The 271,584-nt window shown below is 50.6% G+C and overlaps 21 protein-coding genes and 1 pseudogene across 52 annotated transcripts in view; 12 read left to right on the forward strand and 10 right to left on the reverse strand.

Annotated features, from left to right (window-relative positions):
* Positions 1-2,802, forward strand: part of ASPHD1 (aspartate beta-hydroxylase domain containing 1) — a 3,251-nt gene extending 449 nt beyond the window's left edge. Inside the window, exons 1-3 of the mRNA XM_034988913.1 lie at positions 1-570; positions 1,729-1,842; positions 2,372-2,802. The exon at positions 1-570 is cut by the window's left edge and continues 449 nt beyond it. Of these exons, the coding sequence (XP_034844804.1) occupies positions 1-570; positions 1,729-1,842; positions 2,372-2,481 (794 nt within the window). The 3' untranslated portion in view covers positions 2,482-2,802. The remainder of the gene's footprint in view (positions 571-1,728; positions 1,843-2,371) is intronic.
* A 48-nt stretch (positions 2,803-2,850) lies between these two features.
* KCTD13 (potassium channel tetramerization domain containing 13) lies at positions 2,851-29,265 on the reverse strand. 3 transcript variants are annotated; one of them, XM_034988916.1, is made up of 6 exons: positions 27,924-29,265; positions 14,209-14,378; positions 6,587-6,676; positions 6,443-6,495; positions 5,575-5,770; positions 2,851-3,579 (listed from the first exon to the last, which is right to left on the reverse strand). In XM_034988916.1, the coding sequence occupies exons 1-6, from the start codon at positions 28,039-28,041 to the stop codon at positions 3,343-3,345; spliced, it is 864 nt and encodes a 287-aa protein (XP_034844807.1). In that variant the 5' UTR covers positions 28,042-29,265; the 3' UTR covers positions 2,851-3,342. The 3 variants fall into 3 exon arrangements, with proteins under 3 accessions (XP_034844807.1, XP_034844806.1, XP_034844805.1); XM_034988915.1 differs by lacking the exon at positions 27,924-29,265 and adding an exon at positions 15,683-16,131; XM_034988914.1 differs by lacking the exon at positions 27,924-29,265 and adding an exon at positions 15,096-15,870.
* Positions 29,266-55,553: 26,288 nt separating this feature from the next.
* On the forward strand, positions 55,554-70,935 carry TMEM219 (transmembrane protein 219). 5 transcript variants are annotated; one of them, XM_034988930.1, is made up of 6 exons: positions 55,554-55,688; positions 56,727-56,928; positions 57,013-57,202; positions 62,897-63,126; positions 64,489-64,658; positions 66,102-66,205. In XM_034988930.1, exons 2-5 carry the CDS (start codon positions 56,764-56,766, stop codon positions 64,624-64,626), a joined length of 723 nt encoding a protein of 240 aa, XP_034844821.1. In that variant the 5' UTR covers positions 55,554-55,688; positions 56,727-56,763; the 3' UTR covers positions 64,627-64,658; positions 66,102-66,205. The 5 variants fall into 5 exon arrangements, with proteins under 5 accessions (XP_034844821.1, XP_034844822.1, XP_034844823.1 ...); XM_034988931.1 differs by having other exon boundaries at positions 56,730-56,928; XM_034988932.1 differs by lacking the exon at positions 55,554-55,688 and adding an exon at positions 55,752-56,290 and having other exon boundaries at positions 56,730-56,928.
* TAOK2 (TAO kinase 2) lies at positions 63,051-85,864 on the forward strand. 6 transcript variants are annotated; one of them, XM_034988921.1, is made up of 18 exons: positions 70,855-71,018; positions 71,202-71,273; positions 71,372-71,473; positions 71,970-72,015; positions 72,147-72,243; positions 72,395-72,508; positions 72,615-72,706; positions 75,151-75,244; positions 75,331-75,412; positions 76,214-76,381; positions 76,558-76,818; positions 76,985-77,146; positions 78,815-79,180; positions 79,264-79,467; positions 79,778-80,017; positions 83,163-83,375; positions 84,329-84,511; positions 84,604-85,864. In XM_034988921.1, the coding sequence occupies exons 1-18, from the start codon at positions 70,887-70,889 to the stop codon at positions 85,123-85,125; spliced, it is 3,150 nt and encodes a 1,049-aa protein (XP_034844812.1). In that variant the 5' UTR covers positions 70,855-70,886; the 3' UTR covers positions 85,126-85,864. The 6 variants fall into 6 exon arrangements, with proteins under 6 accessions (XP_034844811.1, XP_034844810.1, XP_034844812.1 ...); XM_034988924.1 differs by lacking the exon at positions 84,604-85,864 and adding an exon at positions 84,084-84,191; XM_034988923.1 differs by lacking the exons at positions 84,329-84,511; positions 84,604-85,864 and adding an exon at positions 84,084-84,217.
* Positions 85,865-86,415: 551 nt separating this feature from the next.
* On the reverse strand, positions 86,416-89,616 carry HIRIP3 (HIRA interacting protein 3). 2 transcript variants are annotated; one of them, XM_034988926.1, is made up of 7 exons: positions 89,338-89,616; positions 89,146-89,260; positions 88,925-89,039; positions 87,680-88,686; positions 87,407-87,575; positions 87,225-87,323; positions 86,416-87,142 (listed from the first exon to the last, which is right to left on the reverse strand). In XM_034988926.1, the coding sequence occupies exons 1-7, from the start codon at positions 89,400-89,402 to the stop codon at positions 86,979-86,981; spliced, it is 1,734 nt and encodes a 577-aa protein (XP_034844817.1). In that variant the 5' UTR covers positions 89,403-89,616; the 3' UTR covers positions 86,416-86,978. The 2 variants fall into 2 exon arrangements, with proteins under 2 accessions (XP_034844817.1, XP_034844816.1); XM_034988925.1 differs by having other exon boundaries at positions 89,140-89,260.
* A 275-nt stretch (positions 89,617-89,891) lies between these two features.
* On the forward strand, positions 89,892-99,284 carry INO80E (INO80 complex subunit E). Of its 5 annotated transcripts, XM_034988938.1 has the most exons (8): positions 89,943-90,200; positions 90,356-90,426; positions 90,642-90,694; positions 94,193-94,271; positions 94,370-94,481; positions 94,858-94,974; positions 98,041-98,130; positions 98,680-98,764. In XM_034988938.1, the coding sequence occupies exons 1-7, from the start codon at positions 90,120-90,122 to the stop codon at positions 98,107-98,109; spliced, it is 582 nt and encodes a 193-aa protein (XP_034844829.1). In that variant the 5' UTR covers positions 89,943-90,119; the 3' UTR covers positions 98,110-98,130; positions 98,680-98,764. The 5 variants fall into 5 exon arrangements, with proteins under 5 accessions (XP_034844824.1, XP_034844829.1, XP_034844825.1 ...); XM_034988933.1 differs by lacking the exon at positions 98,041-98,130 and having other exon boundaries at positions 89,892-90,200; positions 98,680-99,284; XM_034988934.1 differs by lacking the exon at positions 98,041-98,130 and having other exon boundaries at positions 94,909-94,974; positions 98,680-99,284.
* A 147-nt stretch (positions 99,285-99,431) lies between these two features.
* Positions 99,432-103,613, reverse strand: DOC2A (double C2 domain alpha). The gene is made up of 10 exons (XM_034988927.1): positions 103,349-103,613; positions 102,921-103,000; positions 102,646-102,720; positions 102,414-102,523; positions 100,656-100,782; positions 100,505-100,564; positions 100,261-100,424; positions 100,097-100,178; positions 99,911-100,007; positions 99,432-99,808 (listed from the first exon to the last, which is right to left on the reverse strand). The coding sequence occupies exons 1-10, from the start codon at positions 103,611-103,613 to the stop codon at positions 99,663-99,665; spliced, it is 1,206 nt and encodes a 401-aa protein (XP_034844818.1). The 3' UTR covers positions 99,432-99,662.
* A 6,287-nt stretch (positions 103,614-109,900) lies between these two features.
* Positions 109,901-110,784, forward strand: CUNH16orf92 (chromosome unknown C16orf92 homolog). The gene is made up of 4 exons (XM_034988163.1): positions 109,901-109,964; positions 110,283-110,441; positions 110,558-110,645; positions 110,763-110,784. The coding sequence occupies exons 1-4, from the start codon at positions 109,901-109,903 to the stop codon at positions 110,782-110,784; spliced, it is 333 nt and encodes a 110-aa protein (XP_034844054.1).
* A 1,032-nt stretch (positions 110,785-111,816) lies between these two features.
* Positions 111,817-116,922, reverse strand: TLCD3B (TLC domain containing 3B). Its single transcript, XM_034988162.1, has 5 exons — positions 116,680-116,922; positions 115,726-115,809; positions 112,846-113,080; positions 112,302-112,397; positions 111,817-112,104 (listed from the first exon to the last, which is right to left on the reverse strand). Exons 1-5 carry the CDS (start codon positions 116,802-116,804, stop codon positions 111,817-111,819), a joined length of 828 nt encoding a protein of 275 aa, XP_034844053.1. The 5' UTR covers positions 116,805-116,922.
* A 12,430-nt stretch (positions 116,923-129,352) lies between these two features.
* LOC117999633 (keratin-associated protein 10-2) lies at positions 129,353-135,806 on the forward strand. Of its 3 annotated transcripts, none has more exons than XM_034988942.1 (6): positions 129,353-129,387; positions 129,643-129,678; positions 130,457-130,600; positions 130,777-130,932; positions 135,036-135,564; positions 135,719-135,806. In XM_034988942.1, exons 2-5 carry the CDS (start codon positions 129,673-129,675, stop codon positions 135,147-135,149), a joined length of 420 nt encoding a protein of 139 aa, XP_034844833.1. In that variant the 5' UTR covers positions 129,353-129,387; positions 129,643-129,672; the 3' UTR covers positions 135,150-135,564; positions 135,719-135,806. The 3 variants fall into 3 exon arrangements, with proteins under 3 accessions (XP_034844833.1, XP_034844834.1, XP_034844832.1); XM_034988943.1 differs by having other exon boundaries at positions 129,374-129,406; XM_034988941.1 differs by lacking the exon at positions 129,353-129,387 and having other exon boundaries at positions 129,413-129,678.
* A 122-nt stretch (positions 135,807-135,928) lies between these two features.
* Positions 135,929-141,313, forward strand: ALDOA (aldolase, fructose-bisphosphate A). 2 transcript variants are annotated; one of them, XM_034988939.1, is made up of 9 exons: positions 135,929-136,087; positions 138,506-138,632; positions 138,718-138,929; positions 139,503-139,557; positions 139,655-139,815; positions 140,176-140,259; positions 140,386-140,560; positions 140,723-140,922; positions 141,011-141,313. In XM_034988939.1, the coding sequence occupies exons 2-9, from the start codon at positions 138,521-138,523 to the stop codon at positions 141,104-141,106; spliced, it is 1,095 nt and encodes a 364-aa protein (XP_034844830.1). In that variant the 5' UTR covers positions 135,929-136,087; positions 138,506-138,520; the 3' UTR covers positions 141,107-141,313. The 2 variants fall into 2 exon arrangements, with proteins under 2 accessions (XP_034844830.1, XP_034844831.1); XM_034988940.1 differs by lacking the exon at positions 135,929-136,087 and adding an exon at positions 136,607-137,200.
* Positions 141,314-143,208: 1,895 nt separating this feature from the next.
* Positions 143,209-150,575, forward strand: PPP4C (protein phosphatase 4 catalytic subunit). The gene is made up of 9 exons (XM_034988944.1): positions 143,209-143,304; positions 143,538-143,700; positions 147,156-147,207; positions 147,798-147,848; positions 148,065-148,166; positions 148,687-148,860; positions 148,950-149,076; positions 149,854-150,043; positions 150,127-150,575. Exons 2-9 carry the CDS (start codon positions 143,603-143,605, stop codon positions 150,254-150,256), a joined length of 924 nt encoding a protein of 307 aa, XP_034844835.1. The 5' UTR covers positions 143,209-143,304; positions 143,538-143,602; the 3' UTR covers positions 150,257-150,575.
* Positions 150,576-151,381: 806 nt separating this feature from the next.
* TBX6 (T-box transcription factor 6) lies at positions 151,382-155,143 on the reverse strand. The gene is made up of 8 exons (XM_034988164.1): positions 155,026-155,143; positions 154,708-154,942; positions 153,485-153,752; positions 153,253-153,399; positions 153,100-153,170; positions 151,946-152,019; positions 151,679-151,862; positions 151,382-151,595 (listed from the first exon to the last, which is right to left on the reverse strand). The coding sequence occupies exons 1-8, from the start codon at positions 155,141-155,143 to the stop codon at positions 151,382-151,384; spliced, it is 1,311 nt and encodes a 436-aa protein (XP_034844055.1).
* Positions 155,144-156,285: 1,142 nt separating this feature from the next.
* On the reverse strand, positions 156,286-159,359 carry YPEL3 (yippee like 3). The gene is made up of 4 exons (XM_034988945.1): positions 158,642-159,359; positions 158,495-158,538; positions 158,172-158,280; positions 156,286-156,771 (listed from the first exon to the last, which is right to left on the reverse strand). Exons 1-4 carry the CDS (start codon positions 158,870-158,872, stop codon positions 156,682-156,684), a joined length of 474 nt encoding a protein of 157 aa, XP_034844836.1. The 5' UTR covers positions 158,873-159,359; the 3' UTR covers positions 156,286-156,681.
* Positions 159,360-160,832: 1,473 nt separating this feature from the next.
* On the reverse strand, positions 160,833-166,926 carry GDPD3 (glycerophosphodiester phosphodiesterase domain containing 3). Its single transcript, XM_034988949.1, has 10 exons — positions 166,213-166,926; positions 165,932-165,974; positions 165,535-165,670; positions 165,400-165,445; positions 165,135-165,253; positions 164,956-165,045; positions 164,389-164,522; positions 162,800-162,859; positions 162,646-162,697; positions 160,833-161,036 (listed from the first exon to the last, which is right to left on the reverse strand). The coding sequence occupies exons 1-10, from the start codon at positions 166,349-166,351 to the stop codon at positions 160,899-160,901; spliced, it is 957 nt and encodes a 318-aa protein (XP_034844840.1). The 5' UTR covers positions 166,352-166,926; the 3' UTR covers positions 160,833-160,898.
* Positions 166,927-167,027: 101 nt separating this feature from the next.
* MAPK3 (mitogen-activated protein kinase 3) lies at positions 167,028-173,796 on the reverse strand. Of its 3 annotated transcripts, none has more exons than XM_034988946.1 (9): positions 173,619-173,796; positions 172,393-172,575; positions 170,187-170,376; positions 169,892-170,008; positions 169,492-169,606; positions 168,994-169,125; positions 168,717-168,826; positions 168,460-168,614; positions 167,028-167,620 (listed from the first exon to the last, which is right to left on the reverse strand). In XM_034988946.1, the coding sequence occupies exons 1-8, from the start codon at positions 173,786-173,788 to the stop codon at positions 168,492-168,494; spliced, it is 1,140 nt and encodes a 379-aa protein (XP_034844837.1). In that variant the 5' UTR covers positions 173,789-173,796; the 3' UTR covers positions 167,028-167,620; positions 168,460-168,491. The 3 variants fall into 3 exon arrangements, with proteins under 3 accessions (XP_034844837.1, XP_034844839.1, XP_034844838.1); XM_034988947.1 differs by lacking the exon at positions 167,028-167,620 and adding an exon at positions 167,648-167,986; XM_034988948.1 differs by lacking the exon at positions 169,892-170,008.
* Positions 173,797-218,553: 44,757 nt separating this feature from the next.
* CORO1A (coronin 1A) lies at positions 218,554-224,214 on the forward strand. The gene is made up of 11 exons (XM_034988950.1): positions 218,554-218,690; positions 220,278-220,476; positions 221,654-221,776; positions 221,872-222,001; positions 222,104-222,288; positions 222,445-222,564; positions 222,778-222,882; positions 223,000-223,145; positions 223,262-223,319; positions 223,432-223,647; positions 223,988-224,214. The coding sequence occupies exons 2-11, from the start codon at positions 220,279-220,281 to the stop codon at positions 224,090-224,092; spliced, it is 1,386 nt and encodes a 461-aa protein (XP_034844841.1). The 5' UTR covers positions 218,554-218,690; position 220,278; the 3' UTR covers positions 224,093-224,214.
* Positions 224,215-226,262: 2,048 nt separating this feature from the next.
* BOLA2B (bolA family member 2B) lies at positions 226,263-227,223 on the reverse strand. 2 transcript variants are annotated; one of them, XM_034988963.1, is made up of 3 exons: positions 226,876-227,223; positions 226,689-226,786; positions 226,263-226,405 (listed from the first exon to the last, which is right to left on the reverse strand). In XM_034988963.1, the coding sequence occupies exons 1-3, from the start codon at positions 226,936-226,938 to the stop codon at positions 226,306-226,308; spliced, it is 261 nt and encodes an 86-aa protein (XP_034844854.1). In that variant the 5' UTR covers positions 226,939-227,223; the 3' UTR covers positions 226,263-226,305. The 2 variants fall into 2 exon arrangements, with proteins under 2 accessions (XP_034844854.1, XP_034844855.1); XM_034988964.1 differs by having other exon boundaries at positions 226,689-226,748; positions 226,876-227,123.
* A 117-nt stretch (positions 227,224-227,340) lies between these two features.
* On the forward strand, positions 227,341-230,089 carry SLX1A (SLX1 homolog A, structure-specific endonuclease subunit). 3 transcript variants are annotated; one of them, XM_034988961.1, is made up of 7 exons: positions 227,341-227,580; positions 228,217-228,268; positions 228,366-228,704; positions 228,903-229,030; positions 229,198-229,285; positions 229,367-229,427; positions 230,003-230,089. In XM_034988961.1, the coding sequence occupies exons 1-6, from the start codon at positions 227,393-227,395 to the stop codon at positions 229,394-229,396; spliced, it is 825 nt and encodes a 274-aa protein (XP_034844852.1). In that variant the 5' UTR covers positions 227,341-227,392; the 3' UTR covers positions 229,397-229,427; positions 230,003-230,089. The 3 variants fall into 3 exon arrangements, with proteins under 3 accessions (XP_034844852.1, XP_034844851.1, XP_034844853.1); XM_034988960.1 differs by lacking the exon at positions 230,003-230,089 and having other exon boundaries at positions 229,367-229,480; XM_034988962.1 differs by lacking the exons at positions 229,367-229,427; positions 230,003-230,089 and having other exon boundaries at positions 229,135-229,226.
* A 25-nt stretch (positions 230,090-230,114) lies between these two features.
* LOC117999643 (sulfotransferase 1A1) lies at positions 230,115-233,931 on the forward strand. Of its 3 annotated transcripts, none has more exons than XM_034988959.1 (8): positions 230,115-230,192; positions 231,568-231,750; positions 231,858-231,983; positions 232,080-232,177; positions 232,613-232,739; positions 232,842-232,936; positions 233,431-233,611; positions 233,737-233,931. In XM_034988959.1, exons 2-8 carry the CDS (start codon positions 231,603-231,605, stop codon positions 233,847-233,849), a joined length of 888 nt encoding a protein of 295 aa, XP_034844850.1. In that variant the 5' UTR covers positions 230,115-230,192; positions 231,568-231,602; the 3' UTR covers positions 233,850-233,931. The 3 variants fall into 3 exon arrangements, with proteins under 3 accessions (XP_034844850.1, XP_034844848.1, XP_034844849.1); XM_034988957.1 differs by lacking the exon at positions 230,115-230,192 and adding an exon at positions 230,770-230,857; XM_034988958.1 differs by lacking the exon at positions 230,115-230,192 and having other exon boundaries at positions 231,544-231,750.
* Positions 233,932-234,095: 164 nt separating this feature from the next.
* On the reverse strand, positions 234,096-266,162 carry SGF29 (SAGA complex associated factor 29). 6 transcript variants are annotated; one of them, XM_034988955.1, is made up of 11 exons: positions 244,304-244,394; positions 244,078-244,157; positions 242,678-242,795; positions 242,487-242,562; positions 241,736-241,808; positions 236,724-236,788; positions 235,774-235,903; positions 235,553-235,699; positions 235,281-235,316; positions 235,031-235,193; positions 234,096-234,300 (listed from the first exon to the last, which is right to left on the reverse strand). In XM_034988955.1, exons 4-11 carry the CDS (start codon positions 242,503-242,505, stop codon positions 234,184-234,186), a joined length of 750 nt encoding a protein of 249 aa, XP_034844846.1. In that variant the 5' UTR covers positions 242,506-242,562; positions 242,678-242,795; positions 244,078-244,157; positions 244,304-244,394; the 3' UTR covers positions 234,096-234,183. The 6 variants fall into 6 exon arrangements, with proteins under 6 accessions (XP_034844846.1, XP_034844844.1, XP_034844842.1 ...); XM_034988953.1 differs by lacking the exons at positions 242,678-242,795; positions 244,078-244,157 and adding an exon at positions 265,996-266,162 and having other exon boundaries at positions 244,304-244,392; XM_034988951.1 differs by lacking the exons at positions 242,678-242,795; positions 244,078-244,157 and adding an exon at positions 256,838-259,670 and having other exon boundaries at positions 244,304-244,392.
* Positions 261,271-262,907, forward strand: LOC117999640 (annotated as a pseudogene).
* Positions 266,163-271,584: the final 5,422 nt, after the last annotated feature.

Raw genomic sequence — 271,584 nt, forward strand, 5'->3', positions numbered from 1 at the left:
GGCCAAGCCCAGGGAGCTCTGGGGAGCCTAGGGAAGGACCCAGGGCAGAAGGCCTAGTGAGCCGTCGCCTGCGGGCCTACGCCAGGCGCTACTCCTGGGCGGGCATGGGTAGGGTGAGGCGGGCAGCTCAAGGTGGCCCAGGCCCTGGGGGAGGGCCGGGGGTCCTGGGCATTCAGCGCCCAGGCCTGCTTTTTTTGCCAGACCTGCCCTCAGCCCCCTTCGTGCCACGGGATGCCCAGCGGCATGACGTGGAGCTCCTGGAGAGCAGCTTCCCTGCCATTTTGCGGGACTTCGGGGCTGTGAGCTGGGACTTCTCAGGGACTACTCCTCTGCCTCGGGGCTGGTCCCCACCCCTGGCCCCTGGGTGCTACCAGCTCCTGCTGTACCAAGCAGGCCGGTGCCAACCCAGCAACTGCCGCCGGTGTCCGGGGGCCTATCGGGCACTGAGGGGGCTGCGGAGCTTTATGAGTGCCAACACCTTCGGCAATGCTGGCTTTTCTGTCCTCCTGCCTGGGGCCCGGCTTGAGGGTCGCTGTGGGCCCACCAATGCCCGGGTCAGATGCCATCTGGGTAAGTAGATGCTGCCTACAGACAACCTCCTTGCCTCCATGATTCCTCCTCCAGACTGTCTTCTCTGCCACCAGAGCTTTCTACACTGTGCTTCTGATCATGCCTGTCTTCTCGGAAGTCTTCCGTGACTCCCTGCTGCCCACAGCAGCATTTTCTAAGCTTCGATTACCTGCCAACCATCTTCATAAGCTTTGCCATGGTCATTTACCACCTGGACTATGTTTCTTGATACTATTCCCCTTACATTTTGTTTCGCTTATTTATTTAAAAGGAATCTTTATAGAACAATGATAATCAGTATTACTTGCGCTAAAATAGAAAGTACCCATAAAAACAAATTTAAACTTAAAAAAAAAGCTTTAAAAATTCTAGTTAAATACTCTAGTCTGAGACTGAAGCCTACCCTACCCTAAATAACTTTGTTATTTAATGCAGGGTTATTTAAAACCTTGTGTTGCCTAAAATCATTTCCTGTGCCATCAGTTTGATGTGTCCTTCACTTCAAAGCACACTGGCTTCAGGATCAAGTCCAGATTCTTTCTCACCTTATCTCCCAGCTGTTCCCTTCCTCCCCTTCCCTCCCACCACACATCAGATCAGGAGAGCCTTCTGGTTGATCCTGGCAGATGCCACACTCGATCCTCAGCCTAGAATGTCTTTCCTCCTTATCACCTATCACCTCCTGGAAAAATACTCAATCTTCAGGACTCCCACTTTCAAGTGCCACACCTCCTCTGGGGGGGGGGGTCCTCCTTTTCCCCATCATTTGAGTTGGCTGCTCAGGTTTCTCAAAGCACTTTACTGTGTTGTGGTCCTTGGGCCAAAATGGATCTATTAGTTTTATACTAATGAGGGCCGAGCACACAGTAAGTAGGTTCTTGAACTAAATTGGCAGAAGCCCAAGAAGAGATGCCGCTTCCTCCGGGAAGCCTTCCCTTTTCTCTGGAACAGTAGACTGTGCTTTGCACTGCCTTTCCCTTATCTCCCAGCACTTCTCTCATCTGCTACTATATTGTAATTACATCTGGGACACCTTCCAGAGAGCAAGGAGGGACAGTACATGGGGCGTTTGAAGACCTTCAAGCTGCTTTTTGACTGAATAGGGTGGGCCCCTTTGATGGAGGCGGGGGTGTTGGATGCCTGGATCTCTTTCCACAGGCCTGAAGATTCCTCCCGGCTGTGAGCTCGTGGTCGGGGGCGAGCCCCAGTGCTGGGCTGAGGGACACTGTCTACTGGTGGACGACTCCTTCCTGAACACAGTGGCTCATAATGGTAATGGGCTCCAGTTCTGTTAGGAGGCAAGAGAGACTGAGTGGAGGGGAATAGAGGCTGCGGATTCAGGCGCAACTGGCTCCCTGCCCTAGCACTACCACCTTCCAGCTCATGACCTTGAACAAGTCACATAACTTCCCCCAACACCTGTGAAGTAGGGCGACCACCTTCTTTAGCAGGTGACTGCAGGGATTAAATGAGGTCATGGAGGTGCACAGCAAAGTGGTTAACAAGGCCCTGGGCCTGGACCACCCGGGTTCCTGTCCTACCTCTGGCACTTACTAGCTGTGTGACCTTGGGCAAGTTATTTAACCTCTTTGTGCCTCAGTTACTTCGTATAAAAATGGGAATAATCATGGTACTGACTTGCAGTTTGTTTTGATGAGTAAGAGTTAACACATATAAGGGGTTAGAACAGAGCCTGGCACTTAATTGCCAAGTGCTGGCTGTTATGAGTATGTGGTGAGTACTCTGGCAGATAAGTAGTTAATGTCAGCCACTCTCTTGTCTCCATCCCCATTTGCCCTAGGCTCTCCCGAAGACGGGCCTCGGGTGGTCTTCATCGTGGACCTTTGGCACCCCAACGTGGCCGGGGCCGAGCGCCAGGCCCTTGACTTTGTCTTCGCACCAGACCCTTGAAGGAAGGGGCTCCCTTCAGACACCTGAGCTGGAGAGGTGCTGCACTACCCAGGGATGGCTTGAGTGGTAGCCTGGACCTCCTCTACGCTGCAGGGGGTGGGGTGGGGCTGAGGGTGGGAACTGGCCAGCCTACACTGAAATACAGATTTTAAGTCCTCTCCTAACTCCTTCATCCAGCTACCAGCCCAGTAAAAGGCTTGGGGCGGGGGCTCCTGTCCTCTCCCATCCAACTAGCCAAGTACCTCCTTAACACAAGCCATCTCCTTGACCCTCTCCCCCGGAGCCAGCACCAGACCCTCAGCTCAACTTTATTCCAATAATTTAATAGAAAATTAAAATAAATAATATGTAATAGATTGAGAAGATGGCTGAGCTGGTGCAAGCCCAGGCCAGCCTAGTACAAAGTCAAAGGGGTGGGGGGGACTGGTGGGGGAAGGAGGAGGGAGGGAAACTACCCTGCACAATGGGTGGGGAGGCGGCTCAGAACATGGTGGGTGTCCGTAAGGGCTGGCTTGACACTTTGGCATGTACGATGTGCTAAAAAAAGAGAGTGAGAAAGAGAAAAGGGGAATTCTAAATCATTCTAAACCAGCTGGTGAGGAAGATAGCAAGACAAGGATGGGATGAGGGAACAGGCCTTCTGAAGGGTTCTGACTGATGGAAGGGGCTGGAACATACCGTGTTGTTAGCAGTGAGGTGGGAATGAATGGAAAAGGGCCACAGGGAACTGTACCATGCAATGAAGGGACATAAGGAGGACCCACGACTTGGCCAGCAAAGCCGGGGCAAAGGTCTGGGAAGGGGAGGGAAAGAGAGAGGAACTGCGTTCCAGTGGCAGGAGGAACACAGAAAGGTCAGAGGTCAGTCCTTGAAGACAATCTGTTGGCCATGAGGACGCTCGTCGTGGGTGATGTGGCGCCGGACATGGATCCTGCGGACACGGTGCTCTCGGTTCTCCTCATCCTCCCCTCGGCCTGCCCCACCACCTCCGGCTGCACCCCCTGTGGCCTCCAGGAGGGCTGGGTCTGGGCCCCGGGGAGTCTCGTAGATCAGGATGTTCAAGGTCTCCTCAAAGATCCGGGCCTCTGGGAATTCCACCTGCAAAAGGCCAGCGAGCCCCAGCTCCTACCCTCTGATGCAGTTACACAGACAGCCCCCCGGCCCAGCTGCTCCTGCACAGGAGCACCCCCTAGCCTTTGCAGTCACGGGTTCTTTGGCCTGGACTATCCAACCCCTTGGCAAATTCTTTACTCAGCAAAGTCATACTTATCCCTCAAGGTCCAGCTCTGAAGTCAGGCAGAGTTACTTTTTTTCTCTCCTTTGCTGCCAAGTCTCTTGGTATGTTCTTGCATTTGACAAATACTGAGTGACGGCCCCGTCCCAGGTGTCGTTCTAGGCACTGGGAATATAGCAGTGAACTAAACGAAGTTCCTGTCTGCAGGAAGTTTACGTTCAAGGGGGAGGACCCAGACATACGTGTACTCAAATATAAACTCTCAGATGGTGATAAATGTTACAAGAAAAAATACAGCAGAAAAAAGGGGTGGGGAGGGTCATGGCCACAAACGTTACAACTTTAGAGAGGGCATTCAGAGAAGGCCTCATTGAAAGGGTGACATTCAACCAGCAGTCAGAGGAGGGAGGGAAGGAGCCAGGTGGGTAAGTAGAGAAAGGGCAGTCTGGGGAACAGGCAACAGCAAGGCTAAGAGCCTCGGGGCAGGGGTGCACTTAGTACAGTATTTGAAGATCAGCAGGAAGGAGGCACAGTGGAGAGAGAGTAGAAAGGGGTGAAACGAGGAGGTGTTGGAGAGGGACAGAGGAGGTGTCGTGTTGTGTGGCCTGGAGGGACAGAGCTAATATAACTCTTAACAAGCTGCATTCTCATTACTGGTTTATCTTCCTGTCTTCCCAATTACAGTGGGAACTTCTTGGAAGCTGGGTCATTCATTCCTGCATACATTCGATAAATGCTTCCTAGCTTCCACTGCATGGTAAGCGCCTGTCTAGTGCTAGAGAGATAGGAAGAAAAGCTAGAGCCCTACCCTCAAGGAGCTAACCCCTTGCTGCTGCTGTGACACCCTCCTGACCGCTGCAGACTAGGAAGGAAGTATGACCAACTTTGGGGTTGTGAGAGGTTGAAAGCTCATGAGCGAAGGTGTCCCAAAGAAAGCTGTGCTTGGCTTGGGTCTTAAAGATTAGGCACAAGTTCATTAGGCAGGTGGGGATGAGGAAAAAGTCCAAGAAGAGGGACTAGCATGTGCAAAGGTGGGGAGGTATGAAATAGCACTGGGTCTGAGGCACTTCCTCCATATCAAGGTCAGAAGGGAGCAGATGACACGACAGAGGGCTGGTACTTTACTAGACCTTTCATTCACCTGGATTCCAAGCCTGGTGCCGTGCTTGGTGCAGAGGAGGTGCTCAAGCAGTATCTGCTGATGACTGCCAGGTTAATGACTCAGGACTTACAAACTCAGCGTGTTCTTAGAGACCTGTGTGTTCTAAGGCCCTGAGGTTATAAGAACCTATCTTGGGTCATGGACCCTTCTGAGATTCTAACAACTATGGTCCTTCTTTTTTTTTTTTTCCCCCAAGATTTTATTTCTTTATTTGAGAGAGAGACACAGCGAGAGAGGGAACACAAGCAAGGGGAGTGGGAGAGGGAGAAGCAGGCTTCCCGCTGAGCAGGGAGCCCGACGTGGGGCTTGATCCCAGGACCCTGGGATCATGACCTGAGCCGAAGGCAGATGCTTAACAACCGAGCCACCCAGGCGCCCCGACAACTATGGTCCTTCTATACGGAAAAATGCGTACACACTCCCAAACCTGCACACCACTTCAGGACAGCCTTGAGACCCAAATGGGCTAGGTAAAGAATCCCACTCTAATCCAACACTCGTTTCATACCAGAGGAACAGAGACCCGCATGGGGAAGGTGACTTGCCCAAGGTTACACGAGACCCCAGAACTTGGAAGCGCAGCTCTTGACTCCCAGGACTTCCCACTGCCCGGTCTGCTGCGCTGCCTCTGGCGGGGGGTCCTGGTTGCTGCCCACCACCACAGCCCTCCCTGACCAGGCCCTGAGCCCCTTCTGACCTTGGTCTGCTTCTTCTCCGTGGCATAGACAATGGAGGTGCAGCACACCTCGGCGATTTTGCGGCCCTGCCCGTAGAAGGACCAGCAGCAGATCTCGTCCCCCAGGACATCCTTGAGGAAAAGCAGCCGCCCGTGGAAGCGCAGGGCCAGTTTGTCAAACAGCTCAATGTTCTTAAGGAGGTTGTCATCTGAAGTGCTGAGGACCAGGGGGCCAGGAGGCCTTAGCACACTGGCTTCCTTCCCTCTGTTCCCGCAGCACAGGGGCCCCCTACCTTGCACTCAGGCCCCAGTGCCCAGCAGGGAGCTTCCTCCGCACCCCCCTCCCCGCCCCCACCCCCGAGTCTGGAGTCCGGTTCAGCTGGCCTTGGAGAAGCAGCATTTGCCAAGCAAACACCCGCACAGCAGAGGGGCCCAGTGGCTTCACCTAACATCCTCGCTGCACCACTTCTTGCAACCAAGTGACACCAGGCAAGTTCCTTCACCTCTTGGTGACTCGGTTCCCTCTGTGTCACATGGAGATAGTACTACCCCACACAACCATGAGGATTATGGGCGTTAGTATGTGTAAAGCACGGGAAGCAGCGTCTGCTGCGGAAAAGCCCTTAGCAAATAAATGCTAGCCATGCTCATCTAATCCTCGCCGCCGGAGCCCAGTTTGCCGGTGAGCACGCTGAACCTCCGGGGTGACGATGACCTGCCCACAGTACCCAGAGTACCCAGAGCTGGAATCTGCTTCCTGGTAGGCATTCTGTCCCTCTGGGTGGCCACAGCCCCCCCACCCTGGGGGCCCCCATTAGGGCTGTGCCTGAGCCCAGCCCCCCACCCCCACCCCAGGGCGGCCCCCCCCCCCCCCGGCCCTGGCGGTCACCTGGTGTAGGAGTACTTGTTGTTACTGCGGTTGTGCAGGAGCTTCACCACGGGCTGTGGGGGGAGGGGGGAGAGCACGGAGACGGGTGCGGGTCAGGCAGGGAGAGGCCCCCAGCCTCCACCCTACAGGGCTCAGGGGCCTCACCTTGGAGGTGCTGGCCAGGAGCTGCTGCTCCTCCCGGGGAGATGTCACCGTGGGGATGAGGCACAGCGGGGACAGGTTCTCCCTTTTTTGCTGGAGAAGAAGCGGAAGGTGGTTAACAGCACAAAGGTCACTCACTCCCCCACTTAAAAGCCATCCAAACCTGCTTGTTGCCTTTGGGGGGAACAATCCGGACTCCTTAGTGGTCCACTGAGCTCTCTGCAGGTTCCAACCTCTCTGAGCTCATCTCTACCACTCTCCCTGGCTTGCTGGGCTTCAGCCCTACCCACGGCCTGTTCCTTGTGCCCACCCAACCCTTTGCTGCTCCCCCTGCCTGGAATGGTCTTCGATGCTGTGTGCCTGGCCCCTTCATGCCATTCAGGTAACTCAAAACAGTACCCCTCAGAGGGTGCTGGTCCATCTCCTAAAGCTCCCTGACTAAAACAGCGTCCTCTACCTTCTTCTTTACACGTTAGTAGCTCATTCTTCAAAGCACTGAGGTCCTCACGTTTTCTCATTTTGTTGTATGTTTGCTTACGATCTGTCTCTTCTCACCTAGGGAGTGCCTAGTATACAGTGGATGCTCAGTGTCTGTTGAAAAAATGAACCTGGTTGGGTGGGATGAGGTCTGAGGCAGAACCAGATACATGGGCTTCTTTCCTCTTTTCTGTCTTCCAGAATTTTTATGCCAAACCCCTTTCACCTCTCTCAACCAGATCTTTTTCTCAACCGTAATTCCAGAAGTTTTTTTTTTTGAGAAACTTGTAAGACCTTTTCTAATATTAGGGACGCCTGGGTGGCTCAGTCGGTTAAGCGTCTGCCTTCAGCTCAGGTCATGATCCCAGGGTCCTGGGATCAAGTCCTGCATCAGCTCCCTACGTAGCAGGGAGCCTGCTTCTCCTGCCTGCCGATGCCCCTGCTTGTGTGTGCTGTCTCTGACAAATAAAATCTTAAAAAAAAGACCTTTTTCTAACATTAATATGGAAGAATAAAAGTCTATTATTACTTAGGTCCATTTTAAAAAAGAGCCAAGAGGAAGGACTGATGCTATCATATATTAAGATATCCTATAAAGCCATACTAATGAAAACAGTGTGGTTTTGGGGAACAAACACAAAACCAATGGAACACAAAAGAGAGTTTGGAAATGGGCTGATGTATATATGAGAACTGATATTTATAAAGGAGACATCACATAACAGTGGGGCAAGTATGGAGTGTGTATTGGTTATTGCTGTGTAATAAACTATCCCCAAGCTTAGCAGCTTAAGGCAACAATAAATATTTATTATCTCAGTTCCTGTGGGTTAGGAATTCAGGAGTGGCTTAGCTGGGTCGCTTTGTCATAGGGGTCTGTCTTGAGGTTGTAGCCAAGTCAGCCAGTGCTGCAGGAATCTGAAGGCATGCCTGGGTCTGGAGGATCTGTGTCTGAGAATACTTATTCACATGGCTGGCAAGTTCGTGCCGGCTCCCCGCAGGAAACATCTGATCCTTGTCATCTGGACCTCTCCATAGGGTTGCTTGAGTGTCCTTGCAACATGGCAGCTGGCTTCTCCAGAGCAAATAATCCGAGAGAGCAAGGTGTGGGCTTCAATGTCTTTTATGACCTGGTTTTGTCAGCCCTGTTCCGTGTGAAAGGGAACTACACGAAAGAATGAATACTAGGGAATAAGAATCATGGGGGACTGCCTTGGAGGCTGGCTCCACAGGCCACCTTCTGGCCCCTTTGATTCAAATCCTTCCCATTGAAAAGTACACTCACCCCCTCCCAAGATCCCCAAAGTCTCATCCCATTACAGCATCAGCCTGAAGTACAGAATCCGGTCACCTAAGTCAGTCCAGGTGGGGATGAGGCTCCTTGGGTGTAGTTCCTTAACTACAGCTCCTTAAGTACATTTCTTCTTGATCTGAAGACCTGTGAACTAAAGAGACAAATTCTCTCTCCCACATACTTAATATGCAGTGGTGGAACAGGCATTAGGACAATCAGTGGGGGACTCTTGTTCAAAAGGTTTGGGGGGAGGTAGGTGGCATACAAAAGTCAGTGCTTTGTAGAAATTCTGCAATCCAGTTGGACAAATGTTGGGAGCTCTCTGATGCCTACTCTTGCCAGAAATGATTCTTTACGGCTCTTGGCTCTGCCCTGAATCGTCCTTCCTTTTCCATGAAAGACAGTCCATGCTTGCGGCTCCGTGGTTTCCTGCTTGTAGAGCTCTGGGGGCCCAAAGGCCTCTTCTCTTGTACCGTCTTGATCACTTTTTGTCCAAGCTGGCAGTGTTTCTGCCAACGTAATTCTTTTAAAAACTTAATGGGTGGATACTCATTGAGTCTTGGGGTTCAGTTCATTGGATAGATGTCATACCCACAAATCTTTGTGAGATACGCTCTCTACTTTGGGCGTGTGCTGAGACGGCGGAGGGGCAGCACGGTTGTTTGATCAACAGTGCTCTGAGGCATCTTCTGGGATGTTTCTGAAGTCTTAACAAAGGCTTTTACAATCACATCCTCGGCTTCATCTTTAGACCATGTTTTACTGAGAATGCCCTGTATTTGATCTTTGCTAGAAAGTCATTTGTGAATTGTAACATCATGTATTATCTGGAAAGGTTTGGACTTTTCAAACCCAGTAATTCCTGCCTCCTTGTTTAATTGTGTTCCCTCTTGCTTACCCTCTCCTCTTCTATTTTACTGTTGGCAACAAGAAACCCGGTGGCTCCTTCAACATTCTTTCTGGAAACTTCTTTAGCTACATCACCCAGTTTATTAGGTACATTTTCTACTTTCTACATTACTGCAAGAGACAGTGTTGCCAAAATCCTGCCTCTACATGATGAGGGTTCCCTCTGCACTGGTTTCCAGTAACATTTTCCCCATTGCAGCCTCCTCTGAGGTCATCAGCCTTCCATGAACAGACCCTTTAAAGCTCTTCAGGCTTTTATTAACATTCTCCTCAAAGTCCTGCCAACTGGTGCCCACTTCCCAGTTCTAAAGCCACTAGTACGTTTCAGGCTTTTGTTACCACAGAACCCACCCAGATACCAAATCTGTTATCCACTGCTGGGTAACAAATTACTACAAATTTAGCAGCTTAAAACAATAAACATTTATTATCGCACAGTTTCCGTGAGTTGGGAACTTGAGATTGGCTAGTTGGGGGTGGTCTGGGTCAGGGTCTCTCAGGAAGTTGGGAGTCCAGATGTTGGCCTGGGCTGTAGTTATTTGAAGACTTGATTGGACCTAGAGAATCTGCTTGTTAGAGTTCACCCATATGCCCGGCTGTGTGTGCTGGCTATTGACAGGGGGCTTCCGTTCCTCACTAGTAAACTCTCCCTTGGGCTGACTGGGTGTCTTCATGTGGCAGCTGGTTTCCCCCAGAGTGAGTGATCCAAGACAGAGGCAAAAATTGCAATGTCTTTTATGACCTAGCTTTAGAAGTCACACACTATCACTTCTGCAATATCCTATTGGCTACATAGGTCAGCTCTGTTCAGTGTGGGAGGGGACTACACAAGAGCCTGGATAAGGAGGAAGCAAGAATTGCTGGTGGCTATCTTGGACACAGGCTACCACAGAATGTTTAGTAGATGGCACTGGAAAAACTAGCTCACTCTCTGGAGGACAAAAAATTGTTAAATCCCTTCATAATTCACATTTGTAACAGTGAATTCCATTTAGATTAACAGACCCACATATGAAAGATAAAACTATAAAGCTAACAAAAGATGTAGATAGAATGAAAAAAAAAACCTTCTTAAACAAGACCCTACAAGGATATACCATTAAGCAAAAAAAAAAAAAAAAAAAAAAAAAAGGAACTTGACATAAAAAAAAAAAAAAAACCTTCTTAAAAAAGACCCTACAAGGATATACCATTAAAAAAAAAAAAAAAAAAAAAAAAAAAGAGGAACTTGACATCAAAATCAAGATTTTCTCCAGTTGACAACGGAAACTGACTTTACAAATAATTTCACGTAATAACTGAAGGAATGACAGAATTATAATTACTCTACAACCCTAATGAAATTATTGATTCAGGTAAGGATTCTCAATTGGTTTGTGGTTGGTAAGTAATTGCCACTCACACAGTGCCTAAACAACATCACACAGATTAGTTTATGGTTGGCAACAAGGAGGTGTAACTATAATAGAGGGATCCAACCATCACCACCTGAATCTAGGTAACTCTGAGTATTACTAATGATGGGTCCTATTAGCAATATTATGGATCTCTCAACACAATATAAAATATAGAAAATTACCTAAAATATATTCTAATCAAAATGTTATAGTATCAAGCCTTTAAATCTACTGTTGGGGCACCTGACTGGCTCAGTTGGAAGAGCACATGACTCTTGATCTCAGGGTCGTGAGTTCGAGCCCCATGCTGGGTGCAGCGATTAGTATACTAAAAAAAATAATTAAAAAAAAATAAATCTACTGTCTAGTTTACAGAAAACTCAGAACAGGGTATAGTACCAAACCAAATGATATCATAAGGAAACAACCAGGCAAATTTGGAAAGTGGGTCAATGTGCAGGACAACTGGTGGTCTTTTTTAACAAGTCAGCATGAGCAAAAAAGGGATGGTTTGGGGTTGAAAGAGACTTAGAGAACATAATAACCAGATGTAATGCAAGGATCTAGACTGGGTCCTGGTTTAGATGAACAAGGCATAAAAGATGTTTCTGGAACAAATGGAGAAATTTGTGTATACTCTGGATGTTAGATAAGAAGAAATTTTATTGACACGGAAAGATAGCAATTATTAACAAACAAAGCAAATTACAAAACAGCACATATAGCATGATCATATATATTTTGGCAAATACACACACACACACACACACACACACACCCCTGGAAGGGTATCTGGAGCTTTTATTTTTTTGATCATCTGTGTTTTCTAAATTTCTACAATACATACATATACTGCTTTAAAAATAACAAATGGTTATTTATAATAAAAAAATCAAGGATTTCTATTCAACAAAAGATGCCACAGACAGGTGACATTTTAAGAGAAAATACTGGCGACAACTAAAACTGACTAGAAATTATCTGAAACAGACTTTCCCAACTAGGATTCCTCACCTGAATCTCAAAATCAGCAAATAAATAGAGTACCTATTTTCTCAACTCTTCCAATGATGATAGGAAAATAGTACCATTCTAGAGGCATATGAGGAAAGTAGATTTATTATGTACAATACATGTCTTCGGGCTTAATTCTCCCTAGGAACTAAACTAAAATATGCAAGGATCTTCTGCAAAGCAACAAGAAAAAGATAGGAAACTCAGTAGAAAATTTGGTAAAGAATATGAATAGGCAATTCACAGAAGAGGAAACCACAAAAGCAAGTAAGCATATGAAAAGATGCTCAATCTCATTAGTAATTAGAGGCATGCAAATTAAAATGAGATCACTCTATACCAATCAGATTAGCAAAATCAGAACACTGGCTGATGCCAGGTGTTGCTGAGAATATGCAGAAACGGGATCCGTTATGTACTGCTGATCAGGAGTATAAAGTGCTATAGTCATTTGGGAGAGTAATCTGATGATACTTGCTGAAATCCATTTGTATGTGTTCTATGACCCTGCAGTTCCACTTCCACCTACAAACACGAGAAACCCTGGCCCAGGATCCACAAGGGCACATATATAAGGATGCTCATGGTGGGAGGTGGCACCGTTTGCAGGGGAAGGAAGGTGGAGGCAATCTAGGTCTCCAACCTCAGGGGAATATATAAATAAAATACAGTGAATACACGCCATAGATTCTTGTGCAGCAGTTAGAAGCAAAGAACTAAATGTACAAACAGCAGCATGAATAGATCTTGAAAGAAGTGTTGAATTAAGAAACAGAACACACAATCCATAGCTCAAAGCCATTTATGGAAATTTAAAACGAATACATATACAAAACGAGGCTTTTAGCTTTTCAGAGGTACAAACATAATCTAAGTATATGTATCAAAACATTAGAACTGGAGGGGTACCTACGGGTAAAAGGGAAGTGGGCAAGGGGCTGGGAATAAAGGGGAAAAATAAAAAGAGAAAAGACTTATAGAGACCCATGATGATTAAGTACCCCACACTGAGGAGTAGGATGAACTCAATTCTCTATACCTGAATCTTAAAAACAAAAACCAAAACCTCCACACGAACAAGCAAACTCTGAGTGGGCTGAGGATGGGAACGGTGTCAGGGAAACCTGGTAAAGGAGGCAACTGGAGCAGAGGAAAAAGCACTGCACTGGGGAGTCAGATAACCTGGGGCTGAATCTGAGCTCTCTGGCTTACTGGCTGGCTCTTTGACCTTGGATGCATCCCCAACGTCCCGCCTATGTATCGAACAGGGGTACAAGACGTACACACAAGCAGATAGCAGAATCACTCCCAACACACAGCGGGTATGAGGTAACACGGGATAAATGTACAACTACAGAGCAGGAACCCATTTTCAAGATCATCTAGTTCAATGGTTTTCCAACTCCAAGTGGTGACCCATTCATGGGTCCTGAAATAAGTTTAATGAGTCCCAAAGAGCATTCAAAAGAAAGAAAACAATATATCAGCATGTATTTATAAAACTCTGACTGAAGTTATATATATGTAAGTATAAAATACATTTTTTTCCTATGGGATGCAGTTTGAAAAACATGCATACTGCCCAAAGGAACTCTATACTTTTGAATTTCAAGAACCAGTAAGTATTCACCAAGCCAACAGAAAGTTGTTCATAGTTGCCACTTTTTAATATATAAAGGGCATCAAAAAAGAAACTCTCATAATCTCCTATTAATATTGTATCACTAAAGAAAGGACATTTTTAACATTGTAAAAATAGAACAGAATAAAAGGCTTTATGTAAAACTCATTACACTGTACCTATTTTTCTTGTTTCCCTATCTTTTGGAACGGAGGACAGAACGCCAGAGGTAGGAAATGACTCAATCAAGGTCACTCAGTCAGCTGTGGTAGAGGTGACACTTAACCCACAGGTCCTGGCTATGCTTTCTAAGCTCTTCTCCTCAGAACCCTAAGAGATCCACAGAAGAGAAGCCCAGCAGCTGGGGCTGTGGAACCCCCAACCAGTTTTATTAGGAGCAGCTCTGCTTCTAAGATTTCATTGCTAAAAAAAAGTTAAAAACAAAAAAAACAAAACCTGGCTGGGGGTGGAATGCTGCCTCCCAGGATAGGACCAAAACACAGAGGTCATTATAATTTAAATTTAGGTATTTTTTTTCCTAGTGGCACAGGGAGTTATTTAAAATTTCTGAGCAAGGGGGAGAATAAATTGTGATTGTGTTTAAGGATCATCACTTGGGTGGCAGTGTGATTGCCAGATTAGGCAGGGAGGAACCGCAAGGAGAGAGCAATCATTTAACTACTGCAACAGTCCTGGCATGAGGTGGTAAGGGAGGTCCTTCTTGAGGCAGCAGGGATACACAGGAAAGCACCCCCAAATTTTCTGCGGTCATGGCTAGTCACAGCCAGGCCACAGGCAGCCTCTCCAGACAGTACCCCATATGCCTCCCCTTTATTTTTTAACGTCCCAGTATCTAACTGCTTGGGCAGCTCTCCAGAGACATGGGCATCGGGTGGGACCCAGGGCCCCTCACCTGCAATGCTAGCTGGCAGTCCTCAATCAGGCCCTGTACCAGGTAGTAGCGTGCTTCACCTAGGAGCTCCCCCAGTTCTCTGGTACTCTCAGGCAGTGGCACGGACCCATCCCGCAGGTAGTTGAGGATTGTACCAAAGTGGCGGCCGCTCCGGTCAATCAGCACCCAACCTGGTGGAATGGAGAGAGGCAGAAGGAAGGATGGCTTTGCAGGGGTCCCTGGAGCTACTAAATTTTTATGAAAAACAGATTCCAAAGCTACAAGTCTGAATACTGATCTGTCTCAAACCTCTGCCATATCCAAGAAAATCCCTTTAAAACATCTCCAGTGAGTTCCCCATAGACCCCTTTTTAACATTCGTAGACACAGAGAATTAATTCCCTTCCAAGTCTGTTCTACACTGAAAAAGTTCCCACCGTGAGAAAATGATTACAGATTACCTTATCAACAAACTCTAACCTTTAGTGTTAATCCTGACCATCCTATTTAATTAAAATACCCACCCCACCCTCCAGTTCACTACCATTTTAACCTTTATGTTATTCATAGAACTTACTACTATCTGCAATTACAGGTGTTTTCTGTACGTGTATTTGCTTATTATTCTCCTCCTGCCCCCACAAAAAAGTCCATAAAACTAACCTTGTCTGACTCATTTTCCACTAACTGGCACTTTACAAATACTTGATTAATAAATAAATAAATTCTTCAACTTCAGATATTTGAAGACTGAACTCCACCTCCCAAACTTTAATTTTCCTGCTCTTAAAATCCTTGTTGTACCCCCTCTGAATACCTTCCCCCACCTTCACAAAAACTTTATACAGTTCCACCTGGGCATGTGGGTCCCAACCCTGAAGGCAACACTCCACGAAGGTAAGGTTCACCTGCCAAAGAACTGTCCACCCTCCTCTCTGGTGTCCATGGCAAACCCCAAAACAGCCTTTTCCTACAGTCTGCATTTAGAGATGGATCCCTAGAATGTACAGGGACCTGTGTCAGAGGAACACAGAGACAGACAACTCCTCCAGGCTGGTTGTTAGCAGTGCTGAGGTAGAGAGGCAAACATGAGGCTGGGCAGTTGGAAGGAACATGTAGGTTGCCCGGAGGGTGCTGCTGATAGCAGGGCTGGTTCCCAAGTCGTCCGAGCTGAGGAATAAAGGGTGGGAGAACTGGAGGGGACTGATAATAAAAATTCTGAAGTGACATGTTGAATTACTTACCACAGCACCTGCTGGAGGGGGGCGTGTGATGTCCCATAAATGTTGGTTATTGCTGGGAGTAAAGGACTGAGAGAGCAGGGGGATCATGAATGGGAAAGGGGCGATGAGACGGGACGTGGGGCTGGAGGGAGGTGAAATGAGTGACTGGACGGTAGAGAGACGAGAGAGAGGGTATGGGGAGACTGGGCGACGGAAGGCTGACGGGGATCTGGAGGATGCGGGACCACACAGGTAAGGGCGGCGCGGCGTACCTCCCGCGTCGGTGAGCACCTCCGCGCGGCCGCTGAACATGGCCTTGAGCATGGTGTCCTGTCCCGTGAGGGTGCGAAGCGTGGTGTAGTGCAGCGAGCCGCCCACGTTCAGCTTCACGTACTTGCTGTTCGGGGTCAGTGTCTTGAGACCGTAAGCGGCGGAGCCAGGCTCCAGACCCGAGGGCTTAGGGGCTTCTAGGGACGGGGGGGCCTCGGCCGCCCCCGGGCCCGAGGCCTCGGCCGACATGCCAGAGAGTGGCGGCGGACGGCGATCCTAGGCTCTCTCCGCGCCCTCCGGCGGCTCCCCAAAACCCCGAGACCCGAGTCCTCGAGCCGGCCCGCCCGGCCCGCACGCCCACACGCCGCCGCTACTCAGCCGCACTGGCCCTCAGCCGCATCGCGCCGACGCCGCCCGGAAGCCGGGGCCGAGCAGTTGCGCAGGCGCGCCAAGGTCCCGCCCCCGACCTCGCGCGCCGGCGGTGCGGAGCATGCGTGGTGGCCTTGGGCCAGTTGAGAGGTAGCGCGCCACCTGCGGCGGGGTGGGGGCGGGCGCGAGGTGCGCTGCGCCCGCGAGTCGTGGGCCTTGGTTGGAAGGCGCGCTCCGCCGCAGGGCTGCTGTGGAAAGCGAGGTCTCCGCCGGGGGGTTGGTCTCTGCCCTCAGAGCGCTTCGCGGGCGTGAAGGGCAAGGTTTCCCGCCTCCCATCCCCGCGCTTTTGACAGACTGAGGAGAGCTTCGAACAAAGCAGCAAGGGAGACTTGTACAAGAGGCTAAAGTGAGGTGGCCTCCTAGAGGAGGTGACAGTAGTGCTAGGGCATGCAGGGTGTGAGTAGGTAAGGTCGTCAGGGAGTCCGTGGAGGAGGAGGTGATGCAGAGCTGAAGCTGAGAAGACCGGGCCACATGGAGGTGTGAAGGAGGAGAGCTCCGGGCAGGGGGAAGGGCACATACACAGACCCCAGGCAGGAACACGCCTGGTGGTTTTGAGGAGCAGAATGAATGTCAGGGGTGGCTGCAGCCTGCCAAGAAAAGGTCTGAGAATCCCAGCTAAGATCGTGAGACACCCAGTCCCGAAAAGAAGAAGGAATAAGATAGGGACACGTTATTGACAAGAAAGTGTGCTGAGAAGTGTTTTATCTGACTGGATCTACATTCCGTTGAGAGGCTGATACTTGAGAGATTTAACTAAGGATCTTAATGTCTAGCATGGGGGTGTGCTGGAAGGAAAATTTAAACAGAGTTGTAATTTCCACCCTGTCAACAGTTCACTGGGTGATCCTCGGCAAGTCACCTTTCTCTGGGCTTGGTTCCTATTTTGCTTAGCGAGGGGTGCAGATTTCAATGCCAGGGGACAGTTAGGAGTGTAAATGAGTGGGGTGGGGCATTATAAAGTATTGGGGAGCAATGGGGTCTGTGGTGACCCAGAGAGCTCATGTTTTACCAAAAGGGGTTGCCAATTCTGATTTTTCAAGTGTAACTGGTAAAAAAAAAAAAACCCAAAAAACAAAAAAGCACCCCATGGCTGCTGGGAGCTAGTTTACACTCTCCCTCTGGAAGCCTTGGTAATGCTAGGAGGCAGCCCGGCACTATCAGCTAGGCTATGGTGTTATCCTGTTGAGCATCAACAAGTTCACAGAACACCAACATCAGACAAAGACACTCTCTGATGGATTGAGAGAAAGACCATCTCATAATCATGTCTGAACACAAAAACAAGAACATTGTCCAAACCACAAAAATGACCAAACATAACCCCTACCCCCACAGTTTGAGTGACTGCTGCTTCTTTAACAAGAACAGCTTTAATCCCTGATCCATTCCTCCTGCCTTCTAGATAAAAATTAAGATAACCAAAAAGAATTATCCCCACTTCCTGACAACATCCAACCTAGAGCAAATCTCCCTTCTCTCAAGCCCTCCTCGAAAATCATCTAATACAAGCCCAAATCCTATGATAAGTCCTTCCTAACACATTCTTGCTGAGATGACCGTGATGCGTTCCCCATGGTGTGCCATTTCCCTTGTTCAACTACAGGTGTGCTCCTACTGGTCTTTAGCTGCAGGACATTGTCAAAAATGGAGAATCCACAGATATTCAGCTGAAGCCCTCACTACTTTGGACTGGGACCCTCAACTCTAGTAATACTGTGCACATCTGAGACCCTTTGTGTCTCTAACTGTTTGAGGTACCATCCTGCCCATGGCTGGGAGGTAAGTTCTCACTAGATGTGAGCTCTGATGTTTTGTTAAGACCCTTCAGTGTTGGGATTATTTTGTTTTCCTTACAATAATGTCCCCTTTGGTTTTATGGTTATCCAATTAGATTTTTATTTTTCCTTGGTAAAATTGTTTTCTGGCTTTTTATACCTTTTCCTATGATCTGTTCTCTTGTCTAGTGTTTTGAATGCCATTTGTCTATAAGAGGAAACATTTCTAAGGAAAGGACAGGTATGCAGGGCATCACAAATCTGTTATTGCTCAAACTCTAGTGATTGTCCCTCTAAGAAGCTGGAGATGTCAACCACTCAGGGGTCATATAAATAGTTAGCATGCTTGAGTGTCATTTGTTACCAGGATAAACCAGAAAAATCACTCCATCAATAAATGTCCAATAAGTCTGTACTACAACCAGCCTTAGAGGCTATGAATTCATCCTCAGACCAGTGTCTTTTGGATAAACTTTTCCTCAGATTGCCATTTTATTTATTTATTTATGAATTCATTTACTTATTTGAGAGAGAGATAGCAAGAGAGAGCACATGCAGGGTTGGGGGAGAGGGAGAAGTTAGAGGCAGACTCCCTGCTGAGGCTTGATTCCAGGACGCTGGGATCATGACCTGAGCCAAAGGCAGATGCTTAACCAGCTGAGCCACCCAGGCCCCCCTCAGATTGCCATTTTAAATTGCTATAAGGACTCCTTCCTCAATTTTGTTTGTGTCCCTGGGAACTGCTTTGTTTCATTTCTTCTGCCCAGAATCAGGACATTTTCTCTGGCCCCTGTCAATGATAATTGGCCTTTGGCCAAGTTCTGCAGATACAAGTTGCACAGCCAAATTTCTGCTTCCTTCTCACAATAACACTAACTTGTACCCTTACCTCTCTGACACAATCTCACTAGGGACAAGTTAGAATTGCAGTGGCCCCTAACAAGAACCTCGAACAACAACAACAAAAAAAAAAAAAGGAAGGAAGAAACCCTTATGAGGAGATTGTCTTGTTTGTTAAAAGGCACCCCGTGTGGAGCCTACTTTAGGAAAAACAAAAGGTGGGGGGAATGCCAGGGTGGCTCAATCAGTTAAGTATCTGCCTTCAGCTCTGGTCATGATCCCAGGGTCCTGGGATCAAGTCTCACATCAGGCTCTTTGCTCATCGGGGAGCCTGTTCCTCCCTCTGCCCCTCCCCCTCTTCGTGCACTCTCTCTCTCTCTCTTTCTGTCTCTGACAAATAAATAAATAAATCAAATCTTTAAAAAAAAGAAAGGGGGAGAGATTATTTTGTTTAACATAGGTGATTATTTCATTTCTGTACTTTGGAGATTAATAAATGCTGACTTTTTAATTGTATGGCTCTATTAAATTGCCAAGTTCCTAACTTATTTTTTAAATAGGCTGGAACATCACTCTTCTTTGTGTGTGTATGTATATATCAAATGTGTTTTTTGGGGCACCTGGGTGGCTCAGTCGGTTAAGCGTCTGACTCTAGATTTCAGCCCAGGTCATGATCTCAGTGTGGTGAGATCAAGCCCCACATCAGGTTCCGCCCTGGGTGTAGAGCCTGCTTAAGATTCTCTCTCTGTTTCGGGACCCCTGGGTGGCTCAGTCAGTTAAATGTCTGCCTTTGGCTCAGGTCATGATCCCAGGGTCCTGGAATCGAGCCCAATGTTGGGAATCCCTGCTCAGCAGGGAGTCTGCTTCTCTCTTTCCCTCTGCCTACCTGTGATCTCTCTCTCTCTATCAGATAAATAAATAAAATCTTTAAAAAAAATAAAATAAATAAAAATAAATAAAAATTAAAAAAGTCTCTCTCTGCCCCTCCCTCTGCCCCTCCCCCACTCATGTTCTCTTCTCTCTCCCTCAAAAAAAAAAAAAAAAAGCAAACACAATGTGTTTTTCTATGTTTAAACTGTTTTCCCTCTCCTTGCAGGAGAAACATGGATTAGCCTTTTATTTTTTTTTAAGATTTTATTTATTTATTTGACAGAGAGAGACACAGCGAGAGAGGGAACATAAGCAGGGGGACTAGAAGAGGGAGAAGAAGGTTTCCTGCAGAGCAGGGAGCCCGATGAGGGGCTCTATCCCAGGACCCTGGGATCATGACCTGGGCAGACGCTTAACGACTGAGCCACCCAGGCTTGGATTAGCCTTTTAGAGTGATAATTTTATAATTATCTGAAGTAGCTCCCTCTCACTTTTTGCTGTTCATTTTCTTCTCTTGGAAGACTTGAAAGATTAACTAATCAAAAATTATTCTTTTGAATGTGTGCACTCTAGGAACATCTAGTATAGTTAAACAGTCAAACATGTCTAAATGAATTGTTAAACTATGTATGTTTCCTTTGTGGGCACTGGAAAGTATATTTGTGTAATGGGCTTTGTTATTATAGTACAAGATAAGAAAAGGTCTTAGTTCTAGGATAAACGAAGAGTTTTTGGCATAATCCAATGTCTTTAAATTTTAATTTGCCATGTAAAAATAATACCAACACAATATTTTGGTTGGTATTAGATCAGCATTAGTTTTCTCATGATTTAAGCCTTCTTATTTTTTATGTTGATTTTTTTTTTTTTTAAGTAGGCTCCATACTCAGCGTGGAGCCCAAGGCAGGACTTGAACTCATGACCCTGAGATCAAGTCCTGAGCTGAGATCAAGAGTCAGACACTTAGGGGTACCTGGGTGGTACAGTCGGTTGGGCTTTCTTGGTTTCAGCTGGGTTGTGATCTGAGGGCTGTGGGATTGAGCCCCAGGTGGGACTCTGCTCTTTGCTTGGGATTTTCTCTCCCTCTCCCTCTTCCCTTCCTGCTTATGCTCCCTCTCTCTGTCAAGAATAAATAAATCTTAAAAAAAATAAAAAGAGTTGGAGCTTAACGTGCCACCCAGGTGCCCGTTTTGTATTGATTTTAAAAGTTAAGTAAATTATCAAGGTTTTCATATATTATTTACCTTAAATTTTTTCTTTTTAAAATAGTCACCATGTTGTACATTATATGCCCAGAACTTATTTATCTTATAATTGGAGGTTTGTACCTCCTGACCCCCTTCACCCATTTCCCCCACCCCAAGGCCCTGCCTCTTTCAACCACCAATCTGTTCTGTTTCTATGAGTCTTTTTTTTTTTTTTAAGATTCCACATATAAGTGAAATCATATGGTATGTCTTTTGCTCTAACTTATTTCACTTAGCATAACCCCCTCAAGGTCCACCCATGTTGTCACAAATGGCAGGATTTCTTTCCTTTTTATGGCTAATGTTCCATTGTATATACCTGCCAAATCTTCTTCATTCATTTATCCAATGGACAATTGGGTTGTTTCCATATCTTGGCTACTGTAAATAATGCTTCAATAAACATAGGGGTGCATATATCTTTTTGAATTAGTAGTTTCATTTTCTTTGAGTAAATACTCAGTAGTGGAATTACTGGATCATATGATATTTCTTTTTTTTTTTTTTTAAGATTTTATTTATTTATTTGAGAGAGAATGAGATAGAGAGAGCACAAGAGGGGGGAGGGTTGGAGGGAGAAGCAGACTCCCTGCTGAGCAGGGAGCCCGATGTGGGACTCGATCCCGGGACTCCAGGATCATGACCTGAGCCAAAGGCAGTCGCTTAACCAACTGAGCCACCCAGGCGCCCTGATCATATGATATTTCTATTTTTGATTTTTTGAGGGCCCTCCATACTGTTTTCCACAGCGGCTGCTCCAGTTTGCGTTTGCAGTGACTGGGCACCGGGTTCCCTTTTCTCCACATCCTTGCCAACACTTGTTTTTTTCTTGTCTTTTTGATACTAGCCATTCTGACTGGTGTGGTGTGATTATCTCCTTGTGGTTTTGATTTGCATTTCCCTGATAATTAGTGATGTTGAGCATCTTTTCATGTATGTGTTGGCCAGCTGTATGTCTTCTTTGGAAAAATGTCTATTCAGATCCTTTGCCCATTTAAAAATCAGATTGTTTGTGTTTTTTTGGTGTTGTATAAGTTCTTTATATATTTCAGATAATGACCCCCTTATTGGATATATCATTTACAAATATCTTCTCGCATTTAGTAAGTTGCCTTTTTGTTTTGTTGACTCTACTGTGCTAAAGCTTTTTACTTTAGTGTAGTCCCAATAGGTTATTGTAGCTTCTGTTTTCCTTGCTTGAAGAGACATGTCTAGAAAAATGTTGCTAAGGCTGATGTCCAAGAGATTACTCCCAATGTGTTTTTTAAAGAAATTTTGTGGTTTCAGGTCTCACATTTAGGTGTTTAATCCATTTTGAGTTTATTTTTGTGTATGATGTAAGAAAGTGGTCCAGTTTTGCATGTAGTTGTCCAGTTCCCCCAGCACCATTAATTGAAGAGACTGTCTTTTCCCTATTGTATATTCTTGCCTCCTTTGTTGTAGATTAATTGACCATATAAGTGTGAGTTTATTTCTAGGGTCTTTTTTGTTCCACTGATTTATGTGTCTATTTCTGTGCCAGTATCATACTCTTTTGATTACTATAGCTTTGTAGTATAGCTTGAAATCTGGAATTGTGATACCTTCCACTTCGTTCCTCTTCCTCAAGATTGCTTTGGCTACTCGGGGTCTTTTGTGATGCCATAAAAATTTTAGGATTCTTAACTCTTTGGTACTTTTTAAATATACTGTTTGTCATTTTTGAAAAGAGTCCTTATTTTTTTAAAAAACTTAAGTTCCTAATAACCATTGTTGCTCATTGCTGTGTCTGTTTACATTGCCTACAAATATTTTTCTTTAGATATTTGTTTCTTTTTTTTTTTAAGATTTTATTTATTTGACAGAGAGAGACACAGCAAGAGAGGAACACAAACAGGTGGAGTGGGAGAGGGAGAAGCAGGCTTCCCACAGAGCAGGGAGCCTGATGCAGGGCTCGATCCCAGGACCCCAGGATTATGACCTGAGCCGAAGGCAGACACTTAACGACTGAGCCACCTAGGTGCCCCTAGATATTTGTTTCTTATGTATTGTTTCCTCTACAATTATTCTTGATTTTGCCCTTCCTAAATTCAGGCCTCAAATTTAGACTAATAACATTTTTAGGCTATTTTTTATGCCTAAACTATCTTTGGATTTTCTAAAATGGCCATTAGGTAGCACAGAGATCTTCTTTACTTTATAAAATGAGGAACAATGGGAATAATTAGGTTTATCTGGAATTCTCCAAACTTTAATGAATTCAAAACTATTATGAGAGCTCTTTTGTCTTCTACACTCATAATTTTTAAAAATGTAATTACTAAATCGAAGAGAGGCTTTCTTCCTAAGTTATTTATACATGAGTAAAGTATAAGTTAATAAATATCTGTCAATGATTATGTACTTTTCAGTTTAAAAAAAAGCATAATCAATTTTAAGCACAAAGACTGGTATGAACTATCTATGAAAAGATCTGTTTCTAGGATTTTAGATTCACAAGCATCTTTCCTTTTTATTCATGAAAAGTCTGAACAAGCATTAGGGGCACTGGTCAATTACATGGGGATCATCAGATGCCTACTGCTTATGTCAGTTTTTCATTAGATCCAATAACCAAGGCATAGCTACCTTGTCTAAGAGCTATAGAAACAATAGCAGAATGTGTAAAACTTTCCCTTGATTTAGTTCTAAGGTTTCTGCTAACTATATGGTTCCCCATATTAAAGACTCTTCTTCTGACAGAAAACACTCAACAATTCTCAGCTGGTGGCCTATTTGCCTATGAAATACTATTATTTTCCTTTTACATATTACTGTCCATTACTACAACTCTGTAAGCCCAGCCACCCTCCTTTTCTTACATGAAGAAGAAGACGCCCATGGTTGTTTTTCTCTGTTAGGGAACTAGCAAATCCTGGAAGGACCTTCTAGAGATTCCCATGTGCATCCCTGCTTTAATGGTGTTTGTTGATTAATCTTATTTAAAAAAGAAAAATACCAATACCTAACATCATGGTACTTAATGATGAAAGACTGAAAGTTTTTCCTCTAACATCAGGAAAATGATGAGAATGCCTGCTATTGCCACTTCTATTTAACATAGTACTGGAAGTCCTAGCCAGAGCAGTTAGGCAAGAGAAAAATTAAGAGTCGTCCAAACTGGGGGAGAAAAAAAAGCCATCCAAATGGGAAAGGAAAAAGTAAAATTATCTTTTTTTTTTTAAAGATTTATTTATTTATTTTAAAGAGAGAGTATGAGAAGGGAGAAGGGCAGAGGGAGAGGGAGAGAATCTCAAGCAGACTGCTCACTGAGTGTGGATCCAGACATGTGGCTCAATTTCACCACCTTGAGATCATGACCTGAACCAAAATCAAGAGTCAGACACTTAACCAACTGCACCACCCAGGAGCTCCATCTTTGTTCAAAGATGACATGATCTTATATGTAGAAAGCCCTAAAGATTCCACACAAAAAAACCATTAGAGCTAATAAAGGAATTTAACAAAGGTATAGGAATCAAAATCGATACATAAAAATCAGTTGTTTCCATATGCTAACAACGAGCAATATGAAAATGAAATTAAGAAAACAATTCCAGGGCGCCTGGGTGGCTCAGTTGGTTAAGCAACTGCCTTCGGCTCAGGTCATGATCCCAGGGTCCTGGCATCAAGACCCATATCAGGCTCCCCCTGCTCTGCGGGGTGCCTGCTTCTCCCTCTGCCTCTGCCTGCCACTCCCCCTGCTTGTGCTCTCTCTCTCTGTTAAATAAATAAATAAAATCTTTAAAAAAAAATTCCAGGGGCACCTGGGTGGCTCAGTCGTTAAGCATCTGCCTTCGGCTCAGGTCATGATCCCAGAGTCCTGGGATCGAGCCCCGCATCAGGCTCTCCGCTCAGCGGGAAGCCCGCTTCTCCCTCTCCCACTCCCCCCTGCTTATGTTCCCTCTCTCGCTGTGTCTCTCTCTGTCAAATAAATAAATAAAATCTTTAAAAAAATAAAAATAAAAAAATAAAAAAATCCCATTCACAATAGCATCAAAAATAATAAAATACTTAGGAGTAAGCTTAACCAGGGAGACAAAGGGCTTGTACACTGAAAACTATAAAACGTTGCTGAAAGGAAGGTCTTAAGGAAGACCCAAATAAATAGAAAGACATCCATGTTTATGAGTTGGAAGACTTAATATTGTTCAGATGTTGATCCCACCCAAATCCATCTAAAGCCCAACAATAATTTTTTTTTTTTAAAGATTGTATTTATTTATTTGACAGAGAGAGACACAGAGAGAGAGGGAACACAAGCAAGGGGAGTGGGAGAGGGAGAAGCAGGTTTCCTGCTGAGCAGGGAGCCTGATGTGGGGCTCGATCCCAGGACCCTGGGATCATGACCTGAGCCGAAGGCAGATGCCTAATGACTGAGCCACCCAGGATCCCTCAACAGTGATTTTTGCAGAAATAGGACAATCCATCCTAAAATTCATATGGAATTTCAATGGACCCTGAATAGCCAAAATTATTTTGAAAAAGAACAAAATTGGACATCTCACACTTTCTGGTTTCAAAATGTATTACAAAGCTACAGTGACTAAAACAGTGTGGCAACTGGCATAGGATAGACCTATAGACCAATGGAATAGAATAGAGAAATAAACCCTCAAACATATGGTCAAATGATTTTCAACAAGGATACCAACATCATTCAATGGGGGAAAGCTAGTCTTTTCAAAAAATGGTGTTGGGAAAACTAGATATCCACATGCAAAAGAATGAAGTTAAACCTCTACCTTATACCATGTACAAAAGTTCATTCAAAATGCATGGAAGAACTAAACATAAGACCTGAAATTATACCCTTAAAAGAAAACATAGGGGAAAAGCTTCATGACACCAGAACCACAGACCAAAAAAAAAAAAAAAAAATTAGATAAACTGGACTACATAAAATTTAAAATTTCTTTTTTTTTTTTAAAGATTTTATTTATTTATTTGAGAGAGAGAATGAGATAGAGAGAGCATGAGAGGGGGGAGGGTCAGAGGGAGAAGCAGACTCCCTGCCGAGCAGGGAGCCTGATGCGGGACTCGATCCCGGGACTCCAGGATCATGACCTGAGCCAAAGGCAGTCGCCCAACCAACTGAGCCACCCAGGCGCCCCAAAAAATTTCTTTTTTTTTTTTTTTTAAAGATTTTATTTATTTATTTGACAGAGAGAGAGATAGCGAGAGCAGGAACACAAGCAGGGGGAGTGGGAGAGGGAGAAGCAGGCTTCCCGTGGAGCAGGGAGCCAGATGCGGGGCTCGATCCCAGGACCCTGGGATCATGACCTGAGCTGAAGGCAGACACTTAACGACTGAGCCACCCAGGCGCCCCAAAATTTAAAATTTCTCTGCATCAAAGGACACAATCAACAGAGTGAAGAGACAACTCATGGAATGGGAGGAAATATTTGCCAAGGTATCTGCTAAAGAGTTAATATCTGAAATACATAAAGAACTCCTACACTCAACAACAGCAACAACCAAAAATTAATCTGATTAAAAAGTGGGCAAAGCACTTAAATAGGGGTGCCTGCGTTGGTTAAGCAGCTGCCTTCAGCTCAGGTCATGATCTCAGGGTCCTGGGATTGAGCTCCGTGTTGGGCTGCCTGCTCAGTGGGGAGTCTGCTTTTCCCTCTCCCTCTGCCCCTCCCCCTGCTTGTGCACACACACTCTCTCTCTCTCAAATAAATAAATAAAATCTTTTTTTTAAAAAGCACTTAAATAGATATTTCTCCAAAGAAGATATACAAATGACCAACGACACATGAAAAGATGCTCAACGTTACTAATCATTAGGGGAATGCAAATCAAAACCACAATTAGTTACCACTTCGTATCTATTAGGATGGCTACTATAAAAGGGGGGTGGATAGTAAGTATTGGCAAAGAAATGGCAAAATTAGAACACTTGTACACTGCTGGTAGGAATATAAATTTGTGCAGCCATATGAAAAATAGTATGGTGGCTCTTCAAAAAGTTAAAAATAGACCTACCATATGAACCAGCAATTCCACTTCTGGATATATACCCAAAAGAATTGAGAGCAGAGTCTCAAAGAGATGTTTGCACACCCATATTTATAGCAGCATAGTCACAAGAGTCAAAAAGTAGAAGCAACCCACGTGCTCATCAACAGATGAATGGATAGACAAAATATGGTATCTACATACAATGAAATATTATTCAGCTTTAAAAAGGAAGGAAATTCTGACAGATGCTCTAACATGATGGACCTTGAGGACATGATGCTAAGTGAAATAAGCCAGTCACAAAAAGAGAAATACTGTAAGATTTCACTTTTAAGAGGTACTAAAGTAGTCAAATTCATAGAGACAGAAAGTAGAATGGTGGCTGCCAGGGGCTGGGCGGAAAGGGGAGTCAGATGATGACAGAGTTTTAGTTTTGCAAGATGAAAAAAGTTCTGGAGATGGATGGTTGTGATGGTTGCACAAAGTGAATGCACTTAACACTACTGAACAATACCTTAAAAGTGTACTATACACTTAAAAATGGCTAAGATGCTAAGCCATAAGATAAGATTTATCATATGTGTATTTTGCCACAATTAATAATTTAAAAAAGAAAGAAAAAACAAAAAAATTCCAAGCAGCCTATGTTATCACAATCTTGGATTTATCCTTATAGGCTTGTCCCCAGATATTAAATCAGTTCAGATGGTAAATTAATTACCTTCACCCATCCTGCAAGCTGATGAAAGATTAAAAAAAAAAAATTTATACTGCTATTGGTTTACACTTTGAGGTTAATTCATGACTTCAAGGTGCATCAGAAATAGAAATTCTTTTTTTTTTTTTAAGATTTTATTTATTTATTTGACAGAGAGAGACACAGCGAGAGAGGGAACACAAGCAGGGGGAGCGGGAGAGGGAGAAGCAGGCTTCCCACCGAGCAGGGAGCCCGATGCGGGGCTGGATCCCAGGACCCTGGGATCATGACCTGAGCCGAAGGCAGACGCTTAACGACGGAGCCACCCAGGCGCCCCCAGAAATAGAAATTCTAAGTTAGAAAATCCATGTGGCATTATTACATAAAATTGAACACTCACATGTGCTCTTGTGCGGGTTCTGGGCCTGTTTGCCCTCAGATCCACTCCTCGCAGTCCCCTGATGTGCTCGGTTATTTGGCTGGGTGATTGCTACAGGCTGCACATCGCAGGCAGCCATGTCAGCTGGCTTCCAGTTGAAGCAAAGGAAAGCAATGGAGGGAGACTGTAAAGCAGAAGAAGGAAGGAAGAAGCCAGGGTATTTCTCTCCCAGCACCCTCCTCCACCCTCACTCCCATCCCCATGTCAGGTAGCTTCTCCTGTGATGGCTGTAGCTTTCACATGGGTCCAGCTCCCACGGAAGAGGCTGGCCATGATTCTATAGCTTCTACAGGTGACCCTGGCCCTGGGATCTGGTAACACTAACACTTGTTCCTCCATCCTAGGAGTGGTAACAGCTTTCTGCTATTGTTAATTTTTGGCTTGCCTTCCCATCTCTTGTTAGGCTTCTCAGCCAGTGGTTATCATACCCCTCAGCAATAAAAAGGAACAAACTATTGAAACATGCCACAGCTTAGACCTGGGGGGAGTTATACTGAATGAAAAAAGCCAATCACAATATGTTCCATACTGTCTGATTCCATTTATATAACATTGTAGAAATGACAAAATCATTGAGATGAAGAACAGATTCGTGGTTGCCAAAGGTTAAGATAGGGGCTGGGTAGGGAAAGGGGATGGGTGTGACTACAAAGGGATAATATGAGGGATCTTTGTAGTGAAGCAACAGTTCTGTGTCTTGATGGTGGTGGTGGCTACCTAAATCTACGTGTGATCAAATTCAATATGTGCACAGACAAACACAAATGAATGCACATAAAACCGGTGCAATCTGATTGTCTGTGGATTGTACCATAGCACTTTCCTGATTGTGACCCCGTACTGTGGTGATGTAAGATGTTACCATCGGGATTGTTATCATTTCTTTGGATAAATGCCCACCAGTGGAATTACTGGAATTACTTGTGAATCTATTATTATTTCCAAATAAAAAGTGATTAAATTTTTAAAAAGAAACAGAGATTTCCTGACATCTCCCTCTAAAATGGACAGCAAATTAAGAACTTTCAGATGTTTTGTTGTTATCTAAGAGGTAAGCATAGTCAAAGTGGAGTTTAGCAAGAATGCTACTTGATATTGCCAACATAGTGGAGATAAATTAACAACATTGAACCAACATGGGTGGGGGTGACTTTCAGGGTAAGGCAGAGGATGTTTCCAACGCATACCCTAACTGCCAATGACATCTTCCTTGCAGTACTATAAAGGTAGGACATGAACAGGAACCAAAGCCTCCAGGCCCTGTGAACAACTCCAAACGAACTCTGAGTATGTTCTGGTTATTTTTGTTTATTCTGAGGATGGATTGAGGCTTTCTCTTGCTAGAGAGCTATGCGCATCCTGGTAGAGAAAAAATGACTTGATTTTAAAATTCCCAAGGAGGGGGTTTCAGTTTATCTCTCTGGTAATAGAAACACATATTTCCCTGGTACCATTATTTTCTTAATCTACTTAGAAAATAAACTTTTTATACCATCCACCATCTTTAGCAAAAATAAGAGAACTAGGGGGCGCCTGGGTGGCTCAGTCGTTAAGGGCCTGCCTTCGGCTCAGGTCATGATCCCTGCTCAGCGGGAAGCCTGCTTCTCCCCCCCCCCCCCACTCCCCTGCTTGTTTTCACTGTCTCTCTCTGTCAAATAAATAAATTAAAATCTTAAAAAAAAAAAGAGAGAGAACTAAAGAAATTCAAAAACTCATAATTATCAAAACTCTCAGAAACCCCAAGCTTTGCAACTGCCCATGGTACAACAAGATGAGTTCCCTCCAGGATCCTCAGAAGTTATTTCCTTCTGAGTTAACTGCCCCATGCATCTGGGAATTACTTCAATCCTAGATTGATCCCACTGTAAACTTACATGACTAATTTCTGCAGAGACTCATATAATACCTCCAGACTTATCACCAATAAGAACAAGCTGTATTGCCAAAACACCCACCTAAGCAGCTCTGCATGATCTGATACCTGGAGATTTGGTCTTCTGGAAAAGGATCAGGAAAAAACTGCCCATGAGCCTCTACAAAAAGGACTTTTAACAAATAACTGACATAACAATAAACTCCAAGTTGTTGATCCCTGTGTTCATATTTCCCAAATAAGAAGACATATATCATTTTCTGCTGAGTACTGGGCATCTAGTCCATTAGGGGACCTCACACTGAGGATTCTTAGCAATTCTCTTAGAAGTTGTTGACTGTGGGCAGTGTCTCTCCCAGATGATGGAACGAGATGCTAATTGAACAGCTTCTGCAGAAGACAATAGAACAAGATTGATTTTTTAGTTCTTCAGTATCCTTTTCCATATCCTTTGTTCTCTTGGAAATCTTACCTATTATTGTCTTTAACACCCCCTCTTTAACTGACTAAAGTTTTTTCAATATGATCTTCTGTATCAGGGCACCTGGGTGGCTCAGTTGGTTAAGCATCTGCCTTCAGCTCAGGTCATGATCCCAGGGTCCTGGGATTGAGCCCTGCATGGGGCTCCCTGCTCAGCGGGGAGTTTCCTCCCTCTCCCTCTGCTGCTCCCCCTGCTTGTGCTCTCTCACATACGACATTTTTCTGTCAAATAAATAAATAAAATCTTTAAAAAATATGATCTTCTGTATATTCCATCATTCTATTACTTTTGCCCCCCGGTGGTTTCTCTTTCTTACCTAAGGAAAAAAAAAATATGCTGCTGCATATTTCTCAGACCTTAGCTACTGCTCTGAGTTCTTTTTTCACAGATAGGTGGGCAATGCTTAATTATTTTACACAATGTGCATATTATAAAAATATTAAAATCACCTATTAAATGTTATCTATCACTAATCTAAGTAAAGTACAATATACCATTTTTTTTAAAGATTTATTTATTTATTTGAGAGAGCGAGAATGAGAGAGAGTACATGAGAGGGGGGACGGTCAGAGGGAGAAGCAGGTTCCTCGCTGAGCAGGGAGCCCGATGCGGGACTCGATCCCGGGACTCCAGGATCATGACCTGAGCCGAAGGCAATTGCTTTAACCAACTGAGCCACCCAGGCGCCCACAATATACCATTTTATTTTATTTTTATTTTTTTTAAGATTTATTTATTCGAGATAGAGAGATTTAGGGAAGGGGCAGAAGGAGAGGGATAGAGAATCTTCAAGCAGGTTCTCTGCTGAGCATGGAGCCCAATGTGGGGCTCGATCCCAGGACCCTGAGATCACGACCTGAGCCAAAATCAAGAGCTGTCGCTTAACAGACTGAGCCACCCAGTTGCCCTACAATATGCCCTTTTAAATTTATTTTTATTGGGGCGCCTGGGTGGCTCAGTCGGTCAAGCGTCTGCCTTTGAGATTTTATTTATTTATTTGACAGAGAGAGACACAACGAGAGAGGGAACACAAGCAGGGGGAGTGGGAGAGGGAGAAGCAGGCTTCCGGCAAGCAGGGAGCCCAATGCAGGGCTCAATCCCAGGACCCTGGGATCATGACCTGAACCGAAGGCAGACGCTTAACGGCTGAGCCACCCAGGTGCCCCTTATTTTTCTATTTTTAAAGTATATTTGACATATAATGTTATTATGTTAGTTGCAGGTGTACAATGTAGTGATTGAACAATTCTATACTCAATGCTCACCACAATAATATGGTGTAGTAACCATCCAACAATATTATAGTATTATTGACTGTATTATTATTGACTACATTCTCTATGTTATACTTTTCATCTGCATAACTTATTTATTTAATAACTGGAAGTTTGTACCTCTTAATTTCCTTCATCTATTTTGCCCATCCCCCCCGCCCTTCTCCCATCTGGCAAGCACCTGTTTGTTCTCTGTATTTATGTTTCTGGTTTTGTTTGTTTGTTTGTTCATTTACTTTTTTTAGATTCTACATATGAGTGAAATCATATGGTATTTGTCTTTCTCTGCCTATTTCACTTAGCATAACCCCTCTAGGTCCATCTATGTTGTTGCAAATGACAAGATCTTATCCTTTTATATGGCTGAGTAATATTCCATTGTTTATGTATATCACATCTTCTTTATCCATTCATCTATTGGTGGACACTTAGATTACTTCCATATCTTGGCTATTGTAATGCTGCCATAAACATAGGGGTGCATATATCTTTTTGAATTAGTGTTTTCATTTTCTTTGGTTAAGTGCCCAGCAGGGGAATTACTGGATTGTAGGGCAGTTCTGTTTTTAATTTTTTGAGGTACCTCCAGACTGTTTTCCACAGTGCTTGTACCAATTCACATTCCCACCAAGAGTGCAGTGAGGGTCCCATTTTTTCCACATCCTTACCAACACTTGTTATTTCTGTTGTTCTGAATTTAACTCATTGCTGGATCTGTTGCCTCCCCACCTAATCCTGCTGACAAAAAAAAATGTTATAGCTTCAAATATGTCAGAAGGTAGATTTCCTTCCACAAGTCCTTTCTGGTCTTAAGTTTTCCTCACATAATTAATTCCAAAGTTTGGTCCTATAAAATTGGACCTGAACAAAACGCTTTTGCTGAGGTCATTATATCTGTACCAGTTAAACCTAGGTTATCAGGAATGGGAATTTATGTTGGGGCTATTCTTGCTATAGACACTCTAACCTACTTACAGTAATTGTGTAATTCCACTCAAAGAATCTGTCTACCTCAAGAGTCCAAAAATTGTACACACTTATTGTGATAAATGCTATTTATCCCTCAATTCAACCTATGCCTCACTGGGGTCCTACTTCTTATTTAGACATCAAGCTTTTACCTGCTGCCACACACTAACTTATCCTGCATATTCAGGGTAACTGTTAGAGCCTCTCAGATATTTTCAACTACCACCTCTCCAGTGGATCATGTTTTTCTGACAATGGTACCTAGAAATCTCTGAAATGAGACAAGAACAAGCTACTCAGGAAAACTCCCAGGAGGGATAACCTACTCCCTTATCATGCATACAATATGAGCTTTACCTCCCAAAGAGGGATAATACTACTGGAAAAGATGATCCAAAACTTGTCTCTAACCTCAGCAGACATCATAAATGATACAACATCTATTCAGCAGCCAACAACCAATTTAAATTTATTAACCAAGGGGAAAGTTATGCTTTCGCAAACACCTCTTGCTGCACCTGCATAAATACAGGTCAAGTAGAAAAGTCTGTGACTCTGCTAAAAGAAGTCACTTGAATTTCTAAAAAAGACAACCTGGACTTTGGGACATGTTTTCATTGCCTGGATTTGATAACCTGGGCCCCCGTCTTCAGGGCCTATTACAAGAAATAATAACCAGTTTGTTTCTGGTAATTTCCTGGAATGTAGTTGGCTGATGTACCAAATTGAGACTTCAGAGTCTCAAATGCTACTATGCAACCATCATCATGCCAGAGGACTCAACAACTCATGCTGTAACAAAAGGAAAAGGTGAGACTGACTATGTCTAGACTAAGTCTAACTGTGGATGTTCTCTCCACAATCTCCTAATGAGCAACATCTTGGCAATGGTGAAGAGCTGGGTAGTAGACTAAAGTCCTGAGGCTGACTCCGTCTGCCCTTGGCTAGGAAGGAGACCGGGAAAGAGAAAGCATCCTCTGACAGCCTAGAGCTGGCCTGGCACTAGCATCTAGGCTTTGGTGTTGATAGGAGCCCGTATGACACAACTAGACTGGTTTTCTCTTGATGAACATAAACAAAACACCAACACAACAAGACAAGGCCCCCACTGTGATGGATCAAGACAAAAACAAGACCATTCTATCATGACTGAACACAGACAAAAACAAGAATATTATCCAAACAGAAATGACCAAATATCCCCATCCTGGCTAATATGATAATTATGCTCCTTTATCAATTATAGCTTTAGTTTTGCTCCTTTCTTCCCACCTTTTAGATAAAAATTTTTAAGGGGCGCCTGGGTGGCTCAGTTGGTTAAGCGTCTGCCTTCGGCTCAGGTCATGATCTCAGGGTCCTGGGATCGAGCCCCGCATCGGGCTCCCTGCTCCGCGGGAAGCCTGCTTCTCCCTCTCCCACTCCCCCTGCTTGTGTTCCCTCTCTTGCTATGTCTCTCTCTGTCAAATAAATAAATAAAATCTTAAAAAAAATTTTTTTTAAGATATCCATGGGCGCCTGGGTGGCTCAGTTGGTTAAGCATCTGCCTTCGGCTCAGGTCATGATCCCAGGGTCCTAGGATCGAGCCCCACATAGGGCTCCCTACTCAGTGGGGAGCCTGTTTCTCCCTCTCCCTCTGCCTGCTTGCTCCCCCTGTTTGTGTTCTCTCTCTCTCTCAGATAAATTAAATACATACATACATAATACATACATACATAAATAAAATAAAAAATTAAGATCCCCAATCACAGAACTATCCCCACTTCCTCATAGCATTCAAACCACAGCAAATCCCCTTTCCTTGAGTCTTCCCCAGAAACCTAACACAAGCTCAAGTCCTATAATAAGTCATTTCTAATATCTTCTTACTGAGATGCCCTACAATTTCCCATATTGTATGGTCTCCCTCATTGCAATGAGTCAATAAACCCAACTTTGTTCAATTATAGGTGTATTCTTGGTTGCCTTTGACAGGAGGGCATTGTCACTGGAAATTAGCAATTGGTGTTTTTTGTTGTTGTTTTTTTTCCCCCACGGGATACTGATTTTTAAAAAGTTAACTCAAGGGGCACCTGGGTGGCTCCATTGGTTAAGCGGCTGCCTTCGGCTCAGGTCATGATCCTGGAGTCCCAGGATCAAGTCCCGCATCGGGCTCCCTGTTGGGCGGGAAGCCTGCTTCTCCCTCTGACCCCCCACCCATGCTCTCTCTCTGTCCTTCTCTCTCTCAAATAAATAAAATCTTTAAAAAAAAAAAAAGTTAACTGGAGGGGCGCCTGGGTGCCTCAGTCGTCAAGCACCTGCCTTTGGCTCAGGTCATGATCCCAGGGTCCTGGGATAGAGCCCTGCATCGGGCTCCCTGCTCAGCGGGAAGCCTGCTTCTCCCTCTCCCACTCCCCCTGCTTGTGTTCCCTCTCTCTCTGTGTCTCTGTCAAAAAAATAAATAAAATCTTTTAAAAAATAAAAAAATAAGTTAATTAGTTAAAAAAATAAGTTAATCAAAACAAGTTTTAAGCAGTCTGAAATCATACAGTAGAGGTCTATGGGTTTGATTTGGCCTGAGGACTGTCAGTTTGCAACGTTTCAGTTGGATGATGTAAAGATTAGTGTTATGAATACTTAACAGCCATTAAGTACCTAAGCTGAACCAGGGATTGAACACATACTTTCACATGTACTGTTTTATTTAATGTTCTTTTCTACTTAAGTCATCAGAACTCTCTGAATTCTATTCATGCTGTGCCATTTGCAAGGTTGCCTGCTGCATGTTTGACTATAAATGAGGTCAAGTCCCTATTTTACAGGAAGATGCTGATGTATACCGGTTCCTTCCCACTGTGAGCCTGTAGCCATAGGAACTGTGATCAAGTACACAATAACACCTCCATGATCAAATCCCCGGGGAACAAAGTTCATTTTAATGAAGCTGGTCTGACTACCAGCAATCTGGGGGGCTTTCTGGGCTTTGCAGCAGTGTGCTGCCTCCTGACTTTCAGCCGGCCCTGGAGGAGGAGAAAGCAGAGCTGTCTCAGGTATGGGCTGATTGGGAGCGGGGACTGGGGCCAGGCAGGAAAAGGCTGTGGGGAAAATTCTTCCAGGCATGCTGTTCCCGAGGAGAAAGCAGGAGAAGGGCCTTGTATACCAGGTCCCACGGTCTCTGAAGGCTTTACCAGTTCTGCGAGTATATGAATCACGCCTAGAATTTAGGATTCTGCCATCACCCAGAGCATTGGTTAGAATCTTTCAGGACCCTTCCAGCACTAGAATCATAGGAGCAAGGGACCCAATTCTATGACAACTTTGGCTTGTGAAAGTGGGAGGAACAGAAAAAGCTTTAGGCTAAGTGCTGGAGTTTATACCCCACTAACTCACTTCCCTTTCTGTATCCTTGCCATTTCCACATAATATGTCCTTCCCTCTATTCTCTAAAAAGTCCAGGTACCTATGGCTTCCTGACTGCCTAAGGAGAGTCCTGGGAATCTTAAGCCCACCCAGCCCCTGCCGTTCCCCTTTCCTCTGCTCTGTGGACCAAGGTTTCTGCCTCAGTTTCCCTGAATGTCAAAACAGTTTCCTAGGACTGGACCTAGCCCTCCCTCCTTGGCATCCCAGACTCCCCTGGCCAGTGCTGGCCCTTGGAGTCAAGACTGTCTCCCTGTGCTCATAATGTCAGGCTGAGCCTTGTTGTAAGAAACTAATTACTCGAACCCCATGCTGAATATAGCCACTACATAGAGTCTCTGACTGCCCCTAATGTACTACGTGGATCTTAACAGCCTGAATCAAGTTGCTTTGGGCACAGTCCAGTGCGCCATAGCCACATTGCTCAAGGAGTGGCTCTATGCCAGATCAGGTTCCCAGCCCAGATCTTGTCTTCTTTACCACCAGACCGTTCTGCTGACAAGACATCTCTGTGGCCAAGCTGCTCATTTTGAAAGAGATGACCAAAGAAGTAATGAGATAAAGACAGAGACAGAGAGAGGGAGAGAAAGAGAGAGATATTGGGACAGAGGCTCCTAAAAAAGATCTGTCATTTTTCAATCAATCAATCAATCACCTGAAGCATAATGGAGAGCTGCATCTCTTCTCCATCCTTGCCCAATATGCACCTTTGAGGCTTTTTTTATTATTTAGAAAAATTTTAATTATTATTGATAAGCTGATACACATGATAAAAAATTCAAACAATAACAGAGTATGCCGTAAAAATATGTTTCCCCCCCACCCTGACCTCTAATTCTCCTGTCTAGAGGCAGCCCCTATTCAGAGTTTCTCCTTTATCTTTCCAAAACATACTATGCATATATAAGCATGTGTGTATCTAATCTCCTCCTTTTTGTGAAATGCACATATTAACATACTATATGTTTTCCTACATTATACTGTTTCCACTTGAATAAGCTCCACTTGGAGCTTATTTCAGGTTTGTACATGTAGGTATGTCTCATCCTATTTAGTAGATGAATCATATTCTATTGTGACCCTACTGATGGGACAATTCTATTGGTTTTCTTTGTTTGTTTTGATATTATAAACAATGCTACAATGAATATCTTTGTAATGCATCTTGAAATACATGAATAAGTTTGTCAGATAAATTCCTAAAGGTAGAATTTCTGGGTCAAAGGTTATGTCCACCTTGATAGATATTTTCACTCTGTACTGCAGGGAGCTTAAATCAATTTAGACTCCCGTCAACACTGAGGGTGGGCCCGTTTTCCCAGACCCTCACCAATGGGGTATTTGTAGACATTCAGTCTTGGTGTGGCTTTATTAGTTTATTCATCAAAATAATCCATGTATATTATTGTCAGGTCCTGAGCTGAGCCACAAGAATGCAGAAATTAATAGGACAGGTCCTAAACCTTGCCCTAATAATCTAGACATGCAAACTACAATATTATCTGGAAAATGCAACAACAGTACAAGGTACAAAGGTATCACAAGGAAGGGAGGGGTTCATTTCATCTGTTTGAGGGAGAGTGGGGTGTGTTCACAGCTAGGGAAAACTTGGTGAAGAACCCAATATCTGAGATAAGTTTTGAAGAATTCATTTATTTAACAAACATGTGTTAAGTGTCTGTTATGTGCCAGATGCTGCTCTGGGTTCTTAGGATATATTCGTGACAAAAAGATTCTTGTCCTCATGAAGCTTATGTCCTAGTGAGTCAATAACGAGTAGACATAATGAATAAATAAATTATATAGTATGTTGCAAGGTGATAGGCACTATGGAAAAACAAAAAGCAAAATAGCGTAAGGGGGATAAGGAGTGTCTATGGTAGAGGGGGATATGAATACTACTTTTAAGTAAGGTGGTCAGGTAGACCTTATCAAGGAGGTGATTTTTGAACAAAGACTTGACAAAAGCGAGTTAGGAAATATCTAAGGAAAAGCTTTCCAGGCAGTGACAACAGCCAGCACAAAGGCTCTCAGGTAAGTGTGGGCCTGACATATTTGAAGAGCAGCAAGGAGGCCAGTGGACTGAGGCAGGGGAAGGATAGTAGGAGAGGGGGTCAGAGAGATGATACGGGCCTTTAGGCCACTGAGACAACTTTGGTTTTTCCCCTAGGTAAAATGAGAAGTCATTGCATGGTTTTAAGCAGAGGAGTAACATGATCTTCCTTTAAAAAAATTTTTTTTGAAGATTATTCTGGATCGGGGCACCTGGATGGCTCAGTTGGTTAAGCATCCAACTCTTAATCTCAGCTCAGGTCTTGATCTCAGGGTCGTGAGTTCAAGCCCTGCATTGGGCTCCATGCTGGGTGTGGAGCCTACTTAAAAAAAAAAAAAAAAAAAGATTATTCTGGATGTTGTATTTAGACTGTGGGGTGGGGACAAGGGTAGAAGCAGAGGGTACAGTAAGTCAGAAATAAGGTGATGGGACCTTGGACCAACATGGTAGTAGTGGAGATGGTAAGAAGTGGTTGGATTCTGGATATGTGTTTAAGGTGGAGTCATTGAGCAGGAAGTGGCATGAGAGAGGAGGAAAGGAGTTAAAAATGACCTCAATGGTTTTGGCCTGAGCTACTGGAAAAAAAAAAAAATTGAGTTACCCTCAACTGAGATAAGAAGGCTGAAGGTAAAGCAAGTTTCAGGGGGAAAGACCGAGTATTCAGTTTGGGATATGTTAAGTCTCTGAGACCTATTAGACATGCAAGTGGAGATGTCAAACAGGCAGTGAAATATATGAATGTGGAGTTTGAGAGAGAGAGGTCTAGACCAGAAATATAAATTCAACATGTAAATGATGAGTACGGATGTTTCAGGCAGATGAGGGTGGGGAGTGATCCACATGGAAGAAACAGCTTAGGCATAAATATTTGAATTAGTAACTTATGTTTGGGGAACAATAAATGCTCAGTTCTTACTGGGGTTTAAAGTACAAGGGGGTTAGAGCAGTAGAGGATGGCGCTGCAGAGGTCAGCAGGAATATGACTGCCAAGGGCCTTATGGGACAAACCAGGAAGCTTCAATTTTACCACGAAAGCAGTGGGAGATGAATGATCAGACTGGTATTTCAGCTGGGGAACAAGTCTGGAAATGGTTTCAATAGTCCAGGCAAAAGAGGTGTTGAGGGCCTGCACAAAGGCAGGGGCAGAGGGAAGAGTGGATCTGAGAAATATCTGTAGGGCAGTAAGGTTTCAGACTGATTAGATATGAGGGTTCAGGAGTCAGGAAGACTTTGCTTTCAGGAATTTGCAATCCAAAGGAGATAGACTTTCTACAAGAAAGCTAGAAGGCAGAGTGCTGGGTACTGTAATGGTGGAGTGTTGCAGAGGCATGATGAGGGTGGGTCTCCATTCTGAGAGTGGGAAAAACATTACAGAGGTTGTGCCTCTAAGGTTGGTCCTGAAGAAAGAAAGTATGTACAAGGTAGAAGTAAGTAAGTGTGTTCCCCGAAGAGAACGGTACCAGCAAAAGCATGGTGGTGTGGAATACCTGGAGTGAAAAATGGAAGGTGATGCAGGAAGGCAGGGTTGAGGCTAAGTAGTGAAGGATCTTATATGCACCAGGATTTAGAACTTACTCCCGGAGTCACAGAAGTCTTTAGCGGAGCAATGGAATCTTGAGATTGCTCTTTTAGGAAGCTAACCCGATAGGCAACGTGGGTGATGGATTGAAGGGAGGAGAAACCGGAGGCAGTGAGAAGGGTGAGGAGACAGCTGCTGTGGTCCCAATGAGAGATAAGGAGATCCTGAAGTAATCAAAGGCAGTAGGCTTGGAGAGGAAGGAAGGGATTCCAGCTTTGATGATGGATGGAATTGGGGTGGGGAGGGGGAGGGTGGAGTCAAGGCTGACTCAGAGCTTTCTTGCTTGGGAGACTGGGTGGATGATGGTGCTGTTACCTGAGATGAAGATACAGCAAGAGGCACGCCTGGGTGGCTCATTCGCTAAGTGTCTGCCTTCGGCTCAGGTCATGATCCTAGGGCTCCCTGCTCCGTGGGAAGCCTGCTTCTCCCACTCACCCTGCTTGTATTCCCTCTCTCGCTGTCTCTCTCTCTGTCAAATAAATAAATAAAATCTTAAAAAAAAAAAATACAGCAAGAGAGTGTATACTAAGCAAAAGTAATAAGCTCAATGTTTTTTGGTTTTTGGTTTTTTTGAGATTTTATTTATTTATTTGACAGAGAGAGAGACAGCGAGAGAGGGAATACAAGCAGGGTGAGTGGGAAAGAGAGAAACAGGCTTCCCGTGGAGCAGGGAGCCCGATGAGGGGCTCAATCCCGGGACCCCGAGATCATGACCTGAGCCGAAGGCAGCCGCTTAACCAACTGAGCCACCCAGGCGCCCCAAGCTCAGTGTTTTAAAAAAAATTGTGGCAAGGGGCACCTGGGTGACTCAGTTAGTTAAGTGGCTGCCTTCGGCTCAGGTCATGATCCCAGAGTCCTGAGATCAAGTCCTGTGTAGCATCCAGCTCCTTACTCAGCGGGGAACCTGCTTCTTCCTCTGCCTGCCACCCCCCCCCCCCAGCTTGTGCACTCTCTCCCTCTCTCTCTTTCTCTCTCTCTGGCAAATAAATAAAATCTTTAAAAAATATAAAAATTAAAAAATAAAAATAAAATAAAAAACTGTGGCAAAATACATGTAGCATACAATTTACCATTTTAACCATTTTAAAGAGTACAGTTTAGTGGCATTAAGTACATTTACAATGTTGTACAATCATTACCTCTATCTAGTTCCAACGTATTTTCATCACCCCAAAGGAAACCCCAGATCCATTAAGCTGTTACTCCCTAGAGCCCTTCTGCCCAGCCCCCGGCAGCCACTTTCAGTCTCTATGGATTTGCCTATTCTGGATATTTCATAAAATTGGAATCCTACAATATGCGACCTTTTGTGTCTGGCCTCCTTTCACTGAGCATAATGTTTTCTGGGTTCATCCATGTTGTTTAGCAGGTGTCAGTACTTCATTCTTTTTTCTCCATCTTTTTTATCGTGGTAAAATATACATAAGGTTTACCATTTTAACCATCTTTAAGTGTACGGTTCAGCTATATGTTAATTAATGAATTTTTAAAAAGTATACAGTTTAGTGGCAAATGTACATTCACATTGTACAACCATCACCACTGTTCACCTCCAGAACTTTTTTCATTTTCCCAAATTGAAACTCTGTACCCATTAAATAATAGTTCTCCAATCTCCTTTCCCCCCCAGCGCCTGGCAATCACCATTCTACTTTCTGTCTCTGTGAATTTGACTACGCTAGGAATCTCATGTAAGTGGAATCATACAGTATGTGTCTTTTTGTGTCTGGCTCATTTCACTTAGCATAATGTCTTCAGGGTGCATCCACGTTGTAGCATGTGTCAGAATTTCCTTCCTTTTAAAGGCTGAATAATATTCCATTGTGTGTGTGTATATATATGTACACCACATTTTGTTTATCCATTCATTGGTTGATAAACATTTGGGTAATTTTACCTTTTGGCTATTATGAATAGAGACACTGTGAACATTAGTGTGTAGGGTTTTTTTTTTTTTTTTTTAAAGATTTTATTTATTTATTTGAGACAGAGAGAATGAGAGAGACAGAGAGCACATGAGAGGGGGGAGGGTCAGAGGGAGAAGCAGGCTCCCTGCCGAGCAGGGAGCCCGATGCGGGACTCAATCCCGGGACTCCAGGATCATGACCTGAGCCGAAGGCAGTCGCTTAACCGACTGAGCCACCCAGGCGCCCCTAGTGTGTAGGGTTTTGTTTGAACACCTGTTTTCAACTTTGGGGGTATATGCTTTGGAGTGGAATTGCTGGGTCGTATGGTAGTTCTATGTTTAATTTATTGATTACCTGCCTCTGTGGCTTTACCATTTTACATCCCCCCTACCCATGTACAAGGGTGTACAAGGGCTCCAATTTCTCCACATCCTCACCAACATGTGTTATTTTCCTTTCTTTATTGCTATTATTATGGCCTTCCTAGTGGATGTGAAGTTATTATGTCACTGTGATTTTGATTTGCATTTCCCTAATGACTAATGATGCCCAGCACCTTTTCATGTGCTTATTGGCCATTTGTATATCTCCTTTGGCGAAATGTCTATTCAAGTCCTTTGCCCATTTTAAAAGTTGAGTTGTTTTTTGCTGTTGTTGACTGGTTAGGAGTTCTTTATATACTCTATATTAACCCCTTATCAGATACATGATCTGCAAATATTTTCTCCTGTGGGTTTTCTTTTCACTCTCTTGGTAGTATTCTTGAATACACAAAACTTACATTTTGATGAAGTCCAATTTATCTTTTTTTAAATTTTTGTTGCTTGTGCTGTTGGGTGTCACATCCAAGAAATCATTGACAAATACAGTATCTCAAAGAGTTGTCCCTGTTTTTTCCTGAGATTTTTATAGTTTTAGCACTTAAGTTTAGATCTTTGATCCATTTGAGTTAATTTTTTAAAAGATTTTATTTATTTATTTATTTATTTATTTATTTATTTATTTATTTATTTATTTATAGCACAAGCAGGGGGAGGGACAGAGGGAGAGAGAGAATATCAAGCAGACAATTTCCTCCTATTCCCTCTGCCTCCTGACTGATCCTGGTACTTCTCCATGTTGCCCTGTGTGGTGTGCTGTGCTTCTTGCTTCTAGGTTTCTCTGAGTATATAAACTTCTTCCTTCATGACATTAATTTCCATGTCTTATCATACCTGATTAAAATAAATCCTGTGTACATTTTAAAACATAATTGTACTTTAAAAAAATTATTGTATTTTTCAGTTACTAAATTTCTATTTGGTTCTTTTTTATAATTTCTATCTCTTTATTAATACTCTCTATTTGTTGAGATATTGTTCTGGTTTCCTTTAGTTCTTTGTCCACAGTTTTCTTTAGCTTATTGAGCACATTATAGACAGTTAATTTAAAGTCGTTTTCTCAGAAATCCAAAGTCTGTGCTTCCTCAGGGACAGTTTCTATTACTTTCTTTTTCCTGTGAGTGGGCCATATTTTACTGTTTGCTGTTGTTGTTTGCATGCTTTATAATTTTTTCTGAAAACTAAACATTTTGAAATTATGATGTGGAGAAGAGAGAGAGAAGGAAGAGTAAGGGGAGGGGAGGGGAAGAGGAGAGGAAAGGAAAATAAAAGAAAAAAATACTTTCTGGGTCTTTTCAGATTTGTCTCTGTGTTGGGGCACTCCTTCAGCACTTAGCCTGGCCACTCACAACTCTGCCTTCATTTAGTGCTTGTGCTGAACCTAAAGACCAGCCAGAAATGAAACCTATGGTCTTTTCATGTATTTTCTGAGCATGTATCCTGCCCTGGGAGTTTTTCAAAGCCCTATTTTCCAAAGAGTCTCATTTCCCTTTTTTTTTTCCTCACTGGCCTTTGGTATACCTATTGTTTGCCTCATCTATTATCTTTTGCCCCAGGTGGCACTGGCTTGTTCATTTAGCCTTTTTTTTTTTTTTTTTAAGAATTTATTTATTTATTTGACAGAGAGAAACACAGTGAGAGAGGGAACACAAGCAGGGGGAGTGGGAGAGGGAGAAGCACGCTTCCGGCCAAGCAGGGAGCCCGATGCGGGGCTCGATCCCAGGACTCTGGGATCATGACCTGAGCCGAAGGCAGACTCTTAATGACTGAGCCACCCAGGCGCCCCTCATTTAGCTTTTAATGTTTTCTGGGAAGGTCTTCCATGTAGCTGCTTCTCTGCCCTGAGGGTGTTCTGAATTAGACAAAATAATTGCATCAGTCTTTCAGGGAACCCATAGCAGGTCAAAACACACAAATATAATTCCTTGGGAACAAGGTCCATTCTGTTCCCTTTGGGACCAGGTACCCACACCAGAAACAGTCATCAAGATTGTCACTGTGCCAGGAAGGGGTGGAGTAAGGTTAACATTAAAACACCACAAAGCTCTCTTACCCAGTTCCTGTTGGTTAAGAATTCACATAGTTGCTGTAAACCTCTGTCCTCCAGAGTTCTGATATGTTCATTCTGATGGGTTTTTTTCTGGGTTTTTTTGGTAGTTCTGGGGAGGATGGCCTGCTAGAGGTCTTATCCTGCCCTTTTCACTGATGTCATTCCATGAGCTCAGTTTGAACATACTAAGTGAGGTGCCTGTAAGACACCAGGAATAGACAAAGCTATGAACCCTTGAAGCCAGAGATATGTCCACACCATTATCTCCAGAACTTAGAACAGTTCATGGTGCACAGAGGACACTCAACAAATGTTTGTTGAATGAATGGAGTTTTTTTTTTTTTAAGTTTTAAAAAAGATTTATTTTAGAGAAAGAGAGAGAGAGTGTGTGTGCATAAGTGAAGGGAGAGGCAAAAAGGGAGGGAGAGAGAGAATCTCAAGCAGACTCCTGCTGAGCATGAAACCCATCATGGGTCTTGATCCCAAACCCATGAGATCATGATCTGAGTGGAAATCACCAGTTGGATGCTTAACCAACTGCACCACCCAGGTGCCCCATATGAATGGAGCTTTTAAAAAGACATTTGAGAGGTGCCAGGGTGGTGCAATTCATTGGGCGTTGGACTCTTGGTTTTGGCTCAGGTCATGATCTGGGGCTTGTGGGATTGAGCCCCATGTCAGGCTTCACGCTTGGCTAGGAGTCTGCTTGGGACTCTCTCTCCCTCTCCCTCTGCCCCTCCCCTCCACACACACACACACTGTCTCTCTAAAATAAAATAAATAGATCTTAAAAAAATAAAAATAAATAAAAACACATTTGAAAATATGGACCTTAAACTTGACTTCAGTGTATGGCCTAGAGATAGGGATTTTTGAATAATCAGCGTATAGATGATAATTGAAGCCATTGATGAAAAATAAGTTTTTTTCAAATAACATTAGGAATAACTAAATTCCTAGGGGTTCCCTGGTTAAGTTGTTGTTGTTAAGCGGCTGCCTTTGGCTCAGGTCATGATCCCAGGGTCCTGGATCCCAGAGTCCAGCTCAGCGGGGAGCCTGCTTCTCCCTCTCCCTCTCCTGCTGCTTCCCCTAATTGTGCTCCCTCCCTCTCTGTCAAATAAATAAATAAAATATTTTTTTTTAAAAAAGGAATAACTAGGGGTGCCTGGGTGGCTCAGTCATTAAGCGTCTGCTTAAGGATCCTGGGATCGAGCCCCGCATCAGGCACCCTGCTGTGCGGGAAGCCTGCTTCTCCCTCTCCCACTCCCCCTGCTTGTGTTCCCTCTTTCACTGTGTCTCTGTCAAATAAATAAATAAAATCTTAAAAAAAAAAAAGGAATAACTAAATTCCTTTTTAGGACAAAGCAAAATTACTACTGTCACGTGACCCCCTAAAGTTAATGACTGGTCCTGTGTGCCCTTCCAGACCCTTTATTATCTATTTTTACTAAATGTGAATATAATAAAACAATATATATAATTACATAAAATATATGTATATATAATTTTACATAAAATTATATCTTCTATATACACAAATATTTGGCAGATAGTTTTTTAAATATATATCTTGGAAAGATATCAGTAAAGTTTATATAATATATTCAAGACATTATGCTAGACGCAATATACTTCACAAGTTAAAGACACAGATCTAGATATAAACTGCCTCAGTTTATTTTATTTTTTATTTTATTTTATTTATTTATTTGACAGAGAGAGAGGGAACACAAGCAGAGGAGTGGGAGAGGGAGAAGCAGGCGTACCGCTGAGCAGAGAGCCCCGCAGAGCCCGATGTGGGGCTCAATCCCAGGACTCTGGGATCACGACCTGAGCCGAAGGCAGACGCTTAATGACTGAGCCATCCAGGCGCCCCTAAACTGCCTCAGTTTAAATATTTGCTCCACCATTTATAGATGTATAACTTTTGTAAAGCACTCTCACTTTCTTCATCTATAAAGTGGAATGGTAATAATAAACAGTATGTTTCTTGTGTAGTTTTTGAGATTTAAATGAAATAATCCCTATAAAGGCCATAGCACCATGTTTGGTACATGGCAAACTTTCAATAAAAGTTCACTATTTGGAATGAACAATCAGAAAAGCAAGTCAAGAAAACAATGTCAGGGGCGCCTGGGTGGCTCAGTCAGTTAAGCGGCTGCCTTCGGCTCAGGTCATGATCCCAGGGTCCTGGGATTGAGCCCTGCATCGGGCTCCCTGCTCAGCAAGAAGCCTGCTTCTCCCTGTCCCACTCCCCCTGCTTGTGTTCCCTCTCTCGCTGTGTCTCTCTCTGTCAAAAAAATAATAATAATAATAATAAAATACTTAGGAATAAGGTTAATCAATGAGGTGTAAGATCTGTACACTTAAAACTACAAAACATTGGTGAAAGAAATTAAAGAAGACCTAAATAAATAGAAAGGCATCCTGTGTCTTGGATTGGAAGACCTAAAATAGTTAAGGTGATAATACTAATCAAAGAGATCTCTAGAGGGGCACCTGGGTGGCTCAGATGGTTGGGCATCTGCCTTCGGCTCGGGTCGTGATCTCGGGGTCCCGGGATCGAGCCCCACATCGGGCTCCCTGCTTGGTGGGGAGCCTGCTTCTCCCTCTCCCTCTACTGTTCTCCCTGCTTGTGCTCTCTCGCTCTGTCAAATAAATAAATAAAATCTTTAAAAAAAAAAAAACAAAAAAAACACAAAGAGATCTCTAGATTCAGTGCAATCTCTATCAAATCCCAATGGTGGATTTTTTTTTTCAGAAGTGGAAAGGCCAACCCTCAAATTTATATGGAATTGCAAGAAACCCCAAATAGCCAAAACAATCTTGAAAAAGAAGAACAAAGTTGGAAGACTCACACTCCCTGATTTTGCAACTTCCTACAAAACTACAGTAATGGAGACAGTGTGATATTGGTAAAGGATGGACATATAGACCAATAGAATACAATTGAGAACTCAGAAATAAACCCTCATATCTGAGGTCAATTGATTTTTTTCACACTTTTCAATTATCTATTTTTTGCATGTTTTATATAATAAGTAATGCATTAATAAATATTGTAAAAAAACTTTACAAGTAAACAGTTGTATCTGTCAAAGGTATAGGCTCAAAAGTTCTTCCTGATAGAAGTGCGCAATCAAAAAGATTTAGACAGGGCGCCTGGGTGGCTCAGTTGGTTAAGCGACTGCCTTTGGCTCAGGTCGTGATCCTGGTGTCCCGGGATCGAGTCCCGGGATCGAGTCCCGGGATCGAGTCCCGGGATCGAGTCCCGCATTGGGCTCCCTGCTGGGCAGGGAGTCTGCTTCTCCCTCTGACCCTCCTCCCTCTCATGCTCTCTGTCTCTCATTCTCTCTCTCTCAAATAAATAAAATCTTAAAAAAAAAAAAGATTTAGACAATAATGTAATTTGAAAACAACTTCTTTTTCATCAATGGCTTCAAATATCATCTATACACTGATCATCCAAAAACAGGTATGAAAAAAACTTGTGAAAAATGATTAGATCCCAGAGAGGGAGACAAACCATAAGAGACTCTTAATCATAGGAAACAAACTGAGGGTTGCTGGGGGTGGGGGAGTGGGAGATGGGGTAACTGGGTGATAGACATTAAGGAGGGCATGGGATGTAATGAGCACTGGGTGTTATATAAGACTGATGAATCACTGAACTGTACCTCTGAAACTAATAATACACTATATGTTAATTAATTGAATTAAAATAAAAAAAATTATTAGATCCATATTTTGCAAGTCTTGAAACACATGGTTAACTGATTTTTGACAAGTGTGCCAAGATTACTCAATGGGGGAAAGAACAGTCTTTTCGAGAAATGGTGCCAGAAAAACTGGATATCCACATGCAAAAGAATGAAGTTAGACCCTTATACCATATATACAAAATTAATTGAAAATGAATATAGACTTAAATGTAAAAAACTAAAACTATAAAACTCTTAGAAGAAAATATAGGGACGAATCTTCATGACCTTGGCAATGATTTCTTAAATATTACATCAAAGCACAGGCAACAAAAGAAAAAAAATAGAAAAATTAGACTTCATCAGAATGAAAAACTTGTATATCAAAGGGCACCATCAAAAGAGTGAAAAGACGGGGCGCCTGGGTGGCTCAGTCGTTAAGCGTCTGCCTTCGCCTCGGGTCATGATCCCAGGGTCCTGGGATCCAGCCGCGCATCGGGCTCCCTGCTCCGCGGGAGGCCTGCTTCTCCCTCTCCCGCTCCACCTGCTTGTGTTCCCTCTCTCGCTGTGTTTCTCTCTGTCAAATAAATAAATAATCTTTAAAAAAAAAAAGAGAGAGTGCAAAGACAACACACAGAATGGGAGAAAATATTTGCAAATCACATATCTGATAAGAGATTAATTTCCAGAATAAAGAACCCCTACAATTCAAATGACAAAAGCACAAACAACCTAATTCAAAAATGGACAAAGCACTTGATTTTTTTCAAAGAACACATACAAATGACAAATATGCACATGAAAAATGTTCAATGCCATTAGTCATTAGGAAATGCAAGTAAAACCCATAATGAGACACCACTTCCAATGCACTAGGATGGCTGTTATAAAAAAGATAAAAATATGTGTTGGTGAGAATGTGGAGATATTGGAGCCCTTGCATGTTGCTAGTGGGGATGGAATGTGGTGTGGCCGCTGTGGAAAACAGTCTGGCAGTTTCTCAAAGAGGTAAACATAGGATCACCATAGGACCAAGCAATTCCATTTCTAGGCATATAAGATTTGAAAACAAGGACTCAAACAGTTACTTGTACACCAATGTTCATAGCAGCATTATTCACAATAGCCAAAATGTGGAAACAATCTAAGTGTCCATCTACAAATGATTGAACAAAATGTGGTGTGTATACACAATGGAATATTATTCAGCCTTAAAAAGAAAAGAAATTCTGACATATACTATAACATGGATGAACCCTGAAGACCTTATGCTAAGAGAAATAAGCCAGACACAAAAGGACAAACATTATATGATTCTATTTATATGAAATATCTAGAATAGACAAATTCATAGAAATAGAAAGTAGAAAAGAGGTCACTGGGGTCTGGGTCAAGGGGGTAATGGGTAATTGCTTAATGGTTACAGAATTTCTGTTTGGGGTGATGAAAAGTTTTGGGAAAAAATAGTGGTGATGGTTGTACAACATTATGAATGTAGTATCACTAAACTGTATACTTTAAAATGATTAAAATGGCAAACTTTATATGTATTTTATCACACTAAAAAAAATAGGCAAAAAAAAAAAAACCAGGTAGGTCTTCCTTTAAAGAAACTTATAGGGCGCCTGGGTGGCTCAGTTGGTTAAGCGACTGCCTTCGGCTCAGGTCATGATCCCGGAGTCCTGGGATCGAGTCCTGGGATCGAGTCCCACATCGGGCTCCCGGCTCGGCGGGGAGCTTGCTTCTCCCTCTGACCCTATCCCCTCTCATGCTGTTTCTCTCTCTCTCTCTCTCTCTCTCAAATAAATAAATAAATAAAAAAGAAAGAAACTTACAACCTAGTTAAGAGAACTTGAACATTTAAAGAAATAACATTAAGTATTTGATGGTAGCATGAGAATAGTTGTTTTCCTTTGGACAGAGGAGATGGGGAGTTACTGGAAAGGGGAATGAAGGAAGTTCCTGGAGTGATGGAAATGTTTTATGTTTTGATTGGGGCGTTTACATGGGCATTACATTTGTCAAAACTTATGAAATTTCATACTTAAGATCTGTGCATTTTACTTTATGTAAATTTCACCTGGTAAGGGGGCATTATTAGCTACTACTAATCCCTTGACCATTAATATATATTACAGTTATTTTCTCCTACTTCTCACTTGTATGAAATCCTTCATCAAATAGAGACTTTAAAAATTTTTTTGTACCTTTTAATCCCCTTTATCTATTTTGCTCATCTCCCTACCCACTTCCCCTCTGGCAGCTCGCAGTTTGTTCTCTGTATTTAAGACTCTGGGTTTTTTTTGCTTTGTTTTTTTTAATTACACATTTAAGTGAAATCATATATCTCTTTCTCTGACTTATTTCACTTGGCATAATGCCCTCTAGTTCCATCCATGTTGTTGCAGATGGCAATATCTCATTCTATTTTAGGGCTGAGTAATATTCCATTGTATATATATACCATATCTTTATCCATTCATCTATTGATGGACACTTGCTTCCTTATCTTGGCTGTGTAAATAATGCTTTGATAAACATAGAGTTGTATGTATCTTTTTGAATTAGCATTTTCATTTCCTTTGGGTAAATACCCAATAGTAGAATTACTGGATTGTACAGTATTTCTATTTTTAATTTTTTGAGGAAACTTCATACTGTTTTCCACAGTGGCTGCACCAATTTACACTCCCACCAACAGTGCACGAGAGTTCTCTTCTCCACATCCTTGCCGACACTTGTTATTTATTGTCTTTTTGATACTAGCCATTCTGACAGGTGTGAGGTGATATCGCCTTGTGGTCTTGACTTGCATTTCCCTGATAATGAGTCATGTTGAGGATCTTTTCATGTGTCTGTTGTACATCTGTATGTCTTCTTTGGAAAGATGTCTATCCAGGTCCTCTGTTCATTTTTAAATTGGATTGGCTTTTTGGGGGGGGGTTGAGTTGTATAAATTCTTTATATATTTTGGATATCAACCCCTTATCAGATATATCGTTTGCAAATATTTTCTCCCATTCACTAGGTTCCTTTTTGTTTTGTTAATGGTTTCCTTCACTGTGCAAAAGCTTTTTATTTTGGTATAGTCCCAATAGTTTATTTTTGCTTTTGTTTCTTTTGCCTGAGGAGACATATCCATAAATATGTTGCTAAGGCCAATGTCCAAGAGATTACTGTAGAGGCTTTTAATTTTAAATGTTAAGTTGATCCATTTTTTCATTTACGGCTTCTGGTATTTATGTCTTGCATTAGAAGGTATCTTATTCCAGGTTTGCAAACATATTTTTTTTTTTTGCAAACATATTCTTTTTTTTTCTCAATTATTTTTATCATGTGTATGTGTGTGTGCATGTGTGTGCTTGATATGTGTGTATTACATCTAGCTGTTGACTAGTTGAAAATCATGGGCAAGTTTCCTAACATTGCTAAGCCTTGGTTTTCTCACTTGTAAAGTAGGGATAATGCTGATTTGGTTTTGTTATTGATAAGACGACATTTGAGGGCCATTAAATGTTTGACCCATTTAGACGTTATTCAGAAGAGAGTAGTTGTTGTTTTTTTATATTATGGTATCATCTATCTATTATGGTATTTGACATTTTATCATAATTTTTTGTGCATCTGTCTCTTTCACTAAGGCTTTTCATTGGTAGGAAATGTGCTTCCCTCAGTGCCTAACCAAGTGCCTGGCATTAAACAAGTGTTCAAGTGTTTGTTGAATGAATGAATGAGTTGATTGAATAGATGAATAACACAGGATAAAACCAAGAAGTAAAAGGAAAAAGACTAACTTTGTCAAGAAGTCCTGATATGAAACTAAACACAAAATTGAAGTCCAATTGAGGGAACCTTATGCAATATGTAGGGGCTCTTGTCCAAGGATAGGCTCCAAGATGACTAAGGTTCTGCTGATTGAAACTGTATATAAACATTCAGGCAAAAGTGCCTTTTTCCATGGAGAAGGTCCGTAGGCAGATTTTACTTTCCAGAAGGCTAGGGATCCTGAATACTTTGTCCACCATTGTATTCCCAGCTCGCAGAATACTGCCTGGTAGCTCAGAGATGTTTATTGAATGAATATCTGACTGAATGAAAAGCTTTCATCAGATTTTCACAGAGGTCTGTGACTCCAAAGAGTTTTAGAGCTTGATAATATAGAAGGAAAAAAATCAAACAGATCCCTGAGAGCTTTTATCTGGGCCAGGGCACCTAGAAGAATCTATCATTGTGGAGTGATGGAGGAACCCCTCTCCCAATTCCTTCCAAAAGACTGGGTGATTCGCTTCTCAATTGGCTTTCTGATTCTCACATTTGCATTCTCACATTTGTTTGTAGTCAGGCTTGAATCATAAGCCAGCTTCTGCCTCCTACTACTGTGTGACCTTGTTTGAATTATTTAAGCTGCCTAGGACCAGTTTTCTCCAGTAACATCCACCTTCAGGACCTGATGAGTGGATTACCAAGTCAGAACATTGGTATAATGCTGGCGGATTACAATGCACCAACAATTTTGTATCCTCTTGTGCTCCTCCCCACCCCAACTTTTTTTTTTCTATATAAGACATTTGTTTACATCCATTTACCCTCATTTCCAGGCCTTCAGGCAGTTCCTTGCTCTAACCAGTTTGTCTCTAGTGGTCCGTAGAATTTGTTCATTGGGCTACATAAGTAAATATCAATTGTGGTCATTTACAAGAACTGCTCTCCAAATATGCCTAATTACTCTGTAGCACAAGAATAATGAAGGGAAACTCACATTTGTTGACTTCCTATTGTGTACCAGCACTACACTGGGCATTTTCATGTCTTATCTTGCCCTACAAATTAGACTTGTCATTAAGTGGAAACATTGACAAAGCTTTTGCTATATGGATATTAATTTTGTGCCTGGACCATAGTAGTCCTAAAATTTAGTGCTATTTTTAGTAGCACTAAAAAATAACTGTCGACCAAATAAACTTTCTTTTAGCTTTTAACCTAAATTTCACAAACATTCAGCATGGGCAGTGTGCTCCCAATTTTAAAATGAAACTGAAAATTGCTAAGTTCCCCTGGCAAACTGGCCTGTAAGAAGTCGTTTTCAATACATTAAACAACAAATATTTATTGAGTAAATACTGTGCTCAAACTATGAAAAGACCTTTTTTTTTTTTTTTTAAGATTTTATTTATTTGACAGAGACACAGCGAGAGCAGGAACATAAGCAGGGGGAGTGGGAGAGGGAGAAGCAGGCTCCCCGCTGAGCAGGGAGCCCGATTTGAGACTCGATCCCAGGACCCTGGGATCATGACCTGAGCCGAAGGCACCGCTTAACGACTGAGCCACCCAGGCGCCCCTATGTGTACATTTTTAAGTGTAGAAATTCAGTAGTGTTAATTACATTCACCTTGTGCAACCATTACCATCATTCATCTCCAGAATTCTTTTCATCTTGCAAAACTGAAACTCTGTACCCATGAAACAGTAACTCCCCATTCCTGTCCCCACCCCCCCCACCCCCTGGCAGCCACCATTCTACTTTCTGTCTCTATGAATTTGACTATTCTATACCTCTTATCAGTGAAATCTTATAGTATTTCTCTTTTTTTTTTAAAGATTTTTTATTTATTTATTCATGAGAGATAGAGAGAGAGAGAGGCAGAGGCAGAGGGAGAAGCAGGCTCCCCGTGGAGCAGAACCCTGGGATCATGACCTGAGCTGAAGGCAGACGCTTAACCGACTGAGACACCCAGGCGTCCCTAGTATTTCTTTTTGTGATTGGCTTATTTCACTTAGTAAAATGTCCTCAAGTTTCATCCATGTTATAGTATGTATCAGAATTTCCTTCCTTTTAGGGGTGCCTGGGTGGCTCAGGTCATGATCCTGGGGTCCTGGGATCCAGCCCCGCATTGGGCTCCCTGCTCCACCCAAGAGCCTGCTTTTTCCTCTCCCTCTGCCCCCCCCCCCAGCCCCCCGCTTGTGATCTCTCTCTCTCTGTCAAATAAATAAATATATATATAAAAAAGAATTTCCTTCCTTTTAAAGGCTGAATAATATTTCATTGTATGTATATACCATATTTTCTCTATCCATTCATCTGTTCATGGACCCTTGGGTTGCTTCCACCTTTTAGCTCTTGTGAATAATGCTGCTATGAACATGGGTATACAAGTATTTTTTAGAGATTTTACTTTCAATTCTTTGGGGTATGTACCCCAAAGTGGAATTGCTGGATAGTATGGTAATTCTATTTTTTTTAAGATTTTTTTTTTAAGTAATCTCTACACCCAATGTGGGACTCAAACTCACAACCCCGAGATCAGGAATCACACACTCCACCAACTGAGCCAGCCAGGTGCCTCTCATAATTCTAGTTTTAATTTTCTGAAGAGCCACCATTCTGTTTTCCCTAGTGGTTGTACCATTTTAAGTTCCCACCCACAATGCAAAAGGGTTCTAATTTCTCCACAGCCTTGTTAACACTTTCCTTTTTTTTTTTTTTTAATAGTAGCCATCCAATAGCTGTGAGATGTATCTAATTGTGGTTTTCATTTGCATTTCCCTAATGATTAGTAATGTTGAATTTCTCTTCATGTGCCTCTTGGCCATTTGTATATCTTTGGAGAAATACCTTCAAGTGCTTTGCCTATTTTTTAACCAGGATTTTTGTTCCTGTGTTACATTGTAAGAGTTCTTTACATATTCTATATTATTATTTACTCTTTAGCAGATACATGCTTTGCAGATATTTCCTCCCATTCCATGGGTTGCCTTTTCACTCTGTTGTGTACTTTGACGCACAGAAATTTTAAATTTTGATGTAGTCCAACTTACCTATCTTTTTTCTTTTGCTGTCTGTGCTTTGGCTGTCATGCCCAAGAAATCATTGCCAAATCCAATGTCATGAAGCTTTCCTGTTTTCTTCTAAGAGTTATACTTTCAGCTCTTACATGTAGTTCTTTGGTGCATTATGAATTAACTTCTGTATATGGTGTATAAGGTAAAGGTTTAACTTCATTCTTTCACATGTGAATATCCAGGTTTCCCAATACTGTTTGTTGAAAAGAGTAGATTTACCTCATGGAATGGTCCTGGCACCCTTGTTGAATATCATTTTACCACATGGGAAAGGATTTGGGGCCATAAACTTTTGCGGAGCGGGTGGTACAGGAATGACCTTGTCTCTGTCTTAACGGAGCCTCAGTAGAGTTGAGTACTAAGATTTTGTTTCAAAGAGCATTTTTGTCCAGCGCGGTTTTGTGCTCAGTGCACACTGGGCCCATGTTTTCCCGCACTTTGTTTCTTAAGCTTCCCATCCAACCAGTGAGGTAGGTGGGTTGAACCCCTTTAACAAACTCAGCTCCCCCCAAAAGAGCACGGTTATGGCTTGTGCAGAGGCAGGCACAAAGTTAGGATTTGAACCCCGGGTTCTTGGCTCCATCCGTCCTGCTATTTCAGGTAAGGGGGACGTCGGTGTCCTCATCTCTAAAATACGGCAGAAATGAAATGAGATGGTCTCTATTGAACAGTCTGGCAGCTGTAGGATCCTATGCATTAAGGACTCACTAAAACCAGGGGCCAAGCATAAGGTGCAGACGTTGGGGCTGCCGAGAAGAGCCGAGCTCAGAGTCCGGAAGGCCAGAACCGCAGGGCTGGAGTTCCGCCCCCAGGCGGACCCCAAACTCAGATCCGGAACCTGGGCGCGGCCGGGCTGTGCGATTGGCGCGGGAGGGGGACGAGCAACAGAAAAATGCCTGCGACGCGATTCTCGTTGAAACGCCCCACAGTGTCTCCGGAGTGAGGCTTTACAGTTCTAACAACGTCCCCACAATCGGCTCCTTTGCCTTCTCTCCCTCTTACTCACCTACCGCGGAGTAGTTTCCTCTCCGTTGCCCCTTCACTGGGTTCCTTCTTGGTACCCCCCAAGCCGGCCTGGGAGGGGCCGGGCTGCTGCCCGCGTAGACACCGCGCATGCGAATCCCCACCGCGTGGGTGGGGGTTGGTGGGGGGAGCACGGACCCCGCCCCTTCGCTGCTCCACGCGTGACGTCGCGGGGGGCGCCGGCCTCCGCACGGCTCCGAGTGGTGAGGGGGAGCGGCAGGCGGACCCGACGCCGCAGGACCGGGAAGGGATGTTGCGGGTGTTGAGTTCCTGCAGGAGGGGCCTTGCGGGGGGAGGGGAGGCTCAGGGGCACCGCCAGCCGCAGAACTCCGGCTCTGCCCTCTCCCTTCGTGCTTTCTCCCCCTTTCCAGATGTGCCGGGACGGGAGGCAGGGCAGGGACTGGGCATCTGTGACACCTGCATTTCCCTGGAGCCCTCCTTCTCCCCCCACCCCATATGTTTATCCCGTCTTCCAGAGGTTCCTTTTCATCGGGCTATCGCTTCTCGCTTGGGAGAAGTAACACTACCTGGGAGCAGAAGACGGGTTTCAGACCTTGGCCCTGCCACGCCTTTGTGAAAGTCCCCGAACCTCAGTTTCCACCACAGTATTTATTGCCTTGCTTCACCTGGTTTTAAAGATCAGTATGAAACAGTGAAATGCAAAGGAAATGGACATTGTTGAGTTCCTGCAAGGCCGAGTACTATACAAAACTGCTTTCTCTGTCACATTTTGGTCCTCATTATTTGGCATTCTTTCACGGATCCGTAAGCTCCCAGAGGTTAACTGATTTTCCTCACATAGCCAGTGAGTAGCAGAGGAGGATACAGATTGAACCGTTTTTGCTCCAGAGTGGAGTTCTTTTCATCAGACACTTCCTTTGTCTAGGCTATTGGATGGAACCATTCTTCAGCCAAACCCTAGCCCCAGAACAGCTGCCTCCTGAATTGCTCCCCTTAAGAATTCTCCTTTTGGGTTCCTCTTTCCAGCACAGTGTGCTCTGTTTCGCTTCTGCCTTGATTACTTCAGAAATGAAGTACAGCAAACATTTATTGAGTGGTGCATGGGGATGAACACTTGGAGTTAAGAGCCCTGGATTCTTGTTCTGGCGCTGCCACTAACTGGCTGTGTGGCCTTGGGCAAGTCCCTTGTCTTTTCAGTGCTTTAACTTCCCTTTGAATAAAATGGGTAAGTGCCTTCTGACTGGCAGGCTCTTGTCCAGTTCTTCCTTCCTGTCCTCCAGCAGGCTCTCCGTGGAGGCCCGGACCCCTCTCCTCTCCATGGGCAGCTGCCAGGCAGGGCACAACCTGCATCTCTGTCTGGCCCACCACCCACCTCTGGTCTGTGCCACTTTGATCCTGCTGCTTCTTGGCCTTTCAGGCCTGGGCCTTGGCAGCTTCCTCCTCACCCACAGGACTGGCTTGCGCAGCCCTGACATCCCTCAGGTGAGTATCTTCTTCGTCCTTTTCGCACAGGCCTGCTCATGCTGCTAATCTCTCACCTCTCTTCCACCTTTCTTTTGCACACAGGACTGGGTCTCTTTCTTGAGATCTTTTGGCCAGCTGACCCTGTGCCCGGTGAATGGGACAGTCACAGGGAAGTGGCGTGGGCCTCAAGTCGTGGGCTTACTGACCACCTTGAACTTCGGAGATGGTCCAGACAGGAACAAGACACAGACATTCCAAGCCACGGTCCTGGCTAGTCAGATGGGATTGAAAGGTGAGATCAAGGAGGACTGTGGGTTGGGTGTCAGAACACTTAGGGATGGGTTCTGTCTCTGACCTCCCCAGCCTGGTTACCTTGGGCATATCCCAAGACCTTAGTCACTTCTGCTGTAGTAAGGACTAGATACTTTCAGTGAACACAGTGACACTATGTGGGTTCCCTCTAAGTGTTTTCTCTCTTCCCTTCCAGCTCTGAGGTTCATCCTTGGAGGTGCGATGAGATGGGGTAGATTTGACCTAATGTTCTTTCTTTTCACTCTTCATCCCTATTGCTTTCTTCTCTTAGAGACACCTTCTTTTTCCTCAGGGATATTCAAGCATGTCCTCTTCAGTTAAGCAAGTGTCCTGAGTGCCTGCTCTGTTCTTACCACAGCGCCATGTGCTATGGAGGATACAGAAAAAAATTAGACATCATCCATTCCCACAGGGCTGAGACTCTTCTGGGGAAATGATGGGGGGAGGGGGGGAATCAGTGGGTGCCATTGATTCCTGTGTGAGATTTGGGCTCAGGTTCCTTGTCTGAAATTGGGGAAATGAAAAGGGAGGAGAGAAAGGTGGAACTTTCTGCCTTCTGAGGTCCTTTCCAATTCTAAGATTCCCTTGTGAATTTCGTGTGTGTGTGCGTGTGTGTGTGTGTGTGTGTGTGTGTGTGTGGCGGGGGGAGGTCTCTGATGTCCAGGTGTACATGTGTGTGGTCAAAGAATGAGAGTAAAGGAAGGTGTCTGATAATATACAGACTTGAGATCATTTTTCCTGTTTTTTATTTTGTAAATATATGTATATCAGCTTTATTGAGATATGATCATATAACAAAATTCACACATTTTTAAAATTTTTTTTTAAGATTTTATTTATTTGAGAGAAAGAGTGAGTGAGAGAGAGAGCACATGAGCGGGAGGGAGGGAGAAGCAGGCTCCCCACTGAGCAGGGAGCCCGATGTGGGGCTCGATCTCAGGACCCTGAGATCATGACCTGAGCCGAAGGCAGACACTCAACCGACTGAGCCACCCAGGCGCCCCAAAATTCACACATTTAAAATGTGCAATTCAGTGGCTTTACGTATTGTCACAAAAGTGTGCAACTATCACCACAATCAATTTTAGAGCGTTTCATTATCTCAAAAGAAATCCTGTACCCATTAGCGGTCACTCCCCTTTTCCTCCTAACCTCCCAGACCCAGGCAACTATATACCTTTCTTTTTCTGTAGATTTGCTCATTCTGAACATTTCATACAATGTGTGCTCTTTTGTGACTGGCTTCTTTCAATCAGTATGTTTTCAAGGTTCATCCATGTCATAGCACGTATCAGTACTTTGTGTTTCTATTGCTGAATAACACATTGTATGGATATTCCACATCTTATTTATCTACTCATCAGTTGTTTGACATTTGGGTTGTTTCTACTTTTTGACTGTTACGAACAATGCTGCTGTCAACATTCGCATGCAAGATTTTGTATGATCATACATTTTCATTTCTCCTGGGGGAAGTGAAATACCTAGAAGTGGAATTGCTGGGTCATATTGTAACTCTGCGTTTAATCTTTTGAGGAACTGTGAGACCATTTTCCAAAGTGGCTGCACCATTTTGCTTCCCCCCAGTAGTGTGTGAGTTCCAGTTTCTCCACGTCCTTGCCAACACTTGTTATTATCTGTCTTTTTTTTATTCTAGCCATCTTAGTCTTTGGGAAGTAGTATCTCACTGTGGTTCTGATTGGCATGGTTAATGATACTGAGCATTTTTTTTATGCCCTCCTTGGTCATTTGTCTGTCTTCTTTCAAGAAATGTATATTCGGAGTTTTGCCTTTTAAAAAAAATTGGATAATTTGCCTTTTAATTATTGAGTTATATGAGTTCTTTATATTTTCTAAATACAAGTCTCTCTTTTTTTTTTCTAAAGATTTTTATTTATTTATTTGACAGAGAGAGAGAGCGAGAGAGGGAATACAAGCAGGGAGAGTGAGAGAGGGAGAAGCAGGCTTCCCGTGGAGCAGGGAGCCTGATGTGGGGCTCGATCCCAGGATTCTGGGATCATGACCTGAGCCGAAGGCAGATGCTTAACGACTGATCCACCCAGGTGCCCCTAAATACAAGTCTCTTATCTGATGTATGATTTGCAAATATTTTCTCCCATTCTCTGGGTTGTCTTTTCACTTTATTGATGGTGTTTTGTTTTGTTTTTTAAGATTTTATTTATTTACTTGAGAGAGAGAGAGCATGAGCAGGGGAGGGGCAGAGGGAGAAGCAGACTTCCCACTGAGCAGGGAGCCCACTGCAGGGCTTGAGCCCAGGACCCCAGGATCATGACCTGAGCCGAAGGCAGACACTTAACCAACTGAGCCACCCAGGCGCCACAAGTTTATTTTTTCTTTAGTTGCTTGTGCTTTTAGTAAGCAGGCTTTGCCTAACTCAACCTCATGAAGATTTACCCCTATATTTTCTACTAAAATTTTATAGTTTTAACTCTTACATTTAGCTCTATGATTCATTTTGAGTTGATTTTTGTGAACGGTGTGAGGATGGGGTCCAACTTCATTCTTTTGCAAGTGGCCATCCAGTTGTGCCAGCATGTTTTATTGAAAAGACTGTTCTTTCCCTTTGAATAGTCTTGGCACCCTTATTGAAAATCAATTGACCATAGATGTATATATAGGTTTATTTCTGGACTCTCAGTTTTATTCCATTGATTTATGTGTCTGTCCTTATGGTAGCACCACACTCTTAATTACTGCAGCTTTGTATTAAGTTTGAAATCAGAAAATATGAGTCCTCCAACTTTGTTCTTATTTGTAAAAATTATTTTGCTTATTCCAGATCCCTTTAATTACCATACGGATTTTAGGATCAGCTTCTCAAGTTCTGCTTCTGCATCTTATCTGATGCAAACATCAGATAAGAGACTTGTATTTAGGGGCACCTGGGTGGATCAGTCGTTAAGCCCTGTTCTTTTTATGATGGTCAGAAACAGAATAATATCATCAAAGATTATTCTGAACAAAATAAAAAATAATCCACCTGTGATTGCACCATCTAAGCAATAATTACTGAGCACCTACTATGTACCAAGCATGGGGAATATAGAGATGTGTAAGACATGGGTCCTCACCTCAAGCTGCTTACAGTCTAGCAAGGATACAGATGTGAACAGAAGTAAATACCTTTCAGTATGTAAAGTAGCACACAAGGTACAGTGGGAATACTCAGGAGTCTGTCAAACAGGGTTAGTGAAGAGGCTTTTCCAAGGATTCAGTGCCTGAGCTGAGGCTTGATGGAGGTTTAGGAGTGTGCTCTTCCAGCCAGAGGGACAAGCATATGCAAAGGCATGCAGATGGGGACCATAATGGCATGTTTGAGAGCTTCAGGGGGTTCAGTTTGACTGGTGCAGGGGAAGGAGTGTTGAATGAGTGGCAAGAGATGTGTTTGAGGAAGCAGAGAGAATCCTCTGGAGGGTCTTGTGTGCCAAGCTCAGGTAGTTGAACTTTATCTAGTACATTGGGCAAACTCAAAATTTTTGTCAGGAAAATAGTAAGGTTTTGTTGTTGTTTTAAAAAGATCACACTCTGTTGGCTGACTGCCTGGTAAAAGTGTGTCCAATGGCAGGAAGAGCAGGTAGGAGGTGGTTGCAATAGAACGATGATGAGGACACCCTAGCTAAGACAATGCCGTTGAAGAAGGGGACTGATCTGAGAGAGATATTGGCAGTGGATTGACAGGACATGGTGACTGATTCAATCTGGGGAACATAGAGAAACGGGGGGTGGTTCTCTTAGACAGTTTTGCATGTGCATTTCTTAGTTGTCATTATGATATTGATATATATATATATATATCAATATGTATGTATGATACATCCTGGTTTGTATTTCTCTTTTTTCGCTTATGACATCATTTTTTTTTTTTCTGCCTGGCCTGAATGTTATTATTTTAATGGATGTAAGGTGATCCATTAAGTGCTTGGGCCATCATTTGTAATGCTTTTCCTAGTGTTAAACATCTCTATTGCTTCCTTTTTTTTTTTGGTGAAGTCACAATAAACATCTTGGTATACTTGGCATCTTTTTTTTTTTTTTAAGATTTTATTTATTTATTTGACAGAGAGAGAGATAGTGAGAGCAGGAACACAAGCAGGGGGAGTGGGAGAGGGAGAAGCAGGCTTCCTGCTGAGCAGGGAGCCTGATGTGGGACTTGATCCCAGGACCCTGGGATCATGACCTGAGCCGAAGGCAGATGCTTAACGACTGAGCCACCCAGGCGCCCCGGCATCTTTCTTTTGAATCCTTTCCTTATGATGAGTTTCTGTAAGTGGTATTACTGAGTCAAAGGGTATGGACCTTTTTTTAATAGACAAATGTGTTTTGTTGTGGATTCGTATCACAAAGAAGTATACAAAGCACATGTAACAATCTGTCCCACCTCCCCTGCAGTGTCCACAGTTTGATGGGCATCTTTCAGTCATAATCTGTACCCATTTAAAATTGTAACAGGTACAGCTACATTGTCTTCTAAAAGGTGTCACTCATTGAGAGTGCCCATTTCCCCACATCTTCAGCAACTCTTGTTATTATCAGTCTTTTTAATTTTTACCAATTTAATGACCAAAGAAATTGCCTGATTGTTTTCATTTACTTTCTTCTGATGGTTAGTGAGGTTGAACATCTTCTTGTTAGGTTTATTTGGCCGTTTTCATGCCTCCATGAATTTCCTGTTCATATACTTTGCTCATTTGTCTTTTAAGTTGCTTGTTTTATCTTTTTGATTTTTAGAAGATCCTTATATATTCTGGATTGTTAACCTTTTTCCCAATTAAATATAGGCATTTTGGGGCACCTGGGTGGCTCAGTCTGTTAAGCATCCAAGTCTTGGTTTTGGCTCAGGTCAGGATCTCATGGGTTATGAGATCAAGTCCCATGGGTTCCTCGCTCAGAGGGGAGTCGGCTTAAAGAGTCTCTCCTGCTGCCTTTCCCCCCAGTAAATAAATCTTTACAAAAAATGGATAGATATTTTCATCCATTCTGTTACTTTTTTTTTTTTTTTTAATCTTTCATCATAGAGAAGCCTTCAACTGTTACAAGGTTAAGTTTATTGCTCTCACCCTTTACTCAGGCTTATAGGTCTTATGTCTTTTTTAGGGAAGGCCTTCCCCCACTTTAAACTTAGAAAATATTCTTCTGTATTTTCTTTGGGTTTTGTTTGGTTTAATGTGTTTGTATAGATCTCTAACACATCTGGACTTTATTTTGTAGTGTGAGATGAGTCTAACTTTTTTTTTCCCCAAGTGGAAATTGTCCCAAGGCCATTGACTAAATTTCCCTGCTAATTTGGAATGGGGTGTGAACCTATTCATGGATTTTGGTACCTAGTAGGGACTGCTTTCTTAAAAAGGACAGGCTCGTTTATACAGACTGACATTGGCAATGTGTATCTGCCCCAGTTTCACTACAACTTTGTGAGTATTGGCATGATTGTTTTATTGATTGCAAGCAAACTTAATTTTTTGTTTAAATTGGTACATAGTTACTGTCATTTCTCAAGGGCACAGGGATAGTATATAGAGAACTTTATTGAATAGACTCAATGCCCAAACAGCTGTTACTGAAGGAAGCCTTAGAAATGAATGGAAGTCTGAAGATGAATGGCTTCCACCCCACCCTCCATCTTTTTCCACTGCCTGTCCTTTGCCTCTCATAGGATCTTCTGCAAGAGAGCCCGTCCTCATTACTGCCAGGGTGACCACAGAAAGGACCCCAGGAACCTGCCTGTATTTTAGTGCTGTTCCAGGAATCCTGCCCTCCAGCCAGCCACCCCTCTCCTGCTCAGAGGAGGGAGCAGGAAATGCCACCTTGAGTCCTGAGATGGCTGAGGAGTGTATCAGGGTCTGGAGCCACGAAGGCCTTGTGCTCACCAAGTTGCTCACCTCGGTAAGAGCCTCAGGTTGTTGGGGTTTCATAGTCTATAATTCTGCCTCAGAGGCTGTGTGACCTTGAGCAAGCATCTGAGCTTCTCTGAGCCTCAGCTTCCTCATCTGTAAAATGGAAAACATGATACTATCTCCTGATGCCAACAAATAAAGATGAATGAGAATGAATGTCAGGTGCCCAGTACAACGCCTGCTACATAATAGAGATTGGGTGAGTGACAGCTATTACTATTAATGATTGTCTTTACACAGAATAAAATATGATCTCCACCTTAAAGGAATGCAGAAGCTGTAAGAAGAGGCAGAATGGGCTAATCGCTATCATAGAGATGTGAGCAAAGTGTTATTCAAACATGGAGTAGGGAGCAATTAACCCTAACTTGAACACTTATGGAGAGTGCTTCACAGAGAAGGTGGCGTTTAAGAAAGAGAACTGTGTACAGTAGTTTATAATGTACAAAGTGCTTTCAGGTTCATTATCTCATCTGACCTTAAAATAGCCTTTTGAGGTAGCTGTTATTATCCCATTTTACAGATGAGGAAACAGGCTTAGAGAGAGGGAGTGAATTGCCCAAGGCCACACAACTGGATAAGTGGCAGACCCAGGATTTCAACCTATGCCTTCTGACTGCAGTCCCAGGCTTTGTCTGCCCTTTCAGGGTGACCCTTGAAGAGGAGGAAGATGTGGGCTGAGAATGCGATAGAGGGGGTTCAGGAGAGGGGAAACACATTCCAGGCAAAAGGACCAGCACGAGCACAGGCCTGGAGATTGAAGTGTTCAGCCTTCGAGGGTGCTCCATGAGGAGGGGCTTAGGAATGACCGAGGGGGAGAGGCAGGGGCCTGATTGTGAGGCACCGCGACTTGGGGCTAAAACACTGCGACTTGATCCTGCAGGCCATGGGGGCCATTGGTGCTGGGTGAGAGAGACGGAGTAGAGGAGACAGACCAGTTAGAGGTTAGAGTTAGGAGGCTGCTATGTGCTTTTCTCTCACATTTGCAAAGACCTGGCAAGGAGCATCACCTGGGAGCTTAGAATCAGAGAAAATACGGTTTCCAGATCGGGCCCTGCTTGAGCACATTTAAAATGTGGGCAGTAGTGAATTTCCTATCTAATGGAGACATTATGGGGGTTCACTTCAATGGTTGGGCAAGAAAGCAGTTCATAGACCGTTGAGACAATTAGCTTGTATAGAAATTACATTTTCCCTTTGGTTGCTCACTGGATGTAGAGAGCCCTCTCCCCCCTTGGGGGCTTCTCTCTATAGCTCTTGGCCCCGGGGATAAGATGTCTTCCCAGAGGAAGATTCTCCACCCTCCTTCCCTCTCATTCATTCCTCCTTCCCTCCCTTTGGCCATCCTTAGGAGGAGCTGGCTCTGTGTGGCTCCAGACTGCTTGTTTTGGGCTCCTTCCTGCTTCTCTTCTGTGGCCTTCTCTGCTGTCTCACTGCTGTGTGCTTCCACCCACGCCGGGAGTCCCACTGGTCTAGAACCCGGCTCTGAGGGCACTGGCCTAGTTCCCATCTTGTTCTCAGGTAAGGTTCTTCGCCCCAGTCCTGTGGGAGTAGGGGGTGGGGTGGAGGTGGCAATTATAACTGAGATAGAGTCATTCCTAAACAATATGGTTTGGTTTTACTTATTTTTACACTTTATGTAGATGGAATCGTACATATTCTTGTGTGACTGACTTCTTGCGGTTAACATTCTGATTTTAAGATTCATCCATAGCTGTAGTTCACATCCAAGCTTTTTGGCAACAGTGGTGAGTTAACAGGGTTCACATTTGATGATGCATCCTGGATATGAATTAGGTTTGCCTTGCTTTTGTCCTGAAATTCTGATACCCAGTTTTATGATGCAAATTTTGTAAAACTCACCTTGAACAGCACAAAAGGATTGATGATGCGCATTTACTAGGCACATAGCATATGCCCAAGCATTTTACATACACTTTCTCTTTTCCATCAGCCTTCATTGCATTTAGAAAAAGTTGATTTTGCTAACAGGATCTTTGGAGGAACACACCTCACAAAGGTGGCAGTGGGCGGGGAACATATTGGCTAACTAGTCCATGTGTCCGCTCATTAAGGAAAAAGATATTTCTGTAAAAAAGTCTCACTCTGTGAGGTGGAGGTCATATAATTTGAGAGTTATCTGTTATGCACCCAGCTCTTAAACTGTTCTCAGCTTCAGTGACTAGCTGCTGTACCCTAGGAGATAGCCATGGCAGAAGTGGAAACAGACCAAGCCCAGGGAAGGGCTCTGGCCAGAGGAACTGGATGCTTAAGATCAACTTTGCTTATTTTGCTCAGGGCTAGGCTCCACCTACTTGGGATAGGAGATGGTGGAACCCTCCTAGCTTTTCTTAGATCTGAGTGGACTGGGAAATGAAGGCTTTCTGGCTCCTAGCAGATCCTGGGGTCCTGAAGCCACGCACCCAGTTGGGATGAGTGCTTGTACCCACTTCCTCTGCTCCTTCCTCATTCTTTGCAGCCATCCCAGAGCTTCCCCCAACAGCCCTCTGATCTGCCCTGTTTTTTTGGTTTTTAATTTTATTTATTTGAGAGAGTGAGTGAGAGAGCACGAGCAGGGGGAGGAGCAGAGGCAGAGGGAGAAGCAGACTCCCCGCTGAGCAGGGAGCCTGACAACGTGGGGCTCGATCCCAGCACTCCAGGATCATGACCTGAGCTGAAGGCAGACATTTAACGGACTGAGGCACCCAAGCGCCCCTCTGCCCTTGTGTTTTGTTTTTTTTTTTTTTAAGATTTTATTTATTTGAGAGAGAGAATGAGAGAAAGAGAGAGCACATGAGAGGGGGGAGGGTCAGAGGGAGAAGCAGACTGCCTGCTGAGCAGGGAGCCTGATGCGGGACTCGATCCTGTGACTCCAGGATCATGACCTGAGCCAAAGGCAGTCGCTTAACCAACTGAGCCACCCAGGCATCCTCTGCCCTTGTTTTTAATCTTCTTTTTCTCCAGGTGTGAATCAACTTCTCCAGACTTTGTTCTAAGTTGGAAGAAATGTTACAAAAAATGGAGAGCTGGAATGTGGGGGAAAATAAAAGGCTTTTTTGCCCAGTGTTGCCCAGGATGTTTATTGGGGATTGGGTTGAGGTGGGAATTTCAGGGTAGACAGGTTTGGGGGACTTTTCCTTGTTGACTCTTCAGTTTGGGATACAGGCTGGCATAGGGCGTGGATTACTGCAGCTCTATCCTCTCTTGTGACTTGTCTTTGGAAAACACCTGGTTTTGATCGCAGCTCTGCCACCTTATGTCTTGTTTTTTTCTATGAAAGAAAATCGATAGTTCCAACTAGTTGAGAGAACCATGGGGATGCTTTGACATAAATGCTGTGTGACCTTGTGCAGGTCATGCAATTGTGAACGGCTTGCTTCCTGAAGGGATTTGACAGATTGAGTTTTCCCAGCAAAGATTCCTCGAACTTGGGAGCCCACGCCCTGGCTGTATAGTTACTAACCAGAGCAGTCCATTTTCCCGCCTTTTCTGCGCCCAGCAAGTCTCCTTCCCTTGCCCCTCCCAACCGCTACCTTATACGCAGGCGCAGATCCCGGCTGCTGCTTTCCTTCCACTCGCGCCCCCTCAAAGCTTCCCCTAGCAACAAGCTCGGGCTCAGCGCTAAGGCGGGACGAGCGCATGCGCTGCAGCCCTCTCCACGGCCAGTTGTCGGACTGCGTGCTGAGCTCCTCCCCCTCCAAGCCTAGCCCTTCTCCCCGCCTCCTCCCATCGAGGGTCCGCGTGGCGGAGCGCGCGCGCACTCTGACTCGGTGGCTGCCCATCTCCCTGGCCCCAGCAGTGAGGATAGAGGGGCGGGGCTATTTCATTTGAGGCTCCGCCCCCTTTGGCCCGGCGTCCCTACCGCGCCTGCGCGCTCCCGCCCGGTCTCCATCTTGGAATTGGGAGGAAGAGGGAGAGGGAGACCGGGACGAGACCGGGGCCGTGGTGCGGAGAGAGGCTGAGACTGAGAAGAGGAGAGGGAGAGAAGGCGCGGGGACCGTCCTTAGCTACAATCTGTCAGCTACCCCCAGGAGAGAGAAGGGAGAAGGGAGGAGGCCGGGGCGGGAGTGAGGGCTGTCACCCTCGGACCCCGGCGTGAGAGGGGCCGTGCGGCCGGACGTCCTCGGGGTGGGCCCCCTGTCGGTGGCCGAAGACCTGGGGCTCAGGCCCTTCGGTCGCGAATTTCCGGGCTTGACCCCTCGCTTCTCAAATATCCGGGTATCAGCCCCTCAGACCCAACATATCCAGGACTCGGGTCCCAACCTCTCTAAACCTGGGGCTCTGTTTCATAGGATTTCAAAAATCTGGGGTTCAGGCCCCTGCGTGCACCAGTATCCGGGGTTCATTCCCCGCGCGTTCAGATACCAAATTCAGCCTCCCTTCGTTCAAATATCTGGGGTTCAGACCCCACAACCAGAAATCCGGGATTCAGCAACTGTCGCCCTCGAGGAGGAGGAGGACTGGACCGCGAGGTCAGATCAGGTTGTCACCCCCCCCCCTCCAGGGGAGGCTTCCCGGGCCCGCCCCTCAGGAAGGGCGAAAGCCGAGGAAGAGGTGGCAAGGGGGAAGGTCTCCTTGCCCCTCTCCCTGCTTGGCAGAGCCGCTGGAGGACCCCAGGAGGAGGCGGAAGCGCTGGGGCACCATAGTGACCCCTACCAGGTGAGACACGGGGTGCAGGGGCGCGGGTCCCTGTATCTAGCATTGAGAAGAAAGGGTGCTCCTTTTTGAGGAACTGGGCCTGGGTAGGCCCTCTCCTCAGGATGAAGCCCAGTGGGCCAGTGGTCATCCTCTGGCTAGCCGTGCCTTTTGCTGCCACCTTGTTCCTCTTCCTTCATTATGTCTGTCTGATGGGGGAACATCAGGTGACAGGGTCTTTGATGTCATGGGGGTCACGCCCTAGGGTGCTTGAGCTAATCAGATGGGTTTGCACTCTTCTGGTCTTCTCCCATGTTCACTTTGCCCCTCACAGTTACCTGTTCTCCGTGATTATACCCCTTTCTCTGGATTGCTTTGGGTGTTGATTCCCTTGCCTTTGATCTCCATGGTGGGTCCACTTATCTGTTTTTTAGGCATGGTCTGGTTGGATTTCTTGTCCTTTCAAGGAAGTGTGTGTGTGCATTTGTGTTAGGGAATGCCTGGCAATATTTTCTCCCAGCTATATCATTACCTTCCAACCTCTTGCAGATGGTGTAATCTCATACATTTGTCAAGCGATCTGTCATTTACAAAGTGCTTTACATCTGTTCTCTCATGTGACACCTCCCCCTCCATTCACCCTGTGGGGACCTCTTTTGTTGCTGTCTTCCCATTTTACAGTTGAGAATATTGAGGCCCAGAGAGGTTGCCCAAGGTCACACAGTGGCAGAATCAGGATTTGAACCTAAGTTCTTGATCAAGTTTTGCCCCTGCTCCATACCTGTTTCTTGGCATCTCTTCTTGGCCAGGAATCCAGAGGAGAATGAGTTGGGATGAGATTTAAGAATGAGGGGGAGAAGAGCTTCCTTTTTAGGAGGGCTATACTCAGAAGCTTTTCCTGATGGGAGGCTCTGGCTCCTGTCTTCTGTCTCGTGGATTTTTCTCTCTACTGTGACCTTCATCTTTACCCTGATTCCATTCTTTGGTCTGGGTTCCTGAGAGGGCTCTCTCTTGACAAATGATAGCCATAGTGGTGTCTCTTCACAGTTAAAGCCAAGCTGCTGGGGTAGGATGATCTCCAAAGTATTAAATCCTTGTGGTGACCCTGGAGGCAGGGAAGGAAAAATCCATATGCTAAGTGTCTGCCTAGTGTTCCTAGGTTTGAGATCTCATTAAAAATCTCTCAACAGCCCTATGCTGTAATCCATTTTACCAAAGAGAAGACCAAGTATAAGAAACTTACTCAAAACCCTGTGGTGTGTTGCTGATGAGATGTACTGGTAGTGTAGCTTAGGGACAGACTTGGGTTTCCTCATCTGCAGAATGGTGATAACATTGTCCATTTTAGAAAGTGGCTGTGATTTAGCACAGACTTTGGTAATTGCTCAAATATTCATTATTTGAGGAAGAGGCCCTGCGTGATGTTTGTTGGCATCCCTTATATGTGGCTTGGGGTCCTGGGTTGGCATTCTGGGCTGGGTGCTGGTAAAGAGGTCAAGAAGATTGCTTTGGCAAGTTGTGAGCACCTGCCTTTGTGTGTGGGTGTGTGGTGGGGGTGAGGGGTGCTTGGCGGGGTTGCTGGCAGGAGAATGGAGAAAGGGGCCTGTTTTGAGCAGCTTGGGAGCTGCTGAGGGCTTGGCTGAAGGCAGTCAATCAATCTCCCAGGCTGTTCTGAGCCCTCTGCACCCTGGGGCCCACGGGAGAGTCAGGCTTACTTCTTGCCCTCCAGCTTCCAGTTGGGCTAAGGAGACAAAATTAACAACATAACAGGAAACAATGCACGACAGAATATAATCACATGGTAAATTGTTAGGTGCTTTAAAGGAGCTAGAACTCTGTCTGCCCTGGGAGTCCAACTCTGCTGAAGGCTCTTTTGTGCCTGAATTCCAACAAGTGCTTAGCCAGGAGCCTGGCCTGGAATTCCCTGGGGGGAAGGGGCGGGGTCCTTGGCTTCCTTGTACTGCAGGAGCTTGCTCTGGGTTTTGGGCTGGGTGCTCTAGGAGCTCCCCCCAAAGGCTAGAGTGGTCAAGGGAGGCTTCCCCGCAGGAGAGGGATGAGCTTGAGGTGAGTTGCTAAGACAGTAATAAGCACACTGGCCTGACTGGAGAGAAGATCCTGTTCTCTGACCTTGGAGAAATCCTGTTTCCTTTCTATGCCTCAGTCACCTCATCTGTGAAGTGGTGATCACTATCTTGCCCTGCTTATTTCATGCCTAGCATAGGGGACCAGCTTTCAGCAAGACTTAACCTTTTCTGAGCTTGTTTCCTCATCTGCAAGATAAGGGTAATAGTAAATCCTCATAAAGTTGTGGTAAGGATTGAACGAGAGAGATGCATGTAAGGTGCTTACTTGACATGCTCAATAAATGTTATTTGTACACTACAAATGTCCTGTACCTGTGCATGATGCATATGCAGTTGGACTAGACAAGTAAGGCGGCCCAGGTCATAGAGAGGCCCCAAAAGCCAGATGCCGTTTCTATCCCTGTCCTTCCCGTTCTGCATCTCCTCCCTACCACAGTGTCCCTAGCCCTTTTTGAGAGCAAGTCCTCTGGCCCTTCTGGGCCAGTACCCACTTCTAACAATGGCCGGATTTCCACTGCCTCCGGCCTGGCTGTTTCCTGCTCTCTTCCAGGGTGTGAGAGGTTGAGGGAGGAGGGGGCCTCAACGCCAAGGGGAACAGGAAGGTGCCTGGAAATATTTGGGGTATGGGACTTGTGGGACAGGACACTTGGGAATCTGGGGTTCTGGCTGGGAGGCGGGATCTTTTATTCTTGAGGGGAGAAGTAAGGGTTGTAGCAAAATGGATTTATTGAGGGCTGGGGGTGGTGAGGATGCTTAGCTCTCAGTCTTCCTAACAGTTTTAGGGACTCCAGGGACCCGGCCCCCGTGCTCTGGTTGCCAGGGCAACTTCATTTTTTTGGAGCTTTGATGTTGTTCCTAATCTCCCCCTTGCCCTTCCTCTGCGGTGCCTCCCCCTCATCAGGGAACTAGGGGAGGAGAAGACAGAAACTTGAGAGCCCCCTTCCTCTCTCTGAGTGTCCCATCTTTGCTCTAAGGGTCTGCTCTTCACTCTCCAGGTCAGGCCCCACTCTCAGGGCCCCCAGGGGCCATCATGCCAGCTGGGGGCCGGGCCGGGAGCCTGAAGGACCCCGATGTGGCTGAGCTGTTCTTCAAGGATGACCCTGAAAAGCTCTTCTCTGATCTCCGGGAAATTGGCCATGGCAGCTTTGGAGCCGTGTACTTTGTGAGTTGGGACTTAGGAGAATGGGGTAGGGATGGGCACTGCATTCTTCTTGCTGTGGGTCCACAGCCCTCTACGCTACTGTACCACACCAGCCTTTCCTGCCCTCTCCTGTTGGGCCAGCAAGTCTTCCCGCTGCCCAGTTCTTACCAGGGGCCTTCACTACCTTCTGGTCTGGTCTTCTAGGCCCGAGATGTCCGGAATAGTGAGGTGGTGGCCATCAAGAAGATGTCCTACAGTGGGAAGCAGTCAAATGAGGTGGGTCAAGTTTGACAAGACTGGTGGGGGGCAGGGCAGGGGACCCAAGTCTCGATGTGTAGGATGAGTAAGCCTCTCCTCCCTTGACCTCCTCTCAGAAGTGGCAGGATATCATCAAGGAGGTGCGGTTCCTGCAGAAGCTCCGGCACCCCAATACCATTCAGTACCGGGGCTGTTACCTGAGGGAGCACACGGCTTGGGTGAGCTAGCCCCCTGACTCTGGCCTGATCTTTGCCCCCCATCCTTGTCCTGGTCTAGTCTCTTAGGTGGGCCCTGTTCCAGGTGCCATTATAGGGACCTCGGAAAGGAGGAAGTGTCCCCCAACTTCTTTAGTCCTCAGACAAACCCATGAACAGCAATGTCTGTCCAGAAGGAGAAGCTGGTTTGAAGATTGGCATAAACTGTTAGTAGTTGGAAAGGGGCACGTAGACTGGAGGAAATGGAGATAGAATGGGGCTTTGAAGGGATTCAGATGGGAGTGGTGATATCTTGGGCTGTTTCTAGAGGAGGCCCTGGCTCTAAGGGACTCTCCCATGACCACGTCGTTTTCTCAGTTGTCTTTCCTCTCTATCTTTACCCCCCCGGGGGCAATGCCTGAGTGGAGGATAGGCAGAGAAACTCTCTGGATCTCTGTCCAAGGGAGATGGGGCAGGGGTGGCCAGATATGCTTATTTCTGACCCTTTATCCTTTCTTAGCTGGTGATGGAGTATTGCCTGGGCTCAGCTTCTGACCTTCTAGAAGGTAAGTGGCTGTGGCCGACAAGTGGGAGAAGGGAGAAGGGCAAAGAAGCTGTAGGGGAAGGGATCAGGGGAGCTTGTTCCAGCCCCACCCTTGGGCTCCCTTCAGTTCGATGTTTTTCCCTCACTCCCCAGTGCACAAGAAGCCCCTTCAGGAGGTGGAGATTGCAGCTGTGACCCACGGGGCCCTTCAGGGCCTGGCTTATCTGCACTCCCACAACATGATCCATAGGTACAAGCTGCACTGACAATGGCTGGGAGGGGGTGCACTCTACACCACTTCTCATTCAGCTGGTCTACAGCCCTCTTGGAAACTTGGTGCTAAAGCCCCTGCCCAGCCTTCCTGAGATGCATGCCTTATCCCTGTGCTCTGTCTCTGGCAGGGATGTGAAGGCTGGAAACATCTTGCTATCAGAGCCAGGCTTGGTGAAGCTGGGGGACTTTGGCTCTGCATCTATCATGGCACCCGCCAACTCCTTTGTGGGCACCCCATACTGGTGAGTGGGGGTAGTGGTGAGTGGAGAGAGTCCCCAGGATGTTGGGAGCAGGAGTTGGCAGAGTCTGGGTGAGTGATCAGCCTCTTTCTCCTGACCTTTCTCCCAGGATGGCTCCAGAGGTGATCCTGGCAATGGATGAGGGGCAGTACGATGGCAAGGTGGATGTCTGGTCCTTGGGGATAACCTGCATTGAGCTGGGTAAGGACGACATCCTCTGTTCCTTCGTCCTTTTTTCTTTCCACTCCTTTCTCTTTCTCTTACCATCCCCATACCATCTCATCCTCAGGTTTTCAAGCTCCTGTCCATTTTGACTCTACCCTTGATCCCCTATTCAGGCAGCTGTCAAATCCTGCCAGCTCTTAGACCTGAAGATTTCGGAGCATTCTTCCCTTCCTGTCCACTACTCTAGTTCTACATCTTTTTTTTTTTTTTTTTAAGATTTGATTTAATTTATCTGACAGAGAGCACAAGCAAAGGGGGAGCGGTAGGGAGAGGGAGAAGCAGACTCCACCCTGAGCAGAGAGCCCGATGCGGGGCTCGATCCCAGGATCCTGGGATCATGACCTGAGCCAAAGGCAGATGCTTAACCTACTGAGCCACACAGGCACCCACGTCTTTTTTGAATGCCCACTGTGTGCCATGCTATCCTAGCAGGTTCTGGGAGTATAGCAGTGAATGAGGTTCTTGCCTTCATGGAACTTATATTCTGGTTGGGGAAACAGGCATGTTTTCTCTCAGTGTGATAGAAGCTGAAAGGAGAAGTTACAGGAGCAGTACAACCATAAAACAAGGGACTTGACCTAGTTCAGGGGCTGAGGCTTAGACAGGTTCTGTCTAAGCAGAGCCATAAGACAAATAGTAGCTGTGTGAAGACTATAGGGAAGAGCATTCCAGATCGGTAAGAGCAGGCATGAGTTGCTGAGACTAGCTTCGGTTGTTTGGAATATTGCAGGTAATGCCATGTAAAAAGCAGTGAGAGTTAGGCTCAAGTGAGTTCATCAGGCCTTGAAGCCCTGTCAAGGTTCTCACTTCTGCCAGCTTACGCTACTGAAACAACAGTTTGTGAGGTCACGTTCGTAAAGCCTTCAACAAGGTGCCAGGCACAGCTAGTTGCCCAAGAAAGAGATGCCCTTAGCTTCTCTTATCAATGACTTCCTGCAGTGATCTTTCCTACCAATAGTCTCTTCTTCCCTCCAGTCTCTCTCATGTCAGAGAGATCCTCCCTAGCTGGGTGCTGTTGCTTCGCTCCCTTCCGCAAAGCCGTTAATGCTCCCCATTGCCTTCAAGAGTGACGCCATCCCCACCCTTCCTTCCACCAAGCTAAAGATTCCACTTCCTGAAGGTTGGCTCTCCCCTTCATGAGCTCCACGCCCTGAGTGTGCCATGAACTTTTCCACTTTCTTGCCTTGGTTTGTATTGTCTTCTGCCCAGAGTCCGAGATTTGGACATCCATCCATCCACACATCCGTCTCCACATGTCTGCATTTGTCATTTGAGGACACAGCTGGACAGGTGATGCAAATATGTGAAACAGGCCAGGTATAAGAAGAATGGAGAGCTGTCCTTTTTATTTCTAGTTTTTGGTAGAGACATGAGTGGAGAGAAATATTTCTCTACTATTGAAGAAACAATCAGTCCTGATTATAAATGGGAGCTGATAGTCTGTATCAGAGGAGCAATGTGGAGAAGGCCCTGGCAAACTGGAGATTGCTCTTTCTTAGCTCTAACCCATCATTATGCAGGAATGTCAGCTCCTTTTCACCAGATCTAATTTTTTAGGAGAAAGTAAAAATTTAGATGATGATGATGATGATGGTTATTAAATTGTTAGGCTGGAGGCACTCCTGGGTGGCTCAGTCATTAAGCGTCTGCCTTCGGCTCAGGTCATGATCCCAAGGTCCTGGGAATGAGCCCCACATCGGGCTCCCCAGTCAGCCAGAAGCCTGCTTCTCCCTCTCCCACTCCCCCTGCTTGTGTTCCTGCTCTCACTGTCTCTCTTTCTCTCTGTCAAAATAAATAAATAAAATTTTTTAAAAAAAATTGTTAGGTTGGAATTTAATTTAAAAATCACTGTTTAGGCCAAAAAACATAAACGACACAAAACATTTGTCTGGGCCACAAGGAGCTCCTGGCTTATAACTTCTAATCTGAGGCCTAGCTCCAATATCCCTTTTTCCAAAAGACCTGCCCTTAATCCCCTGCCTGTGTACCAGATTGAGGGCCCAGCATGCACACCCAGCTTCCCAGCCATTTTTCTGTCTCCTTCCCTGTTAGACTGGAAGTTCCTTGAGGACAGGGCCTGTCTCTTGTTTATCCTTAACTTCCCCATAACATTCACCAAGTTTTTTGCTCTTATTTGGAACCTAATAAATGTTAGTTGGGCTGATAACTGTGTTTCCTTCTGCTTCCTTCGGTGCTTATGCACATGTTGTTTTCTTTGATCCTGTTCCACCATGTGCAGGGGAGAGGGTAGGTGTTACATTTTACAGAGGGAATTAATTGAGATTATGAGAATTGGTCAGGGTCATTCAGCAAGGAAGTCAGGGAGCTGGGGTGTGGACCCAAATCTTTTGATTTCCATTCCAGCCTCCTCTGCCTTCCTGCCACCTCTCACCTTCTCCCTGTTGACCCTTTCTCTGTAGCCGAACGGAAACCACCGCTGTTTAACATGAATGCGATGAGTGCCTTATACCACATTGCACAGAACGAGTCCCCTGTGCTCCAGTCAGGACACTGGTGAGGACTGGGATTCCTGGGCCCAGGGGTAAGGCTGCCTGGCTCATGCCCTTCCCACCCCTCCCTTATCCTCCCATGACTTGTAGGTCTGAATACTTCCGGAATTTTGTTGACTCCTGTCTTCAGAAAATCCCTCAAGACAGACCAACCTCAGAGGTTCTTCTGAAGGTGAGGGCTCACTGGCCTAGCATTCTCCTAGAACTGTTGCCTGTTAGAATCACCTGAGAAACCCCTCAGGGACATTAGTGTTTCCCAATTCTTCCTCCACTAAGAGTTTCATTTATGAATTCCCGTCCCCATTCCCAGTGCCCAGTGGACTCTGTATTTTGTAAGATTTTGTCTACGAGACTGCCTTTATTTATTAAGTAATAATTTGTTTTCCCATCTTTTATTAATCAAAGATGTATATAATTGCCAGCCAGAGCTTTTGGTCTGCGTGCGATAACCAGGGTTACCACACTGATCTGATGTAATCAAGCCAAAAGCCTGTGTAGCCTTGTCATGGGTAAATGTCTGATTTCCCTTAGGTGTGTTTTGAGTTATCAAAAGTAGAGGGGCCCCCATTCCCTTCACAGATCCATGGGGGCCTAAGGAGCCCTGGTTGGGAACTGATGTAGACAGTCTAGTTTGACCTACTTGTTTTATAATCGTGGGATACCTTATGAGGTCCACAGAGGCCTGATGATGTGTCCAGGGGCACACAGTACTTTGATAGAGGACCTGGACTACAATCCAGATCTCCTGACTGTTGTTATCTGTCAGCCATGCCTGGAGGAACAGGAGCCTGTCCCGGGAGTAGTGATTGGGTGGTGAAAATTCATGCGGGAGCAAGGGTAGGACAAGGCTAGCATCAGTTCATGGTGGGCATGGGCCCCAGGGAAGTGCCCCAGGGCAGAGGGCATGCCAAAGCCCAGGGGATACTGGGGGGCAGGGTGCTTGGCAGCAGGCCTCAGCGTTCTCTCCCCTCAGCACCGCTTTGTGCTCCGGGAGCGGCCACCCACAGTCATCATGGATCTCATCCAGAGGACTAAGGATGCTGTGCGGGAGCTGGACAACCTGCAGTACCGAAAGATGAAGAAGATTCTGTTCCAAGAGGCACCCAATGGCCCTGGTGCTGAGGCCCCAGAGGAAGAGGAGGTGACCCTGCTTACCATGCCACCCTTTTATACCACCGTGTTGTGCTTGCCTCCTAGCAGCTGCTTGGCTCACTTTCCCTCTCCCTCTTCCTACCCTCCCGTCTCCCTGTGCTGCCTCCATATACACACCCCTTGTCGTTCCCCTTCCCTGCCCAAAAGCCTGCGCCCTGTCCACAGGAGGCCGAGCCCTACATGCACCGGGCTGGGACGCTGACCAGTCTAGAGAGTAGCCACTCAGTGCCCAGCATGTCCATCAGCGCCTCCAGCCAGAGCAGTTCGGTCAACAGCCTAGCAGATGCTTCAGACAATGAGGAGGAGGAGGAGGAAGAAGAAGAGGAAGAGGAGGAAGAGGAAGGGCCCGAAGCCCGAGAGATGGCCATGATGCAGGAGGGGGAGCACACAGTCACCTCCCATAGTTCCATCATCCACCGACTGCCGGTATGCAGCCCACCCTCAGCAAGCCTGACGGTGACAAGGCCGAGCCCCAGCTCTCCCCCCAAGGGTGATTGCTCCTCCTCTAAGTTTCACTGGGTCTCCAGGGAACTCCCTTTGGGCCCAGTGACCTCTGAACCTTGGGCATCCCTGTTACCTTCCCTTCCTCTAGGGTTCTGACAACCTGTATGATGACCCCTACCAGCCAGAGATGACCCCTGGCCCTCTCCAGCAGCCGGCAGCCCCAGCTCCCACCTCTACCACCTCTTCTGCCCGCCGCCGGGCCTACTGCCGCAACCGGGACCACTTTGCCACCATTCGTACTGCCTCCCTGGTAAGTGTGGCCATTCTCCCTCAGCCTGGATGCCCCAAACTCTTAAGTCCAGAGCTGATTTTTTGCTCCTGTGGCACTGAATTAAGTCCAGATTCCACCCTCACTTTCTGTTGCTGTCTCTCACCTTGTCTCCTCGACCTCCCCACTCTCTTCTCCTAACAGACTGTTTTGGTTACATTGCCCAATGTATTCCTAGCTTGGTAAACTCTTACGCCATTTTCGTGGCTAGGCTTAAGTAGCATGTCCTGGGGTGTCTTCCCAGGCTCCTGGCCAGCCAGGTGCTGTGTTACTCTTAAATGGCATTATGATAGGTGTGCTGGATTTTATGTTCCTGGAGGGCAAGGAATGGTGGCCAGTGTCTGCCTGATACCATTGATTGGCTCTTAGGCCCACACCCATGCCTGTATCTCATCCTTCCAGCTCCTCTGGAGGGAGAGGGTACAAGCCCATTTGAGAGATGAGACATTCATGACTCAGATACGCTATTGTCCAAGGCACTTGCCTAAACACCTTTGGTTGTTCTCAAATTTTCAAATTCAGCAGGACCTTGGTCCTCCTAAAATCAAGTCATGGTGATGTTTTTCTCAGTTCACAGGAAAGGTTGGATAGACTTTTCATAAAACATAGTTTTTCTTCCATGCTTTTTTTTTTTTTTTAAGATTTTATTTATTTATTTGACAGAGAGAGAGACACGAGAGAGGGAACACAAGCAGGGGGAGCGGGAGAGGGAGAAGCAGGCTCCCCGCTGAGCAGGGAGCCCGATGCGGGGCTCGATCCCAGGACCCTGGGATTATGACCTAAGCCGAAGGCAGACGCTTAACGACTGAGCCACCCAGGCGCCCCCATCCATGCTTTCAATAAACCTTTAGATTACATTCTTGCTTGGCTGCAGGCACCAACATCAAATCCCTTAGAGGCTAGTGGTCAGTCAAATATATTGTATGGCTAATGCTTGTGGTTGACTGTTGTGCTAGGACAGCTCTTCAGATCCTGTGGTGCTTAGTGCTTTGTGGTGCTGTGCAGAGAGCTCTGTGACTTCCAGGGACGTGACCACCTGGACTAGTTGGGAGTCATGCCCACTTCACAGTGGGACCTGAACTCCAAACCTCAGATGGGGACATCCAGGTCCAGTGTTCTTGATACTCCCAACATCTCATGGTCTAGCTCCCAGCTCCATACCTGGGCTGTGTAAGGAGTCCTTAGCGTTTGCTGAAATGGAAGGAAGCCAACACTTGTTAGGTCAGAGCGTTTTATGAGACACTATGACATCTCTATCAGACTTAATTTCCACAGCTTCCTATGAAAGGGTATCATTGCCCCATTTAGCCAATGAGGGAACTGAGGCTTAGTGTCGTTAATTTGCTTGAGGTCACGTGGTTAGTAAGTGACCGAGCTGGGAGTGTAGCCCAGGTATGTCTGATTTTGAATTAACTTGAATTGTTGCCACTCTTGCGCTGGGCCCTGTGCAGGTCTCACCGGTCTGTGAAATAGACTGAGTGTCCCTCAGCCTGCGGAGACAGCGGGCTCAGAGGGGCCGAGTGTGAGGAAAGCACCAAATGAGAGTTAAACCCGAGTCTGAAGCGTGTGTTCTCCAATAGAGCACGACGATCGCGTGTGTTCCTGAGGTGGGGCAGGGCTGAGCCCCACTTATCCTCTCGCCTGCCCCAGGTCAGCCGCCAGATCCAGGAGCACGAGCAGGACTCGGCGCTGCGGGAGCAGCTGAGTGGCTATAAGCGGATGCGACGACAGCACCAGAAGCAGCTGCTGGCCCTGGAGTCGCGGCTGCGGGGTGAGCGCGAGGAGCACAGCGCGCGGCTGCAGCGGGAGCTTGAGGCCCAGCGGGCTGGCTTTGGGGCTGAGGCAGAAAAGCTGTCCCGGCGGCACCAGGCCATCGGTGAGAAGGAGGCTCGAGCTGCCCAGGCCGAGGAGCGGAAGTTCCAGCAGCACATCCTTGGGCAGCAGAAGAAGGAGCTGGCCGCCCTGCTGGAGGCGCAGAAGCGAACCTACAAACTGCGGAAGGAGCAGCTGAAAGAGGTGGGATGGGGCTGCAGCCGCGGGCAGGGCCTGTGGTAGGCGAGGCGCCCTGACCCCCCTGCGCTCCCCCCTGCCTTGCGCAGGAGCTCCAGGAGAACCCCAGCACCCCGAAGCGGGAGAAGGCCGAGTGGCTTCTGAGGCAGAAGGAGCAGCTCCAGCAGTGCCAGGCGGAGGAGGAGGCGGGGCTGCTGCGGCGGCAGCGCCAGTACTTTGAGCTTCAGTGTCGCCAGTATAAGCGCAAGATGCTGCTGGCTCGTCACAGCCTGGACCAGGACCTGCTGCGGGAGGTAGGCCAGCCCAGCCCGCATTCCCTCCCGCGGCCCAGGCGCCTACCCCTTCCGTCTGCCTTGCTGGGGGTCATCTTTCCGCTCTGCCCTCTTTCGTGTCATTGCTTGGCTTCTCTTCCACACCCCTGTTTTCCTCGTGCTGTCAGACCCTGCTTGAGCTGCCTGGGCTTCTGTTCCCAGGCCGGCCAGGAGCCTGGCTCCCTTACACCCCTCAGCTCCCCGTGCTCAGCTCCCCGGGACTCCTGGGGCTCTCTCGACACCAACAAGGCTTCCTGACTGGGCCCGGGGCCCTGCCTCCCTTCTGCCTCAGGATTTGAACAAGAAGCAGACCCAGAAGGACTTGGAGTGTGCGTTGCTGCTGCGGCAGCATGAGGCCACACGGGAGCTGGAGCTACGGCAGCTCCAGGCCGTCCAGCGCACACGGGCGGAGCTCACCCGCCTGCAGCACCAGACGGAGCTGGGCAACCAGCTGGAGTACAACAAGCGGCGTGAGCAAGAGTTGCGGCAGAAGCACGCGGCCCAGGTTCGCCAGCAGCCCAAGAGCCTCAAAGTACGTGCAGGCCAGCGTCCCCCGGGCCTCCCGCTCCCCATTCCTGGGGCTCTGGGACCACCCAGCACAGGCACCCCTAGAGAAGAGCAGCCCTGCTCATCTGACCAGGAGGCAGTCCTGAACCAAAGAATTCTGGGAGAGGAGGAGGAAGCAGTTCCAGAGAGAAGGATTCTGGGAAAGGAAGGGGCCACCTTGGAGCCAGAGGAACAGAGGATATTGGGGGAAGAATCAGGAACCCCTAGTCCCGGTCCACAAAAACATAGGAGTTTGGTTGAGGAGGAAGTTTGGGGTCTGCCTGAGGAGGAGGTAGAAGAACTTAGAGTCCCATCCCTGGCACCCCAGGAGAGGAGCATTGTAGGCCAGGAGACAGCTGGGGAATGGAGGTTATGGGGGAAAGAGGATGGGAGCCTACTGGATGAGGAACTTGAGCTTGGCTGGATCCCAGGCCCGGCACTGACCCCAGTCCCCGAGGAGGAGGAGGAAGAGGAAGAGGGAGCTCCAATTAGGACCCCAAGGGATCCTGGAGATGGCTGTCCCTCACCAGACATCCCCCCTGAGCCCCCTCCAACACATCTGAGGCACGGCCCTGCTAGCCAGCTCCCTGGACTTCTGTCCCATGGTCTCCTGGCCGGCCTCTCCTTCGCAGTGGGGTCCTCCTCTGGCCTCCTGCCCCTCCTACTCCTGCTGCTCCTCCCACTGCTGGCAGCGCAGGGTGGCGGTGGCCTGCAGGCCTCACTGCTGGCCCTTGAGGTGGGGCTGGTGGGCCTGGGGGCCTCCTACCTACTTCTTTGTACAGCTCTGCACCTGCCCCCCAGTCTGTTCCTACTCCTGGCCCAGGGCACCGCACTGGGGGCCGTCCTGGGTCTGAGTTGGCGCCGTGGCCTTCTGGGTGTCCCTCTGGGCCTTGGGGCTGCCTGGCTCCTAGCCTGGCCAGGCCTGGCTCTACCTCTGGCAGCTCTCGCAGCTGGGGGCAAATGGGTGCGGCAGCAGGGCCCCCGGATGCGCCGGGGTATCTCTCGACTCTGGTTGCGGGCTCTCCTGCGCCTATCGCCCATGGCCTTTCGTGCCCTACAGGGCTGTGGGGCTGTGGGGGACCGGGGCCTGTTTGCGCTCTACCCCAAAACCAACAAGGATGGCTTCCGCAGCCGTTTGCCTGTCCCTGGGCCCCGGCGGGGTAATCCCCGCACTGCCCGACACCCACTAGCCCTGTTGGCGAGGTTTTGGACCCTGTGCAAGGGCTGGAACTGGCGCCTGGCACGGGCCAGCCAGGGTTTAGCCTCCCACTTGCCCCCCTGGGCCATCCACACACTGGCCAGCTGGGGCCTGCTCCGGGGTGAAAGGCCCAGCCGTATCCCTCGGCTGCTGCCACGCAGCCAGCGCCGGCTAGGGCCTCCTGCCTCTCGCCAGCCAGTGCCTGGGACTCTAACTGGGCGGCGATCCCGAACCCGCCAGTCCCGGGCCCTGCCTCCCTGGAGGTAACCAACTCTGGCTCCTCCTCAGCCCGAATCTAGAGCATCGAGCACTTTATCTCCCACTACTCAGTGAGGTTTCTCCAGTCCCAATCCTCTCCTCCCTTTCACCCCTCCTTCCTTAGTATGCTTTCCCACCTCACCCCAGTCCTTTGGACCTCTAGACAGGCAGCCTCCTCCACCGTGGAGTCCAGAAGTTACACTTTGTGTTCTCCTGACACTCCTCCCCCACCTAAATTATTGCTGTTCTCCCGCTGTGTGTGTGCTCATCCTCACCCTCATCAACTCAGGCCTGGGGCCAGGGGTGGCGGTGGGTGGGAAGTCATGTTTTTTTTTTTCTCTCTTTGATTTTGTTTTTCTGTCTCCCTTCCAACCTGTCCCCTTTCCCCCACCAAAAAAAAGAAAAAGACAAACACAAATAAAATATCTGAGCGGAACTGTACCTTTGGCCCAGGCTGCCTCTGTCTGCTTTGTCCTGCCGCCTAGCATCCCGGGTATGCCCCCAATCTGGACCCTTGGCCCCCAGTTCCATGACCTCTTCACCCCCATCTACGTTATCTTAACTCCTTTCACTCCTCAGCCTCATCCTCTCTGCCTTCATAGCTTCGTTGCACCATGACCACCACTAGCTCAGAGGTCTGAGCCCCTATTGAGCTTCCACAGAACTTCTTGGTCCCATAGTTCCCCTGTTGGTGGATTCTTTCCAGAGAGTCCTTAGGTTCCAGGTCCTTTTGTCCTCATCCCCTGCCTTTTCTCCCAACCCATTCCCTATGTGGTTCCCTTCTATCTGGGAGCTGAATTTCTCTCCTGGCATTAGGCTTTACCCTAGAGGGCTTGGGGTGGGACTACAAACCCTCTACAGTAGGGGGTGGTGAGTTTTGGGGGGGCGGGGGTGACAGGCAGAGTGGGGGCGGGGCATGGAAATGGGATTGGTTGTGGGCTTGGAGTGGGAGCTGAGTACATAAGGGGCCGGGCTGGAATGTGGAGATCTGGTCAGGGTAGCAGCTGCTGGCCCATTGAACTTGTCAGGCCCTTTCTGGACACCTCCTTGCCCCTTCCCCTGGTGTGGCCCAAGATGGGGCTACTCCTTATCCATTTCGCAGCTCGGAGATTATCCTCCTCCTCTCCCTCCCACCCTGAGGTGCTGAACCTGGGACTCCTTCTGTCTTTCCTTAGCTGTGTTGCTCTCTTCCATGGGTGTGTTGTGTGACTTGGTTCTCTCACTCTTTGCTCACTTGGCTTCTGTCTCTGGGTTGTATTTTCTCCCTCTTTGCATGGTCAGAGCTTCTTGTGTGCACTCAGTACCCTAAAGATTTTCAGTTCCCTGTCCATGAACTCTCCTGCTGTTTCTTGTGAGTTTTCTACCCAACTCTGAACATGCTCTTGGAACCTGTCTTGTTTACTTTGTATCTCTTGCCCATTGAGAACCTTCCTGATCTCTCTCAACACAATCCCATCTCTCCGTGTCTGTCTGTATACAGCTCCCCCCGCCCCCTCTGTCTAACATGTTTTCTGTTTCTCTCCCTCTCCCTGTCTCTGCTTCTGTCTCCTCTCTCTCTCTCTCTCTCTCCCTCTCTCCCTCTCTCCTCCCCCTCTCCCCTGGTTGTTTCTCCTCCTCCTCTTCTTCCTCCTCCTCTCCCTTGCCCCCATCTCCCCTTGGTCCGTCCACTGCATAGTCTAAGGAGCTGCAGATCAAGAAGCAGTTCCAGGAGACGTGTAAGATCCAGACTCGGCAGTACAAGGCCCTGCGGGCACACTTGCTGGAGACCACACCCAAAGCTCAGCACAAGAGCCTCCTTAAGCGGCTCAAAGAAGAACAGACCCGCAAGCTGGCAATCCTAGCCGAGCAGTACGACCAGTCCATCTCAGAGATGCTCAGCTCACAGGCGGTGAGGCCTGGGGTCCAGGGAGGGAGCATGGTGGAGGTTGGCCTCTGTACACCCGGCTTAGTTATGGGGAGTGGGAATGGGGGAGTGTGGACAAACACGGGGCTTTTGTTCTTGGGGGAAACTTGGATACTTTCCCACTGTTAGTATTCTCTGCCATGGTTTTATTGTCTCTCTCAAGTATTTTCTTAAGGTCTTGACAAAGCCAGCCTGACTACCAAGAACCACCAAGGAAAGAGTGGCTATAATTTTTTCCTGGGCCTGAGTTAGTTTAATGTGTTAACAGGGGGCAAATTAAAATGATTGTGGCCCTTGGGCCGATTTACTCAGACTTCTGGAGGATTTTGAAGATCGCTGTTCTCTAACAGAGATCACACAACACTGGAATGGGCCAGTTAAAAACTACATATAGTGTAAAACATCAGAGTGCCCCTATTCATTGCCATTCTCTCATCCAGTCCCACCTCTCAGAGGTAACTGTTAATAATTGTATTTTAGGTTTTTTCCCTATGCATATTTGGAAAATTACATACAATTTTAAACAGAAATGGGATCGGATTGTACATACTGTTCTCTTCTTTTTCCACCTAATATTTCTTGGACATCTTTCCATGTCAGTACACCTGTCTCGTTTTTGAAACAGCATAGAATTTTCCGTGGCATGGATGTACCATAATTTCTTTAACCCATCCCTTATTGGTGGACATTTAGGTGGTTTCCAGTATTTTGCTATTACAACGCTTCGGTGAACACCTCCGAGCACATGTGCAAGTATACCTGGGGGATAAATTCCTGGAAGTGTAATTGCTGTGTCACAGGGTATGACGACCTTTCATTCTGATAGATGTTGAGACTGGCTGCTGCTTGAAACCTTAGGGCCCAGGCCTGCCTGGGGCAGGGGAGGATTGTGGGGGTAGGGGAGGAGGCCCCTCAAATGAGTTCTTCCTGTTTGCCAGCTGCGGCTTGATGAGACCCAGGAGGCAGAATTCCAGGCCCTTCGGCAGCAGCTTCAACAGGAGCTGGAGCTGCTCAATGCCTACCAGAGCAAGATCAAGATCCGCACAGAGAGTCAGCATGAGCGGGAGCTGCGGGAGCTGGAGCAGAGGGTGGCTCTGAGGCGGGCACTGCTGGAGCAGCGGGTAAGGGGACTCTGACACCAGGATGCACTGGGGAGGGCAGGCTCCCCATTTCCTGCCCCTGGACTTGCTAACCTCTCTTCTGGGTGTCCCAGGTGGAAGAGGAGCTGCTGGCCTTGCAGACAGGGCGCTCTGAGCGAATCCGGAGTTTGCTCGAGCGGCAGGCCCGTGAGATCGAGGCTTTCGATGCTGAGAGCATGAGGCTGGGCTTCTCCAGTATGGCTCTGGGGGGCATCCCAGCCGAGGCTGCTGCCCAGGGCTATCCTGCTCCACCCCCTGCCCCTGCCTGGCCCTCGCGTCCTGTTCCCCGATCGGGGGCACATTGGAGCCATGGTCCTCCTCCACCGGGCATGCCCCCCCCAGCCTGGCGTCAGCCCTCTCTGCTGGCTCCTCCAGGTCCCCCAAACTGGCTGGGGCCCCCCACACAGAGTGGGACACCCCGTGGTGGAGCCCTGTTGCTGCTAAGAAACAGCCCTCAGCCCCTGCGGCGGGCAGCCTCGGGGGGCAGTGGCAGTGACAACGTGGGCCCCCCTGCCGCTGCAGTGCCTGGGCCTCTGAGCCGTAGCACCAGTGTCGCTTCCCACATCCTCAATGGCTCCTCCCACTTCTATTCCTGAAGTGCAGGGGTGGATGAGCAGATGAATGGGACAGGGGCAGGGGTGGGTGGAGCCTGATCCTGGAGGGCTGTAAGCTTGAGGCCCACCCAAGGGTGGGGGACAGGATGTTGGCTCCAGCTCCCCTCAGACCTCCTCATCTCATGAGCTTCTTGGGCTGGCCAGTGGCCCAGGGCCAGCTTGGGCATCGGTGCCTCAAGGCTGACCAGGAGCCCCTGCCTCCCCACCATGGTGCCAGGGTCTCTCTCCATCACAGCCTCGGGAAAGGAGGGAGATGTGCGTGTCAAATATTCATCTGGTCCCCTGGGGGAGGGGAAGGGTGGGTCTAGATATATTATATTCAGAGAACTATACTACCCCGTGTAATGGGGCTGTGGACTGGGGATGCCAGGCCCCCCAGACCTGGGGTGTGGCAGAGCAGGTCTGGGGTGGGGAGAACAGAAGGAAAAGGCCTTCCTAAAAAAGAAGGATCAGGATGGGGTCTTGGGGTCAGGTTGCCTGGTCTCTCCATATCCCCCCCTCCCCCCACCGTTGCTGTCTGACGTCCTGTGCCGTCTTGTCCTTTATCTTTTTTTTTTTTTTTTTTTTAATTGAGATCAGAGCTGGGGCAGGGGAACAAGGGAAGGACCTTCTAAGGGGCTGCTCCCAGGCCTGGGGGCAGTCATGGGAGCCCCTCCCAGCTATGGGGTTGGCACAGAGCCCCACAGCAAGCTTTTAATAAACTGTTGGTTATTCTAACAGACCCCAGGACTCACCCTTTCTGTCCAAGGTGTGTATTAAGGACTGTTTGGCCGGAGGTGATCGTGTGACTTCTATTTAAAAAGGGATTTTATTGGGCTGTGTTAACTAAAAATTTCAGTGATTTTAATGACTTTGGGCATGGCTAGATCCAGAGCTTTAAAGGGATTCATCAGTCTTTTGGCCTCTACTCCCTTTGCTTTGGGCTTCAAAGATTTTCAGAAGGTTCACTTCACACACAGGCTCCTGGCAGCTCCAAGCCTACATCTTAGCAGCAATCTCAACAGCGAGTATGCCAGCAAAGTCCTAAAGTGACGTCATTGGCTCCGTCTGTAGCCAGAGGCCTGAGGTACTCGGATTGGTAGGTCTATGCCCCGTACCTACCCCTTCAAGGCGAAAAGAATTGGCCCAGGGACTAAGTGGCTGTTTCCAGAAGGGGAGACGGAAGACGTAAACACCAGCTGTCCCCAAGTCAATTCATTATGTTTCTCACATTTTTCTTAAAGCCAGTTATTCAGACCCTCCTCCCAGCTACGCATGTAACACAGCTTAAAAGCAGGATGGTGAGGGCCCTGCTGGTCGGGCTGGAGGAAGCAGGGTAGGAGCCCCACTCTTCTGATAGAGACCAGTGGCAGACTGGATGGTAGGGTCTGGAGCTGGGACTTCATTTGGAGAACCTGGGGGAAATAAAAGGGAACGAGACTGGGTGGGGACAGTGGACACTCCTCACCTTCCTGGCTCAAAGTACGGAGTGAGGGTGGGGCCGGTTTTCGTTTTCTTAAGTTTTATTTAAGTAATCTCTTCGCCCCAAACTCAGCGACCCCAAGATCAAGAGTCACGTACTCCTCCATCTGAGCCAGCCAGGCGCCCCAAGTGGGGACCAGTTTTGATGAGGTGATTCAAACAAGTCCTTTATTGAGTCTTAAACAATAAACCCCTGTAAACACCTTCAACTGAGAACATGAGAAATAGGATCCCAACAACTTGTGTCCCTGGGGGTGCAAAGTCTTCTCTGAAGAAAGCTGCTTCTGAAGCTCTGCAGGCACCGACTGGGATGGGGGCTGTGGGTGCTGATCTGCTTTCTCCAAGTGGAAAGCCTCCTGGGAAAGGGGAGGAGCTCAGTTACTCTCTCCATCACTGCTGATGATGCCGCGCATATGTGACCAGTCTGGGGGTGGGGCACGGGGCTGCTCATCCTCTGAGCCCAAAGTCCGGCGGTATAGCTCCCCTGGGGCATCTGCTTCTCCTGAAGGGTTCCAAGCTGTGCGTCTGCGTGGCCGGCCTGGATAGAGGGGTAGAAAAAGCAGATCAGTTATCTGAGAAAATCCAAGCCCCATCTCAGAGAGTGGGAGGAAACCCCTCACCTGAACCACTGATGATGTTGGTAAGGTCCAAGGAGGCCACCTCGGCCGCCTCCTCCCGCTGCTCCTTCAGGGCCCGGCACTTCTCTAAGGAAGGGTTACCTGGGGCAGAAGAGGCTGGTGATCCTCTCTTCCCCAGCTGCCCAGGCCCTCTCCTGCGGCCCCCAGGGCACATCCAGCCTCACCCTTCATGCCCAGGGCTTCCAGCTCTGCCCGGAGGACACTGAGGCGCTCCTTGTGTGAGCGGCAGGGGCCCAGCAGCTTCTTGTAGTTGCGATGGGCACCACAGGCCCGAATGTAACGCTTTAGCCTCATCACAGCTGGGTGGTCCTCCCCGCGGCGACCAGAGCCAGCCTGGCAAAGAAAGACAGCAGCTGAAGGCCAAACCTTCTGCACTTGAGTCAGGGTCTCCCTCTTCCTTAAAGGTGGCCTCCCACCCCATTGTCCCCCCTCATCACCTTCCTGCCTTTAGGTTCCGGACTGCCATCTGTGGATGAGGAGGAGGAGCTTCGCGTCCTGCCTTTCCTGGAGCTCTTCTGGAAAGAGTGGTTCTCCTTCTCCCTCTTAGGGCTACCCCCTGCCTCACCGTCACTCACCTCCCTCTCCGAGTCGCTCGCCTCACCACTGATACTGCCCACTTTGGCTGTCTTTCCAGTGCCTTCAGTAGTTGGTTTCACCTTTCTCCAGCTGTCTCCCCCATCCTCGCTGCTTCCACTCTGCCTTTTCTCACCCTTCCATGGGGTCCTGTCCTTTCTCTTCCTCTGCACCAGGGGCTCTTCGTCTCCCCCGCTCTTATCCCCACTGCCTGCTTTTTCCTTTTCTTCCTCTCTGTCCCCCGACTCTCCCAGCAGTCTTGCTGCCCTGCTTTTCTGCTTACAGCTCCTCTCCTCCCAAGCTGACTTTTTCCCTCCATTGCCCCGGGCTCCAGCTTTCCAATTCTCCTCCTCTTCCTCTCTGTTGTCTTTCTTTTTGGCTAGGGTGTCCTCCTCACTGTCCTTTTCACTTTCCTGGTGGCTTTTAGCTCCTTTCTTTCCCACTGCCTTCTTTCTTGTCCTCTGGATAGGTTCCTCTTCACTGTCCTCACTCTCCTCCCTAGCCTGCTTCTTACTGGCTGAGGTTTTGCCTGGTGCCTGCTTATTCCTTGTCACAGGTTCCTTCCTAATCCTGCCTTTAGACTCCTCCTCCTCTTCCTCATCTTCCTCACTGCTCTCTTCCTTTGAGACCTCACTTGTTCTGGCCGAGCACTCTTCCTCTTCCTCACTGCTCTCCTTGGCCACCAGCTTCTCTAATCCAGTCTTTGCAGTCAGGCCCCTCTGCTGTTCTTCCTCATCACTGCTCTCCTCAACTGCTTTCTCTGAGGCTTGCTTTGGACTCTCCCCCTCAGCTGGACTGACTTCTACCGCCGCCATCCCATTCTTTGCTTGGGGGCCAAAGCAGTCTGGACTGGAGGCTGCAGAGCTGGGCTCTGGAATGTGGAGAGAAAAGAAGGTCGGGATGGGTTCCTCCTGGCCCTTCTTCCCTCCACTTGGGGTTGGTTGCCTCTGACAGATGGAGGGAAGGGCAACAGGAAACACAGCTGTCAGTCAGTCCACCCCCTGCCTGGTTCTGCCTCACTGGCCTCCTGCCCTCGTCTAATGCCTTGGGAGATCATGCACGCACAGTAAATACTTTTTGAATGCACCAACTATGCGGAAGGCACTAACCTGACTCCGAATTGAAACGGAACCTTTTCCTCACGGGGCCACTGCTGGGAGTGGGAGGCCTCTTTGCCTTCTTGGCAAGCTCTAGCCTCTCTTCCCTGGCACCTGCTTCATCCACCTGTGTGTGCGCGAGAGGGCAAAACGTGTACCAAGTTTGCGTTCCCTACCCCCTCCCAGGCCCCTCCTCCTCAGCAACAAACCCCGCCTCGCGCCCACACCTGCACCTTCAGCAGCTCCTTCTCCACCAGTCGCTTCAGCGCCTGCTTCTCGTCGGGTTCCAGGTGGTCGCGGCCCGCGTGAGCCAAGAACCTCCGCCGCACGATGGAGTGCGTGAGCGTGCTGCGGAGACATGTGTCAAGACAGAGTCCACATCCCGCCCCTGCCCTTTCCAACCCCAACTCCAGCCTCTAGTGCACCTGAGGTCCGGGCGGCCTCGGAAGAAGCTACGGATGAACTCCTGCATCTCGTTCTCCCGCGCCATTTTGCTCCACCTGGGATTGGTGGCTCCCGCCTTTTTTTCTCTTCGGCCTCCGTCACCGCGTTTGACAGGAGCTTGCGCACTCGCAGGGTGGCGGCGCCGTGAGAGGGACCGCTGGGGGTTGGTCGCGGGTCGCTTGGACCGAGAACTTTGCCGGACAAAACTTGCTTGCCTCAGGTAGTTGGAGGGGTTCGCGGCTCCTCCCTTTTCTTAGGGTCAATCGTTTTTAAAAATTCTCGTTAGAAACCGACTCGACGCCGGCAGCCTTCGGGTGTAATAACGTAATCAACCCGCGACACTGCCTCCGTCCGTGGTCACGGGCACTAGCTAGGCCGCAGTGATTTCGAAAGACAGATGAAAAAGGATATCCTCGCCTGAAGACTAGGAATCCCTGGGGGAAAGTCTTGTGGCTTGCGATTGCTAAGCACATCCAGAATCCGCAAAGGTACCTCCGGCGTCCGCCATCTTTATGACATCATCGCGTCGCTGCGACGCCATCTTCAGCGTAGCCCCTTGGAAGCTACGTTCTTTTCCCGGTGTTCCTAAGAGGGCAACTCTTGTGGTTAAGAGCCTTGGGCGCGGGGTACGCTGGGAGTTGTAGTCCCGGCGGACACAGCCTTACGGAGTCTCCGGAAGCAGAGGCGTGAGAGGCGGGGCTGTGCGCAGGCTCTGGGTAGCGGGGCGGCCGACAACTGCGGGGCATTGCTCCTGGGGCAGGTCATGAACGGGCCGGCGGACGGCGAAGTGGACTACAAGAAGAAATACCGGAACCTGAAGCGGAAGCTCAAGTTCCTCATCTACGTGAGTGCAGGGGTGAGAGGTTGTGGGGGTTGAGGCCTGGCGCTGGTAGGACCTCAGTTTACCCACGTGTAAAGGGAACGGAGTCAACTGTCGCCGGGTTCCGGGCCCCTTTACCGATGACCGTTGGCTCAGCGTCCACCTTGCTTGTGATACAGGAACACGAGTGCTTCCAGGAGGAGCTGAGGAAGGCGCAGAGGAAGTTGCTGAAGGTGTCCCGGGATAAGAGGTGGGACACGGTGGGGGGAAGGGGGAATGTCTGCGGGTGGTGTGGCTCCTGTGGATCTACATTCGGACCCCATCCTTGGAATTGGGCCACAGATGCATGGCGCCTGGCTTGGGGCTGTTGCGAGGACCCCTTGGACCAGCTAGAGGGGACAGGGTCCAGGAGAACGTTGCTGAGATGGGAATAAACACTCTTGTTCTCCCCGCCTCTTCCTTTAGTTTCCTCCTAGACCGACTTCTGCAGTACGAGAATGTGGATGAAGATTCTTCTGGTGAGCAAGGTCATGAAATATTAGTGGAGGAAGTGGCTCCTGGCACTTCAGCAAGCTTCCTGGGCCCCTCATTATAGGCTGTGGAGGCTGATAAAACCTCCAGTGGTTCTTAAATCTGTTGCTTGCCCTTCACCTCTACCATTCTTTCACTCGAGTATTTATTGCTTTGCACAGGGGATACAGTGGAATTTGCGTTCTGGCTGGGGGTAACAGGAAAGCAAAGAAACTAGGATCTTAGATTTGAAAGGAATAAAATCAGGGCTGTATGGTAGTGATCGGAGTAGAGCAGGGGTTGATAAACGTTTTCTGTAAAGGGCCCGATTAAAAATATTTCAGGCTTTGCAGAACTGTTGCAACTACCCAGTTCTGCTGTTGTGGTGCAAAGGGAGCCATAGGTGATATGTAAATAAGTGAGCATGGAGGTGTTTCAATAAAACTTTATTTATGGACACTGAAACTTGAATTTCATGTGATTTTCACATGTCATGAGTAGTATTTTTCCTTTGAGTCCACCCCCGCCCAACATTTAAAAACGTAAAAGCTGGGGCGCCTGGGTGGCTCAGTTGGTTGAGCGACTGCCTTCGGCTCAGGTCATGATCCTGGAGTCCCAGGATCGAGTCCCGCATCGGGCTCCCTGCTCAGCAGGGAGTCTGCTTCTCCCTCTGACCCTCCTCCCTCTCATGCTCTCTGTCTCTCATTCTCTGTCTCAAATAAATAAATAAAATCTTTAAAAAAAAAAACAAAAAACGTAAAAGCTGTTCTTAGTTTGCAAACAACACAAAAGCAGATGACAGACAGCATCAGTAGAGCACTCCAGAAAAGCGTTTCTCGGGAAGGAATGTTTCAGCTGGGACCTAGGTAAGAAGCAGAAACCAATCTTGTGAAGATACAAGTGGGAGATTTCCAGGCAGAGGGAATGGCCAGTGCAGATGCCCTGAGGTGAGAAGGGACCAGGTTGTCTGCAGAGCAGAAGGGCTGAAGCAGTGTTTCCACACTTTGCTTTGAGCACTCCTTATCATGTCAGACCAAGGCCCCGCGGACATACTTGCTTATAAGACAACAAAATGAAACAGCGTTAAAGGTCATCATATATAACTTGTTCTGATGGTTTTTAGACTGGTTTTTTATTTTTTTTTTAAGATTTTATATTTATTTGACAGAGAGAGACACAGCGAGAGACGGTGCACAAGCAGGGGAAGTGGGAGAGGGAGAACCAGGCTTCTGGCAGAGCAGGGAGCCCGATGCGGGGTTCGATCCCAGGACCCCGGGATCATGACCTGAGCCGAAGGCAGGCGCTTAACGACTGAGCCACCCAGGCGCCCCTAGACTGCTTTTTTCTTTTTTAAGATTTTATTTATTTATTCATGAGAGACAGAGAGAGAGAGGCAGAGGGAGAAGCAGGCTCCCAAGGAGCAGGGATCCTGATGCAGGACTCGATCCCAGGACCCTGAGATCATGACCTGAGCCGAAGGCAGACGCTTAACCATCTGAGCCACCCAGGTGCTCCACTTTTTTTTTTTTTTTTTTAACTTAATGCTGGTTGCAAACCACTAAGTTGACTTCATGACCCACTAATAGGTTGAGACCCACAGTTTGAAAAAGTGCTAAGGTGGGCATTTGTGGTCCTCTTCCAACGTGGGGTCCTCATATATGTCATATACGATCACCTCTCCCCATGGTGCCTTTAAACACTGGTCTGGAGTGGGGTCAGCAGACAACAGTCAGTTAGGCTACTTGCTTTCGTAAATAATGTTTTATTGGAACACACAATGGTCATTACTTTATATATGATGGGATGGTAGGTGATGGATGAGGTCAGAGAAATAGGCAGGAGCCAGCTCATGTGGGTCAAGGCAAACCATTTGGCTTTTCATCCTGCTTCTCATTGCCTGCCTGTTCCTTCTCTGAGGTCTTCCAGGTAACTTCCTGTTTGAGGGGAACTTCAGGACAGGAGCCATGAGAAAAAACAGCATGTTCATGGTCAGAGTGGGATAAATCTTGAGGAGGGAGAACCAGAGACATAAGCCGCCACTCGTATCCTGGAAAAGCCCACCGTCTGGTCAGGGAGACACCCACACATGACACATCTTAGCACAACGTGAGGCGAGCCCTGACAAGTGAGAGTGGAGAGTTTTGGGGAGAGCCAGCAATTAACTGAGCCTGAGGGATTCTGGAAGACTTCTCAGAGAGGCGGTGTTTAATTTTTTTTTTTTTTAAGATTTATTTATTTATTTATTTATTTGACAGAGAGAGACATAGCGAGAGAGGGAACACAAGCAGGGGGAGTGGGAGAGGGAGAAGCAGGCTTCCCCCCTGAGCAGGGAGCCCGATGTGGAGCTCGATCCCAGGACCCTGGGATCCTGACCTGAGCCGAAGGCAGACGCTTAACGACTGAGCCACCCAGGTGCCCCGAGGCGGTGTTTAATTTTGCCTCTTAAAGGATCTGAGTAGAGAAACTGGGGACAGCCTATATCCCGGGTATCAGTTATTTGTCAAATGAGCTATGGGCCTTCTAAGTAGAAGTGCAGAACTGGGAAATAAATTTTTTTTTTTTTTTTTTAAGATTTTATTTATTTATTTGACAGAGAGAGACACAGTGAGAGAGGGAACACAAGCAGGGGGAGCGGGAGAGGGAGAAGCAGGCTCCCCGCGGAGCAGGGAGCCCGATGCGGGGCTCGATCCCAGGACCCTGGGATCACGACCTGAGCTGAAGGCAGACGCTTAACGACTGAGCCACCCAGGCGCCCCAATAAATTTCTTTTTAGAGGAAATGATGTGAAGGAAGAGTACGGTTCGGTCAGGAGACCAGAAAGGTAGGTTGAGACCAGATTAAGAAGCACTCCAGATGTTCACAGGCAGGAGGGGATGTCACCAGGAAGGCTGGGATCAGCTTTCCAGATGGATCATTCTGGAGCTGGCGTGGACAGTGGGTGGCAGGAGAGGTGAGATTGCTGAGCCGGTGATTTTGATGTGGTGGCCTGAGCTGGTGGTCGTTGGGATGGGGAGCAGTGGATAAAAACAGGAGAGATGTGAAGGGTAGCAGGACCCTGGACCTGGGGAGTGGAACAGAGGCAGGAGCTGAAGGCAGCTTAGGAGGCTCATAAAGGAGAGTGGCAGAAGATGGTGAACGAGTCAGAGATGGGGGTTCAAGTCCCAGCTCCACACCTTATTCTGTGAGCCTTGGTGACCTCATCTGGAAGGAGGACATGATGCCCTCACCTTCCTCCTTGGATGGTTATGAGCACAGGGAGCGGGGGTGAACTTTTCAGAGCATAGCACACAGTTAAGTGCTTGACAGTTGTGTTACGAGGGAGGAGTCCAGGCAGGAAGTCAGTTGTAAAGGACATTTTAGGAAGCTGTGGGCCTCCCCCAAAGAGCACGTATGTGCCAACTGGGGAGTCAGATTCCCTGGGGCCCTTCCATAGAGTTGAGATTGCACCTCTCTGGGGTAGGCTGGAGCCCCCCACCCTCCCTCTGACCAGCCCTACCCCCTCACAGACTCAGATGCCACTGCATCTTCAGATAACAGCGAGACAGAGGGAACACCCAAGTTGTCGGACACGCCAGCCCCCAAGAGGTGGGAAGAAGCCATCGTTCTTCTCTGGGGGTGGGGGTGGGTGGGGGCACCTGGGCCTCCTAGCTGCTTCTGACACACCCCCCCCGTACTTTCTCCAGGAAGAGAAGCCCTCCACTGGGGGGTGCCCCCTCCCCCTCCAGCCTCTCCCTGCCTCCTTCAACGGGGTTTCCCCTTCAGGCCTCCACGGCCCCCTCCCCGTACCTGAGCTCGGTGAGTTGCGGTCAAGGGTGGGAAGTGGTAACTGAGCCGCCTGGGAGTAAGGTGGGCATTGTTGGGCAGACGGGCCTCAGGGGGAGGCCGGCCCAACTCTGGGGACATCTGTCTGGGTGTGGCAGCAAGCGTCCGTTGGAGGGGTGTGAGTCGGGGCTGCCCACTTCTCTCTGGTGTAGGAATGGGGGACAGGCGTGACTGAGGAGAGCAGAGCTCAGGACATAGTCCTGCTGCTGTCCCCTCCCCTTCTGTTCTCAGGAGCCACACTCATCACCACCTCTTGTTTTTCCATTCCTCCTCCTGTTTGCGTTTCTTCCCTCCCCGCCCACCCCATCCACTCCATTTCCCATCTCCATCCCCTCACTCCCGCCTGCAGCTGGCTTCCCCCCCCTACCCCCCATTCCCTTCTGACTACCTGGCCCTGCAGCTGCCCGAGCCCAGCCCCCTGAGGCCCAAGCGGGAGAAACGGCCCCGCCTGCCCCGGAAACTCAAGGTACCCTGATTGGGGGATGTTAGGGAGGGGCCAGAACGGCAGGAGGACCGCCATCTGAGGGAGGCTCGAGATGGGCTGGGGCCTGTCCGAGAACTTCCAAGGATTGATTTGGGGCTGCTGGGGGCCCAACCTAGGGCTAGGCGCTGAGGGGTGGGTCAGAGATGTCCTGGCCCACAGACTTGATGTGGAGAAAAATGAGGGCAGGACCAGCCTTGGGGCACTCAGAGCGAAGACTCGTGGGGACCAGGCTCATCGTTCACAGGTGGCCTGTGATGCCGGGCAGCCCCAGAGGACGGGCAGAGCTGTGGGATCTGGAGTCGAGTCAAGACTGCACCAGTTAGAAACCATGTGGCCTTGAGCAGGTCTCTCTGACCGTCGAGGCCTCTTCTGCATGCGTAAATGAGTGCTCAAACCACATGTAGAATGAGTGTTCCTGGGGCACCTGCTGTGTACCAGGCACTGTCCGAGGTGCTGCCGGTGCGGTAGCGAACAGAACAGACAAAAATCCCCGCCTTCACGAAGCTCCCATTCTAGCAAGAGAGGTGGAAAGCAGACAAGATAAGTAGGTGCCAGCGCCGAGAAATGGGGCCAGGTAGAGTGGGTGGGAAGCTCCAGAGTAGAGAGGGGCTGGTATTGTTGGGTGGGTGGTCTGGGACATTATTTGGTCAGAGGCTTAAAAGAAATGAGAAGCGAGCATGTGGCTCTCTGAACAGGTGTTTCAGGGAGAGCCAGCAGTGCAGAGGCCCCCAGCAGGAAGGAGGCCAGTGTGGTCGGAGGCAAGGGAGGGGTGGTGGGTGGTGGTGAGCAGGTCAGAGAAATAACCAGGGGGCAGGATGGTGGAGCGCCCTCTCGGTGTCGCAGAGACTCGCTTGTACTGTGAATGAAATGGGGAGCCGTTGCAGGAGATCGGGCCAAGGGGAGTCTGCTCTGTTTTATGGAACTCACAGCTGTGTGGAGAACAGACCAGGGAGGCGCTGGGTCAGGATGCAAGTGGGGAGACCCCCGAGGAGGCTTCTGCAGTAAAGCAGGGTATAGAGCCGCCAAAAAGTGGCTGACGCATCGATTTCAAAGATGGAGCCATGGGAAGACCAGCGCGGGCTGTGGGAAAGAGCGGAGCCCAGGGGCAGCTCCAGGGTTTGGGGCCCGAGCAACTGAAGAAGAGGGGTAGCCTCCCTCTGAGCCCGGGAGGCCCGGGAGGAGCAGCTGTGGGAGGGAAGACGAGGAGTTGGGACATGCTGAATGCTGTCTGGAAAGGCCAGCGAGATACAGGAGGCCGCCAGCCTGGGGCTCGTGGGGTGCACTGAAGTCCTCAGCGTGGAGGTGGGTGTGATTGTTGGGGGAGAACATGGCTGGAGAGGGGAAGGGAGAGGCCTGCACGCTGAGTCCCAGGAGGGAGTAGGGCCCAGGAGGCACAGTGCCCTTCCAGCTCCGAGTCAGGGTGGAACTGGGACTAGACAGGACACCTTTCAAAGTGGGTAGACGGGGGCCAGAGGCGAAATGGGAGGTCACCGTTCGTGGTGGTTAGGAGTGCTGGTTCGGGGTTCAAATCCCAGCTCCGCCTCTTACCCTCCATGTGACCTTGGCCCCACACTCTCCTCGGCAGGCTTTTGCTTCTGGCCTGTAGGGTGGGATGGTGCGGAAGGCCAGGGGCGGTGAAGCCTGGAGCCGATGGGTGGAGGCGTGGCACGCGTGTGGCATTGCGGTATGAGGCTGAGGTGCTGGGTCCTGACGGAGAGGTGATGGGGAGCTGAGTTGTGGCCATCGAGGAGAGAGGAGGTTGGTTGAGAGACGGGCCCAGATCAGTTGCTGTGGTGGAGGAGGGGGTAAATCAGGGAAGGCCTCAAAGAAGAGGTAACATCTGAGCCCAGGAGAGGTGAGATTTGGAAATTGCAGGCTCAGCAAGAGTGGAAGGAGGACAGGGATGTGGCAGAAGTATTGTTTGGGCTGACGCAGGAGGGAGAAGGGAGAAGGACAGTGGACAGAAACATAGGGTGAGGGGGGATCACAGAGGTCTGGGTGCCCAGGGCCAGGAGGTCCTTGTAAAGGGATGGGCGTCACTGAAGTTTCTGGGTGGCTTGATCTGAGGAGACAAAGGACAGCCGTGAAAACAGGAGCAGGTCAGTTAAGGGCCTGGGCCCGTCAGATGGAGTGGGTTTGAGTCCTCCACACACTTCCCCGTGTGACCTTGGGCAAGTCATTTCACTTTCTGAGCCTCAGCTTCTCTGTTTGGTGGGGTCAGTGTAGAATAAAGTGAGTTTAGGGAGAGAAAACACATAGCCCAGTGCCTGGTCCCTAGTAAGCTGTGGATAAACAAGAGCTGCTCTTGGTCACACAGAGGCCATTGAGGAAGGCCAGGAAGGGGTGGGACGTAAGGACTAGGGTGGGGGTCCAAAGGTGGCAGCCAGAGGAGGGGGGCTGTCCTCATGGAGCTGGGCCTCTTGTCTGTCACCAGTCCTGGCCAACTCCTGTACCCTGAGGCACTGACCGGGAGGTAAAGGCCAACTCTGGCCCTCCACCACCCCAAGGACAGCAGTGGGGCTGGGGGCTCCTGGAGAGGCAGCCGGTAGGCCATGAGGGCGGAAGGTGTGAAAGCAGGCCCCGGGGGCCGCTGTAGAGACACACGTAAGCGCTTCCTGCCGCCGCCACCCGGCATATGGGACCTGCCCAGCGGGGACCCAGGCGGCATACGGGACCTGCCCAGCGGGGACCCAGCAGGCCTGTGCCTCGGAGTCTTCATTTGCAAGTCTCAGATTCCTCCTCTGGCCCGTGACCTCCCCTCCCTTCCAGGGTGGTCGGAATGGTTGTTAATGGCAGTCACCTGGCACGTAGCAGGTGCTGTTTGGGCCCACAGAGCTCTCTGGTGGGGTGGGGGTGGGGGGAGTCCTGGCAGGGGGCGGGGGCTGGAGGGTTGGGCAGGACAGAGGCCACGTCCCAGCCTCAGAGGACAAAGCAAGACTTTAATGGCTAGAAAAGGACATTCCAGGTGGAGGGGCTGGCCTGTTGTCGGGCACAGCTTCCCACCTGTCCCTTGCGTGGGGGAATGACGCGCTCAGGTCTGTGTTTTAGAGAGCTCACTCTGGCTGCAGTGTGGAAGAGCTGACTCTGGGAGAGGCTGAAGGCAGGGAGTCCAGTTAGGAGGCTGGTACTGTAGCCCAGGTGAGCTGCGGGGATCCCAAGACAGAAGAGGTAGAAGCCTCACCCGGCGGGGGGGCGAAGGCCTAGGACAGCGTCCAGCTCACCAGTGAGTCCCGAAGTAGGAGGGAGAGGCCGGTGCCGGCAGCTGGGGTCCGAGGTGCCCAGAGGCAGGCAGGCTGGCACTGCGGGCTGGCTCTGACCAGCTCTAAGTGCTGTCACGGGGCAGCCAAGGGGCCTCCCTGGAGAGGGCGGGGCCCAGCCTTCCCCTCCTGGTTTCCTGGGAGACTCCCCTCCCCACCACCACCACCACCACCCCCCTCATTACCGCTTCCATCACCACCTCTCACCTGCAGGCACTTGCTGGGGTGAGATTCAAGGGGCTGAGGTGAGGCAGGCCCCCCCCACTCCGATTCCAGCATTGGCTGGCCGGGCTGTGTCCACTGCCCCTGGCATGAGCCTTCGCCCCCCTCCCCTGTCCCCCCAGAACTGCCTTAAAAGGCCCCCGCCAGCCTTCTGGAGGTCCAGTGCCTCCCTGACCAGCCCTCCCTGTGTTTCTTCCCCCTGCTGCAGATGGCGGTGGGCCCCCCCGACTGCCCTGTGGGAGGGCCGCTGACCTTCCCAGGCCGGGGCTCTGGGGCCGGGGTGGGGGCAGCCCTGGCCCCACTGCCCCCACCCAAGATGCCTCCTCCCACGATCCTGAGCGCCGTCCCTCGGCAGATGTTCAGCGACGCGGGCAGCGGGGACGATGCCCTGGACGGGGATGATGACCTGGTGATCGACATCCCAGAGTGACCCCCTCTCTGGCCGAGCCCCCGCCCTGTGCCCGACGCCAGCACACACGAGCCCCCAGCTTCCGCAGAGACGTTTATTGACGCCCAGTTGCCATGCCGCGGCCACTGACACGATCAGAAGAGGCGTAAACATGCACGGATGTCCCCCGGGAGGTGGGTCCCCGCGGGGGTGGGGGTGGGGGGGAGGGCAGAGGCCCTGCCCTCCCATCCTGGCCCCGTCCAGGGGACAGTTCTTTAAATGAGTGGCCGGGAGCATCTGCCACCTCTGGGAGAGGCAGAGAGCCTGCGGTGGCCCCCCCATTTAAAAGGGCAGCTGTACAGGGCTAGGTTGGTTCGTTGGTTTTTAAGGAAGATTCTGTATTAAAGGAGTGGCTCTTTTTTTTGTTTTTGTTTTTCGTCCTTCTCTTTTTTGGAGACATTCCCCTCCTCCGAACCCCCCTGAGTCCGACCTCCTCCCTGTGGGCCGAGGGGGACGGGGCAGCCTGGAGGGGCAGGAGAGAGGCCCGGCAGCCCCCTGCGGGCGTGCCCGGGCTGGGTGTTTGCATATCTGTGTGGGAGCGAGGCAGGCAGGAGGAAGTTTGCATATGTGAATGTAGATGTCCACGGCCCCTCGCGAGAGGACGGACCCACGGGCACGCAGACTCTCACAAAATAAGACAGGTAGTGGGGGGCGGGGCATGCACCCCGTGTAAACGTGCAACACACTCGTGCGGAGGTTGGGTCCTGGCCCCGCGGGGCCCGTGCGGGGCAGCTGCCACCTGCTCAGGCTGAGGGCAGGGCCCCGGCGGCGGGGGGCAGCTCGCTGGTCAGGGTGTGCCAGCGCTCCAGGGCCGTGTCCGGCTGCTGCAGGCAGTCACTCCAGTGCTTCCGGGCCTCGTCCCGGGCCCCGGGCCCCAGGGCCACGCCACCTGGCGGGCAGCAAGGGCCGGCACCGTCAGGGCCCGTCTCCGCTGGCCTGCCCCCTGCCCAGCCCCCCATCACCGGCCCCACCCAGCAGCCTGTCCCCTCACCGATGAAGTCGTTGGATTTGCCGATGTCGTAGTCCCACACTGTGACTTCCAGAGTCTTGGTGGCCAGAGCAGAGAGCTCCATCTCGTAGAAGAAGTCCTGGGGCAGGGCGGGCCTCAGCTTCCGTGAGGCCCCGGCCCCAGCTGCCCCCCACCCCCGGCTTGATTTCTGGGCCCTGCCCCGCTTACCTCATTAAATTCCGGATTGAGAGTCTTCTTCTTCACACACGTTTTATGCTTGGATTTCTTATCCACGTCAGGCCTCAGGTACCTGCAGAGGAGGGCGGGGCGGTCAGGGACGCATCAGGCCGCAGAGGAGGTCAGGCCCCCAGGGGAGGGAAGGGCGGGCTCACGTCTTGACGTAGGGGTCGGAGTAGCCGTTGACGTCCATGGCAGCCAGGTGGGCGCAGCGCACGATGCCCACCAGCAGCCCCCGGCGCCGAGAGCTGTAGCTGAGACTCAGCAGGATGCGCCCGCGCTCTTCCAGCAGCCCGGGCCCCTGCTCGGCCTGCTCCAGCTGTGGGGGGGACTCGGGGGTCAGCCCGCATCCCCGCCACTTCCCACCCACACGGGCGCGGTCCCTGTGGGGTACCTCACCTCCTTCAGGTAACAGGAGATGCCCCTCAGTGCCACTGACATGGAGGAGGGTGAAGCCAGCTGAGGGGACGGAGAGAAGGTTCTGGAAACCTGGCCTCCCCAGGGTCGCCGCCCCCCCCAGCACCCCCCCCCGCCCCACCCCTACACAGACCGGGACCTGGCGCTCAAGGCAGATGTTAAAATGTTTCTTCTGTGAAGGCTTGAGGCGGCGGAGGGGTACTCGGATCTCCCCAATGAATTCATTGTGGCTCAGCTTGTCCTCGTCACAGACGGAGATCCTGGCGGGGAACCGCAGGGTCAGGGCCCCCGGCGTACCTGAGCCTGCTCCGGTGGGGAGAAAGGTCCTCCAACCGAACGCGGGGCACCTGAAGCCAGTCCCAGCTCTGCCCTACTCTACGCCTCACCTGTCTCACGGGCTGTGTGGTGCCCTGTCCCGCTGCCCCGGCCACCCCGGGTCCATCGGGACCTGCGCAGCTACTTCAGGAAGCCCTCACAAATCCTGAGGACCGCCACCCTCCACTGCCTCCATTCAGAGCCTGGGGACGGGATCCAACTGAACAACGTGCCCAGAGCAGGCATTGGTGGGTGTGGGTCCCAGACTCCGTGTGCAAGGGCTGGAAGCGCCTTGAGGAGCCTTGGGCGGTTGGGCGAGGATCCCACGCCTCCTCTGGCACTCCTGTCCTTGTCTGCCTGGAGCAGGGAACCAGCCTGGGAGAGACACGGGAGCCCAGCGATTAAGAAATGACAGCTTTTAGGGGCGCCTGGGTGGCTCAGTCAGTTAAGCGTCTGCCTTCGGCTCCGGTGGTGATCCCAGGGTCCTGGGATCGAGCCCCGCATCGGGCTCCCTGCTCCGCAGGGAGTCCGCTTCTCCCTCTCCCCCTGCTTGTGTGTACGCTCTCTCCCTCTCTGACAAAATCTTTAAGAAATGATTGCTTTTAGTTCCGTTCATCCCCTTCTGCAGCTCCCTGTGCTTCCTTCTGTTCTGACACTCCTGAGGAGCTGTCCTGGAGGGCTGTTTATTTCCTACCTCTGCCACCTACTAGCTACCTGTGTGACCTTGGCCAAGTCACTCAAGCTCCCTATGCCTCAATTCCCATCTATAAAATGGAGATATGAGCACCCACCTCCTACAACTATCAGGATCAAGGGAAATAAATGTAAAGTTGCATAACCCAGAGCTGGGCACGAGCGCGCACTCGGCTACTCAGGCCTAATGTGCTCACATCTGAAAGATGGGCCAGCCTTCCCGGTGTCTGCCTCTGTCCCCCCCGCCCCCACCGCCCCGATCCCCAGTCAGCCTCACAGCCAACAGAATGATCTCCAAAACCCAAGGCTGACCATGCCCCCGCCCCAGTGCCAACCGTGCCCCGGCTTCCCCATTGCCAAGAACACAGCTAAAGGCCTCACAAGCCTGGGCTGTGCTGCCCTTCAGTCGGGCCAGGGACTACAGTCCCCACAGCCCCACCTCCTGGGATGATGGAGCAAGTTCCCTGTCCCTGAAGACTTCACTCCTTAGCACGGGATGTTAGGGGGGCACAGGCATGAGGATGGGCAGACCTCTGCTACATAGGTCTGACTTGTCGGGGGCTTTGGGGAGGGCGCTCGGCAACCAGGGAAAGCTTCCAGGAGGAGGCACAGCGGGGAGCACTTTCCATGGAAGAGACACAACAGGCAGAGGTCAGGAGTCTTGAAGCTGACCAGCAGTAGGAGGAGATATTTGGAGGGCAGGAATGCCGGGGAAACATTTTGGCCTGCTGCCGAAGGGGGATGGGGAGCCAGTGATTGTTCCTGAGCATCTGAGAGGGGCTTAATGGGAGGCAGATCAACCAGCCAAAGAAGGTGGCAAGGACAGCTCCCAGAGGAGGTGCTGAGCTGGAATCCTCAGTAACAGGGGGAATGGAGCCCTCACCTGAGCACCTTGTGGGTGATGTCCTCATCCGTGATCCCACTGTACGTCAGATCCTCATTCCACACGGGATTCAGCGTGTTCCTCTGAGTCTTAGTTTTTAGCTTATTGGCCTGAGGTGTGGGGACGAAGGTTCTCAGTCCACGTCCCCCAGACCCACAGAGGCTGAAGGCATGGGAAGTTTGGGGACAGACCCACAAGCCGGCTCAGGCTGGGGGAGGGAAGAGGCCGTTACCTTGCAGGCCCCAGGCAGCAGGTGTAGCTTGACATAGGGGTCGGCCAGGCCATTGAAATCCATGGGCTTGAGGCCCTGCAGGGGAGGGGAAGGAAGAGGGCTGCAAGCTCCCAGCCCTGCCTCCCTCCCTCCCGCTGCAGAGTGGATCCTCGGGGTGTGGAGAGTCAAGAAGAAGGGTGCCGGGGGATAGGGGTCGGGGGGAGGAGGAGGGGTCCAACCTGGGGACCTGGAAACAGGCAAACGGGGCCAGGGCTTGGGAGGCCGGGAGTACCCACCTTGGCCCTGAGGATACTGCAGCGCAGAGTGCAGGAGGCCTGGTCGTAGAGAAGGTCAAACTCCAGCATGCCCAGGGCGGCTGGAGAAGAGGAAAGACCAGCGTGAGGCAGTGTGTAAGGACAGGTGTGTGTGTGTGAGAGACCCGTGGGCAGGCTGGGGAAGGTGCGCGTGCCTGGGCGTCTGGCGGCCTGCGGGGGGGGTGGGGGTGCGCGCGAGCATCTGGGTCCCCGGCTGGGCCGCAACTGGGGCCGTGTGGGTGGTTGAGTGTCTCAGCAGAAATATTGAATATTGAGCCTTTCGGAAACTGTCTGTTATCTCCACGCTGACTGCAGCCCTGGAGGCAGAGCCCGCCTCCCCCAACACGCCCAGCAGGGCCCCAGCCCCTTTCCACAGCCCGGAAGCACCCCCCCTCAACCCCCAGACTCACTGGTATCATCCGAGTCATAGCTGTCCACCTCCGTTCCATCCTCGGGCGTGGTGGCCCCAAGGAGGGCTGCAGGCGGGGCCAGGGCCAGGGGTGCCAGGCGGGCAGGGGCCTCCCTGAAATCCCTGCCCCCGCCTTCAGGTCCTGGTCCCCGGCGGGGGAAGTAGTCAGAGATCTGCCGGATGGGCCGGATGGGCCCAGGACACACGTTGATGGCCATGTGCTCCTGGATGTTGATGGTCATGCGGTCGCCCCTGCGGCCCCTCATGCAGCACCCTTGGCTGCAGGAGGGAGGTCCAAGAGAACGTGAGCCCCAGGCGGCAACCTCCCCAGTTGGTGGGGCCCTCCCTGGCTTCCCTTCCCAGGTGTGGAGGGAGAGGGTGGCCTGGGCCAGCTGGTGGGCAGGCAGGAGGCCTGAGCCCTCCAGACCCCCAGCTTCGCTGCACTGGGGCTGGGCTGCCAGCCCACTCCCCCAGATAGGGCCTGGCTCCACCTCGGCCATGCCCACATACCTTTGGACAGTCCCGATGCCATCTTCCCAGCTCCTGCCCCTCATCCTGGGATGCCGTCTGCCCCTGGGCCCTGCCTACCTCTGAGGCAGCCCTGCAGGCCCCCTCTGCCTCTCCTAGGCTCTGTCCGTCCCTCTGCACCAGGGGCCTGTCTGGGCCGGGTGTCACCCACCCCTGTAGGCTTTCATGGCCCGCTGTCCCTTCATTCAGCCCCAGGATCGGCCTGCCTACCTGCGTGCCTGGTCCCCCCTACCCTGCAGCCCCCCGCGGGGGACCCCCGCCTCGGATGCCTCCTCCTGAGACTGGCTCTCCAAGAGGAGCCAGAAATTGCAGCCTCCAGGGAGCTAAGCACGCCGTGGGCTCACACGCGCTCCCGCACCCTCACGCCCCCGGCGGCCCAGCCCTCTGCACCTGTGTCTGTGCCTCCAACAGGTGCCCAAGCCCTGGGCGGGGGGGCGGCAGGTACAGGCTGGGCGGTGGCGGCCGGCGACTCCCTCGGCGGCCAGCGAGAAGAGCGCGGAGTCCGGCGGTGAGAGCCGAGAGGGAGGGAGGGAGAGCCGGAGAAAGTGCGGGGAGGAGGGGGTGAGCGAGGTGGAGGCGAGGAAGCAGCCGGCGCAGGCGGCGGGGGGGCGGGGAGGGGCGGCCGGAGGCTGGGGAGGGGGCGGGACTCTCCCGCCCGCGCCCGCCGGGCACCGGCCGGGGCGCACGCGACTGCACACCACACGCACGCACACACACACACCCACGGGCACTCCCGCGCACACGCCTGCGCCCACGTGCGCACGCCCGCACACATGCACTAACCCACCGCGGAGAACTTCGCCGGCACACGCTCGCAGACACACGGGCTCCCTGCGCCACCGGGAACCAGCGGCGAGAACCGCCCGGTGTTCCCCAACTCCCCGGAGACCCCGGGCCCCCGCCCCTGCCCCCGCGCCGAGCCCGCGGCGCCGGCCTCCCCGGCCGTCTCCTCGCCTCCCTCCCGGGTCTGCGGCGCCGGACCACCCGCCTGGTTGCCATGGCGACGCCTGCTCCTCCTCCCCCCGCCCCCCGCGCATCCTCACGCCCCTCCCCCACGGAGAGCGCGCGGGGGGAGGGAGTAGGCTGGCGGGCCCTCCCCTCCCCAGATCCGTAGGGGCGGGGCTTAGAGATCCGCAGTGACCCCGGGGTGGGCAGGCGCCGGGGATCTGGTCGGCCCGCTCTCGCTGGCCTGGGATCTGGGGGTCTCCGAGCCGGGCCCGGGAACCTCACAGTCTGAGGGAGGCGACAGGTCCGAGGCTGTGGCTTCCCCCCCACCTCCCCACGCCTCTTCTCTGTAGCCGTTCAGGCGTCTCTCCTGTGGCCCAACTCAGCCCCCAAGGGCCGGGGTCCCCTCCTTCACCCCACCCCCTGCCATCTCCAGTTCTGTCCGCCAGGTGGGGAAGGGCGTCGGGCTTCCTTCTGAACGCCCCGGAGCCTTGCAGTCCAGTCCCTCACCAGTGTGCCATTTCCCACCCGAAACCCTGCCATCTGCCTGTCAGACCCCAGCCTTGGACCTTTGCTCTTCTTTGCCCCAAACCCGCCGTCCCCCCAAAACAGAGTCCTCACAGTGGCCTTTAAGGCCCTTCGGCCCAAGACCATGACTTCTCCGAAAGGTGGCTGTCTGGCAGGAACGTTACTTGCGGTTCCTAGAACACACCTGGATCTCCGAGGCCTCTGGACCTTTGCTCACAGGACCTCCCTGGCCTGGAAGAGCTTCCCTTCCTTCGGGAGTCATCCTGGGTCACCTCTTCCTAGCAGTCTTCCTAGAGTATCCCCACCCCACCCCCTAGCTTCCAATGGGCTACCTTAGGCTCCGTTCTACCCCCTGTTTACATTTCTGTCTCCCCCACCACCAGGGAGTGCCATGGAGGCTCCCTCAAGCTGGGCCTAGCCCTCAGTTGGCACCCCGAAGTATTGTGATTTAAAAGTAAGAGAAGTGTGGTTGCACAATAATGTGAATGTACTTAACACTGCTGAACCGTATGTTTGCAAATGGTTAAGATAGAAATACTATGTGTATTTTTTTAAAATACATGATTTTTTTAAAAAAAGAGGGAGAAATGCAAAGTCAAACCACACTGAGATAGCACTTATCACCTACCAGATGACAAAACTCAAAGCATCTGTTAACACACAATGTGTACAACGCTGTGGGTAAATGGGCACCATCTCTGCGGAGGCCATTCTGATGGTGGATACCAAGATGACAAATACACAGACTCTTTGACCCAGAGATTCTACTTCTAGGATTTTATCCTACAGATATGCTGGCCCATGAGCAAAATAATCAAAGTTCAGGGTTCTTTAATGCAGCATGTTTGCAATGACAAAAGACAGGAAACAACCTAAATGTCCACGAGCAGGGGATCAGTTCAATCAGTTCTGACACAATTTCAAACGGTGAAAGAGTATGCAGCCACAACAAAGAAAGAGGCCCTTGTACTTGTATGCACACACTTGTACAGAGCCGTCTTCCCAATCGCAGCTTCACCTAAAAAAGTAAGGCGCAGAACAGTATGAATGGAATGGGGAGAAAGGAGTTTATATGTGTCCGGGTTTTTTTTGTGCATAACTTATCCTTGGAAGGCTGCCCAAGAAAGTGGTAACTACATCAAGCTCTGAGGAGATTGCTGGAGGGTAGGGTAGGGCAAGAATAGGAAAGTCTTATTTTCTATGCTTTTGTACCCTTTGGATTTTGTACCATTCGCCTCTGTTCCCTATTCAAAAGAATACATTAAAATAATACCTATTTAAAGGCAACCGTCAGGTTTCCTTTGGGGCTATCCAGGATAAGAGAGGAGGCAGGATCAAGGGAGACCCCCATCCAGGACTAGAGCTGGTGGGTTTGGCAAGAGGCAGACGTGGGCCTGCGGGGAATGGGGGGAGCAAGCTGGCCAAGAAGTCCTGCCCTCCTCTGTTGCTGCCTGCCGGGGGCTTAGCTCAGGCCCAGCAGCACGGCTCCAGAAAGCCTTGTTGGGGCAAGGTGAGGATGAAGTGGGAGCTCGAGCCAGTTGCCGGGCAAATGGCAGACAGTGCTGAGCGCTGGCTTGTGGAAAGGTTTTTATCCATCCATTTGGCTAATAAATATTTATTGGACACCTACTATATGCTTTGGTGCAAGTCTGTGACCAAGATCAGTGATCTCTAGCTCCAGGGCCTTGTAGGGGAAAGAGACAGATACACAGACAATTCCGATGCAGTGATAGGATAGGGCATGATCCGAAGGCCATGGGAGTTGCCCTCCCGTGCCAAGTGTGGTCTCAACTGAGACTCGGAAGATAGGAGAAGTTAGCCAGTTCACGGGTGGGGGGCAAGGTGTCCTAGGCACAGGTGTGTGCAAAGACTGGAGTGTGCTGAGCAAGGGGGGCCGTGTTAAGAACTGAGGTGGGTGGGTGGAGGGGGCTGGGCAAGAGGCTTGCAGCTCAGGGTAAGGTGTTCATAATCACACAGGCACCAGGGGAAGCCATTGAAGGGTTTTAAGTCATAGAGGGCTGAGCGTTCTTCTCTCTGTTCTCCTCGAGGGAGGAGTGAACAGAGAGAAGTCCCCCGGTCCACAGGCTGTCGAAATACCAGGGGAGGAATGGGGTTGACTTGAAAGAGTGGCAGCAATGGAGCTGCCAGGGAGGCGGATGGATTTGAGATTCATGTTGGAAATCGAGCCAACAGGTCTTGATGACGGCTCTGTCAGGAGCCAGAGAGGAAGAGCGTTGGGACGACTCCTGGGTGTTTGTGTGGAGCAGAGCATCTCAAGGAATGGTGAGACCCCTTTGCGGCGAAGGAAAGCAGGAGCTCAGTTTGGGATAGGAGAACCAAGAGCTCCATTTGGGATCTATTGAGTTGGAGATGGTTTTGGACATAAAGAGACACGAAGCAGGAAGCTGGGTAGAGGAGTCTGGAGCTCAGAGGAGAGGACTAGGCTTGAAATATACATTTGTGAGTCACCAGCATATAGATGGTATTTAAAGCCATGAGACTGAATGAGATCACCTAGGGAGAGAGAATATAGACAGAAAAGAGAAGGTCCAAGGCTGAGCTGGCTGGAGAAGGGGGGGACCCTGAAAATGGGCGAGCATGGCTCCCACGCCAAGGGGCAGGGGCATGTGCGTGCTGCTGCGAGACAGACGGACTGAGCAGAAGTAACCATTAGATTTGGCAAGTTAAGAGGTCCTTGGTAGACTTGGCAAAAGTGGCTTCAGTGGAGCGGTGAGGACGAAGCTAGGTCGTTAAAGGTGAGGGAGCAGAGACAGCAAGTGTAGACAGCCCCTTAGGGGTCATCTGTCTATAATGATGTGCATCCAAGAGTTCTTTCCCCTGTGATCCCTGAGGGCAGAGACCGTGCCCTGGTGATTTCTCTCTAAGCCATAAATGGAGCCTGGCACAGAGCAGGGGCTCAATGCATGTACTTAATGATTGGATGAATAAATGAATGAGAAGTCACTGCGTGTGTCAAAGGAGGCTTTTCTGGGGGACAGGGCAGCTGCATCCTTTTGGGGCGAGTGAGGAAATGGCAAGATCCACTCCAGTGGCTAAAGGCTCTGGACCCCTTCCCGCGGCTAAACGGTGGCAGCAGCCTCCGACAGGCCTGGGCTGGGAACCCTGGCCCGGGGTCAGGAGCCGGACTCCTCGCTGCTCCTCATGTGCCTGACTTCGGCTAAGTCACTTCCTCTTTCCCAGAAGAGAGAAGTGTAGGGGATAGGGGCCCACAGGAGGTCCCGTAGATGTTAGTCTGTCTCCTTTTCCCCCATTTTCTCCTCCCTGAGCTTTACCGTTTAGGAAATAGAAGCTGAGCAGGGCAAGGACCTCCCCAGGGGCTACTGTGAGGACGCTTGAGAGGGTAGCCCCTGAGGGCAAGAAAGAGGAGGGGTGGGGACCCAGGGGAGGAGGGCGCCTCCATCATAGGACAGAGGACCTCCCAACATGCCACAGACACATGCCTGATTTGGGGGAAGTCACAGAACCGGGACTGCCGGAGACTCTTGAACAGGCATCTGTGTAATCAAACCAAGAAGACCCTGAACTGTCCTTGGGCTTGGGTGGGGCGGGACACATCTGTGATAGACAGGCCCTCCTGCCAATCAGAGGAGAGCTAACTCTTGGCGGTCCGCAGGATTGACAGTGGTTGTTGGGAAGGGACAAATAGAGAAAAGCAGGGATTGGAAATGGGAAATGGGATGGCCCTTGGGGGAGCCCACCCGGAGAGAGGAGCCTGCAAGGGCGCTGTGGGTGACCAAGAGACAGGCCTCGAGATGGGCGGGGCCTTTCCTCTGACAATCCCCGTGCCTGCCGTTCCCGCAGCGGTACCTTTTCCTGCAGCACCTGCGGGAAGAGGCGGGAGGAGGGCTTGGAGGAGCGGGAGCGGTGCCCTCGCGGGTGGGAGGGAAACAGGCACCCGTGAGCACTGCTGCCACCTAGTGGGAAACGCCTGTTATTTCTCCCGGCTCCCAACCCCAGGGTCGTCCTCAGCTGAGCACTAAGGGTCGTGAATTTGGGGACCCTTGAATTTGGGGACCCAAAGCAGGGGGGAGCCTCAGAGAGGAAAATGCACAGCCCTGGGAAGTGTGCGTCGCCCACATTACTTTGCCCCTCTGCGCCTTGGTTCCCTTGTCTGTGTAATGAGGACAGGCTAGCTGTGATGGGTAAGGGAGGCCATGCAGAGAGTGGATTCCGGGGGTAACTGGAGGTGTTTCTCCCTGCCCCCCACCCCAGGAAAGACCGTGTTGCTCTACAAAGGCAGCTCTCCTTAGTCCCAGCTTCCAGCAAGCTTGCCCCCAAGTCCTTCCTATTTCTAAATGTTGGGGCTGCCCCTATTACTGTTTTATCATTGACATCACCCCAATCAAAGGATGAAGGCCCTGGGGGAGACGAGGGGGTGGTCCCAAAGTGTCCTCTTCTGATGTGGGGACTTGGGGGGAAGTTCCCAGCCCCCAGCACTTTCTCTCTCCCCTCACCCCAGAGCTTATGCTCAGAACGGCCCAAGGCTGTGACATCACAGAGCCCCCACCCCTGTCACAGGAGTGGAAGGGTCATGAGGCTGTGGCAGTGGGCGTGGGCATGGGTGTGGCTGGTTGGGCTGGGGGCCATAGAAACAGGTGGGAAGCTGTCCTGGCAGCGGTGGGGAGGAGAAGTCTTGGGGTGAAGGGTCAATCTGCCTTAGGAGCTGGGAGGCCAAGCAAGGGCCTGCCTCTCCCTGCCCGTCTCTCCCCGCCCCCCCCCCCCCCCGCCCCACATCCAGCAGGGGCCTTCGCATGGAGATCTCAGTTGATCCTTAAGATGTTCCTGGAACAAAATCAAACCCCTTCCCAGCCACACTAAGGCTGTGTGGCCTGGCAGGGTCCTGGGTCAGCCACAGCCTCCTGGGGTAGAGGGCAGGGGTCTGCTTGATTCTTGACATAGACTTTGCTCCCTAGCACCCAGCCGGGAGCGGGCCAGCACCTCGGTCCGGGGAGCAGGGTCTCTGCTCTTCATAGACAGACCCGACTTCTTTGATTACCCAGACTCAGACCAAGCCAGGCTCCTGGCTGTGGCCCAGTTTATTGGAGAGAAACCTGTCATCTTTGTTAACTCAGGTATGAACCCACTTGAGAAGGGGCCTCCTTCCTTGCCAGGGCCTGGAGAAGAGCTGCCCTTGGCCCTTCCATTGGAGAGGAGGCAGGATCCCCATCTTCCCCTCCTTGTCTAACAGGATCCAACTCCGAGTTCTTCCATCACATCCTGGTGGGCGCTCTGGTAGTAGCCTTCCTCTTCCTCCTTTACCAGTTCTGCACACACATGTAAGGCCCCCCTTTCCCGGGCCCCTCCCACCTCAGCCTGCCTTAGGAGAGGCTGAAGGACCCAAAAGCCTAGGGAGGCAGGGTGTGGCCTCCCACTTCTGATCTCATATCCCATAGGAGCTACCAGAAAGGGGCCTGAGGAGCCGGACAAGGGCCCTGGACTCTGCCCTGAGTGCCCAAACCCGCCCTCCTCTCCTGCTGAGGAATAAAAGTCTGCTTTTTTCTTGCCTGACTGCTCGGATAACCAGGCAGGAGGTCCTGCCCCATCCTGGGGTCCTGGGGCCATCTGTGCTTTCTACCCCCAGACCCCCACCCTTCCCCGCACCAAAGAACTGGGTGAAGAGGGCCTTGGTGGCGTTCACGCAGATCAGATCGTCTTTATTAGCGGTCTGGAAAGCACCTCCCAGGGTCCCCTGACCCCAGACTGGAGGAAGCCTTGAGAGGTCTGTAGCACCAGGGACATGCCGGGGCCCGAGGGCAAGATGTGCAGCCTAGTGGGGAAGGGACGGGGTGCCCCCTCACCTGCCCCCGGGATTGCTCAGCACTGGGAAGGTTGGGGGTAGCAGCCACCTCCCTCCCCCCACCCCCACAGACTAGTATGGATTTGGGCGAATAAATAAAATAAATAAGATCCCTCAGGCTGGCCTCCCTGAGAGAGAGGAGCAGTGGAGGCAGCTAGCCCCAAGCAAGGCCTGCGGGGGCGGGGGGGGGGGAGGGTTAGTTAGGGTATCCCCTCCCTCTCAGATGGTGCGGAACCGAGGGGAGTCTGCAGCAGGGGGACAGGGCTGGGATGGCCTTGGCAGCAGGGCCTCCCCCACATCCTCGGAGTCCTGGTCCCCTTGAGTCAGTTTCCCCATGGCCGTCTAGCCCTCAGTGGATGGGAAGTGATGCCCCCTTCCTCTGTCCTTTGCATCCCCAGGGCCCCAGGGTTGGTGATGGGAGAAGGGGTGCGCAGGAAGGGGTTCGCTACCTTCAGCTCAGGCACTGCTGGGAGAAGAGGCCCCCCCCCCCCCCGCCTTTCACCGGCTCCCCGCCCCTTTGCAGTGCACCTGTTGTCGGTCCTGGGGCCGCCAGGGCAAGAGGGCCCTGGCTCCCACGTCCTGCCGGGCAGCCCCAGAGCCCCGTCCCCAAGGAATGGGGTGGGGGGGTGGAGGGTCCCCCAGCCCCACCCTCAGTCCTGGGTCTGACAAGGAGAGGGCGGCGTGGAGCCCCGCGGCCGGAAGAGGCGGCAGGCCCCGCGGCAGATGAGGAAGAACCAGTAGAGCTGGGGGGCCAGGAGCAGCGCGGCGCCCAGGTTGACGTGGGCCGGGATGGCGAGGGGCACGGCGAGCAGCGGCAGGCCGGCGTGGCGCCCGTAGGCCCAGTACAGGTAGGGGAAGAGCAGCACCCGGCAGCAGAGGAAGCTGACCAGCATCAGGGCCCCGTTCACCTTGTGCAGCAGAGTGTGCTGTCGCTTGTACTGCGGTGGGTGGGCGGGGCGGTCAGAGGGCAGGGGGCGGGGCGCAGAGCAGGGGGGGCGGGCAGCTCCGAGCCCCCTCCCCTCCGCGGGCCCCTGCGCCCCGCCTCCCCTGACCCGGGCCCGGCCCGCTAAAGAATCCCTGAAGGTCCCTGAAATGCCCTGCCTTCTGGCCCGCACAGCCTCCGGCCCCCTCTCACCTGGATGAGGATCTTGCCAAGGCAGACGAAGGGGGTGCTGACCTCAGCCATCAGCAAGCAGCCTAGGAAGAAATCGCCCTTGCCCTGACGCCACACCTGCGGAGGACAGGGAGAACTAGCCTGGCCTCTCCCTGGCCTCCCTCCCTCTCTTCTCTGCGGCCACTGTTGGAGAGGCTCAGCTCGGAAGGTCTGAACACCTCTAGTATACAGCGGCCATGCTGCGAGCATGACGTCACCGTATCCCTCCAACCATCCCGCGCGGCAGCCTCTATCTATACCTTATGTTACAGCCGAGGAAACTGAGGCTCAGAGACCTGCAACCACAGCTCCCAGGCACCACGGCCGGGCATATCCAGCCCGGGCCAGGCTGCGCCCAGACCCTCTCGCTGTTTGGGGCTGGCCTGGTGCTCAGAAAACCCTCTGCGGGAACTCTCCATCCTGGGCCTGCCCTGCCCCTGGGGGACCCGACCACAGTGCTCCCCGGGCTCCTGCGGCGCTGGCGTGAGCAGGACAGGAGGCCCTGGCTTTCGGCACCCCGACTCACCACCGACAGTGGGAAGCAGACGAGCACCATGACGGCGTGGTGGAGCACCATGAGGAACTCCTTGTGCAGGTAGCCGCGCGCCACGGCCCAGATGCTGCCCGGGGCTCTGGCCCCCCCTTCGTCCCCTCCGTGCCCCTTGACCTGGTGTTTGTGCCAGTGACAGAGGAACATGGCGTAGATGTCATAGATGAAGTAGGGCACTGCAAATTGCGTGTAGGCAGAGGAAAGCCAGTGTCTGTTGGGCAGAGAGAGAGGGGGGCATCAGAGAGGGAAGGAGATGGACAGAGCAGTGACCAGGTGCCAGGGTCGGCACTAGACGTGCCACCGGAGCAAGTGATATTCACAACAACCCTGAGACGGAAGTGGACTCTCGAGGTCCGTGATGGAACCCAGGGGTAGAGGGCAAGAAACTGGCCCAAGGTGGGACGGTCACAACGCTGGTAGGTAAGGGTGCTGGGAATCAAATCCAGACTGTCTGACCTCAGAACCCACCCATTTTTCATACTCATTCATTCATTCATTCATTCATTCATTCATTCATTCATTCATATTCTCTCTCTCTCTGCAATATGGGGAGAGGTGAGGTAGGGAAAAGACACCAAAGGACAGCCACAGACCACAGGGCAGTGACAGAGAAAGCAAGCTCAGGCATGATCTGAGAGACAGCTGAGGTTAGGACAATAACAGCAGAAGAGGCAAGAGCAGTGGAGAGCGATCGTATTGCTGACATCCACTGACACGCAGGCACTGTTCTAATATCCAAAATCGTTTACATGCATAAACTTATTCACTCCCCGCAGAAACCCTATACAAAGCGGGGATGGTTACCACCCCCGCTTTACAGATGAGGAAACTGAGAGACTAGGTGACTTGGCCAAGGAATAACCAACCATGGGAAGTCTGGCTCCACTGTCCCTAGAAGATTCAAGACAGGTGTCACAGACAAGCCTCACTGGGGACTTGGTGGTGCCGTTAGCGCTGCTTGTTCTACCTGAACACGACCCAACCTCTTGTTGTTGTTGTTGTTTTTCAGGTACAGCCAAGCATTAAGGAGAAAACGCTGAGCAAAAGGAGTCAAGAACAGAGAAAGTTCCTTGTACTTTGAGAGTAAACAAAAATGAAAAGCACATGAATATGCAACATTGCATTTTTCTTCTTGACTCAGCACGTTGAGCACTTTCTCTTAAATGCTGTAGCCCCGTGGCAGGTCTGAGGTGGGAGTGCGAGGTCAGGGAACTGGCCCAGCTAGGTGGAGGGATGAAAGCAAAGTCAGCCGGAGTAATGAAGAAAAGGAGCTGAGACCCTATATGCGGAGCTGCCCAAGGGAGAAGAGGAATGAGGGCCTGGGGCGGGGAGCGGGGAGGCCAGTGAAGGATCGGGTGAGATGGAGACAGAATGCAAACCCTAGGAAGACTGCCTACAAGGGGACAGGCAGCCCACTCCAGCAGGGATGATTTGGGGCAAAGAGAACCCGAGACCCATGCTGGAGCTTGGAGAAAGGGAGAGAGGAGAGGGAGCAGCAACCAGGTTAGACAAGCAGGGAGAGCCCTGGTGGAAAGGGGTCCGACTGGCCCAAGTGGAGTTGGAGCAGGAGTGGCTGGGAGAGCCAGCCCCAGGAGCCATGTGGCTTGTGGGGGGACTAGTCCTGGTTTAACTTGAAGAGTTAAAACCGTCCGCACACTCTCAGCAGTTAGGTGCTCAGGAGTAGGAACAGCTGTTGTCCCTGGATTAACCCTGATATTCCCCCACCCACCTGAGGATTACAGGGGAAGGGATAAGAACAGACCTGGGGGTGGGCGTGGGGGGGGGGGGAGGAAATGTAAGAGTGGAAAGGTGACCTCTGTGTGAAAAGATGAGAGCAAGAGATGCCTGGGAATCCAGGCTCATCTTAGACCCAGGGGTGGAGCAGAAGGGCAGAGGGGAAGAGGAAGCCAAGTTACCAAATGGGATCTGAAGAAAGAGTTAAGCACCCACTGTACAAGAGCCAGAACTGCTTTAGGCATTTGACTCCCGCAGCTCAATGCCTCCTCAGGGTAGCCCTTCCAGGAAGGGATGTACCCCACTCCACAGATAGGGGAACTCATCTGTAGAGAAAGAGGGGCGCCACCAGGCCAGGGTCCTCCAGACAATGTTCCTGCGGCCCAACAGTCTCCAGAGAAGGGGGTCAGAGCCTGAAGTTAAGCGCGGGGCGTCTTCAGCACCCTGCCGGGCCATTCGGCAGCAGCCCGCGGGTCACCTGGAGCTGGCCCGTCAGCACCACGGACAGGGCCCCTCTCCTGCCTCCTCCGGCCCCACATCGAAGGCCTGGGCTTTTTTGGCAAGCACCAGGCACTGCGGCAGTTGCCAGTGCCACCTTCTGGCCTCTTCACCCTTCCCCTCCCCCACCCGCACCCCCCCACGGCCCAACCGTTAGTGGCCTTGTCTCTGTCATCTCTCTCCTGTCTCCCTCTTGCGCACAGAGCTGGGACTGGACACCTGCACTCGGGGAGGAGCAGAGGGGTGAGCCTGGCATGAGGAGGGAGGCACCCCAGTTGGGTGCTGGTTAGAAAGGGGGTCTGAGGGATGTAAGGGAGGGAGGAAGTGGGGAGGAAAGGGCACACAGGACCTACTATGATATGAGCGGCCAGGAAGCCTAGGAGCCACTCTGACAATCCTTTTTGATCCCCACTCCTTTTCCCCCTGGCTCTGACCTTAAAGGACAGGACATGGATAAATTTATTCCTGGGTGTTGAGTTGCAGCTAATGCAGTTAACTTGCTCAGTCCCAAGTGAAGTGTTTGGGGACCACTGAAGGAGTCCCCTGGAAGACCTGGGGTCCTCGGGAGTCACACACGCACACGGGCTGCGGGAACTTGGGCCAAGGTGGTCTCGTGGCACTTACTGGTCATCAATGATGTGCTTGCAGGAGGTGGAGACGATGTAGCCAGCGGTGGAGGCCATGACGGCTTGGACAGAGGACACTAGCCTAGGGAGAAAGAGGGACCAGAGGTAGAGGAAGGAGACACAGCCCTCAGTTTCTCCTCTTTACTGTCCAGTTACTGCGCCTCGAGCCACTCTCTGCCCGTCTCTGCCTGAGGCCGGCTTGCCCGGGGCTCGCCCCCCACCCCAGGCTCCAGGACTTCCCGCTGCTACTTCTCAGTGCACCCCACTCCTCCCTGCCAGCTTCCTTCCCTTGGTCAGTCGTGGACACTGAGTGGCCTCAGGAGGACACAAGGGAGGTCATCTTGAGGTGAGACAATGCTGATAACAAGGTCTCTTCCCTGGGAGGAGCCGCACAGGGACAGCACTGGATGGCAAGGGGGTGCCCCCGGCCTGTTCTCACAGCGCTCAGCCACCCAGTCACCAGGCCACTCCTCGGTGACCCTGAATTCCCCTGGCCACTTTCCTGCTCACTCTTTGACTGTCCCCATGCTTCCCTCCCCAACTCTGGCCCTCATTCTAGCTTGTACAGAGTTCTACCATTCACTCCTCTGTCCCTTGTACCCCCAAACATGTGCCCTGACTAATACACAGCTCTCTGCCCCTTGCCCCTCATATCTTATAGGAATGTTTTAGTCACATGCTGGTCCTGTTTTGGAGGGTGGGAGGGTGAATGGGGGAGAGGAAAGAAAAGCAGTCTGGATACTAGTAGACCAGATGGCTGGGTCTGGACGAGGTCTCCTGGGACAGTGAGTAAGGCAGTGAGGGGGGCAGGCAGCTTGTAGGTAAAGCCCACCAACCACTTCAGGAACCACCAGTCCCTAATGGGCCAAGGGTCGAGGGAAGGACTAGGGTCCCTTCCACCCCCATAATGCCTGAGAAGGGGAGAGGGGCCAGGGGAAGGGATGCAGTTTACCTGGCTGAGACAATGACCGCGTCAGCCTCCTCCCAGCGCAGCTGGGGCAGTCGCTGGAGCGTGTTCTTGGAGAGGAGAAAGAGTCCGGGGAACACCACCCCCCCAGCCACCATTGGGGTCAGCATGGTGGCTCAGGCCTTGGGCAGGGAGGCTGGCGGCCGCAAGGGGACAGGGAGGCCGAGCTGAAGGGAGTTAGAGGTGGAGAAGGGACACCAAGCCAGGGAGGGAGAGAGAAAAAGAAAAAGGGGCACAAAGGGGACAGGGCGGGGACGGGATGGGGCAGGCGAGTCAGACCAGAGGAAGGGAAAAAGGGAGTTAGATGAGACTGGGGAAATGGGGAGAGACTGGGTAGAGGGAGGATCCGGGAAAGGGAGCGGGAGGAAGCTGGCCAGAGGGCTGGAAGCGAGACAGGAGGAGAGGACTTGATAAGAGGACAGAGAGGGAAAGGGTACCGGAGGAGGAGGATGCGGGTGGGGGAGGGGAGGGAGAGGAGAGGCAGGTGGGGAGGGGGGGCTTACGTGGAGAGGCTGGGAGGACCCGAGAAGGCGGGGTGGGACTGTGGTGCCAGCCCTGAGAGGGAGGGGGAGAGGGAGGGAGGGGGGAGGGAGGGAGGGAGGGAGACAAGAGGAGCGGCCCGGCAAGTGGTCAGCGGTCAGCTCGGCTCTCCCGCCTCTCGCTGCCGCCACGGTCCCCACCGCCCGGCCTGGAGGCTGCGCGGGGCATTATAGAGAGTTCCTGCCCAGCCCCCTGCCCCCTCGGTGGAGAGGGGGAGGGGGAGGGGGAGTCACCAGCTTGGGGAGGGCGGGGGAGGGGTGGGGAATGATGGCACCGACCAGACACCAAGAAACCGGACCTGCAGCAGCGTCTCCCCATGCAGCTCTGAGCCACAGCAGCGGCTGCGACAGAGATGGGGGGGAGCAGAGAAAGAGGGAGGGGGAGGCCCTTAAAGAGACAGCAGCTGCGGCACAGGGGGCTGCTGGGGACATGGGCCAAGGGAGTGTGGGGCTCTCCTCTTGGGGAGGAAGGTGGCCCTGGGCTCCCTGGCCAGCTGGGAGGGGGCTCTGAGCCCCCAGATGGGGGCTTGACCCTGTTTCCCACCAACACATTGCAAATGCCTGCCATTTCTTCCTCTGCCAGTGCCTCCCAATGCTTGCCCCTCAGTGGCCTGCTGGGGTCCCAGTTTAGGGGCGCCAGTCCAGCAGAGAGGAAAAGGATTCCTTTGGGGAGGGAATGAGACAAAGTTGTGCATCTTGCTGTCTCTGAAGGATGAGTTTAAGGACTGGATGAGAATAAGAACAACTTAACACAGCCTCCTGCAGGCTCAGAGACACCCCCCACCCCCGCCCCGTATCCTTCACTCCAATGGGAAGGGGGAAAACTATAAGGTGTAGGTGAGGTGCCTTTAGATCGAGTCTTCGCTGCAAGGCTGTCGGGTGATCTTGTCTACCAACTGTAATAGCACGGAGGTAAAGGCACTTGTCGCGTTCTTACGGGGCAAGGAATGGTCCTGAAGCCTTCGGTGGCCCTCCCCAAGGTCACATAGTTAGAAGAGGCAGGAGACCTCCTATGCTGGGTATCAGAGTGGCTGCCGGGTTTGAAGAGGGTGAGGAAACCCTGCCTCTCTGAAAACCCACCAGGAAGGGGAGGATGCTCCCGCCCTGTCCCTCAGGCTACCTGGCCTCTCCTGGCCTCCCCTAAGCACTGGTCACTTTCTTTTTCTTCAGGTCTATTATCTTCTTGGCTCCCCTTCCCCGAGGGCTTCACAGAACAACAGTGGGAAAGGTCCTTCCCCAGTGGGAAAGGACCCCAGGGATTAGCTGGTTCAAACCCCTCATTCACCTGCGAAGAAACTAAAGCACAGTGACTTGGCCAGGGTCACACTGCATGTCCGAGGCCCAGCTGGAACCCCGCCGGCCTCTGAGCCGCTGCTCACCCTTTCGTGCTGCCTTCCTGGAATTTGGCCTTCCTGTCCTGAACCCCACTGTCCTCTGGGCTTCTGCATGACGTGGGGCCTGTACCCAAACCGTACTTTGGTTTCCAGGCCTACCCTAAGGTACACCTCAATAAACAACCCCACAATTTGTCTTTGCCTGTCCAAAGACCATTCCATTTCCTCCCCAAAAGAGAGGCAACGGGCTGGATTTGCAATTTTGTGCTGCCCTCTAGTGGCAAACGGGAGGAACAGACTGAGAGGTCTCCGGCCTTTGGCAGGAGTTAGGGACAATTTAAGGACAATAGTGCACCTAGCTTCTTGACCCCAAGGCTAACCCTAACCCTAAGGGGGAAGAGGACCCAACTTCTTGAGTGTTTACTACGTGCTGGGCATGAGGCAAGGTGGTTTATGTTCATTCTTATTTAATCTTCCCAGATGGTCAATATTTGTTTTATAGACAAGAAATGGGTTCAGAGGGCGCCTGGGTGGCTCAGTTGGTTAAGCGACTGCCTTCGGCTCAGGTCATGATCCTGGAGTCCCTGGATCGAGTCCCACATCGGGCTCCCTGCTCGGCAGGGAGTCTGCTTCTCCCTCTGACCCTCCCCCCTCTCATGTGCTCTCTCTCATTCTCTCTCTCTCAAATAAATAAATAAAATCTTTAAAAAAAAAAAAAGAAATGGGTTCAGAGATTTAAGGAAAAAAAAAAAAAAAAGACAAAAAACTTGCCCAAGATAACACAGCTGTGAGAACTGGCAACACTGGATAGCTCCAAAGCCAAAGAGCGAGGCTGAGTTTGGGGGGAGGATGGGCGATGGTAGAGCACCGTAATGTGACTACTTGCTTCAGGACTACAAACCTGGTCAAGTCGTGGCTTCTCTCTGGACGACGTGAATTACAGCAGGCAGACACACTGTTCTGTCTTCCAGGAATTCACCTAGACACCCAAGTAAATTCTGCCTTCTGCCTGCTCCCTCTCCTACCTAAGTTTCCAAGATAGCTCACACATGTATTAAGCTGTGTCAAACAGGTCATAAATTGGCAGCGGAAGGGCCCAATCCGGCCCACAAACATGCTTTCTTCAGCCAGTATGGTGTTGCCAGGATAGTATTTTCTTAAATTCTAACTTACTTGTCAGTGTTTGCAAATTAGGAGATTTCACATCAAAGCTCAACTTCTTTTAAGAAAGAATCAGAAGGTCAGACAACATGGAGCCCACGTTCTAGCTCCATAATGCTGGTCTGGGGCCAAGCAGCTGTTACCCGATTTGATGGGCTGAATGTTGAGTCCTCCAGCTCACCAGTGATCCTCCACAGAGCCTACAGCCCTGTTCCTTGCAGGAGTCGGCCACCCCTATTTCACAGACATGAATTTACCTGATCCTCACACGAGGTCTCCATGAAGACCGGAAGGTGGGTGTTCTTAGTAAACCCATTTACAAGTGGTGGGGGGTGCTCTGAAGTTCAGAGAGGTTAAATGACTTGCAAAAGATCCCATAGCCAGTTTCTTTTGACTCTTAATTTCCCCCTGGCTTGTGCGTGCAAGCACGTGCACGCGCACACACACACACACACACACTGCTTCCGCTTTCACCACTAACTCTTCCTGAAAACAGGAGCTCATTCTCCACCAGGCCTGGCCCAGGAAGGATGCCCTCACCCTGTCTTCTTACTTGGACGCCACCAAAACAGCCTCCGCTCTCTCCATCCGCAGGTTGGAGTGGTTCTGCAGGCCCCAGCAGAGGACAGTGAAGCTCAGTGGGAAGAAAATGCAGCCCAGTACAAAGAGTAGGGTCATGCCTGTCTGGGGTAGAGAAGGTGAGAAAAGGTGAGCATGAGAATGCACAGTGTCCCTCAGACCCAGAGACTCCCTTCACCCTGATAACCCAATGGCCCATGGGATCCACCCATCTGTAAGCCATCAAGCATTGTTCTTCCCTAATCTCTTTGGGATTTTTTAAAAACAGATTTTATTTATTTGAGAGGGAGAGAGAGCGAGCATGAGCAGGGGGAGGGGGAGCAGAGGGAGAGGAAGAAGCAGACTCCCTGCTGAGCAGGAAGCCCAAGGTGGGGCTCAATCCCAGGACCCCAGGACTGGGAGATCACGACCTCAACCCAAGGCAGATGCTTCACTGACTGAGCCATCCATGCGGCCCTCTTTGGGATCTTTATTGCAGCCTAAATATCCCCCATCCAGGACAGTTGAACATCCTTTTTTTTTTTTATCAACCCATTCCAACAATTTCATTCATTTTCCCTGTAATCCCTGGAGCTGGTCTACACCTCCCAATCCATCTCACACTTTAAAATTTCTTCTCTTCATCCTTCAACCCTAAGGATGTGCCTGCTCCTTTTTATTAACTCCACCCCATCCCATCCTCTGCCCGCCTACACCTCTCCCTTCTCCTAGGTTTTCACCTCTGAGGGGCAAGGTGGAGGCTACAGAGGGAGGCTGGTGATTCTCATCAGCACCCAGAACTCGGAAAAAGGAAAGAGGGTGTTCAAATTGTAAAGATATTTGAAATTTAAAAATACTTTCTTAAAAAGAAAAAGAAAAACCAAGGCATTATCCCATTAACAAAGAAAAAAAAAAAACAAGAAACAACAGAATCCCTGAAAACATACATTTTTACATATATGTTATTTTTGTCTGGGAAAGTCTCCCTTCCCATCCACTCCAGGGAGGGGAGGGGTGCAGAAGGCCCAGGGGGGGTGCAGGAAGTTGGGGCCCACCATCCTGCATCTCTTAGGCAGCTTTGAGGGGACCTTCTTTTAGGACACAAGGAAGGTGTCAAACTGCAAAGGCACAAGGCAGAGGCAGCTCGGCTGGGGCAGCTGAAGAGGGCAGGAACAACGCGCTCCCATTGGTGGATGGGTGGCCGGTTTAGAACATGCTCTCCTCCCATTGGCCCAGCTCTTGACACATGTGCCCTATCATGTGCTTCCTGGCAGAGGGACCTCCCCTAGCGGGGGTGGGCTGTGCGGGGCCTCCTAACGCAGAACTGACCAATTAGAATTCGCCAATGGCTCGATGGACAGCTTCGTTTTGGGCAGAGTTGAAAAAGGAGCAAGGAAAAGGAACGAGGGGGAGAACGAGAACACCCTAAGGAGTCGTGGCTTTAAAAGACAGTACAGTATAGGATAATGGTTAAGATGGCAGTTTCTAGGGTGGGACCATCTGGGCTTCAAAATCAGACTGCGGATAATAAAAGAAACTGACTGTATGTCTCCATTTGGATGAAGTTCAAAACAGGCAGAATATCTTCGGTGAAAAATCAGAATAGCACTCAACTTGCGGGGGGAGGTGTTGACGGAGGGGAGACCCCAGCGAGCCTTCTGGTGTTGGGAATGCCCTTATTCTGATCACGAGTGTACACATAGGTAGGCGTGCCCTTAAAATGTGTGCACTTTATTTAAATTAAGCTGGAATTAATTTTTAAAATGCTAAACAAATTTAGGCTCTTCCGTTCCCTGAACGATGGTGGGCCAATCCCTGGGGACCTCAATTCTTCATCTGTGAAGTTGGTTTAATAATAATTCCGGGTCATTAAATGCTACTTCTAGAGCATTTACTATGGGCCAGACACTGATCCTAGTGCTTAAAAATATCAACTCATTTCCTCATTAACAGAGGAACAGCTTTGTGGGTTATTATTGTGTCTATTTTACAGGGATGGGAAAACAGAGGCACAGAGAGGTTTGGTACCTTGTCCAAGATGACACAGGAAGTGAATGAGGTAGGATTTTTTAAATCCTATTTTCTGACTACATTGGAAGGCAGCTATGCTCACCACTATACCACCAATGCTTCTGACTGCATTGGTCTTTATAATGTTAAGCAGATATAGAAAACTCATAAACTCATTTTCCTAAAGGAACTGCAAGATTAAACAACAACAACAACACATTATTTTGATACAATTTAAACATCAGTCACAATGTCAGAGCTTATCTCTGTGACGGTTCTTGCTTTTTTAGCTACTCCATTTTCCCCCTCTAGATAGGACTCTGAACATCAAGTTAAAGGTTAAACCAAGAGCAAGATAAGATTGCCTTTTTTTAAGATTTTATTTATTATTTGCGAGAGAGAGAGAGAGCATGAGCAGGGGGGAGGGGCAGAGGGAGAGGGAGAAGTTGACTCCCCACTGAGCAGGGAGCCCGACCCCAGGACCCTGGGATCATGACCTGAGCCAAAGGTAGACGCTTAACTGACTGAGCCACCCAGGTGCCCCACAAGATAAGATTTTTTTTTAATGAAGATGGTTCAAATTTTAGAAACAAAGTTAATAGACAGTTTTTATTCCAATATTCTCTTCAACTTTTCTTGTCTACATTTTTTAAAGATTTTATTTATTTATTTGAGAGAGAGAGAGCACGAGCAGTGGGGAGGGGCAGAGGGAGAGAGAGAAGCAGACTCCCCGCTGAGCAGGGAGCCCAATGCGGGGCTCGATCCCAGGACACTGAGATCATGACCCGAGCTGAAGGCAGACGCTTAACCGACTGATCCACCCGGGCGCCACAAGGTAAGATTGTTAAAGATGAAGCCTTTAGTTGCCTTATTAGTGGCCATTCTCCCCACCAGCTTCTCACCATCCGATCAGGACGCCTTGCACTGGCTGCATAACCCACTGTGGGTAACAACTCAAGTTGGAAAAATTTGGTTTAGAGCACTATTTCTCCACCTTTTTTACCCATTATTCTCCCCTAAGCAGCCTTTTTTAGACATTTTGTTTCCTAATCACCACTCATCATGAAATTTTGATAACACAGATATACTCTGTATCTGTGCTTAATATACTAAAAAGAGATTTTTTGGTTTGGTTTGGTTTGGGGTTTTTTTTTTTGCCACCAAGAACCTGTTTCTGACCCCTTGGGGGCGATATTACCCTGTCAAAATCCATTAGAGCCATCACTCCGGCTCAGGTTCTGAGCCACGTCATACACACCGTCTCAGCATCCAATGAAACACTAGTAGTCCCATTCCACAGATGCATGCAGAGAGACCTGACATTAATTATCGAGGATTGAAAGGGCTGGTAAATGGATCGGGAATCCAGAGTCCTACAGAGATCCTAGCTCAGCCACGTAATTATCTTTTTCAAAACTGTGCTTTCTCACATGGAACATGGTGGGATTGGTCCAAAGAGGTTTTCTCTAGGGTTTTGTTTGTCTGTTTGTTTTTGCCTTATTTGACCTAATAATAGCAAACATCTGTACAGCACATACTAGCTTTCAGGCACCAATCTGTGCCCTCTACATATACTAGCTAACGTGGTGGTCACAATAACCTAAGGAGGACATACCATTATTACTTTCCATTTACAGAGGAGGGAATCGAGGCACAGAGAAGTTGTGTGATTTTCTCAAGGTCACACAGGCAGTTAAGTGGGCATAGCTAGGATTTGAACCTAGTAGTCTGATTGGCAGAGTACCCACTCTTAACCATGCACTTTATTTTTTTATTTTTTATTTTTAAAGATCCTATTTATTTATTTGACAGAGACATAGCGAGAGAGGGAACACAAGCAGAGGGAGCAGCAGGGGGAGAGGGAGAAGCAGGCTTCCAGCCAAGCAGGGAGACCGATGCGGGGCTTGATCCCAGGACCCTGGAATCATGACCTGAGCCGAAGGCAGACACTTAACGACTGAGCCACCCAGGCGCCCCTTAACCAAGCACTTTAAAAGGAAACTCTTCATCACTACTGAAAATAGAAAGCCAGTGTCAATTGCTGTAAACAGAAGGTAACCAAGAAATAAATACAATGAAAAAAAGTGTTCTAACCTTCAAGCTAGATACTTTCACCTGCTCCGCATTCTGAGCTGGAGGCCTGCACTCCCTTTGTTAAAGACAAGACGTGGCAAGATAAGCACGGGTAGAGAGGTGTTAAAGGGCTTCTGGCAGCAAAATGAGACATGCTCCTGTAATAATCAGAAGTGTTGAAGAGGAATTGGAAAGAGAATAGCTTTTGTGCGCGGGCGCCCACTTCCTTGCAGATGGGTGTAGCATGTTAAATAAACCCAAGACCAGACGCGTTCCACACACTGTGATCCCTCATCAGAGCGTTCTAGGGGTGCCCCTGAACTCCTCGGAGGAGGAGGGGAGACTGCACCAGTTCTGGGGGGGGCAGGGGGGGTGCAGCCCTTGGGACCACGCCCCCAGAGAGGGGTTAGGCGTGGGTGACGCTCCCCAGGTGCCCGTCCAGGCTCCAGGGACTCGGGCCGCTTCCCCGCCCCAGCCTGGCTCCCCAGGGCAGTCTCTCACCCCTACGCGGTCCTCACACACCTGTCACACAATTCACCCGGGGCCTGGAGTTTACGGTTTCCTGCTACTCCAGGCTCCTGAGTCCAAATGCTGTCCTGCGCATCCTCTCTGCCTGGGTTCTGCGCCGCCTCGGCCCTGGGAGGTGTGCAGGTGTCTTAAGCACCGGAGGCTGTGAATAAGTAAACAATAAGCAGCCAGAAGTGGCCTGTTTCCCACATGATACCCAGGGAAGGGTCCAATTCCCCCCACCCGTGCTCTGGGGAGAGTCCCGCCCAGCAGGCCAGAGCATCTATTATTTAGTGCTTTTATTGTACCTGTCCCAGGCTAGGCACTGTTTAAGCAAGCCCAGTCCCACCCTTTATCTGTGCAGTAGAAAAAGCTGAGGGGGAGGATAGATGAGTGGAGTGAGAAAAGGAAGAGTTTGTCCAGGCCCTTTTTTTCTGCCATAGATTGGCTGTGTGACCTTGGTCAAGTGTCAGAACCTCTCTGAGCCTCAGTTGTATACCCACAAAGTTCCATTGCCTGAGCTCAAATCCTAGCTCTGTCACTCACTAGCCAGGAGAACTTGGGCAAGTGCTTTATCACTTCGTAAAATGAGGATAGGGACTGGAGCAGTACCTCTCCCTCGGGCTGCTAGGATGAGTGAATGACATGTGTTCCGATGTGGCCCCTTGTAAATTTTCACTGTGATATGCATTCCGAGTTGTTCGGGTTCTATTTTTTCATGAGCCCTTGTTCTATGCTGGGGACTGTACATAACCTTTCCTCCGATCATCACGAGCCCTCTTGCATCTTAGGTGATCCCTACTTTCCAGATGAGCGACTCAGGCTCCATGAGGTCAGCTGACTTGCCCAGGGTCACACAGATACGCAGTGGCACAACTAGAATCCATTGCCTGACCTAAAATTCTTTTCAACCAGGTCAGGATTCTTTTCTATCTATAAAGTGGAAATAATGGCGGGGCCTGGTGGCTCCGTCAGTTAAGCGTCTGCCTTTGGCTCTGTTCATGACCCCAGGGTGCTGGGATCCAGCCCTGTGTTAGACTCCCTGCTCAGCAGGGAGTCTGCTTCTCCCATTCCCTCTGCCCCTCCGCCCTCGCTTTCTCTCAAATAAATAAATAAAATAGAAAAAATTAAAATTAAAATAAGATGGAAATAATTGTTCATGCCACTCAGGTCTACTGTTAGGATTAAATAAAATAGAGTCTGGGAAGAGGGTTTGATTGACGTTTGCTCTAGCTCTGGTCATCTCGACTTCTTTTTTTTTTTTTTTAAGATTTTTTATTTATTTATTTGAGACAGAGAGAATGAGAGACAGAGAGCATGAGAGGGAGGAGGGTCAGAGGGAGAAGCAGACTCCCTGCCGAGCAGGGAGCCCGATGCGGGACTCGATCCAGGGACTCCAGGATCATGACCTGAGCCGAAGGCAGTCGCTTAACCAACTGAGCCACCCAGGCGCCCTGGTCATCTCCACTTCTTATTCCCTGGGCGTGACTACCTGAGCACAGGCCTTTCATTTTCCTAAAAGGACGCTGATAACCTCTGGGAGGCAATATCATCTGATGTCCGTAGGAGGGGCCGAAAGTCTAAGATCAAAATCAGAGCAGCCGGGTTCCATTCCCTCGCCTGAGGGCAGGCCTGGCTGGGTTTCTCTCATCTCCTGGGTGTTCAGTGGGTCTCAGATCTCCCACCCACCGCACGAGGACTGAGAGTACATCATCTTTTTCTTTCCTTCCTGGGGTCAGTGCAAAACTCCACACGATCATATCTGACATCTCCAGCTTTGAACTTGAGGGAGAGGGAGACCTTATGGTTATTTGGCTCTCGTGAAGTCAGTTTCTTCCTGCCTCCAACAAATGGTGTGATGTGGGCAGAAGTGGCCTTGGCAAAGTGGGTGCATACATCACCCGTCCTATTGGTTTGTCTTGCAGAGAGCAGGCCCGGTGCACTGCCCACCATCCTGCATAACGTATGAGCCCATGGTAGGAACAGAATACCATCAGCAGTGAGTCTGACCACTGCAGGCCATGGATGTGTCCAGAGGTCTTGCCAAGGCTGACATCTCTCTGTTGGCAGGAACAGAACAGAGGAAGGGAGTCTGTGTCACTTGAAGCCTTTCCTGGGGCTGGGGTGGGAACTGGCCTCATCTTGGGCTTCGGGATTCTGCAAAGAAGATGGGGCAGACAAAACAACAGCCCCAAGAAGGCAACCTGACTCTACCTTAGAGTCAGCAATGGTGACACTGGGGACAGCTAGCTTCCTGTCTCCTGGGTTTGAAGCTCCCTCTGAGAGCGCTGGGGGTGGCAGAGGAGGGATGGGACTCTGTCAGTGTGGTTGAAGGTGAGAAGGGAGATTTGGCAACCAGGGACACAAACCCTGGTGATTTCTGGGGTTGCCTCGGGGTGCTGGAAATCCCCAGGGGCAGCAGCAGGGACGAGGTACATGGTGGGGGGGACATGGACAGAAGTAGGTATATGGTGGTACTGCTGATGTGGGAAAGAAAGGCAGAAACAAACTATTAAATTTCCTACAGCTCATCGACAAGTCCTTGAAACAGGCAGAGTGACATTCCTCTAGGGACTCAACTACCTCGATGTTGACACTTTGCTAAGGGCAAAAGACAATCCTAGCCCATCCCCCACCTCCCAGGATCCTGTAAGCCTACTTTAACATATAAAAATTCTTTTGGAAACTTCCTTTATCTCTAAACCCCCCAAGATACATGTTGGCAATCATCCCCCAAGCATATGGCCCACTGATACACATCTGAAGGGTCTTATGAGTAAGGTTTTATTAGACGGTAATAAGTGACCTTTCCCCAACAATAGCTAGCCCCCTCAAGGTCCTGGTAACCTTGCTTCCAAAATTCCTTAGAGACTTACGCTATTCCCTAACCCTCTCCCAACTTGAAAGTATATAATGGGCCACTCCTCATGACCCCATTGCCGCTCTTTCTGTGGGAGGGTCCTGTCCCCCGTGCTTTAATAAAAACCACATTTTTGCACCAAAGATGTCTCAAGAATTCTTTCTTGGCCGTCAGCTTCAAACCCTAATGTTCTTTCCAACATCACTGCTTTCAGGGGAACAGGGCCAGATGCAGTTATTGGATGAAGTCTGAGGCCTTGGTGTGCTTACATGAGTGTACAGAGTGCAGTCATGTCTGTGTATATCCCAAAGGGCAGGAATGCAAGTGGGAGGTCTGAGTGGCTTGTGAGCCATGGGACCAGGGCATCTCGATAACTACCCTTCATTGGTGGATGGCATTGGATTTGATTCGTTCTTAGAATCAGTGAGTACTCGCTGGAGGCCCCCAAGACCACACCAACTGCCAGGGCTTGCGATATGGGGATGAATCAGACCCAGGCACTTGTTGTCTAACCAGGGAGCCAGGCACCGAAGGGGAGAAGTCAAATACATAGTCCTCAGTGCTGGAATAGGGCATGCATATAAGGTGCCCAAAGCAGCGACCTCCTCCGGAGGTTGGCAGGGAGACCTCCCTGAGGCAAAATTGAGCAGAGGCTTGGAGGATGAGGGAGTTCTTCAGGGGGAAATAGGGGAAGGGTGTTCTAGGCAGAGGGAACAGTATTTGCAAATGTGTGGAGCTGTGGAACCCTTTGCTCAGGAACCTTGAATAGATCCTATGGTGGAAGACTGGAAGAATGCTGGAACACGGAGCAGTCTTACTTATTTGTTTACAGATTATCTGCTCCTCCTCCCCCAGTGGAATGTGTGCCCCATGAAGACAGGAAATCTGTTTTATTCCCTGCTGGAGGCCGAGCCTAGATGAGATATGATGTAAATGAACAAAGGGAAGAGAGGAGGGGCCCAGACTGGATAAGGTGGACAGTCTGCTAAGCATTTGAACTTTGTCCTTTGGAGGACCTTTGTCCTTCGGAAGGTTAAAATAGAAAAGGGACAAGATCTGAGGTGGGTGGCAGGAAATGACTTTGACAGTGACCGAAGGTTGAGGAGACCCGCCCAAGTCTTAAACTGGAGCACAGTCAGTAAAAAATGAGTGGGGTAAAGTTGAAAAAAAAAAAAAAAGTAGAACGCTATACAATTGACAAGTTAGCTTTGATTTTTACAGCATCCCCGTAAGGCAGGAGTTTCCCCGTTCTGCAGAGGAGGAAATGGATTCCGCGCGGCTCAGTGACTTGGCCAAAGTCACCCAGCACGTGGGTGGTGCAGCCGGCGGGTCGGTGTTCCCTTGGCGGCGCCGCAGGACCCAGCACGGGATGAGGACCCGACCCGGGCAGGTGGCAGCGGGGAAATCGCCTTTTCCGTTCAGTACCGGCGGGAAAACCCAGAGGACCGCGACTAAGAGGGGCTGGCGGCCGCAGAGCATCGGGCCAGGGAAGAGCGGCGAGCGGCGGGGGGACGGAATTTGGGTCTCGGCGGCCGCCGTAGGAGCGGCGCGCGGGTCCCCATGGCAACGGCCAGACGCAGCGGGAGCTTCTGGGCGGCGGCCGATTGGACGAGCGCGGCGCGGAATCGGCGAACTGCCCGCGGCCCCGAGGGTGCAGGCGCCGGGGACCGGTCACTGGAGGGAGCCGGGGGGTGGGGACAGCCAGGGGTGTGGCCGGGTCAGGCTGGGACCTGCGAGGGGGACGCCGCCCCGAATCCCCGGACCCCCGATCCCCACTGTCCGGACCAGGAGCCATCGTTCGGCCTCAGTTTCTCCAAGCGGGAATTGGGGGGGGGGGGCGGAGTGGGCATCCCAGTCCAACGGCCCCTCTCAGCCTCTGAGACCCAGGACTTTCTCTCCTCTGCAGCTCCTGGACTGACTGGCGCTGTCCTGACCCATGGACGTGAGTCCTAGGCCCCTTACCCTTTTCTGGAGCGGCCCCCTCAGGGCCTTAAACTCGCCTTGGAGCCCGAGCGCAGACTGGAGAGGGGGCTGTTTACCCAACAGAGACCCTTCGAGCTCAGGACCAGGGCTGTGAGAGAGTGCCCGGAATAGACTTCACACGGAGAGCACATTCCCGCTCTTTCTGGCAAGATGAGAAGCTTGCCAAATAATCAAGGAGGCTTTAAAGGCATCCCAGGCTGAGGGAACAGCTTGGGCGAGACTCGGGGCAGGGAGACTTCAGTCTGGCTGGAGTATAGAGGAGGAGGGAGGGAGACGTAGGCAGGGCTAGACTGGGGCTTTGTCACTGAGATAAGAAGTTTGGCCTGAGTCCGTGGGAGACATTGATGGATTGTAAGGAAGGGAGGGTTACACAACACGGCTGGTGTGGAAAGGGGCAAAACTGCAGCTTGGAAGACATTTAGGGCCTGAGGGATGGTAAAATAGGGCCGAGGAATCAGAGACAATAGGTCTGTGTGGAGAGGCATTCTGAGAGGAAGATCAACAAGTCTTGGAAAATTCTCGAACGACCAGCAGGTACTGATGGTCCTGAAAAGGGGGTGATTGGGAAAAGTCACGTTTGGGGAACAGGATAGTGTAGTCCTAATGACTCTCTCCCCGCCATCTGGTGGCTGTTCCTCCTCTCATCCCAGCCGCGTCCAGGTGTCCCTCCTGGTATTTTTGTGCTCTCCGCAGCCCCTCCCACCTCCTTGTCACCCCTTCCTCCTGTGCTTGTGCAGGCCTCCTCTAGCCCGTGGAATCCCACCCCGGCTCCCGTCAGCAGTCCTCCCCTGCTGCTCCCCATCCCTGCCATCGTGTTCATCGCTGTGGGCATCTATTTGTTGCTGCTCGGAGTAGTGCTGCTGGCTAGGCACTGCCTACTGGTGAGGGGCCTGGCGGAGGCCGAAGGGGGGCTCCGGGGAAGAGGAAGCGGTCAGTCAGTGCCCTCATCGGCAGGCCCTTACGCTGAGGCTCCTTTGCCATTTAGCCGCCGCGTCCATCCCTCCGTGCCGCGTCCCCTCCTCCCCCCCCCACCATCCTGCCCCTTTGCATCTCCTAGGCCCACGGTGGCTGCACCGACTGCAGCTCCCCCTGCAGGAAGCAACGTGCCTCCAGGCCCCAGGACTGTTGCTGGACCTGTGCAGAAGCCTGTGACTTCCCTCTGCCTAGCCCAGCCCACTGCCTGGACGCCTGCTGCCCCCAGCCCACGGAAGCGGTGAGTTCCCATCCCAGCCCTGGCGCCCTGAGCCCTGACCCAGGCCCTCTCTGGGCATTTCTTTTGTTGGTGGTGTTCAACAACATGGATTGCTGAGCACTGGCTCTGGGGACCGGGTCAGTTGGCGACAGTCAAAGACACCGTAAACAGCACATCGCATACTTTCTGGTGCTACTTGGAGGAAAGAAAACAGGGTGGCAGCTGGGGACCGGTGTGTAACCTGGAGGGCACACTGGCTTCTGAAAATGGTGGTTAAAAGAAAAAACAAGCCGGCACAGAGCTCCTTCTGTTCACCGAGTGAGTCTAGCGCCCCAGATTTTGTGCCACTTTATTGACATTATCATTTACTCAACAACCCCGAGAGCTGGGTATTTTTAGAAACCTAGATACATATAGTTCTGAGTATGAAAAGCATTGATTACAAAGTGTGCATGTAGAAATACATCGAAGGCACCAGTCAGCGTATAAACCGGCTCTGTAACCAGGGCCACTATGTTTTGTGTGAGCCCTCATATACTGAAAGACTGCTCTCACTGCTCTGTTATCTACCCGTATTCGGCAAAGATGCAGTCATGCCCCAAATACTCTTTCATCACTTCTGCTACCTGCCCTTTTTGACTTGACATCACACCTTGACCTCCTCTCCGTGCCTGTGTATGTAAGGGGGAAGTATTTCTGTCCTTTTGCAGGGGGAGGAGTTGGCGGAGGGAGGTTCAGTCGCTTCTACAATGTTACATAGTAGAGTGGTGCACAGTAAATTGCTCCATTGTGTGTCGAAATAGAATCCTCAGGGAGAAGCCTGGCTCCTGGAGGGCAGGCCATTTTCGCTTTTGTGGGTTGAAAGATGGTAAATGTAATTGACCACCTTCCTATTTGGGGCTCGGATTTAAGACACCGAAGCTCTTGCCCCTGAAGTGGTGACCTTCCCCAGGAGGAAAGCGGGAGGATGAAAGACAAGCAAATTCATAACTTGGGCTGGCCATAGTTGGTCAAATTCCCAGGAGATGTTTTGAGTTTTGAAGGAAATTATGGGGCAAGGGGCTCTCCTCTTACAAAAAAATCTGCTTCTGGTTTCCTAGGGATAGCTGGGAAAGGGAGACCAGGACTGAGGCTAAGGGGGCAAAGGGGAAAAAGAAGACGGCCCTGGGTCTTAAAAACTCCCTATTTTATAGGAAATGCTCAATTACGAAGCGATTTCTGGTCCCCTGTCGGGGGCACGCTGCTCCTTGCCCCTTCTGTCAGTCTGGGCCTCTCCTCCTCGGTCAGGGTGAGGTGCAGGGAATTCCAGACCTGGAGACCTCAGGGCCTGATCCACCCAGCTTCTGCCAGAGCCAGGAAGGAAGGATTCTAGAATGGCCACAGGGCAGGGCAGGATCGTTCTGTCCTTGAGCTGTCTTTGCACGAAGTGCAGTAAAGTGCCTGTTCTTCAGTTTCCTTGTAGTAACAGTAACAACCACAAATATGACAAAGCTCTTGCCTACTTTACAGCTGTTAGAAACAGCCTTCCAGAGGCTGGAGTGACTTACCTGAGGCCCAGGCCGGGACGCAAACCCAGATTTCTCTTCCTCTCCGGGGGAGATACCTGCCTGCTCTGGGCTTTCACCAACCATGTGGCAAGGATCTCATTCACTCGTTCACCCATTCTTTCACCTACTAAAGATCTATGCAGTCATCGTTGAGGCACTGTGCCAGGCCCTGGGGGCTCTGCGAAAGAAGCTGGACAGGGTCCCAACCCACACAGGGCTTCCACTGCAACGAAGGGCAGAGAGGAAGAAGTAGGCAGTTACGCTAGAGCATGAGAAATGAAGTGATACATAGTGCGGTAGTTGGTTCTCAGCCCTGTGTGTGATCAGAAGCGCAGGTGGGACAGACACAAAGCCAGGCATCCGGGCCCCACACCCAGTAGGTCTAGCCAGGGCCGGGGCCGTGGAGAGCGGTAGCAAGAATCGCTGCCTTTTCTGGAGTGCTCCCTATGTACTAGGCATCGGGCTCAGCTCCTTCCCCTGATGCCCCACCGTGAGCCTCTGACGCAGGCATTCAGTTGGTTTCAGAGATGACCGAACTGAGGCTCAAAACATGAGTGAGCCAAACCTGGGTCTGGATTTGATTCAAATCTGGGCCTGAGCTCTGGACACCAGAGAAGGCGGGCCGTCACAAAATCACAGGGAAAGGAATCAAAGCCGAAGCTGCAGAGCCTAGAGAGACACAAGGGTTAACAGGCTTGTGGCATTCTTGTTTATGTACTGAAGTAGCAGATTCCTTCCAGAAGCCACATGGCTGCTTGTGAGAGTCGAGAAATCCATTAGACAGTTATTAATGACTAGCTCTAAACCCTTCCAGTGGACAGAGCCCAGAAATGCTTTTAATACCCTCTCCTCCGAGGTGAGGGTGGCGGAGGCTCTCTCAGCCACCAATGCTGCGCGCAGAATGACAGTGTGGTCCTCCAAAACCTCAGAGCCCACTTCATCCCAAACTGGGACTCCCCAGGGACGCCCCAAACCACCCCTTCGTCAGATACAAGGACACCGCTTCACTCCCCCTTCCGCCATGATGCCTGTAGCCTCCTCCTGGAGAGGCAGTCCTGCTGACAGCCTCACCAGCCCAGGTCAGACCCCTGTCCCTGCAGCCAGCAGATCCCCTCCCCTCACTGGAGCCCCTAGTGATATCTGATCTCACCGGTTGTCTGACAGCACACCCCCAAACCTCAGCTGTTTCGAAGGTCATTCCCCTATTCCTGGCTTGGCCTGGCATCTGATTGAGGTGTGCAACTGGGACTGTCAGCTAGTTCAGCCTCAGGCCTCAAGGAGCCAATCTCCTGGCACGTCCGGGGTGTGTCCCACTCCAGCCACTTGGCCTGACTCCAGCCCATGCATGAAGCAGTCGCAGATCACCCCTGTCACCGGGCAGGAGAGGAGTAGGCTGAAATAGACCAGTTCTCCCTTCTTGTCATGAGGGACATGCTGTCCTGTTCCCCAAGAGTCAGACCCTTCTTTTCCCCCCAGGAGCTGAGGAGTCCTCTTCTTTCTTCTTTGCCCAAAGAGGGGAAAACGGTTTGATTCATCTACTCATTCGACATTCATTTGTATCTCACATACCTGCGGAGGATAAGTCCTCATGCTAGCTCACTGGTGACATGAGATGAACTGTCCCTGTCCCCACAGACCCAGAAAGAAGCTTATAGTTCTGGCTCTGGGGGGCAGTGGAGTCAAGGGGGCTCTCCCTCTCTGAGCCTCCATTTCCTCTTTTGTAAAGAGGCCCCCTGCCCAAGGTTCTGATAAATAAAAGAGAGGGGACTCTTGAAAACATTAAAAAAAAAAATCTGCCAATTACCATTTTCAAAGACAACTGGGAGATTTTTCAGAATCATTCATGAATACAGTCTTGTGCTTGCAGGGAGTAGGTGCTCAAAAATATTGAAAGAGGTCCTGCAGTTTGGTCTCATGCCAAGGAAGAAAACAGAACCAAGTTCTTTTTTTTTTTTTTTAAAGATTTTATTTATTTATTTGAGACAGAGAGAATGAGAGACAGAGAGCATGAGAGGGAGGAGGGTCAGAGGGAGAAGCAGACTCCCTGCCGAGCAGGGAGCCCGATGCAGGACTCGATCCAGGGACTCCAGGATCATGACCTGAGCCGAAGGCAGTCGCTTAACCAACTGAGCCACCCAGGCGCCCCCAGAACCAAGTTCTTTTTATCATAGAAGGAAAACGTGTGTGTGCTCTCCCTCGTCTCCTCATTTGGAACTGAAGGAGGCCACAAGGATATAGTAGAACCAACTTTGAGCTGAACATTGGGACTTCATGGAACAGGGCTACTTGATCTCTCAGTCTCCTTGCCTATAAAATGGGAAGAAGGAAAGAACCCCCTGAATAATTTCTTCCAGCTCCTGAGCTCAGTTGTTTGGAACGCCACCTCCTTGCTGATTTCTCAACAGCACAGGGAATTGATTTGTTCCCAAGAAATGGTAGATGGTACCCTCTGTTCCACTGGGCAAATGGGGCTTCCCAGGCCTCTCTGTTCCCTTCTCTCCGGAGAGGGAAACAGCTTGGGGGACTGGTCACTGTTCCTCCTGCCCCCCTCCCTCACCCCTCTCTCCTCTCCCTCAGGCTTGGGCCCCTGGCTGTCCCCGCTGCTGTCCGCTCTGTGACTGTGCCTGTGCTTGCCAACCTCCTGACTGCCAGAGCCTCAACTGTCTCTGCTTCGAGATCAAGCTCCGATGAGGCCCCAGAGTCCCTGCCCCTTGGGGAGTGGCCAGCCCCCAGGGCCTACATGCCCTGCTCCCTGCCCCGCTCCCTGACGGGGCCTCCAGGCACCTTTCTCCAGGCCCCTGGAACCACAAATGGCCTGCACAGCTCATCGGCCTGGGAACCAGCTGTGGAGAGCCTGGCTCCCTGCAGAGCAGGACTCAAGAGAGCCGCTGGCCATTTGGACTGCAGCCCCTTCTGAGGGCCAGGAGGGAGAGGGGCTAGCGCCCTGCCCACCTCTCCTCCTTGCCACATAAACTATTATAATTGAAGGTGAGGGTGGGAGACACTGCTCACCACAGACCACCTCATGGGACAAACTTGAGCCTGGAGTATCAGGATATAGGGGTACCAAGCCACACAGTGTCCATGGACTCTTGGTTATCTTGAGGTGAGCATCGCGCCTGCATCTGCTCTCCCGCCAAAGGCATGGTCTCCCCAGAATCACAAGAGCCATCATCAGGGCCCAGAGGGGAGGGAGGTTAGAGGAGGAGGCAGGGAGGGCCACAGATCCGAGTCTCCTCTCCTCTTCTCCCTCCCCACAGATCCCTGTGCAAAGATTGATTTCTCTTGACAACCTCTGAGGGCTTCAGGCTGGATTTCCAAGGAAATGTCCTCCAAAGTACCGGTGAGTGGGCAGGGCACGCCCCTGCCCCCCAACTAGGGCAGGCCCAGGCCTTCCTCCCCCTTCCCTCACTGTAGCCCCACGCTGGCATGAATGTCAGGGGCTTCATGTTTCCCTAAATATAGGTCCCTGCCAGCGGATCCGTGGCAAGCAAAGGGCAGGGGTCACCGGAGGAGGTTGCAGACGTGGACTGGGGGGAGGGCGGGAGCCGCCTTATAACCCAGCCCGGGAGCGGCCCGGCTCACTCGCTGCTGACCAGGCTCTGCCCGCTCCTTCTGCCACCTCGCAGGTGGGCGCCGGCGGGACGCAGCGGGGGCTGGGAGGGGCGGGCGGCCTACGGGGTCCAGGTTAGGATGAGGGGGTTCGGAATGTATCTGGGGGCTGACCAGCTAGGGACAGGTTTGATTTGGAGGGGGAAGTCAGGTCCCAGGGAGACGTTTTCGCGGGGCTTCTGGCGCCGCGTCCCCAGACTCGGGGGGACGAGCGGTGGCGGCGGCGGCAGGTCGGTCGGCGCCGGCCCGGGGCGGAGAGCGCCTGCGCATGCGCGGCGAGGCTGGCCCGCTGGGCCCAGAGCCCGTGAGCCCGACCGGCGCGGCCGGGGCGCGGACACCCGCGCGGGCGGGCCTCCCGGAACCGCTGCCCCGCCGCCCTCTCGGGCTCCTCCCGGTGCAGCCGCTCTTCCGCGCGGACTGATGACCCAGGGAGGGGTGGCCCCGCGCCCCTGAGCCCGCAAGGAGAGCCTGCGGGCGAGGCCGGCCGACGCCCGACCTCCGGGTGTGCCACAGCGTGACACACGCGGCCATCAGCGCCGGCCGGAAACTGGGGCTGCCCCGGGCCGCCCGGCGGGGGCTGGGCGGGGAGGCTGAGCCTCCATCTTTTCAGGCTCTTGCACCCCCTTCCCCCCTCCCCATCTCCTCCGGTGCCCCAGTCGGCTGAGTCACGGCGCCCCAGAACGCGCCAACTGGGGGGGGGGGAGAGGAAGAGGGAGGGGAGGGCCCCGGCGACCCGCAGGATGTGGCCCGAGTCACGTCCTAGGGGGCCGGGGGAGGGATCGTGTTCTCGCCGCGCTGTCCCCGCCCAAGCGCCGCCTCCGGGCTTCGCCTTTCGGGGGCGGCCTCTCCACCGATCCTCGCCTGCAATTGGACGCCAGGGCGCCTCCCGCCCCCTTCAAGGGAAAAAAACCCGGCGGAGGCTGGCGCCGTGCCCTTATAAAGCCCGGCGCCACCTCCCTCCTGCCCGCCCCCTGTGCCGCCCCCTCGGGAGCTGAATAGGCTGCGTTCCTCCTGGAACGCGCCGCAGAACCAGGGTCCTGGTAACGACTGCCGCGTTCGCTCGTTCAGTCTGCTCGTCGGCCCGCCGCCTCCGCCGCCGCACCCCGCAAACCCGCCCCCTCCCGTGCCAGGTGAGCGCCCCTCGCCATGCGCGAAGGTCAGGGACCGTGGAGAAGGATCCTGGGGGCCGTCGGCCCCCCCTCCCCCAACCCCGGTCCCAGCATCTCTCGCGCCCCACTACCACGCACACATAAGCTCTCAGCCCGATTCCGCAACCCTCTCCAGCTTGAGCTCTCTCGGTTTGCTGCGCAATGCAGCGGCTCCGCGCGCTGCGTCATGGCGAGGGAGGAAGCAGGACGAGATGAAGGGCCATTCTCTCTCTCCTTTACTTGCCGGGACCCCAGGTGCAAAGCGTTACGGCCCCCTTGCCTCTGCGGGGATCCTAAGAGGCAGCAAGGGATGGGGGCCAGCTCATAAAACTGACTCAGGGTTCCCGAAAGCGTGGTTGGGCCCTGCCCTGGGAGGTGGGCACCCCCGGCGAGGAGGGGAAACCCCTTGGAGGCGCCTGATGGCCCTTAACACTTTCTGTGTCTTTCCTTATTGGGTGACCTTGATGGTGAGCCTGGAACAGCTGCAGCCGTGCGAGCAGACAGGAGCACTTTCAGGGGAAGGGGTGGGGCGCTTGCCTCGCTACAATTCTCTCACCCTGTATGAGCAGTGAGATCGGCATACCTTACCCCTTTCCGCCACCCCGGCCTCGACTTCCTCTGCTGCCCTTTCTTGGGCTTCTGATTACCCTCCTGCCCTTTCTTCTAACACCCTTTTCCGAACGCCCTCCCCCAACCCTGGTGGAGAAGCTTGACCTTGGGATGTCCTTGAGGCTTTGGAGCCTAGGCCAGCCCTGGGATCTTGGGTGGATTGGAAGGCCCTGGCAGTCAGAAGATCTGGGTTCTAATCTCAGCTCTGGCCCTTGTGCTGTGGGACTTGAAACACAGAACTTTCCCTTCCCTGGGTCCTTGGGTTGGGCCCTCTGCCTATGTACCCCCTCTAAATTCTAAATTACTCCAGTTCGGTTCTGCTTCTAGGCAAGGTGACCCCATGGCAGAGCGCAAGCCAGAAGGGTCCGGCTTCTACATGACCCGTCTGTCCATGGCTCTGGCCTATTGCATTGCCCCAGATGCCAGTACGCAACCCCACCCACAGCTGGGAAACACCCAGCAACAGACAGTGTTAGGAAAGGTACAGGAGGCAGGCCTAGTATAGGGAAGTTGGGTGTAGGGGAGGGCTGGGGACAGGAAGTGGTCAGATACCTCCCTGTATGGAGCAGGGGAGGTAGGGAGCCTTTATCCCAACCTCCAGGCAAGGGGCCCTGCTGGTTGGAAGACCACAGTGAGTGCCCGCTAACCAGTCCTCCCCTATCGGCCTCCTTTGCCCAGGAACTGACTGGCACCATGCCCCACCAATACCCAGCGCTGACCCCGGAGCAGAAGAAGGAGCTTTCTGACATCGCTCACCGCATCGTGGCTCCGGGCAAGGGCATCCTGGCTGCAGATGAGTCCACTGGTACGGGCAGGACGCGGTAGGAGGAGAGCCTAGGGTCAAGGGTGACCGGCTGACCCCCTTATTTCTGTATGCTGCCCCCTCCCAGGGAGCATCGCCAAGCGGCTGCAGTCCATCGGCACTGAGAACACAGAGGAGAACCGGCGCTTCTACCGACAGCTGCTGCTGACCGCCGACGACCGCGTGAACCCCTGCATCGGGGGCGTCATCCTCTTCCACGAGACTCTCTACCAGAAGACAGATGATGGGCGTCCCTTCCCCCAAGTGATCAAATCCAAGGGCGGTGTTGTGGGCATCAAGGTGAGGGGGCGGGGTCTCAGGATGTGAGAGGTGAGAGAGCGCTCCGGGAGAGAAGGCCAGAGTAGTAGGCTGGGGATGGATGTTGGGTGGGGTCTGCCCCAGATCACCTCCAAAGCATATGTGAGAAAAGCTACAAACTTAGGGGACCTGCTTGGCCTGTTTTTAATATTCTATTTTTGAGTAATCCCTACACCCAACCTGGGGCTTGAACTCACAACCAACCCTGAGATCAAGAGTCACAGGCTCCACTGACTGAGCCAGCCAGGTGCCCCTGCTTGGCATTTTTAATCCTTGTAATTCTCAGAGCACGGTATTCCCTTCATCGTACAGAGAAAAAAACCAGAAGCCCAAGGCAGTGATGTGTGCGGCTCACCGAGTTAGTAAGTGCTAGGAGCCCAGGCTCTGTCCGATCACATCCCCATGTATTTTCCCTCCTAGGATCAAGTATTGTAACTACGTGAAAACGTTTGCAAAGCGAGATACCGCTTGAGAGATTAAGGAAAGTTGAGGGCAGAGTGGAGTACTAGAGGTCCCTTCCCCCGCCTTACGTTGTTGCCCACCCCCCCCCAACAGGTGGACAAGGGCGTGGTACCTCTGGCAGGAACAAATGGCGAGACTACCACCCAAGGTGAGAACTGCTCTGCTCCCTGCCCTCCAGACCTACCCCTCCGGGTGGCACCCATCCCATCCTCCACCATGCTCTGACTCTTCTGCTCCCCATCCAGGGCTGGATGGGCTGTCTGAGCGCTGTGCCCAATACAAGAAGGATGGAGCTGACTTCGCCAAGTGGCGCTGTGTGCTAAAGATTGGGGAACACACCCCCTCAGCCCTTGCCATCATGGAAAATGCCAATGTTCTGGCCCGTTACGCCAGCATCTGCCAGCAGGTGGGCCGGCGGGTCCCCAACAGGCCACCTCCCACCTCCTTTTTGTTCCAGAGTGTCAGCTAGCCTGCCACCCATCTGTCAGGATACATCCCCCCTTCCCCCCCAAAGGCATCTGTTCTGGATCCTCACCAAGCTTCCGGCTTGGGCCGGTGGAGGATACTCGAGGGCTCTGTGAACAGAGGGGCAGAAGAGGGATTGTGTGGGTGGCTTGGAGGACATGCCTGTCTCCTGCAGTCCACTGAGGGCTGTGAAACCATGAGTCTCTGTCGTTGTGGACAGAAGATTGCTGGTGACTGTGGAGAGCTGTGGGTGGGCTCCAGGTTAGGAGGCCTCATGGCTACCCTGTCCCTCACTCCACAGCATGGCATCGTGCCCATCGTGGAGCCTGAGATCCTCCCTGATGGGGACCACGACTTGAAGCGCTGTCAGTATGTAACCGAGAAGGTAAGGTGCCTGCCTGCCTGGGCAGTGTGGTGGCTGGGCAGCTGGGCCGGGGGCCTTGGGGCTGACCCCTGTCCCTACCCCGCCCCCAACTCCACCCCGATCCACCTTGGCCCTGCTCTGCTGTAGGTGCTGGCTGCCGTCTACAAGGCTCTGAGTGACCACCACATCTACCTGGAAGGCACTTTGCTGAAGCCCAACATGGTAACCCCAGGCCACGCCTGCACCCAGAAATATTCTCATGAGGAGATCGCCATGGCAACTGTCACAGCCCTGCGCCGCACAGTGCCCCCCGCTGTCACTGGTGAGACCCACATCCTCCTCTTGACCTCTCGGAGGTAGATGAACTGCACCCACAGTCTTTAAGCCCATTTGGTCAGATTTTCACGTCAGTTTCTAGAGGCTGCTACCAAACCCCAGGTCTTTGCCTACAACCGCTTACCCCACTTTACCCCTTGTTCTGCAGGGATCACCTTCCTATCTGGAGGCCAGAGTGAGGAGGAGGCATCCATCAACCTCAACGCCATCAACAAGTGCCCCCTGCTGAAGCCGTGGGCCCTGACCTTCTCTTATGGCCGAGCCCTGCAGGCTTCTGCCCTGAAGGCCTGGGGTGGAAAGAAGGAGAACCTGAAGGTTGCCCAGGAGGAGTATGTCAAGCGAGCCCTGGTACGGATGGGACTGGATGGAGGTGGGCAGGGTGTTGGGGTGGATGGAATTCTGATGAGACCTCACTCTGGCTCCTCTCTCCTCTTAGGCCAACAGCCTCGCCTGCCAAGGAAAGTACACCCCAAGTGGTCAGGCCGGGGCTGCAGCCAGCGAGTCCCTCTTCATCTCTAACCACGCCTACTAAGCGGAGGTGTTCTAAGGCTGCCCCCTCAACACTCCAACCCCTGCCCCCTCCCACACTCACTCTTGAAGAGGGGGCCTCACCGGGGCTCCAGGCTGCTCTTTCCCATCACTTTGCCTCGCGCGTGACATTGGTGTGTGGTGTTGTCTGTATATGCTAATTCCATCGCTCTTTCCAGTCCACTGCCAATAAACAACTATTTAAGGGGGAGTCTGCTGTCCATGTCTGGTGTTCAGGCCGGGGAGGGCCAGGGGAGGTGGCAGAGCCTAGAAGAGTCCTTTCTGTTTGTCCTTGCAAGGCAGGAGAAAATCGAATGGATTGGGAGAGGACCTTCCTACATTGTTTTACGCTTGTCCAGGGCTTCAAGAAGAGAGCTTGTGAAATTTTCTTCCTACCATCAAGGGCTTCGCCCCCTTTTGCCAGCAGCACCTGATAAAGCTCACAGTTGGGGACTATGTGTATAACTGTTAGGCTCAGCTGCACTTTTAGACCCAGAATTCAGAGATACAGAAGGCCCCTGTGACAAAAACCGTCACAAAAGCCAACATTTCCCGAGTGCTATAAGCCAGGAGACAGAAGTGATCTATATGAGTAGGTGCTCACGCTTAAGGCCGTACTGCGTGAGATTGCCCTTTCTTGATGAAGACAAGATTATTAATACCTACGTCCTTCATCTACACTGTTGAGCTGGTCTGTTTTCCCATCTTAACAGGAGATGGGATTAGAACTGGCTTCTTAATCTTCTTTGGGCTGGGGAAGCCGTTGACAAACCTGGAATCCCTTTCCAAAGCGGCCTCAGCAATACAAACAACTGTGGGGCTCAGGTTCTGGGTTAAGCCCTGAGCCAACGTAGCTGCTGTATTCCATGTAGCCAGAATGAAGGCCCTGCACTTAACACCTTGGACCCTTCCCTGGTCACCCAGGCTGAGGTGTAGCAGTAACTGCATCAGCTCTTCTGAGCTGTTCAATTAGATTCTGGTCATAACCGGGGACCTCGTGAGTCTTGCCATTTCCTGAATTTCCTGATAGGAGGCCCTTTCCTGTCTGAGCTTACCTCTAGAGAGAAAAAATAATCTTGACTATTGTGGTCTCTCTGGACTTAACCGAATCCCTGTAGTGATGCTCATAGAACTGACTGACTAGGACCTTCTAGGAGTTTAAGGACTCGGTCCTTTCCTTCAATGCACATTTGCATTGTGCATTGAAGTAAAGGACCGAGTCCTTAAAACTCCTTGCATTGTCCAAACCCACTCTTAGTGCTCCTCTAAACTTTGGCCTCACTTCTGTGCCTAGCCTCAATTCTCTGTGAAACCAAGTAAAGCAAATAAAAATGGAAGGTCAACAGAAGATAGTAAAAAGGACTTTTCAAAAGGGAGCAGCCTGTGCAAAGGCTCAGACACCACAAAGTGTGCTTACAGACCATCATCTTAAATGTCAGTTTGGGGCTTTGGACCTTTTATAAAAGAGTGAATTCCAGAACGTGTTAAGTGATAGGTGGAGAAACTAGAACGGATTCCTTAAAAAAAAGGAATACAACTTGGCGGACAAGAGGAAGCAACTGAGGGATGTCGGGGACTCTTCTGGAATCAGGGAGGTCACGTTGACTGAGATGTAAGCTAGGTGTGAGCAAGGTGGCCTCCTTTCTGCCTCTCACTTCAGAGGTCCTCTATGGCAGAGAGTTCTCCGGGGCCGTGGAAAGAGATTTGGACAGGATTCCTCCGTCCATTGAACACATACTTAGGTATGCCTACTGTGCCCGGCCGTGTTCCAAGCACTGGGGCCGCAGGGATGACCCTCGGGGACTAATGGGAGGCCGACGCAAACATAAAATCAAAGCGTGCAACGAAGTTACAAGCGGAGCCGCAGCTCAGCTTGCTTCCCTCACTGAGACCCGAGGGGAGCGGACCGAGGTGCCCAACGGCCCGAGCAGCGCCGGCCCGCTGGCCCGGGTCACCCCCGCCCGCAAGCTGCCAACATCCGGTTCCATAGCTCATTTCCATTCTTAGGCTCGAGAGGTGGGGCTAGGGGCGCGGCGCCGGAGGGGGAGGGTGTGTATGACGCCACATCCGGCGCGCGGCGGAACTGGTCCCCCTTTGCTTCCGCGGCGGGGCCGGAAGTAGAAGCGGCGGCGGCGGCGGCCCAAAGCGTAGGGAAGGAGGAAGGCAGGGAGCTCGGGAGCGGGAGCCGGAGTCGCGGCGGCGGTAATAGTCTGAGACCCCTCTAGGCCACCGTCCCGAGCGCGGGACCGCGGGGTTCGACGGGAGTTAGCGGGGAGCGGCCAGGGCCGTGGGACTTTGGGGGTCCCGGGGCCGATGTGACGGGAGGCGAGGGTGGGGGGGCCGGGCCAGCTCCAGGATGGAGTTGCCTCCCTACCTCCACCCCCGGCGCGCCCTACGGACAGTCTGATCCACGGGCTCGTCTTCGCCTTTCTCAGGAGACCCCTGTGCGGTGCGGAGGGGGCGACGGCCCCGGCTCTGACCCGCGCCGGGGGGGTGGGCCATGGCGGAGATCAGCGACCTGGACCGGCAGATCGAGCAACTGCGGCGCTGCGAGCTCATCAAAGAGAGCGAAGTCAAGGCCCTGTGCGCTAAGGCCAGGTGAGCCGGGTGGCCCCGCTGCCCAGGGGTTCCGACCTGGGGCAGACCCCGCTGAGAACTTGGGGCCTGGCTTATCCTGGAATCTTTCCCAGAGAGAAGCAGGCTAGGGCCACTTCCCTCGAGGAGCAACCAGCCTGTTGGGAGAAGACAGACCTGGAGAAAGATACTTAAAAGTATTAGGTGATGTGTTTTCAGTGGCGTTAGAGAGTTATAAGAAGTACTTAGGAAGCTCAGGGAGACCACCTGCTTGTCGGCGGAACAGAGGTTTCTTGGAGGAACTGAACTTTGGGGATAGGCCTTGAAGAATAAGATGATAAAAGGGAGTGTCCACAGAAGTTCAAGGCAGAAAAGCTAAAGACTCTGTAGTTTATGAAATTCTTTTTAATTCTAAGAACAACCCCTAAAGGCGGGTGGTGGTGTCCCCATTTTGCAGGTGAGGACTCTTATGTTCAGAGTCAACCAGCAAGTAAGGGTTGGAGTCTGAAGCCAGCGCTCCATGTCCTGTCTCTCTTCAGGCCTTAATGCAAGATGGTGCAGTTGGATCGCCTCGTGTTCAGGGTGAAATGGTAGCAAATAAGCCAGAGTAGAATTAAATCTGACTGAAGGGAGGCCCATGGGAAGTAGGATGATGTGGTGGTTAAGAGCTCAGGCTTTGGAATGTGATGATTCTAGGTTGGAATGTGAGCCCTGCCACTTACTGGCTGTGTTGGTGATCTCGAGGTCTCTGCACGGTGTCTTCATTTGTAAAGTGGGAATAATAGTTTTTAAGACGATGATGGTGAAGAACCAGTAAGTTGGTGCTTGGGATGAGCTTAGCATAGCGCCTTGGTACAACGGAAGTGCTCAGCAGTCTTTAGGTGTTACTGTTAGGACTGTGTAGGAAGAGGGCATTGCCGATAAGGACTGATGTCACCAGAGAAGGCTTCTAAGAGAAGATGGCCTTGAAAGATGGAACTAATTTGGAGAGCTGATGGGAGCAGGGCCAGGGAGGAAGGACATTCCCAGTAGGATGAGAGCAGGAGTAGAGGCTCTGAGATGTGTGGGCACCGGTGAGGAGACCACTTACCTGCCTCCCCCGAGGTACTGTTTGCGGCTTGCACCACGCTGGAGATTATGAGGAAAGAGCCAGCAGAACGACCGTACATTTGCTGAACAACAGGCCCACTGTTATACAACAGGCCTCGTACTGACAAGCAACTTCTGTCTTCTCCACAGCAATCTTGTGAGGTTGGAACTATTCGCTCCCTTTAGCATGACTCCTAGAGGCCTCTTGACTTGACTGAGGTCACCCAGAGAGAAAGTGGCAGAGCTGGGTTCTGAACTTGTGGCTTTCAGCCTCTTGCTTGGCTTTACCTCAGACAGACCCACAGCGGCCAGACAAGGCCTGTTTGACGAACAGGCAAGGCCTCGTTTTTAAATGCGTGTCTGTGACTCTGTGTTTTGCCAGCTAAAGAAAATTTCCCTGACTGGACCAGCCCCAAGGTGTTTTTAGTCATCCCTGTTCTCTCGGTTTTGAGTGGCATTTTTAGGAACTTAAACCAATTGTTGCTTGGCACCGTTTTTTTTTCCTGTAAGACTCATCCTGCCCCGAGGGCCTGAATTGATTTGGTGGTGATGGTAGCTAGTGCTTGCATCTAGAGAGCTGGTCGCCGCTCTCTCTATATATATCAGTATAGTAAGAGAACAGAGGATTTGTTTTTTGTTTTTAAAGATTTTATTTATTTATTTGAGAGAGTGAAACAGAACACGAGCAGGGGGAGAGGGAGAAGCAGACTCCCTGCAGAGCAGGGAGCCCAATGTGGGGCTCGATCCCAGGACCCTGAGATCATGACTTGAGCTGAAGGCAGACGCTTAACCAACTGAGCCACCCAGGCGCCTCAGAGTGGGGGGTTTGAATCAGGTCGTCTTCACTATGAATTCTAGCTTTGTCATCTATAAACAATGTAACCCTGGTCAAGTCACTTTAGCTCTCCAAGACTTTGATGTTATTATGGAGCTCAAATGGGATTCTGCATATGTAGGGACAGGGACTGGGACTTTGGCAGGCACTTCCTAAAGGTGGCATTTGTTGGCGGAAGTAAAGGTGGGCAGGTGTGAGCCCTGAGAGTGCGGATGATGTGCTGCGAGTGACAGAGCTGGGGTCGGAGGCTGGCCCTTGTTCCCAGACCCTGCTGGGCCCTGCCTGCACTGGGTGGGGAGCGTTAGACCCGGAATCTGTGGGTGAGGCCGGCACGAATTCTTAGGGGATTGGGCTCCTGAGTTCCACTTCTTTCACTCTCCAGCTTTGTGACCTTGATCCTGCCCTTTTTTTCTCTAAACTTCGGTTTCTCTGTCAGATGAGGATGAAAAGAACCTCCCTGGGTCAGCTGGGAAGATCATCACAAGCAGTTGATGTGGAAGGATGTAGGACACAAGAGGCAGTCCCTATGGGAGGGCCTGGTTGCTGATGGTCCCTCAGACCCCTGCCAGGGCCTCTTCCCATTCCCACAAAGCCAAGCAAGCACACTTCCCTCCAGCCTTTGTCAGAGAGAGTACTCTCAGGGACATAGGTAAAACCACGAGTTCTCTGAGCTCAGGGAGCTCCTAGTCTCCAAGCAGGAGGCTGGCAGAAAAAGGTAGGCGAGTGCCCAGGGCCCTCCCACACCAGAGCACCTTGATAAAGGCGCCAGACCCTGGAGCCAGGCCTCCTGGTTCAAGTCTCCCCGGTAGGACTGCGGCCAGTTTATTCATCTGAGCAGTAGGCGGCGTCACAGTGCCTGCCTTTGGGGTTGGCTCTTCAGTTGTGTCATCGGTGCAAAGCTCTTACTACGGTCCCGGGGCACGGCGTGAACTGGAGTTGTCACTGCTGCTGTCATCAAGGTCGAAATCTGGAAGCGTGGCACCTCTTCCATTGACTGTCTGTAATTGACCAAGTGGTTTTATGTCACGTACCCTCAAGTAGTAATAGACTCCGCTGCAGGGAGAAATGAAAGAACAAAGTTGTCACTCCCTCTAAATAAGGAAAAAGCACAGTGCATCACTTTGACGGTGTGTCTGATGACTGGGTGCCTTTGGACGGTCTGGGCGAGGCCTCCGTGATGGGCAGAGGGACTGTAAGCTCAACGGGGGACACGGTCTCAGAGCGCTCCAGGCCGAGGGAGCAGCGTGAGCCGAGGGCTCTGTGCGGAGAGGAGGTCTGTTTTCTGGAATGAGCCCTGGATGTGTGACAGAGGGCAGCAGGGAGGGTCAAGGCTTGGAAGGCCACTGCCTCCTTGGAAGGGCTTTGAATGCAGTTAGAGTTGGGGCTCTGGCCTGTTGGCCTTGGGGAAGCCCCGTCAGCCCATCCTGGGGATCTTGCACACCTCACTCTTGCCCCCTAGAGGTTCAAGGGCTACCTCATATCCTCCCCTCAAAAAGATGTGGAATTGGGCTGGGCTGGCCTGGCTGTGGTGACCCTGGTCTTCTCCTGTCTCCAGAGAGATCTTGGTAGAGGAGAGCAACGTACAGAGGGTGGACTCGCCGGTCACAGTGAGTACCGTCTGTCCTATCAGAGCCTAGCTTGGGCTTTTAGGCACGTGGGCATTCCCCTTAATCTTGGGGGCTGCCAAGGTCTCCCCCTCATCCCTGAGAGCCCAGAAAGCCCCGTGTATCTGCTCCCTCTCCCAGCTTCAAGGGAGCCTTGCTATATGAAACGGATGTTATGGGAAGGCTCTTTTGATTTGTTGGGGGGATGCTCTTGGCCAGAGCAGAAGGCCTCTTAATATGGTGAGTGGTTCTACTCCACACGTTCCTGTGTATTCTGTTATTAGTAGCTTTCTTCTGGGTTCTTTGGGGGGAACAGGGAGAGGAGGGGCCAGGTCCTCCAGAAGCTACAGGTCTAGCTGGAAAGACCTGGCTCTAGCTCACCCCCCCAGAATAGTTGGCACTCTGTGTGGGATGGGGTGTGATTCCAGACCAGACGAAGTCGGGGTAGGAGAGTAGATTTTTGGCCCTGAGAAGTAGAGACTCGGCCAGGAGTGGTAAGGAGCTCCTGAAGCAGTGGGTGTTGTGAAGGCTGGTCCCTGGGAGCAGAGCTCTCAGACTGCATGAGTTCCGACCCACCTCTCCTCACTTCCCAGGTGTGCGGCGACATCCATGGGCAATTCTATGATCTCAAGGAGCTGTTTAGAGTAAGTGTGCGGAGACTCGGGGACAGGGGACCTGGGGGCTGACTGGAAGGCCCCTCTCACTGAGAATGGAAGCTTTGAACTTGGTGCGTGGAGTGTGGGTGAGAGGCCTGTAGTTAGGCGGGCCCTCCGAAAGAAGGGCCGCCACTTGACTGGCAAACGGGCTGCCATGGTAAGGGACATTTTGGGACCAAGCAGAATCTTCTCCCCCCCCCGCAGGTGGGTGGCGACGTCCCTGAGACCAACTACCTCTTCATGGGGGACTTTGTGGATCGCGGTTTCTACAGCGTCGAAACGTTCCTCCTGCTGCTGGCACTTAAGGTGGGAACCCGGCTTCGGGTGCCCACAGCTGGGTCATCAGACCTGACCTGTCTGTGTCCTTTCTGCCCGCTCTCCTGCCCCATCCGCCTCCAGCTCCGAGCTGTGTGGCTGGGGTGCAACTTGCCAGGGGGCAGGCAGAGCCGCTCTCCTCGGCTCAGGGGCGTCTGATGGGCCCCCTGTGCGTGGGAGGGGAGGGAAGAAAGCCCCCCACCCCATGTTCAGAAAGTGGCAGGGCATTGAGTTCGCCTAGGTCCAGTATCCATTGGTGGGCGAGATGACAAGGCGCCTGGGGGTCTGGGGAAGGACTTAGTGGTGAAAGAGGAGCCAGTAAGTTCGTGGTTGATGGAGAGGGGTCAGCCTCAAATCCCCCGGAGGAGGGACGTGGGCCCGCGCGCTGGATGCAGCAGGATTCGGGGCGGGGGTGGGGCTGACACCAGTGAGGAGGTCTGGGAGGGGTGGGTGAGGTGACGAGAGAGGGACAGAGCGCAGAGCCCAGCCCCGCGTGGGGGGCTGCCCGCAGGTCCGCTATCCTGACCGCATCACCCTGATCCGGGGCAACCACGAGAGCCGCCAGATCACCCAGGTCTACGGCTTCTACGACGAGTGTCTGCGCAAGTACGGCTCGGTGACTGTGTGGCGTTACTGCACTGAGATCTTTGACTACCTCAGCCTGTCGGCCATCATCGATGGCAAGGTAGGCCGGCCGCCGGGCCCGCGGGGACGGGACGCGTGGCAGAGGCGCGGCGCCCAGCTTGCCTTCGCTCCTTTCTTGTCTCCCTGTAGATCTTCTGCGTGCACGGGGGCCTCTCCCCCTCTATCCAGACCCTGGACCAGATCCGGACGATTGACCGAAAGCAAGAGGTGCCCCATGATGGGCCCATGTGTGACCTGCTCTGGTCTGACCCCGAAGGTGAGGGCGGGCAGGGGCAGGCGGGCTCTCCCCTTCATTTGGCAGGACACTGAGGGGCTTCTGTGGTAAAAGGACAGTTAAAGGTTAAAGTGTGGAAGGGACAGTCGGGCCAGGCGGTGGGGAAGAGCAGAGCGGGGCTGGTCTCCACCGGCACCCTCGGTGAGGAGGTGCGTTGAGCTCAGAGAGGGGTTGGGCGTGTGTATCATCGCTCAGAGGCTTGCTTGGGACGAAACCATCTGTGCCCTCGATGAGAAGGGCCTTCTGCAGAGGGTAGACTCCCAGAATGCTGGCCCCATGAGGATCCCTCCTCTTGTGGGGTTCCCCAGCTCGTCTGGAGCAGAGCCGGGATTGAAAGCCGAGTCTCCCAAATACCCGTCCAGAGCTCCTTCCGTGATAACACAGCCTCTGCTCGGTCACTGCCCTGCCCGGCTGCCTGGCCGCCCCTCCCAGGGTGGCCGGGACAGCCCTCTTCACACCTGCTGGACCCACGGGGTCATGATCAGCGCTTCCTTTCACTTTCGGGTACACCTGTTTGGCCAGTAAATCACATGGTCACTCTGATGATGGGGCAGCTCCAGCTCTCAGAAAATGCTTCCTTCCTTGGAGCTTCTCTGCTCCAGCATCTGTTGTCCTGTCTCCAGGATCCCCCAGAACACACTCAGGCCCTGACTGGGAGAAAGGGATGGGGTGTTCTCTTTCGAAGGGCAGTGGGCACCAGAGAAGCCTTGAGGACACCCTTCCCCCCCCCCCCCCGATCCCTACCTTCCTTTGCCTCAGACACAACAGGCTGGGGCGTGAGCCCCCGCGGGGCTGGCTACCTGTTCGGCAGTGACGTGGTGGCCCAGTTCAATGCGGCCAACGACATTGACATGATCTGCCGCGCCCACCAACTGGTGATGGAAGGTTACAAGTGGCACTTCAATGAGACTGTGCTCACTGTGTGGTCGGCACCCAACTATTGCTACCGGTGAGCTGCCCGGGCCCGGAGGCCGAGGTGGGGGCGGGGAGCCCTGCTGACCCACTCCTCTGACGCCGCCCTCCCGCTCGCAGCTGTGGGAACGTGGCAGCCATCTTGGAGCTGGATGAGCATCTCCAGAAAGATTTCATCATCTTCGAGGCTGCTCCCCAGGAGACCCGGGGCATCCCCTCCAAGAAGCCCGTGGCCGATTACTTCCTGTGATCCCTCCAGCCCCTGCCCCTCCAGCCTCTCTGGCCCTCGGACCACTGTGACTCTGCTCTCGTCTCCCTACCGAGGCTGGGCATCCGGGGTGGGGGGCTGTCTCGGCTCTGCTCTCCCCCCAGAGAGGGCACTGCGAGGGTGAGGACTTTCTCTGGAGAGGCTCGGAGCGTCAGCTCCCTGCTCCTCTCCTTTCTCCCCACTTGAACCATGGAGTTTCCAATAATTTTTTGGTTTTTTTTTTCCTTTTTTTTTTGTTTGTTTGTTTTTAGATAAAAAATTTTGAGAGAAAAAAAAATTCTAATAAAAGGAGAAAAATGGTCTTTGGGTTTGGGTCAGACTTGATTGGTAACGAGCAGCGACGCCGGCCTGGCACTTGGGGGTGCGCAGAGCACCTTGACTGCCCTGGAGCCTCCTGGTCTATATTCAGTGACAGCGACTGTTCCCAGAAGACTTGCCACGTGCTAGGTAGAGGGCTGGGTTCTCAGAAGCAGCCTTATTTAATTCTCAAAACAAGTGAGTGTCAGGACATTCGGATTTCCCCATTTCCCTGAAAAGGAAGTAGCCCCAGAGCCGTTGATTTACCTGCACGAGGTCAAGCAGTTGGAGAGTGGCAAGTCGAAATCAGGGCCCAGGTCTCCCCACAAAACCTTCGCTGGCCCCGCCCCGCCCAGGGCTAAGCAGCATTAACCGACGCTTCTAGAGGACTGAGATCTTTTTGAGTTTTATTAACAAAAATACTCTGGTCCCGAGAACAGACTGGTGTGGCCTGCACTGGGGCGAGGGGGTAGAACTTGCGGAGCCGGAGGGTGAGGCCCAGGAGGTGGGAGTGCTGGGCAGTGGCCCCATTTGGCCAGGCAGAGCCTCCCTGCATTCACACGGAGGTGAGAGCCTGCAAGGGGAAGCTGGCCCCAGCGGGACTCCCAGCAGCTCAGCCAGGGCTTTGAAGCCAGGGTGGGTGGGAGTGAAATCCAAGTGTGAAGTGGGGTGGTGGGGGAGGCCCCGGGCAGCCATTTGGTGTGGGGGAGGGGGCCGGTGGGCGTGATGGGGCCGCGGGCCTGGGGGAAGGGCAGCGGAGGCCTGTGATGGAAGAAGACAGGGAGGGCGGCCGAGGGGCCCCGTGAGAGCTCAGTACCTTGGTTTGGAGCCCACATCCAGGTAAGCCCCAGGGCCGGGGTAGGCAAGGGGGAAGGGGCCCCCCTGGAGGAAGTGCGAGGCGAAGGGTGCTGCAGGTGCGGCTGCCGGGTATCCCGAGCCCCCCGGCCCGGGCTGCAGCTCCAGGAACGCAGCCGAGTAGGGGGCTGCACGCACCGAGTCTGGAGCCTCGGGGAAGCTGGGGTTCCTGAAGGCGAGAGAGGTGTCAGAACAGGGGAGAGGGAGCCTCCGACCTGGAACAGCCCAGCTCTGTGCCTTTGTTCCACTCGCCTGGTTGGGAGGTGACTGGGGGCCCCATGAAAAGCCGCCGGGTGCAGAAGGTAGGCTTGGGCGCTGGAGTCACCACACGGAGGAGCTGGGGCCGGGGCAGCTTCGCGGGGGGCCGGGGCCTGCTCCGCATCCGGCTCGCGGACATCCCCACCCAGCGTGGAATCGCAGGGACCGCCTGGTGCATCTGGGGAGACAGAGGGGACGGGCTGGGCTAAGGAGGACTGGCACCTGAGGACTGGCCCCCGTCACTACTGCGACTACGCTCACCTCCACTCCCATAGGCCTCTGCGGCTACCGGCTCTGGGCCCCGCAGTTTCCTCTTCACACGGGCATCTCGCTCCCTGGAGAACAGTGACAATGATGATGATGGTGACGGTGATGATGACGGTGATGATGATGGTAATAATAGCACTTGCCAGCTGCCAGGCATTTCACCCTCCCAGGGACCCTGTCGGGTAGGTGCCATTATTATACCCATTTTACAGAAGAAGGAACTGAAGGCCAGAGAATTAAGTGACTAGAAAGCAGTGGAGCTGGGCTCAATTTCCCCCTTAAAACTTTCCACTGCTTTCCTATTGCATGTATTGCATTTGGGAAAGTGCTTCCCACGCTAGAAGGCCAGGGCATGCTCTGAACCCAGCTCACCCCGCCTGGCTTGCCAAGCCATCATCAGCCACCTTGCCGCCGGACTCGGGAATCCTCTTCTGTCTGCCCCTGCTCCCCTGTTTAGCTCATCCTCGTCTCAGTTCCCATTCTTGTCTCACTTCCTCAAGGAAGCCCTCCGGACCTCCCACAGCACGACACAACCTCCCTCATGACATCTGTCCACAGTTTACATTTGTTCGGGTGACCCTTTGATTAATGGCTGCCTGGCTGTACACGCCTTGAGGGAGCCAGAGTCCCCAATAAAGCTTTACAGTCCAACATGACGTGGCTTCCCTTCGCCTCTGACTTGCCCAAGCTTGCCCTCCAGGCACACCACAGGCGCCATCCTCCCTCAGGGCCCTTGCGTAGGCTGTTCCCGCTTCTTTGCCCCGCTTTTCCTCAGATACCCACTATACGTCCCTTCAGGACTTGTCCAGGCCTCTAATCTAATACATACCTCACTCCGATCCTTCCTATCGTCCTTCCTTCCTTTATTTCTTTTCTCTTCAGAACTTATCCCTAACATACTATATTTTACTTATTTCTGTCTACTTGCCTACTCTGTCCCCTCGAGTATCAGTCCCGTCAGGGCAGGGGCTTTGGTTTTGTTCACTGATGGATCTCCGGCGCCTAGAACTGGGCCTGGCACACAGCAGGTGCCAAATAGGAAGGAACGAGTGAATAAACGTCTTTACTTACCACTGTGTTCCTGGCACACCGCGGTCAGCTCACAAACATTTGCTGAATGAACGAGGGAATGAATGAACAATGCCCACCTCTTACAGTTTCTGCCATTCTCCCGGAAGCCCTTGGCAAAGGGATTGGCTGCGATCTTCAATTGTGTGATCTGGGGACACACACATCCAGGGTCAAAGCTCCCGTGGCCCCGGGGGCAGGGCCCACCGCCGCCCCCAAGCGGGGTCACTTACCCGCGGGTTCTGGTAGGCTGTCACAGAGATGAACGTGGTCTCAGGGAAGCGGAAGGAGGCGACGCCGCCCCAGTGCTGGCTGCAGAGCTGGGCTGCCCGCACCAGGTGTATGCGGGGCTGGTACTTGTGCATGGAGTGCAAGATCAGCTGGGAGAGAAGGACCGAGCTGACTCCCTGCCTGGGGCCCCACCCCCACCCCTCAGCCTGTCCTCCCTGCCGGCCGGGGCCTCACATGGCCGTGGGGGTCCAGGGTGCTGTTGGTGAGCTTGACACGGTGGAAAGACACAGGCTGCCGCATCCAGTGGGCGCCCGTGGCAGGAGAGTCGGGGTGAATGTAGACGCGGTCAGGCAGGCGGGGCTCCGCCTTGCCGCTGGGCTCCCAGCGCCGGCCCTGCCAACGGTAGCGAGCCCCATCCACTGGAACCACATCCAGAAGAAACAGGTAGCGGGCCTCGGGGTCCAGGCCAGTGACTGATACTCGACAAGCAGGGAACATGCGCCTGGACAGGGGAGGGGATGGGAGAGGCCTGGCGCTACCCACTGGCCAGGAGTGGGCACAGCGCCGGCAGGGGCCACGGCCCCCGCGGGCTCACCCAGCTTTGTCAGAGAAACATCCAGGGAGGTGGAATTCGAATTCAGAGGGCAGGGTCTTCGAGCTGGAGGCTTGTCTCATCCCATTTTACACACGGGAAACAGGACAGACAGGAGATCTGACCAGGGTCACACAGCGGATTAGGAGCAGAGCCCGGACCCCTGACTCCTTAGCCCCCCCAACTCCACCGCAGAATTGGTGGCGACACACTTCTGTCCCTAAAATCTTGCCAGGAGTCTGCTGCTCCCCACTCTGGTCTCCTCACCTAATCTCCAGCATCAGAGTTTACACCGCTGGCGAAACCTGCTTCGGGAAAAAAATGTCCTGCCTGCAGTGAGGCAGAGGACTTAGCATGCTCGGGCCCGAGCTTCCGGCCTAGAAAGACACGGGCCACACATTGGCCACATCCCTGCCTCCAGGGTGACTCCGGACCTAGTCACATACTGACCCTGATCCCGACCAGATTTCCCTGAATGCTGGTCACTGGCTGGCCCTTGACCCTAGTCATAGTCTGAACGCTGGCTCCAGCCGCAGGCTGATCCCCGGTCTGGGCCACAAATGAACCTATAACCCAGCCAGACTTTCTGACCCAGACCCAGAATGACCTAGGGCCCTTGCTATAGGTTGGTCCTTAAACCAGCTACAGATTCCACAGACTGACCCTTGGCCCTTGCCACCGAATGACCCCTGATCCAGCCTTAGAGTAGCCCTTGACCCAGGCCACACTCGCACCCTGAACTTAGGCAGAGCTCTAGACCCTCTAGCAACCCCCAAACCTAGCCCCATCACCAGGAACTCTGCCTTTCCCAAAAGACCCCCACCAGGAACACACTGGGCCCTTTGACCCTGGCCCAGCCCCTCACCTCCCAGCTTTGGTGATGATCATCTCTGTTCCCACAGAGTTGAACTCTTTCCACAGCTCCCGGTTCTCCAGGCTCAGGCTGACTCCAGGGAGCGAGTGAAGGGCCTCTGGGGCTGGGGGGGCCGGCTCAGTGCCCAGGGCTGGGGGCAGCGGGGGCAGGGGTGGGGGAGCAGCCAGGGTGCAGGGAGCAGCCTCAATCCCGGAGAGGAAGCAATCCAACTTGGGAGTGTCCAGATCTGAAGATGGGGGCAGAATGAGGAGCCAGCAGAGGGCCACAGCCCCCCACGGTCCCTACACAGGAGCTGGTCCCCATGCTCACCAGGGTAGCGGTAGCCCTCTGCCAGGGCAGGCGGGAAGCTGGAATCTGTCCCCGGCTGGGGGGGCCCAAGGCGGTAGCCTGTCCCCAGGGAGGAGTACAACTCTCGTGGATGGTACATGGATGGAGTAGTCCTGTCTGGCCTCAGGTCACGCTGCCTAGAGTCAGTCCCCCGGTGCTGAGAGATGCCCCCTTTATAGCTCACAGCTCAGCCCCTTCCCGACCCAGGATCACAGCCCCTCCCCTATTTGGGGCCCTGGAGTTGGGCTGGGGTGGAGACCCCTGGGGCCTGGAAGGGGTCCAAGAGGGGGCCGGATACCTGGGTACCCTCCCCTTCTCCCCCCCCCACCCCAGGCTTCATTAGCTCCGACCCCCTGCCCCCTCATTACATAATTAACTCCTCGGCCTGATTGATCCCCGGGGGCTCGACAGGGACGCAGTTTGGCGCTTCCGGCCAGCTGGTCCCCGTTCCCACGGGGGGAGCCCCGGCTAGGGATAAGCTACTCAGGGGCGGGGCCTAGACCCTGGGATGGAGCCTAGAGTCCTGGGGCAGACCTTGGCGCCCCAGCCTTTTCTAGCAGGTACCCCCACCCCCCTTCACTTGGAGGCCAGGGCTTGGAGGGATGAAGCATGACTGGAGGGAAAGAGCAGGGCTGGAGGGACTCGGCCTGAGCTTATTGTTACGCGGGGCACTGGGGACCTCGAGGAGTCGGCAGCCGAGGCCCGAACCCTGAAGTCCTTCCTTCCTGCTTCCCATTCTGCAAAACCTCCACCCTCCGCAGAGTCTCCAAAGTGCAGAAGCACGCACAGTTCAGACAAGTCTCTGACGGCCGGCGCCGGAGTTTCCCAGAAGGTCCCGCGCTGGGGAACCCTCGGAACTACATTTCCCAGCAGGCCCAGCGCCGAGACTCGGGGTGAAGGAGACTGACAGTTGCCGCTGGGGCCGCTGGAAATTGTAGTCGCGACGAGAGGGGCGGTGAAACCGGCGGCGCGGAGAGCTTGCCTCTAGGCGGCGGCAAAACGCTAAAGCTGAGACGGCGCACATCAGCCGAGGTCAAGGCCTAGGCGGGCAGAGTGGGGTCGGGAAGCTCCATGGCCAGTGAGATCGGTCCTGGGTCTCAGGGCTGAGCCCCCGGCGCGCAGACTCCCGGCTTTGACCGCAGTGCCTACCCCATGGCCTGTGGGGCCCAGAAAAGAACAGGTCTACAGAGGCAGGAATCTGCATTTGAGTCCCCCTTTCCCGGATTCCGCGTGAGCCTGGGGCTGTCTCCACTCCATTGTTTTATTATGTACAAACGCTACAGAACGAGGGGAGCAGACACGCGTGGGGTAAGAGGGGCCCGGTGGGAGGAGTTCACAGGGCAGACGGCGCACCGGGGCCAGGGGAGCAGCACACGGGCCATATCTATAGGGCAGGTGGGGCAGGAAGGGGTTAAAAACGAGATCCAAGCCAGCCAGATCGCAGGGAGGTGCGGGGGTGTCGTCCACCTTCTGATCTCCCCCCAAGGTCACAGTGCATGCAATAAAATATATGTACAGGAGCTGGATCCTTCCTCTGCAGGGGCCCTGAGGGTCCAGAGCTCCCTTCTCGTGGAGGGAAGCCAGTGGCGCCCCCTGGCGGCCAGGCCGGGCTCGAGCCACATGCGGCAGGAGCAGGGGTCAGTCCCAGCCGTTGTCTTTGATCATGTGGTTGAGTTCAATGATGTACTTCCCCTCTTTGTACTTCTGGCTGCTCTCGAAGGCCTGTTCCTGAAAAGAGGGGAGAAGACATCATCCCTGGAGCAAAGGCTTTACCAAAAGGGATCGGGGTTGGGAGCAGGTATGACTGGCCCCCTTTTACATATAACGAAACTGTGCAGAGAAGCCCGACCACCTGGCCACAAGACACAGAGCTGGTAAATGACAGAGCCAAGTTTCTCACTAATGGGACAGACCGAACTCTCTGAATTACTGGTACTTTTTAAGTACTAATGTTGGCTCCAACAGAGAGGGTATGGAAGTTTCTAAAAGATCCAGGGATTACAGACTGGTAGCTAAAGACCAGCTTTGACCTATGCAATGTGTTTTGTTTGGCCAGCAGAGAGTTTAGTAAAAATAACTTTAAAATACCAAACTATAGGTGGGCCAGGCTCATTCCAGTTTGCCACAGACTGCCCCCTCCCTCCCCAGAGCTATGTTGCCCCTCTTGCAGACCCTTAGGATCTTGGCCCTGCAAGCACTTGAGTTTTTGACCTCTGGATCAGGCCATCTCTTTATTTGACAGAGGTCCAGAGAGGTTGAGCCACCCATCTGCGGACACAGAGCAAATCTGTGGCAAGGCCAAGGGTGAACTCGGGTTAGGGCAGCCGGCCTGGGGCATCCACCCCACAGAGGCACCACAGTTGCAAGTGATGCCCGAGGAGTCCTGGCCCTTGCCGTTTCCCAAGAGCATCTCCTCTTGCCGCATCTAATCTGATCGCCGTAACAATTTTGGGTGCCAGGTGGTGGCTTTCTCCTCCACTGCCTGATAAGGAAATGAGACTCAGGGTAGTGAAATCAGACCCTGGACAGCAGCTGTGGCAATGAGGGCAGTGAAAAGGAGGCTCATGGACCCAAGCTCCATGTTGCTGTGGGGTCTTCGGCAACTTCTCTGAACCTCTGAATGGCAGTGGAAGCTGGCCGTCAAGGATGTGGAGTTAAAAACAAACAAAACACACAACCAGGATTCTGGTCCCTATGCTGTTCCTTACAGTTGTGTGACCTTGGGAAAGTTACCTAACATCTCTGGGCCTTCTTTTCTTCTGTGAAGTGGAGTTAATAATAGATTCTACCCACAGGATTGTTGTAACGACGAAATGAGATAATGTGTGCCAAGCACACACAAACAGTGCATGGCCCATAAGCCCTCAATAAATGGTCATTCTGATGGTGGCCTCATCTCTAAGATGGGGATGCATGTGTCTGTGAGGAGAGCGATGGGTGGAGAGAAAAGTTCTGGAAGCCCTTGCAGGATGTGACAGAAGACAGCATGGCCAGGGGATGAAAAGACAGTCTGACTTGTGGGAGCTGGGCCTGTGCACTCTGAAAGATGACCACATGACTCCTTGTGAGGAGGAGGTGATGTGAGGTTGGGTCAAAGGGTAGCCTGGGATCAGAGGTTACAGACTCACATATTTCCAGCCCAAAGTCGTCTTGCAGTTCTCGCAGTGGATGTCAGCGACAGCATGGAGGCCTGTCAGCAGCACCCGCTCCTCGGCTGGCCCGCAGCCCACGTTCACCCTGCGGGGACATGGGGGGCAGTCCCAGGGAGGGTCCTGCCATCACAAAGCCCCCCTCTAGCTTGTATCCAACTGTGTCTGTCCTTAGCATCCAAGAGAAGGGCCATCACATCTTCCAACGTGAATCAGGGGACTCTGGGAGTCTCAGCATGAAGCCAGGGGTTACAGGTCACAACGGAGATCAGGGAAAGAAAGAAGGGGGACCGAATACTCACACAGAGTTGAAGAGGTAGGCACGCCCCTGACTGCCCTGGAAGGACTAAAGGGTGGAAGGGAGAAAGGAAGGGAGTCAGGGCTGTTGGTGGAGAGTTGCCAGGCAGCCCTTCCAGCCTCTCATTCCAGTCCCACCATGACCTGGTTACCTTGGAGATGAGGTCGTCGTGGTTGGCCAGGTGAGCGCGGCAGTGGGCACAGCTGTACCTCCGGTGACAATCATCCAAGTAGGCCTGAAACGTCTTGGGCTTTGAAATCCGCACCATGGCGGGGGCCGGGGGCAGTGGCCCCACGCGGGGAGCAGCCCACGGGGAGCAGAGGGAGCCCAGTGCCTGCCAGGGAGGGAGTGAGCGGGCTGTCAGGCCCCGGGCCACATACATGCGGGCACACCCAGGGCCATGGGGACTCTGTCACACTTGGCTGCTGTCTCTTCTCCCCAGAGCCACCAGCTTCTCCAGGGGCCAAAGCCAGCTCAGTTTTGACTCACTGAGGAGGCCTCACGTTGCATCATGGGGAAACTGAGGCTTGGAGGAGCCTGAGGTGAGTCACCCATCCACTTCCGGCCTCACCCCTGCTGACCTGGCTACTGAAGCTGGAGGAAGGGGTTTTAGAGTGGATGAGCTGTCAGTTCTGGTTTAGGGGGAAGTATGGAGGAATTAGGAACTGGATGGTCCTCAGGTGAACTGCCAAGGGCGGGGCTGGGGGGAACGCGGCTCCACTTGAGGTACAGGGAGTTCACCTGGGGAGAGGGTTCCTCACCTGGAGAAGGCAGAGGCCCTCATGCCTCTGGAGGGTCACCTAGGAGGGGAGGGGCTCTTACCTGGGGGGGCGCCGAGGCCTTGTCTGTGCAGAGGGGCTCTTACCTGCATCGCGGAGCCTTACCTGAGACCCCGGGGCTCACGTGGGGCGCGGGGGTGGGGGGCGGGCGCCGGGGGAAGGGGGCAGTCCTCGCCGGCGGGGCGGGGGCGCGGGGCGACGCGCAGCCCTGACGATGCGGGCCTCACCTCGCCTGGGCGCGCGGGGGCCGGGTCCGCCGGGGTGGCCTGGCCTGGGAGTGGGGGGCGCTCCTGGTGGGCGCCGTCCCCCCCGGCCCGGGTTCGCAGCCGCCGCGACTTGTTTACACCGAGACCAGCTGCTGCCGCCGCTGCGGCGGGAGGGGGAGGGGGCCGGCCTCCGGTCCCGGCGGTCGCCGTGGCCAATCGGCGCGCCGCATGCAAATGAGGGGGCGCGTCACACAGCGGCCAGCGCAGGCCCGGGCTGCCCTTCCCCCTGCTCCCCGCTCCGGCCGGCCCGGAAATGCGGCTGCGGCCGCAACCCAGCCCGCCGGCCCCGCGGGCCCGGGGCCCGTCGCGCGTCTGGCCTCCCGCCGTCCCCGAAGGGGCCCGGCTCTGCGGTGCCAGACCTGGCGCGGGGTTAGGAGGGGGATGGTGCCTGGACGCACGCTCCCGGGGAAATAAGAGTCATGATTATCGCGTTCAACCACCGCCCGTGCCCCACTCTTAATCCCCGCAGCAATCCTATGAGGCGGCTTTTGCTATTGTTCCCATTTTACGGGGGAGCAGAGGTCAAAGAGGTCCAGCAGCTCTCCCGAGGAGAGGTTATCCAGCTGGGAAGAGGCAAAGTCGGGATTCACTTTGGTCGGATTCCACGGTCTTTGCACTGGCAAAAGGCATCAGGGAAAGGCTCTTGGCACAGAAGAGCTAACGGTACCCAACCGCGTTAGGCCTCTGGGAGCCAAAGCCTCGGAACAAGCCGGTTCCTACTGTTGAGCATCACCTCTTCAAAGGCAGCCTCCTTTGATGCCCTTGCCTCTGCAGGCACGGTTAGTTTACACAGGCTTCTACCCTACTAGGCTCGTCTTATTGTCTGCGGTGCCCGCAGGATGCAGCCTGGCCTAGAGTGGTCAGCAAATGCTGGTAAAATGCGATTTGGTCAGTAAGTAAGGTACTAGGTCTGGAGAGGGCTGAGGAGTTTGGGGGAGCTTCTGGCTTAGATCTGGGGCAGCAGATGGGCACCGAGGACTCAGCCTCTGCAGCCCACAGGGCCAGATGAAGTCCCTGGCTGTGTGCCTGGCGCTCTTCATGGCCTCAGGAGAATGGAACCTGTGGCTCTGAAGGGGCAGGAGGCCTTGCTCCTTGCTGCAAGGGACATTCCTGAGGAGAGTGGAGGCCAGGATGGCATGGGGTGTGGCACTACTCTGGGTCTGGAATGTAGCGGAACCAGTGGGTCAGGCTGCTTAGGGCCCCAAACTCTGGCCCCAGGCTGGCCTCTGCTGCCCTCAGTTGCCATCTTTGCAGTAGGCTAGGATCTCCTCCCACCCGTGTCCCCCAGACACCAAGATGTGACTCAAAAGAAGATATTTATTGGGGAAGAGACATAGAGGAGAGGGTGAGGGCCTCCGGGCTTTCAGAAGACCCGAGCAGCTCCTCCGCGGTTGTCCAGGTAGCGCCTCAGGATTGTAGGGTAATCAGTTATGACGCCGGTGGCCCCCAGGCCGTAGGCTGCTTCGAAATCCGACTCTTCGTTGAGGCACCAAAAGATCACCTGAGTGGGGACGGAGGGGCTCATAGTTTCACACAATTTACCTGGAACTGCCCCTTGCATCTCGACGGTGGGAGCTCTCCTCCCCTGTGGAGACCTCCCAGCAGTGGGAGGCTGGGGCGGATTGTTGGATCGTCAGGAATTTTGCGAGCTGGTTATTAAACACAGCCATTATGAAATACTAAATTATATAAACTTGTAATTCAGTAAATGATCTTAAAAACGACGGTAATAAATACTCAAAACTCTTCTGTTCCTCATTATTTTACTACCTGTTACTATTACCCACGCTCTGGAGGTTAGTCACATCTGTTGCATGTGTCAGGTGGAAATACTACCCAAACTCTGTGCTCAGTGACTTCATGTTAGCTGCCTGAAATCGGACAAGGTGAGAGTACATACACCAGGGAAATCATCTGCTGCTCAGACCCAAGCCCCTTTTCCTCTCCTCTGCAAAGCTGGCTGAGGAGCATCTCCCAGCCTGCCCAAGTCTGCTGCTTCTCTGGGTCTTCCCTGTTCCCGGAGCCTCTCTTGTGGGCATGGCGGTGGGGAGAGATGGTATTGGTACCCTGGGCAAGTCACCAGACCTCTCGGTTTCTTAATGTGACAAATGGGAATGATGGTCCAAAGCTGAGTGGTGGTGAAGACCCTCGGAGTCGGGGGGCTCATCTGAAGGAGGTGTGTCATCTGCGTGCCTCACTCACCCCCACGTCCAGGCCATGGAGTCCCAGCCTGTCCGCTAACTCCTCCACCCATCCCCCTGCTTGCCCCCACGCCCGACACCTGGCAGTGACAGCACATGGTGGCCAGAGTGTCCCTTAATGAGGTCACCCAACTGGATCAGGCCTCTCCCCTGCTTCAGACCCTCGAAAGCTTCCCTTCCTCTAGGCTGAAGTCCGGGCTCCTTGCTGACGCTCACAGGCTGCCTGCCTCAGCCTCCGCTGCCTTCTCCAGTGCCACCCCCCCCAGCCACTTCCTCCACACTGCAGCCTGCTGGAACCCCGCTCAGTGCCTCTGCTCAGGGCCTGCCCTGGCCTCTGGCTCCTCCCGGCCCTCCCACACGCTGAGCCTCCTGCCGGAGATGCTCTCCCTTTCCTCTCCTCACTTCTTCCAGAAGGCCTCCTCTGACCCTGCAGACCACGGCTCTGTTTCCTTTCTGTCCACTGGGTGCCCCGTGATTGTCTGCCTCACTTCCTGCCTCTGCCCCTGATTTGATAGTACGTTCCCTGGTACCGCGGGGCCTGCAACGCAGTGTGTTCTCAACAAAGCTCTGCGAACTAAATGACCTGGTCAAAGTGGGTGTCCAGGGGAGGGGCAGGGAGTAGACTGGGCTGGTTTTTCCCTCCTCTGGTCCTTCCCCAGCCTCGTTAACCCTCTCATCAGGAAATAAGTAGGTTCAATACATCATCATCATAACGGCTAGGACTCATCAAACCGTTAGGAAGTACTAGTCAAATATACCATTACCCCCACTTCACAGATCGAGAGACTGAGACTCTCAGGTGATCTGCCAGGTCACCCGGTTAGCTGGTGGCAGAGCTGTGACTGGGACGCTGTGCTAGGCCCGCACTGCGAACCACCACTTGCTGAGGGGGTGGCGGTCAAGCCTCACCTGCACTCCTCGCTGTTCCAGGTGTTGGATCAGACTCTTCCTCATGATTAACCTGGTGGGGAAGGGGTTGGCAGAGGCCATGATGAGAGGGGAGGAAGCAGGGTAGTGGGAAGTCTCCATGGGCACACGCCACCCAGCAATCTTGCCCGCTCACCATTTGGAAACCACAGCTGCCAGCTTGTTCAGCCCAGAGCAGGAAAATGGGAAGTAGGTCCTGCAGAGAGGTGGTGGCATGGTCAGTCCCCTGCGTCTCACTCTGTCGCAGGGGTGGGGTGGTAGTGACTCCTGACCAGTGTCATCCTGGCCCCTCTAGAAGAATCTTTGCAGTTGCCCAGATGAACAAGTCCCCTGTCGTTCCGTGAGAGTCTACTCCCACATCCGTGCCTCCATACTCGGAGAGTGGGCCCCCCCGCCGCCCCGCCGTTTTACAGAAGAGGAAACTCAGTTTGGGAGAGCCGAAGTGACCTGCCCAAGGTGTCACAGCACATCTGTGGTGGGGCCAGGGCCGAGACCAGAACCCAGCTTGATTGTCAAGCTGGACACATAATCTGAAGGTCCCATGGTTGGGCCCGACCTGCCTCCTGAGGCCGGACAAGGCTCAACGGGTCTGCTACTTGCCCTGATTGCCCCACTTCAGGGATGACTTTGGAGGCCCTTTATAATGTCCCAGCGCAGGCTCTGGAGTCAGACCCAGGCAAACTTGGGCCTGCACTTCTAGCTGTGTGGCCTGGGGCAAATTCCAGGGCCTCTCTGAGCCTCAGATTCTCCATGGGTACTGTGGGGGTCACGATTCCTGTAACTTCTGGGTTGCTGCAAGGTAAAGCCCTAATCAACTAAAGGATGTGAAGACACTTTGCAAACCCTGTATAAAAAGTTATGTACAGGGGCGCCTGGGTGGCTCAGACGGTTAAGCGTCTGCCTTCGGCTAAGGTCATGATCCCGGGGTCCTGGGATCGAGCCCCGCATCGGGCTCCCTGCTCAGCGGGGAGTCTGCTTCTCCCTCTCCCTCTGCCTGCCACTCCCCCTGCTTGTACTCACTCACTCTCTAAAAAAAAAAAAAAAAAAGTTATGTATGCAAAGTTCTGTAGTCTAATGATATCTTTGTAGCAAGGGATTGTGGGGGCTGGCTGGGAGCCTCCCTCGGGACACCAGCGGGGAGAAGAAAGCGCTGGAGCTGCCAGAGTTCTCAGAAAGCGAAGGGAGGGGCCGGGCTTAAGAGCTGGCGAAGTATCCAGATTCCTGATACTTTACCCAGCTGTTACTTTGTTAATCCTGGTCTCCCAGCAGGAGAAAGCTTGCTTTTCCTTTTGAGAATCAGAGAATGATACTATAATTGATTAATATTTGTCTCCCAGCCAGACTGTGAACTCACGGGGGCCTTACCCCACCCACATCTTATTTACTAGTATAACTGCACCTGGAACAGAGTAGTCACTCAATAAATGTTTGTTGGATGAATGGATGAATAAATGAATAAAATGAATACTTTGTCCTAAAACTCCATCCACATCAACACACATCTGCATAGAGTTTCAAGGGGTTTGTGGCCCCCCCCATGGCATTCATGAATGCTCGCTGAGAACCAGTGTCTTCAGAGGACCCTGGGGGTTATCCTTGAGGATGGCCAGGGAGCTGGGGACCCTGCATCATGGGGCTTGAGGTGGGGGGGGTCTTTATCTGAGGACAGAAGCATCTGGGGGACCGGGGGAGGATGCAGAAGGGAAACAGGGACGCTGTGAGTACCTGTTGATGGTGGTGGGCAGGAAGCAGATGAAAAACCTCTCGGGGATGTGGACAAAGGGCAGCAACCCCACATAATAGAGCAGCACCAACCACAATCCTCGGCTTATCGTGAAGGCGAATGGCATCTCGGGGTTCTGGGAGGCAAGGGGAAGTGAGAAGGGGGTCAGTCTGCTTCTGGGAAAGCAGAGAGGAGCCTCAGGCTGCAGGGGGAATAGTGCTGGACATAGAGGAAGCGCTACCACCTCAGTATCAAAGCTGTGATCTTGGCCCAGTGTTTAGGCCTAACTGCACCCCACTCCCCGCCGCCCAGTTCCCACCAGCACGCCTTTGCTCACACTTTCCCCGGTTCCCACCAGCACGCTGCCTTTGCTCACACTTTCCCCGGTTCCCATCGGCACACCTTTGCTCACACTTTCCCCAGCACCTCTCCTCTCCAAATCCTCCCCTTTGAGACCCTGCTCGGGGCCAGTTCCTCCACGACCCCCCAGACCTGTCCAGCCTCGGCCCCTAGAGCCTCCAGCTCCTGGGAGGAGGGGCCGCTGGACCAGGGAAGGCACCCGGACTCACGGCAGCCCTGCACTTCTTCATGATTGAGCTCTTCTCTGAGGCCCAGATGGTGATTTCATTGCGGTCAAAGTGCCTCACCAGGCCTGCTACCTGGAGGAGGAGGAGGGGGAGGAGATGAAGGGGGGCGTCAGGCCTCTCTCCAGCCCCAGGCCCCCGGCCACCCTTGCCCGTAGTCCCACCTTGTTAATGAGCTCTTCGTTTACTGATTTGACCTCCACACTCACGGGCATCCGAGGGAACCTCCGGAACACGTCCTCCAGGCTCACCATGCGCCGGTCTGTCCCGTGTGCAAAGTGGCCTGGGTGGATTGTGCAAGAGGGATCAGAGGAGTATGGATGGGGTGGGGTGGGAACCCAGCGGGGGGAGGGGGGAACAGAGTCCCAGAGGAGAAGAGAGGGCAGGAGGCTGAGGCCATGACCCCACTCAGTGAGGTCACGCTCTCACCTGGTGAGAAGTAAACCTCCAGCTCCTCTTTGCAGAGGGGCAGCTCCTGGGGAGAAAGGGGGCACGTCACCAGGAAGCACGCGTGGAGGCACGGTGGCTCTCTGGGTACGGTGGGGGGGCCAGGATGAGGCCCACCTCAAAGTCCAGGCTGCTCACATCCCTGTTCACGCCTGACAGGCGAAACAGGTTCTCGTCGTGGGACACCACCACCACGCCATCCCGGGTCAGCCGGCAGTCGAGCTCCAGGAAGTCGGATCGCTGGGCCACGGAGCTATGGGAGTGAAGGTCAGTGCGGGGTTGGGGCGGGGAGGGGGGGCCCAGGGAAAGGGGCAGGCCAGACCACAGAGTGGTGGGGAGGTTGAGGGGGGCGTGGGGCAGAATTCACAGTAGGATGTGCAGGCTCTGCGCTGCACACCTCCAGGAGGCCCCAGGCACTCGAACTAGGAAGGGAGTGGCACCCCCTGGTGTCACACAGTGCACGACTGGGACGACCTCAAGCGGGCAGCTTGGGGTGGCAGGTGCATGCACTCACTTCTCCATGGCCTCCATGGTGTGTTCCAGCCGCTCCCCGGATCCTGTGCGGGGCAGCTGGGTGGGTCCCAGGGGCCTGGCCTTCCCCTTCGCTCCTCACCCCCTGCCTCTTCTTTCCCCTTCCACATCCCCCCCTGCCACCCTGCTCTCCTCCCTCGGGCTCTGCCCTCGAACGGCCTGCCGCCTGGACCTCTCCTGCTGCCGTCCGCCCTGGTACCTCGCGCCCCGACTCCACCCTCCGCAGCCGCCGTCACCATCCTCCCTTTCGGGCGGCCAGCTCACCTGCCCGGTGGGCCCCCAGGCGCGGCAGGAAGGCTGGCGCCCAGGGCGTGTGCAGCAGACGAGGCCGGCGCAGGAAGAAGACGGAGAGCATGACATAGCTGCCCAGGGCAGGCAGGGCATAGTACAGCACGGGGCTCATGGCCACGCTGCCTCTCCGGGGCTCCCGCTGTGTGAGCCCCGACGTTCCTGAGGGACTGTGCGGCCTCTGCTGACAGCCTGGCCGGTGTAGGCTGGTTCTGCCACTGGTCGCCACCACACCCCTGGGACCTGCTGAGCCTGCTCCTGGCCTGGGGCCAGGCTGCAGGGCTCAGCTGGGGATGGGGGAGAGGCAAGAGGAGAGGCTTCCGGCAGCCCTGGCTCTCCCACCTCTGCACCCTTCCCAGACCCCAGCACCCCTGCTCCCCTTGGCCACACTGCGGGAAACAAGCCTGCCACCACCCCCGGGTCGGCTACAACCTCCCCTTCCTCCCGCGGGTGCTTGTGGCTGGGGTATACAACACGCCACCCTGAGCCATTTCCAGAGAATCCAGGGGTGTGGAGGATGCCCCTGAGTCAGCCCCGAAACACCCCCAGCCAGTTCGACGGGAAGCCATTAGGGAGGGGAGAGGACAGTGACTAAGGGGAAAATTGACCCCACTGTGTCTAGGAGTCTGGCGCTCCTGACAATCCCATCTTCAGCCCTGGCCAGCTGGGGAGCCAGAGGTCACCAGGACTGGGTAAAGCCACACAGCTGGGAAGTGGCTGGGCGGGTGCGTCGGTCCTCAAAGCCACGGTTAGGGTGGGGGCGTCGGCGGACACAGACAGAACCAGGGCCATCATATACACATCTCTATATTTATATATTAGATACAGGCACAGGGTGGGTGGGGGCACCAGGCTCTCCTCGTGCCCCCCACTCCACTTCTGTTCACCCACATACAGAGGCAGCAGGGGTGTTAGACGTGGCAGCTTTGGGGGAGGGGGCTTAGGTCTGGGCCCTGCTCCTCAGGGGTACTAGCCCTTGGGCCTTAGGAAAATTCCTTTCAGGGAAAATGGGGTGGGGTTTTAATGGGTCAGGGCTTGCCCCGAGTCCCTACTCAGGATCCCGCATCCCCCCACTGCCCTTCAGTAGGTCCCGGGGCAGCCAGGGCCCTTCCATTCCAGAACTACCAGAGACTGGGATAGCTGGGGTAGACGAAGGCAAGCAGCAGAGGGCAATTTGCTTTGGGGCCACCCAAGCCCCTCGGGTCCTGGAGGGGAGGCGGGGCGGAGGGAGCCTTGGCCTGCTGGATCAGGAGGCCAGAGCGAAGCCGGGGAGGGTGGCCAGGCGCGCCCTCTGCCCTGCCGGGGGCCGCCGGGGGATTCTGGGCGGGGCGCAGTGTCCATTTCCTAACAGTCCGGCAGGGGAGGGGCAGGCAGGAGGCAGGGCCTAAACAAAAGGGCAGGCGGAAAGGCACCATTAGCACCCACCAGAGGACCTGCCAGAGCCCTGACCTCCATCTCCCTCATCTCATCCTCACGGCTGCCGGGGATGGGCCTTGTCCTCCCTAACTGTACGGGCGGGGAGCCCCAGTGCCTATCTCAGGGTCCAGCTGGAGGGCGGAATGAGTTAATGCGCATGAAGCCCTAAGAACAGTACTTAGGGCTCTGTGTTTGCTCTTGTCCTCAGGGCTCTCCCCGGGAAACTGAGGCACAGAGAGCTGAGGGGTCTTGCACAATGTCGCACGGCTCTTACTAAGTGTCAGGGCTGGAGCTGGAGCGCAGGTGTGTCTGCCTTCCTTCCGTCGGGCTGCAGCTGGCCGGGAGGACGGAAAAGAGACTCGAGGAAGGACAGCTGTGTGGGCGGGTGTGCGAACCACTGACCCGGGCACCAGGTGGGAGGGGACTTGGCATCTGGGTCAGGCTGGGGACTGCTGGCTCCTCCCAAAGCAATTACTGCCCCACCTGCCTCTCTGCCCACATCGGGGAGCCAAAACCTGGCTCTGGTCCTCAGATGAGGGAGAGGGGCCCTCAGGGCCCTCTGGCCACGGGGACCGGAGGGTGCAGGGGTGCAGGGTGTTGCCAGGTGGGAGACCTTCGGGGCTGGGGGAGAGGAAACGGATGTGAAGGACTGGTGGCCCACAGGTCCATGGCCTGGGCAGGCTCCAGCCCTTCTGTTGCCGCCATGCAGCTGCCTCGTGGGCGTGAACAAGCCTGTGACTGTATGGAGGTGTGCTGGGCACACTGGTATCGGGGTGAATCTGTGTGTGGGCAGTGGGGAGCACTCACCAGGCCCCAAGGAACAGAGGTGTCTGTCCAGATTAGGGGGCCTCCAGTGCCCCAGGCTGGAAGCGGGCTGTCTCCTGGAAGATGAGCTCCTTCAGCCGTTCCTTGGGTAGATCATCCAGCTCCATGTCGAAGGTGAAAGGCTCCTCAGCCACTGGCTGGGGTGGCAAAGAAATCAGGCTCAGGCCGGGTACGAGGGACGCCTACCCGTCACCTACCCGCCACCTACCCGCCAGCCCCGCTGCTGGTGGCTGGCCCACCTCATCTGTTGGGTCGTAGTACTGCTCCAAGTAGGGGTGAGCCAGTGCTTCTTCCACTGTGATCCGTTTGTTGGGGTTAAAGGTCAACATCCGGTCTAGCAGGTCAAGGGCTAGGTAAGGGCAGGAGTAAGGGGTCAAAGAGAAGGCTGGAGGAGCTCCCAGAAGCATCGCTTTGCTTCTCGTGCCCAGGGTCCTGTCTATTCAGGCAGCTGCTTGGCTCATGTACCCTCCTCTGCACCGAGTTTTTATCCGGTATCGGCCCCCATGTCTCTCTCACCTTTGGAGTCTGACTTGGGAAAAAGCTTGGCCCAGGCCACCTTGGTCTTGGAGGGCAGAGACTGCAGGTAGTTTCGGGCCTTCATGTTGATGATACAATTCAAGTCCTCCTGGGATGGAGAGCCCAGGATACCTGTGGGTAAGGCAGGTGCCTTGGTGAGAGTGCTCCTCTCCCTTCTGGGAACAGAAGGAACCCAAAACAAGAGTCCCCACCAATGAGCTCCAAGCCCTGACAGTTATCTACCAGCCAATACTATGGTGATGACGGGCAAGGGATCTAGATGTGGGCAGCCACAGGTTCAAATCCTGATGTGAGTACTTCCCAAGTGTGGGGTGTAGCCTTGGCTTCTCCCATCTCTCCAGTGAAGACTGTGTCTATATCTCATTGAAATACCATGAGATGCTGCAGGGACTCCACACATGGTGGTACTACCCTCGCTATAAAGAAACCTCACCTCCCACTAGTCTCCCTCCCACTTAGCGGGCCAGGCCCCCTCACCCAGAATGTGGTTGAGCTGGTCCAGGTAGTGCTTGCCAGGGAAGATGGGCCGGTTGGAGAGCATCTCAGCCAGAATGCAGCCCACAGACCAGATGTCGATGGACTTGGTGTAGCCCTGGGGAGGAGGAGAAAGCAGTGGGCTCCTGGGCCAGCCTCAACAGGGCCCTGCCGTCTGGGCCAAACCACGACTCCAATCTAGACTGGATACCAGCAGGGAGGAAGAGGGCAGAGGCCTGGAGGACCTAATGCTCAGCCTCCTCCCAGAGCCTAAAAACCGGAGTCATGTGACAAGGCCTGGAGGCAGACGTCCTGGATCATGGGGGTCATGCCTGGCTCAGAGGTAGCTCCAGGGCTTTCTGGGACTTGGCCCCTTCCCTTCAGGGGTGGGTGGCCCCCCTACCTTAGAGTTAAGCATGATTTCTGGAGCCCGGTACCAGCGTGTGGCCACATATTCTGTCAGGAAGCCAGTGTGGTCATGCTCAGGATCGGCAATCCGGGCCAGGCCAAAATCGCAGATCTGGAAGCCAACCCAGGCCGCTAAGCTCGCTGCTCCAGGCCCAATGCCCGAGCAGTCATATCGCCATGCCACTGCCCACACTGTTCCCTTTGCTTGTGAGGTTCTACTCAAGGGGGCTACTGGTCACCTAGAAGCCCCAGACCTGTGGGAGGAGGGGATGGGCACCCAATCCTCTGACCTTAAGGTCGCAGGTGGTGTTGATGAGCAGGTTAGAGGGCTTTAAATCCCGGTGGAGCACGTTGGCTGAGTGGATATACTTGAGGCCCCGCAAGATCTGGTAGAGGAAGTAGCAAACATGGTCGTTGCTCAGCTGCTGGCTTTTCAGCAACTTGTAGAGGTCTGTCTCCATCAGGTCCTGCACGATGTAGCTGAGGATGGCACCGGAGACCCCCCGGGCGGGGGCGGCAGGGGGCACTTGGTTAAGAAGAACAGGCTCTGGTGGCTGGGCTTCCCGTCCCCTTCCAGCCAGTGGCCCTAAGACTCAGAACATCTGCCAACCCATCTCATGAGCTGCACAAGGCCCAGACTCAGCAGGCGGGCTCAGGGCCTCTGCTGCATCTCAGCAGGCGGTCCTGAACAGAAGTACTTCAATTCTGTGGCCTCAGTTTCCCTACTGGGAAAGCAGGGATAATAAACTGCAGGAGGCAAGAGAGCTTCCCAGTGAAAAGCAATAGCTCTGGGGTTTAGTCTGCTGGTGTCTGAACCCCCCCCCCCACTCCACTGCTCATTGGCCTTATGACCTCAACCCATCTGCACCTCCATTTCCTCCTGTGCAAAGTAGGGGAAAGAGTGGTTCTGTAGAGAGTAGTCACGAAGATTCAGTGAGATGACCCGCGTAAATCAGCCAGCCCAGCCCAGAGCTTGGCACGTTGTAAGTGCTCAGCAAACATGAATACTGTTGCTATTATAAATGCCTGAGCCACATGGCTGCTGAGAGGGTTAAATGAGATAGTGCGAACACCATCTGGTGTGCAATAAATGTTTGCTTAAAAATAAATGCCTGCCTTATGGGAATGGTTTGGGCAAGACAAATTAGGAGACGCTCCCAACAGCACGCTCCTCCTCAAAGAGTGCTTGGCCATACATCAGAGGATAGAGTAAATGTCCTTTTGTATTTTAAGAGAAAACAAAGATTAAACATACGTTAAGTAAATAAATAAATAAATAAATAAATGCCATTTGGTGGGTCTCTGAAAGAATAAGTCAGGACTGTCTTTTAGGAATCAGCCTCAAAAGGGCCTTCTGAAGACATCTGGACCAATCCTGCTGTTTTAGAGGTGAGGAGGCCCACCCAGCAAGACGCAGTGACTTGCTTAAGGTCACACGGCGAGCTGGGGGTGAGTGTGGAGATTTCCTGCCCACAGCTTGTGGTGGGGGCTGCAGACAGTGCAGCACAAATCCCCACGTCTGGGTGGAGAACTGGGACTGCCTGGGGGAGGGTGGGGTGGGGAGAGGTGATGGGTGCTATAAGCCACTACCCACAGGGCCTAGGCAGGAAGTGGATGGCAAGCTCGGGAAGCAATGTGGGGTGCCGGGGTAGGGGGAAGAGGGCAACAAAAGCAAGGCTGTCCCTCCCTGGGCAAAGTGCAAGTCCACAGGTGACTGGGGTGAGGCTCTGAGCAGGAAGTGCCAGAGAAGGGACATCTGGGGGAGGGTAGGAGGAGGTAGCAAGAGCCGCGCCTGATTTTAGGCTTTCTGAGCCTCAGTCTCCTCATCTTTGAAATGGAGCTGGGGAGACCCATCTCCTACAGCAGCTGGGAGGGAGAATAAGAAAGGCCAAAGCGGCCCGCCTCGGGCACCCTGCTGGGTGGGAAGCCTGCTTCTCCCTCTCCCACTCCCCCTGCTTGTGTTCCCTCTCTTGCTGTGTCTCTCTGTCAAATAAATAAATAAAATCTTAAAAAAAAAAAAAAAAAAAAGGAAATGCCAAAGCACTTGGCATGCACTGCGTCTCACTCATAGTAGGCCCTCAAAAACGGGCAGTTTTCTTCCTCTCTGCCTTCCTGACAGTCTGGGGACCGAGAGAGGAAAGAATCATCGTCTGTTAAACAAGAACTGACTGTGGGCAGAGGCTGGGTCATGTCACAGAACTGCAGATGTCAAAAGACAAAGCTCTCATAGAGCCCAACCCTCCCCCCACCCCAATGAGGCACAGCACGGAGAACAGACTCGCCCAAGGCCACATAGCCTGGCTGCAGCAGGCCAGGATTCACCTCAGGCCTCCCAGCCCTCTTACACCCTGTGGTCTCTTTTCTGCTGGAAAGTTTCATTTACTGGGTTTGTTTTGGAGTGTGGCAGGGAAGAAGGAAACAGAAAGCAAGCCAGCGTTCTCCCAGCCCAGCTCTGAGGCCGGGCCTGGCCAGCCATCTGGCCAAGGTGAAGGATACACATCCCTCATGGCTTCCAGGGTGGGTGCCCGCAGAATGTCCCGAATGCCAATGACGTTCTCGTGGCGGAAGCGCAGCAAGATCTGGATCTCGCGCAGTGTGCGCTGGCAGTAGGTCTGATGCTCGAAGGGGCTGATTTTCTTGATGGCCACGCGAATCTTGCGCACGTGGTCGTAAGCGGAGCTGAGAGGGCCAGAGAGGTATTTGTTGGTGTGGCCTTACAGAGGGGGAGTCCAGGCCTGGTGGCCCCACCCAGGCCTGAGCAGGGAGGGGAGGGAGCAGGAGAGGACTCTGGCCAAGTCATAAACAATGCTGGTTCCTTCCTGCTGTGAAGGCCTGGGATCTCCAGGGAGAAAGCTGGGGACCGGCCAGGCAGCCCTTCAGTGACTTCACAAACAGAGGAAGAGACTGACCGCTCACTGACTTCCCCTCTCCTCAACCCTGTCCATTCTAGTTGCCCTGACCTCTCATCCTCCCCTCTCCAGGATGGGCTCCCTCAACCCAAGACAGGTCCGAGGAGTGGGCGGTGAGTGGAGGCCGGGCAGTGAGGCAGATACATTGAGGAGGGAGTGAGGAGGGACGGGAAAGAAGGGATGAGGAGGGCACCTGTGTTAGGGCGAGGCGCCTGGGCGGGAGAGCTGTTCCCAGATGAACAAAGGCCTAGAGCACACAGTGGGGATGAGAGAGCTCACAGACCCCTCCTCAAAGTTGCAAGGACACACTCCTGGACCCCTCGTGGCTCACTGGGCCCCTGGCCCCAGGCCCAAAGCCCTGCCCCACCCTGCCCAGCCCTGAGCTCTGCTCTGCTCTCCCAAACTCCTTGGCAGGCCTCGCTGGGAAAATCCAAGGCATCCTCTCCCCAGAGGAGGGTCCTTCACTCGGTCCTCACTAAGGATATCACCTCCCTAAGAATACTTAGTGTCTCCGCCTCATCCCGTGTCCCTAGGGTCCCCAAGGGCCCCACAGCTCCCCCGCATACACTCAGATGTCCCTCCCCTCATTACGGAATGGTCGCTTCTAGGGCCTCCAAGCCCCCTCCCCTTAGAACGTACGAGGAGGCGCCGCTCCCCGAGAAAGCACCCCAAGGCCCCCTCCGTGGGACGCCCCCCTGCCTCGTGAAGCCCCCGCCTCCTCAGGACACTGGGACTCGCCCCGGCCCAGAAGGCACTCATCGTCCCTCCCGGGCCCCCACCCCACGAGCCCCCTCCCCCGGAACGCCCCCTCACCTGACCATGCCGTACGCGCCCTCGCCGATGTAATGCAGCTCCGTGTAGCGGGGGCCCACGTCGAACGGCTGCCCCTTCACTACCTCCACCTCCCCCGAGACCCCCGGGCCGACCCCATCAGCTCCCCGGGGCTCCCCGCCCCCGCCCCCCTGAGCCGCCGCCGCCGCCATCTCCACTCCTCCCCTCCGGCCCGCCCGCCCGCCTCCCCCCGGCGGCCCCGCCCGAGGCCCCGCCCCTTCCCGCCCGCCCCGCCACCAGCGGAGCGGTGCGCGCCAGGCCCCGCCCCCGCGCGCCCCCGCGCGCCCCCGCGCCCCGCCACGTGACCTGCGCCCGCGCGCGCCCGGTTCACGCTCTGCTGCTGCCGCCGTGGTCCCCGGCCCCCGCCCGCTCCGCTTGCTCCAGGCAGCCTAGGGGCTCCCGGGGCGATCGGGAGACGGTCCACACCCTCCCGTCGAATGCAGAGCAGCCGGCAGGGCCGCCCGGTGACCTTCCCCAGAGCCACCCAGCAAGTGTGTGCGGGAGCTGGGACCGGGACAGAGTCGCTTGGCCTCCCCACCCCCCAGCTCTGCTGCGGCCCGAGTTGTGGCCCGGGGCTCGAGATGGAACCCCAAGGGAACCCTCACCAGCCCTCTGGAGTGTGGCCTCCCTGAGCCAGGCCCGGCCCGATGATAAAGCGGTCCCATCCGTATTTCCCAATAGCGTGGGAGATGGCTTCTTCACAGATGTGGCCTGCCTTTCACAGATGAGGCCACTGAATGAAGCCTGAGCTGGGGCTGGTGACTTAGAGCCGGAGAACCCACAGGTGCAGACTCCCAGCCTGCTGGCTTTCTGACAGAGACCTGCAAGACTGGGCTAGGGACTTGGCCTCTGCCAGCAACCCGACAGTGCCGGAAGTGAGGACAGATAACCTCAGCCCACTTTCCGTGGAACTGCAGCAGAAAGGCCGGGAAGCTGCCTGCAGTGTTGATTAGGTTTGGCTAAAATACACTATCAGGCTTTTCTCAAAAACAGCAAAATAGGTAACGTGTTTGTCGTCGCGGACCTGGCAAAACTGGAATCCTGACAAGATCATCATCTTTTGATTGGGTACTAGACTTTGTAGTTTACACCATACTTGGACCAGCTGAGTTTCTTCCCTAGGACAACCCCACATTATAGGTGTCATCTGATTTTCTTAGCAGGATGAGCAGGGGCCACATCTGTCTTACTGTATCTCCCCCCCACCCCCCACCCCTCGGGGCCTGGCACTCAGACATTCAGATTTTTGACTGGATGAATCAAGTTTTACAGACGGGGAATCTGAATTGGGGAGTTGAGACTCAAAATGGTATCTTCTGACACAGAGGCAGAGGCTCTTTTTAATTCCATTCAATCTCCCAGAATCACAGACTGTTAACACCGAGGAAAGGGCCCTCGGAGGCCATCCAGTCCATCCCCCTCACTTCACAGAGAAGCTGTGAGCTGGAAGCTTCACAAAACACATCTCCTAGGCTTCAGTAATAATCACGTTGTTGGTTTTTTGTGTTTTGTTTTATTTTGTTCTTTAAATCCCTTAGAAGCTGGGAGTAGATCCTTATATGCATTACAGATCAGGAGACCAAATGGAACAGTAATTATGATTCTGAAATTGCTCATAATTAGATCTACAGTCAGGCACTCTAATTTAGATTAATGAGACCAAGTTGCTGGTTCCCAATAGCCTACAAGTCAGTGAAGGTTTAAAAAGATGCTAATTAGATAAATGTTTCGGGTTTTTTGTTTTGTTTTGTCTTCATTTTGTTTTTAGTTATTCATTTGATAAGCTATTGAGTAGCATTGTGTGCAAAGCTCTGAGCTGGGCACTGTGGCTGATGAAAGCCTACTATATGGTTGTGAATTAGTGGTTAAGGGCAAGAACTCTCTGGATTTCCTGGGTTAGAATCCCATCTTTACCACTTACTCGCTCTGTTACCCGGGACAGATTATCCTCTGGTCTCTCTACCCATGGAGTTTCTAATCTATTGAAGAGAAAAGGTGCACATACATAAATCAATGTAATACAAGATAGATGGATGTCATATGTGGTGTGTGAGCTCAGGGCTGGTGAGATCACTCTTTTTTAGAGAAGCACGGAGGGAGTTAAGGAGGAGATAGCATTTGCATGATGGAAAAAGAAGTAGGGTTTGGGAAGGTCGGCATAGAGGGAAGGTATCAAGAAGGAGGAGCAGCGTGAGTCCCTGGCATGGAGGCAGAGCCTGATTTGTCCAGTATAAAGGATTAAAGGGAGTTCAGGCTGGAGAGGCAGCTTGGGGCTTCCATTCAGGCAGGGAGTTTGCAAGTTACGCAGTAAGCAGTAAAAGCCTTTGAGGGACTTTCGCCAGATCATTTTGCAACTGTGGGAGAATATAATGACTCAGAGAAAGCACCATGGAGTTCAGCATGGAGCCGGGTTTTCTGAGCGGACCGGGTTCCCTGGCAAAGGAAAGGCCGGTGCATCGGGAGTGGTGGCTGCCCCATCAAGCTGCTGCTGTCTGTTTCAGAGGAGTGTGACTCAGACTCCCCTCTAGTGGCTGAGGCTGGTACTTCCTTGGGATTTTTTAGTCTATTTCAGAGACTGATGCTCAACTAATAAAAGCTGAACAGCTATTCTGCACCAGGCACTTTTATGTACTTTGTCTTCCGTCATCCTCACAGCAGCCATATGGGGTAAATACTATGAACGTTTAACAGAAAAAAAAAAAAAAAACCAGAAGCTTACTGAACTACTGAGTTGGAAGGAGCTGTCGGAATCATTTTCTCCATCGGACAGTACATTTCCTCACAGCTCACTGCACTGTTAAGAGTTTTTCTAACGGCTGCCACTGGCTTAGTCCTAGCCTCTGGATCTACCCAGACTAAGGCTTAACCCAATTCTTATCTTTGATGTCAAGGTCACAAGAGAGCCCAGTGGGTAGTTTGCCCAGGGTAACAAGTGAGTAACATCTGAAGAGCACAAGTCAGCATTCCCATTTCAACCACCTCAACCTGTCAGCACAACCCGAGAAGGCAGCAAATGGGTAGGAACAAGGGTCAGAAGGCATTTATAATTTATGGGGGCGCCTGGGTGGCTCAGTCGGTTAAGCGTCTGCCTTCGGCTCAGGTCATGATCCCGGGGTCCTGGGATCGAGCCCTGCATTGGGCTCCCTACTTAGTGGGGAGTCTGCTTCTCCCTCTGCCCCTCCCCCTGCTTGTACTCTCTCTCTCTTAAAAATAAAATCTTTTAAAAAATAATTTATGAAGATTTAAGAACTGACCATTTTTTTAAACCCAAAAAACCTCTGATACAGTTTTTGTTTTGCTTTGTTTTCATCACTTCTTCCTGTCTTAGAGATGAGCTCTACTCAAACATCTCTCCTCTGGCATAACCATTCTGCAGATGACCCCTTCTCTGAAATATTTTACTTATTTTTTTAAAGATTTTATTTATTTATTTGAGAGAGAGAGAAGGAGAGACAGTGAGAGAGTACAAGTGGGGAGGAGAGGGACAAGTGGGCTCCCTGCAGAGCAAGGAGCCCGATGCAGGGCTCGGTCCCAGGACCTTGGGATCATGACCTGAGCTGAAGGCAGACGCTTAACCGACTGAGCCGCCCAGGTGCCCCTATTTTATTTCATTTTATTTTATTTTATTTATTTGAGAGCGAGAACCTGTGCTCAAGGGGGCGGGGGAGTAGGCTCGATCTCACAACCCTGAGATCATGACTCTGAGATCATGACCTGAGCCAAAACCAAGAGTTGGACACTCAACCAACCGACTGAGCCACCCGGGTGTGGTCAGCACTGCCTGCCCCGCTGGACTCCTTTGTCTACAGCGTCACCCTTGGTTATGTCAAACTCCAGTGGTATCAACTGTTTCCTTTATGTAAATCTCTGCCCTTAGTTACTGCCTTTCTCCTTGGTTCCAGTTGCAAAGTTTCAGTGTTTTCTGGACAACTTCACCTGGAGGCTCGCAGATGCTTTCACATCCAGTGAAATTTGTCCTTTTTACTTCAAACCTGTTTGTCTTCCAGACTCTACTTGCTGCACTTCCACCACCAGTCTCAGCGTCGGACCCTGTCATGTCAAGTTTGTCTAGCCAACTCCTTGCCATTTTATTTTATTTTTATTTTTTATTTTTTTAAAAAGATTTTATATATTTGTCAGAGAGAGAGAGAGAGCACAAGCAGAGGGAGGGAGAGGGAGAAGCAGGCTTCCCGTGGAGCAGGGAGCCCGATGCGGGGCTCGATCCCAGGACCCTGGGATCATGACCTGAGCCGAAGGCAGACGCTTAACGACTGAGCCACCCAGGCATCCCACTCCTTGCCATTTTATTGTCATCATAGTTCCTGAGGCCATCATTGCTACCACGGCTCAAACCCTAATTGCATATTTTAATTTTTTTTCCTTTTTAACTTTTTTAGTAATTTCATAATCGATGATAAGTTACCAAAAAGCTGCAAAAATATTTCAAAGAATTTCTGTATACCCCTTCATCAACATTCCCTAAATTTTTTTTTTTAAGATTTTATTTATTTATTTGAGAGAAAGAATGAGAGAGAGAGAGAGCACATGAGAGTGGGGAGGGTCAGAGGGAGAAGCAGACTCCCTGCTGAGCAGGGAGCCCGATGCCGGACTCGGTCCTTGGACTCCAGGATCATGACCTGAGCCGAAGGCAGTCACTTAACCAACTGAGCCACCCAGGCGCCCCAACATTCCCTAACTGTTAACGTTTTGAATAAACAGTGCAATTATTAAACTCAAGACATTAACATCAGTAGAGTTCACCTATAGTTTTGTTTTTTTTTTTTTCTTTCAAATTTTGCCAATTGTCCCACGAGTCTGGTTCAGGATCCAATTCAGGATCACATGTTGTGTTCAGTTGTTATGATTCCTTCACCTCCTTTAATCTGGAAAATTTCCTTAGTCTTTTTTTTTTTTTTTTTTTTGGTCTTTCATGACCTTGACACTTTGGAAGACTACAAGCCAGTTATTTTATAGACTGTCCCTCAGTTTGGGTTTGTCTTATGTTTCCTTGTGATTCCTCATTTCACTTGGCCTTCACCATTGTGTTGTCCCATATACCGTTGTACTGACGAGTCTCCTTTCTTCAGCCCTTATGAGGTTTGTATTAAGCAGGAATCTTTCAGTAGCAAGAGGTCAAAGCCCCAGCTCAAACCGACTTAAACAAGAGGGGAAATTCGTTGGCTTCCTGAAAAGTTTAGAGGTAGATTTTAAGGTGCAGTTGGCTCCAGGGACTCAATAGCATTAGGATTTTGGTCCCAGCCCTAAGCTCTGCCTTCTTCTGAACTGGTTCCATTTTCAGCTGGTTCCTCTCACGGTATCAAGAGTACCAGCAGTTCCAGATTTATGTCTGATTTTTTTCCCCAGTAACTCCAGGAGAGGGAAAAGCTTACCTCTGTCTGTCTCTGTGTCCTTGTCACTAAAACCCCAGATTTGACTCCCATTGGTTCTGGTTTTGTTTGGAGCTTCTACGAATCCCTAAACCCATCAGTGTGGAATTGGGGGTTTAGTCATCTCTACCTGTGTGACGTGAACTAGACGGGGAAAGGGATGGTTGGTTTCCCACGGAAAATCAGGGTGCTAGCCCCAAAAAAGCACTGACCAGGCAAAACATCAGTGTCCAGTACAATGTTTCTGATTAGAAATTCATTCATTCATTCATTTATGTATTTATTTATTTTAAATTTAAATTCAGTGTAGTATACCTTGGCTAATTGATTAGAAATTCTTTTTTTTTTTTTAAAGATTTTATTTATTTGAGAGAGAGGCACAGCGAGAGAGGGAACACAAGCAGGGGGAGAGGGAGAGGGAGAAGCAGGCTTCCGGCCAAGCAGGGAGCCCGATGCGGGGCCCGATCCCAGGACCCTGGGATCATGACCTGAGCCGAAGGCAGACGCTTAACGACTGAGCCACCCAGGCGCCCCTGATTAGAAATTCTTGATTCCTCCCATTAACTACCAAATAAAGTCCAAATTCCTTGACCAACTTCCAAGGTTCTACTCAGTTTGATCCCAATCTATCTTTTCGGACTCATTTTCTAGCTGAACCTTTTGCTCTAGCCAAACTGGACTGGGACCTGGCCTGCGTACCGTACACATTCCTGCTTCGGCACCTCTGCTCACTCTCTTTCCGCTCTATGGATGCTCCTTCCTTGACATGGGTTTTTCAGTAAAAGGAATTCTTTCCCGTTCCAGAATTAGCTCAAATACTACCCTCTTATGAGGTGTTTCCTGGTATCCGCCACTTGCATACTTCTTATGTCTTTGAGCAGATGTCAGATTTGTCTTATATTTATTTATGTCCTCGTCCTGCCCTCCCTAGTAAGTCATAAAACGTCCTGAAGCCCACGCAGCTGGCGTCTTCACTTTTAAATCCTCTCCAGTGTCGTGGCGCCTGGGTGGCTCAGTCGTTAAACGTCTGCCCTCGGCTCAGGTCATGATCCCAGGGTCCTGGGATCGAGCCCCGCATCGGGCTCCCTGCTCAGCGGGAAGCCTGCTTCTCCCTCTCCCTCTCCCCCTGCTTGTGTTCCCTCTCTCGCTGTGTCTCTCTGTCAAATAAATAAATAAAATCTTAAAAAAAAAAAAAATCCTCTCCAGTGTCAAGTAGTGTTTTGCTCTCAATCGATATTTGTTGAAATGAGGGACCTGAACGGTGTCCATAGCCTTCCTCAGCTGGGATAGCGCCTTTCTAGATGAGCTCAGGGTTGACTGTGTTCCTGTTAAAATGCGGCATCCAAAATAGAATGCCGTTTTCTATATGCAGCTTAACCAGTGGGAGTGCAGTGGGCGAATTGCCTCCCTTGTATTGGGCCAATATTTTATTTTCTTCCACACAGAGCCTTTCCCTGAACCCCCAGTCTGAAATATCAGCTCTTCATAGGCCTCCCTCGCGGTGTTCTTTTCTCGCGTGGAACTTGCCGCAATTTGTCATTGCAGGTTCATTTGTGAGGGGATGGAGTGCAGTGATGGGCCGGGTGGGGGCTATAAGGGTCCCTTCTCTTTCTGCTTCTGTGAATTTACTTCCCAGAACTGTGGAGAGATGAGGCATACTCCTACTACCTGTAGAAGCTTGGATTATATGATTTCAACACGCATTTACTGACTTCGTTTGTGCTGGGGAGGTGGGGGGGGGGGGCGATGGCTAAATTGGAGGGGGGAACCGAGTGCCTCCCAAGGGCTAGTTTTGTTTGGGAGGTACATGATCATATTTGATTTTCACACTTGCCTTGTGAGGTAGATGTTGGCCTTTTGCTCCACACCATACACGGGATGAGTGTCAGGCCTGGGACTCAAACCCCACGTCTCTTTGGCTCCAGACTGGAGGCTGCATGGCCTCCAGGCCAGGTGGCCCAAGGCCGTATGCAGCCTGCCAATGAAGAGTGCCGGGCCCACAGCGTGTTGCGTTCCTTTAATTTGAAAACCAGAGCAAACAAAAACACACATTCTGGAATCCAGCTGCCCAAGTTTGAATCCTGTCACCACTTACCTGTTTAACTTCGTCCTCGGTCTTTGTCGTCTGGAAAAGAGGATCTAGTACTTTTTTTTCATAGGAATGCCGAGATTTAAATGCTTTTATGTACGAACCTGGGTGAGTGGCACAACTTTCCAAAACTTTGGTTTTATCAAATGCCAATTTGGGATGATAAATCGATGCTGTTGACTTCACCAAGTTGGTGGATATTGTCATGTTTTGGACATATTTGAATAGGCAGGCCTCCAAATGGCAGAGGGTTAACCAATGTTACATGTCTCTTATCAGTAGAGATGCCTCCCTAAGTTGATATCAAATTTTTATCGTTTTTAAAATTAAGATATTAGGGGCGCCTGGGTGGCTCAGTCGGTTAAGCGTCTGCCTTCGGCTCAGGTCATGATCCCAGGGTCCTGGGATTGAGCCCCACATCGGGCTCCCTGGTCCCTGAGCCGAAGGCAGACACCCAACCCCTGAGCTACCCAGGCGCCCCTGTGTTTAACTTTTTGAGGAACTGCCAAAGTGTTTTCCGTGGGGACTGTACCCTTTTATATTATCACCAGCAGTGTTTGAGGGCTTCAGTTTCTCTTCTCACCTCTTATTATTTGTCTTTTTTATTATACCCATCCTAGGAGGTGTGACGTGGTGGTTTGTGGTTTTTATTTGCATTTTCCTAATGGCTATGTGCTCATTGGCCATTTATATGTCTTGTTTGGAGAAATGTTTCTTCAAGTCCTTTGCCCATTTTAAAACTGGGATGTAAGGGCACCTGGGTGGCTTAGTCGGTTAAGCATCTGTCTGTCTTTGGCTCAGGTTGTGATCTCAGAGTCATGGGATCGAGCCCCGCGGAGGGCTCCCTGCTCAGCGGGGAGTCTGCTTGTCCTTCTCCCTCTGCTCCTCCCCCTGCTCGTGCTCTCTCTCTCTCTCAAATAAATAAATGGAATCTTAAAAAAAAAATTGGGATGTCAGTCTTCTTGTTGTTGAGTTGCTAAAGTTCTTTATATGTTCTGGTAGTAGATTCTATCAGGTATATGATTTTCAAATATTTTCTCCTATTTAGTAGATTGCCTTTTTCATTTACTTAAAGTACAAAGTGTTTTAATTTTGATGAAGTCCAATTTATTATTTTTTCTTCTGTTCCTTGTGCTTAGGTTTCATATCTAAGAAACTGTTGCTTACTCCAAGGTCATGAAGATTTATGTCTGTGTTTTCTTCTAAGAGTTTTATGGGTTTAGTTCTTATATTTAGGTCTTTGATCCACTTTTAGATACTTTGCATATTGTGTGAAGTGGGGGTCCAACCTCATTCTTCTGCATGTGGATATCCAGTTATCCCAGCACCATTTGTTGAAAAGACTATTCTTTCCCCATTGAACTGTCTTGGCACCCTTGTTGAAAACCAACTCACCATAGATACATGGGTTTATCTTTGGACTTTCAATTCTGTTCCATCAGTCTAATTATTGTTTCTTTCTTTCCGCTTGCTTTGGGTTTAGCTTGTGCTTCTTTTTCCAGTGTCTTAGGGTGGATAATTAGGTTGTTGTTTAGAGATCTTTCCTCTTTTCTAATATGGGCATTTCTTATATAGGCTCAAATGTATAGCTGTTCCCCTTCAAGCACACTCGGATGCACACCATAAGTATTTATATGTTGTATCTTCATTTTCATTCACCTCAAAGTATTTTTTTTGTTCCAAGTATTTTCTAATTTCCCTTGTGATTTCTTTTTTGACTCATTGATAATTTAAATAGCGTGTTGATTCCCACAGATTTGTGAATTTCCCGAATTTCTTTTTTTTTTTTTTAAAAGATTTTATTTATTTATTTGACAGAGAGAGACACAGCGAGATAGGGAACACAAGCAGGGGGAGTGGGAGAGGGAGAAGCAGGCTTCCTGCGGAGAAGGGAGCCCGATGCGGGGCTTGATCCCAGGACCCTGAGATCATGACCCAAGCCGAAGGCAGACACTTAACGACTGGGCCACCCAGGCACCCCCCAAATTTCTTTTTTTAAAAAGATACACAATAGCAGAGTTTCTAAGAGATTGGGCTGCTTCTTTTTTTTTTTAAAGGAATCTCTATGCCTAACATGGGGCTCAAACTCACCACCCTGAGATCAAGAGTTGCATACTCTACCGACTGAGCCAGCCAGATGCCCCCCCAATTTCTTTTTGTTATTAATTTCCCATTTCGTTGTGATCAGACAACATATTTTGTATTACTTCAATCCTTTTAAATTTATGGAGGCTTGTTCTATGGCCTAGCATATGGTCTATCCCGGAATGTTCCATGTGCCCTTGAGAAGATACGTACATACTGCTATTCTATAGACGCCTGTTAGGTCTGTTTGGTGTTTGGTGTTGTTTGGGTCTTCATTATTTCACTACTGCCCAGTTATTCTATTCATTAGCAAAAGTGCAGTATTTGGCATCTGCAATCATTATTGCTGAATTTATATTTCCCCCCTTAATTTTGCCTGCTTTTGCTTCATATATTTCTTTGTTAGGTAGGCATATGCTTATAATTGCTACATCTTCCTGATGGGTTGACCTTTTAATTATAAAATGTCCCTCTTTATTTGTAGTACCATTTTTTTTTGTATTAAAGTCTATTTTGGGGGCACCTGGGTGGCTCAGTCAGTTGAGCCTCCAACTCTTGGTTTCGGCTCAAGTCATGATCTCAGGGTCCTGTGATTGAGCCCCATGTTGGGCTCCATGCTCAGTGGGGAGTCTGCTTGAAAATTCTCTCCCTCTGCTCCTCCCCCTACTCTCTCTCTCTAATAAATAAATCTTTTTTTTTTTTTAAAGATTTTATTTGACAGAGAGAAACAGCGAGAGAGGGAACACAAGCAGGGGGAGTGGGAGAGGGAGAAGCAGGTTTCCCGCGGAGCAGGGAGCCCGATGCGGGACTCGATCCCAGGACCCCGGGATCATGACCCAAGCCGAAGGCAGACGCTTAACGACTGAGCCACCCAGGCGCCCCTAAATAAATCTTTTTAAAAAGTCTATTTTGTCTGATATTAGGGTAGCCATTCCAACTTCTTTTTTAAAAGATTTTATTCATTTATTTGACAGAGAGAGAGATAGTGAGAGAGGGAACACAAGCAGGGAGAGTGGGAGAGGGAGAAGCAGGCTCCCCGCTGAGCAGGGAGCCCAATGTGGGCCTTGATTCCAGGACCCTGGGATCATGACCTGAGCCGAAGGCAGACGCTTAACAACTGAGCCACCCAGGCTCCCCCATTCCAACTTTCTTAGGGTTGCTTTTTGCATGATTTATCTTTTTCCATTCAGTTATTTTCAACCTATTTGTATCTTTCAAACTAAATTTCCTTTATTGCTTTCTTTTGCATTGAGTACATATTTTCATGTGCCATTTTTTTCTATTAATTTTTTAATTGTATTTTTTGCTTATTTTCTTAATGGTTGCTCTAGGGCTTACCATATACATATTAACTAATCCGAATCTACATCAAATTTATGCTACCTTAGTTCCATTGAGAGATACAGTGTTACTCCTATGTCACTCTATTCCTCCTTCCCCCTTTTTATGCTATTATTGTTATACATATTACTACATGTTTCAAACCTGACAATACATTGTTATAAGCTTATATAATTTTATGTCACTAAGGAAGTTGAGAAAACAAAGAAAGGCAAGTGTATATTTAGAGTTTCTTATATTTATTCCACCATTTCTGGTTCTCTTTGTTCGTTTCTGTGGTTTCAGGTTACCATCTGGTGTAATTTACTTACACCAATACAACTTTGGTCCCACCCACCTTTGAGCTGTTGTTGTCAAATATATTAGATTCTTATATATTATAGACCCAACAATACAGTTATATGTGTATTGTTTTATACAATTGCTTCTAAAATCATCTAAGAGAAGAAAAAAAAAAAATGCATTCATACTGACATAATAACATAATTACCTTAATTGGTACTTTTGTTTTTCTGTGTGTGGATTTGAATTTCCATCCGGGTTTACTTGCATTCAGCTTGACACATTTCTTAGTATTTCTTGTAAGGCATGTCTGCTAACAACACATTTTCTTAGTTTTGTTTATCTGAGAATATTTTTATTTTGCCTCCATTTGTGAAAGGTAGTTTTGCTGGATATAAGATTTATTAGTTGATTTTTTTTCTTTCAGTGCTCTGATCTTTATCATTCACAGATTCTATATTTGCAAATTTGCTTACTTGCTAAATTTTATTTGTAACCACAGACTGAGTACTCATGGTGCTTTCGTGGTCATTTGTGGGCATGTGCTGAACAGCAAAAATTTAGATTGCCAGATGTGCATATTCCAAGCTGAGGTTGAACAAAGTGATGCTCTGTCTTTTCTTTTTCAATTTTTTAAAATTTTATTTTGTTTAAATTCAATTAGTTAACATATAGTGTATTATTAGTTTCAGAGGTAGAGTTCAGTGACTGATCAGTTGCATTTAACACCCAGTGCTCATTACATCATGTGCCCTCCTTAATGGCCATCACCGAATTACCCCATCCTCCTACCCACCTCCCCTCCAGCAACCCTCAGTTTGTTTCCTGGAGTTAAGAGTCCCTTATGGTTTGTCTCCTTCTCTGGTTTTGTCTTATTTTACTTTTCCCTCCTTTCCCCTATGATTCTCTGTTTTGTTGCTTAAATTCCACACATGAGTGAAATCATATGATAATTATCTTTCTCTGATTGACTTATTTCATTTAGCATAATACCCTCTAGTTCCATCCACATCATTGCAAATGGTAAGATTTCATTTGTTTTTGATGGCTGAGTAATAGTCCATGGTATATATATACATACCACATCTTCTTTATCCATTCATCTGTCGATGGACATCTGGGCTCGTTCCATAGTTTGGCTATTGTGGACATTGCTGCTATAAACATTGGGTTGTAAGTGCCCCTTCTTTTTTTTTTTAAGATTTTATTTATTTATTTGCCAGAGAGAGCGAGCACAAGCAGGGGAGCAGCAGGCAGAGGGAGAGGGAGAAGCAGGCTCCCCCCTGAGCAAGGAGCCTGATGTGGGACTCGATCCCAGGACCCTGGGATCATGACCTGAGCCGAAGGCAGACACTTAACCGACTGAGCCACCCAGGCATCCCAATTTTAGGCATTCTGACTGGTTTGAGGTGGTAACTCATTGTGGTTTTGATCTGTATTTCCCTGATGCTGAGTGATGTTGAGCATTTTTTCATGTGTCTGTTGGCCATTTGTATGTCTTCTTTGGAGAAATGTCTGTTCATGTCTTCTGCCCATTTCTTGACTGGATTATTTGTTTTTTGGGTATTGAGTTTGAGAAGTTTTTTATAGATCTTGGATACTAGCCCTTTATCTGATAAGACATTTGCAAATATCTTCTCCCATTGTGTAGGCTGTCTTTTGGTTTTGTTGACTATTTCCTTTGCTGTGCAAAAGATTTTTATCTTGATGAAGTCCTAATAGTTCCATTTTTGCTTTTGTTTCCCTTGCCTTTGGAAACGCATCTTGCAAGAAGCTGCTGTGACCAAGGTCAAAGTGGTTGCTGCCTGTGTTCTCCTCTAGGATTTTGTTGGGTTCCTGTCTCACATTAAGTCTTCCATCCATTTTGAGTTTATTTTTGTGTATGGTGTAAGAAAATGGTCCAGTTTTGAGAGAGAGTGCAAGAGAACATGAGCGGTGGGGAGAAGCAGACTCCCTGCTGAGCAGGGAGTCTGACGTGGGGCTCGATCCCAGGACCCTGAGATCATGACCTGAGCTGAAGGCAGATGCTTAACTGACTGAGCCCCCCACCCCAGTTTCATTCTACATGTGGCTGTCCAATTTTCCCAATACCATTTGTTGAAGGGATTGTCTTTTTTTCCATTGGATGTTCTTTCCTGCTTTGTTGAATATTAGTCGACCATAGAGTTGAGGGTCCATTTCTGGGTTCTCTATTCTGTTCCATTTATCAGTGTGTCTGTTTTTGTGCCACTACCATACTGTCTTGATGATTACAGCTTTGTAATATAGCTGAAGTCAGGCATTGTGAAGTCCCCCAGCTTTGGTTTTCTTTTTCAACTTTCCTCTGACTATTCAGGGTCTTTTCTGGTTCCATACAAATTTTAGGATTATTTGTTCCAGTTCTGTTAAAAGAGTTAATGGTATTGATAGGGTTTGCCTTGAATGTATAGATTGCTCTATGTAGCATAGACATTTTGACAAAATTTTTCTTCCAATCCACGAGCATGGAACATTTTCCCATTTCTTTGTGTCTTCCTCAATTTCTTTCATGAGTCTTCTATAATTTTCTGAGTATAGATCCTTTGCCTCTTTGGTTAGGTTTATTCCTAGGTATTTTATGGTTTTGGGTGCAACTCTAAATGGGATTGACTCCTTAATTTCTCTTTCTTCTGTCTGCTTGTTAGTGTATAGAAATGCAACTGATTTCTGTGCATTGATTTTATATCCTGCCACATTGCTGAATTCTTGTATGAGTTCTAGCAATTTTTGGGTGGAGTCTTTTGGGTTTTCCACATAGACTATGATGTCATCTGCAAAGAGTGAGAGTTTGACTTCTTTGCAGATTTGGATGCCTTTTATTTCTTTTTTTTTGTCTGATTGCTGAGGTTAGGACTTCTAGTACTCTGTTGAACAGCGGTGGTGATAGTGGATATCCCTGCCATATTCCTGACCTTAGGGAGAAAGCTCTCAGTTTTCCCCCAGTCCTTTTAATGTACTGTTGGATTCTTTTGGCTAGTATCTTGGTGAGTATTTCGGCATCCATGTTCATCAGGGATATTGGTCTCTAATTCTCGTTTTTGGTGGAGTCTTTGTTTGGTTTTGGGATCAAGGTAATGCTGGCCTCATAGAAAGAGTTTGGAAGTTTTTCTTCCATTTCTATTTTTTGAAACAGCTTCAGAAGAATAGGTATTAATTCTTCTTTAAATGTTTGGTAGAATTCCCCTGGGAAGCCATCTGGTCCTGGACTCTTGTTTGTTGGGAGATTTTTTTTTTTTTTTAAGGTTTTATTTACTGAGAGAGAGAATGAGAGATAGCACGAGAGGGAAGAGGGTCAGAAGGAGAAGCAGACCCCCCGCTGAGCAGGGAGCCCGATGTGGGACTCGATCCCGGGACTCCAGGATCATGACCTGAGCCGAAGGCAGTCACTTAACCAACTGAGCCACCCAGGCGCCCTGTTGGGAGATTTTTTATTACTGCTTTAATTTCTTTGCTAGTTATGGGTCTGATCAGGTTTCCCATTTCTTCTTGTTTCAGTTTTGGTAGTTTATATGTTTCTAGGAATGCACCCATTTCTTCCAGATTGCCTAATTTGTTGACATGTAGTTGCTCATAAAATGTTCTTATAATTGTTTGTATTTCTTCAGTGTTGGTTGTGATCTCTCCTCTTTCATTTATGATTTTATTTATTTGGGTCCTTTCTCTTTTCTTTTTGATAAGTCTGGCAAGGGGTTTATTGATCTTATTAATTCTTTCAAAGAATCAGCTCCTAGTTTCATTGATCTGTTCTACTGTTCTTTTGGCTTCTGTTTCATTGATTTCTGCTCTAATCTTTATTCTCTCTCTTCTCCTGCTGGATTTAGGCTTTATTTGCTGTTCTTTCTCCAGCTCCTTTAGGTGTAGTGTTAGGTTGTGTATTTGAGACTTTTCTTGTAGGGCTTGTATTGCTATATACTTCCCTCTTAGGACCACCTTTGCTGCATCCCAAAGGTTCTGAACTGTTGTGTTTTCATTTTCATTTGCTTCCATGAATTTTAAAAATTCTTCTTTAATTTCCTCGTTGACCCATTCATTCTTTAGTAGGATGCTCTTTAACCTCCATGTATTTGTGTTCCTTCCAAATTTTCTTTTGTGATTGAGTTCAAGTTTTAAAGCATTATGGTCTGAGAATATGGAGGGAATAATCCCAATCTTTTGGTATGGTTCAGATCTGATTTGTGACCCAATATATGATCTGTTCTGGAGAATGTTCCATGTGCACTCAAGAAGAATGTATATTCTGTTGCTTAATGCTCTGAATATATCTGAAGTCCAGATATATTCAGAATGTGAAGTCCATCTGGTCCAGTGTATCATTCAAAGCCCTTTTTTCCTTATTGATGTTCTGCTTCAATGATCTGTCCATTGCAGTGAGTCAGGTGTTAAAGTCCCCTAGAATTATTGTATTATTATCAGTGTGTTTCTTTAGATGCTCTGCCTTCTTATTTCAGCTTTTATGCTATAAACAAGTGTCCTTTCATGGTCTATTTAGTACCATGGTCTTGTATTTTTGTGCATTTTGGTGGTGTGTTTGCTGTTTAAATAGCTTCCAAATGTAGTCCTGAAGTGCTGCCTGGTGTTCCTAAGTACAAGAATGCCATGATATGCCTTAGGAGAAAAATACATGTGCTAGAGAAGGTTCATTCAGGCGTTAATCATAGTGCTGTTGGTCATGAATTCAATGTTAGTGAATCAATAATATATATTAAATAAGGTATCTTTAAGCAGAAACACATAAAACAAGGTTATACAAACTTTGAACAACACGGGTTTGAACGGCATGAGTCCATTTTTAAAAATTAAATTTAATTTTTTAAAGATTTATTCATTTGAGAGAACATGTGAGAGAGAGCACGTGTGCACGCGAGAGAGTATGGGTCGGGGTGAGGGGAGAAGGGCAAAGCGAGAGGGAGAAGCAGACTACCTGCTGATCAGGCAGTCTGATGAGGAGCTCGATCCTAGGACCCTGGGATCACATCCTGAGCCAAAAGCAGATGCTTTATTGACTGAGCCACCCAGGCGCCCCATGAGTCCATTTATACATGGAATTTTTTTCAATAAATACATTAGAAAATTTTTTAGAGATTGCAATTTACAATTTAAAAAACTCACGGACAAACCATGTACCTTGAAATACCAAAAAATTTAAGAAAAGCTAGGTATTATTGTAAGAATATAGTATCTAGAATATAGAATCATATATAGTATATAGAATATAGTACATATAGTGTATAAAATATGTGTTGTTTAGGTTATTGGTAAGGCTTCTGGTCAACAGTAGGCTATTAGTAGTTAAGTTTTGGGGGAGTCAAAAGTTATGCATGAATTTTTGACTATGTGGGGGGTTTGGCATCCTAACTCCCCTGTTGTCCAAGGGTCAACCTTATATTGATCAGATGACAAAAATATTGTGACCAGAGGCTGGCAGGAACTTAACCCAGTATTTCCTCCTAGGAGCAAGGGTTCAATATTTGCTAATTCAGTGTTCGCAGTGACTTTATAGAATATAACTGCCATGAAGAATGAGACTCGACTGTGCCTTGAATATGTCATCCCACTGCCCTCTGGCCCCCATTGTTTTGGACAAGAAGTCAGGTGTTAATCTTATAGTAGCTGCTTTGCATGTGATGACTCCTTTTTCCTGTTAATGCTTTCAAGGCTTTGTCTTTCAATACTTTTACTGTAATGTTTCTGGGTGTGGAACTCTTTGTACTTATCCTACTTAGAGTTCATATTTTATTTATTTATTTATTTTTAAAGATTTTATTTATTTATTTGACAGAGAGAAACACAGAGAGAGAGGGAACACAAGCAGGTGGGAGTGGGAGAGGGAGAAGCAGGCTTCCCGCAGAGCAGGGAGCCCGATGCAGGGCTCGATCCCAGGACTCTGGGATCATGACCTGAGCCGAAGGCAGACGCTCAACCACTGAGCCACCTAGGCGCCCCTAGAGTTCATATTTTAGCAAATCTCAGCAAATTTGGAAAGTGTTTAGCCAAGTTTTCTTCGACTTTTTTTTTCTCTATTCTTTTCTCCTGTCCTCTGGTACTCTTATTACATAGTATGTTGGTATTCTTAAAAGTATCCCACATTTCTCTGAGGCTCTGTTCATTTTTCTTTTTAAAAAGATTTTGTTTATTTATTTGTCAGAGAGAGAGAGAGAGCACAAGCAGAGGGAGCAGCAGGCAGAGGGAGAAGCAGGCTACCTCCTGACCAAGGAGCCTGATGCAGGAGTCGATCCCAGGACCTTGGTATCCTGACCTGAGCTGAAGGCAGGTGCTTAACTGATTGAGCCACCCAGGCGTCCCTGATTAGTATACTTTTCAATGCCAGAATTTTTATTAATTAAAAAATAATTTCTACCTCTTTATTGATATTCTCTATTTGATGAGATATTTTCACCATACCTTCCTTTGTTTCTTTAAGCATGGCTTTTTTAGTTCTTTGAACATTTTTATAAGGGCTACATTGAAGTCTTGTTATTTTTTTAAAAAGATTTTATTTATTTATTTGAGAGACAGTGAGAGTGAGAGAGAGAGCATGAGTGGGGTGAAGGGCAGAGGGAGAAGCAGACTCCCTGCTGAGCAGGGAGCCCGATGCAGGGCTTGATCCTGGGACTCTGGGATCATGACCCAAGCCAAAGGCAGATGCCCAACCGACTGAGCCACCCAGGCATGCATGAAGTCTGTTAAATCTGATATCGAGGGGTACCTGGGTGACTCAGTCAGTTAAGCAGCCAACTCTTGATTTTGGCTCAGGTCATGATCTCAGAGTCCTGGGATTGAGCCCAGTGTTGGGCTCCTTGCTCAGCGGGGAGTCTGCTTGAGGATTTTCTCTCCCTCTTCCTCTCCCTCTGCCCCTTCCCCCTGCTCTTGCTGTCTGTCTCTGTCTCTCTCTTTCTCTAAAATAAATAAATAAATCTTAAAAAAGAATCTGACACCCAGTTCCTCTCACAGGCGGTTTCTGTTACCTGATCTTTTGCTTGTGTGGGGTCACACTTTTCTCTTTCTTGGCATGTCTCATAATTTCTGTTGAAAACTGGACATTTTAGGTAATATCTTGTAGCAGCTCTGGATACAGATTCCCTTCTCCCTCCCTGGAGGTGGTGTTTGTTTATTTTCTGACTTGACTAAGCTATTTTAGTTATGTCTATTTCCTTTCAGCGTGAAACCTTTGGTGTTGCTCCTCAGAGGACACAGCCTTGGGCATGTGCACAGTCACTTTGGGATGACATTGTTGTAGCAGGTTCTCTTTGATTGTCTCTTTCCCTGACTTCTCTGTTAAGCTGTCTGCTTTATTTGGTATTACACACTCATTGTTAGGCTCTGCTAATTACTGACTGGTTGCTCAATTGTTTGTGCCCTGGGGCATATGGCAGGGGTAAGTTGTGATGCTGGTCTTTGAGGTTTGTTTTGACCTTAGGAGGGCTTTTCTGTGCTGTCTCTTTCCCAGGTTGTCTGAATTGAATGGCCTATGGTTTAGCCTTGTGGTTCTTTTTTTTTTTTTTTAATATTTTATTTATTTATTTGAGAGAGAGAGACAGCATGATGTGGGGGAGGGACAGAGGGAGAAGCAGACTCCCCACTGAGCAGGGAGCCCAACGTGGGGCTTGATCCCAGGACCCTGAGGTCATGATCTGAGCCAAAGGCAGATGCTTAACTGACTGAGCTACCCCGGTGCCCCAAGCCTTATGGTTCTTAACTAAGGGGAGCTATTGGTTTTGTTTTGTTTTAGAGAGTGTCCTTAGGCTTGAACTTTCACACACTGTGTCTCAAATAAATTCAGTTCCTTTGGAGAGAGCCTCAAGTGTCTTTTTCTTTTCTTTTTTTCCCCCCCAAGCGTCTTTTCTTATGGACTGCCTCTCCCCTGGGCAACATCTCTGAGGCACTACTCTGGGCACTGGGTAGGGTCTCTGGTCTTTTTGGCTTGCCTCTCCCAGCATGGGATCTCTGCTCTATGAGCAAGCGGGGATGAGGGCAAGCAGAACCCGGTATTCTTGTGCTGTCACACCTGGGACCGAACCTCCATCCTATGAATAGGGTCTAGGTGGGAGAAGTTTAACCTCCTCACGTTGGAGTTGGAGGGGATGAGAAATGCTGGCAGCTTGCTCCTCCTGGTGAGATATGGTACAGCTTGACTGGGAGCTGAGGGGAGAGGGAACCCTTTCTTTCTTTTTTTTTTTTTTAAAGATTTTATTTTTAAGTAATCTCTACAACCAATGGAGGACTTGAACTTACAACCCCAAGTTGAAGAGTTGCGTGCTCCACCGACTGAGCCGACCAGGCACCCCGGGAACCCTGTCTTTTTTACCACACCTGCTCAGAGTGGAATTTCCCTCCAGCTGAGTTGAGGGGAGAGAGAGTAAGAGGGAGGATGGAATTGGTTGTGGCTCACATGTTGCAGACTCTCCCTATTCCTACCAAGTTGTAGTAGGTTTTCTTAAATAAATGTGTCTTTGTTGGCTATATGTAATTAGGACAGTTTCCAAAGACTTTGTTTCTTTTTAAAAATAATTTTCACCAGCTTTGTTTTTTGGAGGGATTGGGTACATAGAGTCCCTCATATTGTCATCTCAGAGCTTCGATCTTCCCCAGCTTTAAAAATTTTTGGTCAGTCTGCTGTTCACCCTACCAGTTGTCCACTGCCTCCAGCACCTGCAAAGTTAACACTTTCCTGTAAGTGTTTTTAGCAAATTACTCCTGGGGAGAAGCTTTTTCACTCTGGGCAAGCTCCAACTGAAGTCAAATACAGACAGCCCTGTAAGTGTGGTCTTCTACACAAGACAGTGCCAATAACGACAATTCTTTGGGCATAAGAATTGGAAAGAGCTCTAGCTCTGTGCTGTTTTCTTCATTGGCTGTCAGGTTGCACTGGGGATGTGGGCTATTTTCCAAGGTTGCAACAGAGCTGGAGAGTGGGGGACAGGACTAGGGCAAGTTAAAATATCATAAATATCACAAAATATCACAAATCTTACCAAGATTCAGCCATGTTTCTTGAATGAGCATTCCTCAAGTTGCTACAAGCCTTTGGTTACTTTCCAGAGTTTTGAAAAAAGTTGATCCTGGCCATTTTTGTGGGGTTTTTCATTGCTTTTGTGTAGGAGTAAATTTGCATAGGTCCTTTTTTTTTTTTTTTTTTTGCTATTTTTGAGGACATCACCAAAATCAACTTTTCATTAATATTAATGTTCAGGAGTGCCTGGGTAGCTCAGTTGTGAAGCATCTGCCTTCGGCTCAGGTCATGATCCCAGGGTCCTGGGATCGAGCCCCACATCGGGCTCCCTGCTCCACAGAAAGCCTGCTTCTCCCTCTCCCACTCCCCCCTGCTTGTGTTCTCTCTCTCGCTGTGTCTCTCTGTCAAATAAATAAATAAAATCTTTAAAAAATATATTAATGTTCAAACTACTATACATCCACTAAATTCCTGTACCTGTGCTCAGGTTTCTTTATAGGATCTGCAATGATGTCCTAAAAGACTGTGTTTCTTCCTTGAAATCAAGACAGAAAGCAAGTGAAGTCGTGGAGGTTCCCCTGTCTAACAGTGTTGTAACCCTATTGTAACACCATGAAAAAGGGAAATGAGGTTTATTTAGCATGAATAGTTCTCACTGCTCCTGCCACTTGGTGCTCACAAATGATCTGAAGAATATAGTATCTAGAACCTTGCCAGGGCAACTAATACCAAAGTCATTGGTGAATGGTTTTATAAATTACTTTTTAAAATTTCTTGAAAGTCAGACTATTTGCCTATCCCCAGACCTTTTCCTCTTTTCTAAAATTTCTCAGAGTTTGTCTACAATGTTTCCAAAACTGTATCTTTCAGCATCTTGGGGGATGGACTTCATCCAAATCTGAGGTCTTGAACATTGCAATTGAGTTAATGTTCTCTTATCATTCTTCACTTCTTTGGGATGTCATTTGCCTCCTAACTACAACCTTTGGCAATTTTAATCTTGTGCATCGTTCTTCTTATAGAAGACAAACCAAATGAAAGTTGAGAGGTTCTGCTTTCTCTTGGTCATCTGTTAATATTACACCATCAACCCTAAGCAATGGGCCCAATTCTTCCTTTTTCTTGCTCCAAATATAGCTATAAAAGCCCTTTTTGTTGTCTATAGTATGTTTCACAAGCTCAGCTCATTCTGAGTTATAGCCAGAGCTGATACTAGTCCTACAGGTTTATACTAGTCTTTTGTGTTTATCCCTGAGTAGGTGGCTCTTCTTCTAGCCTCTGTCATAGAGTCTTCTATGCAGCCACTCTTGTCCCTTTAAGTGCTCCCCCATTGCTTCTTCATCGAGATCTAAAAGGGATGAAGGAGATGGGGGAGATGGATATTCTTGAGATGGTCATTAAAATCGCAAATATTGGGGTGGCGGGGTGGCTCAGTTGGTTAAGCATCCAGCTCTTGATTTTGGCTCAGGTCATGATCTTAGGGGTCATGGGATGGAGCCCCATGTTGGGCTCCATGCTTAGTGGGGAGTCAGCTTGAGATTCTCTCTCCCTCTTCCTCTGCCCCTCCCATGCTCTCTGTCTCAAATAAGTAAATAAATAAATCTTTAAGAAAATCTCACGTATTAATTTAGTATTGAAACATAAAAAGATTTAGTACACATAATGAGATAATTGTTCATTAATTTAGCATTCAATGTCTAATTTATGCATCATCAATTTAGCATCCAGTTATTAATTTAGCATTGCAATAGTCATAGGCATTGTCTTATTTATGCTGAGTACATCAATACATAATTACATGCTGCTTTTCCCCTTAGCTTTTTTTTTTTTTAAAGTAGACTCCATGCCCAACGTGGGGCTTAAACTCACCACCCTGAGATTAAGAGTCACATGCTCTACTGGCTGAGCCAGCCAGGTGCCCCTTCCCTTAGCTTTTGTTGCATTTATCTATTTCTATATAACAAACCATCACACTATTTAGTGGCATAGCATGACTTTTTTTTTAATTATTACTTATTGATTCTGTGGGTCAGGAATTTGGAAAAGGCATATCAGGAAAAGCTATACTCTGTTTTACAATGTCCAGCCTCAGCTTGGATGACCTGACCAGCTGGGGGTGACTCTTTTTTTTTTCTAAAGATTTTATTTATTTATTTAACAGAGAGACAGAGAGAACAAGTAGGCAGAGAGGCAGGCAGAGGGAGAGGGAGAAGCAGGCTTCCCGCCGAGCAGGGAGCCCAATGCACGGCTGGATCCCAGGACCCTGGGATCATGACCCGAGCCGAAGGCAGATGCTTAACTGACTGAGCCACCCAGGCGCCCCTCTGGGGGTGACCTTACAGCTAGGGCTGGAACAGCTGTAGTGGAGGACCCACTTCCAACATGGCTTCTTCACTCATCTGACTGTCGCCTGGACTGGGATGGCTGAGGACAGGCTCAAATGGGACTGTCAATCATAGTGCCAATGGCTGTCCTAACTAGCGTGGCTATGGCAGGTTGTAGTTGGACTTCTTGCCTGAGCCACCCAGGCGTCCCTGGAAATATTTATTTTCAACAAATTTCTTCTTCTTCTTTTTTTTAATTTTTTAAAATATTTTATTAATTTATTTGAGACAGAGAGCACATGAGAGGGGGGAGGGTCAGAGGGAGAAGCAGGCTCCCCGCCGAGCAGGGAGCCCGATGCGGGACTCGATCCAGGGACTCCAGGATCATGACCTGAGCTGAAAGCAGTCGCTTAACCAACTGAGCCACCCAGGCACCCAACAACAAATTTCTTCTTTTGATCAATTAAAACATCTTTGTATTAAAAAATAAATCTATGCTTCTTATAAAAAATGCAGATGTACAGCGAGTGAGAAAATTCTCCTCCATCTCAATTGAATTTTTTACTTCTTTATTTTCCAGAGTTACATATGCGCGTGTTTAGGAATTATGTGTGGCTTATTATGAAAAACCAGGGTCTTCTATCACTTGTTTCCTGTTCCCCAGAAGCACCATATTCACCCTTGTTAGTGGATTCCTTTATAGTCTCCATATATCTAAATAGCATGTTCAGGGGGCACCTGGTGGCTCAGTCGTTGAGCATCTGCCTTCAGCTCAGGTCATGATCCCAGGGTTCTGGGATCAGCCCTGCATCGGGCTCCCCACTCGGCGGGAAGCCTGCTTCTCCCTTTTCCACTCCCCCTGCTTGTGTTCCCTCTCTCGCTATGTCTCTCTCTGTCAAATAAATAAATAAAATCTTAAAAAAAATAAATAAATAGCATGTTCAGGCGCCTGGGTGGCTCAGTCAGTTAGTTAAGCGTCTGCCTTTGGCTCAGGTCATCATCTCAGCGTCCTGGGATCTAGTCCTGTGAGGCTCCCTGCTCAGCGGGGAGTCTGCTTCTCCCTCACCCTCTGCCCTCCCCTTCCACCCCCTGCTGTCACACATTCTCTCTCTCAAATAAATAAATAAAATCTTTTTTAAAAAAATAGCATGCTCATATTGCTGCTTCTTGATTTTTTGGTTTTAGGTATTATCTGTGATCATCTGGGAAGCTGATGCTTTAACTCTTTCATCTTCCCTACACTTCCTGTCTTCATTCCCCCCCACCGTGTTACTGCATCACACAGAGTTTTGGTTACATAGATATTCCGAGCATACGTCACTGTAACTATGTAAATGGGGCTCTCCACCGCTGAACCATGCAGTTACTTTTCTTTTCCCGTACTTTTTGTTCCTCCTTTCCCTGCCACTGAGTTAATAATTATGTCCTGTTCTTGTTTTGTTTGTTTGCTTTATATGTACAACACTAATTCCATTTTTAAACTCTGCTTTGAGGTGTAAGTATCTCATTACATTCAAACACATTAGACTTTCTATTGGTTTTCTTTTCTTTTTTTTTAAAGATTTTATTTATTTATTTGAGACAGAGAGAATGAGAGAGAGAGAGCATGAGAGGGGGAGGGTCAGAGGGAGAAGCAGACTCCCTGCCGAGCAGGGAGCCCGATGCGGGACTCGATCCAGGGACTCCAGGATCATGACCTGAGCCGAAGGCAGTCGCTTAACCAACTGAGCCACCCAGGCACCCCATCTATTGGTTTTATTTTCTTAAGGACACCTCTCTGTAGCCTCCTGAACTGTTTCCAGCTGGAGTGGTTATTCTCCAGGCCTGCTGCATAGCTGTCTCCTTGAGAACTCTATTCACCACCTACTGGAGCTTCATGGTTTTCTTGAGTTGGATCCCTACTTTTCTGGATTCCATATCTTCCTCTTTCTTGCTTTATCCCTTGTTTTGGTGGGCACGTCCTCTAGTACTTTGATAAGTAAGGGTGCGTTTTGGAGACTTTGCATGTCTAAAAATGTCTTTATTTTACCTTCACACTTAATAGCTTGGGTAGAGTATTCAAGATTTGAAATCATTTGTCCTCAATATTTTGAATGCACAGCTGTGTCTTCTGGGTCCTGTTGTCAGCATTGAGAAATCCAGTTCCATTCTGGTTCGTGACTATTAGAAAACTGTTTTGTTTCTCTGGAAGCATGCGGGGATCTTCCCCAGCATGCCAGTGCTCTAAACTTCTTGCTCCAGGATGCCTGGCTGGCTTAGTTGGTAGAGCACGCAACTAACTCTTGATCTCAGGGCCTTGAGACCCAGAGCCTAGAGATTACTTAAAAAAACAAAAAACAAAAACAAAAATAAAACTTCTTGGTCTGGATCTCTTTCCATTCACTGTGTTGGGTCCCATCCATCTGGAAATTCATTCCCTATGTATTTTTTCTTCTTTTACAGTAGAAATGTGTACTGAGAAAACCTATCACCTAGATCAAGAAATAAAAGATTGCCAACATCTTGGTGAGGTGGGTCCCTCCCTTGGAGGCCCAGTGACCATCGTGACTGTTGTGATGACCACTTTCTTGCTTCTCTTGGTAGTTTTTCCTCCCACAAATAGATGTCTAAGCAATCAGTTTAGTTCTGCCTACCTGGGACTTTATAAGAGTAACATAAAATTTACCGCCTCAGCCATCTCCAAGTGTACAGCTCAGTGGTGTTAAGTACCTTCGCGTTGTTGGATAGCCCATTTCCAGAACTCCTTTCATCTTTCCCAACCCAAACTCTGTACCCATTAAACAGCAAATCTCCATTCCCTTGTCCCCCACCCCCGGCCCCTGGCAACCACATTCTACTTCCTGTCTCTGAATTTGACTGCTCCAGGTACCTCATATAAGTGAATCACATAGCATCTACCTTTATGTGACTGGCTTATTTCCCTTAGTATAAGGTCCTCAAGCCTCCTCCATGTTGTAGGATGTGACCGAATTTCCTTCCTTCTTTAGGCAGAATAATATTTCATTATTTGTGTGTGTGTATCATATTTTGTTTATCCACTCAAGCATTTGGCCTCTGTTTTTTATAGATTGGACGCTTTCCTCAAATGTCTGATGAATCCTGGGTGTCGGCTCATATGGAAGCACGGGATAGTTACAAACCAAGCCAAAGCTCTGCATGTGTGGGCAGCCTCCTCCTGTGGCCTTCACCGCAGGGATCCAGCTGGCCATGAGGGAGCTCCTGATGTCTCTGTCTTCAGGTCTTTCTTCTTGGTTTGGCCAGATTCCCTGCAGAAAGCTCTTCCAATTGCCTGCCCGAAGGTGCCAAACTCCGTGTCCTTTGTGGCTTCTGCAAAGGGAATCTGTTGACTTATTTTTTCCACTGCCAGGATTCTAGATTCTAGATTCTGCTTTCTCGGTTCTAGTAAACCAGTTACCACATGTCCATCTATTAACTGGCTTTAAAAATTGTGTTCTACTGTCTTCTCTCCCATTCGTATTGTGCTTGTAGGTTTGTGGCATTAGAAAAATCTTCTTACTGCTACGTTATTATTTGGCAGGAACAGAGGTAAATACCAGTATTTAACATACCATTTTAATTTCAATCCAATTTTTAACAGCAAATCTTTTCTTGAAGTATAAGGTAGAGACATCCAATTTGTGGCTAAATTGTCTGATTCTTGATATTTAGAAGTTCAGAAGAGAAATAGCTTTATGGAAAAATTGGGACCTCAGGGATATAGGCTGGGTTTGAATAGGTAGAAGGGAGTGATGAGAAAACCAAAAGCCAGAGACAGTGAATTTGCCTGAAGTGAAGGGGTCAAGAATAGGAGTTGTGTGGAGAAGAACCCAAGGCGCAGATTATAAAGAAATCCCGAGGGCTAGGATAAGAAGCTTGGATTTTCTGCCAGAAGAGAGTATTCTATCATGTTACTCAGCTTCAGAGTGTCGCAGGAAAACATTTACACATTTGAATGTTGATGAGGACATCTACAAAAATAGATAAAATGTGATAATTTGTACTGTTTCCTGATAACATTCCTGGTTGGTGTTAGTGATGTCATATGATTTGCACCAGGTATAGTGTGGGTGAAAAAGTAGAAGTCAGGATGTCAGGATTGTACCTGATGTTTGAGCACTGTGAATGGATGTGAAGGAAAAGGAAAATGTTAACAAGGGCTCCGCAATGCTGGCGACACAAATATGAAACTCATTTACCAACACACACAGCCACCTCTAGGTTACAGGACAGATTGGAGACAGAGCTTATCCAGTGCTTGTTTATGGACAAGGGGAGATCAGAGAGAAAGCGTAGAAAACAAAATGCTTGTCAGTTCAGGATTTATCATTCTCAACAATCTGTGGAAGCTAGTGGTGAACATTTTGAACATTTGCCTCTAAATGTGTGTGCTATAACATGATAACACAATTTTAATTTCAAGTCAAAGCACAGAGTTTTCTCCACTTGTTCAACTTCTAAACCTTTATAGGAAAAACCAAGCTGTACCCGAGAAAAAGCATGTGCCAACTCTGCTTGAACCAACAGATGGAATTAGTGGTTTTGTGGTGCATTTTAGCATTACTCAGCATCAGCATTATCTCTTAATCTTTGGTGTGTTTCCTGGGTTTGTGCTTGGTTTGGAGGTGTTTTACAAACGTTGTGAACCCTGCCATCCCTCATCAGGGTTAAAAGTACTAAGGAGAAAGTGTGCTGGTAGCAATAAATAATCGTAAGTCATAAGAAAATGGTGAAGAGTCATGTGTCTACAGGATGAATTTCTCCCCAGTAGAAGCCCATCCTGAAAAACAAAGATCCAATGATGCAACCTGCAGAAATGAGTCATTGACATTAATCATCAAGAGAAGAGGAAAAGCGATTACCAAATGCCTCCAAGGCCTATCCGCTTGATATCAGTTAGGAAAACTTAACAGGTTCGGCTTGGTGAAGGTTCTGTGTGGAAACTTTAGTCACCCGACTGGTGGATTCATATGCCAAGGTCCCTCCGACAGAGACAGCATCCAGATGAATAACCAGGTGGCAACCATGGATGGGTGTGGCTCTGACATCAAGATATAAAGGAAGGAGGTTTTCTTCTGCCACAGAAGTCGACAGCAGTGTCCTGTAAAACATCTTTAAGGAGGATAAGAGGAGCTTGTTCTAACAAAACTCATAGTCCCGTTTCATGGTTTCTCGGGGATGCAAGCCCAACCCCCGCTCGCTTCCTTACAAATGAATGGACATGTGAACAGCACTTTAGGATCTAACCTGTTTCTAGAATAATGAGCTGCTTTATTAGTTACCAAATTTTTTTCTTCCAAGTGGGACATGTACATAATATTTATTGAGCACCCACTGTGTAGCAGGGCCTTGGGGGAAGCAAAGATGAGTAAGACTTGATCCTGCCCTGAAGGCAGTTATAGCCTAAGTGGAGAGGACATGCACACAAATAGCTCGTTGTAATACTTTGGACGTGTAATTATACACTGTATTATTATTATTATCATACTGTATTATAATGATGGAACTATCCAGAGGGTGCTACAGAACACAGACGGGAGAGTCTTCCTGGAAGAGGTGAGGCTTGAGCGTAGTCCAAAAGAACGAGAAAGGTGTATGAGGGAGCAGAAGGGAGAGGAGAGGTAGCAGAGTGCGTGTAGGTGGGTATGTAACCTCTGGCTAATGAGTGACTCAGGGGTCAGGTCACGGAGGGCCATCCGTGCTACATTAAGGAAATTAGACTCTATTTGGTTTTAGGCAATAAAGGTCATTAAAAGGTTTGAAATGGGAGCGCCTGGGTGGTTCAGTTGTTAAGTGGCTGCCTTCGGCTCAGGTCATGATCCCAGGGTCCTGAGATCGAGCCCTGCATCGGGCTCCCTGCTCCATGGGAGGCCTGCTTCTCCCTGTCCCACTCCCCCTGCTTGTGTTCCCTCTCGCTTTGTCTCTATCTGTCAAATAAATAAAATCTTTTTTTAAAAAATAAAAGGTTTTAAATGGGGTCTGCCATCAGATTTATAGTTTAGGTATCCTATTACTTTTCTACTACTGCCCTAACAAGTCATTACAAACTTAGAGACTTAAAACAACGCATATTTATTGTCTCACAAGTTCTGTAGTTTGGAAGTCAAGGTTGGCTCAACCGGTCTCTCTGCTCTGGGATTCACCAGGCTGAAATCAAGGCGGCTGCCGGCTGGACTCTGGAGGCTCTGTGGAGAATCTGCTTATTCAGGTTGTTGACGGCATCTAGGTCACTGTGGCTGTAGGTAGGACTGAGGCCCCCGTTTTCCTGGCTGCTCTCCGCCAGGGGTCCCCCTCAGCTCCTGGAGCCTCACTCCTACGCTTGCACACAGCCCTCCATCCCGGAACTGGCAGCAACGTGTCGAATCTCTGACTTTCTCTTCTGCCACATCTCTCTGGCTTCCAGCTGGGAAAGTTCTCTGCTATTACAGGTGTATGTGATTAGATTGGGCTCACCTGGATAATCCAGGCTACTCTCCCTATTTTAAGGTCTTGTAGGCTTAGTTACATCTGCAAAGTCCTTTTACTTCTCTGTAAGATAGCGTATTCACAGGTTCCAGGGGTTGGGTGTGGACATCCCTGAAGGGGAATTATTCTGTAGCTTCCAAAGGGCAGAGTCCTTCTCTCATACCCATGCTGGTTTTCCTCCTATCTCCCTGGCTGCTTTAAAAAACAAATACAAAAAAACCCCAGCTTCATTGAGGTATAATTTACATTCACCCATTTCTGTGCTCAAATTATGACTTTGAGCAAATTCATGGAGTCATACAACCACTACCTCAATCTGCTTTTAGAATATTTCCATCACCTCAAAAAGATTTCCCACACCCTTACCAGTCCATTGGCTTTCTCTTTTTATTCTCTTGTTTAGGCTCATTTTTCCTTGGAGTGCTTATGTTGGCCAGGACCTTTTTTGGCTGTCTGGGAAATACCCACATTTAGGATATTCTTTACCAGGTATGTACGAATACACATTAAGCTGCTGTCATCTCACTTGAAACTAACATCGTGTGTCAACTATACTAAAAACAACCAAAAAAAGGTTTTTTTTTAAGAAAAAAAAATTGTTCACACTGGTTACCCCAGGGCAATGAGAATGCAGGGTTGGTGGTGAAATGATTAACTTTTTTTAATGGATCTTTCAGGATTTAATATACAATGAGCAGGTATTGCTTTTTTTTTATTTAAAAAAATTTTTTAAAGGTTTTATTTATTTATTTGACAGAGAGAGGGAACACAAGCAGGGGGAATGGGAGAGGGAGAAGCAGGCTTCCCACTAAGCAGGGAGCCTGACGCAGGACTCGATCTCAGGACCCTGGGATCATGACCCGAGCCGAAGGCAGACACCTAACGACTGAGCCACCCAGGTGCCCCAAGATTTTTAAAATGTATTTATTTGAGAGAGAGAGAGCACAGAATGAGAGGGAGAAGCAGACTTCCCGCTGAGCAGAGAGTTTGATATGCGGCTCGATCCCAGGACCCCAGGTTCATGACCTGAGCCAAAGGGAGAGGCTTAACCAACCGAGCCACCCAGGTGCCCCTGGTATTGCTTTTGAGATGAAAAGGTCTTCATTGTGAAAACATTGAAAAATTATTTCTTTCCTATTCTGTGATTGAACAATAAAAGGGATGCTTCAGGGGCACCTGGGTGGCTCAGTCAGTTAAGCGGCTGCCTTCGGCTCAGGTCATGGTCCCAGGGTCCTGGGATCAGGCCCGGCATTGGGCTCCCTGCTCAGCGAGGAGCCTGCTTCTCCCCCTGCTTCTCCCTCTGCCTGCTTGTGCACTCTATCTCTGTCAAATAAATAAATAAAATCTTAAAAAAAAAGGGGGGGATGCTTCAGATGCAAAGAAACAGGAGTACCAGGTGTTATGTAAAAGGCCCTTCAACTCAGATAGATGCCAAGTCCCCCCATTCTTATACCTCTCTGGTTGTCATCCTGACCCTGAGGGGGTGGTACCTGATGTTAGCACCACAGCCGGTCATGACACCAGAAGGTTGAGGCCAGACTTGGGGGACATACTCTGTTTCTTCAGCTGAGTCTTTGAAATAGAAGCTTCAAGAGAAAACCAGTTTTAGGAATGTTAGCAAGGCCAAAACAAAATTCTGCAATGGAGTAATTGTGAAATATTAACAAAGTTCCAAGATATGTTTAGGTCTAGAAACTGCTGTAAGTACAGTTTTTGTTGTTTTAATTTAAGCTTGTTTTTTTAACTTCTGCAGAAGGAAGATAGAAAATTGTGTTGGCTATCTCAAAAACTGAAAGCTGTACCAGCTTTTTACAGTTTGAAGGAATAAAAGAAATTTGGATGGGAAATCTCATAAATTTCATAGTAAATCAGGTTCATTTGAAATGATGAACAAGTAAAATGAACTATCATTAAACTCCCACACCAGCCATGATTAATAATTTCTCAAAGTTACTAAAGTATAGTTCATAATTCTTATAAAAAGCGTTTATATTTTAAAATGATAACAAAATAAATTGACAGCAAAGAGCTCTTATGTCTTTTCATTGAATGGTAGGAAAACAAAACATTTAATTCCTTAAAATTAGGAACAGAGTAAAGCCACATGTAATCTTAAACAGCACTCTAAATCTTTAATAAAAAACAGTTTTATTAAAATGTAATACATATTATGTAAAGTTTATCTTTTTAAAGATTTTATTTATTTATTTGAGAAAGAGCGAGCACTAGAGAGCGAGAGAGAGCAAGCATGAGTGGGGGGCAGAGGGAGAGGGAGAAGCAGACTCCCCGCTGAGCGAGAAGCCAGACATGCGGCTCGATCCCAGGACCTTGGGATCATGATCTGAGCTGAAGGCAGATGCTTAACCATCTGAGCCACCCAGGTGCCCCTAAAGTTTACCTTTTTTTTTTTTTTTAAGATTTTATTTATTTATTTGACAGAGAGAGACACAGCAAGAGAGGGAACACAAGCAGGGGGAGTGGGAGAGGGAGAAGCAGGCTTCCCGCCAAGCAGGGAGCCCGATGCAGGGCTCGATCCCAGGACCCTGGGATCATGACCTGAGTCGAAGGCAGACACTTAATGACTGAGCCACCCAGGTGCCCCTAAAGTTTACCTTTTTAAAGTGTACAGTTCAGTGTTTCATTCTTCACTGTATTCACAAAGTTGTGTATCAATCACCACTATCTAATTCCAGAAGATTTTTATCACCCCAAGATCAAAACCCCACACTCATTAGCAGTCACTCCCTATCTCCTTCCTACACCCCTCATCCCTGGCAACCATGACCCTAATATTTGTCTCTATAGATTTGTCTATTCTGGACAAGCCACATGTGAAGTTTTTGCTAAACCTGATCACTAATTTCTGGAGTCTATTTTTACAGATAGCTTTTCTTATCAGCAAAATTAAAAAATGTTTATTTATTTATTTATTTGAGAGAGAGAGATAGAGAGGGAACACAAGCAGGGAGGAGGAGCAGAGGGAGAGGGAGAAGCAGACACACCACTGAGCAGGGAGCCCAACGTGGGGCTCGATCCCAGGTCCCTGGGATCATGACCTGAGCTGAAGGCAGAAGCCCAGCCCACTGAGCCACCCAGGTGCCCCAATGAAAGAGATTTAAACATAGTACCTGACACCAAACAAGTTATTTGAGGCTCAATGGATTTATTGCAGCTTATATTTAATTAAAGCCAATTTGTTATTAGACACCTTGGGAACATTTCTACCAACCTTACAGAAATAAATACTATGAACAACTGTATGCCAGTAATTTAGATAACTTAGATGGAATGGATGAAGTCCTAGAAAGACAAAAACTGCCAAATTTCAAGAAGAACTAGAAAATCTGAATGGGTCTATAGCAAGTAAAGAAATTGAATTAGTAACAAAAAAAAGCTTTCCACAAAAAGAACCCCAGGCCCAAATGGCTTCACTGGTGAATTTGACCAAATATTTAAAGAAGAATTATCACTATTTCTTTGTCAACTCTTCTAAGAAATAGAAGACGGAACACTTGCCAACTTTAAAAAGCCAATATCAGCCTGATACCAAAACCAGACAAAGACATCACAATACAAACAAAACTATACATTAATGTTGTTTATGAATTTAGAGGAGAAAATACCAACAGATATTAGCAAACTAAATCCAGCAACTATAAAAAAAATAACAGACTATGACCAAATGAGGTTTATCTCAGGAATGCAAGGTTGGTTTAACATCTGAAAATAAATTTGAATGTCATATATTATATTATTAGAACAAAGGAGAAAACTCCATATAATCAGCTTAATATATGCAGAAAAAGCCTTTGACAAAATCCAACACTTTCTCATGATAAAAACATGCAACAAACTAGAAATAGAAGGGAACTTCCTCTACCTGATAAACAGCATCTATGAAAATCCTACAGCCAACATCATACTTAATGGTGAAAGTTCAGGAACAAGACAAGGATATCCATTCTATCCACTTCTATTTGATATTATACTGGGTATTCTAGCCAGGAAAATTAGGCAAGAAATGAATTAAAGGCATCCAGATTGGAAAGGAGGAAGTAAAACTATCTCTATTTGCAGATGACATTATCTTGTATATAGAACATCCTAAGGTATCCATTAAAAAATGAGAACTACATCACTAATCATCAGGAAAATGCAAATCAAAACCACAGTGAGACATCATCTCATACCTATGAGGATGGTCATTATAAAAAACAAAATGAAACTGGAAATAATAAGTGTTGGTGAGGGTGAAGAAAAAACAGAACGCTTGTGCACTGTTGGTGGGAATGTAAAATGGAGCAACCACACATGAAAACAGTGTTGAAGTTCCAAAAAGAAAAAAAAAAATAAATAAAAATAGAATGGCCAAATGATCTAGCAATCCAACTTCTGGGTATTTATCCAAAAAGAATTTAAATCAGGAACTTGAAGAGATATTTGCACATCCAAGTCTTGCAGCATTATTTGCAAGAGCCAAGATATGGAAACAACCTGAGTGTCCACTGATGGATGAAAGGAAAAAGAAAATGTGGTATATACATACGGTGGAATATTATTCAGCCATAAATAGACAATCCTGTCATATGCTACAACATGGGTATCCTCGAGGGCATTACCGTCAGTGAAGCAAACCAGTAACAAAAAGGCAAATACCACATGATTCCACCAAAGAAACAAAAATTAAAATGGTGGTTGCCAAGGGCTGAGGAGAGGAGAAAATGGGGAGTTGCTGTTCAATGGGTATAGAATTTCAGTCATGCAAGATGGAAAATTTGTTGTACAACACTATGCTTACAGTTGACAATATTTTACTATATACTTAAAAATTGTTGACAGTAGGTCTCATTATGTCTTTTTCACCATAATAAAAAAAAAACTGGAACTAATTGATGAGTTCAGCAAAGTTGTAGGATAGAAGGTCAATATGCAAAGATCAATTATGGTATGGTCACTTGCAATGAATAATCCAAAAAGGAAATTAAGGAAACAATCAATTTATAATAGAACCAAAAAGAATAAAATAATTGAGAATAAATTTAACAAAAGAAATATAAAACATATGCTCTGAAAACTTCAAATGATTGTTGAAAGATATTAAAGAACTAAATAAATGGAAAGACATTCTATGCTCATGGATCAAAGACATAATGTTGTTAAATTGATATACAGATTAAACACAAACCCTACCAGAACCCCAGTGGCTTTTTTTTTTTTTAAGATTTTATTTATTTATTTGAGAGAGAGTAAGAGAGAGAGAGCGAGCACGGGGTGGGGGAGGTTCGAGGAGAGGCAGACTCCCCACTGAGCGGGAACCCCAATGCCGGGCTCCATCCTGGGACTCTGGGATCATGACCTGAGCCAAAGGCAGTCGCTTTACCGACTGAGCCACTCAGGTGCACACATCCCCCCCCCCCTGCCCCCACAGTGGTTTTTTAAAATAGAAATTGGCAAGGGTATTCTAAAATTCATATAGGTACTCAGGGGTCCCAGAGTAGCCAAAATAATCTTGAAAAAGAACAAATTTTGAGGACTCACAATTTCTTTTTTTTTTTTTTAAGATTTTTTTTTTTAATTTATTTGACAGAGAGAGAGCACAAGTAGGCAGAGCGGCAGGCAGAGGGAAAGGGAGAAGCAGACTCCCCGCTGAGCAGGGAGCCCGATGCGGGGTTCGATCCCAGGACCCTGGGATCATGACCTGAGCTGAAGGCAGACGCTTAATGACTGAGCCACCCAGGCGCCCCAGGACTCACAATTTCAAGACTTACTACCAAGTTACGATAATCAAGACAGTGTAGTACTGGCATAAGGATAGGCATGTGGGCCAATGGAATAGAATCTAGAGTCCAGAAATAAACCCATCTATCTATAGTCAGTGGCTTTTCACAAGGATGCCAAGAAAAATCAATGGAGGAAAAGTAGTCATTGAATAAATGGTTCTAGCATAACTGTATACACACACGCAAAGAATGAATTTGGACTTCCTACCTCACACCATATACAAAAATTAACTCAAAATCGATCAAAGACCTACATGTAAAAGCTAAAACTATAAAACTCTTGGGAAAAAACATAGGGATAAGTCTCCATGGACTTAAATTTGGCAGTGGTTTCTTAGATATGTCACCAAAAGCACAAGCAATAAAAGAAAAAAATAGATAAATATTTGATGAAGATAGACTTCATCAAAATTTAAAACTTCTGTTCTTCAAAGGACACCATCAAGAAAGTGCAAAAACAACCCACAGAATAGAAAATATTTGCAAATCATACATCTTATAAGGACTTATGTCCAAAATATATTTAATAAAAACTTAAAATTCAGTATTAAAAAGACAACCCAATTGAGAGTGGACAAAGGATCTGAATAGACATTGCTCCAAAAGAAAATGTACAGATGGCCAATAATTACATGAAAAGGTGCTCAACATCATTAGTCGTTAGGGAAATGCACATAAAAAGCCTCATGAGACTCCATTTCATACCTATTAAGGTGGCTATAATAAAAGAGTTAAATAATAACAAGTTTTGGAAGGAAGGGATCACCAGTGTATCTTTTTTGTGAGCAAGGAAACCTTTACATGAAGCCACCCCTAATGACTTCTTCTGGTCTCATTGGCCAGTTTGAGACAAATGATCATTTCTGAACCAATCACTAGCACAAGGAATAGGATTTCCATGATTGAATTAGACTAATCATTTGGAGCAAAATGGAGGTTTGGGTAGGCAATCATCATTGCATCACTACAGACTTCCAAAGGAAATTCTGGTTCCTATTACTAGAGTAGAGAATAGGTGATGATCAGGCAAAACCAACACATCTCTACTGCACCATCAGAAACATCTAGGATGTGGTGAGAAAAATCATTAACTTGGATATTGGACTCTGCTACAACTTCTTGGTGATTTTAGAGATTACTTCATTCTTTAGTCCTCAGTTTTTTCAAACACAACAATTCCTTCTAGCTTTTAAATAGTACTGCAACTGTGTGTGTATATATATGTGTGTGTGTGTGTGTGTGTATGGCAGGTATAAAAGCAATGAAAAAAGTCACACATGCTTTTCTGCAACTCTGATAACGTAAGAACAATTTTTGTAACTACCATTCAAAATCTCATTACCCTATTATTTATGTACTATGAGACTCCTATATCACCAGAAATGTAGATGATTCAGTGACTATATCTACCTAAATCATGCAGTTTAGTGTGTGTTTTTGCCTGCTAAGCACTACTCTTTCTTCCACCCTGATTTTACTTTGTGGAAAATTTTGTTCAAACTCTGTCTAACTCACTGGTCTCTGGGTCTTGGTTTCATCACCCATAAAAAGAGGGAGCTGGACGAAGGTCCCTTCTCATGTTAATGTCCCAAGATTTTATTGAAGAGCTCCCAAGAGAGGCAATAGGAGAGATTTGTATTACTTGGAGAGACCCTACCTGGGGCTTTGGGATAACATTCTCCCTGGAGCTCATGTGTGGTGAATTTGGTTTGTCAATTTCAAAATGGAAGTTGATCCATGGTGGGTCTGGTTCTTTGAAAATGCTGCACGTTGAAAATAAATCAAAATGGAGCTTTCTTTGCTGAGTGTCCTTTGTTTGATGTGCATATCACTTCTGCTTTTCAGATCAGTCAAACCAGGCCCCTGAGCCTAGCCAGCAGGCTACTTATCTCACCATGACTCTGAGAACTGGAAAGCCTGGAATGTATTTGTCTTCAGGCACAATCAGATCAAGGGGCTCAGCAAGGTCATCAAATCAATCTGTATCTTTTTCTTTCCCTACTCCTCACTCCCACTCGGTTTTCCTTTGTTGGCCTCATTCTCGGGAAGGCTCTCCTCACATAGTGGCAGAAATGATTCCAGAAAAAGACCCAAGGCTGACATTGATTGGTGCGACTTCCACTCCTGGACCAGTTATAATGGACAGGCACAAAACCTAGATCAACTAACCCAGTCCCTGGAGTGGATTCTATTCTGAAGAATAAAGAAAGGAAACGGGGGTTGACATGGTCAGATCTGTGCATTAGGGAGAAGGAGTCTGGCTAAGGGACAAGAATTGGGGGCAATGGAGGAGACTGGAACTGGGGGGACTTGCTAGCAGGCCCTTGGAATCATTCTGGGCAGAAGTGAGGAGGGGTTGAACTGGGGTGATGGCAGTGGGATGGAGGATGGACTGGCCAGGAAAGACAATGGTGAAGGTAGAGTGTATGTGAGTTGGTGGTTGATTAGCAGTGTTGGGAAAGAAAGAAGGATTTTTGTTTATTGAATGTTGGGCCCTGTGCTGGGGAAATAAAACTCAGTCTGGTGGAAGCGTCGGACCTGTAAACAATGGTTATCCAATATATGAATTACCGTGATAGAGGAATGCACAGGGGAGAAAAGAAACCACTCTAGGAGTGGCTGTGTGGGGGAGGGGGTGTAAGGGAAGGCTTCACAGAGAAGGGAGTCTTGACCCGAGTCTTAAAGGATAAGTAAGGCAAAAGAGCTTTGGTAACAAACACAAATAAGAGATTGCAGGCCTATGCCAAGGGCAAAGAACAGAGTCCAAAAAATTGTTGGCCAGAAAAACCACATCCAAACCAAAGACATATTTAGTTTTGCTCATATAACATTTTTAGACACTTTTGAATTAGCTGCCAAAGATCTGGAGCTTTCATATAAAAATCCGTATTTCTAACTTGTCTTGAAAAATCAGGTTTAGCTTCCCAGGGCCCCCATTCCTGAGTGGGGACAAAGGGCAAGTGTAGCCACAGCCCCTCCACGCCCTCTTGTAATTCACCTGGCCCACATCAACTACTCATATTACCTGTCCAGTCCTCTGCATCCCATTAGGATGGCTGCAAACTCTAACTCTCCGCATCAAAAGGAGTAAATTTCTCCTCCCCTGGAATTGGGTTGGTCATGTGATGGCTTAACCAGTAGAATGTGGTAGAAGGACCCTTGTCCATCACCTGGCTTACCATCTTGGAGTGCTCTCTCTTGGCACACTCCCTCTCAAAATCCTAGAATAATGAGAGAGTCTGACACCCAACACACACTTAACACTAATAGCGTTAAGTCGCAAAGTTTTGGAGTAGTTTACTCCGCAACAGGTAATTGAACCACCCACTTCCTCTCCTCCACTTGTAGACATCTGAGGGTCCAGCCTCTGGACCAGAGGAGTGAGGGAGCATATTGAGTTTGGGTGATGAATAACAAGGCCAGAAGGGGAAGATCAGGAAGGGCTTTGCACACCGTGCTGGGTGGGGGGTGGGTGTTTCAGCTTTTTTGCTTGAGGAGCCGGTACGGTTTTGTAGGGTGGGCGTATTATGATCAGGAAGGGCATAAATGTCCTTAAAGAGGAAGCTGAGGATGGTCACTAGTCAGAGAACTAGTGCGATGGCCCAAGCAACACAACTCAACTCAGGCAGGGGTCTGGGCACAGAGTTGAAATGGAGAGATTCAAGGTCAAGACTTCTTCCTCTGGGAGGCCCTCCCTGATATGCAGGTTGAGCCCTCCAGTTGGCAGTCAGCACTAGGGAGCAGAGGCATCAGGCTTGGGCCACAGAGACAGATGGGGGATTGTCCAAGTTTGTAGTTGAAGCTATAGCTATGGATGAGATATTGTGGGGGGAAGTTTGGGAGCCAGGAGAAAAAGGGGAGTCCTGGGAGCACCTTGCAAGCTAAGCAAAGGGAACCGCTCTGCAGGGGGGTGGAGAGAGAAAGCTGCAGAGCAAAGCAGTGAAGCAGGAGAGGGACCCCAAGGGAAGATTCCAGAGGGAGGGGTAGTCAGGGGCATCAGATGACCCCTGAAACATTTGATTTCATGATCAGAAGGTTATCGGTGGCCTTGGTGAGGGCAAGTCTGTCTGATGGTGGGAACCGGAGCCAGACTCAGGTAGGTGGAGGAGTAAGTAGGAGATGAGGAAGTGAGGGCAGTGAGTGTAAACAGCTCTTTCAAGACACTTGATGGTGAAGGACAAGAGTGAGCTAGGGAAGTGGTTTGAGGCTGACAAGTTGAGAGAGGTTCCCCCAAAGACACAGGGCACTTAAGCTTGTTTGTACACAGCCAAGAGAAAGGGTCTGTGGAGAGTAGAACTTGGCAGTGCAGGGGAAAGGGGGTGAGGGACAGAGTGAGGTCACTGGGGACATACGATGTGTCCCAAGAAGGAGGAGTCAGCCTAGGGCCCAAGTAGGACATCTCCGAGATTACAGTCTGTGGCTATTTATAGGGACCAGAGGTGCTGTTGCTAGTGGGAGCGGAGGGGCTGAAAGAGTTCTCACCTCTTTTCTCCATAAAATAGGAGCGATGATCATCTCACAAATGTGAGGAAGGCAGCCTGAGCAGACGGCCAGCCAGAAGCGTCTGGCAAGGTTGGCTTAGGCCCGAGCCTATGGAAACGGCATCCTTATATGCCTCCTGCCAGGATTGGTTCTCGAATGTGGGTCAGGGCTGAGCCTGCAGGCAGCTGGAGGACCAGCTGAGAGGAGGCCTGGGGGCCACAGGAGCAAGGGGCCAGGCTATCAGAGGGACCTCGACACACGAGACACTGTCCCTTCTTTGCTTAGAGAATTGTGTGCGCTTCTCCTTGTCTTAGGAACAAACTCCTTGAGAAGAGATCTGCCTCTTGCTGATCCTCCCAGCTCTACCACCTTCCCCTTCACCCCAGACACCTGAGGCTCTAGCCATGGCAAAGAGCTCACCATTCCCTAAAATGTCCTTGTCTCTTCCTTGCCTTTACTGGAATTGCTTTCCCTCCTCTCCCCCCCTTTCTCTGCTTGGCAAACTTTTATTCAAGACCCAGTTTTTTTTTTAATTTTTAAAAGATTTTATTTATTTATTTGCGAGAGAGAATGAGAGACAGAGAGCACGAGAGGGAGGAGGGTCAGAGGGAGAAGCAGACTCCCCGCTGAGCAGGGAGCCCGATGCGGGACTCGATCCTGTGACTCCAGGATCATGGCCTGAGCCGAAGGCAGTCGCTTAACCGACTGAGTCACCCAGGCGCCCAATTCAAGACCCAGGTTTAATGTGACATCATTCATCCATTCCACCACCTATGGAGTGTCCACCATGCTTCGTCCCTAGCTTGCCGTCCTGACTGCACTCCAGTTTGTAAACCCATCTGCTCTGAGGGGTCACCTGGACAGTTTGAATGGACTCCTGGGTTCCAGAGTCAGACAGCTTTGTATTTGAATCCCAGTTTGTGTGACCTTGGGTAGGTCATTTATCTTCTCTGAGCCTCAATTTCATCATCTAGAGAAGAGGGACAGTAAAATAGCTCACAGGGCTCCTGAGACCCCAGGGGTGGAATGTTAGTGCTGCACCAGGGACCTAGTGTGCCTGGAGCAGTCAGGACTCTTGGTTGTAGGGACCTGAGCCTGGGTGGCTCAGTCAGTAAAGCGTCCTGGGATCTAGTCCCGCATTGGGCTCCTTGCTCAGTAGGGAGTCTGCTTCTCTCTCTTCCTCTGCCTCTCCCCTTGCTTGTGCTCTCTCTCTCTGGCAAATAAGTAAATAAAATCTTATTTATTTATTTATTTATTTTTTAAAAAGATTTTATTTATTTATTTGCCAGAGAGAGAGATAGTGAGAGCAGGAACACAAACAGGGGGAGTGGGAGAGGGAGAAGCAGGCTTCTTGCCGAGCAGGGAGCCTGATGTGGGACTCGATCCCAGGATCCTGGGATCATGACCTGAGCCGAAGGCAGATGCTTAACGACTGAGCCACCCAGGCACCCATAAATAAAATCTTAAAAAAAAAAAGGGGGGGGGACTCTTGGTTGTAAGTGACAGAAGCTAATTTTAAAAATCTCCTTTTATAGTTGATTTGTTTGAATCAGGATCCAAAGAAAGCCCAAATATGACAGTTGATTGATTTTTTTAAAGATTTTATTTTATTTTATTTTGTTTATTTGACAGAGAGAGAGGGAGGGAAAGAGAGAATAAGCAGGGGCAGCAGCAGAGGGAGAGGGAGAAGTGGGCTCCCTGCGGGGCTCCATCCTAGGACCCTGGGATCATGACCTGAGCTGAAGGCAGACACTCAACTGACTGAGCCACCCAGGTGCCCTGATTGATATTTTTAAAGACTCTTTTACTGTTTTCCCTCTTTTTCTTTTAATGACATTTATTTGTTGAAACTGGGTAATTTGTCCTATAAAATTTTCACACATTTCTAGATTCACACATTTTCATATTCTAGATTTATGCAGTTGCTTCCTCATGGTGTTATTTAACCTGTTCTTCTATCCCCCTTGTTTCATACAAACTAATAGAGCTAGAGGCTTGATTAGATTCAAGATGCTGGTGATGATTGTAATGATGATTTTGGTAAGAATGCTACAAAGGTGCTACTATGTGCTTATTGCATCATTTTATAGGAGATACATAATATCTGGCTGTCCTACTTTTAGTGATAAGATTGACTGCTGAGTCCTTTTTTTTAAGGCAATCATGTAAAGGAGAACATAAGAAATTATTGCTAACTTTTTTTAGGTGTAATTATGTATTACATAAGGGTATTGTGAACTCAAAACATGCTTTGTGGAAAAAAAAAGCCAGACCTATACTGTATGATTTCATTTGCATGGAAAATTCTATACGGACAAAAAGCAGATTAGTGGTTGCCTGGGGCTAAGGATAAGGATTGGTTATAGATGGGCATGAGGGAACTTTTAGGGGAGAAGGAAATATTTCATACTTGATTATGGTGCTTATTACTTGGGTACATACATTTGTCAAAACTAATGGAACGATGCACTTAAAAAGAGTGTGGTTTATTGTATGGGAAGAAAGATGTATTTTATTGTAAATAAAGGTGATTTTAGAAGGAAATGAAACAAGGTTACAACTAGAATAAGAAGAATCCCTTCAAAATAGCCACAAAACCATAATATGCCTATGGGGGAAAATCTAATGATATATAAGACCTTTACAGAGAAAATTATAAGATTATATTAAAGAACATAACAGAAGACATAAATACATGGACCAATAAACTACATGCATGGATGGAAGTCTTAATATCATTCCTAAATTAATCTATAAGGTTAATTCAATTTTATTAAAAATTCTAAGGTTTTAAAGAAGTCTTTGTTAGAGGGGCATACTAAAGTATTTAAGTTGAAATGCTATCATGTCTAGGATTTGTTTTAATAGATGCCAAGAAAAAATGTGGAAGAAGAAATGAATCAACAATGGCCATGTGTTGATAATTGTTGAAGCTGGGGGGTGAGTACGCATTCTAGAAAGTGACCAATACTGTGCATGGTTTACAGGTGAGGAAACATCCCTCTGCCCGGCAGCAGGACATGGTGAAGCTGCAGTTCTCCGGGTCTGTCTGACTCCATCATGCTCTACAGCCTCTTGAGGGCGGTCCTGTCTTGCTCCATAGCAGATGTACTCATCAGGACTCTTTCAGTTGTAAGTGCCAGAAATCCAACTCAAACTTACTGGCCTATGTGGAAAAAGGAACCTATGTCTTTCTTTCTTTTCTTTTTTTTTTTTTTTTTTTTAAGATTTTATTTATTTATTTGACAGAGACAGAGACGGCGAGACCGGGAACACAAGCAGGGGGAATGGGAGAGGGAGAAGCAGGCTTCCCACTGAGCAGGGAGCCCGATGTGGGCCTCGATCCCAGGACTCTGGGATCATGACCTGAGCCGAAGGCAGCCACTTAACGACTGAGCCACCCAGACGCCCCAGGAACCTATGTCTTATGTGACAGAAAGGCTAAGGGGTTCAGGCACAGCTTGATCCAGATACTCAAATGATGTCAAGAATATGTCAGTCTTCATATCTCGCTTCTGCAGTTGTCTGTGTGGGCTGATTCCGGCCAACTTTTCCTATGTGGTGACAAGATAGTCACTGCTAGTGCTAACCTTATAGCCTATCAGCTTACTAACCCCCAGGGGAAAGAGGGCTCTTTTTTCTAGCAGCTCCAGCAAATCTGCTTCTGATTACATAGCCTTGAATTAAGTGCCCACCCCTGAACCAAGCAAAAAAGATTGCTTTGACTGTGGAACTGTGGCCCTGTGCTCACCTTGGATACCCTCTTGAACTTCGGGGACTGCCAGTAAGGAAAGGTTGGTCCCCCAAAGGAAAATCCAGATGCGGCCACCAGGACAGAGGGTTTGGTAAGATGCTGGGCCACAGCACCCAACAGGTACACTCTCCCAACGCCCCTCATCGGGAGCAGTCAGCCCCTTCTTAGATACAAGAGGAGGCTCACGGCAGGACCTTCACCACTCACCAGACGCTCAGTCTTGTGTTCTCCGGACATCTGCTTCCGGAGAAGCCGAAACATAACTTCCATCACTGGCCTCCCACAGTCCTCTGCGGCGGCCCCATACCCGCCCGCCCCACCCCACACTGCAGACCCGCTGGGATGTGAAAGCAGGGTCTGTGCTTCCCAGCTTGTCCCTCTGCACGCCTGTCAAGCTCTTGCTTCCGGGCCATGGTTTTCAGGTCTCTCGCCAACGCACTGGTCCTCTGCTGGGAAAGGAGGCGCTCCAGGATGGAAGGCAGTGTGAGCCCGTTTCCTCTGTAAAATGGAGGGGGTATCTGCCCCCTAGAGGAGTTGTGCGGATTAAAGGAGCGAGGCATATTCACAGCGCCGAGACAGTCCCCGCACGGAGTAGATGCACAGTAAATGCCGCCTGCTATTCTTACCACCTCCGGTGGAGACTATACATCCTGGTCCGGTCCGTTCCGGTCCAGTGTCAGGCCGTCAGGAACACCACCACCCGCAGGTTCCTGTGATTGAATCGTGTGGAACACTTTTACATGCGTTGTCTCATTTGAGCCTTATCACTTTGCAGAGAGGGCAGGACAGATCGTATTTATCCCCCATTTACATGAAGAAACTGAGGTTCAGAGAGGTTAGACGTCATGGCCAAGAGCATGCAGCCAGTCAGTGGTGGTGGTGGGATGTGAGCCAGTCCCTTGAAGAATCACGTTATTGGGCCTTTGCTCAGCTGCCCCTCAGCCCACAAGGCCTCCACCAGTGGTGCCTGTTGGCCCTCTCTCACCTTCTCAGGTCCAGCCGCAACACCTGGTAAATAGAAACAACGGGGAGAGCCAACATTTATTAAGCACTTGCTACACTCCAAATGAGGTACATAAAGCTTTGCTTTCTCCATAACCTCTTGAGCTAGGCATGACTCGTACAGAGGGAGAAACTGAGGCTGAAGGAGGTTAAGTAGCCTGCCCAGGGTCGCTCGGTAGTGTGACAGCCAGGAGCCGAACTTGGAAAGCAATCTGATTCTGGAGTCCGCCTCTCTTGCCCTGTGCATTGCCGTCCCCATGACGCCTTCTCTGAATCCAAGGATGACCATGGCGTCCTCCTTCCTCCTGAGTATGGAGTCTGGCTTCCTCCTCTGTCTTAGCATCCTTGGATCCATCCCTGCGCTCCTCTCCCTCTAGGAGGCTGAGAGCTCTCTGGGGACAGGTACCTGACCCTGACTCATTGACCTGGGCCGCCCCTGTGATGCCAGAGTAATTCATTGGTTCCCTGTGAGGCAGGCGGGTCGGAAGTGCTCCTGGATGAAAACAGGAGATGGGAGAGGAGAAGTGACTCTCCCAAGGCCACCGTTTGTAAATGTAGGAGCCTGGACGAGACCCCAGGGCTCGGCTCTCCACCCCCGGTCTGGGAGTGGGAGGCGGAAGGCAGCTCAGCCTTAGCTGGGGGTGGGCGTGGGGGCCCGATGGGCGCTTTTGTGAATGCCAGGGACAGGATGGTGAGTGGGCTGGGGGCGGACTGAAGGAGGGAAGAAGGAACAGGGTATTTTTGCATTTTGACATTACAAAAGTGCCGATTAGATTGTCAGCGACTGGCCGGCAGCATCTGTTTGGGTTCGGAGTTGGCAGGCGAGGCCGAGCTGGGCGGAGGGAGGGGCGGTGGCGGACTGGGCGGGGGGGGGGGGGGGGGGGGGGCGGTGCCTCCGCCCGGAGAAGGGCTATCCCCTTTAAGAGCTCCGCCCAAAGGGGCGCTGCCACCCCTAAGGAGGCGGGCAGACGCCGCTTCTCATTCATTGTCTTGACAAGAGCATCCTCAGCGGGCTGTCTCTGGCTCCGCCGGCTCCTTCCTCCTCCTCCTCCTCCTCTCCCTCCTCCATTTGGGGGGTCACCCATTTTTCAGCAGCAGGTAAGCCTGGGTCCCCGGGGCAAGGGACCGGGCATCGATGCCCTGGGCCACCTGTGGGGCAGGCGTGAGCTCGGCGGAAGCCGGCCGTGGGGGCGGACGGGCTGTCAGCGCGCCGCTGGGACAGGGGACAGAACCGACCGCGCCGCGCGTGCAGGGGACTCGCCCGGGGGGTGGGGGTGTGCGTGGGAAGGTCCATCTGCGTGTCCCGGGGCGCTGTGCACAGGCCAGGGTGAGGGACCACCGCAGCCAAGATGGAGGTGGGGGAGCCGGGGGCCTGGCTCGCGCCAGAATGGGCGTCGGGGTGGGGGTGGGAGTGGGGGCAGGGTGGGGTGAGCCGAGCAGCTGCCCTGAGCTTGGAGACAGGAAGGGGTTGAGAGCAAAACAAGAAAAGACCAAGTTCCTCTTTCCGCGGTTTCTGAGCCTGGTACCTGCGGTGGGGGAGGAGGCAGGGTGGGGCGATGGCTTCCGGTCCCCCAACCTCGGCTGTGGGGCTCCCCTCGCCCCAGGCCCAGCTTTCTCACTTGGGACTGATCCCCCTGCCCCTGGACTGCTTCTCCACCTGCTCCTCACCTGCTTTCTGGGCAGGTGGACCCGGAGCCTCCTGAAGCCTCACAGGGCAGGCTGGGGCGGGGTGGGGGTGGGGGGGTTGGGGGGACAGTGAGAAGGACCAGGGCCAAAGGTAGTCTAAGGGGCAAAGCTGGAGAGGTGGGGTAGAGGCCTGGGAGGGTGCCCTCTGAGCGGGCCGCATGGCCCCTACACGGCGCAGGAAGGGGATGCACTTGGGTGTCAGGATGGGGCCTGGAGCCTGGGGAGCCGGAGGCAATCCCCGCAGTTTCAATCGCTCTCCACCCAGCCAGATGGGGGAAACCATCCTCGGGGACCCCAGAGAAGTCAGCGCTGCCTCTCCCCTCCCGGGCATAGTTCCAGAGCGGGTGGAGATGGCACTTAAGGGCACCTGCTTAGGCAGACTCGAGAGGCAGAGGTGTGGGGAGGAGAGAGTGGGATCCAAGCCATCTGCCTGTTTCTGGAGCCCAGACACCTGCCTCCTGGGCAGGCTCACATGCTGCTTCCCTTGGGATGCCCAGCCCTGTGCAGAAGGTGAGGGAGGGCCCCTGCCTTCAGGACGCTGCCCATGTGGGTGTGAGGGATGTGAAGTGTGGTTGCTGTGCCTGAGTGAACCCACCCTCCAGGCTGTCACCACTGAGGCCCCCAGAGGGTGGGAGTGTGAGCCATTGGAGAGGAGGGGCCGAGCCTGGCAGCAGTCGACAGATGGGTCTTGTGCTACCCCACACCGGGCTCTGCCCTAGAGGCTGAGGGTACAGACGCGAGGCCCAGAGTGGGCAGAGAAGGTGGGCCTTGCGGGTTGGCCAGGAGTGAGAAAGGGTGAGGAGGGCGAGCAAGAGGGACACAGGATGGCAGTTCCAGATGAGGGGGCAGGGAGCCCAGGGAGCCCAGGGAGCTGGTACTGAGGAAGTTAGCTGAGACCTTTAACACCAGCTGAGGGGGTGTCCTGGGGGACACGGGGGACACTCTAAGGTCAGAGTCGACCGAAGGGAGAAAAGCCCTCAAATCCACGTGTCCCCCCAGGATGAGCCGGCAGGTGGTCCGCTCCAGCAAGTTCCGCCACGTGTTTGGACAGCCAGCCAAGGCCGACCAGTGCTATGAGGACGTGCGCGTCTCACAGACCACCTGGGACAGTGGCTTCTGTGCTGTCAACCCCAAGTTCGTGGCCCTGATCTGCGAGGCCAGTGGGGGAGGGGCCTTCCTGGTGCTGCCCCTGGGCAAGGTGAGCCCCTAGAGCCCTTGGGGCAGCGGTCTTCCAGTTGAGGGGGCCTCTGGTCCTCCAGTGGCCCCGCGGGGGTCCTGATTAGGTGACTGTCACCAAGCCTTCTTGGGCTGCAGCGCTGTCAGCTGTAAAACTGAGCTGGGCCACATGAGCCTTCCGCCTCCTCCAGCTCCTACGTGCAGTGGTCTCGTGGAAACTGAAGCTCAGGTGACACCAGAAAGGTCACACAGCGAGTCCAGCAGACCCGGGGCCTCATCCCCTCCGGAGCACAGAGAAGGCTCCATGGGGTCCGGGCAGACCCAGCGGTGCTCTCAGGGTGGGAGGGGCTCTGGGCCTGGGCCCCCCCCATCTCAGCCCCAGAGAGCCCCTCCCCAGCCCCTGGCTGCAGGCAGGGAGGATGTAAGAGGCCCTCTCCCCTCCCCCTGACCTGCCTCCCCTCTGCTCTGCTCGCACCCCCCCTTCCGCTCTGCTGACCCCCACCCCCAGCACACTCCTGTGCTCTTGGGGGGTGAGACAGGAAGGGGAGCTGGGCCCTAAGTTGTTACCTTAAAAGGGCCGATGGAAGCCAAGAGAAGAGGAAGTGGTTGTGGGGCGAGAGCTGGGCTCGCTCTTCACACAGGAAGCCCTGCGGCAGCAGCTGTCCCCAGAAGCGACCATTTCCAAACCTCTGCTCTTGCCTGGGGCCAGTTAGGACAGACTTCCCTGGTCCCTATCCTGTTGGAAGCACCCCTGCCCATCCCCACACTTCCCTGGGGAGCCCTAACCTGAATACAACCTCTCCTGCCCAGGGCTTTGGCCTCTCATCCCTAGGAAAGCCTCCTTGGGGAAGCTGGGGTGGGAGTGCCGGCCCCCAGGCATTGGTGAGAAGGGCGTGGGGGCAGAGATGTCATGGCTTTGGTCCAGGTCTGCCAGTGAGGCAGGACCAGGGCCCAGTGCGCCCTCTGGTACCCAGCCCCGCAGCCCCGTCCTGCATTACCTGTGGCCAGTCCTTCTGAGATGCCCAGACACTTCTGGGTCTGGAGCAGAGGACCAAACCCTCCCGCCCTAGGCCCCCGGCTCCACCTTGCAGGGACCCCGCTGCCTTCCTCTCTGTGTCTCGCTGAAGGGGTGTGAGGGGAGCTGGATCAGGTTGGGAGAGCAAAAGTCCCTCCCTCAGAGGCCCTGCTGTGCCCCCTAGACTGGACGTGTGGACAAGAACGTGCCCACGGTCTGTGGCCACACAGCCCCCGTGCTGGACATCGCCTGGTGCCCGCACAATGATCATGTCATTGCCAGTGGCTCTGAGGACTGCACAGTCATGGTGAGTGGCAGGGGAGGGGGCACGAGGGCCGGGGGAGCTCCAGCACTGGGTCTGCCGTGGGGAGCCCCCAAGTCTCACTGGTCCCTTCTCTGCAGGTGTGGGAGATCCCTGACGGGGGCCTGACGCTGCCCCTGCGGGAGCCCGTCGTCACCCTGGAGGGCCACACCAAGCGCGTGGGCATTGTGGTGTGGCACCCCACAGCCCAGAACGTGCTGCTCAGTGCAGGTGCCTGGGGGAGGGGTGGGGGGAGAGGGGAGAGGGGTAGGCCGGTCGCCAGACAGCAAGGGAGGGAGGCTCAGGGCTTCTAACACTGGGGCTATCACCCAGGTTGTGACAACGTGATTCTGGTGTGGGATGTGGGCACTGGGGCGGCCGTGTTGACGCTCGGCTCCGACGTGCACCCGGACACAATCTACAGCGTGGACTGGAGCCGAGACGGCGCCCTCATCTGCACCTCCTGCCGGGACAAGCGCGTGCGCATCATCGAGCCCCGCAAAGGCACCATCATCGCTGTGAGTGGCCCCGAATCATGACCCTTGACCCTAGGAACTTTGCCCTCCCACGCACCATCAGCCGGGTCCCTGGATGCTACCCGTCGCCCTCGGCTGGAGTCTGGTGCTTAGGATGTGTGTGTGGGTACCTGACTGGCCACCTCCCTTTCCTTCCAGGAGAAGGACCGTCCCCATGAGGGGACCCGGCCTGTGCGCGCAGTCTTTGTATCTGATGGAAAGATCCTGACCACAGGCTTCAGCCGCATGAGTGAGCGGCAGGTGGCGCTGTGGGACACGGTGAGTGCCGGGTAGGGGGAGCAGAGATGGGCTCTTAGTCCCTGCCCTGCCACTTGCCTGATCATAGAGAGCCACAGGCCTCAGTTTACCCTCTGTGGGATGGGGGTCTCCACTGGCTGTTCTGTGAGGGCCCCCCCGAGTCCCCGCCCAGTAGGCTCTTGCCAGGCCCGACCTGGCCCAGCTCACTGTTCCCTGTCTCCCCAATCCCTGCAGAAGCACCTGGAGGAGCCGCTGTCCCTGCAGGAACTGGACACCAGCAGTGGCGTCCTGCTGCCCTTCTTCGACCCCGACACCAACATAGTCTACCTCTGTGGCAAGGTGTCCCAGTCGGGCAGGGGCTCGCGGGCGGGAGGTGGGGCGGGGGGAGGGCTTGGAGAGGACCCGGCTGCAGGACTGTGTGGTGCTGAGCCCCGCATTTGCACCCACCGCCTGCAGGGTGACAGCTCTATCCGGTACTTCGAGATCACTTCCGAGGCCCCCTTCCTGCACTATCTCTCCATGTTCAGTTCCAAGGAGTCCCAGCGGGGCATGGGCTACATGCCCAAACGTGGCCTGGAGGTGAACAAGTGTGAGATTGCCAGGTGACTGCCCCCTGACCCTGACCTGAGCATGCTCCCTGGGCAGCGCTGACCCCAGGCGGACCTTCGGTTCCAGCCCAACCATGCCACGGGCGTTGCTCACCTTCTTATTTCCACAGATTCTACAAGCTGCACGAGCGGAGGTGTGAGCCCATTGCCATGACAGTGCCTAGAAAGGTGATGCTCCCATGTCCCTTCCAGGGCCCCGGGCCAGGCACTGGCCTCACACAGTTGCAGGGTGGTGGTGTGGCCCGAGCAGCCTCTTAACCAGCCTTGGCCTTGCCCACAGTCGGACCTGTTCCAGGAGGACCTTTACCCACCCACTGTAGGGCCCGATGCCGCCCTCACGGCCGAGGAGTGGCTGGGGGGCCGGGACGCCGGGCCCCTCCTCATTTCCCTCAAGGACGGCTACGTGCCTCCAAAGAGCCGCGAGCTGAGAGTCAACCGGGGCCTGGACACCGGGCGCAGGAAGACAGCACCGGAGGCCAGTGGGACCCCCAACTCGGTGAGAAGTGGATGGGAATCTGGGAGTCAGGACGGGAAGACGCGTAGGGCGGGGGCTGCTACTGATGTGGTCATGGTCCCACCGGAAGGAGCCTGGTGTTTGGGCCATCCTACACTCACGTCGGGGATCCTCTGCAGGGGGAGCAACCCTTTGGGGGCCACGAGCGAGTAATCCCGAGGCTTCAGAAAGCAGGTTTCAGGTTTCTTGGCCTGCAGCTGTCTGGGCAGCAGCTGAGAGACAGAAGGGCCAGCCCCGGAGCTCTCGGCAGGGCGGAGGGGGGAGGCCTGGGTGAGGGGAGCCCAGGATGGAGCTGGGACTAACGCAGCACTGGACCCCCCAGGACGCCGTATCCCGGCTGGAGGAGGAGATGAGGAAGCTCCAGGCCACGGTGCGGGAGCTACAGCAGCGCCTGGATAGGCTGGAGGAGACAGTCCAGGCCAAGTAGAGGACCTTCGGGCCTCGGCTGGGGTCACAGCCTCACCTCCCTCCCTCCCGCCATTCGCACCCTTCTCCTCAGGCCACGATGGCAGATAAAAAATAATAATAAAATGGCTTTATTTTCTGGTACCTCTGACTCCGATGGCCACCTGGATGCTGGGTCTGTTGAACTGACCTGCCCTCGAGCTGCCCCCTCGGTTGCCTTGATGAGATTGGCCCACAGCAGGAGTCGGGGGGACACCTCCGGGCACCCCAGGCCACAAGGACAGGCCGCAGTCGGGGGGAGCCGCCCCATGCTCGTGTTGGTTGAGCTGGCAGGGTCTGAGCTATGCAAGGCTCTTGCCTGGGGCCTCAAAAATTCCCGATGACTCAGAATTTGCCTTTCCTGGTCAACCACAGGTCGCTGCATGCGACTGTGCTGTCACTGTTGCTGGTGGGGACAGAACTCACGTAACACGAAGGTGGCCCTTATGGGACACGTTTCAAGTTGCAAGCCCAAGGGAGCAAAATCAGGGGATCTTTTGTGAGGCCAAAGCTTAGAACCGAACCCTGGTTTACAGGCGAGGACATGAAGCACAGAGCATGAGAGGGGCCCGCGGGAGGCAGACCTTGAGTCATGAGCCGTCCCCCCTTCTGGTTCCCAGTCTTCCTGCCGTGTTGCTGCCTCTCAGTCCCTCACTCTGGGACCCTCCCCAGACAGAAGAGCCCAGTCAGGCCCTGTCAAGTGGGGGCTTAGATGTGGGTGTCTGATGCCCAACTCTGTGGGGCTAGGGCTGGGTTGGCGGGATGGGTGCCCTGGCCACAGCAGAGCTCACCTCATACCACACAGGGACCACAGCAAGGACTAAGTGCCTCATTCACCACCCCTGGCTTCCGCACATGGGGGAAAAACATCTGCTTAGAGAGGCAGCTGCATGGACGTCCCTGTCGGCCCATCTGAGTCTCAATCTCTACGCAAGCCATGTGACCCTGGGCCAGTCACTTCTCTCCAGGCCTCAGGTGCTCTATAAAATGGGGAGGGATAGCATCGCAGCTCTGTGAACGCAGTGGGTGGATCCAATCAGGGGTGTGATAAAGAGAGAAGCAGAAAATCTGGAATGTGGGCCTCTTAAAGCAACATTCCTTCCCTGAGCCTCTCCTGCACAGCGGTGGTGACGTGGCCTCCTAGTGAAGTCGTACTTGAGTACACCCAGTCACTGGCTCTCCTCCTGGCCCGAGGGAACCGAGGAAAGTTCAGGAAAGGATCCCAGGAACCCAGAAGGGTTAATCTGTCATCACCATGACTTCCAGCTTCACTAGCCCATTCTCCCTCTGACAGGAACAAGAGGGAGGTAGGAAGTGGGATGGTTATTTAGGGGCCAAGAAACTGGCCCTGAAAAGGGGAGCAGAGTGGGGGGACGGTTGAAGACGGCAATCCTTCACCCCCAAAGAGCCCTGGCCCCATCTGGGTCACCTGCTACCCTCCTGGGTCCCAGGGACCGCATCTGGGCCAGGCCTTACCAATCCTGGCACCTTTTAACATTGATACTACACGTATCATGTGCCCCGATTTTATGGCCCAGGTGGCCTTATTTTCCTGCTTTAACCCTACCCCTATCTCCTGCCTGCAGCTCCATTCCTGAAACCCTCATGGTCTCCCCAGGGCAACTGTGGCCACATGAAGCCCTGGGCCAACGGGCCACTGGATCTTCTCCAGTGAACCAGACAACAGCAGCATTCCAGGTGCCGCGGCGTCCCTGCCGGGGTATCGCCTCCCCTGAGACCCCGAGGGGCTGGCTAACCTGCAGGGAAGTGTGGGATCCTCTATTACGCCTCTGACATTAGGGTGATGTTGAGGAGTGGGGGAAGTCTGTTAAATTGGCCAGTGCCCTGAAACCCTGGGTACTTTTCCATCTGTGCATCTTGAAAACCGGCAGAGGGCAGGACCCCCTGGTAACGGCCAATGAATAGCAGCAGTGTTCCCAGGGTTCGACCAAGAATTACGGAGAAGATCAGTGCTGCCTGCCCTGGAAGAAGCTTTAAGGATAGAACTTTCATTTTATAAGCAGAGACACGGAGGCCTGTGTGTGAAGGACTTGTCCAAGGTAAGACAATGCAGAGTGGCAGGGCAGGGAGAAACCAGGCTGTCGACTCAAGCTCAGCATCCCTCCCACACACAACACACTTGACACAGAAGCTGGCCCTGATTCATAATTTAATGGCTGTGCAGGCCTTGGTCTCTTATTTCTGCCGCTCACGGGCCCACTGCTCTGGGGTCAGGGTTTTCTGCTCAAAGGCATGAATGTGCAGAAGCTCTTCCGCTAGGCACGTGTTCACCAGCCTGGGGGAGATGGGGTTAGGAAATGGAAGGCCGGGGCCTGAGTTGCGGCCTCCGAAGGTAGGGTGACCCAGGAGACTCCCCAAGTTGTGTCCCGGGACTTGGGAACCAAAGAGGCAGAGGGCCTAAGTCTCAATACAGGGGCCACGAAGGCGGGATCCTTGGGGCCGTGGTTCACGGTGTAGGGCCCCACCGGCGGGGGTGAGGGAGTTAGGTTTTGGGGCGTGGCCTGGGTTGGGGTCCCGGCGCTGGGATCGCGCCGAGCGAGGTATTCCCGAGGCCTCACCGGTGTCTCTGAAGCAGTGGCTTCCCCTCGAACTTGGCCGACACCACCAGGACTCGGAAGCTGGACGCGCAACGGTTGGGAGTCGTGTCCTCGACTTCCTACGGGGCAGAACGGTGGGGAGAGTGTGAAATCCGCCCCTCAGGCGCGCTTTCCCCCTCGCTGGGAGAATCCAGGCCGCTCAACGCACCACATGCTCTGCCTCCAAGTCCCGCTGCAGCTTCTCCCGGAGGTAATCGGCGCTGAGTTCCATTGCGGCGGCCCAGAAGGGGCGGCAGCCCAGCCGGGATGGAACCCCAGCTCCGACCCCAGCCACACTGCTTCCGCCCTTACTGACGCCACTTCCGCTGAGGCCTCTACTTCCGCCCTAAGGCGTCCGTAAACCCGGCACTTCCGCCCTCACGCAAGCCCAGCTTTCCAACTGTCCTGGGTTTCCGCGCTTACCATCGGCCAGCCAATCAGAATCTGCTCAAGGACGGATTCGGGCGCTAATAGGTGTCCGCCGCCTGCATCGCAGCCTGGGTTCTGTGGGCCGGTTTGGACACCCTACTCCAGCCAGGAGAGGGTGCGCGAACCTGCATTTGCTGCGGCCTCTAGGGTACCTCGGGATCGCCCCCAAACGCTTTTTCCGAGACAAGCATCTTGCGGCCCTGGCAACTCAGCCCTCCCTGAGGTCACAGGTCGCAGCAATCAACCCACAAGTCCCGATGGGCCCTGCGGGGGACGCGGCGAGGCCCGGGCGCTTCTTCGGCGTCTACCTGCTCTACTGCCTGAACCCTCGGCACCGGGGTCGCGTCTACGTGGGGTTCACCGTCAACCCTGCTCGTCGGGTCCAGCAGCACAACGGGGGCCGCAAAAAAGGCGGGGCCTGGCGGACCAGCGGACGCGGGCCCTGGTAAGAGGGAGCGGTTTCGGCCTGGAGGAGGGCTTCAAGGAGGAGGCGGGGCTCGGAGGAGGAGAGCCCTGCCGAGAGGGGCAGGGCCAGGCCAGTGGGCGGAGCCCGTGTGGTGGTCGATAACAGGGCCGGGGGCCGGGGTCCTGGCGACGAGGGCGGGCCTATCACAGGGGAGGTGCGTGGTGGGGGGGGAAGTGCGTGGTGGTGGTGGGGCGGTGCGAGGTGGGGGGGGCGGTGCGAGGTGGGGGGGGCGGTGCGAGGTTGGGGGGAGGCGGAGCCCTGTGAAACTCAGCTGTGGGATGAAGGAAGGGGTTGGGTAGGAAGGGGACTGATGATCTAGGCTTGGGCCCGTGACAGCGGGCTGATGATCAAGGTGGAGTTTGGTAAAGAGAGAGCCTGCAAGGGGGAGGAACTGAGGAGGGCAGTTAAGTACCTGTGCTGGAGGCGGGGCCTGAGGTTGGCAGGTGCGAAGGGACGTACCTCCACGAGGGGGGCGGAGCCTCGCGGACGAGGTTTGAAGCCGGGCGTGAGAACTCCACTCCCGGGTAGGACTGGGGTCGAACCATGGCGAGCGGATTCGGCTTGACACCGGTTCGGGCGGACTGTCACGGGCCCCGTGCTCGTTCTCGTCCCCAGGGAGATGGTGCTTATCGTGCACGGCTTCCCTTCCGCCGTGGCTGCCCTTAGGGTAAGAAAGGAGACGGGGGGGGGGGGGGCGGTGGGAGGACGGGCTGGGGCTTGGGGCCTAACCGGGCGGCCCTGAAGCCCCTACTCCCCGCCCGCAGTTCGAGTGGGCCTGGCAGCACCCGCACGCCTCGCGCCGCCTGGCGCACGTAGGCCCGCGCCTGCGCAGCGAGGCCGCCTTCGCTTTCCACCTGCGCGTGCTGGCGCACATGCTGCGCGCGCCGCCCTGGGCGCGCCTCCCGCTCACCGTGCGCTGGCTGCGCGCCGACTTCCGACGTGAGCTGTGCCCGCCGCCGCCGCCGCACATGCCGCTGGCCTTCGGGCCTCCGCCGCCCCGCGCCTCGGCCCCGAGGCGCCGAGCCGACCCCTTAGCTGACCCGGAGTCCGAGCCCGACCAAGACGCCGAGGCCTGCTGCGCCCTGTGCGCGCGCTCCTTCCAGGTGAGCCGCCCTACCTCGTCTCCAGGTCGCTGCGAGCCCAGGGTTCCAACGACTTGGGATCCAGCTGTTTATTGAAGGATCGGGCGGCCCACTGACACCCTTTGCCCTCTGGAACAGTGTCTGGTCACTAGAAGTTCTGAGTGTTAGCTACATCATTCCTCCTGGTTTTCTCTCTTACCTGCCTGCCACTTCTGACAGGATGAAGAGGGCCCCCTGTGCTGCCCCCACCCTGGCTGCCACCTAAGAGCCCACGTGATCTGCCTAGCAGAGGAGTTCCTGCAAGAGGAGCCAGGGCAGCTTCTGCCCCTAGAGGGCCAGTGCCCGGGGTGAGTCCAACACCCCCGCCCCAGCGTGGTCGAGCTCTGGGAGGATGGTGCCGGTTGTCCAAGTCCAGGCCCCAGGGCAGCTGAGTCCTTATCTTGGCACCCAGGGCCTAGCCTGCAGGAGGCTTGTGATCCTGACTCTGTCTCCTACCAACTGCACCCCTTGGTAGCTGTAAGAACTCACTGCTGTGGGGAGACCTGATCTGGCTGTGCCGGGTGGGAGCCGAGGAGGAAGAGGAAGACTTGGAATTAGAAGAGGTGAGAAGTGGCTTTGGCCCCAGCCTCCCTACCCCACCCCATACCCGAGGCTGCCTTTGACCAGTCCTCTTGTCTCCACAGGAACACTGGACAGACATGCTGGAGACCTGATCCTCAGCGCCCCCAACCCTCTGCCTCCCCTGTGGGTCTGGGCACTTTTTATTTGAGTACAATAAAGAGTCTGAGTTAAGGGAACTTTCTGGTGTTTGCTGGGGCGGGGGGGGCAGCGCGGGAGCTAGGAGACAGAGGCCGTGCCAGTCACTGGGGCCTGAGGAGAAGAGCAGACTGGGAAGGGACCGCTCACTCACCTGGACCAGGCTCTCCTCTTCCTGGAGGCCCATGTGCCTCAGCTTTCCCCTGTATGCTTCTGACGTCACACAATTCTTTGAGTGCTTGGGAGACTCACACCCTTGACTCAGAGCCCATCCAAATCTAGTGCCCAGCTTGACTTTGGACTTTAATCCAAACAGTAAGGACAGAGGCCAAAAGTGGGATGGGTGAGGGGATATGCTACCCTATGGGGCTCTGTGGCTCTCTAAGCCCCTTCTTGTCTCTGTTTGGGAGCCCCTTTAAACCCAGTGAAAGAAAAGCACCTTGTGGGGGCCATGGTTCTGTCACCAATCATGAATGAGTCTCCATGAAATCCTCAGGAGCTGGACTCACTGCCAGGGTTATGAGACTCTGCGTTCTTGCCGTTTTGTCTCCCTGCTGCCTCAGAAAGCCTGCACCGCCTCTGCTCGGCCCCAACCCCAATCAGCCAGCCCCCCCTCCCCCGCATTGCTCTGTACTGGCCTTGTCAGAGGTCAGACTAGCAGTTCTGGAATGCCTGCGCTGCTAGAACACCAGTGGGGGCCGCTCTCAGCGTGAACCTCTGGCATCTTCAAGACTGGCCTGGAGCCGCAGGAAGGTGAGTGGCCCTGCTCACAAGAGTGCCACCTTTCCTCTCCACTCTGCCCCCTCTAAACTGGCTGGCTCCATCAGAACAAGCTGTCAGGGGCGCCTGGGGGGGCTCAGTCAGTTAAGCATCTGCCTTTGGCTCTGGTCATAATCCCGGGGTCCTGGGATGGAGCCCCGCGTCGGGCTCCCTGCTCAGCAGAGAGCCTGCTTCTCCCTCTCCCTCTGCTGCTCCCCCTGCTTGTTCTCTCTGTGTCAAGTAAATAAATAAAATTAGAAAAAAGAACAAGCTGTCAGTTGGCCTGCCGCGCAGGGGCAGAGTTGAGGGCAGGTCAGGAGCAAAGATTACAGCTCCAAAAACCACCCCCAAAATAAAAGTGAAAACTTACTGGGCTCTTTTGTCTAGTTCAGTCTTCCCTTTATTTTCTACACACCAAACTCACGTCTTGGGTTTTCAGGTCAGTCTAAGCTTGGCTCCTGCTGGGGTGCTAAGGAGGGGAGCCATAGGCGGGTCCTCCCACTCTAAACTCCACCCTTCCCTTCCTGGAGGCTGGCTCCAGATCCCTCCCACTTTGGGTTTAACAACCCTTCAGCTCCAGAGCAGTTTTGCACTCACCACACGGCACCCAGTAAGCCACAGCACGAAGTAGTCACAAGACCAAGATCCAGAGAGGTCTGGTGAGTGCCCGGGTGGGGTGGGCTGGGCTGGGCAGGGCTAGCCCCTCTCTCTCCCCTGCTGCCGCAGTGGCATCCTTGCCCTTTCCCTCTGGATGGTCCATTTCAATCAGCCAATCACAACCCCGGCTGAAACCCCCTTCCCTCTTCCATTGACCCACCGCTTTTGCTCATCCGCATACCAGACTCTGGTCCCCCAGACAAGCTCAGGTTTTTCAGCTGGCTGTGTTTATCCCTGAGCCAAGACAGTGCAGTTGGGCAAGTGGGATCACAGGCCCCGCGGGCCTTTGAAATGTTGCCATGCGTGAGGGGCCCAGGTTGCTCAAAGGGATGGCAGGGAGAGCAGGGAGAGCAGGTCGGTGCAGTAGGCCGGGGGCTGCCGCAGAAGTAGTGGAAGGAGGAGAACTGGCAGGCGCCAGGGTAGTAGTGCTCACGGGGACACTGGAGTCTCCCGGAGCTTCCAAGAAAACCGGGATTGGGCCCCAGAGAGAGATTTAATTGGTTTGGGGTGTGGCCGCAGGCTCGGGGATTTTAATAAGCCCGGCAGGTAAAGCAAAGGTGCAGCCGGCGCCCTGACCCACTGCATGAGCGTTCCGTCTGGGTTTGAAGCCCAGCTCCCGCCACCCACTAGCTTTGTGAGCAGGGCCAAGTCAGCCGCAGTCCCTCATCTTAAAGCAAGATTTCAACAGATGGCATGTTGTGATGTTGTTAAGGCAAGTCGGCCGCACTCCGGCCCTTGACGCGCAGCATGGAGCTCATCCAGGACACCTCGCGCCCGCCCCTGAAGTATGTGAAGGGGATCCCTCTCGTCAAGTACTTTGCAGAGGCACTGGGGTCACTGCAGGACTTCCAAGCCCAGCCTGATGACCTGCTTATCAGTACCTACCCCAAATCTGGTAGGTGATGAGGGCCATCCACCCCTCTCCCGGGCCACAGTCCCCTATGTTGGACCAGCAAGGGGCTGCCCTCAGCCCTGCTCACCGACCCTTTCCCTGCTCTCCAGGCACCACCTGGGTGAGTGAGATCCTGGACATGATCTACCAAGGCGGTGATGTACAGAAGTGTCAAAGGGCCCCCATCTTCATCCGGGTACCCTTCCTTGAGTTCAAGGTTCCAGGGGTTCCCACAGGTGTGTAGTGGGGCTCTGGGGACCAGTGGAGCAGAGGGAGGGGGCAGGACTGGGCTCCAGCTCAGCAGACTTTCCCTACCCCATTCCATGGCATAGGCTTGGAGGTTCTGAAAGATACACCAGCTCCACGACTCATCAAGACACACCTGCCCTTGGCTCTGCTCCCCCAGACCTTGCTGGATCAGAAGGTCAAGGTGAATGGTAGAGGAAGCCAGGGAACGAGGCTGCTGGGGCCATCCCAGCTTTGGCCCTATCTGCTGGGAAGGTCTCATCTTAGGGGAGGAGGCGGTCTGCTTCATCCTGTTGTGGGGATCAGTGAAAAGGAGACTCCTCTGGGGAGAGCTGAGAAAGGCAGTCTTCTCTGCAGGCCTCCCCAGGCCCGTGGAGGAGGGGGCTGGTGAGAATCTGGCACAGCTTGTTCCCAATCTGGGTATGGCAGCACTGAGGGGGATTAGATTAGCATAAGTATGGTTCCAGGGACCACAAGCAAGTCAGCCTCTAAGCTTATTACTCCCTTGGCCAGACCAAGAGCTAACTTCCCTTGCAGGGATGCTGTGAAGGGTGGAACCACCTGGTTCACTGTGTGGTGATGATGCTTGGGTGTGTGTGGGGGTCATCTGTCCCTCCAGGTGGTCTACATGGCCCGCAACGCAAAGGATGTGGCTGTCTCCTATTACCACTTCTACCGCATGGCCAAGGTGCACCCAGACCCTGACACCTGGGACAACTTCCTGGAGAAGTTCATGGCTGGGGAAGGTGGGACCCAAATCTGGAGGAAGGAGCGGGGCGGAGCTGAGCGGCGGCAGCCAGCCCAAACTAATACCAGCCGTGTGTCCATGTCTCTGCCCCTCTCCCCAGTGTCCTATGGGTCCTGGTATCAGCACGTGCGGGAGTGGTGGGAGCTGAGTCACACCCACCCCATTCTCTATCTCTTCTATGAGGACATGAAAGAGGTGAGGCCGCCTGCTGCTGCTTCCCTCCAGGTCATCCGTGGAGAAGCAGGAACCTGCCAGGGACCTGCCAAGGCCCTCTTGGCCGCCTGCCCTCTGGCAGCCCCACACCAGTCCCCCGGGTCCCCCAGCCCGCCTTCCTGCCCGGGACTTGGAGCTGCAGCGTCACCCGGGCAGCAAGGCCATATAGCTCTGATCTCAGACCCCAGCGACACAGAGCCATCCGCCAGCATTCTCTCTTGCTCTCCCTGCCGCCACAGTTACGAAAGAGGACCGTCCCTGCGCTCACCCGTCAGGACCCAAACAAGAGCTTATTTCAGGGTCACAGGGCAGGGGCAACTAATGTGCCCCAGGGAAAGAGGACCCAAGTCAAGGAGGTGGGGCTGAGAGGTCTCTAGGCGGAAGTGGCCAGACCCCGAGGAGTTAGGGGGGCCCTCCCTTTTGTTTGCTCGGTGAGCAATCCCAACCTCCACTGAAGAGCCCCTCTGCTGCTCCAGAATCCCAAAAGGGAGATTCAGAAGATCCTGAAGTTTGTGGGGCATTCCCTGCCAGAGGAGACCGTGGATCTCATCGTCCAGCACACGTCTTTCAATGAGATGAAGAACAACTCTAAGACTAACTACAGCACCATACCCCTTCACGTCATGGACCACAGCATTTCAGCCTTCATGAGGAAAGGTGAGTGCCCATGCAGGACGGGCATCTGGGGAGGCAAGCGTGGACGCGGAGGCGAGAGCTGGCCTGAGCCACCCCGGGCCTGCTCTGTGGCTGGGGCCTGCAGCCGTCCTCCCCTCTGTCCACAGGCATCTCGGGGGACTGGAAGACCACCTTCACTGTGGCCCAGAATGAGCGCTTTGACGCCGACTATGCCAAGAAGATGGAGGGCTACGGCCTCCGCTTCCTCACCCAGCTGTGAGTGGTGCTCCCTGGGAGGCACGCCGAAGACCCCACTGCGGTGACCTGCCCCCAGCCTCAAAAATAAAATTCCATGTGTATTACACCGAGAGCCTTTAATGCAGGCAAAGAGCAAACCTGAGCTAAAAGGAAATGCCCACTGGGACCAAATGAAGCCATCTCGACCCTGCGGCCTCCAATTCCCTAACTTGCCCTGTTATGGGGAAGGGGAGAAGGGTCTGGAAAAACAAAACCAAGGAGACGCGGGCAAAGGGGAACAATATTTATTTGCCACAAAACCTTTTGTTGCATTCCCCTGTGAGGGTGGCAGGAGACCGTGAGTCTGCCAGCCCACTTCACTTTTTCTTGGGCTCCTTACAAGCCACCACGTACCTCTGGGCCACATTGAGGGGAGGGGAGTAACCATCTGCATAGGAGGTGTCTTCAAACAGGACTGAATAGTCATCCTGGGGCTGGGATGGGGGAAGACAGGAGGGGCTGGTCAGAGACCCCCAGGCAAGGCCCCCAGCCCAGACTGATGGGAAATCTCTGGTCCACGGGCTCCCAGCCTCTCCTGTCCCCATCTTCACTCTGAACCTAGTCCCTGCTACGGCAGAGCCCTTTTCTCAGCAACGAAGGGCCAGGGCACAAAGAGCAGGGAGGAGGGAGACTTGCTGTCTATGTGGGGGGATTCTACATGGAGGATCTGGTGCCTTTTGGGGACCCTGTGTTAAGGGGATCAAGAAAAACGCAGAGAGCAGCAGGCAGGGCTCCTGGAGGAAGAGGGGAGAACAGCCTTAAAGCTGCCATCAGGTAATGGGTCGCCAGCACGAGGGAGCACAGCCTCACACGAAGAAAGGGCAGTGGTGCGACAGTCAAGGTTGGAGGACAGGCCCTGGCTGTGGTGCTGCCCATCTCAGTGCAAAAGTGCGGTGAGACCAGAGGGGACATCGGTCCCATTCCATGTGGGGCTGGCTAGAACTCTGAAGGTTGGAGAGGGGGTTGGCTGGCACTGCCCAAGGGGACGTGGCTGGAGGGCACCTACAGGGCAGAGTGTAAGCAGGAGAGAGGGGGCAACACGTAGGACTCTCCTAGCTCAGAGAGGCTAGAAGATGAGGATAGGAGGGGAAGGTGACCCCATGACCCATCCGCTCAGCCCAGTGCTGGCGTCATGGTCTGTCTCTCCCATGGGGGCTGCCTTACCCGTTGTGGGGGGGTGTGGATCAGGGCACGGTAGAAGCACGTGGTCTGGGGATACAGGGCCAGCACGAGCTGCTCCTTCTGAAATAAGGCTTCAGGATCCGTCTCTGGGTTGGCTTTCCACTGGGGCAGTGGGATGATGCGCCGCCGGCTCAGGGTATGTCTCCTGAAAGGGGGGCTCAGGTCAACCCATGCCAGGTAGGGGGCTCCTTTCCAGCTGCTTCCATGGTCCCTCCCTGACCAGCACACTCACTCTTTGCCTTCTTCATCAATGTCATCTACCTCATACCTGGAGAACAAAGAGAAAACGGTGGATGCAGGGAGGTGCACGGTCCAAAATCAGAGCGACGAGGAGGGGCGGGGTGAGGTGTGGGGAGGGGAAGCAGCCCAGGGAGCCTGAGTCACACACCGTCCCCGTCTCCACAGGCACCCTGGGAGGCTCTTCTCCCAGCCTGCAGACGGGGGTGAAGGGCAGCCGGCGCAGGTGTAACGGGAGAGCGGACCGAGGGCTGGGTGTCCACTCACTTGTTGGTGGCATGGCTGTAACTGACCACCTCGGCCAGGATCCACTGCTCGTCCCCATCCACAGCCTTTACCCGGGCGGCCACCTTGTCTCCAGGTTTGGCCACGTAGTCCCCAGAGGCTGGAATGGCCCCACAGAGGGGTGGGGGCCTGAGGGTTGGAATAAGGTGTTAGTCCCAGCCCTTCCCTCTTGTCAGCTCCCCCCACCCCGGGCCTGCCCTCACTTGTCACCAGGCTTCCCGATCCACAGGGGCAGGGTCATGGCGGACTGCTGCAGCAGGGTCATCAGCACCCCCCTGCGCATGGTCTTCCGAGGGGGTTCCGAGTCATTGTACAGGCCCGCAATCTTGGCCGCTGTGGGAAGGAAGTGCGCCCCTGAGGCACCAGGGACAGGGCACTGGGGCACAGTCAGTGGAGCTTGGCCTGGAGCCCACCTCCTGAGTGACCACCAAGGGCCCAGTGTGACCCCTGCCCTCCCGCCAGATGCTCGCGGTGAGAGTCCCAGGCTGCTCTCACAGAGGGCACCGAGGGCAAAAGAAGGGTTCTGAGGTGCTGGTCACATCCGTTTGTTGGGTTAGCCAAAATTTCAGAGAGCTGTCTGTAGGCTTATGGGTACTTTTCTACTAGGAGTATATGCTGTCATTCAACAAAAAAAACTAAGAACTGTCAAATGCGGACAGACTCCTGACCTCCTCAGGCATGGCTCAACACACCCAGTTAACATCGCGCAAACCCAACTGGCAGTGGGACATGTCTGATGGGCAAGCTGTCTGCCCACTGAGGGCTCACTGAAGGGGTAAGAGATGGGAGAGCCACGGCAGTCTGCAGGGATTCGGAAGCCAACACCCTGTGTAAACTCCACCTGAAGGATGGCTCTCCCAAAGCAGCCGGTGCTTCCCACAGCAAGAGGTGGGGGTGGGGGGTAGCGGGAAGGAGGCAACTGCCCCAGGCACAAGGGGGAGAGAAGCATGAGGGGGCGGGGTGAAATCTTCCAGGTCTGCACAGGGACACGGGGAGCCCCTGCCTCTGAGCGCTGGCCAGGACCTGAAGTCCATGGAACGAGCACACCGGGCTGTGGCGACAGGCCCCCCACCCCTGCAGGGAGCCACGAATGCTGGTCTCAGGAAGCCTCACTCGACCTGGTCAAGAAGCACCAAGCTGGTCTCCAACTCACCAATCCGCCTTTCTTCCAACAGGGACTTGATTTCCGCTATCTTATCTAGAGCTTTTCGGAGTATGCTGAGGGTGGGGAGAAGGGAGAAGAGGTCTGGATGAAGCACAAAGCACAGAATTCCTTTTCTGCTTACAGCAGGCTGGGTAACTCAGACCAGCCCTACTGCCGAAAACTATAAGCCCTGTTTTTTTTTCTTTTTCTTTCTTTCTTTTTATCTAATCTATCTAATCTAATCCATCTATCTATCTAGAATATTTATTTATGATTTTATTTTTAAGTAATCTCTACACCCAATGTGGGACTCGAACCCACAACCCCAAGATCAAGCTTTGCATGCTCTACTGACTGAGCCCGCCAGGTGCTCCTGTGTTTACATTTTATTTTTTTAAAGATTTTATTTATTTATTGACAGAGAGACACAGCGAGAGAGGGAACACAGCAGGGGGAGTGGAAGAGGGAGAAGCAGGCTTCCTGCGGAGCAGGGAGTCAGATGCGGGACTCGATCCCAGGATCCTGGGATCATGACCTGAGCTGAAGGCAGACGCTTAACCACTGAGCCGCCCAGGCGCCTCTGTTTTTACATTTTAAAAAGCATAAAAGAACTGACAAGGTAGTGAGAGGTAGCACACCCAAGAATCCAAGAGGATCCCAGAGCAGTAACCATAGCAGAGCCGGCTGCATTTGACAGAGCCTCAAGAAACCCTGCATGCTGGCCGCCTCTAACAGTCTGGAGATTTGGAGGATAGAAGTGAAAGCTCGGGGTCTGTCCAAGCTGGGACAAGTCAAAGGAGACACTCCAGAGGACTGTGGGGAGTTCTCTGGGCTCGGAGTGGGGCTGGGGGTGGAAGGGATTGGTCTCTGAAAGGCTGCAGCCCCAGGAAACCTCTGGAGTCAGTTTACAGGGTTCCAAGGTGGTTGGGGCCCAAGCAATCCAGCAGAAGGGAACACAATCCTCACTGGAGAAAGGTTTCTTTATCCTAGATCTTGAGGACTCTCCCCCAAAGAATATTTCAATAGGAATAAGCAGCCCAGACTCCATCTGGGGTCACTGATTTTCCTCCTCTCCCATGGCTCTTCCTCTAGTCAACCTTTAGTAATTCCCCCGAGGTTCTGAAGGCCTTCATTCGGCAGGAGGGAGATGACAGCCTCGCAGGTGGGCCAGGGGGGCGTCCCAGGCTCCTGTGAAGCTCATCGGGCAGAGGCCGGAGGCCGGGGGGGGGGGGGGTAGCCCTGGCAGAGGGAGCCAGGCAATCCGGAGCAGGATGCCTGCCGCACCACAGCTCAGCGTGGAGGGCACAGGATGCAGGGAGGGCTCAGTCAGAGGCGCCGCAGGCTCGCAAGCCTGGGGACGTGGGGTGGTCAGGCCCCAGGACAGCAGCAGAGTAAAAGCCAGGAAGCCAAACGGAACTTGGAGTCTGACCATCGCTGCTGCACCTGTCTGAAGAACAGTTTTATGCAGCATGTCCTAAGCCATACTCGGTGAGATAGTAACGGAGTGGATCTTAACCCTAGCTGCACATCAGAATCCCCTGGGGAGCTGATTTTATTTTTTTAAGTAGACTCCACACCCAGCATGGAGCCCAATGTGGGGCTTAAACTCACGACCCTGAGATGAAGATCTGAGCTGAGATCAAGAGTTGGGACACTCAGCCGCTGGAGCCACCCAGGTACCCTTCCCCCGGGGAGCTTAAAAAAAAAAAAAAAAAAAAAATCCCAATTGTTTTAGGCAAGAATCATAAACAGATGCCAAAGCCGAGTCTGGGGACATGGGATATTTACATAATCTCAATATCTCCTATAAGAGACTTAATAATTACATAAAGGAACAACCCTGCAGAAACTGGAAAAGACCACCTTCCGACGGGACAGGTCAAGACTAGAGCGGCACCTCTGGTCAGCAAGCTGGAACACTACCAGGCAAGCGTCCCAGCTAACCACCTGCTGTCCAGGCCCCGGAACCGTGGCCTTCATTCTCTCCTCTGGGCACCTGACGTTCCAGCCCTTGAGTCGTTCGGGCCCTTGGAACCTCTGCCTGCACCAGCTGGGCCCGTCATAAAACTATCTTCCCTAGCTGGGACTCTGGGTGATGGAGTTATCCACTATCTGTGGCCAAAGTCTCACTGAGGACACCATCCCTTCTGCTGTTGAGAAATGTCTTTTGCACTAAGGTTAGAAAATGATTTGTTCCCACCTGGGAATGGCTACCTGTTTATGGCAAGTTGGATCTTTGATCTTGTTCCCCTTTGATCCCTCCTGCCAGTGTGCCAACTCAAGGCCTTTTTAAAAAAAGAGAACAACTGTTAAATTAAAGAGCAGGGGTTCTTTTCCATTTTCTGCAAAGCAGGAGGATGAAAACCAGCTGGGGGGCAGCCCCTGGCGCACATGGAAGAGACAACAGCAATGTGTCACGGGCCTCGGGCTAGTTCCTGAGGCTGGCTCTAGGTGCCTCTTCAGTTTCCTGAGGGTTTTAGTTAATCTCCTTAGACACGCATGGGTGCAGGAGAGTGCCTCAGGAGCACACAGAGACATGTGTTCCCCGCCCTGACCAGGAGCTTCCCCATGCTCGGGGCTGGCCCTTCACACTCTCACACGCTCCCGTACCCAGCATGGCGCCTGGTGCCGACAGGGACTCAGTATCTAGTGATGAATGGATAAACTTTTCAGAGTCGAAAAATGAAATGGCAGCAGAATTGCAAAACGTCGGACCCTGCAATTCTGAAAGGAGCTTATAAATGTTTAACTCCAGATAGGTCAATGCCAGAGAAGAGCCCACACCAAACTGGTTTCAGAAGCAGTCACTTTGCCAGCAATTAAGCTGGGAAGGACCATTTTGCCTTTTACTCTCAAATGTGTTTGTCACTCAAGCTTATGCAAGCCATACTCCAGCGCAGATGAGCATGAAAGGGCCCAACAATTGCCAGATGACAAATGTGCACCTCAGGGGAAGAGGGGGCAGGAAGGGTGGGCCAGGAAGCCGGTAGACAACACCAGCAATCAGAAGGCATGGTGTCTCCTCCCGCCTAAGCCGGCCCCAGCCCACTATGGGAAGCCCCGTCAGGTCCCTCCATCTAAGCTGCAAAGCGTGGAATCTTCAGCTTCCCCCCTCCCAAATGGCCCCCAATTTTCTTTCAGAACCTGCCCTTGAACCCACCCTTGCTTCTCCATCCCCACTGCCACTGTCTTGGCTCAATTCCATCACTACCTGCCTGGTCTCCTAAATGGCCTTGAATCTTACCCCGTCTGCCCTACCCCAGCAGCCAGGGGTTTTTCTACTGCTTTACATCTTCGCTGGCTCCCTATGGCCTCCAGGATAAAGTCCAGTTACTGGAAGCCCTCCAAGTCCTGCCTTGCCCTTCCCCAGCCACAAAGGACCGGTTCTCATTCCCCCAGTGTGCATGTCCACCATACACTCCTCCACGGCCTCTGCCACGTCCGCCTACTGACCCCTACTTCAAGTCTCTCCTCCTCCCTGTGGCTGTCCCAGGCCCCCAGGCACAGTGAGCCCACCTCTGCTGGCCCACCAACTATACTGTCCTGGTCACTGTTTTCTTAGGGTGCCTCTCCTTTCCAGACTGTTTGCCCTCGTAGGCTGGGTCCTCGCTATCCTCGTGTCTCTGTATGGGGACTGCCCAGCACCAGGCACGGGGTAAGTGCCAGCAAAGATTTGCAGAACAAAGACAATGGCAGGCAAAGAAAATCTGGGACCGTGAGTACAAGGCAGGGTCTTTGAGCACAAGACAGGGTCTGTGAAGGGCCAGATGGGAGGAGAGGAAGATCCTGGAGCCACTGGTAACGCTTAGGGTGCTGACCATCACACGTGCAAGGCAGTATTTAAATAGCAGGCCGAGACTCATTAGTGGCTTGTGAGATTAACTTCTGGGGTAACAACCAGCATTTAATAAAAGAGAACACAGGATGCCCGGCTGGCTCAGTGGTAAGAGCATGCAACTCTTGATCTCCAGTTGGGAGTTTGAGCCCCACGTCGGGTGTATAGATCACTTAAAAACAAACAAACATGGGCGCCTGGGTGGCTCAGTCGTTAAGCATCTGCCTTCGGCTCAGGTCATGATCCCAGGGTCCTGGGATCGAGCCCCGCGTCGGGCTCCCTGCTCAGCGGGAAGCCTGCTTCTCCCTCTCCCACTCCCCCTGCTTGTGTTCCCTCTCTGGCTGTCTTTCTCTCTGTCAAATAAATAAAAAAAGTTTAAAAACAAACAAACAAACAAACAAATCCCAGACTATATATACGGTAACGGTACAAACCGTACTTCTTGTTCCAGTTCTGTGATATATGTGTGTGCCGTGGAAAGGTGATCATTACACCATTCTATTATGGCGTTAAAGAATATGGACTTTGGATCTACAACGGAGCTCCCCGACTTACTAGTTTTGTGACTTTTAGCAGATTATGGAACCCCTTGTATCTTAGTGTCCTCACCTGTAAAATGGGGGTAACGTCCACCTTGCGGTCGCTCTGAGCATTACATGAGATAAGTACGTAACGTACTTGGAATAGCACCCGGCTCAGTAGGGCCGCAGAGGAGTCCTTAGTGGTGGTAGTACAGAGATGACGAAGAGGTCTTAATATCATGATGAAGCCACATCAGAGAATGTATTTCCTACTATGGGTTATAGTCAAAAGAGTGTGAAAATCACTGGTCTTAGGCACTTTATATACATTATCTCATGTTATGTTGACAGTTCTGTAGACAGTTATGATCCCTGTTGTAATGATGGGGTAAGTGGGTCTCAGCGGGAGCGACTGCTCCAGGTCACCTGATAGTAAAAGGCTGTGCCGGGGTCCGGCCCCCACCTTGCTGCCATCTAGGAAACAGCAGGGCTAGTGGGAAGGGGAGGCCCAAAAGTGGGTTCTAGGGAAAGCGGGGGCCCCAAGGGACAGCCTGGGGAGCGGGAATCTGCTTATTGGTGGCAGGAAAGGCGGCGGGGGCTGGGGTCTGCAGGCTCCGGCAGCCCAGCACACGGGTGGGTGACAAAGGAGAAGGGACGGGACTCACTTGCACTCAGCCTCCGCATCAGCCTTGGCGGTCGTATAGAGCCCGCGCAGCTTTGTCCGGTAATAGGGAGAGACTGCAAAGTGAGCAGAGGAAGAGGGTGGGCAGGGGGGTGGCTGGCAGTCTTGTGGGGCTGCTTCTGTGCACCCGAGAGGCGTGCAGAGGCCACGGACTGAGACGTGAGCTCTGCTGGCTCGAAGTGCCCCGAGGCCGATGCCCCGGGTTTAACGAGTTCACGTTTTCATATGGTTCACATGCCATCACGCATTTGGCAGAGGACTTTCTAGCCTTTGCCATAGCATGACACACGCAGAAACTATTTCTTAGCACACAGGAAAACAGACAACAGTTCTCAAAGCTGCTCAGAGTTGGAAAGCACCAACCCAGGAGGCTGAGCAGGAGGGCTTTGGGGCATGTGCAGGGGATGCTGGGAGGGAAGCTCTCTCTCTAGAAAACACTAGGTAACTGGGGTGCTTGTGCACTCAACAGGGCTCCCCTGGATGCAGCCTTAACACTGACTTCCCAGTCTCTAGAGCTGGGGGATTTTAAGGTTCCTTAGTGCTAGGTGGTCTGTCATCTGTTTCCCGGGTCACCTTAGGTCACTCAGCCGAAGGGAAAACTGACTAAGGAGCAGTTCGTTTTGGATTATGTAGACACATGCAAAAGTCCTGTCTGAAGCTAGTGATAGCCACGCTCCCGGTCTCAGCCCACCCCCCTTTCTCCTCCCCTTTCTCTTCTGAGCCCAGTGACTTACTCTTGTTCTCTGTCTGCATCCGCTCATGGGTCTTCTGGATGTTCACTAAGTTGTGTTCACTCCGTGAACGCTCTTCCTGCAGGGATAAGGTCAACAGGGCATGAGGGCAGCCCTTTATCCTGCCGTGGCCCCCGGCATCCCAGGCCAGAGGCGCTAGCAATACGTATATGCCAGTATCTTCTGACCCTTACTTTTCAGGTCACGTCCCACTACGAAGGACATCGTTTGGGAAGGCATTTCCAGGACTGCTCCCTTCTGGGCCACAGGACTGCATGGCGTATGGCTCCGAAAGACGGGTCTTTGTGTAACCTGGGTGGGGGCGCCCGGGTGGCTCAGTCGGTCAAGCGTCCGACTCTTGATCTCAGCTCAGGTCTTGATCTCAGGGTCGTGAGTTCAAGCCCCACACTGGGTTCCACTTGTAATTTATATTAATGCACTATGACTGCCCTGACCCAAGAACAGATCAAAATAAGACATCCTGAGCTACAGCTGGCAGAGACAGGACTGTTATTTTGGGTACCATTTGGGGCTCCCCCTAGGTAGGAGGTGGGCCCTGCTATAGAACACACAATGAAAAGCAGTCTCAGCACAAGCCTGTGAGCTGGGACAGGGCGACTGGCTTTGTCCCCAGCTGACTCAGAACCCAGAAATAACTGAATCGTGGCCAAGTGGAATAAAGCAAATATCATGAAGTAAAAACACTGTAAAGTAAAAATGTCATCCATACAATATCTGGTAAGTGGGCACGCCAATTCTGTTGGGAGGGCATAACAAATAGCTCTGTAATTCTCACTAACTTGTTCTGTAATGAAACTGAACTCCACCATGACCGTAGTTGAACATGGTGTAACACACCAGCAACGCTAGTAAGATTCAGCTGCGCCCCGTCAAGAAGTCATCCGCTGATACTGGTATTGATGAGCAAACGTGGGGGGAACTGGGGCCAGATTCTCCTCAGACGGCAACGCCGACGGGAAACGACTGGCCCAAGGAAGAGTTTGATTTAGCTCACCATCAGCTAATTTCTATGCTGAACAGTTTTACACAAATTTATTATAAGGCATGAACAGTACTGCATGAAGGGCGGAAGCGGGTAATCAGACTAGTATAAATTAGGAAAGTGTAGGTCCCGGCTCTGCGGGACCGACTGAGTGCTCCTTGCGGTCTCTCCCTGGCCTGGCGGCTGCTGCAGTCTCACCCACACTCGTACTCACGCCGCTGCAGTCTCGGGCAGGCGGCTGCTGTCCCGACTGGCTACCGAGGCCCCGCTACCATTTTGCTGCAAGGGAGTGGAGGCCAAGGGCCGGGCTGGGGGCGGCTGTGCAGTAAAAGATGAACTCAGCAGGCCTGTGTTTTCAGACCCTGCGCCTTCCAAACGAGGCCCCTGACCAGCTCCCGGGAGAGAACCTCTTGGCTTATCCGGCCTGCGAAGGTTATCTTCGTTCAGCTGGGATAAGGGGGTGGAGGGAAAAGGGGAGGGACCATGACGGGTACAGGGCATTTTTGTCAGATGATGAAAATGTTCTGAAACTGATCGTGGGGATGGTGGCACGACTCTGTGAATATACTAAAAACCACTGGAATCGCATACTTCAAATGGGTGAGCTGTACGGTATGTGAATCCTAGCTCATTGTAGCCGTCATGGAACAGAGAGGATTAGGACGTCCTGCCTGCCAAGAGAAAATCCGGCTGTCACGCCCCACATTCTCCTCGGCTGCCGGTTCATCCGTCACCTGGGTCCCCGCATGTCCAAAGTCTGTGAACGCCCCGCGGCTCGCGTGCCGCCCTCCAGGAGCCAAGGGCTGCAGCTTCTTACCTGGGTTTGTTTAATCAGCTGATGGAGCTCCGTGAGAAGTTCCGCGATGCGGGAATCAGCAGACACCAGGGCCATCGTGTCCGGAGTGCCTGGCGTGGAGGCGAACAGAAGGGAACCCTGTTAGGGGCTGCTGTGTGTTGAAGCTCAGGGTGTCCAGTGATGACCTCATACCAGAACACAGTAAAACTTTAGGAATTTCACATAATTTCTACAACAGTTATAACAGCATTTATCCAAGCAACAGAACCCAAGGTTTATCAAGTTTTTGACCGTGCTTCCCAAGTAACTTAACATACCACATAAACCAGCCTAATTAATCAAAAGGACTTTTTTTTAGAATTTGAATCTTGGGAAGTTTCAAAGTACAGGCCTCAACAGGATCATAGATCACTATGAAACTCGGGATTTAATTAACCAAGCTAGCAATAAGAGTCTATAGATGGTTACACCGTTGTTAGCAAAACTTAGCTCCTTTAATATTGAGAACTGTTTTGTTTTGGTTTTTTTTCTTGAGAATTTTTAACTTTCTTAAGTACAAAGACCTGATAAAGACAAAAACACAGAAGCTTTGGTTTTTTGGGCACATAAAGAATAACAAACCTTTGTTTACAATTTCTTATCATGAGCAGACCAACAATCTAAGAAAGTGGTCTTTTTTTTTTTTTTAAGATTTTTTATTTATTTGAGAGAGAGAACACAAGCAGGGGGAGCAGAAGAGGGAGAAGTAGGCTCTCCGCTGAGCAGGGAGCCCAATGCGGGGCTCGATCCTAGGACCCTGGGATCGTGACCTGAGCTGAAGGCAGACACTTAATCGACTGAGCCACCCAGGCACCCCGAAAATGGTCTTAATGGAGAGAAAAGCAGAATATCAATCTTATGCCAGTGTACTTTTAAAATCCATTTATTTTGGGGCACTTGGGTGGCCCAGTCAGTTAAGTGTCTGACTTTGGCTCAGGTCATGATCTCAGGGTCCTGGGATTGAGCCCCACGGGGAGTCTGTTTCTCCCTCTCCCTCAAATTAATAAAATCTTTTTAAAAAATTCATTTATTTCAATCTTAGTCCTGACCACATACAAAGTTCTTTTCAAAGATTTGCCTTCACACACCTTCTACAACTTTTTCATTCAGATTTCGTCCTAAGCCTTTTCTCTCTAAATAACCAATCTTGGGACACCTGGGTGGCTCAGTCAGCTAAGTGTCTGCCCTTCGGCTCAGGTCATGACCCCAGGGTCCTGCGATCAAGCCCCACACTGGGCTCCCTGGTCAGTGGGGAGCCTGCTTCTCCCTCTGCCCCTCCCCCTGCTCGTGCTCGCTCTCTCTCAAATGAATAAATAAAATCTTTAAATAACCAACCTCATTTTGGGACAAAATAACTTTCTTTTCCCCCTCAACAAAATGTATTCTCGGGCGCCTGGGTAGCTCAGTTGGTTAAGCGAATGCCTTTGGCTCAGGTCATGATCCTGGAGTCCCGGGGTCAAGTCCCACATCGGGCTCCCTGCTCAGCGGGGGGTCTGCTTCTCCCTCTGACCCTCTTCCCTCTCATGCTGTCTCTCATTCTCTCTCTCAAATAAATAAATAAAATCTTTAAAAAGAAAAAAATGTATTATCATTTCTTATACCTTCCTTACACATTTCCTACTTTCCTAAATACAGAGTCGAGTCTGTTGGTAAACATGCCTTATGCTTTACTGAAAGACTGTGCTATGGGGAAACATATGTTTTTAGAAATTATGAACTGTACTCATAAATTGCCAAGCTAAAGAATTCTGGTGTAGGGATGCCTGGGTGGCTCAGTCGGTTAAGTGTCCACCTTCAGCTCAGGTCAAGATCCCAGGGTCCTGGAATCGAGTCCCACATCAGCCTCCTGGGATCGAGTCCCACATCAGCCTCCTTGCTCAGTGGGGAGCCTGCTTCTCCCTCAGCCTGCCGCTCCCCCTACTTGTACTCTCGCTCTCTCTGACAAACAAATAAAATCTTAAAAAAAAGAAATTCTGGTGTAGCAGACAGTTCACAATTGGTTACTACTTAATTTTCAGACTAAGGTTTCTAGGTTAAAATTCTGTTAAATGTAATTAAGCCTGATGGAAATAAGGAAAGCAACTCTTGTCAGTTTCTCTGCAATAAGAAGCCAGAAGCACAAACCCGTGTTGAGTAAACAATGCTTTAATATTTTGTTTTGTTAGGGACAAGATTTGGATTGCCAATGAATTCAATCCAATTTATTGTTTAACTTAGCAACACTTTAAAGGTTCAGGTTACTAAAGATTTTGAAAGCCATTTAAAAGTTTTACCTATAAACTTTTTTTTTTAAGTAGGCTCCACGTCCAGTGTGGAGCCCAGTGTGAGGCTGGAACTCACGACTGTGAGATCAAGACCTGGGCTGAGATCAACAGTTGGACACTGAACTGACTGAGCCCCCCAGGCGCCCCTACCTAGAAACCTTTTTATTCAACCTACTCGTTCTTAACAATTACCCAGGAAAGCTTTATGAGATGGGTAAAATTAACCATCATTTTAAATCATCTTTTGCTGACAACTGCAGCAAAGATAACACGAGCTTATCTGACCTTTAGTAAACCTCAGTAAAGTTTTACATTTAATGCTGATAACTCTAAAGACACGTCATTTTAATGAAACTAACAAACCTAAATTAGCTTTACTACAGAATATACTGCACCTGTGAGAACTAACAGTCAATTTGTTCCCCGCTGTCAATTTTACTCGGGGCACCTATGGGGAAATCTGAAGGGAGTGGGTTAAGCCCAAGGGAACTCTTGGACCTCTTCATGCTGATTCAGGAGGTGCTTCAGTTGGAACCTCATAAGGAGGTGGCGAAACAGCGAGGGCAGGAGGCACGGAGGTCTCACCAGAGCTGGTTATGTAAGCCTTGCCTAGGGTGGTGCGGAAACACGAGGAGAGGGAAGGGGTGCTGCCAACAAGGCTGGAGCTGGATAAAAGCCCAAACAGAAAAAAGAGGACTCCGGGTCCTAGAGCTCATCAGCTGAGACAGAAGAACAAACGCACATTTTCTTTCCACCCACAAAAAGTGAAAACAGTCCATGTCAGGCCAGAGAATTCAGGGAACCTCTTCGAAACAAAAGGAGTTTCAGCAGCTGCTTGGAATATTCCTTAAAGTCACCGCCCCAAGGTAGACTAACCACAGACAACTGGCAGTTATCATAGCTATCCAGTTATCATAGCTATCAACCTGGGAACGAATGAGGGAGAAGCCCCCAAGTACAAGAGTCAGGCAACATTCATCCAGTCTTCTCAAGACACATTTCAGATCTGATGCACAAAATAAGAAGCAAACAAAGAGGGGCACCTGGGTGGCTCAGTCGTTAAGTGTCTGCCTTGGGCTCAGGTCATGATCCTGGGGTCCTGGATCGAGCCCCGCATCGGGCTCCCTGCTCTGTGGGAAGCCTGCTTCTCCCTCTCCCACTCCCCCTGCTTGTGTTCCCTCTCTCGCTGTGTCTCTGTCAAATAAATAAATAAAATCTTTAAAAAAAAAAAAAGCAGCAGCAAACGAAGAGGCAGTAAGTAACTTGGGAAAAAGAGGGAGGTGTGGACAGGATCTTGGCAGCAATCTGTCGACAGGAAAGCAGGCGCGGCACACATGGAACAGGACCTCTTGGGGAGGCGCCGGATGGGACCACTCCCTTGGGACTGGATCTTGGATAATGAGGAATTTGATAAATAAAACAGGATCATAGGGGAACGGGGAGGGGAGGGGGAAAATGAAACAAGAAGAAACCAGAGAGGGAAACAAACCATAAGCGACTCTTAATCTCAGGAAACAAACTGAGGGTTGCTGGAGTGGAGCGGGGTGGGAGGGATGGGGTGGCTGGGTGATGGACACTGGGGAGGGTATGTGCTACGGTGAGCGCTGTGAATTGCATAAGACTGATGAATCACAGAACTGTACCCCTGAAACAAATAACACATTATATGTTAATAAAAAAATAAAAATTAAAAAAATAAAAATTAAAAAAAAGGACTGGATCATGGATAAAGCTCATGAGAAAGTTGCCCGGATTAAATAGGATTTCCATACTTTTGTTTCTTCATGTCTCTCATTCGTCCTTACCCATGGCTGTTTGGCATTTTCGGTCCTGCTCTCAGATTAAGTGGTCCCTGTCAGGTGAGTGCCCCAACCGCGTAAGAGCTCCCACCGGTCCCTTGCAGGAAGCACACGGTCAGATGTATCTTGGATGTTATGCTCATGGAGGGATCACACCAGGTTATTTGGGAGGATACCTTACACGGGAGTTAAGATTGGTGGCTGTCCTGATGACACGCATGGCCATCCTGCGCCTGAGAAGAACACGAGTATTGAAAGAACGGGTAAAACAGGGAGAGCCTGAGCCCAACACCATTATGGCCAACATACTAGTGGCCAGCCGGGTGGCAAGAGTTTGTCCCTCCCTGGAATGTAGCCACAGGAAAGAGGTTCTTCCCCTGAGCACTCAGACAAGGCACATTCCAAAGGGTCATACTATTTAGGAGATCTCCGAAAAAGAACAGGGTAAGAAACAAAGACTGGGGGTAAAGAAGACTTACCCAGCCGCACTGAATCTCCTGAATTCTTTTTGGCCCTGTCCCTGTACAGGTCACCAAAACTTATGTGGGGGCTGGTGAGTGCCAAGGGTCAGGAAAGAATTCTTGAGCCACTGACAGTGCAGCTTAGTAAGTTTATTTAAGTAGCACGGGGACAGGACCCATGGGCAGAAAGAACTGCGCTTTGGCTATGTGAGGCTGGTGGTCATATACTCAGCAAAAGGAAGGAGGCATGCAGGGAATATAAGATTACAAAAGTTTCTTCAAATTTCTTTGAATGTCTAAAACTACTTTTGCAAGATTCCCCTGGTGTTTAACATTCAGTTCAATATTAACTACTGGTGAGATGTGCAGGCAGTCATGAGACCCTTAAAGAATGTAGCAACTAGCACGTATTTGATCCCTATCAAAACTATGCAGGCTTTAGGTCAGCCTTTCCAGCTAAGGGTAAACATTTTCCTACTTCTATCCCTCATCATTTTCTTTATTTTTTAGGATTTTATTTATTTATTTGAGAGAGAGAGAGAGAGAGCACGCACATGCACAGTTGCAAGGGGAGGGGCAGAGGCAGAGGGAGAAGCAGACTCCCTGCTAAGCAGGAAGTCTGACACGGGGCTTGATCCCAGGACCTGGAGACCACAACCCGAGCCAAAGGCAGATGCCCAACCGACGGAGCCACTCAGTCACCCCTATCCCTCATCATTTTCAATGCAATCCCACCTGACTTCTTTGCAGAAATTAACAAGCTCATCCTAAAATTCATATGGTAATTCAAGGGATCCAGAATAGACAAAACAATCTAAAAAATAAGTAAGTTTTCCCAATTACAAAACGCACTACACAAAGCTATAGTAATTAAGACAGTGAGGTACTGGCTTAAGGATAGATCTAAAGATCCATGAAACAAAATCGAGAGACCAGAAATAAACCCTCATACCCACAGTCAATTAATTTCCAACCAGGGTGGAAAAGAATCATCTTTCTGACAAATGGTGCTGGGACGACTAGATATCCACATGAAAAAGAATGAATTTGGACCCTGGCCTCAGACCATATACAAAAATGATCTGAATAGACAGTTCTCCAAAGATATACAATGGCCAAGAAGCCCATGGAGAGATGCTCAATATCATTAGCCAACCAGGAAATACAAATCAAAACTACCAGGAGGTATCATTTCACACTCACCAGGATGGCTCTAATCAAAAAGAGATGTAATAACAAGTGTCGAGGAGGGTGTGGAGAAACACGAATGGACAGGAGTGGTTTTAGTCACACAAAGGAACGTATTACTCAACAGTGAAAGGAGTGAAGTACTCATCCTTGCTTCATTAACACAGATGAACCCTGAAAACCTGATGCTAAGTAAAAGCCACACACAACAGACTACATACGGTGAGTCCGTTTAGATGAAATACCCAGAATCCAAGTCCAAAGTCTTGTTAATTTTAGATAGATGTACCTCCCCATCCTTACCCCCCAGTCTTGGGCAAACACTAATCTAGTTTCTGTTTCTATAGATTTGCCCATTCTGTACTTCTTTTCTTCTTATTGTGGAATAATATTCCTTTGTTTGCATATACCACATTTTGTATATTAACCCATCAACCAATGGATATTTGGGTTGTGTTCACTTTTTGGCTACTAAGAATAATGCTCAGTTATGAGGAGCGCCTGGCTGGCTCAGTTGCTAGAGCATGCGACTCTTGATCTCAGGGTTGTAGGTTCGAGCCCCACATTGGGTGTAGAGATTACTTTAAAAGAAGGAGGAAAAAGAAGGAAGAAAGAAGAAGAATGCTATTATGAACACTCGTGGACAAGTTTTTCCATGGACATGTTTTCATTTTCCAGGTCTGTACCTAGGAGTGGAATTGCTGGGTCGTATGGTCACTCTGTGCTTAACCTTATAAGGAGCTGCCAGACTGGTTCCAAAGTGGCTGCACCATTTTACATTCCCATCAGCAATGCACGAGGGTTCGGACAGCTCTACATCTGCACCAATGCGTGGGATTGTCTTTCTGACGCCAGCCATCCTGGTGGGTTGTCAGATGTTAACCAGCGGTTTTGAGTGGCATTTCCCCAATGGCTAAGGATGCTGAACATGTTTTCACATGTTTATTAGCCATCTGTGTGTCTTCTCTGAAGAACTGCCCTTTGCCCATTTTTGATTTATTCGTCTTTTTTATTATTGAATTTTGTCCTCTGAAACACATTGTTAGATTTTTATGCAGTCCAATGTATCGATTTTTCTGCTTGGGACGCAGACCTGTTTTCCCACACGTGCAACACTATTTGCGCCACCACAGCAATACACTTCCGTCTAGAGGAGAACCTGTCCCTTAAAAAAAAAGTCTAGGGTGGGTGCCTGGGTGGCTCAGTTGGTTAAGCGACTGCCTTCGGCTCAGGTCATGATCCTGGAGTCCCGGGATCAAGTCCCGCATCGGGCTCCCTGCTTGGCGGGGAATCTGCTTCTCCCTCTGACCCTCCCCCCTCTCATGTGCTCTCTCTCATTCTCTCTCTCTCAAATAAATAAATAAAATCTTAAAAAAAAAAAAAGTCTAGGGTGCCTGGGTGGCTCAGATGGTTAAGCGTCTGCCTTCGGCTCAGGTCATGGTCCCAGGGTCCTGGGATTGAGTCCCGCATTGGGTTCCCTGCTCAGCGGGGAGCCTGCTTCTCCCTCTCCTTCTCCCGCTCCCCCTGCTTGTGCTCTCTCGCTCTGTCAAATAAATAAATAAAAATCTTTAAAAAAAAAAAAAAGTCTAGGGCGTCTGGGTGGCTCAGTTGGTTAAGCGACTGCCTTCGGCTCAGGTCATGATCCTGGAGTCCCGGGGTCGAGTCCCGCATCGGGCTCCCTGCTCAGCGGGGAGTCTGCTTCTCCCTCTGACCCTCCTCCCTCTCATGCTCTCTGTCTCTCATTCTCTCTCTCTCAAATAAATAAATAAAATCTTAAAAAAAAAAAGTCTAGGGTGCCTGGGTGGCTCAGATGGTTAAGCGTCTGCCTTCGGCTCAGGTCATGGTCCCAGGGTCCTGGGATCGAGTCCCGCATTGGGTTCCCTGCTCAGCGGGGAGCCTGCTTCTCCCTCTCCTTCTCCCGCTCCCCCTGCTTGTGCTCTCTCGCTCTGTCAAATAAATAAACAAAAATCTTAAAAAAAAAAAAAAGTCTAGCTGCATTTAGCTAGAACCGCATGAAATAATGGATCTCGAGTGTAGAGATGAGAAGTGTACAAACTTGAGAAATGATCAGCATGAAGTCTGACGTCTAGGAACTGATCTGCCGTGTGAGAAAAGAGGAGGAAAGACCACCCCCTGAGCTCAGCAGAAAGATCGCAGGAAGGGATGGATTAGCACGGAAGACAGTTCTCTCTCCTGCTAACGAAAGCAGGAATTCTAGGTGGAACCACCTGCCCTCTACCGGCCCACACCCGAGCCGAGTACAACTGGGGCAAGGCCCACAGCCAGGCACTGGGGGTTGACTTTACACAGCGCCGTGACCAATGCTGGCAGCAGGCACGCCCACTATGCCGTCACGCCAACTGGTTATCCTTCCCAGTGATTCCGCTGCCCTCAGACCTGGGTCTGGGCCCCCGCTAGCTAAAGTCCCAGGTTCCTACTCTGCTCAGAAGAGAAGCCAGAGACCTTGTTCCCACCAAGACGCCAAGACCACAACGAGCTCCATGCAGCAGCACCTGCAGCTCTGCCTCCCCCAGAGGGAAGGACTAGCCCCTCACCTGTGCTCCGAACCCCACCTCCTCCTGGGCCGTCTGATACCCCTTTCCTGGGCGGTATGAGCAAAATGAGCATACTTGAGGAGAGCTCATCTTAAATAAATAAATAAATAAGAGCTTCCAATCCCCACTCACCTCCAGCTCCCCACCCTGTTTCTCTTCACAGAAAAACTTCAGTTGTCCAAGCCTGGGCCTCTCGTCCTCACCCCCATTTTACTTTTCAACCCGCTTCCGTCTAGCTTCTGTCCTCCCCAGTGCAGTGACGATGCTCTCGAGAGAACGAATAACCATACGGGTCAAAGCATCAGATCCTCTCCCGCTCAGGCCGACCCGACCTGTCTGCATCTCACTCGACATGGGTGCCCATTGCCGCCGCCGCCTCTGGCTTCAGGGCCTCCCTCCTGCACCGTCCACCCTCCACCTCACTCCGGCTCCTCCAGTCTCTGGGGCTGGCCCCTCACCTGCCCGCCCTGCAAATGCGGCACTACTCAGGGCGAGTCTGGCCGCCCCCCTCTCCTGCCCCCGGAGGCCACAGAGAAGGACTGGGAGCGCGCTCCTGAGTCTGACAGGACGTTCCTGAGGACCTCGGGGAGAGCACCTCTAGTTCGAGACAGGAGCCACCGTCCTGCCAGCTGAGCTGTGGCACCAGGGCGGGCGGAGGCCTGAGCGGGAGGCAGAGGGGGTTTCAGGTGGGGAAACGGAGTATGCTGCCTGAGGGACAGAAGCACGCTGAGAACAAGTCCAGGGACCAGAGAACAGGGCTGCATCTGAAGAGGAGCCGGGCGGGTGCGCAGTGGGATCCAGCCCTCGTCGTCTGCTAACACCCCTTCCGCCTGTCTTAGCCACACACACGCAACACGGATGTCCTGTCCCCTTCCACCTCTCCCCTTCTGTCCATGGCATGCCCCTCCTCCTCACCAAGGATACCAATGTTACACTTTCAAGGATCAGCTCGAGGTGGGTCCTGCTGGACTGTCCCTAAAAAGCCAAACTTGTCTCTTACTGGACTCTTCCTTTATAAACTGGTTTTTTCTTCCCCAACCAGACTGGAGCCTCCCCAGGCACGAACACACACCTCTGCTTTCATCAACGAACCTCTTACATCAATAACCGCCACTGATAGGTCGGGTCAAGGACTTGGCAGGAACTTTATAATTTTTTCTACTTCACACACCACCTCTCTCCTGTCCTGACCCCACCCCTGCCATGAGGTCCATTTTGAATTTCCCACAGCAACTATTCCAAACTCTGTTGTTAAATATAGGCTTTTCCCTGGCTCCTGCAGCCTACCTCACTATCAACTATGAACCACATGGTACCAACTCCCAAATCCACTGCCAACCCCTATGACTTCCCCAAGATTCAGAATCTTATTTTCATGCCGGCTGGACAGCTCTAGCAGAAAAGACCCCAAATCCCTATGTTCAACAGAGACATTCCTTACATGAGCCTCTCTACCTCTGTATGCTAGAAATACTCTATAATTTAAAAAAGACTTTAAATCAATGTGTCCAGAAAATATTCTAAAATTAAATAATGGATAGTTGTACAAATCTGTGAATATACTTTAAAAAACCCAACAATGAATTGTGCACTTTGAATGGGTGAATTGTACGGTACGTGAATTTTAGCTCAATAGAACTTAAAAAAAAACCCCAGTATGTCCAAAGCCAGACTCCTCCCTCTCTGCCTCCCCTCCTCCGAAACTCCTGTGTGGTAGTATGCTCCTTCCCTGTTGACATTTCCATAACCCATCCAGCCGCCGGTGCTGGAAATAGCGAGTTTCACACCCCCATCTCCCTATGTCTAATCAGTCACCACTCCTGCTGACTTACTGCCCCATAAACCCATCCCTCTTTCCTAGCCTTCAGGCACTGTTTCCCACCATACCAATGACACAGCAGCCCCCTTCTGCATTCTCCTCTCCATCAAATCCACCCTCTGTGAGGTCCTAAAACCACCCATCTAAAAGACAAGTGTGGTCATGTTCCCCTAACAAAGCTTTCAACCCCTGCCTTGAGATAAGTCAAGCTCTTCACACACCACACTGGCTTGATGAAGAGGTTTCCATCCCCGTCCCCCCCCCACCAGCCTCATCTCCTCTCACCAGTGCCTGCCTCATACCTCATATTCCAGCCATTCCAAACTCTTCCGGTTTTGACCATACACAATGTAATTTCTTATCCCCATGCTGTTCCCTCTATCTGGGATGCCCTTCCTGCAAGCAGGACACCCCTAATCCTCTGCCTGATTTAACTACTTAGTATCTAAGACCTGGCTTACTTATCAAGTCATCTCCTTCCACCAGCCATGGTTAGAACCCCACCCCTCCTACCCCCACCCCCACCCCCAGTCTCCTAGGCTGAGTTAAGTTACTTTTCTCTGTGTTCCCATAATATCCTGTGCATCTCTCTACCACAGTGCCTACCAAATCCTATTAAAATTCTCTTTGTGTGTTTTTGTCTCCTCCCCAGCTAGTCTAGTCTCTGAGGGTGGGGATCACTCCACCTCCTGTACCTAGCATGGAGCTGGCACGTGGTACCCACCATCTTCACTTCTACTCCTGTTCATGCCTCAACCCAACACGGCGTGGCTCTCCCTCAGTCCCCAGTGATCTCCTGCCAGCTCTTGGACCTTTCCACTGCACTGAATACCTGACCACACGCTGCTTCTCGAAGCTCTGCTCTCCGGATTTCCAGGCCTCCAGTCCCCCCTATTTCTCCAACCACCCTGCACGGTCTTTCTGTTGCTCCCTCCTCTACCCCAGAGGACAATCACCCCAGGAAGCCCTTCTCTGTCTCTAAGCACTCCCTGGGCATCTCATCAACTATAAGGCCCCATATTCTGAAACTTCCAAATGGAGATCATCAGCCTTGACCTCTCTCCAAGGTTCCCAACTCAGATTTCCAGCTGCCACCTGATGACTCAACCCAGATGCCCCTCAGACACCTCATACTTCCTTCTGCCCTGCCTTCCAGATGTGGGTTGATGGCATCCATCACTGTCCAGCTAGCTTCGCAGGCTGCAAATCCCAGAGTCATCCATTCCTCCTTCTTGATCAGCTACAACCCCCCACACCTCCCTGATCCACCCTCTTCAAATTCTAGGGATTTTGCCTAAGAAATTTCTCTCAAACCTAGCCCTTCCCTTCCACCACATCTGTCACTGTCTTAGTTGGGGCTCTCATCACATTATCACAATATCATCCCATCCCTGTGTCTCATTGTAGTTGGGCACAAAGCCTGTTTCTCTTAAAAAAAAGAAAATTTTAATATATACATATATATTAAATATATGCACATAATAAAAACATTCAAACGATACCAGAATTACAATGAAATCTCCCACCCCTAGAAGCAACCACTACTGTTTCTTGGGTATTTCTCCAGAGGTATCCCATGGATACACAGGGGGAAAAAAGCATGTTATCTCCTCAAACCTTTTGCAAATGGAAGATGCAAAGACAGACATATACGCGGGAGATGGGGGCTGACACAGTATACAGGCTGGAAAAGTTACCTGCATGGTCTGGAGGGGAGGGAGTAGATCACATACCAAAGTGGGCAGCAGTGGGGAGGTGGGACCCATTTTTGGAGACCTTCAGCCTCTGACACTTAGCCCCTACACCAATTATTGGGATCCCCTCACATGCACAGTTACCAGTGGTTTTTAAAAGGCTTTCATCTCCCCTCGTTTCTATCCGGTGTGAAATACTGAGAAGCGCTCACATGGGTGACAGCGCTCTGGAGGGTCGCCTTGCCTGCTGGGTAGCTCCCTGCCTGGGAAAACCTCACTTCATGATTTTACGAAAAATCACTGCTATCTCCGGAACCACTCAGTCGCCAGCTCAGCAAGTGGACCGTCAAGGTGTTCCACTACCTGGATGCCCCTTCCCCCAGGACCTATCAGACAAATGCCAGCATGTTCTTCCTGCTCTATGCCCCCTCTTCCTGGGGGCACTCCTTAACCATTCAGCAGTCAGGAACTCCCCTGGCTCCCCAGAGCACTCTGGCCACACCTCTCTTTCCACTTTTCTCTAATTAACAGGAAAAAAAAATAGTAGAACAATATTAAAGAATCATTAAAGCAAGTCCCAGCAACCTAAAATGATCTTCATTCTGTGTGCCACTCTGTGCCTCCAACATAACCACAATCGGCACGCGTGTGTCTTTGTAAGATTGCTTTCCACTTGTGTGGGAGTCCACTTCTCACATTCCCAGCCCCCTACGTACAAGAACAGAGTTTTACTCACCTTTGTATCTTGGCACCCAAAATGAAGCCTGGAACATAGGGAGGGCTTGGTAGCGGTTTGTCAGAAACTACTCTGGGAAACACAGGAAGAGGCGAACAGCATGCCCAGCACTCACAGCAGTATAAAGTCATATAAAGAAATGAAATACACCACTTGCAAAATAGCCATCAGACAAATGAACTGACATGCATACTTTAGGAGCGTTCCAAGAAGGGAAACAGGGACAGAACAGCTGCTAAGTTCTCATGAGGCCATAGCTCCTGAGCCTTTCTGAGTCTCAGTAAAAACCAGAGAACCCATTTGAGGATCAACAACGTAAGGAAGGTCCAGGCGGTGCCTGGCACAACATGTGAACATGAGCTACCCCCTCCTTGTCTGGAGATGGGGGTCAGGGAACCACCAGGGAAAAATCGGGACTATGCTAACTTGAGCAAAACAGTCAAAGGCCAGGGCAGAAGAAAACCCTGATGCATCCCAAGCCCGAGGGGAGCAACGGTGAGATGGTGGGCCACACAGAGTCCGCACCGTTGAGGAGTGCTCTCCTGTTTGAGCCCTGCCTGCTGGGCAGTGCCTTGCTTGGGAGAACCACCTCACTTTACAGTTTTACAACAAACTATCTCCAGATCCGTTCAGTCGTGACCTTGAATTTCCCCCAGAAAACACCCCCAATGCCAAAGCCTACAGGAACAAAGCACCGGGCACAGAACCATACATGATGCAAAGGCCAGAGCTCCGAGCTGGGAGGAAGTGGCTTCCAGCCCCAGCTGCCCGTTATCAGAGTCCAAGGGCCCCAGCTGATCCCAACCTCGAGAGGCCGGGCAATCTCTGAAAGGTTTCAGGCTTTCTTACACATTTTGAGGCACGGCCCAACACTCTAAGCTTTCTGGCTCCTGGCACTCTCTTCTTCCCACTGATTTAGAAGCCACGCCTTCTATTTCTACCCACAGAGGGAACCACCATTCTGACATTTTTCACTACAGATGAGGTCCACCTGTTCTAGAACTTCATAGAAATGTAATCATGAGGCACCTCAGTGGCTCAGTCAGTGGAGCATCCGACTCTTGGTTTCAGCTCAAGTTGTGATCTCAGGGTCGTGAGACAGAGCCGAGCCGGGCTCTGCCAGTGCACAGGGTTGGCGTTGGATTCCCTCTCCCCCCTGCCCCTCCCCCTGCTCGCACACGCTTTCTAAATAAATTAATTAAAATCTTTAAAAAAAAAATGAAGAAATGTCATCATGCCATCCACATTCTTTAGGGTATGGATTCTCTGAATGTGTGGTGTATCAGGAGTCTGTCCCTTTCTATTGCTGAGCAGCGTTCTCTCGTATGAACAAACTTGTTTAGCCAGCTCTGTTCTGATGGCACCTGGGCTACTCCCAACTTGGGGCCATTATGAATAAAACTGCCATGAGTAGTCATATGGAGTCTTTTTTTAGACACATGTTCATTTTTCTTAAGTACTTAGGTCTGAGGTGGATGTTTAATTTTCCAAGAAAGTGTCAGTCTCCTTCCCTGAGAAGGTGTACCAGTTCTCCCACCAACAATGTATAGAAGTTCCAGTTGCTCTACATCCTTGCCGTGTACGGTGTTGTCATCTTCATTTTATTTAAAACAGTTTTTAGCCATCCTAGCTAGCGTGAAGTGAATTTTCACTGTGGTTTTAATCTAGACTTCTCCGGTGGACTAATGATGTTGAGCCCCTTCCCATACACTTACTCGGCTTCCTTTACATTCAATTCAGTGGCTTTTTAGTAGAGTCACAAGGTTGTGCAACCATCACCACCACCGAATTTTAGAATATTTTCATGACCTCCCAAAACCTGTACCCAAACAACAGTCAGCCCCCCAGTCCTTCCTCCCCTCAGCCACGGGCAACTGCTTATTCTACGTTCTGGACTTCATGGATCTGTCTTTTCTGGACACTTCATAGAAACAGAATCACACAGCACGTGGCCTGTGGAGACTGGCTTCCTTCACTGAGCACAGTATTTTCAAGGTTCATCCATACTGTACATGTGTATTTCGCTCCTTTTATGGCTGACTGATAGCCCAGGTATGGATAGACCTCACTCTGTTTATGCCTTCATCAGCTGATGGGACAGTTAGGTAAAATGACTTTTATATCAAGAATTTGGAATCCTCCTGCTTGGCTATCTTGTTCCCAAGATGAGTACTTATCATGTGACAAAGCATTAACAACAACAAACAGGAGGCTCACCAGTGCCATCCCTTTCTTCCGGGTATCCACTCCTGCTGCCCTTATTCCAGTTGGGGGCTGTTTGTTTTTGTGCATGTGGGCACGCAGTTTATAATCGTTATTTGCGGGAGGGCTGGCCTGACATGAGCTACTCCACCACTACAGGAAGCGACCTCTAAGTATTCTGCCCATCACCTTTTCTCTATTTTGGTCACAGCACTTCAGTTTCTCTTTGGGAAACTGTCCTTCATCTTGGCTCCAAAGATGGGAGTATTCCATTCTCCCTGACCACAATAACTGGCTCAGGAAGAGGTATGTGACCCAAGTCTGGTCCAAATCAACTTAAGATCTTTCGCTAGGAGCCATCTGCATCTTTTAGTTGGTTGTTAAAGAGAGTAGAAGGGAAGCCTGGGAAGGATGGAGGCATGTGCCTGCCTGAGAGAGAAGCCAACACAGACAGAAATAGCGCTGAAAGACATAAAAAATCCTGGTGACATCGGTTAGCTTTCTGGAAATAACCATGCCTGAAGCTGCTATGCCCAGGACTTTTCAGTTAGAGTCTAACAGACACTCCTTTTCTGCTTGGACTAGTTTAGGTTCACTTTTTTTTTTTTTTTTTTAAGATTTTATTTATTTATTTGACAGAGAGAGACACAGCGAGAGAGGGAGCACAAGCAGGGGAAGTGGGAGAGGGAGAAGCAGGCTTCCCGCTGAGCAGGAAGCCCGATGCGGGGCTCGATCCCAGGACCCTGAGATCATGACCTGAGCTGAAGGCAGACGCTTAACCGACTGAGCCACCCAGGGGCCCCTAGGTCCACTTTTTGTTAACTGCAACTAAGAAATCTAATAGGTAATTCTAGAGACAAAGGACTATTAACTGCTAACCCAGTCAAAACCTGCTCTCTAGGGGTATCTGGGTGACTCAGTCGTTAAGCCTCTGCCTTCGGCTCAGATCATGATCCCAGAGTCCTGGGATCGAGCCCCACATCGGGCTCCCTGCTCGGAGGGAAGCCTGCTTCTCCCTCTCCCACTCCCCCTGCTTGTGTTCCTGCTCTCGCTATCTCTCTGTGAAATAAATAAATAAAATCTTAAAAAAAACAAAAACAAAAAAAACCCTGCTCTCTAGCCCCTTCTCTAGAAGCCAAGGCCTCATACAAACAAATCCAAACATCCTATACTTAAACCCCTCTAACGTTAGTGCTAACGGGGCTTAAGACAATAAGAGCTTCGTTCTGAATCAAAGGGAAGGAAGGCATCTAAGACCCTACACTAAGATTCCATACTCTCAATCTGGCCATCATCAACAACAATCTACATTCATCAATTGGTTTGAAAAAAATTAAGGAGGTGGTGATTTCTTTCCCCTAGTACCCACCATGCTTCTAGACCAAAGCTTATACAGGGGATTCTCACTGAAACCTTACAGCAATCCCATAAGCACACCCTCTTTATAGCTGGAGAAACTGAAGTTCAGATTGGTTAAATTATGCTGGGTAACTTGGGAAATACAGGTAGTTGCAAAACTGCAAACTCTAAATTTGTGCTCTCCTCCCAATTTCAAGCTTTGTAACAAGCTCAGCTTATTCAATAGCAAAAGAGATCACAGAAATAGAACCATTTCATCTACTGGAAACTGTCAATCAACTGTTAGGATATTAAGATCACACTGTAAGTATTAACAATAAGATGGGGATTCATGGTGGCATTTGATAAAAAGAGGTAGAAAAATAAAGGTAATTATGACAGTTTTTCCTTACTGAATACCTACTAAGCACTTTTATGTAGATGACCCCATCTAACTCTCCTCACGGTCCCACAAAGTAAGTGCTGTACTCTTCATTTAGAACTGTGGAAACCAGAGTCTTGGAGAATCAGTGACTTTATCCAGGTCATGCAAGTAGTAAGTGATAGAGGTGGGATTCAAATCCAGACCTGTCTGACTCTACGACCTAAGTCTTAAGACTCAAGCAACCCTTAGAATGATCAACATCCAAATCCTGTTGGTTCAGTGTTCAACAAACTGGCTTCTACTCCACAGATACAGAGACCACAAATCCTGTGACGTAACTGGAGTGACGTAAATTGGGTATTTTTTTTCTAATGCAGATGATATATCAAAATTGTATAGGAGATTCATTTTCATTCATTTCATTTCAAAGACTCATTTAAAATCTTTGTAAGGCAGTCAGTCCAGAGGCTGTGGAGGCTGCAGAGGAACCACCCGAGAAGCTGTGAAGATGTCCATGCGCGTCGCTGTGGCCAGGCCCTGCGCCCTCCCTTGGCGGGCCAGGCTGGTCTCCAAAAATGATCTGGGATCATCCTTCATTGCTGCAAGGAACTTCCATGCCTCTAACACTCATTTTCAGAAGACTGGCACTGCTGAAGTGTCCCCTATCCTTGAAGAGCATATTCTTGGAGTTGACACCTCTGTTGACCTTGAAGAGACTAGGCGTGTCCTAAGCATTGCCCGTGTACATGGGCTGAAAAATGTTCAGGCAGAAGAAATGGTAGAGTTTTCTTCAGGTTTAAAGAGTATGTCTCTGAACTTGGAACCTGACAACGTTGGTGTTGTCGTGTTTGGAAATGACAAACTAATTAAGGAAGGAGATATCGTCAAGAGAACAGGAGCCACTGTGGATGTTCCAGTTGGTGAGGACTATTGGGCGGTATTGTAGATGCCCTGGGTAACGCCACTGTTGGAAAGGGTCCAATTGGTTCCAAGACCTGTAGCCGAGTTGGCCTGAAAGCCCCTGGGATCATTTCTCGAATCTCTGTGCACAAACTAATGCAGACTGGTATTAAGGCTGCAGATAGCTTGGTGCCAATTTGTCATGGCCAGCGTGAGCTGATTATTGGTGACCAACGGAGGGCCAAACATCAATTGCTACAGACACAATCATTAACCAGAAACATTTCAACGACGGAACTGATGAGAAGAAGAAGCTATACCACATCTACTATTGGTCAGAAGAGATCCACCGTTGCCCAGCTGGTGAAGAGACTTACAGATGCAGATGCCGTGAAGTCCGCCACTGTGGTTTCAGCTGCTGCTCCTGATGCTGCTCCACTTCAGGACCTGGCTCCTTACTCTGGCTGTTCTTTGGGAGAATATTTTAGAGATAATGGCAAACACGCTTTGATCATCTATGATGACTTATCCAAACAGGCTGTTGCTTACCACCAGATGTCTCTGCTGCTCCACCAGCCCCCCCGGTCGGTGAGGCCTATCCTGGTGACGTGTCCTACCTACACTCCCGTCTGCTAGACAGAGCAGCCCAAATGAACAATTCTTCTGGTGGTGGCTCCTTGACTGCTTTCTCAGTCACAGAAACACAAGCTGGTGATGTGAAGGCTTACATTCCAACAAATGTCATTTCTATCACTGACAGACAGATCTTCTTGGAAACAGAACTGTTCTACAAAGGTATCCGTCCTGCCACTAACGTTGGTTTGTCTGTGTCCCATGTGGGATCTGCTGCCCAAACCAGGGCCATGAGGCAGGTGGCAGATACCGCGAAGCTGGAGTTGGCTCAGTATCTTGAGGTTGCTGCTTCTGCCCAGTTCGGTTCTGATCTTGATGCTGCCACTCAGCAACTCAAGCCGTGGCGTGCGGCTGACTGAGCTGTTGAAGCAAGCACAGCATTCTCCCACGGCTACCGAAGAACAAGTGGCTGTTCTTTATGCCGGTGTAAGATGGTATCTGATAAGCTGGAGCCCAGCAAGATCACGAGTTTGAGCCTGCTTTCTTGGCTCATGTTATCAGCCAACACCAAGCCCTGTTGGGCAATATAAGGACTGATGGAAAGATCTCAAACAGTCAGATGCTAGGCTGAAAGAGATCGCAACAAACTTCTTGGCTGGATTTGAAGCTTAAACTCATGTGGAGTCACGAGAAATACCAGGTTGGCTTTGTCATCAGTTTTTCTAGCAATCAGTTCCATCTGTAAAAGGATTACTCTCATTCTCCAGATGTACATAAATTACATTAAAAATAAAGGTTCTAGGGCGCCTGGGTGGCTCAGATGGTTAAGCGTCTGCCTTCGGCTCAGGTCATGATCCCAGGGTCCTGGGATCGAGTCCCGCATCAGGCTCTCTGCTCCTTGGGAGCCTGCTTCTCCCTCTGCCTCTCTCTCTCTCTGTCTCTCATGAATAAATAAATAAAATCTTAAAAAAAAAAAAATAAAGGTTCTATATTGGTTGGTGAAAAAAAAAAAAATCTTTGTAAGACTCTTTGTATACAAATTTAGAAATGGGGTTAAAAAGGCCTGTGACTTACTACATGTCCCCATTTTCAGCTCCAGAAAGTTGGGTCACTAAAACTACGGATGCTGATGGACCTACCCACTGAGAACAGGGTGCCTCACGGTTGGGCCAGGTATTTATAAAACAGACACTGTGGTTTACAGAGCACCTTTTTAAGATTTTTTTTTAAGTTTATTTATTTAAGCAATCTCTACACCCAACATGGGGCTTGAATTCACGACCCCAAGATCAAGAACCACATGCTCCTCTGAGCCGGCCAGGCGCCCCTACAAAACACTTTCAAGGCACTTTTTCAGATCCTAGACAGCCAGCTCCTCTCAAACAGCAATACCACACAATAACCACAGTGAGCAATTCTAGTGCCCGCATTCCAAACAAGCACATACTTTCGCGCTTCTGTTATGTCTGCCTGAAATGCCCCTTGATCCTTCCCCCCACTTCCCTCTGGGTGCTCATCTTCTGGGGTCCAAATCAACTGGCAGCACAGTTAACACTTCCACAGCAGCACCTGCCAACCTTCTTCACAGCACACACAGAAGAGAATACTTACGGTAACATTTGTATGGCATCCTCATGTAAAAGAATAAACCTGCTCACAGCCAGAAAAGAATGGCAGGGGGATCTGGCTGCCCCAGGCGCCACTCATCTGCCCTGATGCCAACGGCAGTCAAAACTTCCAAAGCAGATTCTCGCACTTGTCACACATACACCGAGAGACTGTTTCACTTACTTGTCTCTCCTGCAGAACGTGAGCTCTTAGAAGACTGACATGCAGCTGTATTCGTCTTTACATTCCCAGCAACTAGCACAGGGCCTGGCATCTACTAAGTCTTCAGAATAGATTACTGGACCAAACTGGATCCTGTGAATCTCTTAAAACAGTCTTTCAACAATTCTGAAGCTGGGCTATTAAATATCTTCTCTCCAACCCCAGAAAAAAAAAAATTAGTTGCTTTTTTTTTTTAAAGTAAGCTCCATGCCGAGCATGGAGCCCAACGTGGGCCCAAACTTATGAACCCAAGATTAAGACCTGAGCTGAGATCAAGAGTCGGATGCTTAACCAACTGAGCCACCCAGGCGCCCCAATTAGTTACTATTACACTCTAAGAGGGACGGTCTACTCCCCACCTATGGAGAGGAGGTATTTCTTCTCTATAAATTCATTCACTCAATAATATTTGTCAAATACCTACTCTGTGCCAGACATGAGAAATATACAGCAGTGAATGAGACAAAGTGTCCCTGCCTTGCTTATGAAATTCAGTCCAGAAAGGAACACAGACATTAAATAGTTCCATATCCTTATTAGTTGGTGAAGTAAACACTTTAAAAGAGACATAGAGAACACAACAGATACATGGATAAATTTGAATAAACAATGACAGGGAATATTGAAGAACTGAAAACACAAATTCTCAGGCAAAAAGGACCAAGCGCCAAAGAGAATCCCTCTTTGACAGAGTAAGTGCCAGTAGTGAAACTTCAAAGCCTCAAGGGCAAAAGGAAAGGGAGCAGGGCGCAAAACCCACCAGGAATAACTCAGTGTTTGGCCTGAGCAACTGGAAGAATGGGAAGACTGGGGAAGGTGAAGGTATGTGAGGGGTAAAACTCAAAATTTCAGTTCTGGACATGTTTGAGATGCCGATTTTGACGTTTTAAGAGATGTCATTTGAGACGTGAATGTAAGAATCTGGAGTTCAAGGTAGAGCACTGGGTTGAAGATCGAAATATGAGAGCACAATAGACGGTATTTATACTTAAAGTCTTGAAATGGATAGCTCCTGGGAAGTGGACACAGAAAAGAGATTAGGACGAGGCCTGGGGGCAGTACAATCATTAAAGAGAAAAAAGAGGAACAAGACATCAGCAGAGGAGAAACCAGAGAGCTGAGGCTAAAGAAGAGAATGTTACAAAATAAAATGAACGTGCTGGGGCGCCTGGGTGGCTCAGTCAGTTAAGCGTCTGCCTTCAGCTCAGGTCATGGTCCCGGGGTCCTGGGATCGAGTCCCGCATCCGGCTCCCCGCTGGGCGGGGAGTCTGCTTCTCCCTCTACCCCTCCTCCTTGCTTATGATCTCTCTTTCTCAAATAAATAAATAAAATCTTAAAAAAAAAAAAAAATGAACGTGCTTCAAGAAAGGGCAGTGATGAACCCCATCAACCACTGCTACAGGAGTGAGAACGAACTTAACACTGAATTTGGCGACTGAGAGCATTGGTAGCTTCAACAAAGTGCTATTTCAGTGGAGCGGCGGGGGCCTAGACTGGGGCGGGTTCAGAGACCTGGAAGTGATAAGGCACCAGCTAGAGGCTGAAGCCTCACGCTGCAAACGGGCGCAGAGAGATGAGGAGGCAACTGGAAGTCTCTGGAGGGCGAATAAAATTATCTCGTTAACAGCGGCTCATCCTCAGCCACCGTCTTCTCGCACCTTGGCTGAGTACCCCGCCTCCGGCGCCTGCGCGCCCCGCACCGCGCATGCCGGCTTCCCCTCCTTGCCGAGCCGGCCGGCGCACGCGCAGATCCTAAAGACCGCCGGCGCGGGCCCTCCCTCCTCGAGCCCCGCCTCTCCCCGCCCAGGGCGCGTGCGCACCGCCCCTCGAGAGCCGCCTCGGAGGCCCGGGAATGGGGAGGCACCGGAGGGGACCCCGGCTCTCCGCTCCCGCCATTCCCCGGGGGCCCCAGACCGCGACCCAGCCCCACCTGCCAAGCCACGAGCGGAATAGGTACGTCGCGCTGCAAATTACGACGGCAGGCGCGGCCGCGCCCCTCGAATGCTTTTCAAAGTCTGAAGATCACAACGCGCTTGCGTTCGAAGATTCGCGGCACGTCGAGAACCACACACGCTTTTTTCCTTTTATGAGCCAGTCGCTGCGCGAACTTCCTCCACGCATGCGCCATCCTGTCTGTGACGTGCCGCGCTGCTCCTTGGGATATGTAGTTCTTTATCACACTATGCTCCACTCGCCAGATGAACATTTTAACAAATTAGAGCCCTTGTGTTTTCAGTATCCTCTCTCATTCCCCCAAGCCTCTCTAAGATAATTAAAAACTTTTTTAAACCTCAAACTGCTCCAGAAGATAAAGTCTATTTTTAAAATTTTTTAAATAAATTAAAACAAGCAGATCCGTAGACCCAGAAGTTGATCTTTTAGGGAGTCTTCCAGGAACGTATTAAGGACATGAGTAAATATTAAACTACATTAGTTTAGGGACGCCTGGGTGGCTCAGTCGTTAAGCGTCTGCCCTCAGCTCAGGTCATGATCCCAGGGTCCTGGGTTCGAGCCCTGCATCGGGCTCCCTGCTGGACGGGAAGCCCGCTTCTCCCTCTCCCACTCCCCCTGCTTGTGTTCCTCTCTCACCGTGTCTCTCTCTGTCAAATAGATAAATAAAATCTTAAAAAAAAAAAAAAAAAAAAGGTCGCCTGGGTGGCTCAGTTGGTTAAGCGACTGCCTTCGGCTCGGGTTATGATCCTGGAGTCCCGGGATCGAGTCCCATATCGGGCTCCCTGCTCAGCAGGGGGTCTGCTTCTCCCTCTGACTCTCTTCCCTCCCGTGCTCTCTGTCATTCTCTCTCTCAAATAAATAAGTAAAAACCTTAAAAAAAAAAAAAAACTACATTAGTTTACATCCTAGTATCTTATGATTTCTTACATAACCGCTACCAAAGTTTAGAACTATATTTTATTTCGTTTATGTGATACACTTGCCAGCTCAAAAAGGTTAGAATCATCTGTTTTGTTCACCTTTGTATTCCCAGTACCTAGCACATTCCTAGTACCTATGAGGGCACGTCATAGGCCCTCAATATTTTTGTATGCACTTAGAAGAATCTCAGACTTCAACACAAACTATTTCAGCCCCAAATTAACACATTTTTTGCCATCAAGTTTGTTTTTCTTTTTGAGGTCTCTATCTTAATGAATGGCATGACCACCTATCCAGTCTCAGCTATGTATCCTGCATTTTAAGAAGCTTATGCTGGCAAGGATATCACGAATTTTGCATTTGTAGAGATGTCAAGAGCTATTTCTCCTGAATGTCAACTATTGATCCTAGTTACTCCTCAGGAGAGATTTAGGACTCACAATTGTTTGTTCGAATTTATCTGTAATCTCTGATGTTTCTACTGTTAAACAACAAAAATTCAACTAACATTTTTTTAAACAAGATTTTTTAAGATTTTATTTATTCATTTGAGACAGAGAGATACAGAGAGAGAAAGCATAAACAGAGGGAGAGGCAGAGGGAGAAGGAGAAGCAGGCTCCCCGCTGAGCCATGAGCCTGATGTGGGACTTGATCCCAGGACCCTGGAATCATCATGACCTGAGCCGAAGGCAGACACCCAACCATCTGAGCCAACCAGGGGCAACTGAGTAACTTAAAAGGTGAAATTGGCTTTATTGAATGATTCATGAATCAGGCAGCATCCCATCTGACAAATAGAAAGTAGTTCCACCGAGCTGAAGAAAAGGAAAGGTTTTTTAAGACAGAGAGGGAGCGGGAAAAGGGGTATTATGAGCCAAGAATGCATTGTTTTAGGTAAGGTCACCCTCCTAAGGGGAATGGAAGGGATCACTAAATTTCCTAGTGCTGACCAAGAAATTCCACATTGATTGGTTAAATAATAGATAGTAAGAGCTCACATATGTTGGCCACTTACTATGTACTATATATGTTAAATATGCTTTATGTGTTTCATTCCTATCACATATTCCATCCACTTTTCATCTCCACCACATGTGCCATAGTTTAAGGGGCTTGACGCTTGCCTAAACAACTGCAAGACCTTTTAATTGTTTATTCCCAGATGTAGAGGTTGGGCTATTCATCGCTTGCTTCATGACAGACTATAATCATTGGGCTCTATATACCCTCTCTCTTGTTTTATCTATTTATGGCCTTTATCTCTTTTCTCTACTACTCCTCCCTTCCCCAGTGTGTGTGAGAGTGTCTTTGTCAAACATGCGTGTTGTCTAGTGTGCATGTATTTTTAATTTACCTAAATGGTATTATGCTATAAACCTCACTCAGTTTCTTATTTTTCCCATTCAGCACGATGCTTTTAAGACTTGTCCTTGTTGCTGTGTGTGCCTGATACTTAGAATAACTATGCAATATTTCATAATGGGCACTCACATTGTAGTTATTTGGACCCGTGGTGATGGACATCTAAATTGCCTCCAACTACCAGCTCCACCGTGAACAGCCTCAAGCATGTCCTCTTGTGGCCAATATGAGGATTTTTCTGGGAAGTATAACTATCTGGTGAGACTTGAGTAACAGCCCCTTAAATTGTCTGCCCTCACCCATTTGCCCAGAGCATTCTTCTTTTTCCCCCCGCTCTTCCCTTTTCTCTTTCTTTTTTAAGATTCTACTTATTCATTTGAGAGAGAGGGAGCACGAACAGGGGAGGGGCAGAGGGACAGGGAGAAGCTGACTCCCCGCTGAGTGTGGAGCCCCCTTGCAGGGCTCAGGGATTATGACCTGAACTGAAGGCAGCCGCTTAAAGGACTGAGCCCACACCCCGCCCCGGCCCAGGCGCCCCAAGAGCACTTCTTTTTTTTCTTTTTTAAGATTTTATTTATTTATTTGACGAGAGAGACAGCGAGAGAGGGAACATAAGCAGGGGGAGTGGGAGAGGGAGAAGCAGGCTGCCCGCGGAGCAGGGAGCCCGATGCGGGGCTGGATCCCAGGACCCTGGGATCATGACCTGAGCCGAAGGGCAGACGCTTAATGACTGAGCCACCCAGGTTCCCCAAGAGCACTCTACTTAAAACGCAAAGGTGTGCATGAGCACCTCTGTCTCCTGGCCCCACCGCCTCCTCTCCTCACCCTCTCTACCTCCCTCTCCCCTTCAGCCTCTTCTTTCTGTCCCCATACATGCCATGGCCCTCCTCCCTCCTCTTCAAAGGCTTTGTGGAGCACATTTCCCTCCCCTGTTTACCTCCAAGTCTCCTACTCATCTTCAGATCTCCCTGACTGGGTCAAATCCCTCTGTCACGATCCCTCAAGAACACCGTGTAGACCTCCCGTAACTGTGATGGTAACACAATGTCATGATTTTACATTTGTTTGTGGCAAAATTTACATCTGCCCTACCCTTCACCCCGCACATTATAAACTCCATGAAGGCTGGCCTCATACCCGTTTATGCTCATCACTGTATCTTTAGCCTGTGTGCCTGGCACTTAACAAAAATATTTGTTAGATGAAAGAGAAAATGAAGGTGTTCTCTCTGCTTAGGAAAGGCCATTGAGGGGGCAGCATCTTGGTGGGGGTGACTGCTATAGAATTTGGTCCTCAGCTCTGCAGGACCAGAAATTCCATTTTGCTAGCAACCTCTCAGAGTAGACTCACACTGATGCGCCTCCCAAGAGACTGATGTGTAAACCAGAACCCACTGAGTTATATGGGGAGATTTAGAACTGTGGTGCTGACCAGAACACTCCCTTTGCTTGGGCAGCAGAGTCCCTTTCTGTAAGAAAGCCACAGTGGCAAAGACTGGGCCCTCCTGGTCCATCCTTTGGTCTGATTGCATCAGAGCATCACATCTGAAATCCTTTCTAAGAAGCCTTGAAAAGTCACAAGGATCTTGACTGAAGGTCTCTTGAGGACATGCAGAGGGAGTTAAATAGCATGACTTCCTAGTAATCCCTTAACAAATTCCTCCCTTCCCTTCACAGACTTCCACTGCTGAGGGCAATGCTCCCACCCCTCCTCTCTTTGCTTTCTCCCCCACTCAGAACTGGCTTTTTGCAAAGGGGGTTCAGGCACCTTCTATGGAAAGCCAGCCACCCCTCTCTCACCTTGTCCCTGTTCATGCCTACCCGTCACCCACTTGAACAAAACAAAAAAAGGCTTGAAGCCCAATCCATGTTGTTAGTTCTGCTGATGGAACTAACTAGAGGTCATACCACCCCCAAGGACGGCTGCACTGGCCAGGGAACATAGAGACCCAGGCCCAAGAGATAGGAATTCTTGCTTACCATTCAAAGGAACGTGAAGGAATTCAACCCAACTAGCTTATGCCCATCCAAGTAGTCTGAACACATACAGGCAGCAAATGGGCACTATCCCGAGCGCATAAGCACCAGATGCACCCCATGAAATCTCTAACATTAAAAAAAAAAGATATTGGGCGCCTGGGTGGCTCAGTTGGTTAAGCGACTGCCTTCGGCTCAGGTCATGATCCTGGAGTCCCTGGATCGAGTCCCGCATCGGGCTCCCTGCTCAGCGGGGAGTCTGCTTCTCCCTCTGACCCTCCCCCCTCTCATGTGCTCTCTCTCATTCTCTCTCTCTCAAATAAATAAATAAATAAAATCTTTAAAAAAAAAAGATATTTTTCAGATTCCAAGTCTCTCAAAAGATGGGACAAACAGACCTTCCTGGGACCAGACAAAGCAGCACCAGAAGCAACTAAGTCACATCCGTTAACATGACTTCACGGGCCTCCAATCAACAGCATCCACCTTCTCAGAAGACACCCCCGCCCCCCTCTCCCCCCCCACCCCCCCACTAAATTTTGCCCTTAGAAACCCTTGCTTGTAAGCCATCAGGGAGTTTGGGACTTTTGAGTATTAGTTCCCTGGATGGCACCACACCAATCAATAGCCTATCTTCCTTCACTGCAAAAGCTCAGTGTCCGTTTTCATTGGCTTGCTGTGCATCGGGCGAATGAACTCTCATTTGGTTTGGTTACAGGCTGTTCAGTTGGATCTGACCTCCCATGGGAGGCAGGTGGGGCAAGTTGTTCACACTTACTGCTTTGTGTCCCCAACACGTACAAAAGAAGCCACAGCATGACCAGAAGGTGGCATTGTGTGCATGGAACCCAAGGGAGGAAGGGGTACTGTACATTAGCTCTTAAAAATTGCTTTAGGGCGCCTGGGTGGCTCAGATGGTTAAGCGACTGCCTTCGGCTCAGGTCATGATCCCAGGGTCCTGGGATCGAGTCCCGTATCAGGCTCCTGGCTCAGCGGGGAGCCTGCTTCTCCCTCTGACCCTCTCCCCTCTCATGCTGTTTCTCTCTCACTCGCTCTCTAAAAAAAAATGAATAAAATCTTTAAAAAAAATGAATAAAATCTTTAAAAAAAAATTGCTTTAATCCCCCTTGCTTCTAAAATAGTATGCACTGTAGGAAGCCACACATTGCAGAGATCTAGAATCTGTAATGGAGGAAGTATAAATTTTCCATAATCCCAGTCTAGGGTGTGACTCTTAGAGTGTGGAACACATTCCATCCCCTGGTCTCCAACCCCCCCCCTTTTTTTTTTTTCAAAAACTAAAAAA

This window comes from Mirounga leonina, unplaced genomic scaffold, assembly GCF_011800145.1.
Source record: "Mirounga leonina isolate KUSES-001 unplaced genomic scaffold, KU_Mleo_1.0 Mir_454, whole genome shotgun sequence".
Taxonomy (NCBI): domain Eukaryota; kingdom Metazoa; phylum Chordata; class Mammalia; order Carnivora; family Phocidae; genus Mirounga; species Mirounga leonina.

Coding starts and splice junctions, on each gene's coding strand:
- SGF29 (XM_034988951.1), bottom strand. CDS start 256,874: ATGTTCCAGGCTTCATTTTGGGTGCCAAGATACAAAG. Junction 242,563..244,303: donor AGCTGATTAAACAAACCCAG/GTAAGAAGCTGC, acceptor TTATCCCTGCAG/GAAGAGCGTTCACGGAGTGA. Junction 236,789..241,735: donor GATGCGGAGGCTGAGTGCAA/GTGAGTCCCGTC, acceptor CCCCACCCTCAG/CATACTCCGAAAAGCTCTAG.
- CORO1A (XM_034988950.1), top strand. CDS start 220,279: ATGAGCCGGCAGGTGGTCCGCTCCAGCAAGTTCCGCCACGTGTTTGGA. Junction 222,002..222,103: donor GAACGTGCTGCTCAGTGCAG/GTGCCTGGGGGA, acceptor GCTATCACCCAG/GTTGTGACAACGTGATTCTG. Junction 222,289..222,444: donor GCAAAGGCACCATCATCGCT/GTGAGTGGCCCC, acceptor CTTTCCTTCCAG/GAGAAGGACCGTCCCCATGA.
- ALDOA (XM_034988939.1), top strand. CDS start 138,521: ATGCCCCACCAATACCCAGCGCTGACCCCGGAGCAGAAGAAGGAGCTT. Junction 139,816..140,175: donor ACGCCAGCATCTGCCAGCAG/GTGGGCCGGCGG, acceptor CTCACTCCACAG/CATGGCATCGTGCCCATCGT. Junction 140,260..140,385: donor GTCAGTATGTAACCGAGAAG/GTAAGGTGCCTG, acceptor GCTCTGCTGTAG/GTGCTGGCTGCCGTCTACAA.
- TLCD3B (XM_034988162.1), bottom strand. CDS start 116,804: ATGCTGACCCCAATGGTGGCTGGGGGGGTGGTGTTCCCCGGACTCTTT. Junction 113,081..115,725: donor AAGCACATCATTGATGACCA/GTAAGTGCCACG, acceptor TCTGCCCAACAG/ACACTGGCTTTCCTCTGCCT. Junction 112,398..112,845: donor TCTGCTTCCCACTGTCGGTG/GTGAGTCGGGGT, acceptor TGTCCTCCGCAG/GTGTGGCGTCAGGGCAAGGG.
- PPP4C (XM_034988944.1), top strand. CDS start 143,603: ATGGCGGAGATCAGCGACCTGGACCGGCAGATCGAGCAACTGCGGCGC. Junction 148,167..148,686: donor TCCTGCTGCTGGCACTTAAG/GTGGGAACCCGG, acceptor GGCTGCCCGCAG/GTCCGCTATCCTGACCGCAT. Junction 148,861..148,949: donor CGGCCATCATCGATGGCAAG/GTAGGCCGGCCG, acceptor GTCTCCCTGTAG/ATCTTCTGCGTGCACGGGGG.
- MAPK3 (XM_034988946.1), bottom strand. CDS start 173,788: ATGGCGGCGGCGGCGGCTCAGGGGGGCGGGGGCGGGGAGCCCCGGGGA. Junction 170,009..170,186: donor ACACCACCTGCGACCTTAAG/GTCAGAGGATTG, acceptor GTTGGCTTCCAG/ATCTGCGATTTTGGCCTGGC. Junction 168,615..168,716: donor ACTACGACCCAACAGATGAG/GTGGGCCAGCCA, acceptor TTGCCACCCCAG/CCAGTGGCTGAGGAGCCTTT.
- BOLA2B (XM_034988963.1), bottom strand. CDS start 226,938: ATGGAACTCAGCGCCGATTACCTCCGGGAGAAGCTGCAGCGGGACTTG. Junction 226,787..226,875: donor ACTTGGAGGCAGAGCATGTG/GTGCGTTGAGCG, acceptor TCTGCCCCGTAG/GAAGTCGAGGACACGACTCC. Junction 226,406..226,688: donor CCACTGCTTCAGAGACACCG/GTGAGGCCTCGG, acceptor CATCTCCCCCAG/GCTGGTGAACACGTGCCTAG.
- TBX6 (XM_034988164.1), bottom strand. CDS start 155,143: ATGTACCATCCACGAGAGTTGTACTCCTCCCTGGGGACAGGCTACCGC. Junction 154,943..155,025: donor AGAGGGCTACCGCTACCCTG/GTGAGCATGGGG, acceptor CCCCATCTTCAG/ATCTGGACACTCCCAAGTTG. Junction 152,020..153,099: donor AATGGCAGAAACTGTAAGAG/GTGGGCATTGTT, acceptor ACTGTTCTCCAG/GGAGCGAGATGCCCGTGTGA.
- YPEL3 (XM_034988945.1), bottom strand. CDS start 158,872: ATGTATGTGGCCCGGGGCCTGACAGCCCGCTCACTCCCTCCCTGGCAG. Junction 158,281..158,494: donor GCCTACCTCTTCAACTCTGT/GTGAGTATTCGG, acceptor ATGTCCCCGCAG/GGTGAACGTGGGCTGCGGGC. Junction 156,772..158,171: donor CGACTTTGGGCTGGAAATAT/GTGAGTCTGTAA, acceptor CCCTCTTTTCAG/GAACAGGCCTTCGAGAGCAG.
- INO80E (XM_034988933.1), top strand. CDS start 90,120: ATGAACGGGCCGGCGGACGGCGAAGTGGACTACAAGAAGAAATACCGG. Junction 94,272..94,369: donor GACACGCCAGCCCCCAAGAG/GTGGGAAGAAGC, acceptor TACTTTCTCCAG/GAAGAGAAGCCCTCCACTGG. Junction 94,482..94,857: donor CCTCCCCGTACCTGAGCTCG/GTGAGTTGCGGT, acceptor TCCCGCCTGCAG/CTGGCTTCCCCCCCCTACCC.
- LOC117999633 (XM_034988942.1), top strand. Junction 130,601..130,776: donor TGGCTAGGCACTGCCTACTG/GTGAGGGGCCTG, acceptor TGCATCTCCTAG/GCCCACGGTGGCTGCACCGA. Junction 130,933..135,035: donor GCCCCCAGCCCACGGAAGCG/GTGAGTTCCCAT, acceptor CCTCTCCCTCAG/GCTTGGGCCCCTGGCTGTCC.
- CUNH16orf92 (XM_034988163.1), top strand. CDS start 109,901: ATGAGGCTGTGGCAGTGGGCGTGGGCATGGGTGTGGCTGGTTGGGCTG. Junction 109,965..110,282: donor GCTGGGGGCCATAGAAACAG/GTGGGAAGCTGT, acceptor TTTGCTCCCTAG/CACCCAGCCGGGAGCGGGCC. Junction 110,442..110,557: donor TGTCATCTTTGTTAACTCAG/GTATGAACCCAC, acceptor CTTGTCTAACAG/GATCCAACTCCGAGTTCTTC.
- GDPD3 (XM_034988949.1), bottom strand. CDS start 166,351: ATGAGCCCCGTGCTGTACTATGCCCTGCCTGCCCTGGGCAGCTATGTC. Junction 162,698..162,799: donor GCAGCTGTGGTTTCCAAATG/GTGAGCGGGCAA, acceptor CTTCCCCACCAG/GTTAATCATGAGGAAGAGTC. Junction 161,037..162,645: donor TGGAACAGCGAGGAGTGCAG/GTGAGGCTTGAC, acceptor GTCCCCACTCAG/GTGATCTTTTGGTGCCTCAA.
- DOC2A (XM_034988927.1), bottom strand. CDS start 103,613: ATGAGGGGCCGCAGGGGCGACCGCATGACCATCAACATCCAGGAGCAC. Junction 102,721..102,920: donor GCAGTATCCTCAGGGCCAAG/GTGGGTACTCCC, acceptor CCTCCCCTGCAG/GGCCTCAAGCCCATGGATTT. Junction 99,809..99,910: donor CAAATCCAACGACTTCATCG/GTGAGGGGACAG, acceptor GCTGCCCGCCAG/GTGGCGTGGCCCTGGGGCCC.
- KCTD13 (XM_034988914.1), bottom strand. CDS start 15,417: ATGTCACTTCAGAATTTTTATTATCAGTCCCCTCCAGTTCTCCCACCC. Junction 14,379..15,095: donor GGTGGACAGTTCTTTGGCAG/GTGAACCTTACC, acceptor CCATTCCACCAG/GTTGGGTGCTGATTGACCGG. Junction 6,496..6,586: donor TCCTGGCCAGCACCTCCAAG/GTGAGGCCCCTG, acceptor CTCCCCCCACAG/CCCGTGGTGAAGCTCCTGCA.
- TMEM219 (XM_034988929.1), top strand. CDS start 56,668: ATGGGTAAGTGCCTTCTGACTGGCAGGCTCTTGTCCAGTTCTTCCTTC. Junction 56,929..57,012: donor GCAGCCCTGACATCCCTCAG/GTGAGTATCTTC, acceptor TTTTGCACACAG/GACTGGGTCTCTTTCTTGAG. Junction 57,203..62,896: donor TAGTCAGATGGGATTGAAAG/GTGAGATCAAGG, acceptor TGCCTCTCATAG/GATCTTCTGCAAGAGAGCCC.
- TAOK2 (XM_034988920.1), top strand. CDS start 70,887: ATGCCAGCTGGGGGCCGGGCCGGGAGCCTGAAGGACCCCGATGTGGCT. Junction 75,413..76,213: donor CCTCAGAGGTTCTTCTGAAG/GTGAGGGCTCAC, acceptor CTCTCCCCTCAG/CACCGCTTTGTGCTCCGGGA. Junction 76,382..76,557: donor AGGCCCCAGAGGAAGAGGAG/GTGACCCTGCTT, acceptor CCCTGTCCACAG/GAGGCCGAGCCCTACATGCA.
- LOC117999643 (XM_034988959.1), top strand. CDS start 231,603: ATGGAGCTCATCCAGGACACCTCGCGCCCGCCCCTGAAGTATGTGAAG. Junction 231,984..232,079: donor GGTTCCAGGGGTTCCCACAG/GTGTGTAGTGGG, acceptor TCCATGGCATAG/GCTTGGAGGTTCTGAAAGAT. Junction 232,937..233,430: donor TCTATGAGGACATGAAAGAG/GTGAGGCCGCCT, acceptor CTGCTGCTCCAG/AATCCCAAAAGGGAGATTCA.
- HIRIP3 (XM_034988925.1), bottom strand. CDS start 89,402: ATGGCGCGGGAGAACGAGATGCAGGAGTTCATCCGTAGCTTCTTCCGA. Junction 89,261..89,337: donor CGAGGCCGCCCGGACCTCAG/GTGCACTAGAGG, acceptor ATGTCTCCGCAG/CACGCTCACGCACTCCATCG. Junction 87,143..87,224: donor CAACATCATCAGTGGTTCAG/GTGAGGGGTTTC, acceptor CCCTCTATCCAG/GCCGGCCACGCAGACGCACA.
- SLX1A (XM_034988961.1), top strand. CDS start 227,393: ATGGGCCCTGCGGGGGACGCGGCGAGGCCCGGGCGCTTCTTCGGCGTC. Junction 227,581..228,216: donor ACCAGCGGACGCGGGCCCTG/GTAAGAGGGAGC, acceptor TCTCGTCCCCAG/GGAGATGGTGCTTATCGTGC. Junction 228,269..228,365: donor CCGCCGTGGCTGCCCTTAGG/GTAAGAAAGGAG, acceptor CCCCGCCCGCAG/TTCGAGTGGGCCTGGCAGCA.